A 286,330-nucleotide genomic window follows, 5' to 3' on the forward strand; every position below is an offset into this window, starting at 1 on the left:
TGCCTGAATTGTATGAATTCCCAATTCAGCTCTAACTGCTGCAGCAGATGTTCTTGGATCTACACCCAAAATACATCTCAAATGCTGGGACTGTGTTTGTTCTAAAACTGTGGTTGAGTAAAGACCCCAAATTTCTGCTCCATACAAGAGCATTGTGGTAACCTTAGCCTTATAAAACTTGAGTAATGGAGCTAGGGACCCTGGGTAACTATGGTTCTTTAGTTTGAGCAATAAATTCAAACGGGCTTTTGCTCTAAATGTACTCCGTTGATGGTGGCAGGCCCAAGATCCAGTCTTGGAAAAGGTTACTCCCAAATATACAAAGGTATTAACCTGCTCAATTGGTTCACCATCTAATTGCCACTTATGTCTTATAGGCTGCTCCACCCTGGCTGGTGTCAGGTCTAGATCTTCTTCTCCCCCACTGTCCTTGAGGGCTGGGTCAATAAGTTGACCACCCTGGTCCAATGTTATAGTAGCTGGTTCAGTGTTTGTAAAGGTCTCTTGCTACTCCAGTGTTTGAGAGGCTGGAAGGTACACATCCGGGGCCCTTGAAGGTGTAGGTGAGCCCGGGGGGAATGGTGCTGACTGGCGGTCTTGGGCCTGTTCAAATTGCTGGTTTTCTTGGGCCCGTTTCCTTAGCTGATTGATGTGCCGTCTAAACTGGCGGCCCCCTTCCCCCTCTATAATGTAAGATAATGGTCCTGTTTTATCAATTACCACCCCTTGCACCCAGAAGTCCCCAGAGGCATAGTTCCTGGCCCATACTTGGTCACCAATGTTTAGCTCCCTGACGGGAGTGGGCTGCTCCACCTCAGCAGCCACTCAATCAGGGTGCAGTCTGTCCAATTTTGTAATGAGACGCCAGCCCCAACGCAGTTCAGCGGGGCTCTTGCCAGTGGCTGTTGACGGTGTGGAGTGTTAACTTAGCAAGAATTGAGGCAACCTTTGGTGCCAATCACCGGAAATGATGCGTCTCAAGGCGTCTTTAGTCGTTCTTATCATTCGTTCAGTAAGGCCGTTAGTCACTGGGTGGAAGGGGGCAGACGTGATGTGCCTAATCAAGTTGGCCCTGATGAAAGCCTGGAAATCAGCAGATTTAAATTGTGGGCCATTGTCAGATACAATCACATCTGGCAGACCATGCGTAGCAAAGAGCCCCGTAAGCACCTGCACAGTTTTGGCAGTGGTCATGTTTGTCACTGGAACCACCTCCAACCATTTAGAATAACTGTCCACAACCACTAAAAAGAGCTGACCCTGGAAGGGGCCTGCGTAGTCTATGTGAATTCTTGACCAAGGTGTGTGTGTTGGCTCCCATTTATGAACTGGGGAGCGAGGCTGTTCTGGCCGGGATTTCTGGCACTGGTAGCAGCCTGCTACCTGTTCCTCTATTGCTTTGTCAAGGCCTGGCCACCACAAATAGCTATGTGCCAACGCTTTCATCCTTACAATGCCCGGGTGCCCTTCGTGTAGGGCTTCCAGGACTCTGTTTCTCAATTTGTCTGGAATCACGACCCTGCTACCCCATAACAGACAGCCTTTATGGGAAGACAGTTCGTGCCTCCTAGTAAAATATGCCTGGAACTCATTCCCTGGGCTCTTTTCCTGCCATCCAGAGGCTACCCAAGTTAACACCCTGCATAGGATTTTATCAGCAGCAGAACTGACTGCTATGTCTTTAGCTTGGAGAGGGCCCTCAGGAAGTTCCTGGATGACTAAAATATTACTAGCTGGGGCAGGGTCTGGCTCACTCACTGCTAGGGGCAACCTACTTAGACCATCTGCGTGGCCCATCTCCTTCCCCGGTTTGTACACCAATTTGTATGTATGTGCAGAAAGGAACCTTAAAATCCTGGGAGACAGGATTTGTGGGGTTGCTTTGTCAGTTGTAAATAAGCCTAACAGGGGCTTGTGATCTGTAAAGATGGTGAATTCCCTACCATAGAGGTAATCATGGAACTTTTTTACGCCTGCAACGAGGGCCAATGCCTCCTTATCAATCTGGGCATAGTTCCTTTCAGCTTTTGTGAGCGTCCTGGAGTAGAAAGCAATTGGCTTTTGTTCTCCATTTCCTTCTAAATGACTAAGTACTGCGCCCACACCATAAGGTGAAGCATCACATGCTAAGCAGATTGGTTTTTCCTCAATGAAATGAGTTACAGCTGAATTGCTGGAAAGCAGTTGCTTAAGGCTCTTAAAACTTTTGTCATGTATAATGGACCAAGGGGCTTTTTTGTCCAGTAATCTATGTAATGGCTCTGCAATAGTTGCCTTGTGGGGCAAAAATGAGTGGTAGAAGTTAATTAACCCAAGGAAAGCTTGTAGTTCTGCCTTGTTTTTAGGGGTTGGAGCCATCTTAATGGCTCTTACCTTAGAGTCGGTGGGGTGGATGCCTTGTGCATCCACCCTGAATCCTAAAAACTCTGTGGAAGTCACTCCAATACTGCATTTTTCTTTCTTCAATTTTAAGCCAGCAGTACGGAATCTATTTAGCACAGCCTGCAGCCTGTCAGCTAAAAATGCCTCTGATTCTCCAGCAATTAACACATCATCAAAATACGGACACACTCCAGGAATACCTTTGAGCGTTCTTTCCATTACTTCCTGGAATATTCCAGGAGCTACGGAGATGCCAAATTGTAAGTGGTTCACCCTGAAGTCTCCTTTGTGTGTACGATCGTTTGAATGTCAGCTGTTTTGTGGGCAACTGGGATCTGCTGGTACGCCTGTGCTCAATCTAACTTTGCAAAGATGGCGCCAGAATGTATTGCCGAGAGGACGTGTTTCACTGAGGGGACCGGGTAAGCATGCGGATTTGGCCCGGTTTACTGTGGCCTTATAATCCGCACAAATTTGTTTTGAGAGGGGTAACAATGGGGGTTTCCCAGTCGCCCCCTTCCATGGGTTCTAAGATCCCTTGTTTAACTAATTTTTCTAGTTCGCTCTCAATTTTGTGCTTGAGAGCGAACGGAACCCTCCTGGCCTTGATTCTAATTGGCAGGACTTCTGGTTTTAATTTTAACTTAATGGGGGTCCCCGTGTATTTTCCCAGGTCGCCCTTGAATACGTCTGCAAATTTATTGCAGACGGATTCGAGGTTACCGGGCTGGATGTTATTGACTCTCCCCAGCCAAATGCCTAGGGCCTCAAACCAATCCAGCCCCACTAAATTAGTTCTTTTGCCCTCTGTTACCAGCACATTTAAGCAGCCCTGGAACCCCTTATAACTGACTAAAACTGTGGCCTGTCCCTTCATTTTAATTGGGGCGCATTGGAAATCAGTTAATTTAATTTTGGTTGGTTCCAACAGAATCCGCCGCCTGCTTTGACCACAGATCATTAAATATGTCTCGTAGGAGATTAAAGAGACAGATGAGCCTGAATCAACTTCCATTTGGCAAGGAATTCCTTGCAAACGGACCTCAATTGTGATCTTTGGCTTAAGTAGGCAGTGGATTGAAGACTGGCATGCTACTTCCAAATTTTCAACAACTGTGTGTGCCCAGGTCCCTGGGGGCTCAGTGCCGGGGAAAAATGGGTTATTAGTACCTGCTGGCGACAAGTCAAGTTCATTGAGGTTGTCGCAGTCACGGTTTTGGCAGACGGCTCGAATGTGGCCGGTTTTACCGCAAGAACGGCATTTTGCGCTGCGGAACTGGCAGGATGCCCTTGGGTGGCTGCCGCCACAGCTGGCACAGCTTAGGCTGATGTCTCTGGAACTGTGGCTTGGGTATCTTGGATTTTTGTTGGCCACTGCCGGTTTCTTTTGGTTTGTGGTGTTGTTGCAACGGATTTTGAAATTCTCCAGCCTTTGGAGAAAGGCATCGATCTCTGCCTCATTTGCTGGTTCGTCGTCTCCGCCGTCCGCAACACTCTCCTGGTGAATGGATCCACTTGAGTTGTTGCTGGGTCGGAGTGAGTTCTTGTGGTTGATAGCCTCCTGAGCCATTATTTCATTAATGACTTCAGACAGGCTCAGGGTTGGCTTCGCGACTATCTTCTGTTGGAGATGCTCATCGCTGACCGAAGACGATTCGATCACAAATCCGGTCTTCCAGGTCGGGGAACATGCACATGCGAGCGGCTTGCCGTACCGCAGCTACGAAGTCGGTTGCTGACTCCCGGGGAGCTGGTTCCTCTGGATGAACTGTAGCCGCCAGAAAATTTCTGATTTCTTCGCCATGAAATGCTGGCTCAGTTTGTTGACGAGGTCAGCGTATGGTAATGATGTGACAGGGTCTGGGTTACATAACCTGACAGCCACATCATAAACAGCCAGACCACTGAGGCACAACAAAACCACCACCTTCATCCAATCTTCCGTTATTCGGTTCACTAGGAGGTAGCCTTCAACTTGCCCCAAGTGCGACTCCCAGTGACTAGGGTAGCGGATATCGAGCTCACGGATGTGCCCGATTTGGGTCATGCTGTCCCAGTCCAGGATACTGCTTTAAACGGGAAGGAACTTTCAGGAAGAGTTTTCTCTTTCCCCCTTTCCCGAGGTTTAGCTAGCGCTTCAGCTCGAGTGACTCAGCTAGTGCTTCAGCTCAGTTATAGCAGTATCAATCCCACCTTCGTCGCCACTGTTAGATAGCGTGGGCTGGACTGTGAGGGAACAGATGACAGCCAGAGGTTCAGTAACTCAGCTTTATTGTGGTAGTCACATCGCTCTCCCGCAGCCCCTTTTAACCCTTTAAATACTCTGGCCAGCGAGCTCTTAACCAATCGTTTGCGTTGGAATGTCCCGCCAAAAGCTGGCTGGCCAATCAGAGCGTATGCTGATGCCACCTGCTGTTGCTGGGCACCGAGCTGTCAAATACCAGTAACTATGTACACAACAGGGGCCGTTCCCTCACTGTTTCCAGGATGGCTTTGCGGGCCACATGAAACTACTTTGCGGGCCGGATCCGGTCCCCCGGCCTTGTGTTTGACATGTCTGAGCTAAGGGGTAGGCAACCTTGGCTCTTTTATGACTCGGACTTCAACTCCCAGAATTCCTGAGCCAGCTGTGCTCAGGAATTCTGGGAGTTGAAGTCCACCAGTTATAAAAGAGCCAAGGTTGCCTACCTCTGGACTAGCGAAACACCTGCAACCCCACTCCCTCCGTGCTGAGTGTGTCAATTAAAAATGAGAAAGGAAAATGGCCCCAGCCACGCTCATTCAAAGTTGACACGAATAATCCTTTGCTATTCATCCCGAGAAAGTCCTTTATTTTGCAGTTAAAAAGTTACAGAGATCTGGTTGCTCGGGCAGACTCTCCCTGGGCCACTCTCTGCCCTTCAAGGGTCCGGAGAGCGCCGCGTTCACCGCCTGGCCGGGCTCGGAGCGGGGCCTCCGCCCGGAGCTAAATCTGAAGCGCCTTCTCGGTCGGGGCCTCCCGGGCGCGGAAGTCCAGGGTCCGTTGGCTGCGCCTCCGGCCGGAAGTGCCCGCTGGGCGGCGGCCTCGCCAGAGTCGCTCCTCTCCGAGCTTCGCTGGGAACCGAGGACGCGCCGCCGCCGGGATGAAGCCGAGCCGCGCTGCTGCGCTCGCCGGAGGTCGAGGGGGACCCGGGGGACGCCTGGGCCGCCAACACGCGGGCGGCCCGGGGGCGCCGGGAGGGCTGCTGGGCGGGGGCGCGGCGAGGGCTGTTCGCGGCCCCCCCTTTTGTGTCGCCGCGGCATCACCATTTGGGGGCCGCGCAAGTCACCACATTCCCCGGGGCGGCCGGCGATGCTTCGCGTAGTTTGCTTGAGCAGCCGCCTCGCGCGGACCAGGCAACTGCGGCTGGTTAGTCCGGGCTCCGCGCGCTGCCCGGGCTCCTCTGGGTCCGCTTTGGTTTGGGCTCCCGAACGGGGCTGCTCTCCATTGCCCGGGAAACCCTCCGCGCCCCGGGATGCAGTTGACGATAGCGCGGAGGCCCCCAACCCCCCGCTGGCTGGCAGGGGACCATCCCCTCCCCGCCCTCCGGTCCGCACAGCGGGAGAGGTTGGGCGCCGCGGCCGTAGAGGCCCGGGGCCCAGGACGGGTCTTCCCCTTCCCCAGGACCCATTTGCCCTCTTTTCCCTCTGGTTCTGCAGAAGCCGAGACGCCGGCGCAGAGGCCGAGGGAGGCCAAAGGAGCCCAGGCCCCTGTCCCGGCTCCCCCCGGCTGGGCCAGGCGCCTCCTGGGCTTTGAGTGCGCCGACCTGGCCAGCTGGCCCCGGATGGTCTGCTTGCTCAACAGGCCGGCTGATCCCGCGGCGCTGGGGGTCTTCCGCTTCCTCTTCGGTGAGTTCGGCTCTGTCCAGAACCGGGCCTGGCCTAGAGAATCCAGCGGCAGAAGGGCCGCCCTGGTCAGGCAGCAGCAGGCCTGGGTGGCTGTGGGGCCAGTGGCCTTTGGGAGTGGCTCTGGGCCAGCGGGTTCCAGGGAGGTCAGCCACCCTCGGCTCCTGTCCTGGCACCCCTGACTTCACCTCCAGCTTCAGCCCTAAGCATGAGATGACTTTTAGCTGCTCTTTAATCCCACTCTGGTTACAATGTTTATTTGCAATGCATGCTTACAATACAACAGTTGTTACCTATGATTTATTAAAATGTTAGATAAATTCTCTAGAAGAAGGTTCAAGGAGTTGTTTACCAAGTTTTCACGTGGGATAAACTTGGGAAGTTTAGCCAAGGCTTTGGATCAAGAGTGAGCTTGAATATTGTTTGGACCCTGAGATGTGCACATGCACACAACAGAACTGTGCACTTGAAAGGGAATTATCTAAATGATTTTTGTACAATTCTTTTTCCTTTTAAAAACTTTTTGTTCATTTTAACATCAAATTCCCCCTCAAAAACAAATAATGTTAAATGATTTTAAAATATTGGTTGCATTTTCCAATTATCAGGGGCCACTGAGTTTATATTTCAATTTGTAAGCATGTCTGTGTAGAACCAGTTTGGTGAAGGGGCTGGACTAAAACCTAGGAGACTGTGACTTCTGCTTGCACCTTATGCACAGAGCCAGTCATTCCTCCTGGCCTTAGGAAGAAGAAAACTGTAAAAAGCAGTTGCCAGGAGTAAAAAAATGACTATTACACTTTCTGGTTTTTAAGAAGTACACATTATATGGATTGGCAATTTATTTATTTATTATTTATTAATTCAATTTATATACCACCCTTTTCCCGAAGGACTTAGGTCGGTTTATAGGGCAAAATTAAAACAATACAATATAAAAATTAAAATAAAATTATATCAATAGCCCCAAAATTTAAAATTAGAATTTAAAAACCTTAAAACCCACTCAGTCCAGGCCAGCTAACTCAAAAAGCCAGGTTTTCAGGTCCCGGCGAAACGAATGAAGGTCGGGGGCGATCCGGAGTTCCACCGGCAATTGATTTTATTATTATTTATTATTTATTGTTTGGATTTATATACCGCCCTTCTCCCAAAGGACTCAGGGCGGTGTACAGGGCATTAAAACACCATATACAACATATAATATACAAAAATTAAAATAAATTAAACCAAGTAGCCCTAAACAATAAAACACGTTCTAAAATTTAAAATTTAAAATCTAAAACCCCAGTCCCTCAGTCCAGGCCGGCAAGTTCAAATAACCAAGTCTTCAGGTTGCGGCGAAAAGAGCAAAGGTTGGGAGCCATCCAGAGCTCAACAGGAAGCTGGTTCCAGAGGGCAGGCGCGCCCACAGAGAACGCCCTCCCCTTGAGGATCGCCCGCCGGCATTCCCTGACCGGCAGGACTCTGAGGAGGCCCTCCCTGTGGGAGCACACAGGACAATGGGAAATTGACACTGGCAGCAGGTGCTCCCTCAGATAATCCGGGCCCATTCCATTTAGGGCTTTATAGGTCATCACCAGCACCTTGAATCTCACCCGGAGGGCAACTGGAAGCCAATGCAGCTCGCGGAGGTGTTACACAGGAGTATCGGGAGACTCCCATCACAACTCACGCGGCTGCATTCTGCACCAGCTGAAGCCTCCGAGTGGTCCTCAAGGGCAGCCCCATGTAGAGAGCATTGCAGTAGTCTAGCCGGGAGGTCACGAGCACATGGGTGACTGCGTAGGGCATCTCGGTCCAGATAGGGCCACAACTGGCGCACCAGGTGAACCTGGGCAAAAGCCCCCCTGGCCACGGCTCCTATATGATCTTCCAAACTGAGCCGTGAATCCAGGAGGACACCCAAGTTGCGGGCCCTATCAACGGGGGGTAACACCTCACCCCCCATGGAAAAGGTTGGTTAGTCCGAGATGCCTGTTTCTCCCCATCCAAACCCGGACCGCCTCCAAGCAACGGGACATCACATTGAGGGCATCACTGGGTTGGTTCGGGGTGGAAAGAAAAAGCTGGGTATCATCAGCATACTGATGATACCCCACCCCGAAACCATGAATGAGCTCACCCAGCGGCTTCATATAGATGTTGAACAAGAGGGGAGAGAGGACTGACCCCTGAGGAACTCCACAAACGAGAGGCCTCGGGGCGGACCTCTGCCCTCCCGTCAACACTGACTGCAAGCGGCCCAGGAGGTAGGAGGAGAACCACTGTAAAACAGTGCCACCCACTCCCAACCCCCTGAGACGCCACAGTAGGATACCATGGTCGATGGTATTAAAAGCCGCTGAGAGGTCTAATAGGACTAGGACAGAGGAACAACCCCTGTCCCGAGCCCGCCAGAGATCATTCACCAGCACGACCAATGCTGTCTCCGTGCTGTACCCGGGCCTAAAGCCCGATTGGTACAGGTCAAGATAATCACTTGTACTTGTAGCACTCAAATTTATACTTGATTTGGGGAAAACTGCCCAAAATTTCTTTCCAAAAAAGTCATGTCAGAAATCAGAGGAAACATTGTTTGGATCTAAAAAGTTGAAATCCTTAGTGACAGATGAAAAGTTTTGTGCTATTTTCTATGGAAGGGAAGTTAACATAATATTCACTCAGCCTACCAGGAGTTTGGTTTTGATTTCATAATGTTGTGAGGATCCAGCCATTTTTGGAAAGGGCACCATCCCCATGTGCTAGATCCTTGGAATATCGGATGCAGCTGGATTTGAGAGGTGGTTAATTCCAGTTGGGGGGGGGGGAGAATGTAACCATCTGGCTTGAAGTAGGCAACTGTGCACACCCTGCAGAAGAGGTCCTCTCCATCCAGTTTTACCATGTATGGCTAACTTCCTTACATCCTCCCTTTTTGAAGAAATTTCTGGAGAGATAGCTCTACAGGAAATGGATTTTCTGGATTCTTTCCAATAGATTTCTGTCTGGGCCTGGCATAGAAACAGCATTGGCCATTCTTGGTGGATGACCATTATCAGCACCTAGAGCATATCTTCCACAGTCCTATTATACCCCCTACCAGCATCCATTATCCTCCACCATGCTGTCCTTCTGGCCTGCTTGGGAAGGTTGGAGATGTTCTGCAATGCTTCTGCTCCTTTCTGAACAGGTGGCTTCAGCCAAATTATGCAGTCCTGGCTGTGGTTGCTCCAGTGTGGACTACCCAAAAATTTAAGTCCTGCTTTGGGATGGTTTTGAGTTACACATCTGCGGTCTTACCCTGGTGTTTGGAGGCTGAAACCTGAGACTAAATCTCAGCCTTGCTGCTTGCAAATGATCAATTTAGCTTGATACTGGGCTCTAGATTAGCAATGAGTAGGGTCATGGCTCTCCCTGTTAAAGCAGATCTGTGACATGGGGGGTTCTAGATCATAGCTCCTGCTATGATCATAAAGTGGCCTGGTGATTTTGAATAAGAAAATATGAAAAACCAGATGGGTGGTATTATTTGACTTCTGGGAAGTGAACAAAATGAGAGCTGGGTGGTAAGTAAATTGGTTGCCAGCTGACCTTATGATAGGAAAGATTGATATATATACCATAAGTCCTTCAGCATTGGTGAAAATCACATGGACAGTGTGTGCACTCTCAAGCCTCTGTGCATGGTTACACTGGGCAGGGGTTGGATTAGAGAATTTCTATGGTCATTTCCATTTCTTATATTACATGATTCCAGTTGATTAACAGTGATCATGCACTTAGTAGCTCTTCTCCAGAACTCTTCCAGCCACTCAAGGATTACAGCTTGGGATAGTATCATTCCAGTCCCTGTTTAGTGAATTCCTGGCTCTGTGGAAGATACAGAGAGCCTGGACTGCTACTCTTGCTGACTCCCATTTTTCTGCTCCTGTTTCAGGTCTGCTGATGGCCTTGGACATTCCCCAAGAGCGAGGTTTGAGCTATCTGGATCACAAATACCTGGATGGGCTGCAAGTTTGTCGCTTCCCCCTCTTCAACTTCCTGGAGCCACTTCCCCTGGACTGGATGTACCTTGTCTACACAGTGATGCTGTTGGGTGAGGACCCATAGCCCACTGGGGTTGTGCTAGCTGAGCCCACTTTCTCTGGCTTCCTGACTTGTGTTGTTTTCCCTCCTGGGCCTTGTTGCAATATATGTTGCTGCCCAGGGTCAGAGAGGAATGCTGCAACCCAGCCCTCTCAGCCATCCTGCTGTGTGATCCCCCAGAGCTGGGACTGAAAAGCCAGGCCTGAGAAAATGGCACGCAGTGCAGCAAAGAAGAGATGTTGAACCCCCAGAGTTTCTCACAAGGTGGGGCTGGGGAAGAGGTGAAACAGGCAGATTGCTTGGGATGGAGGGAGCTGGAGTTTTATAAGGGCAGCGGTTCCCAACCTTTTCTATACCCCTCACCCCTAGAACGCTTTTGATATATTCTCACACCCCTTACAAAAGTTTGAAATAATGGCAACAAATTATGCATATACACTATAATTTTGAAAACCCAAGTTTTTGCACCCCCTGGAATATTGTCTCGCACCCACAGTTGGAAACCCCTGTATAAGGGAAAAAGAAGGTAATTAGAGAACCCTAGAAAATTTAGACAGCTCTGGCGGTTGAACATTTGCTGGTTCCATGAGTAGCCCCATAGAAAGACAGCTTGTTTTGGAGTGGCCCCATGGAAGGACAGCCACGGCCAGAAGAGCAGCAGAAATTCCAGCTTGCCAGAGGGAGAAGACAACTGCAGTTAATAAAATCTTATCTGCTGCCAGCCATAAGAGAGTAACAGCCAAGCATAAATAAAATCCTCGATTAACTCAAGGAGTGGTTTGAGCGGAGCGCTTACAGGCTGGATTAGACATTGCCTCTGCTTGCGATGCAAGTGCGGCAGTAAATTAACTTATTGTTCTTTTATTGTATACCAAACTCTTGTACAAAAGCTATAAAGAGGTGGGGAGATGAAGCTTGTTTTTCCTCTATTAGTTGAATGCTGCATAAATAATCTTGCCCTACTGGAAACAAAGCCAAGAGTTTCCAGTTTGTGTTAAAGATAAAGCAGAAAAAAGTATTCACAAGAAAGTGCTGGTACTTGTCTGGTTGATCCTGAGCACCTGAAGGCCTCTCACCTCCCTCGCCTCTTTCCTTAGGTGCTGTGGGCATCATGCTGGGCTGCTTTTACCGACTCAGTTGCCTCCTCTTCCTGCTGCCCTACTGGTATATCTTCTTCCTGGACAAAACCACTTGGAACAACCACTCCTACTTGTACGGCCTCCTGGGGTTCCAGCTGCTGTTCATGAATGCAAATCGCTATTGGTAAGGCTTCATTGCTCTCGGTGGGCTTTGGCAAGGCACATCTTGCCTTTTTCCCCCTTCAGATCAAGGCTTTGATAAGCAAACATGTTTCCTGTCTTTCCAGTTGCATAATTTAAATTTGACATTTGCCCCAGCTTGGAATCAGCCAGACCCCAGTGGGGAGTCACATGCAGCAGAAGACTTGCATTCCAGCCACAGAAGCTGTCACGGTAGTGAAGAAATGACAGCTACAAAACAGCACTTTAGGTGACAGAACAAACCTCAGCCCAGACCATGGAGATGCCATGCTGGACCTCTACTTTATCACTGTCTATTTTAAATACAATGAAGGTTTCTACAAACAAAAAAATGCTTGGGCCATGGGTTCACCTGTGTCCCCCCACTGTGGCCAATCTCTACATGGATGAGGTAGAAGCCAAAGCTCTAAAGTCCTTCACCTTTCACTGGTACAGGTATGTGGACGATACTTGAATCAAGATTAAAACACAGGAAGTGAACAAATTCATTAAATTCACATAGGAAGATGTTAAGGAAAATAGTCTGGCTTTCCTTAACTGTTGCAGTACACATTAAAGAAGAAGCCTTAACAATGAAGTTTACAAAAAACCTCCGTACACAGATCAGTATTTACATTTTGATTCTCACCACCCACTGGAGCACAAAATGTAAATACTGGGCTGAAGGTTTGCCTAGCAGCAAAGAAGGAAAAGAAAAAAACTAAAATACATCAAAGAAGTCTTCAGAACTTAATGGCTATCCCAACTGGGCCTTCATCAAATCCAGGAAAAGACCCAGCAGGAGCTCCTCCATAATAGACAAAGAAGAGAACAACAAATGAAGTGATGTTGTTATTCCATACATTGCAGGAATATCTGAAAAGCTCAGGAGGATTTTCAACCAACTCTACATATATGCATACTTTAACCCCAAGGGTACACTAAGGTGGAAACTTATCCACCTCAAGGATAAAACACTCAGACACAAACTGAGCAATGTAATATATGCAGTACAATGTAGTGAGACATGCAGATCCATACATTGGAGGAACAGAACAACCACTTCACAAATGCATAGCACAACATAGGAAAACAAACCCATCAGGAAAAGATTTAGCAGTCCATCTGCATTTGAAAGACAAAGACCACTATTTTGAAGATAGCAAAGTCCACATTCTGGACAGAGAGGACCACTGGTTTGAAAGAGGGGTCAAAGAGACCATCTGTGTCAAAATTGAACAGCCCTCTCTCAACACAGAGGGAGGGATACACCACCACCAGAGTTCTGAAGGAGCTGGCAGATGTTATCTCAGAAACATTGCACCATATCTTTCGAAAATCCTGGAGCACCAGGGAAGTACCTGAGGATTGGAAAAGGGCTGATGTGGTTCCCATCTTCAAGAAAAGAAAAAGAAAAAAAACCAGACCCAGGAAACTACAGACCAATCAGTGTAACATCAATACCTGGGAAGATCCTGGAAAACAGAATCAAAAAACAGATCTATGAACAACTAGAAGCAAACAAGGTTATAATCAGGAGCCAGCACTGGTTTGTCATGCCAAACCAGTCTTATTTCATTCTTTGATAAAGTGAGTAAATTTGTAGATCAGTGAAACGTTGTGGACATAGTATACTTTCAGTATTCAGTAGTTCAGTAAGGCATTTGACAAAGTAGACCACAACCTGTTGCTTAGTAAGCTAGAAAAAGGTGGGATAGACAACACAACCATCAGATGGATCTGTAGCTGGCTGACAAACCATACTCAGTGAGTAGTCCTCAATGGTACTACATCCACATGGAGAGAAGTAAGCAGTGGGGTACCACAGGGTTCTGTCTTAGGCCCAGTACTCTTCAATATCTTCATCAATGACTTAGATGAGGGAATAGAAGGGGAACTCATCAAATTTGCAGATGACACTAAACTGGCAGGAATAACCAACACCCCAGAAGACAAGCTCAAGATCCAAAAAGATTTTGACAAACTTGAACAATGGGCCCTATCCAACAAAATGAGTTTTAATGTGGAGAATAGCAAAGTTTTACATTTAGGCAGGAAAAATCAAAGTTTTAAGTACAGATGAACTTAACCCTAACCCTAACCCTAACCCTGGCTCAAAAATAGCAACTGTGAGGGGGTGTCATGGTTCCGACTAAAGAGTTCAAAGAACATTCAGGCATTGTTTATTCTAAAAAGTCTATAATAATGAGAACAAAGCATCGCCACTCATAGATGGATGCCAAAATCTGAATTCTCCCCTGAACACGTATCAAACACAATTCCCTCCCTTAATTTGGACGTCATATATGACATTCTCCAAGTAGCTTAAAATGCAAGCTTCACTTCCATTGCATCTCTTATCTTATTTAAATAACCGGTTTAGCATTCTCCTCCCACCAGCTTCATTTTATTCAGAGCAAAACAGTTTAAAGAAAAAGGCTGCCTCTTATATTGTCAGAGCAAAAACATCCAATGTTTGCAGTGTTTTACAGGGACCTTGGAGTCCTAGTGGACGATCACTTGACTATGAGCCAGCAGTGTGCAGCTGCCGCCAAAAAAGCTAATAAAATCCTTGGTTGTATATAATCCTTGGATGCATAGAATTCATCACGTGAAGTATTAATACCTCTTTATAAAACCCTAGAAAGACCACATCTGGAATACTACAACCAATTTTGGTCACCATACTACAAAAAAGATGTTGAGACCTTGGAAAAAGTTCAGAGAAGAGCAACTAAAATGATCAAAGGCCTGGAGACTAAAACATATGAAGAACGGCTGCAGGACTTGGGTTTGGCTTGTCTAAAGAAAAGAAGAAACAGGGCGACATGATAACAGTATTCCAGTATTTGAGAGGCTGCCACAAAGAAGAGGGGGTCAAATTATTCTCCAAAGTACCAGAGGGCAAGACAATGGTTGGAAACTGATCAAAGAGAGAAGCAACCTGGAATTGAGGAGAAACTTCCTAATAGTGAGGATAATTGACCAGTGAAACAACTTGCCTTCAGAAATCATGGGCGCTCCATCACTGGAGGTTTGTAAGAAGAGACTAGTCAGTCACTTGTCTGAAATGGTATAGGTTCTCCTGCTCGAGCAGGGGGCTGGACTAGAAGACCTCCAAGGTCCCTTCTATTCTGTTTACAACACAGTCCTTTCAGCAAGGCATTTTACAAAGTAGACCATAGCCTACTTCTTGGTAAGCTAGAAAAATGTGGGGTAGACAGCATCACCAGCAAATGGATCTGTAGCTGGCTGACAAAACACACTCAACATGCAGTCCTTAATGGAACTACATATACATGGAGGGAAACAAGCTGTGGAATACCACAAGGTTCAGTCTTAGGTCCAGCACTGTTCAATATCTTCATAAACAATTTAAATAGGGAACAGAAGGGGATCTTATCAGATTTGTAAATGACACTAAGCTAGCAGGAATAGCCAACCCCAGAAGATAAATTGGTAATGACCTACAAAGCCCTACATGGCATGGGTCCGGAATACCTTGGGGAGCACCTGCGGCCGGCGTCAACTTCCCTCCGCCCAGTACACTCCCACAGAGAGGGCCTCCTCAGGGTGCCACCGGTCAGAGAATGCCAACTGGTGGCCCCCAGGGGGAGGGCGTTCTCTGGGCACGCCGGATTTATGGAACCATCTTCCGGTTGAGCTCCGGATGGCGCCTGACCTCCGCTCCTTCCGGCGCGATCTAAAAACTTACCTCTTCGAACAAGCTGGCCTGGCCTGATGGGATGGGGTTGGGTTTTATTAATGTGTTTTAACCTACTTTTTTAATGTGTTTTAACTTATTGTAAGAGTTGTGGGCATTTTGTTTAATCTTTTTTAATTTTTGTATTTTGTCTTTTAACATGTACTGCCCTGTTCACCGCCCTGAGTCCTTCGGGAGAAGGGCGGTATACAAATAAAATTAATAAATAATAATAAATAAATAAATGACCTTATGAATGGTCCTGATTCTGTTCTGTACCAGCCTGCTACCGCCCCTGCAGAAAAGGCAGGGACAACCCCTTTTACAAGAAGGCAAGAGGCTGGAATTACGCCTGCCAAATTTATTGCAACAAAAACAAACGGAACAAGACAAACCAAGAAACAGGAGCTTTAAGAAACAGGAACTATCCGAGCGGTTGCCTTCAGCAAACCAGCCCTCCCCACACATTCCCCTTATATAGAGTTCAGGGCGTGGCTTCTCTCTGCCTCCTTCCGAGAAGCCCCATTGCCTTCCTCTGTTTACTCCTAATTGACTGCCTCCTGCGTCGGGCGTCCTTGAACAGGGCCAGCTGTGGGTCATCTTCATCCACGTTGTCAGGCTTACACAGCTGGGTCTCGGTGGTGACCAAGTGGGAGGGGCCTGGCTGAGGGCTATCATCAGCAAGATCTTCAACCCCCTCAGCAAGGTCTTCAACACCCCCCTCCTCCTCCTCTGAGTCGTCCGACCCAACTGCCGAACCCACAGGCTGACCCTGAATCACAACTGTGCCTGACAGTTATTCTGGGCTGTTCAGAATCAGCGTTGTTGAGGCAATGTTCAAGAGTCAAGATGTTCTTGAGGTTTTCCAGGGATCACTGAAGCTTGGGTTGGTTTTCCAGACTGCCTCCAGTCCCTACTCTTGCTAATGAGCTTCCTGTCCTCAGGTCTGTTGATGGTCTCTGGCATCCACGGAAGAGAAATGCTCATGTCCCTTTGTGGAACTATACCATTCTTCGCACACAGGTAATGAATAGCTCCCAGCTAGTGTTGCTTGGTCTGTGTTGCATGCTGGCGCCAGAGTTTCATATGGAAATGGGGAAGCCACCAGCTCTAATGTATTGAGGGTCCCACTAGAGCCAGAGAAAGCTTGGAGGATGGTAAGGAGGCAGGTCTACCTTCCTGCGATTCTGGGTCATTAGGCTTGTGGGAGGCCCCGTCAGAGTTGCCATCCAGTTGTAATATTTAAGATGGCAGAATAGGTAAATTATAACATATTGGGAGCTACTATTTAATTTTAGTTAAGTGTAGATGTGTATAGCATGAAATGAAATTTACCATTTTTCTCATTCTTGCCCCATCTGTGTTCTGGTTCCCCATGCTTTTCAATGTGATATTTCAAACTCCTGTGGTTAGTTTGAATGGTGAAATTGACCATGGAAATTTTGGCAGGAAGTTGTAACTTGGAAGCTTGTTTGGAAATGGCAGCATGTCTGCTGCTTCCTGTGAGACACTTGTTGCTGCTTTGTGCATTTTGCTGACTAGTTTGCCTTGGAGTCTCATGTTGTTGCCTCCTTTGTTTCTGAACAGATCTTCATCGTTTATTTCATTGCGGGCATCAAGAAGCTGGATGCTGACTGGGTGGAGGGCTACTCCATGGGCTCCCTGGGGAGGCACTGGCTCTTCAGCCCGTTCAGGTGAGTGTTGGAAATCAGGCTGCGACAGGCGGGTGGGTGGGTGGGAGATTGAGCTCCCTCCTCTTCCTCCATCCTGGGCATTGCAGCTTTGGATGAAGCCATCTGCCTGGTCCCTCAGGTTGTTGCTTTCAGAGGAACTGACCAGCTTATTGGTGGTGCACGGTGGAGGGCTTGTGTTGGACCTTACTGCTGGCTTTCTGCTGTTCCTAGATGCTACCCGTCCTGCTGCCCTTTTCTTCGTCTCCTACTTCCATTGCATGAACTCCCAACTTTTCAGTATTGGTAAGTTCTGCGGTATCCAGCTGTTCCTTTAAGAAGCCACAGGAGAACTTATAAAAGTAGTATGTTGAGTGATAAGTGTTATGTTAAAAAGGGACTGGACTTTAGTTCCAATCTATTTTTGTGAGAAGTGGTTAATGCCTGTAAAAACTGCTCATCTGAAATGAATAATGGTGCCTTCTACAAGATTAACAAGCTTTTGTTAAAGGTGGATTATCTTATATAGTATCGTTTGTTGGTACAGATTTAGTGTATGTTTGAAGGAAAACCAATACCACTTTTTGTAACGATAATGCTTTAGGTTAAAACTTAGAAGACTCAGGTTCACTTCAGCCTACAATTGTGGGTATCTTTGAGGCAGTCACTCACGGCCCAGCCTGCCTCACAGAGATGGTCTTTTGGGGGTAAAGTGTAGGGAGATGTCCACCAAGATACCTTCAGCTCTTGGAGGAAAGGAGGGCAATGGATTTAACAAAGTTTTAAATAAATCTTAGTCTGCGTTGCCCGCATGACCAGAAACAGTTCCAACAGATTTCAACAAGAATCTCCTGAGCACATCTGAAGAGGCTGGGTGTCCGGCAGATATTCATGTATGCAAAGCAGATGATCTGTCTTGCGAGTGATCAGCCTACATCTGTCCTTCCATCATACTCCCAACTTTTCATCCCAAAGGCATGTTTTCTTACACCATGCTGGCCACCAGCCCACTCTTCTGCTATCCAGACTGGCCACGTCGACTGATTGCCAGGTTCCCTGCCTGCTTCCAAAAGTTTCTGCCACTTACCAAGCCTCCACAGCGGAGTCTGGAGTGTGTTTATCTGGAAATGGAGCAGCAAAGGCCAAGGGGAGCAGCTAGGAAATTGGGGCTGCGACAGAAGCTGGGTGCCATTTTTACTATCCTGTATATCTTGGAGCAGTTCTTCCTACCTTACTCACACTTTATTACCAAGGTAAGAAAGAACCTAAGTATTTTTTAAAATATAATTTTTTTAACTGAAAGGTTTAGACTGGATAGTATTTGACTGATGACATTTTCCATAGTTCAGGTCCTGACAAGGGACAGAAAAGATGGAGCCCCTGAAAGAGTCTCTCTTCTGTTGCCTCCTCATAGCAGCATCCCAGCCACAAAAGAGAAGGGGAGGGTCCTGAGCTTGAACATGGGTGGGAAACCACTAGTTACACTTGAATCAAGGCTGCGTGGATGAGTTCCAGTTCCTATAGTTTTAGTAGCCCAAATAGCCCCAAGGAGTCTGAGAAGAGATAGGGGAACTTGGGGACTGGTCCAAGGGATGAGAAGTGCTTCTTATTCTGGGAATAGTCAACTCTGCCCCTAATAATTCTCCCTGCAGGGCTACAACAACTGGACAAATGGGCTCTACGGCTACTCATGGGACATGATGGTCCATTCACGCTCCCACCAACACGTGAAGATTACTTACCGTGACAGTCACACTGGGGAGATTGGCTATCTGAACCCTGGGGTCAGTCTCTCTTTCCTTTCAATGTGCATTAAAATGATACAACCTGGAGTAACAATGGCTTGTTCAAACAAGGGTGTGAGCATTTCTTCTGTTCTGTACAGCAGTTTACCACACATCAGGTTGCCTGCTGCATGTGTGTTTGTAAAAAAAGCTGTGTGTCACAAGTGAGATGGAGTCTATACAACTTTCTGTGCAGAAGCAATAAATGTGCATGATTGTGTTTGGAGAGACTAGAGGAAAACCTTCCCATTGGTGCCTGCAGAGGTTATGATTTTTTGAATCAATTTTATGTAATCACAAATGTTTTTGAAGAACTACGTTCTTGGATTAAGACATCCCAAGGCTGTCCTTCCAAAACAATGTATATTATGGATCCAAGAAATTGAAAATTTTAACAACTTTGTTAAGATTTTCTTTCCCTTGTTTCCACTCGCACTAATCCTTCTTTGTTCCCTTTGTTTAATGGGCCCCTAACTAGTCTTTTCCAGATTATTTAGCTCCTTCACATAATAATATAATCTAATGGATATTGTTCTCCTAAAGGATTGATTGTAGGAGCAAGCATTGAAGCTCAGTGAAAAACCAACTCCCGCTTCCTCCCTTGTGGCTGTTACCAGAAGGGTTAGGGTTAGGGTTAGGTATTTCCAATTTGCTCTCTGGCCTGCTGGTGCTAGTGGATAAGTCTGAAATAAACCTGTTGCCCAGAATATTTTTCATATGTGAGAAGACCAGCTTTGTTTGAATCTGTGAAACTGGAAAGGTTTTCTCTGCAAGCTTTGTCTCTGGGCTCCTGAACATTTTAGTGGCCATTGTCTATGACAGTGGCCCCCAACCTTTCCGGCTTTGTAGACCGGTGGGGAGAGAGAGCAAATGGTTCCATGTGAGCGGAAGATGTGTGCATGCACACAGCTCCATTTGTGCTCACAGAAATAAAGCTTCACACACATGCGTAAGTGCCGCCGCTCACACAAATGGAGCTACGGGCATGCGCTCGCCTGATGCTTGCACTGCCTGGTTCTGAATGAGCCATTGCTCAGGACCAGAGCTTGGGGAATCCTTGGTCTTTGGGAAGCATCCATCTGAAGTGCTTGTCCTGATTCAGCTCTTCTTGCCCTTGTGACCCATCTTTTTTAGAAAGACTATCCTAATTTTATTCCCATTAAAACAGTCCTGTGAAAAGTGGAGGGACAGTGACACAAATTGTGCAGGCAGATTGGTGACTGTGTCTCTGTGTTTATCAGACTGAAAACTGTATTGGAGACCGACCAACAGTTTCCTGCTTGAATTGCCAGAAAGGGTTCCTGTCCAAGACATCTTGTTAGGGAATATTCAGAATATCTTTTTTTTTCAGACTATGTTAGATTTAATAGATTGGTAATTTTAGCTTCTCTCTGTTACAGTCCGCTCATCTTCAGTGTTTTTTATTCTTTTATCACAATGGATGAGGATATTTTCTGTTCAATCATGTCTGATTCTTGGTGATTCTGTGAACCAATTCTCTGCATTTTTTTATCTTGTACAGCAGACATGTCAAACTCGCGATGTCACGTGACGTTGCACAATGTATCGGAGCCTTTTCACCACTGCTGGCCCTGGGGTGGGTGCAGCTTCCGGATGACACGTCTGGCCCGCGGGCCGGCAGTTTGACACCCCTGTTGTACAGCTTTCAGTCGTTTTACGATCTGGCTGTTGCCGGATCTGATGGTGTGTAGACACCGTGTTTCTTGGCAGCATTGTTTCCCTCTAACCCTTCTGAGAACAACTGTTTTTCCAGTGAGCTTGAACGTATAATGTGGTCAAACCAGAGGTAGCTCTCGACTTATGACCAGTTGCATAACAATCGTTCAAAGTTACATTGGCCTCAGAAATAGTTCTTTGTGGCCTATAAAGCATTTTCAATGATTGCAAAACATGGCACCCCCCCCCTCCACAATCATGGGATCGTATTCTGGGTGCTTGGCCACCTGTTTTCACTTGCCCCTAGTTGCCAAGTTAATATGATTGCCATGTTTCCCCAGAAATTCAATGGGAATGCAGGCTGGAAAAGTTGCAAGCCTACTAAGAGGACTTCCTCTCATTTTTACGGGCTTTCCACCTCAAACATATGGTCCCAAAGTGGTTTCCAAATAGAAACAAAATTAATTGTGCTTTTTTTCTTTAATCAAAGCAGTCAGTTTAGCCATCTCTGCTAACTCTATCAACTTTTGCAGCCATTTGTCCGTTGTGGGAATCAAAGTATCCTTCCATTTTTGTCCATATGCACCCCTCTTTCTATCTTGACCCCATCAGTATCTCTATACAGTATTCTCACAATGGCTTCCTCATTTGTATACAGACTGCACCAAGTTCCCCAGATTTGTTGGCGCCCCCAGATCTTCTGGGGCTCTCCACAGCTTGACACAATCAACACAATTGAAGGCTTTTTTACAGCCAATAAAGCAGATGTTCTTTTGATAATCTTGAGATTTTTCCATGATCCTGCATTGATTGCAATATGGTCACTAGTGTCACAACCCTTTCTGAAGCCAGCTTGAACTTCTGGCAATTTCTTTTTGATGGTCAGTGCCAGATGTTGTATGATCTTAAGAAGAAACTTAGTAGCATGAGGGATGAGGGCAGTTGTGTGTTAATTGGAGCAGTCCTTACAGTTTTCATCCAGTGGAATGGAATGGCAATGAAATGCACACTGATGGTTTCCAATCCTGTGGCCATGTGTTCGTTTCCCAGTTTTTTTGCCCCAAGGGTGTGATGGTTGTGGCTTAGCAATTTTGCAGTGATGATATCAAGACCTGGGGCCTTGTTCTTTGGCAGTTAGCTCATTGCCCACATGTTTCTTCCTAAAGGGTGGCTGGTTCTGGTTCTGCTCTCCTCATCGCCCAACCGCCTCAGGGTGTCTTTGTTGCTGCCATCCAGTTCTCTACATTTCCTCTTCATCTGTTCTTGACATTTTGTTGACCAGACAGTTCTTTTCCTTGCTAGTTTTTGATGATGCTTTTATGAGAAGTTGTTCAAATCCTTTTGTCTTGGGCAAATGCATTCCTGGTGTGGCCTTTCAGGCAGGCCTCTTCTAGATGCTTGCAATGCTGATCTTAGCAAACTGTTGGCAGATTCCTGAAATCTTGTGGAAATGTTTTCTAGTTGTTGCTTCTGATTTTATGGTTTTCCAAAAATAGAGATCATTCAGGCGGCTAACCTGGTTATAACCAAGATTTTTCTCTTTTTGAATATCTCTTTCATTTACCCCCAAGTTAAAAGCAATGAAGTTTGGAAGTTGATGGGCAAAGAAAATCTTTTTGAGAAGCCCATCCAGATTCAAATTCAAGCTCATGTCAGTCGCACTGTGGCTATCACAGCAGCTACTCAGTATCCCCTGAACAGAACTTTCCAAATTATTGGAAGGCCCTTTAATTGTGCCAATTAAATGATTTAGTGATGTCCACAGTAGCTGGGCATGAAGACATTTGCAAGATACTTGGAAGTTAAATTTCTGATATTTCTTGGGACTTGGATCCTTGATGACTATAACAATATCAATGGAGAGATCCAGAACAATATCTCTGCCAGTCAGATGGGATTATTTTAATGTATTGGGGCTGTGGAATGTAGTCTTTGGCAAAGCCTGGACTATCCCTTGTATGCCTAATCTGTATTTGCTCTTCTAGCTCTTTTAACATATTTTGAACCAACAAGAATATATTGCACTTCAGACCTGGAGCCACAAACAAGCTTCAGAGTACCAAAGTGCATCTTTTCCTGGGCCTATGCAATCTCTGTGTAATTGCCCCCCAAAATACATGTTTCTACTGAGGAGGACCTGAAAGCATTTAGCAAGATACAGTATGAGCCCAGGAAAAGACAACTCTTTTAAGGAGGCTCCCCAGTATTGTAGTCTAAGCTCCCTCAAACTCTTTGAAGACCTTTTAAGCTTAGGATCTATTCTAAAGCATAGTGCACAGCTGCTTTAAGTCACATTGGAAAAAAATACACTGGGTTTTTGAGACACTCCATGTTCATATTGAAGGAAGAAGAGGAAGATTTGGATATCCCAGAGAACAGTATCTCTGGTTAATCTGTACGTACTTAATCTAAATATAAACGGAATAAATAGATGTGGTCCTATTACCTCCCCACAATGTTCTACTGTGCAACCCATAATTGAGACTCTTGTTCCCTCTAGCTTTCCTGTGGAACCAAGCTCCATATTCTTAAAAAGGCCATGCCTGTTTAGCAGTCAGGACAAAATATCCAATGAAGTATATTTATTGCCTGTGATAGTGACCTTGGAAGTTACCCATCTGATTTGGACTTAGAAGTCTGATCCCCAGCCTCTGCTGCAATGACCCATCCAATGCTCTGCACCCCCATTTCTTTTTCCTCCTCTGTCTCACCCTTCCTTCTGCCAACTGCGCGCCTGTTTTCCAGCTGAGATCTGTATATATTGGAGCAGGTCTTCACACAGAGCCGGCGCTGGAAGGACCATGCAGACATGCTGAAGCAGTATGCCACTTGCCTCAGTCATTTGTTGCATAATTACAATGTTTCGGAACCGGAGATCTACTTTGATGTTTGGGTTTCCATCAATGATCGTTTCCAGCAAAGGTTAGTGAGACAGCAGACGGCCATACCTATCTGCAAATTGTGCCAATTGTGAAAAATACATGTAATTTAGTTACAGAATCTTCAACAAATGTTGCTTCCAAGCAGAGTGTTCTTTTTTGGAATTTGTCATGCTGAAACATAAAAATTGCAAAATTGGGATTACTGAAAAAGTAGCCCTCATTTGGGGAGGTTATGGGAAGACGTTGGAATTGACTAGCGAAGGGGACGTTGCTTCCAGTGCTAGAAAGGAACAGAGACCAAATCTTGGATAATGTTTAAAACATAAAGTTAGCACCATTGTATATAGTAGCATAATTTGTTTTTTTTATTTATTTAATGTTTTACCTGCCCCTATAGATGTTTTTATAGGGACGCGGTGGCTCAGTGGGTTAGGATGCTGAGCCTGTCGATCAGAAGGTTGGCAGTTTGGCGGGTCGAATCCCAAGTGCCGCGTAACAGAGTGAGCGCCTGTTACTCGTCCCAGCTTCTGCCAACCTAGCAGTTCGAAAGCACCTAAAAATGCAAGTAGAAAAATAGGGACCACTCCGGTGGGAAGGTAACAGCGTTCCGTGCGCCTTTGGCGTCTAGTCATGCTGGCCACATGACCACGGAGACGTCCTCGGACAAGCGCTGGCTCTTCGGCTTTGAAACGGAGATGAGCACCGGCCCCTAGAGTCGGAAACGACTAGCACGCATGTAAAGGAACCTTTACCTTTACCTTATAGATGTTTTTAAATTTTTATATCTGTATATCTATCTTTTAAAAATGAATTTTTGTTTTTTAATTTTGTGTAATTTTTGTTTTAATATTTTTTTGTTTTTTTAACAATTGTCAGCTGTTTGCATCCCATCCTCTTTCTGGTGGCCTATGACCATATTAAAGTTTTGTTTGATATATTGGCATAATCCCTGGCTTCTATTCTATTCAGGAAAATGATGTATAGAAATATGATAACTTCATGGGCTTAGACAGGCAAAGCGGGGAATGGGTTGGCTCTTTCCACTGATCCATTGGTCCCTGAATTTAATATTTTCTCATTCATGTTTTTCCTAGGCTCTTTGATCCAAACACTGATATTGTACAAGCACACTGGTCCCCGTTCCAGAAGACCCCGTGGTTGAAGCCTCTTCTGATTGATTTGTCACCCTGGAGGACCAAACTGATGGAGATTGAAAAGTCGCTGGACAACCAGACCGAGGTTGTCTTCATTGCAGATTTCCCAGGTACCGAGTTGCTCTTATGTTCTCTTAGAGCCAGATTTTTGTTTTAAGCCAAGTCTATATGCTTAAATATGAAAGTCTTTCAGCTGAATCCTTGGGATGGAAGCAGAATTCAGGACCTCAGATGCAGGCTTGTGCTCTGTAGAAACTGTGGCTGCTGCTTAAATGGAGCCTCTTTTTTAACAATTTTATTCTGTTTCAAGAAAAGTTCAAACAGGGAACAAGTTTAGGAAAAGGAAAAAAGGGAAGGAAATAGAAAAAGGTTTTCAGTACAGACATAAATATAACATACAGTTACTATCCCCTTCATGGATTACTGCCTTGTCGTGGCGAAGGGGCTTGCGTAATTCAATGAAGCTATGAGCTATGCCGTGCAGGGCCACCCAAGACGGACAGGTCATAGCAGAGAGTTCTGACAAAACGTGATCCACTGGAGAAGGAAATGGCAACCCACTCCAGTATCTTTGCCATGAAAACCCTATGGACAGTACCAAAAGGCAAAACGATATGACGCTGGAAGATGAGCCCCTCAGGTCGGAAGGCGTCCAATATGCTACTGGGGAAGAGCAGAGGGCTAGTACTAGTAGCGCCAGAAAGAATGAAGCAACTGGGCCAAAGCCGAAAGGACGCTCAGCTGTGGATGTGTCTGGTGGTGAAAGGAAAGTCCAATGCTGTAAAGATTTTTTCTCCATAGGAACCTGGAATGTAAGATCCATGAATCAAGGAAAGCTGGACGTGGTCAAACAAGAGATGACAAGACTGAACATTGACATCTTAGGTATCAGCGAACTAAAATGGACAGGAATGGGTGAATTTAATTCAGATGACCATCAGGTATACTACTGTGGGCAAGAATCCTTCAGAAGAAATGGAGTAGCCTTCATAGTCAATAAAAGAGTAGGAAAAGCAATACTGGGATACAATCCTCAAAATGACAGAATGATCTCAGTTCGAATCCAAGGCAAACCATTCAATATCACAGTAGTCCAAGTCTATGCCCCAACCACCAGTGCTGAAGAGGATGAAATTGACCAGTTCTATGAAGCCCTATAGCACCTTATAGAACTAACACCAAAAAATGATGTTCTTATCATCATGGGGGATTGGAATGCTAAAGTAGGAAGCCAAAAGATAACTGGAATAACAGGCAAGTTTGGCCTTGGAGTGCAAAATGAAGCAGGGCACAGGCTGATAGAATTCTGTCAAGAGAATGCGATGGTCATAGCAAACACTCTTTTCCAACAACCCAAGAGACGGCTCTACACATGGACATCACCAGATGGTCAACACAGAAATCAGATTGACTATATGCTCTGCAGCCAAAGATGGAGAAGCTCTATACAGTCAGTAAAAACAAGACCAGGAGCTGACTGTGTTTCAGACCATGAGCTTCTTGTTGCAAAGTTTAGGCTTAAACTGAAGAAAGTAGGGAAAAGCACTAGGCCACTCAGGTATGAATTAAATCATATCCCTGTTGAATATACAGTAGAGGTGACAAATAGATTTAAGGAATTAGATCTGATAGACAGAGTGCCTGAAGAACTATGGACAGAGGTTCACGACATTGTACAAGAGGTAGCAACCAAAACCGTCCCAAAGAAAAAGAAATGCAAGAAAGCAAAATGGCTGTCTGAGGAAGCTTTGCAAATAGCTGAGGAAAGGAGGGAAGCGAAAGGCAAGGGAGAAAAAGAAAGATACGCCCAATTGAATGCAGAATTCCAGAGAATAGCTAGAAGAGATAAGAATGCCTTCTTAAATGAACAGTGCAAAGAAATAGAAGAAAACAATAGAATAGGGAGGACCAGAGATCTTTTCAAGAAAATTGGAGAAATGAAGGGCACGTTTAATGCAAAAATGGGCATGATAAAGGACCAAAATGGCAGGGACCTAACAGAGGCAGAAGAGATTAAGAAGAGGTGGCAAAATTACACAGAAGAACTATACAAGAATGAGCTTAACGTCCCTGATAATCACAATGAGGTGGTCACTGACCTCGAGCCAGACATCCTAGAATGTGAAGTGAAGTGGGCCTTAGAAAAACTGAGCAACAACAAAGCTAGTGGAAGTGACAGTATTCCAGCTGAGCTATTCAAAATCTTAAAAGACAATGCAGTAAAAGTGCTACACTCAATTTGCCAGCAAATTTGGAAAACTCAACAGTGGCCACAGGATTGGAAAAGATCAGTTTACATTCCAATTCCAAAGAAAGGCAGTGCCAAAGAATGTTCAAACTATCGCACCATTGCACTCATTTCTCATGCTAGTAAAGTCATGCTTAAAATCCTACAAGCTAGACTTCAGCAGTATGTGGATCGAGAACTACCAGAAGTACAGGCAGGATTTCGAAGAGGCAGAGGAACTAGAGATCAAATTGCCAATATACGCTGGATCATGGAGAAAGCTAGGGAGTTCCAGAAAAACATCTACTTCTGCTTCATTGACTATGCTAAAGCCTTTGATTGTGTGGATCACAACAAACTGTGGCAAGTTCTTAAAGAGATGGGAGTACCAGACCATCTTATTTGTCTCTTGAGAAACCTATATGCGGGTCAAGAAGCAACAGTGAGAACTGGACACGGAACCACTGATTGGTTCAAAATTGGGAAAGGAGTCCGGCAAGGCTGTATACTGTCGCCCTGCCTATTTAACTTATATGCAGAGCACATCATGAGAAAGGCAGGGCTAGATGAATCAAAAGTTGGAATTAAGATTGCCGGAAGAAATATCAACAACCTAAGATACGCAGATGATACCACTCTAATGGCAGAAAGTGAAGAAGAACTAAAGAGCCTCTTGTTGCAGGTGAAGAAGGAGAGTGCAAAACTTGGGTTGAAACTTAACATTAAGAAAACCAAGATCATGGCATCTGGCCCTCTCAATTCCTGGCAAATAGATGGGGAAGAAATGGAGGTAGTGACAGATTTTATTTTCCTGGGCTCCAAGATCACTGCAGACGGGGACTGTAGCCAAGAAATTAAAAGACGCTTGCTCCTGGGGAGGAAAGCCATGGCAAATCTAGACAGCACACTAAAAAGCAGAGACATCACCCTGTCAACAAAAGTGCGTATAGTCAAGGCTATGGTCTTCCCAGTTGCAATGTATGGCAGTGAAAGTTGGACCATAAGAAAGGCTGAGCGCCAAAGAATTGAGGCCTTTGAACTGTGGTGCTGGAGAAGACTCCTGCGAGTCCCTTGGACTGCAAGGCGATCAAACCGGTCAGTCCTAGAGGAGATCAATCCTGACTGCTCTTTAGAAGGCCAGATTCTGAAGCTAAAACTCAAGTACTTTGGCCACCTAATGAGAAGGAAGGACTCACTGGAGAAGAGCCTAATGCTGGGAAAGATCGAGGGCAATAGAAGAAGGGGACGACAGAGAATGAGGTGGCTGGATGGAGTCACTGAAGCAGTAGGCGCGAGCTTAAATGGACTCCAGAAGATGGTAGAGGACAGGAAGGCCTGGAGGAATGTTGTCCATAGGGTCGCGATGGGTCGGACACGACTTCGCAGCTAACAACAACAGTTACTCTAAGCACAGAATATTTCTAAAGTTCTAAACAGTTCTAATTGTCAAATGTAAAAATTAAAGTTTCATTTATTTCAGTTTCAAATAAAATATCCCAAAGTGGTTTTCAAGTAGAAATGAAGCTAGAAACTTTTCTTTAATCAAAGCAGTCGATTTCACCATCTTTGCCAACTCCATTAATCATTCTTTCATTGTGGGAATAAGTCATCCCATCTTCGTGCATACAAAAAGTCTTGCTGCTATTATCATATGGTGGTATTTTATTTCAAGCTCTTTATCCTTCAAACCTAAAAGAAAAATCTCTGGTTTTAATTGTATATCTATTCCAAGAATTCTTTGAATTAAGGTACATATCAGATCCCAACATTTCTTAGCTTTTCACCCCAAAGTTGATTAAAAAGTTATATTTGATGCATCTTTACACATCGTTCACAATTTATTAGTGTTAATACCAATGTGTAAGGACTCACTTCAACTAACCACCCAAGAAAGCAGAACTCTTGAAACAGGCAGTGTCTCAAAAGGATACTTTTATTAGGGGTCAGTGACAGCGGGGAAGTCAAGGCGAGATCTGGGGAAAAGCCCGCCGAAAAGGTATAGTTAAGCAAGCAGTATTCCTCCTCCCACTAAATTCATAATGTTCATTTGAATTCCAGCCAATCCACAGGTGGTCTGAAGAGCTGATAACTGGTACAGCTGGCACGTATCTCAAGGTCTTCTCCAGTTTCATTTCTTTGTAATCATCTTCCTGATAAAGAAGACGCATTCCTTTCTCAAAGGGATGGAGGCAGCAGGAGAGAGTAGAAAGTGAAAATTACCCCAAGCTAATGCAAAGCTCCCCCCCCAGCAGAATGGCAGCCCCCCCAAAATAGAATATATATGCAAGGAAAAGAATAAGGGTTTGGGGACCTGACACAATGGCATTAACCATTTCCATGGTTTATTTGCAAATTCAGAGGTTTTTTGCTTCACATAATTTAATTTAATTTAGCATAGATAATTGTTGATATCAATGTTTAATTTGATATAAAATAGCAGAATCTGCAAGGTCCTGCTTCAACTAGTCCTCCCAAGGAAGTAGAACTCTTGAAACAGGCATTTTCTCAAAAGGAACTTTTATTGAGAGATAGTGATAGCAAGGGATCAAAGCAAAATGTAAAGTTTTCCCACACAAAACGTTACATTAAACCATCTCCTTCCCAAACCCCACCTCAATGGGTTTGAGTTCCAGTTTGAGTTCATCCAATCCCCAGGTGCCTGGATTATGAATGCCTTACCTGGGTCTTGCTGTTTCAAGATCGCCTCTGCGATCTTTTCAAATGCTGCTTGGCATTGGGCTGGCTGAGTTTCAGTTTATCGACCCCTTTTGTTTTTAACAAGTTTGTGATAGGCAGAGCGATCTGGGCGAAAGAGGGGATGAACTGTTGGTAGAAGTTTGCAAAACCCAGGAAGCTTTCTACCTGCTTTTTGGTGCAGGGGGCCGCCTACTCTAATACTTTCTCTGGGTCCTTCTCCACCCTGTTGTGCGAAATCCTATAGCCCAGGTAGTCGGTTTTCTCTTTGTGGAATTCACTCTTTGACAACTTTGCCCGGAGTTTATTTAGGACTGCTCTGACCTTGAAAGTACAATCCTACTCGTCCCCCCTCCCAACCTTAAATTCAATCTCTTAAAGCAATACACAAGTTTAACATATGAAATGGCTACTTCTTCATCTCTTGTCAAGCAATAACATTCAATGTTAGCAGCGTTGACATCATATTCTCTAGAGTTTTAATTCTTACCTCTCCAAGTGTCTATTAGTGCCAGATTGTCTATCAAATAAAAAAAATTGGCAACTTTTCTTTAAGTTTTAGTCCTGTAGTGAAGTTCTGTCAAATTGTAACAAACTAGTCCATTCTAATCTCTCAACAGAACCCAGTTCTTACATGAAAACTTTGTCAGTGAGTCAATAAGTTGTTTAAAAAATTCCCTTCATCATTTGGCACATGAAGTCCAACAATTATTTAATCCCTTGGTTTCTAATTCTGCTGTAACATACCTGCCATGCTCATCACAGAGTAAATGTCTCTGTTTCAGTCTTATGAACCAAATATTTACATCATTTTTCCTATATGTGTCTCCCACAAACTAGTCACATCCCAATTCAGTTTTCCCAGATAATGAAAAATCCTTTTTTTAAAGTAGCTGCATTTCTATTCCCATATCTGGAAGAGACTGGCAAACTCTAACTCAGGCGCTCGGCAGCACAGCCAGTTCTTTGAGTCTTGGCTGTCCTCCTCCGTCTCTGTGTCTAGGAAGTCTCTTCTCCGGTTCTGCTCCATATTTTGTAATAAAATTCTTAGCCCTTTAAACAGAGTTTAGTCTAAACCTTTGTTGATGGATTACCTCTTCTAGTTTATTCCAACAAAATGGAATCTTTTTTTTTGTTCTTTTCTCCTTTGCCTTCAAATTTTTATTAGTTTATCAGAATATAAAATACAAAGATGATGAAAATAATGGGAAACTAGGGAAGGAAAATGGATTTCTCCAGGGTGACAGAAGGGGGGAAAAAGACAAAAAAGGCATTGACTTCCCACTCTTTTTAGCACTCTTACTAAGAGATAATAACATTACAGCCTTTTTACTTTCATACAGTAATATATATTAGCCATTTCTATAACAAACCTATTTAATTAGCAAAACCAAAATTAACGTTTCATTTTTTTCCATCACAAACACAAAATCTAGAATTGGATTCCAAATGAAAACAAAAGTAGTTATGTTCTTTTCTCTGACTAAAGTAACCAATTTAACCATCTCATTTTTTTCTTGCTAACCCTAACCTTCTACATCCATTTTAAAACTTTATACTTTTCTTTAAAATATTTCTAAAGTTAATAAATTCTAATTTTTTTAACTTCCTCTTAACATACATACTTTCAAATTCACTTTCAATAATATTTTACAGGCTTCAGGAATTACTCAAACTATATATGAGAAAAAAATTCAAATCTACTTTATACAGACAAAACTGCATTAAAGTACTTTCAATTACATATATCAGACTGGTAAAAATCCATCCTGGTTTCAATTAAGCTTTAGCTTATCCTCAAAGAGTAAAATCTTTTTCTTCACTGGCATGTCTATCAAGAAATAAATTTCTCTTTTTCTCAAGGGATTCTCAAATCTTGTTAGTAGTCTTGTTCTCTTGAGGATTGTAGATTTATTTGGAGCTCTTTCAGTTGTACAGTATTTAAACTGTCCTCATAATAGCAATTGATGTCAGATTTATATTCCAAAATTTCAGTTAAGTCCTTTGTGTTGTCAGATACTTGTGAAATTGCCTCAGTGGTTTGATAATTATATATATTACTGAGTTATTCATATTTCTTCCAGTTACTTGAATAGTTTGTTCCTCTTGCTGTTCATTTGTAACATCTTTAGAACATAATTGATCTATAAAGTGAATGGTTTTATTTAAGTATTTTTCAAACACATCTCTGACAATAGGCTGGAATCCATGTTTCTCCATCTTCATAGCTCCCTCTTGTGGTCAAAGAGTAATTTTTTTATATACCATGTTTCCCGGAAGGTAAAGCCTGCTCCAAAAGCAAGCCCCAGCTGATTTTTTGGGGGTGGGCCTAATATAAGCCCTATCCCAAAAGGAAGCCCTAGTGCGGGGCAGGGCGAGTTGGCCCAGATCTTCCATGCAACAGCAGGAGCGTGCCACCGGCCTGCCAAGTCCCTTCGCCAGCGGCCGCCAGTAGAACTGCCCTCTCTGTCCCACCATCTGCTTGCCTGCAGCCACAATGAACCAAGCCCTAGGTGAGCCCCAGCTTCTGCCCACCCTGCCTGCTGGCCCTGCTGCTGCTGGGACATTTCTCAGCCGCGTTGGGTGCCATGTGGCAGCCAAGTGACTGCCCGTGCTGCTTCTGCCTCATGGGGCTCTTTGCCTTCCTGGCCGCGCTGCTCTGGGCTGCCGTGCTGGGGTGCTCCTGCCTGGCGTGGGGTGAGTTGGCCCAGGTCTGGGGTGCCGCCCTGCCACTCGCCTGCCAGGGCCCTTTTGCCAGCAACTGCCAGTGGAACCACACTGGCCGCGCCTCTGCATTTGGACTCTTTGAGTGCCAGTCTGCACGCTGCTGCTGCACACTGCACAAGTGATCATCCACTAGGACTCCAAGGACCCTCTCACAGTTAATGTTTTTAAGCCAGGTCTCACCCAGTCTGTACTAGTATCTTTGATTTTTCCTGCCTAGATGTAAATCTTTGCTTTTATCCACACTGAAACTCATTTTGTTGGATAGGGCCCATTGTTCAAGTTTGTCAAGATCTTTTTGGATCCTGAGTTTGTCTTCTGGGTTGTGGGCTACTTCTGCCAGTTTGGTGTCATCTGCAAATTTAATGAGTCCCCCTTCAATTCCCTCATCTAAGTCATTAATGAAGATATTGAAGAGTATTGGGCCTAAGATGGAACCTTGTGGTACCCCACTGCTTACCTCTCTCCATGTGGATGTAGTGCCATTGAGGACCACTTGCTCAGTATGGTTTGCTAGCCACCTACAGATCCATCTGATGGTGGTGTTGTCTATCCCACCTTTTTCGAGCTTACCAAGGAGTAAGTTGTGGTCTACTTTATTAAATGCCTTACTGAAATCTAATTAAGATTAAGATACCATCAAGAAACACCAACCCCCCCTTGTATAAGTGCTCATGAAGAACCTTGTTAATCACATGAAAATAGGGGGGCCCCTGTAGCTCGAAGGGTAGCACCCTAAGTTGAAAACAGCCCAGAGGGCAATTGAAAGCAGTCTTCTATTCATCTTTCTTCCTCATTCTTATTCGATAGTAAGCCTGCTGTAAGTCCAACTGAGAGAAAAATTTTCCTTTTGACAGGTGTGCTAGCATGTGACTTTCTGACAAGGTCATAAAATGGGGCAAAACTCACTTTATAATTGTCTCCCTCAGCAACAGAAATGTTGGGCTCAGTTGTATTCATAGTAAGAACATTGAACTACTGAAGAAGCGGCATGACTTCTCTTTCCTGGATGCCTTCAAGCCTTGTTCTCCTTCAGGATGTTTTAGTCTAAGCTGCAGGTTGGCTCCATCTACTCTTTTGTCTCTCTGAATTGATCTTGGGTACTAAGGTGAAGCTGTTTATCTTGAGTCTTGTATTTACCTCATTGCTTCCTGATGTCAGCCAGCCACAATGAAGATGGCTCTCTTGTCAGCTGGGGGAGCTGCTGAGATGTGGGAAGAACTGTGGACCTGGGTGCTTCTGTGGACTTCGCTGTTTACATTTGGTTGTCCATCTCCATGGCAGGGCTGCACCTGGAGAACTTTGTGAGTGAGGACCTTGGTAACACCAGTCTCCATTTGCTGAAAGGGGAAGTAACAGTGGAGATTGTCAGTTTGCAGAAGAATTATACACTGCGAGAGGGAGACAAGATCCAGGTGAGGGCCAGGCTGATGTGCTGATTCTCCCCCCCTCCAAAAGAAGAGGGGAAATAGATAACATCACCTTCCCCGCTCCCACGGAACAGGATCTCATAACACGATGAGAAACTACATCAGGAGAGGGCAGCCATAGGTGGGTGTGACCTTCAGATCTGGCCTCAGGTTTCGGATGGAAGATTGGGATAACCAATCGGAGGTTTCTCTTTGCCTTTTAAAGGAACATCTCAACAGTGCTGTGTTTCACTATTCACAATAATGCAGCGAGATTAAATGGTTTTGCTGGAAGAGAAGGAAGGGGGGAGGGGCTTCCCTGTCCTGTCTGCCAAAGGTTGGAAGAAGCATGGCACCATAAATCCATGTGTGTGTGTGCATGGATTTACACACACACACACACACACACACACACACATAGATACATTTGCACAGCTTGTTATAACCCCTATGCAGTTCACCTGTTGCCAGTCAGTTGCAGTTGGGTTGCCCTGTGCCAGTTCCTCTCACAAGCTGGGCTATCTGGGAAGGCATATTACTCACCAACTTTAGGGCCGGCCTAGATACTGAGGCTCCCTGGCCCTTCGGAAAGGAGCCCTCTGCTTAGGGGCTGTCCCCAGCTGCCTTTGGCTGCCCAGAGCCTTTGCCATTTTCTCTTCTTGGTCACAGCTGCCAGCCGGGGAGTACCACAAAGTCTTCACAGTTTCTCAGGAGCCCTCGTGCTACATGTATCTCTACGTCAACACGACCGAGGTGGCTCTTGAACAGAACTTCACTCGACTTCAGGAGTTGCGGGAGAAAGTTCAGAACGGGACTGGTAAGCCTGCAAACAAGCTGGGTGTCTGGACAGGCCCTCTGCGTATCAACCCTGCACTGTGGCCTTTCTCTCTATACTTGCCTGGTCTTCAGATGTTTCACCTTCTAAAACCTGTTTTTGTCCCTTCCCTCTTCGCAGAAACGGAGCCTCTCCCCCCAGAGTTGCAGCCTGTCTTGGAAGATTCTCTGGAAAATGTGACGCAGGCAGATCCGGTGGTTCAGGCTTTCCTCCACCGCCAGCGGCGCTTGGAGGAGCTGCAAAGGAGACGCAACGCCACCCTGGCCGAGCGGCTGCAGCGTCTCATAAGCAAGAAGTACTTCATTTTCCGCAGGAGGTGAGAGAAAAGCTTGTGTGTGTGTGGGGGGGGGGTTGCTTTCCACATTCTCTCTCTCTTAAATAATTTTATTACAAGTTTTAGTTAAAATAGTAAAAGATAATACAAACTAAAAAAAGAAAAATATAAAACCAGAATAAAGGGTGCAAGAAAACAGAAAATTAAAGAACAATAGAAAGAAAAAATACTAAGAAAGTGACTTCCCACCGTCATCATGATCTCTTCCTTTCCTGTAAATTAACAGATAAAAATCTCCCATAACTCCTAACTATGGGCAAATCCAATAAAGATCATCTCCCCCAGTCTGGGTATCAGCAAAAAAAACCTAAAGCAGACTTTTGTGTGGGATGTGCATTTTACAACTCTTGGGCTCTTCAAAAAAAAGAGCTCAGTTTGGGTTATGTTGCGTGCCTCCTCCTGACAGTTTCTCTGGTTTTGCCCACAGTCTTTTGATGAGCTGCATCTCTTTGCGGAACCTGGTGTGGGGGCGCCCCCCCCTCCCTCAGCTGGCCCAGGAGGTGGCCTATGCCAACATGCAAGAGGCCAGCCAGCAGGAGATGGCACCGCAGGGGCCGGAGCGCTCGGACCTCTGAAAGTCCTCACTACCTCGGCCACCACCAGGAGCAGGAAGGTCTTTCTGTGGGCCAAGGGCCGCGGGATGTAGCCAGGCCTAAGAAGTCACCCTCTGTTGCTTAGCCAGGTGCCCTCTTTCTGAGGCTGGGGGAGTGGGCTCTGATCCTCTCCTGCCCTCGGTAGGGGGTACATCTTACCCTTGCAGGGAGGAAGAGGAAGAGGGAGGGCAGAGTTTGTGGGCTCAGCTGGCCAGCACAATTATAATCCCTCTTTGATGGAAGGAGATCAAAGATCTCACTTTTAAAACAGTTGTCTTTTCTTTGGTGGGTCTCACGATCCCACTGCGCAGCTGCGAGAAAGGATTTGGGCAGAGGGGCTGCTTTTAGGATATTCTGGCAGTTCCTTTATTAGGACTGATTTAATAAGCCAAGGGGGTTTCAGTTCTTTGCTACCATGTGGTCAGTGAAGCAGCTTGTGGGCGGGAGAGAAAGGAATGTGTGAATCCAGCCAGGGACAACAAAAAAGCCAGCCCGGCTGGCCATTTCCTAATAGCTGCCTTGCTCCTCCGTGGATTTTAGAATTTCCTGTCTCGGCTTTCTGGCATTTCTGTTTGCTACGGATGCTGAGCCAAGGATCTCTTCTCCGGTCATGAGACATCTCTCCCTCGCTCTTAGCCCCTATCCCATAATACTCCACACTTGAGATCAGGCCTAGCAACATAAACCCATAGGCATTTCCAGTTTCTTTAGAGTTTTACAAGGAAAAGGGTTGGCTACATTTCGTTGATTAAGACAAAATGAGTCTTTTTTAAAAAATTAAAAATTATATTGTGCAAACGTCTGTGTGTTCTTGATATCTAAACTCTGCAAGTCAACGTTTCTGTCATTAGCTGAGTCTTCAGGCTGTAAGAAATAATAATAATAATAATAAACCTTTATTGTCAAAGTACAACATGTGTACATTGAGATTAGCTGAGCCTCCCCCCCCCCCCCGTGCTCTCTCCCCCCAACAAACAGTGACAACAAACCCTCCATCCCACCACACTATGTGAACCAACTACACCACACACCGGCCTCCCAAGTCAATTCTGCGTAAGATTATGTCCCATTTAAAAGCCTAACAGCCCACGGATAAAAGCTATTTTTCAGTCTGTTGGTACGGCTGGCTATATTCCTATATCTCCTACCGGATGGTAGGAGAGTAAAGAGATACCGTCAAATCATTGGCCACCAGCATCTGATGGCCGCCATCTTTCCTTTGCCTTCTCTTCTTCCTTTCATGTCTCCCGGGAACTTTGATTCTGCTTCATGGACAGAAATGTCTATAGCAGGCCTTTAAGTAAGCTCCTCTTACCATATATATAGTGGATATAAGAAGTCTAGGCAGCCCTGTTAAAATGCCAGTTTTTTAATTGAATTGAATAGCTTATATGTTATATTAAAGGTGGGAAAATCCTGATTTTTTTACATATCAAAAACCTGGCATTTTTATATCCACTGTAGCAAATGGCAACCCTTATCCTATAAAGCTAGAAGGAGACTGTTAAGGAATTTGTTGTGCAGAGGTCTCCTTGTGCTACCAAAGAGTTGCACAGACAAGGAAAGGGTACTGAGAGCAGCAAGAGTCACACAAGAGTACACTGAGTTGTAAAAGCAAAAAGTAGTTTACTTTTGAGGTGGTGTAAAAACAAAAATGCACAGTCAAAAATAAACAGTCCAAGTAGCAATCCAAAATACAAAGTCTTCTTACCGGTCCAGAGGTCAATACACAGTTCAGGTAACAGAGCAAAAACAGTAATAGTAGAGAGCAGTGAATTCAGAGAGAGAAAAAAGCTACGTTCCTAGCTTCCTCTTATGGCCATGAGAACACTTACACACCCATTGGCCAATTAACCTCTTAAAGACATAACATCATGGTTAATATATTTTCAGCGCAACATTGTAGGCTAACACCATATGCCTAACAGAGACAGTGATCAGTTAGGAAATTATTACATTTAGTAAAAGTCTGGCAGGTCTAGTAAAAATCTAATAAAGCCTAGTATACTTACTTTGATTAAAAATTAAAATGAAACAAAAGCATCAAAATACACTCTTTTAAAAATAACATAAAACTGAAAGAGCAGGCGCTTAGAAAAGCCCTGAGCGTTGACTCTACTCCATAGAGCTGAATGAAAATGATTTGATCTTCTGGAGAGAAATTGACAAAAACGTTAGGGAAGTTAAGGTGGCTAAAATATGAGTCACCAATGCGATGCACTTGCCACAAAGGCAAATGTTATCTAGGGATGCTTTAATAGAGGCCTAGTCAGCCCCCCCCCCCTTTGGAGGCCATTGTCTGATTCTGGGCACCCCTGTTTAACAAGGACAGTATGAGGGAATCTTCCCAGAAGCAGAGCCTGGCTTGACCTCCAGGTTGACCTTGGCCTAGGACCCTGAAGATGAAGGGGTGTTTCCTTCTCCCCCAGCACTTGTGTGTTTCACTAGCGTCTAAGGAGGAAACCTGAAATCAGCTGTGACATGTCCTGTGATTTCTTCAGTACTAGCAGAAGAATTAGGAAGAAATTTGGTCCTAAAATAAAAGCATCCAGTTGCCAAGATTTCTCTAGCTGAATGGCCCTTTTCCCTTTCAATAAATCTAGTTAAGATGGTGAGAAACCAGTTGTTTAACTGTAAGCAGCTGCTGAGGGCTTGGTGCTGGGTCTTTTTCCCTGTTTAAACCAACCTTGCAGTAAAGAACTTATTTATTTAGCATATGATGAGACCATGACAGAAGTAAGCACATACACACAATCCACATAATTATATACAAAACTTTTACCTGGGCATGGCAATGGCCTCCTAACTGGGTGTCCGATTCAGCTGTCCAGGCAATGCCTCTGGTGTGGCTTCGTGGAGATCTTCTAAAGAACCGGAAAACACAGGTCGTGGGTAATCTTGCACAATATGTTTAATAGTTTGCGTATCAGCACCACAATCACAATAATCCATCCCCACTGATACAGGGCAGAGGCCCTTCTTCCAGTGTCACACCTAATTCTGTTAAGTTTTGTCTGGGCAGAGCAAGGTAGGTCAAAACCAGGTGGCTTAGTAGCAGGATCATTAATGGTCAGGCCCCAAGAAGGTACCATGGACCATTCCTCTCTGGGATTTCTGTGGGCTAAACTGGGCAGATATTAAGTGAATCAAATAATAAAGGACTACACTTATTTAATAGCTAAACCCATTTGCAAAACCCAGGTTTGGTGGTCTTTCAAAAGAATAGTTTTTCAGAAAGTGCTGGTCTGGCATGATGTGGGTGGTGGAAATCAGTCTCCAGTCTCTTGCAATGCAAGACAAAATGGGGGATGGTGATCAGTGACCAGAAGGGGGGGTGGGATGCGTCCCAGCAGCCTAAAATGACCTGGAGGAGCTAATCGTATCTCGTCAGCTGTCAGTAAGGCAAAGCTCTGCTTTTCTTTCAAAGCAGAGGAGGAGATGGCTGAGAATGAGAGAAAAAGAGCATCATGAGGACATGCCAGGAAAAAATGAGGTTGCCAGAGCCTGTTTACATTTGTTGACAAGCAGTTAAAAGGAGTACCTGAAACCAAAACAAGCATGTCCCAAGTCTTATTCCATAGGGTTTGTTTTAGCAATCTAGCCAGGGTGACTTGGGGAGAGATGCCATCATGTCAACAACCAGTGGCACCTTCATGTTGCAGAGTAACCAATTTGAGTGACTTCTTCCTAGTATACAGGTAAAGATGTTGAGCAGCTGTGCTGTGTGGTATATCTGACAAGCTTAAACTGGTTATAAGTCTTCAAATAAAAAACCAAACCAACTGTCTATCAGAAGATCTTGCCATTAAGCCTGACACATCTGTATTTGATACTAGTAATGTCTTTTCGCACAGAAAGAAGATGGGGAGATGGCATTATAGAATGCTACTATCAAGTGTCAGATTCTTGAGACTATTTAAAAATCATATAGTTGGTCATACATGGGAAAAGTGATTTGCCCAGTATCATCCCTTCAAGCACCTCTTTTAAAAAATGGGCTGCCAGATGTGCTTTATAAGGAAAAATACCAAGGATGCACGATAGCATTGCCAAATAGGGTGCACAATATGCAACATCTTATCATATATAAACCAAATCTAAACTCTGGACTGAATGCATTTTTCTTCCCAGTACATGTGCAATGATTACAAATATATATACTCGTGGTACCACATCTATTTTATGTGTTTTAAATGTAAGTCTGGAAGCACAGTTCTTGCTAATCATCACTCTTCTCTCCAAAGATTGGCATTTCAGCTTTTGTCTTTTTAGCTTCAGTGTTGGGAATTCAAACCTTTAACTCCATTTGAAGCTTGTAATGAACTTATATGAGGAAGGCAAGGATGCTGATGCTGGTTTATATATAATCTAATATTCTGGAACACCTCTCCAGCAAGTCCTTCCATCCCAATAACAAAGAACATTTAGAGGTGAGCAGGACTCTTTAGCTCTCAGGCTATTTTAAATGCTTATTGTATTTATTTACATCCCATCTTTATTTTCAAACAGCTCAAGCTGGCAAACATATCTAATAGACAAGGGGTCCCTAGTTCCTGGGCTACAGCCTGGTACTTGGCCGTGGCCTGTTCAGAACTGGGCTGCGCAAACAGCAGGCGAGCGCTTGCGCACAGCTCCATTTCCCTCCGCCATGGGATTTAGCTGCAGATTCCCCCCATTCTCTTGGTCACTCTTGTGAGCCAACATTCCTTGCATGGTCCCCCAGATTGAGATACGTTTCCAGGTTAACCATTACTGCAGAACTAGCCTAATGTTAGACCTGCCCCAGCTAGGTCCCTAGGAAAGAAAGATCCTCGACTGCACTTGGTTGAAGTGATAGGTTCTTTTACTAAGGATTAGTGGTTGCAGCAAAAGTGAGGCTAGATATGAGTATTCCCACGCAAAAGTTACAGGTTTTTCTGTAACTCTCCCATCTTGACCAGATTTTCAGTGTCCAATAGCATCCCGGTGTCCGAACCCATTCCTATTTCATTTCTATCTGTCCCCTCTGACCCAAAATCAAATCTCACCTTTCCCTGGGTTCTGCCATACTCCCAAGGGGGAGGGGGATGTGCTCATGGGTTTATTGCCTCTGCTTCCTCTATCTGCTACAATGTAACATTTTGCTTTCCTGCTATATCTAGATTTGGATGGGAAAGAACAGGCTTCGACTCAACCCGGCCAAGACTGAGTGGCTCTACATACCGTCATCTCGTTTAGTCCAAGAGGTTCCATCTTTGACTATAGGAGGAGAGATGTTACCTCCCATTGATAGAGCACGCAATCTGGGCATCCTCCTAGATTCACGACTCAGTTTTGAAGATCATATTGGAGTCGTGGCTAAGGGGGCATTTGCCCAGATTCGCCTAATATACCAATTGCGCCCCTTTCTGGACCGAGATGCCCTACGTACAGTCACCCACGCACTCATTACCTCCCGTATAGACTACTGTAATGCTCTCTACATGGGGCTGCCCTTGAAGACCACCCGGAGGCTTCAACTGGTGCAGAGTGCAGCTGCACGGGTAGTGATGGGAGCACTCCGATACTCCCATATTACACCCCTCCTGCGTGAGCTGCATTGGCTACCGGTTGCCCTCCGGGTGAGATTTAAGGTGCTGGTACTTACCTTTAAAGCCCTACATGGCTTAGGCCTGGGATACTTGCAGGACCATCTGCTGCCGGGAACGAATTCCCATCACCCAGTACGCTCACACAGAGAAGGCCTCCTCAGGGTACCGTCAGCTAGGCAATGTCAGCTGGCGACCCCCAGGGGGAGGGCCTTCTCTGTGGGAGCGCCAGTCCTATGGAATCAGCTCCCCCCTGAGCTTCGGATGGCCCAAAATCTCCAGTCCTTTCGCCGCGGCCTCAAAACACTCCTTTTCCACCTGGCTGACCTGGACTGACAGGCATTTTAATTATATTTACAATTTTTAATTTATTTTTAATTTTTAATTTTAATTTATTGCACAGATGATTTTAATTTTATTTTTATCTTAATTTCTGTACTTATTATATGTTTTGTTGTTAGCCACCCTGAGTCCTTCGGGAGATAGGGCGGGATATAAATCCCATTAATAAATAAATAAATAAATATCTCTCTCTGAACTTTCTCTCCCTAATCTGTCAGCTCGAACAAGGGAGGGAACAAGGAATGTAACCTCTGTGCCTGGTTTATTTCTATGCTCTCAGAGGAAGGTGTGAAGAGCCGCCGACCATCGTGGTGTGAACTGGTGACGGGCCACTGTTATCTCCCCTTTCCCCATGATGGACCTAACACCTGGGTATTGGTCGTCCCACACTGGCCAGATGGACTATGGGATGGGGTCTTGCTTGGGGATACCTTAACCTATTGCTCTGCGTGGGAAATCTCAGATCCTGTCTATTATGCCTGCTATCAACTACTCTTAATAAAAGTTCCTGTTGGAAGAAATTGTTTCCAAGAGTTCTGCTTTCTTAAGATGTGGGATTGAAGTGGGTCTTGACACACAGTCTGATGTTTTGGGAACCGCTTTGATGTTAGATGCTTCTTGAAGAGGTTTCACATTTTCCCCCAGGCCAGACATCCTTGGGGAGTCTGGATTAGTCTAGTTTGACACCTCTGATTTCTGTCAGTGCCTTACATCCTTACATCCTTCTTCTTTCCTCCTGTACAACTTCTCCAAACTCTTTTGCTCCCTCCCTCCATTTATGGCAGGATGCCAGCAAGCTTAGTGAAGTGTCATGAAGATGGCAGAGCTGACGAGTTAAAACATATTACATGTGACAATACATATGTCCATTTAAATGAGGTCTGACAAAAGCAGAGGCATTAAATTTAAGATGTTAATGAGGAAAAGAACATAGAACATAGAATAACAGAGTCGGAAGGACTAGTTCCACATTAGAAGCCTCCAGCCCCAGGCCCCAAAATGGCAAGGGAATTCCAAATTCTTAATATTAAGGAACAGAAGAGGAAATTTATTTATTTATTATTTAAACTTACCGAATAGCATGACTGGACAGTTATAATATGACCTTACCCAAATTTTATAGGTAAATGACATTCTTTGTCCTGGCCCTATTTAGAACTTTTTGAAGTACTGGTAGATCAAATGTTGTCCTGGTCCAGGAAAATATGGCACAATTATTCTTCCATGGTGAGGACCCAGATTGTTGGGGGCAATAAGCTGACTTTGTAATAATGCCGCTTGGGGTGTGTGTGAAAGCCCTAATAAGCAGGCATATACATAGAATGAAGGCTACTGCTAAGCTTGTAAGCTGCCCTGAGTCTTCGGAGAAGGGCGGGATATAAATGGAAATAAAATAAATAAATAAATAAAAATAAAATGCTGCTTTGAAGCCTGATGCTTTTCAATCTGTTTGCAGTGAGTTCAAGCTGAAGACATTCAACTTATGGTGATAGTAGAAGCACAGATGAGAGGACGAAAGGATGGGTTAATTGCAATAAAACAGGCTAAAAACAGTTTGTGATGTAGACAGCTGTTGATCTTTGCAATCACATCTCCCTAACAGAGAAGGAACTTAGAAGGTCTGGTCTCTTTGAATTAGTAGGATTTTAGGATTTAAAAAACAATGGCTTAGATTAGTCATAGGGTTAATACACATAGGGTTAGTTTAGTAGGCCTAAAGTGACACTGAGGCCAAGGTGGCAGAACATCAACCAAATGAGGATGAAAAAATAAAAGCTCCCTTGAGGAGAACAGCAGGATTGGTCTGCACACCCCCACACCCACCAAGGTGAGCTTAGAGCAGGAGACAGTTCACCATTTTGTAGGTCAAATGGTTTTGTTTCAGTTTGTGATATAAAGTCTTTCTATGTCATGTAGGATTTGGCTGATATTAAGGCCTGAAAGATCCAGGAAGTGTCTTCTTAATTCTTGAAAACAATAGCAGCATTAGTGGCCAGAGGGGAAAGAGGGCTTCCTTCAAAGTGGGGCCCGCATGGCTGCAGCAGGTGTTTCTAGGCAGCTGCTTAAAGCTGAAAATGGCCCATGTTGCCCGCTCGCTTCCTTCCCACCACAGTGTGGTCAAGTGAATCATCTGTCAGCTGTGAAAGCAGATCTCGGAACAAAACCACTTTTGCAAGGGATTACAAAGACCAGGAAATACAGGTGATTACCAACAGGTGCCTTTGATACCTACATCCGGCTCTCTTTCTGGCCCTTTGAACTTACTTTGATATGCTGTAATTAGGAATTGTTGGCAAGAGGAGGAGCTGGCCCCTGCTGGCCCACTTCCCTCCTGGATCCCTTTGAATGTTTGTTTTGAAGTAGTGATCAAAGGGATTTTCAGAGACTGGGGGGTCCAAAGAGGAAGAAAAAGTGAAGCAGGCCACTATAAATAAGGTGGTGCAATGGCCATAGAGGCAGGTTAACTCCTTCATCTCTTATAAGCAGAGCGTAACTCTGACAGCCATTGAGCAGGTGGCCCAAATGCTCAATAAATGTATCACTGAGTGATGTTTTAGCCCTGGAAACTAAGGTCTACAAGGAGGTCCGGCAACTTCTCCAGGGACCATCAAAGTTCTGCAGGGTAGAAGAAGATGGAGGCTACCTTCCTTTTGGGGCTCACTTGCCTCTGCTCCCCTTTGACTGCTCTGGTTCTTGACTTCAATACCATCAGGGGCTCATCTGAAGTGTCCCCACCCAGGAAGGTGAGAGGCCTTGTGGCAGTTATTTGCAAAGAATGCTTCAGGGGAGGAGGCTGGGCTTAGCAGAAGTCTTATTTAGGCTAGATCCTGGTACCACTGAGTGTCTCACGGATGACCTCTGAGTTTGAAATGCATGTAACACGTTGGATATTGTTGTGAATTTGCACTCGGGACCTGACTTTCGGGCCAGAGCTTTGCTCATATACAGCTTCCTTCATTTCTTTTCCCCCTCTGTCAGTTTGGTGAGGGTCTGCTTAGGGAATTATCCAGCTGTTCTCCCGAAGCTAAAATATGAGTTCCCAGGCAAACATTGTGAATGACGGGTAGTTCAGCCTGGGGACAAACCTGGTTTAGGATGTCTTGCTGAATATGGCAAAAGTCCCTCCCCTCTTACTTAAGGAGTCCTATGGGGGTGCAACCAAAACATAGTGGGGACATATCTGTTTGAGCTAACCTGGACACCATTTAACTGGGGGGGATATAAGAGGCTGCCCCCAGCCCTTCCTGCTCTGGGCCTCTGCAGAGGATTCTTACTTGGATAAAGAGCCCCCCCACTTCCCAGGGCCACCCCAGGCAGAAAGGGTCCGCATTACTTAGGAAGGGATTCCTCTGAGGATCACCCTTCCACTAGCTACCAGCTTGGATCCCCTGGTCTGTACCGCATAGCCCAATTTAGACCATCACACCATCCCCCCTTTCCTGGCAAAGCTCTTGGACTAAGACTTTGTACCTCTGAATCTTGTTTCCTTCTGGTTCTCTTCCCCCCCTTCCCCCCCATCTTCTAACAATTCTCTCTCCCTCCCTCCTTTCTACAGAGCACACAATGCTTGACAGACAAAGATTGTCGGTTGGGGAAATATTGTTACAAGCCCCAAGAGGAACAACTTCCCTTCTGTGCTCCCTGCCAAGGTTTACGAAGAAGATGCCAGGGAAAGGAGATGTGTTGCCCGGGGATGATCTGCATCAACGGTGAGTTTTAGCCACCGCAGCCCCTCCAGGAACCTTCCTCAAGGCTTAGAGGGGGGAGACCGGACTGGGCTAGGAGGTGGGGCAACACCCACTTGCTTTCCTATCTGGGCAAAGTCTGATCTCTCATGCAGGGCCCACCTGTGATCCACATTATGGGTGGAGGGGTTCCTGTGATCCCAACCCACCTGAGGATTGCCAGCCTACAGTCAGACTGAGCCATCTGGAATAAGCTGCAGGCCTTGATCCTGGCCACCTGTTGACCAGCTGGTCTTGGCTGACTGGATGAAAGACTACATTGTGCAAGGGGAAAGGGAACTGGGAGAGGGGATTTTTCTAACCCTTTTTGGAAGACCAAAAGGACTGAGGTTACGCGTATCTATAAGCTCCTATTCTGAATCTCTTCCTATACAGTCTGTGGTGAACGTTGTGGGTGGCAAGTGTGGGCAAAGGAAGCCTCCACCTGTTACCCTCCCTTCTCCCTCCTGTATCCAGTGCCCAATTGATGGAGCAGGTGAGCCAGGTTGCTGGGGACAATTGTAACCTGAGCCTCCTCTGTTTGATGCCAGATGTGTGTGCCCAGGTGGAAAGGATGCCTTTGGCTGAGGAGCAGAGAGACGGGCGACAGGTTGACTTGAGTGCCAAGGAACGACGGGCACGTCCAGCTCAAACTGGGCATGTCCGGAAGGAGGGAGCTCGGCCGAGGCCACGTAGCCCAGGTAAGAGAGGGAGCAGGAGTCTCCCGCAAGCACCCCAGCAAAGAAAGAAGCCATCAGAATAGTGTATTCTTTAAAGATCAATCATTTATGGAGAGAATTTTAGAATTTCTCAACCTAAAACAATTTAGTTACAGTAAGTCCAAATTGGGGGAGGGGTGATGAATAATTTGGCAATGAGGAATATGTGGCCCCATTGCATTAAATTTCAGTGTGACAGGAGCTAATCCCCTTTGCTTGCTGGGGCGCAGGGTGGTCTGCTCTTGTGATGGCAATAGCAGGGCTCAAGTCAGATAACACACCAAGCCATGATTAGTTGAACTAGGACATGCCCACAAAGCTATAAACCACAATGCGGCTTATTGATTAAGATGCAGGATTAGATGGGAAGAGGTTGGTTTCAAGATTTCCTTTAACTGTGGAGGCCACTGGGTGAGCTGAGGGCCAGCCACTTTCACCCCAATCTACCTCATGGAGTTGGGAAGATGAAATTTGAGCTTCCCCACCTATATTTCCCTCTTTGGGGGGGGGGGGGAAATTGTGCAATGCCCTAGATGTAGTCATGGCAGGGTAACTGTCCACTTTGGGGCCCACAGACACAGGGGACCTAGCCAGACCTACATTCCTTAAAAACCTACACTGGATCATGGTCTGTCTCAGGCAGGCGGGGCCCTGAAGCAACTGTAGTTGTTGCTAGGATGCTGGGCAGGGCCAGGTTAGAAGCGGGCAGGGCAGCAGGCAAGCCTCTGGGCAATTTGACCAGGTGATTGCCATGGGGCAGAAAACCATAACTCTTCCCTGCCAGCTGGGAATGTCTGGAGTTTGGCAACCCAGATTGGGTAGACCTGGAACAGGCACAACCTGCTGGCCAGTGGCACCCCAAAGGATCCCCCTAGGTGCCCCCCCTTCCTCCCCTGGAGCAGCTTGTGTGCACCAGCCGTTTGTCCCTCAAACAGCCTCCAGGCTTTCAAGGGATAACTAATATTGGGACGGTGCCCATCTGAGCAGTTTGTCTGCACCTCATAAAGTGGGATGAGAGAGAGAAAACAAGCCAGGTTTCCGTCATGGCTCATGCTAGGGACTGGACTGCCAGCAATCCCAGGGCTGGTATGGGCCACTCTCTGTTGGGCCATTGCCAGACCCACCTTCCGTCAGGTTGTGGAGTAAGCTGTGTGGTTTGAGATGGGAAATAAGCCAAACCTCATCTGAAAGAAGTCTTTCTAGGCCAAGTCTGAATTGGCCCATCTTGCCCTCTTATCCTGGCCAGTCCAAACAAGTAAAGGCTTTTCCTTCCTCCGAATTCCATCTTAAAGAAATGTTTCCTTCCTTGGCTTCTGTTAGAGAGGTTGATTGAAGCTCTCAGCTACTGGGAACTTCATGGATGTGTCCATAAACTCTCTAGGCTGAGATCTGGGGGAATCTTTGCTTTACATTTCCAGGTGGTGCCCCCAAATGGCCTGGGATCATCCAAATATGTTGCTTGCTTCTGGAAATCAGCTAGGACAGAACCATTTTGGTTCCTTAAGATGTTTCTTCAAGACTGGAATGGTGGCATAAGAGCAGAACCCCCCCCCCCCCGAAGATGTTCTCTCTAGACTTGGAACACAGTCTATTCCAACTGTCTGTGTCGCAGGGACTAGCCTTAAACTTCAAAAATAGACAAAAAGTGGGTTTGCCTCATTCTTTCCAGAAACATCTTCACCTTCAGCCCCTGGAGAGGTGGAGAGGCAGAGCTGCAACCTCCACTCCCCCAGATATGGCTGACCCTCTTCTAGGAGAAAAGCAAAGGAGGGTTTGCCGTGGCAGCATCACCAGCCTTTCCTGCAGGGAAAGAAATGATATGCTGCAGGGGGTGGAAATCCCTGGTGGGGGAATGGCCCTTTTTCCCATGTGATGCAGGACTATTCTTTGGCCATGGAAAGCTAGTGGGGAACACTGGCAGGCCCCCAAGGCATATGCCCAAAGGTTGGTTTAGTAGGAGTGACCCTTGCCCAGGCCAGATGGTGGGACAGTGAACGCTACCAGCATGGTGGTGGTCTTCTAGGAGCTGCGATGGGGAAACCCAGCTTTCCCTTCTCAACCGCTGCCCTGCGAAACAGACTAGTCCATGTCACGTGGTAACCACTTGGTCTGAGTTCAGCTCATCACTGCTCTTAAAATAGTGTGGGAGGGGGCACTGTTACCATGCCACCTGCAAGGAGGGACTGGCTGCCTGATAAAGTGGCTGGTCTCTGGACGTCATGCAGCTGTATCTGCCTCTGATGACATTCAACCTCACTGTCACCCAGCAATGCAGCCTCCAGAATCAGGGTTTGCTTCTGGAAGAGCTGATCACTGTTTGCCTCTCACAGCTGGCACGGGAGAGCGCTGCCTCCGCACCTCCGACTGCGCCCAAGGGCACTGCTGTGCCCGCCACTTCTGGGCCAAGATCTGCAAACCTGTTCTCCTCGAAGGGGCCGTGTGTTCCGGGCGAGGGCAGAAGGATGGTGGGGCACCAGGCCCTGAAATCTTCCAGCGTTGCGGTTGTGCACCCGGTCTGGTTTGTCAACGTCCCCCCCAGGGTGTCCCACAGAGAGCTCGCCTGCGTGTCTGCCGCAGCAACTAAGGAGAGTCTGAGCCTGGAAGAGGGCAGAAGCAGAGGGAGCCTGAAGCAAAGCACCCAAGGGCCAGTCCACAAGGAGTGGGCTGGCTGCGCACCCGGCGTTACAGACATTGCGCCCCTTAGGAGCTGGCTCATCACCATGTTACCCATACTTGAGCTGGCAGAAGATTAACTAGCATGAACTTGCCTGCCCCCATTTCTGCTCCTATCTCTGACCTGGCTTATCCCTGGTGTGCGGGGGGGGGGGGGGGAAATGTCCTGATTACTGTAAGTAAAGCCATCAATAGATTCCTCCACTTCCTGCTTTCCCCCCTTTTAAGTAACAGCAGCTGGTGGGAAAAATGCATTAATTTTGGTAGTGTTGCAGTGGGAGGCAAGAAGCCAGTCAACCTTTGGCTTTTGCACCCTGCATGCCAAGAATGGAAAAAAGACACCGGAAGGAGAGCCACAATTCCTTCAGAAATGCTTTTTTTATGCCAGACCTGCTGCTAAAGCTGCCTAGATCTGAGCAAAAGCCTCTCTCCCCGCTTCTCTTTTAGGCCCAAACATAAACAGAAGTCCTTCCCTTTCGGTTCTTATGCAGTGGTCCCCAATGTTCCCGGCTTTGTGGACCAGTGGGTGGGGGGGAAGGAAATGGTTCCATGCGAGTGGTAGGCACTCATGCATGCACAGCTCCATTTGTGCAAGTGGTGGGCATTCGTGCCCATGCGTGAAGCCCCATTTGTGCAAGCGGCAGGTGCACCCCACTCACACAACTGGAGCTTTACATGGCGCGAGTGCTTGCGCTGCCCTGTTCTCAACAGGCCGCGGCCCAGTCCTGGGCTATGGCCTGGGGACTGGGTACCCCTGGCCTAATGCAATGAAAGAAGCTGCTTCCCCACTCAATAACTTGGAGCGCTCCAGGGAAGGCTGGTGTGGAGCTGAGCCAAATAGGTCGGTACTCTCTCTCTGCTGAACCTCTGCTGTCCACTGCACCAGTGGAGGGCCAGCCCTCCCCTCTGCAAAAGTGCTTTTTGGCCTAGGAGAGGGAGCTGCCACCCTCTCTGTCTCCCCCGAGCCCTCCCACCCTCCCTTTTGCCAGCAGCTTTCGGGATCAGTGAAAAATGAAACTGAAGAGGCACAAAACGGGCAAGCAGGGGCAAGACTGTTTTTCAAAAAGAAATAATTCTTCTGAACAAACCCTTTTTCTTAATGTCTAAACTAGCCACAATAAATGTGAGGGTTGGTGAAGGCTGGGATCAGATTTTTTCCTTAAAATACAACTCCCTCAAATGTTAACGAGGAAAGGAAGCGGCCATGGCTTTGATTCTTGGCAATAATGCGCAGAGAATGTTTCTACAAGTAATCCGACTTACATCCAGTCAAAACTACAATGGATCTCTAGTTACCTACAACCTGGCCTCAATGTTACGACTGCTGCCCTCCTCAGTCACGTGACTGCATTTCGGGTGCTTGGCAACTGGCTGTTATGATGGGTTGCCATATCATGACCATGATTTATGACCATTTTGCCAAAAAAGCCATTTGGAAGAATGGATTTGTTTATCAACCATGTGATTCACTTTACGGCCATCACAAAAACAGGCACAAAATTGAGTCTAGTCATGTGATACCTTGACTTCCAACCACAATGACTTCCAACTGAAATTATTCTGGCTCCATTGTGGCCATAAGTCAAGGATTACCTGAACCGCCATTTCACCCACCCTCATTCACTCAAGGAGCAGAAAGTTGTTACCCGATTTACATTTATGCTGACCATGTAACTTCACCTGTAATGGAATGGAGGGTGGATCACCCTTATCAAACATTGGATTCTTCCTCGCCTCTCTGTTCATGAGCTTTCCTCCAGTACTCGAACCCATTGAAGAATAGGATGATACAAATTTGATTATTCCAGTTGCCAAGCCCCAGGCTATTTCAGGGGTGCAGCAGATAAAGGAGAGTGCCTTTGCAGATGTAAATACTATGGAATAAATTAAAGAATGGGTAGAGGCTTTATTTTGTTTCCCATATTATGTCAGTCATCTGATGAGGGGTAGGGGGCAAGTACATGCACCAACCAATCTCTCTAACATGGGAATTGGGGCTGGGAAAGAGTTCTAGGTTTGCACAACTATTCTGTTTTTAGACATGAGGTTAATGTCATTCTGGAATAGCAATAAACCTGTGTTTAGATGTATCCTGAAAAAACAGTCTGGTGAATACGGGGTGTGTGTGAAAGATGCAAGGTGAAGTGGGGAAGCGCTCTCTCATTGCATCAAACAACACTTTCTTGTCAGCTGCTTCAAAAAGAGAAATCATTTGTTTAAAAAAAGGTGGAACGAGGGATAAGAGATGGATTCAGAAAGAGCATGTCTAATGGAATGTGTGGATGACCTTGGCAGAGGAGGGAATGAGATGCTGCCTAAGGAACAATGAGACAAGACAGAGGAGTTCCCAGGGGTCAGAGAAAGAAACTTAAGAAGGGCCTAACCTAATTGATTTGACTGTTAAAAAACTTGATGTTAAAACCAGCAAGTTACCTTCAGACTTGCAAGATTATATCAGCCTCCCAGGTAAACCTAAATCCGAACAGAATTTGATGAGCTAAATCTACTTTATTGTAAGGCTACACTAACAAATCAAAAGCCCTGGATATGAAGACCAGAAAAATAATGTCAATGAATCATGACCTACATTCATACAACAATGTTGACAGACTCTACTTACCAAGGAAAATGGGTGGGCATGGAATGTTTGCAAGTACATCAGACAGTTGAAGAAAGAAAGGACATTGGAAGAATATCTGAAGGACAATGAAGAAGATGCAGGAAGCTTACTGAGTACTGGAGAGACAAAACTGGCCTACAAGAAAAAACAAATGAAGAGAAAAGAGACACAGGAAGACAAAATATTACATGGCCAGTACTTAAATAAATAAATAAAGACAAAGTAGATAATAACCTGGCAATGGCTAAGAGCAGGAAAATTGAAGAAAGACACAGAGGGGCTTATTCTGGCCAAACAAGGCCAAGCCTTAGAACAAATACACACAAAGCCAGAACTAAGAAGACAAATGCTTCCACTGCAAAGAAGCTGAAGAAACAGTAGACTACTAGCTGCTGCAAGAAGATTGCAGACTAAGTACAAAGAATGCATGACAAAGTAGTAATAATGGTGCACTGGAATATCTGCAAGAAATAACATTTGCTTGCAATCAAGAACTGATGGGACCACAAAATAGTCAGAGCAATAGAAAATGAAGAAGCCAGAATGCTTTGGGACTTTAGAATTCAAACAGACAGGTAGCTGCCACATAATAGCCCTGACTTAACAACTGTTGATAAGAAAATCAAAGAAAAGGTCTGGATAATGGATGTAGCAGTGCTTAGGGACAGCAGAATAGAAGAGGAAGAACTGGAGAAGTCAAAATACAAAGACCTGCAAATAGAAATAAAAGCATAGATGGTATCAATAGCAATAGGCATCTGGGACACACTGCTTTAGCAGAAATATGCTTGCCAGCCATTTCCAGGAGAGCTTAACCAATGTCTGCTTTAACTTATTGCTGGACCACTATGACAGCAGCCTTTGTGGGAATCTGCTCTGCTCTGATGACTGAAGATGCTGCAAGCTCACTCTGCTTCTGTGGGCAGGAGAGATCAGAGCTCTCCTTCTGGGACCAAGAGCCATCAGAGGTTGGAGGAATGGCAGGTGTCTGCCTGTGAGCAGCTGCGCTACCTTTTATCCCAGGAAGATGTTTTATGGAAAGGGGGAAAGGCAAAGCCTCTCTAGATTCTACCCCAAACCACCATGCTAGTGCCCAATTTGTAGGATTGTATAAATGTATTTCTGACACATTTCCAGGGTGGTCTGGAAGATTCTTGCATGCACATCCAAACATGTCAGAACATGTACCTGCCCACCACAGACTAGGTGCTGAAATGTCTAGCCCACGGGGGAATAGCTAAAGATACCCTTTTACCCCTTCCTGGGGGAGCAGCAGCAAGAGCCATCCCTCACCCCAATGCACAGGGAAGATGGACCTCTTGGACACCCGCTCTTTGATCCAGCAGAGCCCTTTCCTGGGATCAGAACTGGCAGGTGACCTGTTCCCCATTCCTTAAACCCTCCTCTTACCAAGGAAGGGGATTGTCAGAACCCACTCCAGTCCACATCTTAGGAAAGATGTGTTACATTTGTTACTGGGTTTATGATTTTTATGGTTTATGATTCTTTTAATTGGAAAAGGTCCAATATATTTTGGTCCGAGTTTTTTACAGAGTTGTAGGGATTTTAGGTATTTTGTGGATAAATATACCATCTCTTCCACTCTCTTTTTTCTGGTTGTGCTTTGTATGCTTGTCTAGGTTTGTCTAAAGCTTTCCTAATGATTGGCTGGGTGTTTTGCAATTGTGCCATCCATTCTTTCAGTGATGGGATTACTGGTTCATTTGCGGTTAGTTCTGGCATGGGGTTGAAACTTTGACCGGTAGCTATTTGAAAAGGAGTGTACCCTGTGCTGAAGTGGACTGCATTATTGTATGCCACTTCTGCGAAAGGGAGTAGATTCATCCAATTTGTTTGCTAGAAATTAATAAAGCATCTTAAATATTGCTCAAGTACTGAGTTCAAATGTTCAGCCAATCCATCCATCTGAGGATGGTGACTTGGGTGGTTTCTAAAAGGGATAAAAATAAAAATTCTTCCCAAAATGCCAATGTAAATTGCACCCCCCTATCAGATATGATGCATTGTGGTGCCCCATGAAATCTGTAAATATGCTGCACAAAAAGTTTCACTAAGGCTTTTGCGGTGGGGACCTTTTGGCAAGGGATGAAGTGCACCTGTTTGGAAAACAAGTCCGTGACCGTCAGATTACAGTGTTCCCATTGCTTTCTGGTAATTCCACTATAAAATCCATGGCTATCTCTTCCCATGGGGCTGAGGGGTTTGCCACTTGTTGTAACAGTTGTAACTGATTGTAACAGTCCTGGCGACTTCCCTTGCAGCCTGCAAATTTGGCAGCTGGCCATGTAGCTTTTGGATGGCCACCAAAATTGCCTTTTAGTTAAGTGTAGGGTTTTTACAAACCCAAAATGTCCTACTGATTTTGTATCATGGCACAACTGCATGAAATTGATTCTCTGGGTGGCAGGTATGTATAACTTCTCACCCACAAAGGGTAGTCCATCTTTGATTGTGGACACATGTCTATTTTTCTGGAACCATTCATCAGTTTCCAAAGACTTCCGGAATTCTATCCATTTGGCTATCCACCCGTGGCTTAATTTTAGCTTGGGTCCTGGTGGTTATTGCTGCTGGCAGTTCTTGTTTGGGCATAAGTGGTTTAGAGTCAGTGGCCTGTGTGCTGTTATATTGGGGCATGCAAGATAATGCATCCGCCAAGAAATTCTCTTCCCCCCCCCCCGGTAAGTGTTTGAGAGTGAAATGGAATCGGTGAAAATGTTGGGGCCAGTGGGCTTGCTTAGGAGTGAGTTTCCTGGGTGTTTTTAGTGCTTCCAAATTTTTGTGGTCTGTCCAGACCTGGAAGGGGATTTTATTTCCTTCAAGGAAATGGCACCATGTAAGTAATGACCACCTCACAGTGTACGCCTCCTTTTCCCACACGTCCCGTTGTTCTGTCTCCGTGAGTTTCCTGGATATACATCCAGGAAACCCACGGAGACAGAACAACAGGACGTGTTGGAAAAGGAGGCGTACACTGTGAGGTGCACATGGTTGCAATGCCCCCTCGTTATTTTCCTGTAATAACACAGCTCCCACCATCGCTAGCATCTGCCTGTATTACAAAAGGTTTACCGGGATCTGGGTTTCTCAGTACAGGTTCAGCAGAAAAAAGCCTCACATTTCACATTTCGATAATTTTGCATATAGGTGGGTGGCCCGCAATTTTTTTAGAACTGCTCTGACTAGATTAATATGCTCCTCTTTGGTCTCAGTGAAGATAAGGATGTCATCTAGGTAAACCAGGACCTCTCTTAGCACTTCATTTATTTATTGCATAAAAACTGCAGGGGCCCCTTGCAGTCCAAATGGCAGGACTTTGAACTTGTAGCAACCCATTGGGCAATTGAACGCAGTCTTCCATTTGTCTCCTTCCTTGCTTCTCTCAGGTCTAGTTTGGTAAAAATTCTTCCTTTCGATAGGTGGGATAGCATATCCTTCATTAGGGTTAGGGCAGGGGTCAGCAACCTGAAACAGTGAAAGAGCCACTCGGAACCGGTTCCCTCACAAAAGGAAAAACTGGGAGCCGCAAAAAATGTGTGCACATGCGCGTACATGCGCACATGTGCAGAACAGGATTTGACTGAAGAGTGGAGCCAAGGCGAGATGGAAGGGGCCTGGCTGAGGGCTCTGTGAAGCCACAATATTATTCTCAGCAAGCTCTTCAACACCCCCCTCCTCCTCCTCTGAATCGTCCAACCCAACTGCCGAACCCACAGGCTGACCCTGAATCACAACACTATCCCGCACTGCAGTGCCCTTCCCCCAGGTCTGCCGATCCGGATGCGGTCAGGATGGAAATTGTTCATGAAAAGCGGTCACCAACGCAGGGGCATGAGCGGCAGTCGCGTCTTCCCAGGTGAACTCCTCTGGTCTGTAGCTTTTCCATTCAATCAGGTACTGGAAACAACCTTTCAGCCAACGGGAGTCCCTGATGCTGGCGACCTCGTACTTGGGGGTGCTGTCTCCATCACGAGGTCCTGCTGGGGGAGGTTCCGCTCGGCGGAGTGGACAGGCCGGTTGCTCGTGGACCAACAGAGACCAATGAAAAACTGGGTGCACGCGCAGGGAACGTGGCAGAGTTAAGCGATAGGCAACCAGATTGATGACAGCCTCGACTGGGAACAGTCCTAAATATCGGTGATCTAACTTTCTCACCGGCCTGGTGGACAACCAGACCCGATCTCCCACCGAAAGTGGAGGCGTATCCCGGCTTGACCGGTCCACAAACCTTTTGTAATCGGCCTTGGCCTTCTCTAACTGACGTCGCACCAATCGATGGATCGCCTGTAACTCTGCCATGAAGTCGTTTGCTGCCGGCTCCGGTGAGTCCATGGGAGAAAGGGGGAAAACCGGGGGTGATATCCCACATTGGCCAAGAACGGTGTCATCTGTGTGGAGGTGTGCTGCGAATTGTTAAATGCAAACTCAGCTATGGCCAGATAGTCCACCCAATTGTTTTGCTGCAGATTGACGTAGCAGCGCAGATATTGTTCCAGAATACCTATGACCTTCTCGGTTCCCCCGTCAGTTTAAGGATGATGCGCGGACGAGAGGCAAATCTTGATATCCAACGCATGCATCAACTCCTGCCAGAAGCGGGCTGTAAACTGGGCCCCCCTATCAGAGACGACTCTATCAGGGAGGCTGTGCAGCCGAAACACCTGCTAAATGAACATACGACCAGTGGCGCGGGCTGACGGTAAGCCACGACAGGGGATAAAGTGCGCCATCTTGGTCAGCATGTCCACCACCACATACACTGTCGTAAAACCAGAGGATGGGGGTAAATCCATCAAGAAGTCCATGGACACAGCCCCCCAGGGTCTTTTGGGTGTTGGCAAAGGCTGCAGTAATCCAGGTGGGGCCCCTGTCGCTGACTTGGCCTGCCTGCATGGGATGCAGGAGGTGACATAGGACTGGACATCGTGTCGGACTCGGGGCCACCAGAAGGTACGGGAGACCAGGTTCAGGGTCTTGAACAGGCCAAAATGCCCCGCCGCCAGGTTATTGTGACACTGGCTGAGGATGAGTCCCCTGAGTGGCCCTCCCGGAACGTAGAGCCGGTCACGATAATACAAGAGTCCATCCGTGACCGTCCAAGGAGAATCTGGCCCCACCTCCTCCTTCCGCTGAGCCACCCACACCTCCTGCTGCTGTGCCTCCCGGATCCGAGCCCGTATATCAACCGGCTCCCGCATCGCAGCAAAAGACTCGACGGGGATCACTGTCCTGGGCAGAAGCTTGTCTTCCACTTGGGAATATTCGGGCTTCCTGGACAGAGCATCCGCTCTTTGATTGTGCCCGCTAGGTATGTACCGAACTCGGAAGTCGAACCTCGCAAAGAAAAGAGACCACCGGATCTGGCGTTGGTTCAAATTCCGAGCGGTCTGCAGGCTTTCCAAATTCTTATGGTCCGTCCGGACCGCGATTTGATGCCGCGCTCCCTCTAGATGATGCCTCCAGGCCTCGAACGCCACTTTGATGGCCAGCAGCTCCTTCTCCCAGATTGTATAATTGCGCTCCGACGGGTTCAGTTTTCTTTTCTTTTTTTTATTTTATTGAAAAGTTTTAAAGTACATTTTATCTTTAACAATCCCCCCCTCCCCCACCCCTACCTATCCCTCCCTGCCCCTCCCCCCATTTCCCCCTCCCCCCCAACTTCCCAGAGCTAAGTACAAGGTATAAAAACAAAAAACAATCATAAACATCCATATACTACAAACAATAAATTCTTAAATCTATCACTCTCTAGCTCATATAAAATAACTACAAGCAATATTAATATTACATATAAAAAGAAAGAAAAAAGAAAAAAGAAAGGAAGACTTATTCAAATGCTAAATGAAACTTTTTAGTCCCATATTTGTTCTGGATATAATCAATCCATTTTTTCCACTCCATAATATAACGTTCTTGCGAATGATCTTTCAAATAAGCCGAGATCTTTGCCATTTCCGCCAGGTCAGAAACCTTTAGAGTCCATTCTTCTATAGTCGGCAGTTCCTCCTTCTTCCAATATTGACCTATTAAAAGTCTTGCTGCTGTAATTAAATTCAACATCAACTTAGTGTCCACAACAGTAGCATCTGTAATTATACCCAACAAAAACAATTGCGGACAAAACTTTATCCTTTGCTTGAAGATCTTCTGCATATTCCACCAAATTTTTATCCAAAAAGCCTTAACCTTTTTGCAGGTCCACCATATGTGAAAATACGTTGCATCTTCGCCACCACACCTCCAGCATTTTGGCTGATAGTTCGGATACATACTTGCAAGCTTTTTAGGATCCAAATGCCATCTATAAAACATTTTATAAAAGTTCTCTCTTAGGTTTTGAGCTTGTGTAAATTTTACGTTCCTCACCCAGATCTTTTCCCACGTGTCCATTGTAATAACTTCTTGGATATTCTGGGCCCATTTTATCATACAATCTTTAACAAGTTCTGTTTCTGAGTCAATTTCTATCAATGCAAGATATATCCGTTTGATATGTGCTGGACCCTGATTTCTAATTTGCTTTATCAAATTTTCGTCAGTCATTGCAAAACCAATTTTCTGATCTTCTTTCCACCTGGCCCGTAACTGAGTATATTGAAACCAAGTTTGAACAGTCTTCTCATCTCGCAAGTGGTTGTACGGCTTTAAACACCAGACACTTCTTTCCAAGCTTAAAATCTCCTTATACGTAGTCACATCATGTTTGAAACCAACATTTATGTTTTCTATTGCGTGTTTTGGAATTGCCCACAACGGCATCTTGTAATCTAACTTATGTCTATACTTCTTCCAAACTCTCAACAATGCCTGTCTTAGAATATGCACTTTAAACACATTATCAACCTTCTTATCATACAACAAATATGCATGCCAGCCAAATAACAAGTCATGGCCCTCAAGATTTAATAATCTCTCTTGTGTCAAATTAATCCAATCACTTATTCCTGATAACGCAGCAGCTTCATAATATAATTTAAGATTAGGCATTTTGAGACCACCTCTTTCACGAGTATCCTGCATAATCTTAAGTTTAACTCGTGGCCTTTTCCCTGCCCAAACAAATTTATTGATACCCCGTTGCCATTCTTCCAAATTAGAATCTTTTTTAAGAACCGGTATCATTTGAAATAAAAATAGAAATTTAGGCAGGACATTCATTTTCACTGCTGCAATTCTTCCCAACAAAGACAATTGCAATTTTTCCCAGCTCTCCATTTCTTTTTGAATTTTTCCCCATAATTTTTCATAGTTATTTTTATATAACTTTGTATTAGAGGGTGACAAAAACACCCCCAAATATTTGACCCTTTTAGCAATCTCAAATCCAGTTAATCCTTCTAAAAGGGCCTTTTGCGATACTGTCATATTTTTGGCCAGAATTTTAGTTTTTTGTGCATTAACTTTAAATCCAGAAACCTTCCCATATTGCATTATTATCTCCATCAGGTCCACAACAGAGTTTTCCGGCTGGGTCACCGTAACAACCAGATCATCTGCGAACGCTCTCAGTCTATAATCCTGATCTCTAATTTGTATACCCTTAATTCTTTCTGAATTCCGTATTTTTACCAATAATATCTCCAATGTTAACACAAATAATAAAGGTGATAATGGACACCCTTGCCTTGTGCCCTTCTCAATATTACATGCTTCAGTCAAACTATTGTTAACTATTATTCGGGCAGTTTGTTTTTGATATAATGCCCTAATTGGTTGCAAAAATTTATCCCCAAAATTCATTTTATCTAAAACTTTCATCAAGAATTGCCAATTCAATTGATCAAAAGCTTTTTCAGCATCTAGAAAAATTAGCGCCGCAGGGATCTGGTTGTTCCTTTCCAAAAACTCTATCACATCAACTATATGCCTCACATTATTTTTCATTTGCCTACCACTAATAAACCCAGTTTGATCCCCATGAATCACCTGTTGCAGAACCCTCATCAATCTGTTAGCTAACACCTTAGCAAATATCTTGTAATCTGTATTTAAAAGTGATATCGGTCTATAGTTTTTTACTTGAGTAGCATCTTGATCTTCCTTCAGAATCAAAGAGATAAAAGCAGTTCTCCAAGACGGAGGCACCTTTCCCCCTCTCTGAATTGTCTGGAACAGTTCCTTTAACGGCTTTATCAACTCCAATTGTAAATTTTTGTAGTAAGCCGCAGTCAAACCATCCGTGCCTGGCGCTTTACCCACCTTCAATTCCTTAATTGCTATAAGAATTTCTTCTTCTGTTATCAATTGATTAATCTCCTCCTTTTGTGCTTGCGTAAGAACCGGGATGCTAGCATTCTCCAAATATACATCAATGTCTTTTTCATTAATCTTCTCCTTAGCATATAATTTAGAATAAAAATCCACAAAAGCTTCCTTAATAAGATCCTGTTGAAGCACAACCTTTCCCCTATATTCAATTTTATCTATATTAGAAGCCCTTTGCTTTTTCCTTAGTCTATAAGCTGGCCATCTACCTGGCTTATTAGCATTGCAAAAAGTATTATGCCTAGCAAACCGTAAATTGGTTGCCACTTGATCCGCCATCAACTTATCAAATTGTCCTCTTAATAGATTAATAACCTCCTTAGTCTTCACATCCAATGGATTCTCGATTAGGGCCTTCTCTTTTTCCCTAATTTCATTCTCCAATTCTTTCCTTCTAACTTCCAAAGTACGTCTGCATTTATTATTCATATATATCAACACCCCTCTCATGTAGGCCTTGCTAGCATCCCAAACCATGTCCATAGAGGTATCCTTATTCATATTAATTTCAAAGAAATCCTTCATCTGCTGTTTACATTCTTCCACATTTCTCTGGTTTCTAAACAAATTCTCATTTACGCGCCACGAGCGCCTATCCCTATTGTCCTTATCGATCTCTAACCAAACTGGGCTATGGTCAGAAATAGTTCTTGCACAGATCTTTACCTTCTTAATCCTAGGAAAAAAGTCATTAGTCAACAAAATAAAATCAATCCTGGAAAAAGATTGATGTCTGTCAGAGAAAAAAGTATAATCCTTTTCGTGTAGATGTGTATCGCGCCAAATATCTCGCAGTTCCAAATCGTCCTTCATTTCAAAAAAAGATTTAGGCAATCTAGCATGGCTCGGAACCCGCTTAAAAGAACCAGCCTTATCCATCTGTACGTCTAAAACACCATTCCAGTCCCCCATAAAAATAAACGATTTATAATCCAATTGGGTAACCTTTGTGTGAAGTAAACTAAAAAAATCAGCTTGTTGTTGATTAGGAGCATACAATCCAATTAGAAGCGTTTTTTTACCTTCTAACAGCAAATCTATCATGACATATCTTCCTTGCTTATCTACTTCAATTAGTTCCGCTGTTAGAGTACTTTTAACGTAGACAACCACTCCATTTTTCTTGTTCATCGCAGAGGCAGCAAATTGCGTACCCAACCTTGAGTTCGATAAGTACTTTTGGTCCATAACCCTAATATGCGTTTCTTGCAAACAAATAACATCAGTCTTAAATTGTTTTAAATATTGAAAAACTTTCTTTCTCTTCTGTGGTGAGTTTAATCCATTGACATTCCAGGTTAGAAATTTAGTCGCCATGCTTGGCGTCCCGAAGCTTTTGGAGCACATCTTCAATGGCCCCTGTAGTTTCCTTGGGCCGCGCCCCTCCCACAGCTTCACTGTAAGTACGCTTTGAGAGTTCCATAAATTTCTGCTGGTCTTGCTCTTGTACTTGTCTTGCTCGTCTTAAAGCGGCACGCGTCAACCTCTGCTCTCCAGCAGCAGCCGATGAAGCTGTAATTTGATCCCCTCCAGCACCATTCTCCTCTGTCTGTCCACCTTCAGCCTCTTGAGGTTTTCCCTCTCCAAATCCCTTTGCAGCTTCCAGGAGCGATAAAGGGGTTGCTTTTAAAACATTGCTGTAGAATATCACGTGCCTGAGTCACGGTAACCAGACGATATCTTTTACCTTCATGCATCACCACCATTCCGACTGGAATCTCCCATCTAAACTTAATATCACATTTCTTAAGTTCCTGTGCAAGGAATGCAAAATCTTTCCTTCTCCTTAAAATCTTTGGAGGAATCTCTTTTAGAACCAGGACTTCTTGCTCAGCAACCACAACTTTAGTATCATAAGCAGCTTGAATAACTTCATCTCTAGTAGCTCTCTTTGTAAAATAGACCACCACATCTCTAGGTAGCTTCCTCTGCCTTGCAATCCATGAATTTACACGAAAGATTTTATCCATACTTCCCTCTATTTCAGATGCTGGCTGGCCCAATAGTGCTTCCAAAGCCTCAGAAATCAGCTGCTTTAAGTCTTCTTTAGGATTCTCTTTTAAGCCCCTGATTCTAATAGCATACTGCATCTGATGATACTGGACAAGGCTCAATTCTCCGTCCATTTTGTCCCTTAAATTTTCATTCTCCAGTACCTTTACTTCTAATATAGAGTTCTTTTGACTAAGATCCTCCACTTTTTCATCCAAATGTTGCACACATTCAGCCACGCTTTCAATTGTAGACAAAATGTCTACCCTCATTGCACTAAACTTCTCTTCCATCTGCTCCTCCATTACACTAAACTTCTCTTCCATCCTCTCCTCCAATTTCTCCAGTTTCTCCTCCAGCTTTGCCATCTTATCATCCATCATATCTGACATTACCTGGGATTGCTTTGCAAAGGCATCTTGTAAATCCTTAAGCGTCAATGCCAGAGGAGGTGCAGGAGGAAGCAAAGCTTGCAACGAAGTCTGTTGCACCGAGGAAGTTCCCGCACTCCGAAGAACTTTAGAGGAAGATTTAGCCGCCATCTTCCCCTTTCACTTGTTGCGTACTTTCACTTTAAAGCTGTAAAATCCATTGAGCTAGGGAGTAAAAGTAAAAGTCCACTTCACCTTGGCCTCCTGTACCGCTCTGCCTGCTCCTTATTACTCGAAAGTCTTTCCTTCTGGCAGGGGTGGTTGCTAACGCCTGGCTCTGCTCCAAAAATCGTGGAGCAGAGACGCTGCGCAGCTCAGAGTTAACCCAGGCTTCGGGGGGGCTCAATCCTTCAGCCGCCCAAACTTTCAGCTCAGGCAGCCCCGGAGAGCTCAACCCCTACCTGGGGCCTCACCCCCTCCTCTTCTCCCGAGGAGGGGGCTTCAAATCCACCTAAACAGCTGATCGGCACTGTTTTAGGTGGATAAACACAGCTGCGGAGCGGACAGCCCGGAGACGGCTGTCTTCGGCGCCGTGTCGCCACCGGAAGTCCCGACGGGTTCAGTTTTCGTGAATGGTACGCGCAAGGGAAGAGGGTACCGCTGGGCGTCGTTGCCTGGAGTAACACTGCCCTAATGGAAATGTCGGAGGCGTCCGCCTCCACGACAAGCGGCCGTTGCGGGTCAGGATGCTTCAAGATGGGCTCCTTCATGAAGGCTTCCTTCAAAGTCTGGAAAGCCCGTTGTTCTCGAGCGTTCCACTGGAACCCGAGTCTTCTTCTGCAGGAGCCGGGTGAGGGGGGGCTGTCAAGGCAGCAAACCCAGGGATGAAAGTTCGGTAATAGTTGGCGAACCCAAGAAGTTGCTGAACATCCTTCACGCGACGCGGGGGTTGCCAACTCTGCAAAGACTCAACCTGACTCGGCTCCATGGCGATGCCCTCAGGAGAAATGCGGTGACCCAGGAAATCGATAGTCACCCGGTAGAACTGGCACTTCTCCAACTTGGCAAACAGCCGATGTTCTCGGAGTCGCTGCAGGACCTGATGGAGATGTTGATGGTGCACTTCACGCGATGGGGAGTAGATCAGGATGTCGTCCAAGTAGATCACGACAAACTGATCCAACAAATCCCAGAAAATGTCGTTCATGAAATGCTGAAACACAGCAGGGGCATTGGTCAGGCCAAACGGCATCACCGTGTACTCAAAATGTCCATAACGAGTACCAAATGCCGTCTTCCACTCATCACCTGGCTGAACCTTGACGAGGTTGTAAGCTCCACGCAGGTCCAGTTTCGTGAAGATCTTAGCCTCCCGGAGTTGGTCCAAGAGTTCGGGGATGAGGGGCAGCGGGTAATGATTGCGCACCGTGATGGCATTGAGTTTCCTATAATCGCAGCAAAGCCGCAATTCGCCGGACTTCTTTTTGACGAAGAGCATGGGTGCAGACAATGGCGAGGATGAGGGCCGGATGAAACCGCGAGCCAAATTCTTCTCCAGAAAGTCCCGCAATGCAGCCAACTCAAGGTCCGACATGGAGTACAAACGCCCCATTGGGAGAGGCGCATCAGGGACTAAATCAATGAGGCAGTCATAGGACCTGTGCTGGGGTAATTGATCCGCCTCTGTCTCGCTGAACACATCAGCAAAGTCAGACAGTTCGGGAGGCAAGGAAACCCCTGGCCGGCACAGATATGGCGGGTGTGGTCCACGCACTGCAAGCTTGGGAGGTGACCAAGTTCTGTGACCAATAGATCTGTGGGTCATGCGCCCGGAGCCACGCCAGTCCCAAGACCACGGGGAAATGCAGATCTGAGGTGATATAGAACTGGATGGCCTCCACATGGGAACTGATGGCCATACATAATGCTTGCGTGGCGGCTGTAATTGGCCCAGACAGGAGCACTCGACCATCGATAGTCTCCACTAACATGGGCGGATCCACCGGGCACTGGGGAACAGCCCATTTGTCCATAAAATTTGTGGTGGCCCCAGAGTCAATTAAGGCATGGACTGGAATCCCCTTTGGCTTGCCAGGAAGGATCAGACGTGCCTCCAATATCAGATGCCATGGAGGTCCACAGGCAGCATCGGAAAGACGTCGCTCAGTGTTGTTGTGGGACGCCCGATCTATCACACTGTCTAGATCGGGCTTGGGGCGTTTCCCGACAGAAAAGTAGGGGACTTTCTCAGGGCAGACTCGGTCACTGATGCCCGCTGTCGCTTCTTTGGGCAAAAAGCAGCCAAATGCCCAGGGTCCCCGCAGTAAAAACACAACCCCCCCGATCGTCGTCTGTTCATTTCAGTCACTGATAGACGAGACCTGGTGGCACCCAGCTCCATTGGCTCCTCCCTTTGAACTGGGGTCTCACGCACAACAGGGGCTGCAGGGGTCTGTGGGGTGGCACGGTGACTCCTTCGCTGCTGCAACCGAGCATCGATCCGCAGGCAGAGATGGATCAGCCCATTGAGGTCTGAGGGAATATCCACACGGGCCAGCTCATCCAACATCTCCTCCGACAATCCATCCTGGAAGGCATCCACAAGCGCAGCCTCATTCCAGGCGGAATCCTGGCTAAGCAGCCGAAAATCGCTGATATAGCGCTGTTGACCCTGCCTCAGAGCTTTCAGGTGTTGAGTAGCAGTCTGCGTCTTTATAGGGTCCTCATACATCAGACGCATATGATCACAAAACCCCACAAAGTTGTCCAACAATGGACTAGGTTGAGCCAGCAGAGGCGTGCCCCAACGAGCTGCATCTCCCGAAAGAAGGCTTAACACAAACCCCACCTTATCCCGGTCAGTGGGGAAATCAGCTGCTCTCACGCTGATAATTTTGTCCCAGGAAAGCAGGAAACAGTTCTGGATTGCCAGTAAATTTATCTGGCATCGCAACTTGGCATTTTCTCCTGGGTGGGGGTGATGGTGGGGGTGCAGCATGGACCTGAGCTTGCAATTGAGCCACCTGAGCTGCCAACAAAGTGAGTTGCTGGGCGAGCTGGGCATTCTCAGCACGTAGCTGCTCCATAATAATAGTAAGGGGTGGGAGGCTGAAGGCAAACTGTTCTATACCAGCCTGCTACCGGCCCTGCAGAAAAGGCAGGGACAACCCCTTTTACAAGAAGGCAAGAGGCTGGAACTAAGCCTGCCAAATTTATTAACATAAAAACATAAACAGAGCAAAGAGAGCAAAGAGAGCAAAGACGAACCATGAAATAGGAGCTATTCAAACGGTTGCCTTCAGCAAACCAGCCCTCCCACACATTCCCCTTTTAAACAGATCAGGGCAAGGCTTCTCTCTGCCTCCTTCCGAGGTGCCTCATTGCCTTCCTCTGTTTACTCCTGATTGACTGCCTCCTGCATCGAGCATCCTTGAACAGGGCCAGCTGTGGGTCATCTTCATCCACACTGTCAGGCTCACACAGCTGGGTCTGCGTCGTGACCAGATGGGAGGGGCCTGGCTGAGGGCTCTGTGGAGCCTCAATATTATTCTCAGCAAGCTCTTCAACACCCCCCTCCTCCTCCTCTGAATCGTCCGACCCAACTGCCGAACCCACAGGCTGACCCTGAATCACAACATTAAGGCCTTATAATCCACACACAAATGAAGAGTGTCGTCCTTCTCCCTGAACAGGACCGGGGTGGCCACTTTGGGTTTGGCAGGCTCAATAAATCCCCTTTCTAGGTTTTTTTAAATGAATCTTTATTATTATTATTATTATTATTATTATTTAAATTTATATACTGCCCTATATACTCTCTTCGGCTTCCACTACAGCCGAACCCGGGCAGCCTCCTCCACCCCCAGCAGTGGCATCCGGGGATTCTCTGGTTTCATCAGAACCAAGCAGCAAGTAGAAAAGTTAGCAGTAGCAGCACTACTGGGAGCGGTTTCAATCGGCCCCTTCATTGCCAAGCGTCCCCATGGAAATCAATGGATGCGCCACGGCTGGCCGTTCGAGTCGGTGAGTGAATGAGCAAGAGAAGCATTTTTGAGCAAAGTGTGAGTGAATAGAGGGAGAGGAAAGCTTTTTTGAGCAAAGTGTGAGTGAAAGAGAGCGAGAGAGAAGCTTTTGCAAACAAAACGTGAGTGAATGAGAGCGAGAGAAGCTTTTCCAAGCAAAGGCGAGTGAAAGAGCAGAGGGGGCAGGGTGGGTGCATGTCTCGCCTTAGGCTCCACTGTTCAGTCAACCTTCTGTTCTGCGTGCGCACGCATGGCACACATTTTTTGTGGCTCCCAGTTTTTCCTTTTCTGAGGGAACCAGTTCACTGTTTCAGGTTGGCGACCCCTGCCCTAGCCACCTTACCAGTTCACCTGTCCCTGGGGACCCATGAGGAAGACGTAACGTTTGTAGTGACCCCCCAGGCATGGAGTGCCCATTTTACGACTGGAATGGCTGAAGAAATGGAAACCCTGGGTAAATTGGAGGACAGCAGAATTCAACTTCCCGGAGGGGGAGCATAGGAGCTTAAAACCCCAAAGCAGCCCCCCAACCCAAAGAGAGGAGACAGCATCAGTGGGGGAAGAGAAGGGGTTACCAGAAATACCGGAGAAATACAGAAATCTTGCTGAAGTTTTCAGTGAGGAACAGGCAGATGAGCTTCCCCCTCAACGACACACAGACTGTGCTATAGAATTCAAACCTGGGGCAAAACTCCCGAAGCCCTGGCTGTACTCCATGAGCCCCAAAGAGACGGCGGAGATATCTAAGGGAACACCTGCTGCCGGCATCAACTTCCCATCGTCCAGGGAGGGCCTTCTCAGGGTACTGCCGGTTAAGGAATACCTGCGGGTTATTCCCAGGGGAAGGGCGTTCTCTGTGGGCGCGCCGCCCTATGGAACCAACTTCCCATGGAACTCAGGACTGCCCCCGACCTTCGCTCATTTCGCCGGGACTTGAAAACTTGGCTCTTTGAGCTGTTTGGCCCAGACTGAGGGGTTTTAATTTAATTTAATTTAATTTAATTGGGTTTTAGTTTTAATTTCAGGGACTGGAATTTAATTAATAGTTTTAATTGATTTTAATTTTTGTATGCTGTTTTCTAATTTTCCCTGTAAACCGTCCTGAGTCCTATGGGAACAGAAACAAATTCCTGTGCCAGCCCCCAAGGCAGCAGCGAGCCCCAAGGGTCGGGCAATCGCTTCGGTGGTGGCGGCTGCTTTTGAAGTGGCTTAGTGCGCTCGCTGAGAGACGCTGGAGGTGCTCCAGGCCCGGCATGGGAGCCGCCGCGCTCCCTGTCTTTGGCAGCTGTAGCAGCAGGAGCAGCACCGCTTGCCTGCTGGGCAGAAGCAACAGGAAGGTGGCTACTGTTGTGGCAGTCTAGTGCCCTTGCCGAGAGATGCTGGAGGTGCTCCAGGCACTGCGTCTTTGGTGGCTGTGGTGACAGGAGCAGCACCACCTGCCTGCCGGGCAGAAGCAACAGGAAGGCGGCGGCGGCTGTTAGGGCAGCCTAGTGCCCGGTAGACAGTACTTGGTGAGCAGGCGTGGCAGCTCCCGCCCCTCCAAGCTGCCTAGACACACCGGTGCTCCTGCTGCCACAGCTGCCAAAGATGGGGAGCATAGCAGCTACCACGCCGGGCCTGGAGCACCTCCAGCATCTCTCAGCAAGAGCGCTAGGCTGCCGCAACAGCCGCCACCTTCCTGTTGCTTTCACCTGGCAGGCAGTGGATGCTGCTCCTGCCGCCACAGCTGCCAAAGACGGGGAGTGCGGCAGTTACCACGCCGGGCCTGGAGCACCTCCAGCGTCTCTTGGCAAGGGCCAAGAGGTTGCCACAACAGCAGCCGCCTTCCTGTTGCTTCTGCCCAGCAGGCAGGCAGTGGTGCTCCTGCCGCCAAAGATGGCAAGCCCAGCAGCTACGCCAGGCCTGGAGCACCTCCAGTGTCTCTCAGCAAGCACACACCACTCCAACAGCAGCCGCTGCCGGCGGAGCGATTGCCCGACCCTTGGGGCTCCTTGCTGCCATGGGGGCCGGCACAGGAATTTGTTTCTGCGGGGGAGGCGGAGGCTGACAGAGATGCAGTGGACCTCCAGCATCTCTCTCACTGCCGCCTCCACTGCTACTCTCTTCGGCTTCCACTACAGCCGAACCCGGGCAGCCTCCTCTACCCCGAGCAGTGGCATCTGGGGACTATCCAGTTTCATCGGAACCAAGCAGCAAGTGGAAAAGTTAGCAGTAGCAGCACTACTGGGAGCGGTTTCAATCACCCCCTTCATTGCCAAGCGTCCCCATGGAAGTCAATGGAGGTGCTGTGGCTGGCCTTTTGAGTTGATGAGTGAATGAGAGCAAGAGAAGCATTTTCGAGCAAAGTATGAGTGAATGAGTGTGAGAAAAAGGCTTTTTACAGCAAAATGTGAGAAAATGAGAGCAAGAGAAGCTTTTGTGAGGAATGTGTGAGTGAATGAGAGAGCGAGATAAAAGCTTTCCTTTTATCCCTTTCTTCCAACACCACCTTCCCCCCCCCCCCCCCCGGCTGTTTCTCCCGAGTCACCAACCTTCACAGTTCCCTGCCGCTAGCAAGAACCATCTTTTTGAGTTTTTTTACTCTTCTTTTTCCAGGCTAAGGGAGTGCCAGCCCTAATGATGTAGGAAAAGCAAAGCAGGGGCCCTGCTGGCTCTCCAGAATAGAGGGAGCACTTCCTAATAAATGCGGCTGATCAGTCTTAGTTTCTTCTGCAAGGAATGGTTGGGGGAGGGTTGCGTTTGCTTCACCCTTTCCTCCCCCAAAAGGTTCCCTGCTTGGAAGGAGGAACGTGAAAGGGGTGGCTTTTGGTTTCTTTTCTTCTAAAGGACACAGTGGTGCCCAATGGGTATTAGGGAAGGTACAGATTGGGAAAGGGGATTGCGTCTTTCCTCATCCAGCAAAACTGGTAAGAGAAAGCTTGTGGGCTGACCAACCAAGCTGCTAAATCCCCTCTAACGGAACCTTCTTGCTGGGAAGAAATCTTGGCAATGAACGGACTTGGAGGTACCGCACGTGCGCGTGCACACACACACACACACTCCCCCTCCCCGGCACGCCCCATCTGACCGACCCACTCACCTTTCCAGGAGTCCTCCCGTCTCTTCCTCCGCTGCCGCCACGTGCAGTCCGAGGAAGAAAAGAGGTTTGTGGGCAGTACCACAAACCAAAGAACTTCAACCAATTAATTCAAACTTCATTAAGTTTTTTTTTTCCGTGAGAAGTTTGAATTGATTGGTTGAACTTTTTTAGTCCCACTTCTTTTTTTTGGACTGCACATGGTGGAGGACTGGAAGCCGCAGGAGATGGCTGAAAGAGCTGCATGTGGCTCCAGAGCAGTGGGTTGCCGACCTGTGTGGTCGGTGGTTTCACTGGCTCGCGTGTTTGCTCGGGTGGCGGGTGGGCCCATGGGTTTCCCTGGTGGTGCCTTTTCAGTAGGTCTATCTCCACCTCCTCTGCCAGGACATACCAGTCTTCGAGGTGGTGTGGGTCTCCTCGAGGAAGGCAAGCATCATACAGCTAGTAGTTTAGCCTGTCTTTGAAATGCCTAAGGATGTCTTCCGGCCAGCTCAGCTTATTGGAAATAGCTCGGAATTCTTGGGTATATTCAGCCACTGGCTGTCTGCCCTGCCTCACTGTTTTGATTCTCTCCCGGGCCTTATGATCAGCCAAAGAGCCCTCAAACTGCCTCCTCAAAGATGACATAAGCCGGTTGAAGTCATGCAGGTTCACCACCCAGTCTGCAGCCAGTCCATCCAGGGCGGATTGCATGATGCGGATGCGGGCTTTGTCCCGTCTGTATTATTCCATATAGCTAAGGACTTGGGTTAGGAAAAACCCCAAGTGTGGTGGCTCCCCACTGAATTTCGCTTCCAGTGTCTGTGCCGTGAGCGGTATTGCCCCCCATCCTGATCCCCATCTGTGGTTCGGCGGGGGGTGGGTACTGCTGAGGTGGCAGCTCCTGGTCCAGCGGATGGCCCTGATGTTGCAGGTTCCAGATCCCCCCCCCCACTGTCTCTCCAGTTGCGGCCCCAGGCGCTGCTGTGGCTGCGGTATTCAGGTTTCTCCTCTCTTAGCGAGCTAAGGCTTTTCTTCATCAGGTCAATAGCTTTCTCTAGGATCCATTCTGTCCACTGATGTGCAGGGAGCTCTCCATCTCTTGCCTCCATTTGGGTTGGTGGCCGCACCGCCTCAGGGTCACTTTCCTTGATGCCTTTTCCCACTCGCTTTTTCTTCCAGCGCCCATTGACCACCACGGTTTGCGGTTGTGCATCTCCATCACCTCTTCCATGGAGGAATATGATGCTTCAGCTTCTGATTGTTGGTGGGGTTTCAGTTGGGGGGAAAGTTCCCTTTCCATGGGGCTTTCCTCCTTCCTTGCCTCGTCGTTAGACATTGTATTTTTTGCAAAGTCCCCTGGTAAGATTCTTCCTTCCAGGTTGACTCTTAATGCAGATCCTGTCTAATGTCAGAACCCACTCCAATCCACACCTTAGGAAAGAAAAATTCTTAGTCAAGTTTGTCCAAGCTGGAACTTTTACTAAAACATAGTCTCAGGTGTCAAACCCCTCCTGGGAAAAAAGAGAACCACGAGTACATTTGCAACATTATTATATTCCATCTGGAGATACAAACCAGAATTCCCACCACCACCACCTTTCTTTGTTCTTCATAGTTCAGAGGGAGAGGGTTTCTTCCATCGGTCTTTTGTGATGGCTACCAGGCAGGCTGAATAAACAAACATTACATCTAAGGGATAGAGATGGGACAATTAACATCCCTCCTTGGGAATGGCAGAATCCAGTAAGGGGGGTGGGATTTGGGTTTGCACAGAGAGGGAGTTAGAAATGAAATAAAAATTCTGACATCTACAGCTTCTGTCTCTTGGGGACAGATTCCCGAGTCTCCCTGGCTGCTAAGGCAGAATTGGGAATGAAGGTGAGCTGTGCTCTGCTGCTCACAGACTGGAGAGGAATACTGAACACTGCAGACGATAGATGCTCAAAAAGCAGAACAGTTAATTCTAGAGTACTTGTGAAATAATGTCCAGTTAAAATATTTGCTTTGTCTGTGCCTAAACAAACCTCCAAAATAGCACTGGAGCATTTTTAACCTGTAGGTTTCTAAAAGTATCTGCTTATCATTTCTTTGAACCACCACCTGTTCCCCTTACAACTTGACTTGACTAAGCCCCCCACCTGATTCAGTTCTGTGGCTGCATGCTGTTGCTATGTGTAATATGAAACTTTTCACTTGGGTTCAGACACATCTCAAATGTAACTTCAAAGATGTACCGAGCTCTCCATTCTCGTCACCTCAGAGTGGCATGAAGTACACACACCTGAGGTGAGAATGCTTGGGTCGGAGCGCCTGTGGGTAGGCGGCTTGGTACCTTTCAACTGAAGTGGAAATCTAGAAGATTTTACAGGTTGTTGATGCTTTCTAGGGAAGTCTTCTGCAAAATACTGAAAACACAATTTTCTTGAAACAACAGCTCTTCCGAGAGAAAAATCAAATCCACATTTTTCAATGGTTATTCCTTCGTTAAAACTATTTTTGATCTTCTGCAATTGGAACATAGGAATAAGCACTAGAAATACCTGCTTAAAATAAAATAAAAAGGTTTTGTAATGTCCTCGACATAGTTCCTGCAGTCTCAACTCACTGGCTCTCCTTGGTGAAGGAAAGTTTGAGCATGAATAAAATTCTTGTCCAGGAGGGTTCTTGTGGGCAGAATCACCCCAACTCCCCGATACAAGGACAGCTTTTGAGGAATCAGCCAACTCTCTCAACAGGATTTTACCTCATTTGCTACTAATTATTTCAGGAAATTAGAAACATCATAACTTTAAAGGAAGATAAGAAGGTTGATTTTTTTTAAAATCAAGCCAAAATAATGTTTCATGTTTATTGGTTATGGCGAATGCTTGACTTGCACACTTGAAGCAGGTTTTAAAAACCCCTGTTGCTTCGCCCTCCTCCCCCCACCACAGATTTTCCACAACAGGACCCAGCAGTCAAGTCTAATCCCAGGACAGCTTCCAGCTCTGCTTCGGAAAGCGCCTTCCAGGGCCTGGTGGCTATTCACTCCGCTCTTTCGGCTCCCGGTACTGCCACTGGAGGTAGTCAAAGATGTCCTTCTCGCTGTCCACAGGGAGTGGCTCCCCCGCAACTCCTGCCAATTCAGAGCCAGAGAGTTCCACCTGGTTACCACCCCAGCGAGAGATCTCCAATTCCCCAGCCAGAAGGCCTGATAAGTGAAGAGGAGGCCTCCGATGCACAGGCAGTGTTGCTTTGTGGAAACAATTTCCACTTGGCCAGGTCTGACAGTGCCAGCTTCTGCTTCCTTCTAGAGGAGAGACCCTTCAGACCTTTTACCAACCATTATAGGGAGAAGGACAGAAACCAGCAAAAGAGAAGGACTGGATGGCTATTAAGCAGGGTTAACGAACACCCATCAACCAAAGCATTCCTTCTTGTTGACACAAGAAAGCTTTTTCCTCATCCTAAACTGATGAGGACTAGACAAAACAACATGGCTTTGCTTGTACAAAATTTGGGATTTGTGGCATTACACTCAGGCAAAAAAGCTCTTTGTGAGCCAGCTCTCCGAGAGGACAAGGAAGAATACTTACCAGTGATGCCGAGAGGCCGGATCGTGTACTCATTGAGGGTGAAGCCCATCTCCAAGGCGTGGGCTCGCATGTTCTTATTGAAGAGGTCACTTCCAGTGAAGTACAGGACTCCACAGTAATACTGATCCTTGGGAATCAACCTGTGAGACCATCAAGAGAGGCACTGGCATTGCTGGCCTGGCAGTGCAGGTAGTCCTCAAATTATAACATTGGTAGTTGCAATGCTTACAATGCGAGGATGCAAGGGAAGCCCAGTGAGGCTTGGGGAGTGTGTGGGAGGATGGAGCAGGGAGGGTGTGTAAGGGTGCAAGATGTGTATGTGAAGATACACGGGAGGTGTGGCAAGCTTGGTGAAAATGCATGAGAGTCTGAAGGTGTGAAGGAGGCACCCACAAACCTTGGGAAGTGCATGCTGATGCCCAAGTGGCAGAGGAGGCGAGGCTGGACTTAGGGAGGATGCAAGCGCTGAAGGGCTGGGCGTAGGAGTGTGGCTGGGGGAGACTTGCCCTAGAGACTTGTGACCTTTCCTGCCAATTTCCCCATTGACTTTTTGGGAAGCCAGCAGCAAAAATCTCAAATGGTGATCACATGACCGGGGGGAGAGGCAGAGTTCTGGGGGGGTTACAGTTGTAACCACTACTCATTCAAGCACTGTTGTAATTTCGAATGGTGGCTGAATTAATGTCTTAAGCTGAGGACTTATGGAAGGAAACCTTCTAAGCTCCAAGGAAGATTTCTCCCTACTTTCCATAGAGATCCTGTATCACTGCCTGATAGGTCCCTGTTTGTCAAGGACATTCAGAATCTAAGCCCCACATGGCAGCAGCTGCTGGGAAGCAAACACAGAAAGCCACAAGGTACAGTTGTGGTTGATCCAGGTTGCTTAATTCTTTCAACTACCCTGCTAATCTTGCCTACTAGTTGCACAGTGGTTCAACTTGTTCTATGGGATACATGGAGTTAGACATCTATGACTTTTCCTTTTGTTTTTTCATTGTTCCTAGTAAGTTGGCTAAGCATGGACTCTACAACTTCCCTTTAAATACTGCTGGATTTTTAATCTCATCTTGTTCTGATTTACCTGATATCAATTCTCCTGTATGGATAGACGGTGTCATCATCTCTACTCGGGAGTTGACATACACCCTAGAACCAGAAGAACAAGAAACAATGATTGCAGATCTACTTCTTTCCAATATGGCAACTGATTAATAAGAAATATAGAAATATAGAAAAGCAAAAAACCTGTCAAATTTTATAATTCTTTTAGAGCGTTCTTCTATAAGTCAATCAATTGGATAATGACTTAATTAACCACTCTGTAAGAGAACACCAATCCATTATAGACAAGTTCAAATCATGAGGACCAGATGGATAATGATGATGATAATAATAATAGTCCTTCTCTTCATTAAACTAGACATACCAAATTCCAGCAACTGTTCCTTATATGTTTTGGCCTCCAGTCCCCTGATCATCTTTGTTGCTCTTCTCTGTACTCTTTTCTAGAGTCTCAGCATTTTTTTTACATTGTGGTGACCAAAACTGGATGCAGTATTCCAAGTGTGATCTTACCAAGGCACTGTAAAGTGGTATTAATAATTCACATGATCTTGATTCTATCCCTCTGTTAATGCAGCCTAGCACTGTGTTGGCTTTTTTGGCAGCTGCAGCACACTGCTGGCTCATATTAAGTGATCCCTCTCACAGTTACTGCTGAGCAATGTATCATCTACTATACCTGTGCATTTGGTTTTTCTTGCCTAAATGTGGAAGCTTACTTTTTTCACCATTGAATTTCATTTTGTTAGATAGCACCCAATGTTCAAGTCTGTCCAAATCCTCCTGTATCTTAAGCCTATCTTCTGGAGTGTTGGCTATTCCTGCCAGCTTGGTGTTGTTTGCAAATTTGATGAATTCCCCATGTATCCCCTCATCCAAATCATTGATGAAGATGTTGAAGAGCCCTGGGGCACACACTTTCCTCCACATAGATGCAGTTCCACACACTGAGTACGGCCGGTCAGCCAGCTCCAAATCCATCTGGTGGTGATGCTGTCTAACCCACATTTTTCTACCTTATCAAATAGTAGGTTGTGATCTACTTTATCAAATGCTTTACTGAAGTCCAAGTAAATTATATTCACAGCATTCCTCTGGTCCACTAATTTTGTAACATGGTCAAAGAATGCAGTAAGATTTGTCTGGCACGATCTGTTTTTAACAAACCCATGTTGGCTTTTGGTTATGCTTTTTTTCTAAAAAAAAAGGTGCCGGAACTCTCATCTTGGCGGATGCAGGAGGCAGGGGGGGGGCGCTGCTGTGGTCACAGGTGTAAGGGGTGTTAGGAGGCAGGGGGGGCGCTGCTGTGGTCACAGGTGTAAGGGGTGTTGGTGGCAGGTTGCCCCCCCTGGGGCGGGAGCCAGCGCAGCTGGTGCTGTGGGAGCAGCAGGGCCTGCTCTATATGGTGGTGCTGTGCGGGGCGGGTGGCGGAGGCGGGGCGGGCCAGGCGATACAGGGTGGCCACTTAGGCACACAGGGTGAGGCGACAGTGGCACAGGTCCAGCACCACGTAGGCCACCAGCCTGGCTGACACGGGTGAGCACAAGGAAGGAGTGCACATGGACTCCGTAGAACCCACCTCCTACTCCTTGTCCTCTCTTACTTACCTAGTTGAGATGGTGTAGTTGGGCAGCAGGGAGAAAGTTCCTTCCAACTCACCTTCGCTGCAGACAACTTGCCGGTGCAACGTTTGCCGGCCAGGTCTTTTGGCACGCTCAGCAGCAATTCCTATTGACTTTCGAAAGCCAACAGGCTTTTGAAAGCCAATAGAGGGAGTAGCATAGCTTGTGCAAAAGCTCTTTTTTTTGTACAAAAAAGGGTGCCGGAACGCCATTCTGAGCGTTCTATGAGAAAAAAAGCCCTGCTTTTATGTTTTAATCTTATGATTTTAAAAATATTGTAAGTTGCCCCAAACCTCGCCATGTGGATTACATAAAAATATTATATAATCGGTAAATAAAGGTAGAACATATGTTAAATATACATCAAATGATAATATGCTTCCCTACAAAGTCAGTTCTTGCTCAATGACAGACCAAGGAGTTAACTCGGAAAGGCAAGAGGAAAATCTAGAAGAGGTCTGTGCAACTTGTAGAAGGGAAAGGGAAAGTGCTCTGTCCAAGGGTGCTTGGTAGGCTGTATGTACAGGCCTGGTCTAGAATTTATTTTGGAGCATTCAACTATCTAGAGCAGGCATGTCAAACTCATTTTGTTTGAGACAACTTCTTATAAAAGAATTGCCATTAATTTGTTTTAATAAAATAATTTAAATCAATTTTTCACTTGATTTCAAATTAAATGAATTATATTGGTTGACAATGAGATTTTTTTAGTACATTTGCCATATGCAATAAACTGTTTTTAGGTATATGTGTGCACTAATTATTTCAACACCAATACATTTTAATAACATATTCTATTTGTAAATGAATGCAAATGCAAATTATACAATTTTTTGTGCAAAAATAAAACAAAATAACAGATTTAAGAGCTGTTATCATTAGTTATCCTTAGATAAAAAATAATTCCATCATCCAAAACTTTGTTATACTGTATTTAACAAACAGATGCTTTGGGATTAAAAAAGAAAGACTGACTACGTTTGATTATGTATCACCATGGCATTAAAACAAAATTCGAACAGTGTGTGAAAAATATAGGTTCCCTAAACGTCTGCTGGCTACATCTATACTTTTTCCTTGCTAGCACTCTATTGCCTTCTTTTTAGCCTTGTTCCAAATTCCCAGCTTAAAAAAGGCAAGGCACTGGGAGGTGAAAGTTACAGAGACTGTTTAAGCAGGTTGCTAAGCAACCTGTTCACACTCGGCCCTTCTTACCCTCCCACTTTTAAATTAGCCTGTACGGATCACATTTCCTTCGATTTGAGCCATCTGAAGGCCTGTTGCTGCGATGCATTCTGCTGCTCTGCAACCTGGCTGCCTGAGGAGAATTTGGGTCTCCGTTCTGAGCGTTCTATGGGGAAAAAAGCCATGGATATATCACATATAATTGAAGATTGTAATTAGTTGCGTGTGCATGTTCAGCAAGTGTGATGTATTTGTGCTGGCATTTCTAGGCCTCTTTCCAACCACATCCAGAAAAATTTGTAACAAACATTGGAATTCTTAAGGCCATGTTCCCCAGCAATCTGTTACTGGAAGGAAAAAGCAATCCCTGCTGCGTTACTGATACCAGAGAAGCATTTGCATGTATGCAGGTATCCTTAGGGTGCCATAGTTATGGATGAGAAATATTGGTTGCAAAGTTGGCATTTATGGATGTAATACAGATATTTTGGACTTATTTTTGTTTCTTTGCACATTTGATATTTTTTAAAAGGCGTATGCATAGGCTTATGCACATATGTAACATCTTTTGCTAGGATACATGACCACTGCTTTTCCAGAATGTGAAAAGTGAAAGATTGTGACTAAACAAAATTTTAATGCACAGATAATACCACCAGAAATTATTTTAGCCTTTTTAATAAATGTTATTTATGTTAAGCTCACCATGGAAAACATCATATATTGTTATGTATATACTAGGCTAATTATTTAAAGACTGAAGTGCAACATAACTAGATTCTAAATAATCTATTTTTCAAAACACACAACAGTCCAAACAGTAAAAGTAAAGTCCAAATTAAGAATATTTCATTCTTAAGAATTGTTTAATTTAAAGTGGTTTAGTTGTAATAGATGGTTAGATTCAAAATAGTTTTCAAGAGCATCTACAAAAGATACTACTTTTTTTCTAGCATTAGCTATTAGACATATTACATTGAGAAAAATGTTTCTCATTTCTTTCCTGTTACCTTTATTGATTTCATTGCAGAGATGTTAACATAGGAAATAGATTATTTTGTTATCTAATTTTACCTTCCAAAAGACAGAAGCAGATGAAAAATGTGAGGTTCTTTCCTGTTGGCTTTTTTGAATTAGCTGTTTTAGATTCTAAAAGTTTAGTTCCTAAAGAAGTAACCCTGTAAATAATTTTAATGTCCTCCTCTAGTGCAGGCTCTTTTATGACTCAAGGACTTCAACTCCCAAAATTCCTGAGCCAGCATGGCTCAGCTTGGAAACCTCTCCCTTTCCCCTCAGCATGGCTGACTCAGGATTTTTGGGAGTTGAAGTCCATGAGTCATAAAAAGGGCCAAGATTGCCTAGCCCTGCAATAGGGTTTCAGAGGGAGCTTTTTTTGAAAAAAAAAAGGGTGCCAGAACGCCGTTCTGAGCGTTCTATGAGAAAAAAAGCCCTGTGTATAGGTGTTCGCAGATTCATTGCTTGATTATCTTTTCCAGAATTTTCCTAGGTATTGAGGTCAGGCTGATAAGTCTGTAGTTTCCTGGATCCATTTTTCCCCACTTTTTTGAAGTTGGGAACTACATCAGCTCTGGTACATGCCAGAGTTCTGAAGGAGCTGGCAGATGAGATCTCAGAACCACTGAACCGTATCTTTCAAAGATCCTGGAGCACCAGGGAACTACCAGATGACTCCAAAAAGGCTGATGTAATTCCCATTTTTAAAAAAGGAAAAAATATATCCAGGAAATTACAGACCTATCAGCCTGACATCACTACCTGGAAAAATTCTGGAAAAGATAATCAAGCAACGGATCTGTGAACACTTAGAAGCAAACAAAGTCATAACCAGAAGCCAACATGGATTTGTCAAAAACAGATCATGCCAGACAAATCTTATTTCATTCTTTGACAAAGTGACAAAATTAGTGGACCAGCCAAATGCTGTGGAGATAATTTAATTTAATTTAATTTAATAATTTGATTTCTATACCGCCCTTCTCCCGAAGGACTCAGGGCGGTGAACAGGGCAATACACAATAAAAATCAGATACAAAAATTAAAAAACCATTAAAAACCAATTAAACATCATGCCCATAAAATCAATACATATTAAGTTAAAAACTAATTTTAAAAAACCCAACCCCACCCCGTCAGACCAGGCCAGCTTGTTCGAAAAAGAATGTTTTAAGATCGCGCCGGAAGGAGCGAAGGTCGGGGGCCGTCCGGACCGGTAAGCTGTTCCAAAGGTCTGGCGCGCCCACAGAGAACGCTCTCCCCCTGGGGGTCGCCAATCGGCATTCTTTGATCGGCGGCACCCTGAGGAGGCCCTCTCTGTGGGAGCGCACTGGACGGAGGGACGTTGACGCCGGTCGCAGGTGTTGCCGTAGGTAATCCGGACCCATGCCATGAAGGGCTTTGTACGTCATAACTAACACCTTGAACCTCACCCGGAGAGCAACCGGTAGCCAATGCAGCTCGCGGAGCAGAGGTGTAACATGGGAGTATCGGGAAACTCCCAAGACAACTCGCGCGGCTGCATTCTGCACCAGCTGGAGTCTCCGGGTGGACCTCAAGGGCAGCCCCATGTAGAGAGCATTACAGTAGTCTAGACGAGAGGTCACGAGCGCATGAGTGACTGTGCGCAAGGCATCCCGGTCTAGATAGGGCCGCAACTGGCGCACCAGGCGAACCTGGGCAAAGGCCCCCCTAGTCACAGCTCCAATATGCTCTTCCAAAGAGAGCTGTGAATCTAGAAGGACCCCCAAGTTGCGAGCCCTATCTACGGGGGGGTAATAGCTCACCCCCCATAGCCAATGATGGAATAATCGGAATTTCCCGGGATGCCGGCACGAACAGCCACTCAGTCTTGTCAGGGTTGAGTCGAAGCCTGTTCCTCCCCATCCAGACCCGGACCGCCTCCAGGCAACGGGACATCACGTCGAGGGCATCGCTGGGGTGGTTTGGGGTGGAAATAAAAAGTTGGGTATCATCAGCATATTGGTGATACCCAACTCCAAAACCACGAATGATCTCACCCAGCGGCTTCATATAGATGTTGAACAGGAGAGGCGAGAGAACCGATCCCTGAGGAACTCCACAAATGAGAGGTCTCAGGGTCGATCTCTGCCCCCCTGCCAACACCGACTGCGAACGTCCCAGGAGGTAAGAGGAGAACCACTGGAGAACCGTGCCTCCCACTCCTAACCCCCTGAGACGTCGCAGCAGGATACCATGGTCGATGGTATCAAAAGCCGCTGAGAGGTCTAAAAGGACTAGGACAGAGGAACAACCCCTGTCCCGAGCCTGCCAGAGATCATTCACCAGCGCGACCAATGCCGTCTCCGTGCTGTACCCGGGCCTGAAACCCGATTGGTACGGGTCTAGGTAGTCAGCTTCCTCCAAGAACAAAGGGAGCTGATGCGCCACCACGCTCTCAACAACCTTCGCCAAAAACCGAAGGTTGGAGACCGGACGATAGTTGTTTAAAATTGCTGGGTCCAAGGCCGGCTTCTTGAGGAGGGGTCTCACCACCGCCTCCTTCAAGGCGGCGGGAAAACTACCCTGACTCAAAGAAGCAGTAATCACTGCCTGGAGCCAGCCTCGTGTCCCATCCCGGGCTGCATAAGTCAGCCAGGAGGGGCACGGGTCCAACAAACACGTGGTGGAGCTCAGCTTCCCCATGATCTTGTCCACTTCTTCAGGGGTCACAGGATCGAACTCTTCCCAGATTAAATCGACAAGACCGCCCGTATCCTCTTCGACAGACTCTGCCCAGTCGGCGTCCAAACCGGTCCGGATCCGAGCGATTTTGTCCGACAGAAATCGACTAAACTCCTCGGCTCGACCCTGCAAGGGTTCCTCCCTCACCTCCTGATTAAGGAGAGAGCGAGTCACCCTAAACAGGGCAGCCGGGCGATTCTCTGCGGACGCAATGAGGGTGGCAAAGTGGTTAGACCTAGCCACCCTCAATGCTACGAGATAAGTTCTCGTAAACGACCTTAGTCGTAACCGGTCGGATTCGGATCGGCTGGACCTCCAACAGCTCTCTAGGCCCCGTCTCCGACGCTTCATCTCGCGGAGCTCCATGGAGAACCATGGGGCCCGTTGGGATCTGCGTCGGGTCAAGGGCCGCATGGGTACAACTTGGTCGAGTGCCTCTGTGGCTGCCCTTTCCCAGGCTTCCACCAGGGCATCGACCGAGCTGTGAGCAAAGGAGGCAGGTGGGGGCCCAAGCGCCGTTTGGAACCGCTCAGGGTCCATAAGGCGCCTAGGGCGGAACCATCTTGTTGGCTCAGCAACCCCACGACAGGGAGTGGCAAAACGGAAGACCATCCGCAGGAGATGATGATCGGTCCATGACAGGGGTAAATTAATTGGGGAACCCACCCCAAGATCATCTAACCACCGTCCAGATAGAAAAACCAGATCGAGCGTGTGACCCCCTCCGTGAGTTGGGCCCAGAATAACCTGCTTCAGGTCCATGGCCGTCATGGAAGCCATGAACTCCCGAGCTAACTCAGATGATCCCCCCAGGGATGGTAGGTTGAAGTCACCCAAAACTATAAGTTTGGGGAACTCAACCACCAACCCTGAGAGGATATCGAGAAGCTCAGGCAGGGCTGCTGCCACGTGTCTAGGTGAAATATACACCAACAGCAAGCCCAACTGAGCTCTGGGACCACATCTCAGGAGGAGGGACTCACACCCGGCTATCTGGACTATGGTGGCCTCCCGCGGACATAAGGTCTCCCTCACAACAACTGCCACTCCACCGCCCCTACCTTGAGCCCTAGGCTGGTGCAGCACCCGGAAACCTGATGGGCTAAGATCAACCAGGGGGACCCCGCCCTCTGGGCCCAACCAGGTCTCCGTAATGCAAGCCAGGTCCGCATGCTCCTCCTCAATCAGATCGTGAATGAGAGGTGCTTTATTCATTACAGACCTGGCATTAAAATACACGAGCCTGAGCTCAGGTGGCTGCTCATCCTCGCTCCCGGTACCACGTGCTGAAATCAGAGGGTCGGAGCGCATCACCGCTTGAAGACAGCGGGGACGCACCCCCGGGTATTGATGTGGCCCTCTGTTCCTACACCTGCGGCCATTCCCAACCGCCGTGGGAATAAATAATCCCACACCCTGCTCCGGGGCCCCGTAAACCCCCAGCCCGGCCCCTACCACGGCGCGATCAGTCCCTGACCTGGTCTGAGAAACGGTTGGTGGAACCCCCCTAGTTTCCAACCGAGCCGATGAGCCCACCCCCCTCCCTAACCCCTCAAAACATTTAGCTAAAAAACACACCAGGGGCCTCTTATTAAATTTGGAAGAGAGGCTCCTGTCCCTGCCCAGCCATCTCTCGGGGTCCCAATAATTGGGTCCGTCATCAGTAAGGCATTTGACAAAGTTGACCACAACCTACTACTTGAAAAGCTAGAAAAATACGGTATGGATAGCATCGCCACTGAATGGATTCATAACTTATTTATTTATTTATTTATTTATTGATGGGATTTATATCCCGCCCTATCTCCTGAAGGACTCAGGGCGGCTCACAATAAAACATATAATAAGTGCATAAATCAAGATAAATGAAATTGAGAACATCAGTGCAATAAAAAATTAGAGAATTTAAAAATGAATTAAAAATACTAAATATAAATTAATTAAGATGCCTGTCAGTCTAGGTCAGCTTGGTGGAACAGGTGTGTTTTGAGGCCGCGGCGAAAGGATTGGAGGTTTTGGGCTATCCGAAGCTCAGGGGGGAGCTGATTCCATAGGGTTGGTGCTCCCACAGAGAAGGCCCTCCCCCTGGGGGTCGCCAGCCGACATTGCCTAGCTGACGGTACCCTGAGGAGGCCTTCTCTGTGTGAGCGTACTGGACGATGGGAATTTGTTCCCGGCAGCAGATGGTCCTGCAAGTATCCCGGACCTAAGCCATGTAGGGCTTTAAAGGTAAGTACCAGCACCTTAAATCTCACCCGGAGGGCAACTGGTAGCCAATGCAGCTCCCGCAGGAGGGGTGTAATATGGGAGTATCGGGAAGCTCCCATCACAACCCGCGCAGCTGCATTCTGCACCAGCTGAAGCCTCCGGGTGGTCTTTAAGGGCAGCCCCATGTAGAGAGCATTACAGTAATCAATACGGGAGGTAACGAGTGCGTGGGTGACTGTACGTAGGGCATCTCGGTCCAAAAAGGGGCGTAATTGGTATATAAGACGAATCTGGGCAAATGCCCCCCTAGCCACGGTTCCCATGTGATCTTCAAAACTGAGTCGTGAATCTAGGAGGACGCCCAGATTGCGTGCTTTATCAATGGGAGGTAACATCTCTCCTCCTATAGTCAGAGATGGAACCTCTTGGACTAAACGAGATGACGGTATGTACAGCCACTCAGTCTTGGCCGGGTTGAGTCGAAGCCTGTTTTCTCCCATCCAAATCTGTACCGCTTCCAGACAACGGGACATCGGCACTCAATGTGTAGTCCTCAATGAAACTGCATCTACATGGAAGGAAGGAAGCAGTAGGTATGCCAAGGTTATGTTTTAGGTCCAGTACTCTTCAACATCTTCATCAATGATTTGGAAGAGGGAATAGAAGGGGAACTCATGAAATTTGCAGACAACACCAAGCTGGCAGGAATAGCCAGCACTCCAGAAGATAGGCTTAAGAAGGATCTTGACAGACTTGGGCCCTATGTAACAAAAGGGACCCTATCTAACAAAATGAAATTCAGTGGAGAAAAGTATCATTTTACATTTAGCAAGAAAAAAACAAATGCACAAGTATAGAATAGCTGGTACCTGGCTCAATAGTAGTAACTGTGAGAAGGATCTCGGAGTCCTAATGGACAATCACTTAAATATGAGCCAGCAGAGTGCTGCAGCTGCCAAAAAAGCCAACACAGTTCTAGGCTGCATTAACAGAGGGATAGAATCAAGATCTCATGAAATTTTAATACCACTTTATAATGTCTTGGTAAGACCACAATTGGAATTAATCCAGTTCTGGTCCCCACAATATAAAAATATGTTTAGGCTCTAGAAAGAGTGCAGTGAAGAGCAACAAAGATGAAGGGGGTTGGAGGCTAAAACATATGATGAATTGTTGCAGGAATTGGTTATGTCTAGGCTAATGAAGAAGACTAGGGGATGACATGATAGCAGTCTTCCAAAATTTGAGGGGCTGTCACAGAAGAGGGGGAGGTTACTTATTTTCCAAAGCACTTGAGGGCTTCTGATGAACTGAAGCAATAAGTGCAGGCTTGTTAAAAAGTCATCCAATCTACAACTAAAGAGAAATCTCCTGACAGTAAAAACAATTACCGTATATACTTGAGTATAAGCCGACTCGAGTATAAGCCGAGACTCCTAATTTTACCCCAAAAAACTGGAAAAAGTTATTGACTCGAGTATAAGCCGAGTATAAGTATAAGCTTGGCCCCTTCTTAGCAACATATCTATATTCTGTGCCACGACGAGCCGCTCGTTGACTCTGGCAGCATCCCGGAGCTGGCTCGGCCGCGGTTCGCAGGGTCCGCTCATCAGGCTGCCAGGCTTCCTGGCAGCACATCCCGCAGGGAAGGTCTGCTAGGGAGGCGGCAGTCAAGCGTTGTTTCCCTCCTCGTGCGTGTGTGTGTGTGTGTGTGTGTGTGAGACCTGCGGGAACGGCTGGTAGAGGTGGCGGCAGTCCGGCGTTGTTTCTCCCCCTCGTGCGTGTGTGTGTGTGTGTCAGACCCACGGGAATGGCTGGTAGGGAAGCGGCATTCCGGCATTCCCCCCCCTTCCTGTGTGTCGAGCCCACGGGGCTTGACACACAGAGAAACGCAAATGCCGGACTGCCGCCACCTTTACTAGCCATTCCTGCGGGTCTGACACACACACACACACACACACACACACGCACGAGGGGGAGAAACAACGCTGGACTGCCGCCACCTCTGCCAGCCCTGCAAGCCTCTGCCGCTTTTCCAATGTGGAGATTTCCAGAGGTATTGGACTTCCAAGGAGACGCAGACTGCAGGGCAAGTCGGCCGAGTGCCTTGGCGACATTCCGGCAAGGCAAAAGGCACAAAGGGGGCAGGGGTCCCTCAGGCCGGCTGGGGAGGGGGAAAGCGCGTGCTCTCGGCTGGCTTAACCCAGTTCCATTTTGCAAGGCAAAAAGGAGCCGGGAGAGGGAAGCAGGGAGGAGCTCTCCGCCCACCCTCTCTCCCGCCTTTCATTCCCCGCGTTGAACAGCGCGAGTACACACGCTACGTGACTGGAGACGCATCCCTCCCTCCGGCCAGCTTGTTCTGCTCTCGCTCCGTCCGTACAAAACAACTGTTATCCAGCTTTATTTACTCCTGCCCGAGCCAGCAGGGCTTACGTTCTCCTCTTCTCCCCCTCCCCCTCACTGGAGCGCTGCCTGCTGCCTTTATTCCCCCCCCCGCCCCCTCCGCAGAACAAAGGAATGCGAGGCGCCGAGGCAGCGCCCTCCAGCCAGCCCCTTCCAGCGCGCGCGCTTCTCGCCCAGTCATAACAACCAACGCCTTAAGGACTGCTGCGAGTCCTCCGGCTCCCTTCTCCGGTCGCCGCGGCCGCCGTCGCCCTCCGCCCCGGCAGAGGCTTGCAGGGCTGGCAGAGGTGGCGGCAGTCCAGCGTTGTTTCTCCCCCTCGTGCGTGTGTGCGTGTGTGTGTCAGACCCGCAGGAATGGCTAGTAAAGGTGGCGGCAGTCCGGCATTTGCGTTTCTCTGTGTGTCAAGCCCCGTGGGCTCGACACACAGGAAGGGGGGGAATGCCGGAATGCCGCTTCCCTACCAGCCATTCCCGTGGGTCTGACACACACACGCACGCACGAGGGAGAGAAACGCTGGACTGCCGCCACCTCTACCAGCTCTGCAAGGCTCTGCCGCTCCCTTCTCTCAGCAGCCTAGCCCGAACGAAGGGACAGTTCTTTTTTTTGTTCACTGGAGTATAAGCCGAAGTGGATTTTTCAGCCCAAAAAGTGGGCTGAAAAATTCGGCTTATACTCAAGTATATACGGTAATCAGTGGAACAGCTTGCCTCCCAGAATTGTGGGTGCTCTATCACTGCAGGTCTTCAAGGAAATGTTGGACAGCTATTTGTTTGGGGTGGAACAAGGTCTCCTGCTTTGATGATTAGGGAACTGAAGGCTAAAACATGAAGAATGGTTGTAGGAATTGGGTATGTCTAATTTAAAGAAAAGAAGGACTAGGGGTGACATGATAGCAGTGTTCCAATATGGAACACTGGAAAAAATGAATAGTTCTGGGGTTTTCTGAATCATTTGCCCAGTTCAGTATTCTGCAATCTGACACATTTTACATATGTTGGGTTCACATCTTCCCAAATTCCCAGGCAACATTGCCAACCATGGCAAAGCATCTCAATCAGGTTGGCCACCAGGCCACAGAGGTGAGGAAGTCTGATGGAAGGTGGTCATGAAACCACCTCTGGTCAGAAGAGAATCACAGATCAGCCCTCAAGGAGGCTATAATATTCCCCTGAAAGACAGGACTTTTTAAGACACATAAAATATTTGTTTAGGAAAAAAAGAAGACTCACCATGAATTTGGTTTCTCCCTTTGAGAGTGTGTCTGTAACAAAGCGAATGCTTTCCAGCTGCTCCACAACTTGATGCAAAAGCTTGGGCTTGAAAAGAAACAACCTCGTCACAATCAGGAAGAGAATCAAACTGCTTGAGAATGCTATTCTGGTGCCTCATCTGGACCTCAGAAAAGTTTAGGAATGGTTTCAGTCCCTGCACAGGAAATTTGGAAAGACTGGAATTACTGTCCTTGGGACAATCCAGGGAATAATAACTACAGAGGTTAATATTTGTACACCAGGGCTGAACTATGGGATCCTCAGTGCTCTCTGAGCTTGGTCTTTTTCTTGTAGGCGTTTCATGACCCAACTAAATAACATCATCAATGCCAGGAGGGAATGGGGGTGTTAGTCTCTTTTTATATATTAGTGGCTTGCTGTGTTCTTGGTGCTTTCTTGCTCTCAACTGAAACTATGATTAAGTTTCTCCATACTGTATGTTGTGAAATGAACATGTTTTCGTCACGTCTTCTGACTGCTACTTGGTCTTCATGGATGTGCTCTGCTCTTTTTCTTTTTATTAAAGAGTTTTAGAAAAAATTTTTTACAATACATATCCCCAAAAACCACCTGACCCAAACCACCCCCTTCCCCCCCCCCACTTCCCAGAGCTGAATACAGGGTCATAGATATAATAATCATATTCTAACTAAAATTATCCATTATAAAATTAACCAAATTCATAATGTGCTTTAACTCCCCTTTAACATTGATACATTCAAATTATTAAAAACATAATAATAACTTAAACAAAAATATAATCAATACTAATACTAAAATTAATAACAATCTAAAATCTACTCATAAGCTAAATGGAACTTTTTAGTCCCATATTTATTCTGAATATAATCTATCCATCTCCTCCAAACTGAAATATATCTTTCTTGTGAATGATCCTTCAAATAAGCAGAAATCTTAAGACATTTCTGCAAGATTCGATACCTTAAACACCCATTCTTCTATAGTAGGCAAACTATCCTTCTTCCAATATTGTCCCACCAGTAACCGTGCTGTTCTTATCAAGTTCAACATCAAATTGATTTCTTTAGTATCACAATCTACAACAATGCCCAATAAAAACAATTGTGGAGAAAACTTTATCTTTCTCTTAAAAATCTTTTGAATGTTCCACCAAATTTTAATCCAAAAAGCTTTTATATTTCTACAAGTCCACCACATATGAAAATAAGTAGCATCTAAACTACCACATCTCCAGCATTTAGACTGTAGTTTAGGATACATATTAGACAACTTTTTGGGATCCAAATGCCATATATAAAACATTTTATAAAAATTTCTCTTAAATTTTGAGCCTGAGTAAATTTAACATTTCTGACCCAGATTACCTCCCAAGTATCCAACGGAATTGGTTCCTGTATGTTTTGTGCCCACTTTATCATACAATCTTTAACTAATTCCGTTTCCAAGTCCAATTCAATTAAAACGTTATATATCCTCTTTATATGTGCACGATTTAAATCTCTAATTTGTTTTACTAAGTTTTCATCTGTAATTGAAATGCCAACCTTCTGATCCAACTTCCACCTAGCTTTCAATTGAGTATATTGAAACCAAGAGTAACTTATGTTTTCTTGTTTTAACTCATCTAATGATTTAAGTTGCCAATTATTCCCTTCCAATCTAAGTAATTCCTTATAGGAAAACATATCCAAACTCACTCCCATAGATACACCTTCTATCGCGTGTCCGGGAATTCCCCAAATCGGTATTTTATAATTTAACTTATAATAATACTTTTTCCAGACACGCAGCAAGGCACTTCTAAGAATATGAGATTTAAAAGCCCTATCTACCTTTTTATCATAAAGCAAATATGCATGCCATCCATAAACCAAATCCCAACCCTCAAGGTGAAGTATTCTTTTATTAGTTAAATTAAGCCAATCGCTAACCCATGTCATGACCACCGCATCATAATACAATTTCAAGTTAGGCGCCTTGAGTCCCCCTCTTTCCCTAGCATCTTGCAGAATCTTAAATTTAACTCTTGGTTTCTTCCCCGCCCAGATAAATGTATTAATACCCTTCTGCCATTCATCAAGGCTGGCATCCTTTTTCAATATAGGTATCATTTGAAACAAAAAAAGAAACTTCGGCAGAACATTCATTTTAACAGCTGCGATTCTTCCCAATAGAGATAATTGTAATTTTTTCCAATTACGGTATTTAAATCCTTTTGTATCTTCAACCATAGTGTTTCATAGTTATTCTTATATAATTTTGCATTTGAAGCTGCAATATACACTCCCAAATACTTAACCTTTTTTACTATTTCAAAACCTGTTAGTTTAATTAACATTTCCCTTTCACTCATAGACATATTCTTAGACAATATCTTAGTCTTATTACTATTTACCTTAAACCCTGAAACCTTACCATACTGAGTTATAATTTTCATCAAATGTATAACCGATTGTATCGGTTGAGATAATGTCACAACCAAGTCATCAGCAAAAGCTCTCTGCTCTTTTTCTTATACTGCTTATTGTAGAAGATTCCTGTTTTTTCTTCTGGGACTGCTGGCTCTTTTGGTTTACTTCGGATGCCAAGTGGTTGTAATAATCTGTTGGTGGTTTCTGCAATATTTTTTAAGTGGCAGTGTTATCCTTCTGACAGCCTATGTTGTGCTCTGGTGAGTGGAGTGCTCAGGCACTTTTTGGTGAAGTTGCATGGGTATCCATTTTGTTGGGATATTGTGAGCATCCTGATGTTCAGATTTGCTGTTATAGCCATATTTCAACTGTGAAACTGTGAGCAACCTAGATACAGCCAAGTAAAAAAATGCCAGAGAAGTCCTGGAAGCCCAGCACTCAGACAAATTAGTCATCAGCAGGCATATAGAAATAACACCTACATATTATTGAAAAGAGACACTCAAAAAGACAAAAAGGGAACAAAAAGTCCAAAGCACCTCCTAGCCAGCAGTCAACATTCAAATAAGCAGAGATTAAAACTAAGATTAATTCTAGACCAATAATCAGGCAGTTAATAATACCCCAATCAAGGAACTACCAACTCAGACAAACAATGAAGCAGTAAACAACAGCCAAATCCAGGAACTACCAAGAAGAAAACAATTCCCACCAACACTGACAGGGCAAGTCACTAGTATATCAAATTAGAGCAAACCCTTCTAGCACTGATGATGTTACCTGCTTAGGTAATGAAACATCTGCAAGAAAACAGCCAAGCTCAGAGAGCATCAAGGACCCATAGTGAGCTTATCCCAGAAAGGTCATTATTTTGTTATTAACAGGACACAGCATCTCTGAAGCCCTTATTTGAGGAGCCTTTCTGGAATGACCAGGTGCTCTCATTCACACTCAGGTCTTAGCCGGCTGCCAAAAACTTGCTGGCTATACAAATGGCAGGGAGACACTGAACTGCCTAGAAGAACAGGTCTCAATTTCATACGATTCTTTTTCTCTCACCAATAGTAGATGCAACTATCACATGAATGAAGCTGTTCTGATTGCTGTCAGGATAAGGGACCACATGGGAACCATGCCAGTACCATTTTCAGGTCATGTTCACATGGCGTAATGCAAACAGTTTATGGCTCAGTGTGTCACCCCCCCAAAACACACACACACACACACACACACACACAAAAAAAAAAAACAAAACAAAAACAGGACTGAATGTTTAATTTAACGATGAGTGAGCCTGTATGTAAAGACAGTCTTTACCATGTAAAGGAAATTTTTTATCAAATTCTAGAAACCTGCAGCCACTGAAATGAGTTAGAAGTCCATAACCACATTCACACAACACTCAAAACACAGCTTAGTGTCATCCTTGGTTAAGGCATCCAGCCATCCAAAATGCCTCCAACATCACAGCAGAACCCAGTGGTTCTTTTTCTCTCTTTTTCTTTTTCATTCACATTCCTAAAACAACCAAGAGCTGGTGAGGACCCAAATGGGGTCAAAGCCACTGTAGCTATGAAAGGCAATTTTCCCCTCAGTGTCTTTGTTTTAAAAAAGCACCCCTCCACCCAGGATGAAAATCAAACCTGGAACCACACAAAGTCTGCTGCAAGGGACTCCCCTCTCGGTTACAGACAACCCATTAGTCTACATCAGTGGCTCTCAATCTTTTCTATACCCCGCACCCTAAAATGCTTCTGATATATTCTCACACCCCTTACAAAAGTTCGAAATAACGGCAACGAATTATGCATATACACTATAATTTTGAAAACCCAAGTTTTCGCACCCCCTGGACCAGGGGTTGTGATCACCCCTGGTTGGGAACCCCTGGTCTAGATGCAAACTACACACAAAGCCATGGCAGCCAGATGGCTTGTACAAGTCTAAAACATGCCACCAATTAGGGCTGGATGACAGGTTTCTTATTTCAGGGTCTGATGGCAACAGAGCGTTCTGTGCGCGGCCAGGTCTCACGTATATGGAACCTGTCTCAGCTTTTATCTCCAAACCCTTTATTATCTTGGATCTTTTGCTTTGTTCCCTGGGAGATCAACAGCATTGCTTTTTCATGGCACAAGCACTGCAAAAAGTGTTCACATCTTTCAAGCAGAGCAGCATCCAGCCACAAGGACAATGCAATTTTAACTGTACAACATTAAACAAGAATTTGTAAGCATTGACCACCAGAAGGAAGGCACCCCGTGGCCAGTTTTGTTCTATTTGGGATCCCTCAGATGGGACAGCTGGATGTTCTTCTATAGATTTCAGACCCTGTACCAGGAGTTGAATCCATGGGCCTGTGCACTTAAGATGACTTTATACAGTGCATTAACTCTAGGAGCTATGCGGGCCTGGTGCTCCATGGTTGCAGAAAGCTACTAGATACCGCTGTATAATTAAATATAGTCCACTGACCCATAAGCTCTCAAATGTTACATCATGTCACACCTCTACATGCAGGGTTTTTACAATGGCAGTCAGTCTGAACCCCACAGAAGAATATCAGGCTATCTTAGAGATCCAAAACCAGCACTGCAATGCCTGTCTCCAGATGCTCTTGAAAACACCACACTGTGAATCTCCAAACGGGGTGGGTGGGTGAAGTCATGTAAAGCCCAGCACAGGGGAAGTGAAATAATTTAACCTCTCTCTCTCTCTCTGCTCTGAGATCTAAAGGGAAGGTGGGCCTATGTAGTGTTCTGGAAGCTTCTTTGCAAGCATCAACTACTATTTTTACTGTGATGCAAACAGAATGAAAAATGTTAAAAGTTGTAAGAAAATATGTATTGCTTATTTTGGCAATGAGTATCTTCCTTTTATTCAGACAAATACTACATCCATAACCTTTGGTATAGTCATGAAAAATCTGGCTGAGAATGAAATGGCAATATTTTTAAAGAGATTAATCCCAAAGTAATTTGCCATCTTTCAGGTAGTTTCTTGGATTTCCTGGGAACAGAAAAGAACCTTTGGATTCCAATAACTACTGGTGTCTTGATTACAACAGGATTATCCAAAAAGAAAACCTACCTTTTTGGCAGATTCTGAAGTGAAGTCTGGGTGTGTCAGCAGGATATCCATGTCTCCACTGGATTCTGCACCTTTCAAAGCAAGGCCAGACAGCACAAGTTAGTTCTGCCTTGGAAATGGGTTTACAATTTAAGAGAAATCTATTAAAAATGACAGTAGAAGATCTGTACTTTCAGACTTGCACAATTCTGTTAATGAAGCCTTACATAAAGTAGAATTAGCTCATTCGGTCAGATTTTCTGTTTGGTTTACCTGGGAGGGCCAATATTAATCTTACAACACTAAAAGTACAAATTTCCTGCTGCCTCTGTAACAGTCTACAATATAAAAAAGATGTAGAGACTCAGGAAAGAGTGCAGAAAAGAGCATCAAGAATGATTAGGGGCTGGAGGCTAAAACATAGGAAGAACAGTTGCAGGAATTGGGAAGGTCTAGTCTAATGAAAAGATGCACTAAGGGAGACATAGTAGCATTGTTTCAATATTTGAGGGGCTCCTAAAACGATGAAGAGGGTCAACCTATTTTCCAAAGCACCAAAAGGCAAGAGAAGAAACAATGGATGGAAACTAACCAAGGAGAGAAGCAACCTAGAATTAAGGAGAAATTTCCTAACTATGAGAGCAATCAAAAAAATGGAAGAGATTGCCTTCAGAAGTTGTGGGTCCTCCATCACTGGAGGCTTTCAAAAAGAGACTGGACAAGCATTTGTCTGAAATGGTATAAGGTCTCCTGCTCAAACATGGGGTTGGACCAGAAGATCTCCAAGGTCCCATCCAATTCTATTATTCTATGTTGAGTCTGATCCATGAGGGCAGATCCCTCTTTCTCTGCCCATTAAGCCACTGGGAGATCCTACCTAACTTGTCCTTCAAGGTCATTCCAACAGATAGTTGAGTTCAGTATGGGATGAGAATGTGGATTGCATTAGAGAAGTGTGGTTGTGGTGCCAGGGTGGTTTTTTTTAATTTGCTGTTGTTTTTAATTGTTTTATTGCTTGTAAGTTGCTTAGTTGTTTTAAGATGGGTGGTTACATAATGTAAGAGAAGGAGAGAGAGAGACCATCTGCCAGCAATGGTCTTTTAGATTCTGCATAAGACAAATTTCATGCAAAATAATGTACTGTGGTTCCCCAAAAATAAGACTGGGACTTTTTTATTTTTTGTCTCCAAAAGAGGCACCAGGTCTTATTTTTGGGGTAAGTCTTACCTTACCTCCTGCACTGACAGCCCCACCCAGCCAGTCCACTTCTTCTGGGGCTGAAGTTCTGCAGCTATATTCAGACCTGCATTTTGCAGTCAGGCCTTTCCAGAAGGCCTAAGCAGCCAAGTACCGAGCTATGGATTGAATCTATAGCTTGGTGCTCGGCTGCACAGGCCTTCCGGAAAGCCCTGTGACTCAGGGCTTTTCAACCTTTTCACCCATTGTACCACTTTTAGGATAAGGCAATATCCGAGTACCACCAGTCACCCAGCAAGGTGTCAAAAAAGTGACCAAAAAAAAAAAAAGGAAAAAAATGATAAAGTACAGGTAGTCCTCGAATTACAACAATTCGCTTAGTGACTGTTCAAAGTTACAACGGCACTGAAAAAAGTGACTTATGATCATTTTTCACACTTATGACTGTTGCATCCCCAGGGTCATGTGATTTACATTTGGATGCTTGGCAACTGATTCATACTTATGACGTTCAGTGTCCCAGGGTCATGTGATCACCTTTGGCAACTTTTTAACAAGCGAAGTCAATGGGTGGGGGGGTGTGGCCAGCTCATCACTCAGGTTGCAGGGTGCTGGGGGGGAAAAAAATCTGTGGGTCTCTGGTACAGGGGGATGGGACTGGGGTGGGTGTCTTCCTTCCCTCCCTCTCCCTAATTGTCCCTTCCTTCCTTCCTTCCTTCCTCTCACCTTTCACTTTTTCCTTTCTCTTTCCTCACCTTTCCCTACTCGTTCTTCTTCCTTGCTTTCTCTCACATTTCTCTCTTCCCTTTCCTTTTCTTCCCTTTTTCATCCATTTATTTCTTTTCCTTCCCTTCCCCATCCACGTACCTTCCCTTTCCCTCTCTCCCCGTTTGGTCAGCCGGTAAAATTGTCTGACAGATTCCTACAGTCAAGGGGAGTTAAAAAAAAAAGAAAATAGGAGACAAGGCAGCTTTCTCAACTGGGCACCCTCCAGCAGGTGGGGGGCTTGGTGTCCTCTCTCGCCAAGAAGAATTGTGGGAATTGGGTGACCTGGAGGACCACCTGCTCTTGCTGGAGCTCCTTAATGGGGTTTCTCCAGGGATGTCAGGATGCCATCTTACTACCTGACAGGTAGAAACTCGGGGCTGCTTCTCTTTTTGATCCTGGCTGGGAAAAGGGGCATGTGTGTGTGTGAGAGGAAAAAAGATGGGACTCAGGTGCAGGATGCGTCTCCCCACTCCAGAGAGCCCCACTTTCCCCAGCGTGTTGCTCCTGGCCTTATTCGCAGGAGAGGAAGGCCACCTGCCGCACTGCCTCGGGACCCTACGCAGAAGCCAAGAGGGCCAGGAGCAAAAGTGCGGCTTTGGCCGGGGAGTTCAAGGAAAGGGCGCCTGGGAGCACTCCGGGGGCAAAGAGCCAGAGGGCTCCCCCGAGGGCATCTGGCCTGGCCCTCCTCAGCTTGGCCACGCCACTGCGAGGCCCCGTCAGGGGTGGCGCGCTCTGGCTTCCCAGGCTTGGCTGGCAGAGGGGATCAGTGCCCCTGGGCCACCCGGCGCTCCCACCTGCGCCAACCAGGCGAGCGCACGGAAACAGAGCCGGGCGGCCACCTCCCCCCGCTGGGCTCAGTGCCTCCCCTACCTGGCCATGAGGGAGCAGTGCCTGCCCTGCCCGCCCGCCTTGCTGGGCAGCAGCTGCTCCTTCCCTCCCCGCCCGCCGCTGGGTAGAGAAGTCAGGCCGAGGCCGAGCAAAGGTCGTGGGCACTTCTCTGCAAGGTGCGCTGGCCGTTGGAACTGCACCGCCTGTGCCCCCCCTCCCCTGGCTGCCACTCTGGCTCTGGGGATGCCCGCAGACTTACCTCCTCTGCTTTGCACCCCTTCGGCTGTGTGCCCCGCCGGCCTGGCCATGTCGCTGATGGAGCTCTACAGGGGGTCACAGGTCGGAGCTGCCCAGATCTCCCCGTCTCCTTCACCGGAGCTGCCCGTGATGCCCCCCACGGCTCCCTTTGCAACCAGCTGAGTTTGTTCCTGGACAGCGCAAGTCCTCACCGCCCACGTCTGAGCAGCCTGGCTGGGAAGGCGGCAGGGAATCTCTCTGGCTCCCCTTTGCCCGAGGGTGAAACTGAGGCGGGGGGGGAATCACGTGCAGGCGCCCTGCGGTGGCCCTCCAGAGTTGCTTGGCCGTTGTAATTTTGCCCCATTTTATGAATTTCTCTTGCCATGTTTGTTCAGTGAATCCCTGCAGTTGTTAAGTTAGTCCCAGAGTTGTTTGAATCCGGCTTGACTTTGCTTCTCAGAAGGTCGCAAAAGGGGATCATGTGATCTCCCTTGGGACAATGCAACTTGCAAGCAGCATGTTTTCTGCAAGCAAGTGAGCTGGGGAGGAGCCCAGGATCGGCATGTGCAGCTACAGCTGAGCCGCACTTCTGGGTGGCTCCGCAGAAGCGCGGCTCAGCTGTAGCTGCAGATGCTGATCCTGGACTCCTACCCAGCTCACTCGCTTGCGCTTCTGGAAAATATGCTGCTTGCTAACTGAACTCCAGGATCAGCGCCGGGCTACAGCTGATCCGTGCTTCTAGGTGGCTGTATCAGCTGTAGCCCCCACTAATTAGCTAGGGCTCACGTACCACCAGCCGTGTGTTTGCATACCACTAGTGGTACGCGTACCACCGGTTAAAAAGCCCTGCTGTGACTGAGAAATGCAGGCCTAGCTGCAGAAGAGGCCTCAGAAGAAGTGGGCCGGTGAGGAGAGGCCTGGCTGAGAGGTGAGTGGGTGCGGGGCAGGTGGGGTAGCTCCACACCCCCGCCCTAGCTTGATTTTTAGGTGTGTTCCTTGCCCCAAAACTAGAGCTTATTTTTGGGATCGGGCTTATTTTAGGCCCACCCCCAAAATCAAGCTAGGGTTTATTATTGCTGTAGGCCTTACTTTCGGGGAAACATGGTACATTTGATACCAGAACTAAAAAAAGTACCAGTAATTCGCAGCTTAGAACCTGTTAGAAACCCCCCAGTACCTCTTTCGGGGCCCTGCCATTCTACTGGGGGGGGGGAGGAAGGTTTTCTCTGCTGGGAGGGGAGCTTTTGGGTGTTCCTCCTCTGCTTTGTTCCTTTTGAGCCTTTGATGTATCTCTTTGGGTGTGAAGAGGGGAATGGAATATGCTAGAGGCCATCTGCCTTATCTTCACACCATTGCGAGATCTGGTCAAGAGCCTGGGAACTGTTCCTTATCAGCTCCAGTTCCCATAACAATCTCGTACCTATGGATTGTTTGGATGCAAACTGGACAGTTGGGCTCTGGAGAGGGGTTTTGGGAAACAAAAGTTTTAATGTAGCAATTCATGCAGGAAAATTTTAAACCTTGCTTTGCTCTCTTGCCATCACTGTCTCTCAATAAATATTCCTTTTGAAACAATCCGTGTTTCAAGAGGTCTGCTTTCTTGGGAGTAGTTAAGGCAGGACCTTTGTTTAGCAACCGTTCAAACTTGTGACAGCGTTGAACAAGGGTCCTTGGAGTTCTAAGTGTCACAGTGTCCCGTCGGAATGGGACTATTAGGCACTGACACTCGTCTGCACCCACTTCTCTCCCAGCCCTCGCTGCAGTCGACCCATAGGGGTCTTTCCTCCCCCACTGTCCACGTTGGCGATTCTCCACTGCCAATGCCCCCCCCCGAAGAAAAGAAGGGTGTCTAAGATTCTGCTCTCCAAGACATCTTGAAATAACAGTCAAGGTGTTTCATGATCCTCCCCTCCTCCCCCACACCTCTTTTCCCAGGTGGGAAGATCTTTTTCCTATCCTGCCACAGCGATCGATGTGCCAGAGCCTAAAACCCTGGTCCCTGCATCACAGCCATTTTTCAACTGAGGAAACTGACAATTGGAGCAGGTTAGACGAGGAAACACCATCAAGAGGCGAAAAAAAATTTAAAAGTGCATCCCCCGGCCTTCTCCACAACTTCTGCAATTGTCGCGTCTCCCAGCTGCCCACCGCCCCCCCAGCAGCTCTGCATCACTGCTGATCAACTGGCTGCTCGGAGGTGCAGGCGTACGTCCCGTCCAGCGAATTGCCCGGGTAAAAATGTGCTTCAGGGAATGGGCCACGATGAGGGGCTGGGGGTGGAGGGCCAGGGGGCCATTGGCAGTGGAGAATCACTGGTAGAGGTTCAGTGGAAGAGGAAAGCACGTTGTGGGTGGGCTGCGGTGGAGGGCCGGGAGAGAAATGGACATTGACAAGTGTCGGTGCCTAATAGTCCCCCGTGGCCACAAACTGGGTGCTTGTGCTTACAATGTACTTAGCTTGTGCTTACAATGCTAAAGCTGTTGTCACACAATCATAATTTCTAGTGTTTCTTGTCAGCTTCTCACAAGCAAAGTCAATGGGGAAGCCAGAGGGGCCCAGGACAAGAGACTGCACAGTCCTGAAGTGAATGGGGAGGGAAGAAAACATTCAGGATAGCTGCACCCTAGAATCTCCCAGGGTGTATCTATTAGGTTAGACAGTTATAACTTTAATCTGGCAAGATTCTATTAAGTGTAAGCACATAAAAAACTATACAGGAGTGAATCTCATTGTGTCATCTTTGGGTTTGGGCCTGACAAACGGCAATTCCATCCTAACTGCCATTGTAAACTCAACTTACAATCACAAACGGGACTGGAATTTTGGTCGCTAAGTGTTTTTGTTGTTAAACGAGCCATCATATAACTGTACCCGATTTTACAAGAATTTTTACTGCAGTCATTAAGTAAATTATGCATTTGTTAAATGAATCACGCAGTCATTTAGCAAATCCAGCTTCCCCAATTGACCTTGTCAGAAGCTGGTTGGGAAGGTTGCAAATTGCAATCACATGACCCAAAATACCATAAATGTAAGCTAGTTGCCAAGTACCCAAACTGCCTAACCTTAACCACGGAGGTAACTTTGAGGATAGGTAAGTCACTTTTCTGAGGCTGTTGTAATTTCAAACTGTTGTTAAACAGTCATAAGTCAAGAACTATCTGTATCTGTATCAGAGTATTTCAACCTTCCACAGAGTATTTCAACCTTCCACAGTGTGTTTTGCAAAAAAGGGACTTTAATTCCACCTTTGAACACATATATATCATATTAAGAACCATGGTGGCACAGCGCTTAGAATATGCAGTATTGCAAGTTGCCTCTGCCCACTGCCAGGAGTTCGACCCTGACTTGTTCAAAGTTGACTCAGCCTTCTATCCTTTTGAGGTCAGTAAAATGAGGACCCAGATTGTTGGGGGCCATATGCTGACTTTGTAAACCACTTAGAGAGGGCTGCAAAACACTGTGGAGCAGTATATAAGCCTAAATGCCATCAAATGGTTTCAGGCAATCTCTCAATGTCACAAAAACACATCAGATTTTTATCATATTAGAATTGTTAATTGATAAGGTATTGGCAATTTTTCTCCCCTGTAACCTGCATATGCACAGCTAATCTATCTTCCTCCACCTCATCACAAAAACCCTACATCGTTCCAGCCATTCTATACATCTGATGAAGGGGGCTATGTCAGAGGCAAGGAATCAGAACGACACTGTGACCTGATCAAAGTAGGTTCTTTGTTGTTGCTTGCCTATCTAGAAGAATCTCTCCAGACGAACTGCATTCTCTTAGGAAAAAGCAAATAAAAGGGGTGTGGATCTGGTCTCTCTTGCTTCCTTCCCTGGAGGGAGTCCAAGCTCGGCAGTCTCTTTTCTCCATCCCCTACTCTAGCTGGAGATTCTGCCACATCGGCAAGTCACAAAAGAGTATGCCTTTTAGTTAGTTGGAAAAGGTGTTCCCAGGCTCCTTCAGACTGAGAAAAATATCTTAAATCCTTATTACATTACATAACAACCTTTCCAGATCATCGAAATAAACTTTGGACTTACTGCTGCTTTACCTGATGGGCCAAATTGTTAGCAACTTGCTCACCATGATCCCCAGATCTCTGCTGCAGGCCCATTAATGAAAGGTCTGCTTATGTGGTAAACATGAAACACAGAAGAAAGGGAAACCTGTGTAGCCTTCTAGCCCACATTCTAGCAATAGATTCCAAAAATCATATGGCAGGCAAGGAAAAATATGGAACACCAACCTCGGCGAAAACTGCCACAAACAGTAGCAATGTAGGCAGGGTCTACTTTCGTCACTTCACTCAATACAACGTCCTGTTGTGAAGAAACAGGTCAGGTCATTCGATTTCTCATGAATACACATGCTTTTTTGTCTTCAGAGGAAGGAGTTATAATCGCTTACCTGCATTTCAAGCATCTCCTTCCTAGGAATTCTTTTTTCAAAGTCTTTGAAGTATCTGTGCATGCAACATAAATGAGGATCAGGCATGAATTGTGGCTGTGATCCACAAGATTTATTTTGAAACAAATTCTGTTGAAATGAAATGCTTAGATTGGCATCAAATGCTGCCTGGGACTTAAGCACATCAACATTAAAGAAAATGACCATGCATATTAGACAGAGTTTAGAAATAGCAATAGCACTCAGACTTATATACCGCTTCACAGTGCTTTACAGCCCTCTGTGAGCGGTTTACAGAGTCAGCCTGTTGCCCCCAACAATCCGGGTCCTCATTTTACCAACCTCGGAAGGATGGAAGGCTGAGTCAACCTTGAGCCACTCAGAATCAAACTGCTGGAGTGAGCAGTGAGTTAGCCTGCAGTGCTGCATTCTAACCACTGCGCCACATCAGATCAATTTTATAGCAGTTCATTCTAAATAACAACTGAATGTTGCAACTAAAAATTCCACTGCTACGCCCTGCCACGCCATTTTTGCTATTAGGAACAGAAATAATGAGGACCACTAACAGATTACTCAAGAAAGGTTTTTCACAATTGAGATACAATTGAGATACAATTGAGATACAATTGAGATACAATTTTTAAATAATCCAAGAGCATTTGTCTATTTTCAAGGAGCGTGTAAGTTTCAATGCATCTATTTGTTCCTCTAAAAAAACAAAATGGAAAATAATCTGCTTCGCCAAGTTCAGCTCCTTTCACCCTGGGGTCACCCTGGGCTTACTCTTGTGAATCAAAACAATCACAAAGTAAAAATGAGGCACCTTTCCTAGGCATGAAAACACCCTTCCCTCAGATGAATAAAGTAAGCAGATCTTACTTTAATCCAATGCGTTGATGATGATTCAATTTATGTTCATTTTTCTTTAAGTCTAGAAAAAACAGAGTATGGAATCAGTTAAGTATTTCTTGAAAAGCAAGCTTTCTTGAAAAGCAAAGTCTTTCCTAAAACAGAGCTATCTATTTTCTTGAAAACTTTAAGGTGGAGAGAGAGAGAGAGAGAGAGAGAGAGAGAGAGAGAGAGAGAGAGAGAGAGAGAGAGAGAGAGAGAGAAGAAACGAGACAGAGGAAGGTGTCAAAAATTTAGTTACTGCAGGAACAATTTGATTTCTGTGTTAATTTTAATATTCCATCAACACATAACATATTCTTTTAACAAAACAAAAATACTATAACAAATACTCATATAAATTTTAATACATCAGTTACACTGACATAACATCATCGTGCAGGAGAATCAAGCCTAACTGAGCAACAAGATTCTTTTTAACAGGGGAGTGAAACTCTGTTTGCAGGGTGTCTGCTAATCTGTCTCAGCAGGGTGCTCAACAAATCTCTCAATTTTCAGATGTAAAGGTAGATATGCAAGTAATAACCTTTTAATGGCTCACCTTCCAATGTTGTAATACCTTCATCTACTAGTTTCCTCGCAGCAGCAGGACTGCAAAGAAAAAGGTAACTCATTAATAACTGGACAGAATTTACACTGCAAAATCTCAGTAGAGCTCAAATTAATACATCTGAGTAAGAAAACTGTCAGATTACTTAACCAAAATGGTAGAAATAATTCAGAAAGATAAGATAGTGCCAATTCAAAATCTTTGGGAAGCAAAGAAAACTAAAGCTATTCTGTAAGGACCCGCTTCAAAACCTCATCCCAAGAAAGCAGGAGTCTTGGAACTGTTTCATTCCAAAAGGGACTTTTATTAGGAGAAGCTGACAGCAAGCATGGAAGGCAGGATCTGAGGGTTTCCTGCTCAGATCAATAGGTTAAAAGAGCCCCAAACCCCACCCCAATAGTTCATCCAGTCAGTTCAAATGAGCCAATCCCCAGGCGTTAAGTCCGCTGTGGGAATGGAGCCGATAAAGGAGTCCGTCCCATGCCTGTGAAGACGTTGTTGGGTCTTCACATCTTTCTCTTCCACAGCGAGAGATAAGCCAGATGGCCGGAGGCACATTCCTTTCTCACCCCAGGCTGACATCAAGGGGAAACAGTTCAAAGAGCAAGCAGATAGAAACAGCACAGAGAATACATTGTAGCGAAAGGAAAAGGAAATAGTACATTCCATAGGGCCTCCCCCCTCCCCCTCAGGAGAATGACAGAACCACAGAAACCAGAAAGGGACGAATCAAAACCCCCCAACCAGGAAAATGGGTTCCGACATATTCATAGCTGAGGAAATACCAAACAAGTAAAAATGAGAGAGATTTACAGCATTTATTTTATTTAGTGTATGGCAGGGGTCCCCAACCTGTGGGCCGTGGCTCACTACTGGGTTGTGTCCTATTCGCAACTGGGTCAGATGAGTGGTGGGTCGGTGCTTGCATGCTCGCAGCCCCACTTGCGCATACTACATTCAAGTTGGTCTTCCTTCCCTTACAGTTTTCCAGAATTATCTTGTCAATTAGAAGTTGATCTTTTGTTCCTTTGCTATTTGGGCAGTTTCTCTTCAGCTCAGGTAGAAAGAGCTTGTTTTCAACTAGATGCTGTTGGAATGATTCAACTACCACACCAGTTAATAATTTGAAAGTGGTTGGTGAGCAGATAATTGGCCTGTATTGCCTGGTGCTTCCCCTTTTTCTGGATCTTTCATTATCAGGTAGGTTTTGGCAGCTGTGACCCACTCTTCAATTTCACCTCCTTGCAGTATGTTGGCAACAAGTAGGTGTAGAGTAGTTCCTTGCAATTCATCTTTCATCTGGCATGACCAATTCTTAATCTTCCTTGCCCTTTTCTCCACCATTTCTGCTATTACTGGTTCTTTCATTTCAGTTTCTTTTTTACTCTTTTTAAAAAAAAAATATAAAATTTTATTGAATATACAATTAAAAACAAAAGTGGACATGTTACAGCTTCCCTGGTTTCAACATTGCTATTAGTATCACCTTATATAAAGAAAAAAAAAAACAAAAATAAAAAGAAAGTTACATTGTAGCAAAATGTGCATATAACATCAGTAAGTTTTCTAGTGAACATTCGATTCTACAATGTAATTAAATATCTTTCAATTCTATCAACTAATCAGTCGGTATTCATCCCAGAGTTCCTCAACTCTAGCCATTTGTACATTGTTCCAAATTTCATAATAGTCCGTTTCGGTTTTGCTTTTGATCTCTAATGTTAACCTATCCCATTTCAGCGCAGGATAGGATTTTGCTTATTAATTCTTCTTCAGTAGGGGTTTCTTTCCTTTTCCACTTTTGAGCATAAGCCAATCTTACTGCAGTCAAAATATGCAGTATTACGTATAAAGATCCTTTGTTGAATTTATCGTTAATAATCCCTAGTAGGAAGGTTTCTGAGTTTAGTTCAATTTTTTGTAATGTTATCTCTTCAAGCCAATTTTTTATCAGGTGCCAAAAATTTTGAGCTTTTAGACATTCCCACCACATGTGATAATAGGTCCCGGGTAACTTTCTACATTTCCAGCATGTCAGTGAGTTTTTTTTATCCATTTTTGCTAGCCTTGTGGGGGGAAGGTGCCACCTATAAAACACCTTATATGTTTTCTTTAGAGGTGGTGGCTAGCATTAGCCTCCTGTTCCTGTCCCATACTGATTGCCAATTGTCTAGCTCAATGGTATAGCCAAAATTTTTGCTCCAGATTAGCACTGTATCTTTAACCTGTTCTTCTAACATACCTTGTTCTAATAAATATTGATATATCTTTTTTATAATTTTGTCTTCTGTTCCTAATAGGATTTTATCTAATTCTGTGTGCTCTAATTTTATCCCGGGTTCTTTTTTTATCTTTTCTGTATCGTGTCTGTATTTGCAAGTAGGCCCACCATTCCAGCTCTATACCATCTTCTAATAGTATTTTCCTTGTTTTCAGCTCTCTGTTCTTATCTAGAATATCTTTGTATGTAATCACTCTTCCTAAATTCATGAATTTTGGGTGCATAAATCTCTCCAATGTTGATATCCAGTTGGGAATTTCTATATAGTTGATTTTTTTAATTTTAGTCCGCACCTCTATTAGTGCCCATCTAATGTAGTGTTTCTTAAAGTACTGATGTGCCTTGTGTTTCCTGTCCCACAGTATTGCATGCCACCCTATCTGCATGTCATGGCCTTCTAATGCTAACAATCTTCTGTTCTTTAGATTTATCCACTCCTTTATCCACACAGATGCTGCCGCCTGATAATATTTTTCCCAATTTGGGAGGCCAAGCCCTCCTCTTCCCTTTGCATCTTGTAATAGTTTAAATTTGATTCTTGGTCCAGATAAATTTGGATGTAATTTTATTTAGATTTTCAAAGAAATCTTTGCCTAATTTAATCGGTACCCATTGGATTAAAAATAGTTTAGGGAGTATATTCATCTTGACTGTCGCTATTCTCCCCATGAAGGAGAGCTGCAAGTTTTTCCATCTATCTAGGTCTACTGTGATTTGATCTATTAATTTATCATAATTTTCTCTTTTGAGTGTGATGCATCTTGCCGACAGTTGGATCCCCAGGTATCTTACCCTTTTAGATATTTGAATGTTAATTTTTTACGGTAGCTCAATTTCTTCTAATTTGGACATGTTGGACACTGCTAAGCTTGTAAGCCGCCCTGAGTCTTCGGAGAAGGGCGGGATATAAATGGAATTAAAATAAATAAATAAATAAACATTTTTAATTAGCATTTTGGTTTTTTCTTTGTTGATCTTCAACCCAGCTACATCTTCGTAATTTTCCAGAACCTGTATTAGTCTTGTTCCGGACTCTAGGGAGTCTTCTAAAAGAAAAACTAAATCGTCTGCATAGGCCTGTAGTTTAAATGTCTCTTTCTTAGTTTTTAATCCTTTAATCAGCTTATCTTTTCGAATTATTCTTGTTAATACCTCTAGAGAGAGTACAATTAATAGTGCTGAAAGTGGGCAGCCTTGTCTCGTACCTTTTTGTATTGGAAAGCTTGTTAATTCTCCATTTAGAATTACTTTTGCTTCCTGTTTAGAGTAGATTGCTTTAAACATATTTATGAATCTTTCCCCAAATTCCATATATTTAAGTTGGGTCAACATAAAATTCCATTTGACATTGTCAAATGCTTTCTGAACGTCAACAAAAATCAATGCCATTTGTTTTTCATTGTGTGATTCATAATATTCTAGGGTGTCTAATATAATCCTAACACTGTGTCTTATTTGCCTTTTGGGTAAGAAACCGTTTTGGTCAGTATAGATAAATTCAACCAAGTATCTTTTTAATTTTTCTGCCATTATAGTCATGAAGATCTTGTAATCCGAGTTCAATAAAAAATAGGTCTATAGTTTTTAATGCAGGTCAAATCGGAGTTTTCTTTAGGAATTAGCGAGATGGTTGCTTCTTTCCATGAATTTGGGATTTTTGCTACTTTTAGTACTTCATTAAATGTGCCATTTCTTCCTTTTCTATAATATTCAGTTTATGCTTATTTAAATCTAGTTGTCGTTTTAGGTCCCTACATTGTGGGGTTTTTTTGTAGTTCTGTTTACTGTTTTTTGTGCTCTTCCTCTAAACTTTTTTGATATTGCCTTTTTTTAATTTTCATTGGCCATATATCCAATTGTGGTTCCTCTCATGACTGCCTTGGCCGTATCCCATAGGTTTTGGATGTTAGCCTCCTCTTTCTTATTCGTCTGGAAGAATATCCGCATTTGTTCTTAAATTACACTTAAATTCTTTTTGGTTTAAGATTGCCTTTTTAGGGTCCACCTCCTTGTTGTTGTTTTCTGTCCTTTCCATTTAATTATAATGGGATTGTGGTCTGCCCATGTATTAATATCTATTGCTATGTTGTCTACATCTGAATTTAATTCTTTCATTGTCCAGACCATGTCAATTCTAGACCAGGATTGGTGACGCCCTGAATAATATGTGAATTGCTTTGCATTCAAATTTCTCTCCCTCCAACTATCCTGGATATTAAGTTCCTCCACCATCATTGGGGGCATAAATTCCTACCAGGGCTATTTTATTTTTATTTCTTTTTTTTTATTGAAAAGTTTTAACATACAGTTTATCTTTAACAGTCCCCCCTCCCCCTCCCCTCTCCCTCCCTCCCTACCCCTCCCCCCTCCCCCCCCCCCGACTTCCCAGAGCTAAATACAAGGTATAGAAAAAAAAACCAATCATAAACAACCATATACTAACAACCATAAACTCTAAAGTCCATCACTCTCTAGCTTATACAGGATAATACAAATCTTAATAATATCAAATATATATAGAAAAGAAAAAAGAAAGAAAAAAAAGGAAATAAAGAGAGAAAAAACGAAGGAAGACTTATTCAAATGCTACATGAAACTTCTTAACCCTATATTTGTTCTGAATGTACTCAACCCATTTTCTCCATTCCATAATATAACGTTCTTGCGAGTGATCTTTCAAGTAAGCCGAAATCTTTGCCATCTCTGCCAGGTCGGAAACCTTTAAAGTCCATTCTTCTATAGTCGGCAGTTCCTCTTTCTTCCAATACTGACCTATTAAAAGTCTTGCTGCCGTGATTAAATTCAACATCAACTTAGTGTCCACAACCGTAGCATCTGTAATTATTCCCAGCAAGAAGAGTTGCGGACAAAACTTTATCCTTTGCTTGAAAATCTTCTGCATATTCCACCAAATTTTTATCCAAAAGGCCTTAACCTTTTTACAAGTCCACCATACATGAAAATATGTTGCATCTTCATCACCACACCTCCAACATTTTGGTTGATAATTCGGATACATACTTGCCAGCTTTTTAGGATCTAAATGCCATCTATAAAACATTTTATAAAAGTTCTCTCTTAGATTTTGAGCTTGTGTAAATTTTACATTTCTCACCCAAATCTTTTCCCACATGTCCATTGTAATAACTTCTTGAATATTTTGGGCCCATTTTATCATACAATCCTTAACAAGTTCTGTTTCTGAGTCAATCTCTATCAATGCAAGATATATCCGTTTAATATGTGCTGGACCCTGATTTCTGATTTGCTTTATCAGATTTTCATCAGTCATTGTAAAACCATTTTTCTGATCTTCTTTCCACCTGGCCCGTAGCTGAGTATATTGAAACCAATTCTGAATAATCTTCTCATCTCGCAAGAAACTATATGGTTTCAAACACCAGACATTTCTTTCCAAGTTTAGAATCTCCTTGTACGTTGTCACATCATATTTGAAACCAGCATGTATATTTTCTATTGCGTGTTTTGGAATTGCCCACAATGGTATCTTGCAGTTTAGCTTATGTCTGTACTTCTTCCAAACTCTCAGCAATGCCTGTCTTAAAATATGCACTCTAAACACATTATCTACCTTCTTATCATACAACAAATATGCATGCCAACCAAACAACAAGTCGTGGCCCTCAAGATTTAATAATCTGTCTTGTGTCAAATTAATCCAATCACTTATACCTACTAACGCAGCAGCTTCATAATATAATTTAAGATTAGGCATTTTAAGACCACCTCTTTCACGAGTATCCTGCATAATCTTAAGTTTGACTCGTGGTCTTTTCCCTGCCCAAACAAATTTGTTGATACCTCTCTGCCATTCCTCCAAGTTAGAATCTTTCTTAAGAATCGGTATCATTTGAAATAAAAACAAAAATTTAGGCAGGACATTCATTTTCACTGCTGCAATTCTTCCCAGTAAAGACAATTGCAATTTTTCCCAACTCTCCATTTCTTTTTGAATTTTTCCCCATAATTTTTCATAATTATTTTTATATAATTTTGTATTAGAGGGCGACAAAAGCACCCCCAAATATTTGACCCTTTTGACAATCTCAAATCCAGTTAACCCTTCTAGAAGGGCCTTTTGCGATGCTGTCATGTTTTTGGCCAAGATTTTAGTTTTTTGTACATTAACTTTAAATCCAGAAACCTTCCCATATTGCATTATTATCTCCATCAGGTCCACAACAGAGCTCTCCGGCTGGGTCACTGTAACAACCAGATCATCTGCAAACGCTCTCAATCTATAATCCTGATCTCTAATCCGTATACCCTTAATTCTTTCCGAATTTCGTATTTTTACCAATAATATCTCCAATGTTAACACAAATAATAAAGGCGATAGCGGGCACCCTTGCCTTGTACCCTTCTCAATACTACATACTTCTGACAGACTATTGTTAACTATTATTCGAGCTGTTTGTTTTTGATATAATGCCCTAATTGGTTGCAAAAATTTATCCCCAAAATTCATTTTATCTAAAACTTTCATCAAGAATTGCCAATTCAATTGATCAAAAGCTTTTTCAGCATCTAAGAAAATTAGCGCCGCAGGGATCTGGTTGTTCCTTTCCAAAAATTCCAACACATCAACTATATGCCTCACGTTATTTTTCATTTGCCTACCACTAATAAACCCAGTTTGATCCCCATGAATCACCCGTTGCAGAACCCTCATCAGTCTATTAGCCAGCACCTTAGCAAATATCTTGTAGTCTGTATTTAATAGTGATATCGGTCTATAGTTTTTTACTTGAGTAGCATCTTGGTCTTCCTTCGGGATCAGAGAGATAAAAGCAGTTCTCCAAGATGGAGGCACCTTTCCCCCTCTCTGGATTGTCTGGAACAGTTGCTTTAACGGTTGAACCATCTCTAATTGTAAATTTTTGTAGTAAGCCGCAGTCAAACCATCTGTACCTGGCGCTTCGTCGACCTTCAACTCCTTAATTACTGTAAATATTTCTTCTTCTGTAATCAATTGATTAATCTCCTCTTTTTGTACTTGCGTAAGAACCGGGATGCTAGCATTCTCCAAATACTCATCAATATCTTTTTCATTAATCTTCTCCTTAGCATATAATTTAGAATAAAAATCCACAAAGGCTTCCTTAATAAAATCCTGTTGAAACACTACCTTCCCCTTATGTTCAATTTTGTCTATGTTAGAAGCCCTCTGCTTTTTCCTTAGTCTATAAGCCAGCCATCTACCTGGCTTATTAGCATTGCAAAAAGTATTATGCCTGGCAAACCTCAAGTTAGTTGCCACTTGATCAGCCATTAATTTATCAAATTGTCCTCTTAATAGCTTGATAGCCTCCTTAGTCTTCACATCCAATGGATTCAAAATCAAGGCCTTCTCTTTTTCCTTAATTTCATTCTCCAATTCTTTCCTTCTAGCTTCCAAAGTACGTCTGTGTTTATTATTCATGTATATCAGCACCCCTCTCATATATGCCTTGCTAGCATCCCAAACCATGTCCATAGACGTATCCTTATTCATATTAATTTCAAAAAAATCCTTCATCCGTTGTTTACATTCTTCCACGTTTTTCTGGTTTCTAAACAAGTTCTCATTTACGCGCCACGAGCGCCTATCTCTATTGTCCTTATTGATCTCTAGCCATACTGGACTATGGTCAGAAATAGCTCTTGCACAGATCTTTACCTTCTTAATCCTAGAAAAAAAGTCATTAGTCAGCAAAATGAAGTCAATCCTAGAAAAAGATTGATGTCTATCAGAAAAAAAGTATAATCCTTTTCATGCAGGTGTGTGTCACGCCAAATGTCTCGCAATTCCAAATCGTCCTTCATTTCAAAAAAAGACTTAGGCAATCTGGCATGGCACGGAATACGCTTAAAAAAACCAGCCTTATTCATCTGTACGTCCAAAACGCCATTCCAATCCCCCATAAAAATAAACGATTTGTAATCCAATTGAGTAAGCTTTGTATGAAGTGAGCTAAAAAAGTCAGCCTGTTGTTGTTGTTGATTAGGAGCATACAGTCCAACTAAAAGCGTTTTTTTGCCTTCTAACAACAAATCTATCATTACGTATCTTCCATGCTTATCTGCTTCAATTAAGTCCGCTGTTATAGCACTTTTAACATAAACAACCACTCCATTTTTCTTATTCATTGCAGAGGCAACAAATTGCGTACCCAATCTTGAATTCAGTAAAAACTTTTGGTCCATAGCTCTAATATGCGTTTCTTGCAAACATATGACATCGGTCTTAAATTGTTTTAAATATTGAAAAACTTTCTTCCTCTTCTGAGGCGAATTTAGTCCATTAACATTCCAAGTTAAGAATTTAGTCGCCATTCTTGTCGCCCCGAAGCTTCTGGAGCACCTCTCCAATGGCCCTATCTTCTTTGGGCCGCGCTCCTCCCACTGCCTCGCTGTAAGTACGCTTTGAAAGTTCCATAAACTTCTGCTGGTCTTGTTCTTTTATTTGTTTTGCTCTTTTTAAAGCAGCACGCGTCACCCTTAGCTCTCCAGCATCAGCCAACAAAGTTGTAAATTGATCCCTTCCAGCACCATCCTCCTCTGTCTGGCCATCTTCAGCCTCATGAGGTTTTTCTTCACCAGATCCCTTTGCCGCTTCCAAAAGTGATAGTGGGGTTGCTTTTAAAACATTGTTGTAGAAATCACGCGCCTGTGCCACAGTAACCAGACGGTATCTTTTACCTTCATACATCGCCACCAGCCCAACTGGGATCTCCCATCTGAACCTTATATCACGTTGCTTAAGTTCCTGCACAATAAATGCAAAGTCCTTTCTTCTCCTTAAAATCTTTGGAGGGATTTCCTTTAGGACCAAAACTTCTTGGTCAGCAACCACTACTTTAGTATCGTAGGCAGCTTGAATAACTTCATCTCTGATTTCTCTCTTTGTAAAGTAAACCACCACATCTCTAGGTAACTTCCTCTGTCTGGCAATCCATGAGTTAACACGAAAAACTTTATCCATACATCCCTTTATTTCAAATGCTGGCTGACCCAATACTGCTTCCAGGGCTTCAGAAATCAGCTGCTTTAAATCTTCTTTAATATTTTCTTTTAAGCCTCTGATTCTAACAGCATACTGCATCTGGTGAAACTGAACAAGGCTTAACTCTCTGTCCATTTTGTCTCTTAAGTCTTCATTCTCCAATACCTTTACTTCTAGTACAGCATTTTTTTGAGTCAAATCTTCCACTTTTTCTTCCAGACCTTGCACACATTCAGCCACACTTTCCACTGTAGACAAAATGTCTACCCTCATCGCACTAAATTTTTCTTCCATCCTCTCTTCTATTCTCTCCTCCATTTTTGCCAATTTATCACCCAATGTTACTAAAATTACCTGGGCATGTTTTTCAAGAGCATCTTGTAAATCCTTCGATGTCAATGCAGCAGGAGGAAGCAAGGTTTGCAACGATGTCTGTTGCACCGGAGAAGTTCCAGCACTCCGAAGAGTTTTTGAGGGAGGTTTAGCCGCCATCTTTTACTTTCACTTGTGACGCACTTTCACTTTAAGTTTAAAAAGTCCATTAAGCTCGAGAGTAAAAACAAAGATCCTCTTCACCTTTTCCTCTTGTACCGCTCTGCCTGCTCCTTTTATTCCAGGGTCTTTCCTTTTGGCAGGGGTGGTCGTAAACGCCTGGCTCTGCTCCAAGAAATCCGGAGCAGAGACGCTGACCAGCTGGGAGCAACCCAGGCTACGGGGGAGTTCGATCCTTCAGCCGCCCAAGCTTCAAACTCCTCCTCTTCTCCTGAGGAGGGGGCTTCAAATTCACCCGAACAGCTGATCGGCGCTGTTTCGGGTGAAATCTACACAGCTGAGCCGCGGGCAGCCCGAAAAGGCTGTCTCCGGTGCTCCGCCGCCACCGGAAGTCCCGCTATTTTATTTTTATTCAGGGAGATTTTAATTATCAATATTCTACCTTCCTCATCTTGATAGATTTGTTTTGCTAGGATTCTTTCCTTGACATATATCACAATTCCTCCTTTTTTCTGCTGTGAGAGTGATACAAATTTAATTCCTAACTTAGGGTAGTTTAATAAATCTTGGTGCTGGTTCTTTATATGTGTTTCTTGTAAAATTATTATGTCTTTCTTACTGAGCCTGCTCAAAATTTTATTTTTCTTAGCCAGGGAATTTAAACTGTTTACATTTAATGATAGTGCTGTTAGTTCTTCCACATTACTGTCTATATTTTGATCCTGTCACTCTCGTCGATCTGTCTTCCTTAAATTCTTTGAGTCTGCTTTCATCGTCATTGCCATATTTCATTTTTTCTCGTTTCCTGTTCTTTGCCTTGTGATTCTCGTGTCTTTCTGTTGTATCTCTCTGTGTCCTCTTCTCTTAGTTCTCTTTCTTCTGATTCATCTTCGTTGTCTAGATACTGCTGAAAAAATTCTTCTGCTTTATCTATCATATCCAGCCTATGTCCTTTTTCTTGCCAAATCACCAGGATCGCTTCTGGCATCAGCCACCTAAAATTGATGTTTTGTCTTATTAATTTCGATGTGATGTATTGATAGGGCCTTCTTAAATCTCTTACACTCCTGGGGACTTGTTTGAGAACTGTTAGTTGTTTTCCTCTGTGTTCTATTGGGTCGTCTCTAGTTCTGTGCAAGATCTCGTCCCTGACTGACTTCTTAACAAATCTAATATGTACTTATTTTATTTTATTTTATTAAATTTATATACCGCCCTTTCCCGAAGGACTCAGGGCGGTTTACAGGGTATTTAAAACAACCAGTACAAAAGTTAAAAACAAATTAAAAAAGATTAAATCATCCCTAAAATTAAAAACCATCCCTAAAATTTCCTTAGGTAAGTTGTTTCTTCTCGCATAATTTGTGTGGATTCTATATATTTCATCGATCTCATTTGCCGTTTCCTCTTTCCTGGTCCCTAAGGCCCTCGCCAACAAATCTGTCATCATTTCTCTTCTTTCACGTTTTGAAAGCGTAGTTAATGATCTGCTTTCTCTGTTTCAAGCAAGATAACAGTTTTTTTTCTAATTCTTTGTTTGCTTGTGAGAGTTTTTCATTCATTTCATCTACTCTTCTTTCTTCTTTATTCATTCTGTCTTCCATTTCTAATAATTTCTGTTCATTTTTCAATATTTGTTGTTGGAAACATTCGAATTTTCCATCCATTGCTCCCATCTTCTCTTTAAGTTCTCTAGTATCATTCCTTATTTCACCTATTTCTTTTTTTCAAGTCCTCGTGATTTCTCAGCATAACCTCTTGCAGAGATTGTAGCATTGATTGTAAATCTTTTGAGTGAGCCTGCTCTCTCACGTGGCATCATTTCTTCTATCGATCTTTGCCCTGCTGGGCTTAGTTCCACCGATGTGGCCTGGGTTATCTGCCTTCTTCCAGTCCCAACTCTTGTTAGGTTGGGAATGCTTGTCATCTTTCGAAATGACATCAGTCAGCCCTCCCCCTTGTGTACAATCTTTATCTTTCCCTCTGCCACACCTGAAATATTTATTCTTCTTCTAAAGTTATGGTCACTGATACCTTATATCTTAACAATAATATTTTCTATATCTAACACAATATAAAACCTTTTACACTAACACTTCTAATATACAATAATTAACGGTCTGATATATTGATCAATTTCAAATATTCCTATTCCACTACAATTCTAACCTGGCCCTGGTTGCTCAACCCACAGTCCTGAGTCCTGTAGCCCATTTTTCACCAGATGTCCAGGAACTCCAACATCTAGTGCAGTCCTTGTTAACTTGGGCAAGAACTAAGCTGGTACAAATTTCTGTAATTTACTGTAGTCTCACTATATTTTTTATGAAAGAGATATTCTGTCTGACACCTCTGAGGAGACCTGTCCAGTATGACTGAACCTCTGGCAAAGCTCTCACTTTCGTCAGAGCACATAAGCCCCATAACCATATCAAGGAGTGCCTCACTGGGTAACAACAACAACATGCTTTTGTGGGATGATGAATATGTGTTTATCCCAAGCATGCTACTATTAAGAATAGTAGTAATTACTTTTATTAGTATTATTTTGTTCAGGAAACCTGATTCCTATTTTTTAGATTTCAGTTATTTGCCTTTTCCAAATACCCATTCTGGCAGTTTAAGATTAAATATGCACATAAATTTACCCTATGCCACTAACTCTGGTCAGTAAATTGATAGAAGAGCTTGTGTCATCTTGTCGAATCTAGAGCAAGGAAAATATAATAAAATCACTACTTTTGAGTTTTACACACACACACACACACACACACACACACACACAAAAAGAGTCATAGCATGGCTGGGCTGAAACATTATCGTAAGGATGCATGAGAGCTGTATATTAGCATATGAATTGCAGATAGAATAGAATAGAATAGAATAGAATAGAATAGAATAGAATAGAATAGAATAGAATAGAATAGAATAGAATAGAAGCTGGAAGGAACTTTGGAGGTCTTCTAATCCAGCCCCCTGCTCAAGCAGGAAAACCTATACCATCTCAGACAAGTCTCTTCAGAGATGGAACACCCATGATTTCTGAAGGCAAGCTGTTCCACTGGTTAATTGTCCTCACTGTTAGGAAGTTTTTCCTTAATTCCAGGTTGTTTCTCTCTTTGATCAGTTTCCAACCATTGTTTCTTGTCCTGCCCTCTGGTGCTTTGGAGAATAATCTGACCCCCTTTTTTGTGGCAGCCTCTCCAATACTGGAATACTGCAGTACTGTCACCCATTTTTCTTCTTTTCTTTAGAATAGCCAAACCCAAGTCCTGCAGCCGTTCTTTGTATGTTTTAATCTCCAGGCCTTTGATCATCTTAGTTGCTCTTCTCTGAACTTTTTCCAAGGTCTCAACATCTTTTTTGTAGTATGTTGACCAAAATTGGTCGCAGTATTCCAGGTGTGGTCTCACTAGGGTTTTATAAAGTGGTACTAATAGTTCGCACGATCTTGATTCTATGCCTGTTTATACAACCCAGGATTGTATTAGCTTTTTTGGCTGCTGCTGCACACTGCTGGCTCATAGTTAAGTGATCATCCACCAGGAGCCAAGTCTCACCTAATCTGTAGTTGTACCTTTGATTTTTCCTGCCTAAATGTAAAACTTTGCTTTCCTCCACATTAAAACTTATTTTGTTGGATAGGGCCCATTGTTCCAGTTTGTCAAGATCTTTTTGGATCCTGAGCTTGTCTTCTGGGGTGTTGGCTATTCCTGCCTAAGTCATTGATGAAGATGTTGAAGAGTACTGGACCTAAGATGGAGTGTTGTGGTACCCCACTGCTTACTTTTTAGGGAGACATAATAGTAGTATTCCAGTACTTGAGGGGCTGCCACAAAGAAGAGAGGGTCAATTTATTCTCCAAAGCGCCAGAGGGCAGGACAAGAAATAATGATTGGAAACTGATCAAAGAGAGAAGCAACCTAGAATTAAGGAGAAACTTCTTGACAGTGAGGACAATTAACCAATGGAATAGTCCAGTTTAGCTTTAATGAAAATATATATGAAATCTGTCTGAAATGGTATAGGGTTCCTGCCTAAGCAGGGGGTTGGACTAGAAGACCTCCAAGATCCCTTCCAACATTATTATTATTATAAATAAGACTCTAAGCATTCAAATATTTACCTTTTCTATCTTACGTAATTTTCCAGTAGATAAAAATTCATCGATCTTTTCAGCAATTTTAGTTCCTATGCCATCCTAAAAATATGAAGATGACATTAAAAAAACCCAAATCTTACATTTAGTAACCAGTGACATCAGACAAGCTCTTCGCATACACACATAAATGTTCTCAATTTAGTAATTCCTGCAAAATTTCTCAACTGTCCTTTACAGCAGAATAAGATCTGTTTTCTGTAAAACAGAAGTATGAGATTTCTCATGAACCTGTTTAGTAAACACCTTTTTAAATGGATTTAATTATATTTAGAATATTTAAAATGAAGCAATTTCTCAATGAAATTTGACTGAAATACCAACCGTATCAAGTAAAAACTCCCCCAAAACTTTTGAAAATTCCTTATTCTTATTAGCTCCAGAACTTACCAATTTCTTTGCTTCAGACCCACTTTTTATCTTGCTAGGGTACTTAGATATTACAGATGCTGCTTTCCTGCATGGGACAAGAAAAAAAAGTATCTTCCTATTTGGGCAATGCTGTCAGTCTGGGGGGGGGTGTCCCTAAGCCCGCCCCAGCTGCCTGCACAGAACCATCCCCTCTCCTCCCCCTCCTGCTGGTCCGAAAAGCTGGAAAGGTCTATGGCAAAAGTGTTTTCCAAATTGCATGATAGAATTCCAAGAACAGCCTCTTGCAAAAAAGAAATACAAGGAAAATTTCTACCATATTTTCTAAAACAGGGCTTTTCAACCAGTGGTACGGGTACCACCTGTGGTACACTGGCACCTGGCAGGTGGTACGCGACCATCCTAGAAAAGGGGTAGCGGGGGAGGGGAATGAACTAAACTGGTGGCAGCACTGCACAAGCCTGAGCAAGAGGTGGCTAGAGCTGCAGGGCTGAGTGAAAGTGCTAGGATCAGCGCTTCTTCGGGGCTGTCAGGGTTCAGTGGAAGTGCCAGGATCGGCGCCAGGCTCCAGCTGGAGCTCAGAGCTGATCCCGGTGCTTCTGCTGAGCCCAGAAGAACCACCGATCAGCTGGAATGTTGCAGCATCTCCAGGGTCTTGTGATTTACATTCAGATGCTTGGCAACTGACTCATATTTATGACGATCACAGTGTCCCAGGGTCATGTGAAGTGACCAAAACCTGCTGCAACCACCCAGCAGACCGGGGGAATAAAAACCAAACACCCCCCCACCCCACCCATGCTGCCAATCCGCAACAGAAATGCTCACAACAATGGAAACCTCAGACAGGAGGAAGAGCGCCGCCAGGCGGGCAGGCAGGTGTCTTGCTTGGCTGTGGCTTGGGGGGCACTTTTTTCAGTGCCAATGTAACTTCATACAGTCATTAAGCGAACTGTTGTAAGTTGAGGACTACCTGAACTTCATCACTTTTTTCCTTTTTTTTTTGGTCATCAAGTTTTTGACACTTTGCTAGGCGAATGGTGGTACTCAGATGTTGCCATATCCTAAAAGTGGTACAATGGATGAAAAGGTTGAAAAGCCCTGTTCTAAAACAGTGATAAGAGATTCCATATGAAACAGATTAGATGATTGTTCACAAAGTGTAAATCTTACCTGTAAGCATTGTATTTATGAATAGCTCTATTCACATTCTTTTCATAGTTGGCCAATTCTGAAAACAGTATAAAGAGCATAAATTAAAACCTTTCAATTTAACTATTTATTTTTTTAAAAATATATGGCTGCTCAACTCAACGGCGCTGGGGAGCTTACAAGGATAAAATCCCAATATAAAAACAATACAAAAAGCAATGATCCCACGTCCCCTTGGCGACAAATCTTGTGAGCCACCTGATGGGGTCTCCAGGCCCATTGGCAGAAGCATCTCTTCAGGGCCTTGGGAAAAGTGTCACAGTGGAGGCCATTCTCATTTCCATAGGGACTATTAATTTCTATGATATTAATTTTAATGGTAAAGGAAAGCACACTGTTACTATCTAACTAAAACAGAGGGAGTCCAAAAGCATTTTGGGAAATGGACCTTTACTCCAATCCCCAAACTCCCCAAGAGAATAGAGATGTGCCCCCATAAATTCAAGCTTTGCTCCCCCCCTCTACAGCCAAGTGAAGGGCTTTGCCTTCAGAAGTTGTGGGTGCTCGATCGCTGGAGGTTTTAATTTAATTTAATTTAATTTAATAATTTAATTTGTATACCGCCCTTCTCCCGAAGGACTCAGGGCGGTGAACAGGGCAATACATAATAAAAAACAGGATACAAAAATTAAAAAGTGATTAAACAACTATGCCCGTAGTAATTGATACATATTAAAAATAAAACTAATTATAAAAACCCAACCCAACTAATTATAAAAACCCAACTCAAGAAGAGACTGGACAGTCGCTTGTCTGAAATGACAGATTTTCCTGCAGGGAGTTGGACTAGATCACGGGTCGGCAACCCGCGGCTCCGGAGCCGCATGCGGCTCTTTGAGCCGTCTCCTGCGGCTCCCAGCCGCCTGGTGCGCGCGCACCTCTTCGAACGGGCAGTGGTGCGCGCGCACCTCTCCAAATGGAGAGTGGCACTGCCCGTTTGGAGAGGTGCGCGCGCACCTCTCCGAATGGGCGGAGGTGTGCGCGCACTTCCCCAAACCTTTGGAGAGGTGCGCGCGCACCTCCGCGCGGGCAGCGGCGCCGCTCTTTGAGAAAGCTGCCGCGGCACGTTTGCAGGCTGCCGAAAGCGGCAGCTCTGTAGACGGGCCGCGGCAGCTTTCCCAAGAAGCGGCGCCGCTGCCCATTCTGAGAGGTGCGCACGCACCTCTCCGAACGACCGTAGGTGCGCGTGCACCTTTCCAAACCTTTGGAGAGGTACGCGCGTACCTCCACGTGAACGGGCAGCGGCGCCGCTCTTTGAGAAAGCTGCCGCGGCCCGTCTGCAAAGCTGCCGCTCTAAGCAGACGTCTTCGGCCCGAAACCTGAGGCGCTTTCGAGACCCGCGTTTGCGCATGGCGGACGGAGGTGCCACTACCGGTCGATCTCGAGGTGCCATTTCGTTACAGGTGGCCGAGGGGCTGAGCCTACCCGGTGGGCTTCGCAGCACAGCTCCTCAGCCATCCCGTCCCTGCCGGCATCGTGACCGGCCGACAGAGCAATTCTCGCGATACCCAGAAACACCCAGGCTCGGGAAAAGGACAGACGATCTGACTGCGCCTATGGAAGCGTCATCGGTTCGAGACGAGAGGCGGATCCGCGGTCGGGGCTGCCGGAGCGGTTCAGTCTCCAGGCTCTTGGGCTACGAGGCGGGCTCAGGTTATTTTGAATTTTCTCATCCACGATGTTTGTTTTCAAATATAGGACCAGTGGGTGATCTCTTTTCGGCAGATATTTTTCCCCATTCTCAGCCTCGAATTTTCCTACCTTACACGAAGAATAGCATGGCAGGTAGCATCCTTGTTCAACTTGTGAATTAGCACTCCTCCCCCCCGGTCGTTTTCAATGTTTTTTTTTTAAAGAAAGAGGCGAGGAAGGTAGTTTCGGCTGGAAGGGGGATTAATTGGACACAGCAGTGAACAGATCTGCATTATACTCCTATAATGGTCGTAGGCGCCAAGTTCACCCTTAGTTGTACTCGTAATGTTTTTCCCTCATTTCACTGAGCCACCCTTGGTTCTGCCTTTCCACGAAGGAAACTGTTCTGTGAACCAGAGAGAAACCGTTTCTTTTTTCTTCCAGTGAATCGGGGAAAAGAGGTAGAGGATACAAAGGTTTGGGGAGGTGCGCGCGCACCTCTCGGAATGGGCAGCGGCGCCGCTTCTTGGGAAAGCTGCCGCGGCCCGTCTACAAAGCTGCCGCTTTCGGCAGCCTGCAAACGTGCTGCGGCAGCTTTCTCAAAGAGCGGCGCCGCTGCCCGTTCGTGCGGAGGTACGTGCGCACCTCTCCAAAGGTTTGGGGAGGTCCGCGCGCACCTACGGTCGTTCGGAGAGGTGCGCGCGTACCTCTGCGCAAACGGGCAGCGGCGCCACTCTTTGAGAAAGCTGCCGCGGCACGTTTGCAGGCTGCCGAAAGCGGCAGCTTTGCAGACGGGCCGTCGCCGTTGCGCAACCGGGAACCGGTTCCATCACACATAAAAAAAAATGGCAAGCGTGCGCGTCCGCGCATGCGCAAGAAAAAACCGTTTTGCGCATGTGCAAAACGTTTTTTGCGCATGCATGGACACACACACGCGGCTCCCACTTTTTTTTATGTGTGATGGAACCGGTTCCCAGTGGTTCTTTTCCTTTTTCAGGTTGCCGACCCCTGGACTAGATTGACCTCCAAGGCCCCTTCTAATTCTGTTATTCTATATTCGAAGTTCTAAGATGGAAGCATTTTCTTCAAAACAAAACATCCAAGCTTGGCTGCATTTTTGCAAAAATCTACATCGTCTCACAAAAGCATGTGAGAGAATGTGTTATGGTCTGATGAGACCAAGGTTGAATTTCTGGACATAAATCCAAACGGTATGTTTGGTGCAAAAACCATGCTGTGCATCACCAAAAGTATACCATACACACAATGAAACATAGGGGTGGTATCATTATGCTTTGGAGTGCTTTTCTTCACTGGGGCTTTAGTTAAGTTGGAGAGGATTATGAACAGTTTCAAATATGTCAATTTTGACACAAAACCTCTATGCTGAAGAGGAATTTCACCTTTCATTATAACAACAACCCAAAGCATATCTATAAATTAACAAAAGAAGATCAAAGTTTAGGAATGGCCCAGCCATAGCCTGGACCTGAATGCAACTGGAAATTTGTGGGGTGACCTGAAGAGGCAGCCCCAAAAGACTGAATGTTGTCTACAATCAAAAGGTACTTCAACAAGGACTTCCGGGTGGCAAGGCTCCGTCGATGGCGGCCGTTCTGGCCGTCAGCCCCGTTGTTTTCCGTTGGAGCCGCTAAAACAGCAACGATCAGCTGTTTTGCAGCTCGGAAACCCTCTCCTCGGGAGAAGAGGGGGGGGTGAGCGTTTAGATAGGGGTAGAGCTCCCCTAGACCACCAGAGTTTAAACTCTGGGGGTTGAAGGGTGAGAGCCCCCCCGAAGCCTGAATTAGCTCCGGACTCGAGGACTCCTCTGCTCCAAGGCTCCAAGGACGCTGCAACCATCCCTGCAATCAACAATTAACTCTGGATTACCTGGATGCAGGCAGAGCTGTGCAGGAGAATATTGAAATAGCAAGTATTTGAACTTTAACTCTGTTCATTTTGAAAGAAAGTTGCAAGTGGTGTGGAAAGTGAAAGTGCGCAACAGAAATTAACTGGGTGTTAAATCAACTAAAGTTCCTAGAAGTGCTGGGTGTTAAATCAACTAAAGTTCCTAGAAGTGCTGGTGCCTCACCAGTTCAGCATTCTTCACTACAGGCTTTTATGCCTCCTCCTGTGGCACCCGCACCCGCACCAACAATAAAAGATTTACAAGATGCCTTAAAAATACAATCCCAGCAAATAGCTGAACTTATTGAGGAGAAGAATACTGAAATAAGAGCAGACATTTTAGCTGCATTTCAAGGGCTTGCAGTCTGTATTGAGCGTCTGGATGATCGTATGGAAGAGCTCAATCAAAATAATTTGAGATTAGATGCTAAAATGTTGGAAGCTGAAAACGTGATGGAAAAGATTGATGATGATGTAGTCATGTTAGAGATATGGAGTTTGTTGTGAGGATTAGAGGAATGAAAGAAGACCCTAAGGAAAATCTGAAAGAGTTATTGGCACAAGCTCTCGAACCGGTTTTGGAGTGTCAAGCAGAAGATATTATGGAGGATATAGATAAAATATTTCGTGTTAACTCTTGGATTGCCAGACAAAGAAAACTACCTAGAGATGTGGTGGTTTATTTTACAAAGAGATCAATTAGAAATGTGATTATCCAAGCCTTTTACAACAATAGATTTAAAGTTGCTGAGCAAGAAGTTTTAATTTTGAAAGAGATTCCTCCAAGAATTCTAAGGAGAAGAAAAGAATTTGCTTTTTTGGCAGATGAATTAAAGAAACGGCAACTTCAGTTTAGATGGGAGATTCCAGTAGGCTTGGTGGTGACTTATGCTGGCACGAGATATTGCCTTAATACAATCTTGAAGGCACGAGATTGTTATTCTAACATATTGAAGGCAGGTTCTCCGCGATCTTCAGAATTTAAAGGAAGGAAGGACGAAGGAGAGCGTCAGACTCGAGTGTTGAGTATACAAGGAGCTGAAGGAGTTACTTTGCAGAAGGATGAAGAATCTCAGCAAATTTCAGAAGTGGAGCAGTCCCAGATGCCATCAGAAGAGGTTAGAGAACAAAGAATGACACGGGCTGCAATCAGACGAATGAGACAAGAACAAGAACAACAGAAAGCTACAATCATATCTCAAGAACCTACTTATAGTGAAGCAGTGGGAGGAGCGAAACCGAAGAGGGTGCAGGTGGTTTTGCAAGAGACGCTCCGAAAGCTTCAGGTCGCAAAAGATGGCGAGAAAGTTTCTAACCTGGAATGTTAATGGATTAAATTCCCCGCATAAGAGAAAGTATTTTAGTATTTGAAACAATTTAGAAATGATGTTGTTTACAGGAAACACACATTTGAACAGCTGATCAAAAATATTTGATAAACTCTAGATTGGGTACCCCCTTCATGGATTACTGCCTTGTCGTGGCGAAGGGGCTTGCGTAATTCAATGAAGCTATGAGCTATGCCGTGCAGGGCCACCCAAGACGGACAGGTCATAGATGAGAATTCTGACAAAACGTGATCCACTGGAGAAGGAAATGGCAACCCACTCCAGTATCTTTGCCATGAAAACCCTATGGACAGTACCAAAAGGCAAAACGATATGACGCTGGAAGATGAGCCCCTCAGGTCGGAAGGTGTCCAATATGCTACTGGGGAAGAGCAGAGGGCTAGTACTAGTAGCGCCAGAAAGAATGAAGCGACTGGGCCAAAGCCGAAAGGACGCTCAGCTGTGGATGTGTCTGGTGGTGAAAGGAAAGTCCGATGCTGTAAAGATTTTTTCTCCATAGGAACCTGGAATGTAAGATCCATGAATCAAGGAAAGCTGGACGTGGTCAAACAAGAGATGACAAGACTGAACATCGACATCTTAGGTATCAGTGAACTAAAATGGACAGGAATGGGTGAATTTAATTCAGATGACCATCAGGTATACTACTGCGGGCAGGAATCCCTCAGAAGAAATGGAGTAGCCTTCATAGTCAATAAAAGAGTAGGAAAATCAATACTGGGATACAATCCTCAAAATGACAGAATGATCTCAGTTCGAATCCAAGGCAAACCATTCAATATCACAGTAGTCCAAGTCTATGCCCCAACCACCGGTGCTGAAGAGGATGAAATTGACCGGTTCTATGAAGCCCTACAGCACCTTATAGAAGTAACACCAAAAAATGATGTCCTTATCATCATGGGGGATTGGAATGCTAAAGTAGGAAGCCAAAAGATAACTGGAATAACAGGCAAGTTTGGCCTTGGAGTACAAAATGAAGCAGGGCACAGGCTGATAGAATTTTGTCAAGAGAATACGATGGTCATAGCAAACACTCTTTTCCAACAACCCAAGAGACGGCTGTACACATGGACATCACCAGACGGTCAACACAGAAATCAGATTGACTATATGCTCTGCAGCCAAAGATGGAGAAGCTCTATACAGTCGGTAAAAACAAGACCAGGAGCTGACTGTGGCTCAGACCATGAGCTTCTCCTTGCAAAGTTTAGGCTTAAACTGAAGAAAGTAGGGAAAAGCACTAGGCCACTCAGGTATGAATTAAATCATATCCCTGTTGAATATACAGTAGAGGTGACAAATAGATTTAAGGAATTAGATCTGGTAGACAGAGTGCCTGAAGAACTATGGACAGAGGTTCGCAACATTGTACAACAGGTAGCAACCAAAACCATCCCAAAGAAAAAGAAATGCAAGAAAGCAAAATGGCTGTCTGAGGAAGCTTTGCAAATAGCTGAGGAAAGGAGGAAAGCGAAAGGCAAGGGAGAAAAACATAGATATGCCCAATTGAATGCAGAATTCCAGAGAATAGCTAGAAGAGATAAGAATGCCTTCTTAAATGAACAGCGCAAAGAAATAGAAGAAAACAATAGAATAGGGAGGACCAGAGATCTTTTCAAGAAAATTGGAGAGATGAAGGGAACATTCCATGCAAAAATGGGCATGATAAAGGACCAAAATGGCAGGGACCTAACAGAGGCAGAAGAGATTAAAAAGAGGTGGCAAAATTACACAGAAGAACTATACAAGAATGAGCTTAACGTCCCAGATAATCACAATGAGGTGGTCACTGACCTCGAGCCAGACATCCTAGAATGTGAAGTGAAGTGGGCCTTAGAAAAGTTGAGCAACAACAAAGCTAGTGGAGGTGACAGTATTCCAGCTGAGCTATTCAAAATCTTAAAAGACAGTGCAGTAAAAGTGCTACACTCAATTTGCCAGCAAATTTGGAAAACTCAACAGTGGCCACAGGATTGGAAAAGATCAGTTTACATTCCAATTCCAAAGAAAGGCAGTGCCAAAGAATGTTCAAACTATCGCACCATTGCACTCATTTCTCATGCTAGTAAAGTCATGCTTAAAATTCTACAAGCTAGACTCCAGCAGTATGTGGATCGAGAACTACCAGAAGTACAGGCAGGATTTCGAAGAGGCAGAGGAACTAGAGATCAAATTGCCAACATACGCTGGATCATGGAGAAAGCTAGGGAGTTCCAGAAAAACATCTACTTCTGCTTCATTGACTATGCTAAAGCCTTTGATTGTGTGGATCATAACAAACTGTGGCAAGTTCTTAAAGAGATGGGAGTACCAGACCATCTTATTTGTCTCTTGAGAAACCTATATGCGGGTCAAGAAGCAACAGTGAGAACTGGACACGGAACCACTGATTGGTTCAAAATTGGGAAAGGAGTCCGGCAAGGCTGTATACTGTCGCCCTGCCTATTTAACTTATATGCAGAGCACATCATGAGAAAGGCGGGGCTAGATGAATCAAAAGTTGGAATTAAGATTGCTGGAAGAAATATCAACAACCTAAGATACGCAGATGATACCACTCTAATGGCAGAAAGTGAAGAAGAACTAAAGAGCCTCTTGTTTCGGGTGAAGGAGAGTGCAAAACTTGGGTTGAAACTTAACATTAAGAAAACCAAGATCATGGCATCTGGCCCTCTCAATTCCTGGCAAATGGATGGGGAAGAAATGGAGGTAGTGACAGATTTTGTTTTCCTGGGCTCCAAGATCACTGCAGATGGGGACTGTAGCCAAGAAATTAAAAGACGCTTGCTCCTGGGAAGGAAAGCCATGGCAAATCTAGACAGCACACTAAAAAGCAGAGACATCACCCTGTCAACAAAAGTGCGTATAGTCAAGGCTATGGTCTTCCCAGTTGCAATGTATGGCAGTGAAAGTTGGACCATAAGAAAGGCTGAGCGCCAAAGAATTGAGGCCTTTGAACTATGGTGCTGGAGAAGACTCCTGCGAGTCCCTTGGACTGCAAGGCGATCAAACCGGTCAGTCCTAGAGGAGATCAATCCTGACTGCTCTTTAGAAGGCCAGATCCTGAAGCTGAAACTCAAATACTTTGGCCACCTAATGAGAAGGAAGGACTCACTGGAGAAGAGCCTAATGCTGGGAAAGATCGAGGGCAATAGAAGAAGGGGACGACAGAGAATGAGGTGGCTGGATGGAGTCACTGAAGCAGTAGGCGTGAGCTTAAATGGACTCCAGAAGATGGTAGAAGACAGGAAGGCCTGGAGGAATGTTGTCCATAGGTTCGCGATGAGTCGGACACGACTTTGCAGCTAACAACAACAACAACAAGATTGGGTACACAGTTTAGTGCGTCTGCTCCAGATAAGAAAAATGGAGTAGTTATTTACGTCAAGAAGAATTTAACAGCTAATTTAATTGAAACAGACAAACAAGGAAGATACCGGTATGTTATAATTGAATTGTTAATAGAAGGCAAGAAAATACTTTTAGTTGGATTATATGCTCCTAATCAACAGCAAGGAGAATTTTATAAACTTTTACACAGCAAGATAATTCAATGGGATTATGAATCGTGTATTTTGAAGGGAGACTGGAATGGTGTCCTGGATGCACAAAAGGAAAAAAGGTCTTTTTAGAAGTATACCAAATCATGCTAGATTGCCTAAATCTTTTTTTGAGATGAAAGATGACCTGGAATTGAGAGATGTTTGGAGAGAAAGAAATTTGCAAGAAAAAGATTTTACTTTTTTCTCTGATAGACAACAAACCTTTTCTAGGATTGATTTTGTATTAACTACTGTTTTTTTTCCTAGGATTAAGAAGATTAAGATATGTCCAAGAACTTTATCAGACCATAGTCCAGTATGATTGGAACTGGAAAAAGAGAGTGGAGATAGGCGGTCTTGGAGACTGAACGAAAATTTGTTTAGATATCAAGAAAACGTGGAAGAATGTAAAAAACAGATGAAAGAATTTTTTAATATAAATATGCATAAGGGTACTTCTATTGAAATTGTTTGGGATGCAAGCAAAGCTTATATGAGAGGAGTGTTAATATATTTGGACAACAAACATAGGCGCAAACATAAGCGAAAAGAATTAGAGGAAATTAAGAGGAAAGAGAAGGCTCTAATTTTGAATCCATCTGATAAGAGGATCAAATAAGCAATTACTTTGTTAAGAGGTCAGTTTAATATGTTGATGGCAGATCAAGTGGCAACCAACCTACGGTATGTTAAACATAATACTTTTTGTAATGTTAATAAGCCAGGTCAGGTAATATAGATAGAATAGATTACAAGGGTAAAGAGGTGTTTCAGCAGAATCTTATTAAAAAGGCTTTTGTTGAATTTTATTCTAAGTTATACGTTAGGGATAAGATTCAAGATGTAGATATAGATAGATATTTACAAGAAGTTAATATCCCTGTTCTTACACAAGAGCAAAGGGAAGGGATGAATCAACCGATAAATGATGAAGAAATTATTCTAGCAATTAAACAATTAAAGGTGGGGAAAGCACCAGGAACAGATGGCTTGACTGCCGTTTATTATAAGAGCCTTGGTGGAGCAGTGGGCTAATGCCTCCTTAAGTAACACCAGCTGCCTGCAATTAGTGCAGGTTCGCATCCCACCAGGCTCAAGGTTGACTCAGCCTTCCATCCTTCCGGGGTAGGTAAAATGAGGACCCAGATTGTTGGGGGCAATTAAGCTGACTTTGTAATAATGCCGCTGGGGTGTGTGTGAAAGCCCTAATAAGCAGGCATATACATAGAATGAAGGCTACTGCTAAGCTTGTAAGCCGCCCTGAGTCTTCGGAGAAGGGCGGGATATAAATGGAATTAAAATAAAATAAAAAATATAAAGATTTACAGTTAGAAATGGTGGAACCTTTAAAAGAATTATTTAGAACAATCCAATCTGGAGAAGTGCCTCCATCGTGGAAAACGGCTTTTATATCGCTGATTCCGAAGGAAGATCAAGATCTTACCCAAACCAAAAATTATAGGCCAATATCGCTTTTAAATACTGATTATAAGATATTTGCAAAAATTTTAGCAAATAGATTAATGAAGGTGATGCAGCAAATGATTCATAGTGACCAAACAGGATTTATAAGTGGTAGACAAATGAAGAATAATGTGAGACATATTGTAGATTTATTGGAATTTTTGGAAAGAAATAACCAGGTCTCTGCAGCGCTGATTTTTTTGGATGCTGAAAAAGCTTTTGATCAATTGGACTGGCAATTTTTATTTAAGGTACTGGAGAAAATGGAGTTTGGGGATAATTTTTTACAACCTATTAGGGCAATATATCAGAAGCAAACAGCTCAAATAATAGTCAATGATAGTTTGACAGAAACATGTAACATTGAAAAAGGTACAAGACAGGGATGTCCATTGTCACCTTTGTTGTTTGTTTTAACATTGGAAATATTATTGATTAAGATACGAGACTCAAATAAAATTAAGGGAATTAAAATAAGAGATCAAGATTACAGATTGAGAGCGTTTGCGGATGACTTGGTTATTACATTAAGTCAACCGACTTATTCAGTTGTAGAATTGATGGAGATAATACTGCCATATGGAAAAGTTTCTGGATTTAAGATAAACACGCAAAAGCCTAAAATATTGTCTAAAAATATGACCATAGAACAAAAGGTTGTTTTAGAAGAGCTAACGGGATTTGAAATAGTTACAAAGATTAAATATTTGGGGCTATATCTTTCAGCTTCTAATGTAAAATTATACAAAAATAATTATGAATTGTTATGGTTAAAAATACAAAGAGTTAGATAGTTGGAAAAAACTACAATTATTTATTTTTTATTTATTTTATTACATTTATATACCGCCCATTCCCGAAGGACTCAGGGCGGTTTACAGGGTGATTAAAAAACCAAGATACAAAAGTTAAAAACAAATTTTTAAAAAAATTATATTGGTCCCTGCATAAATAAAACCCCAGTTAAAATAAGATTAATCCTCAGCCTGGGCCAGAGAGCTCGAAGAGCCAGGTCTTCAGGTCCCGGCGGAATGAACGGAGGTCGGGGGCAGTCCTCAGCTCCACTGGCAGCTGGTTCCAAAGGGCAGGCGCCCCCACTGAAAAGGCCCTATCCCTGGGTGTCGTCCACCGGCAATCTCTTACCGGTGACACCCTGAGAAGACCCTCCCTGTGGGAGCGCACTGGACGAAGGGAACTTGATGCCAGCAGCAGGTGTTCCCTCAGATATCCCGGACCCAAGCCATTTAGGGCTTTATAGGTCATCTCACCCGGAGGGCAACCGGAAGCCAATGCAGCTCGCGGAGTAGAGGTGTTACATGGGAGTATCGGGAAACCCTCATCACAACTCGCGCGGCCGCATTCTGCACCAGCTGAAGCCTCCGAGTGGTCCTCAAGGGCAGCCCCATGTAGAGAGCGTTGCAGTAGTCTAAAAGGGAGGTCACGAGCGCATGAGTGACTGTGCGTAGGGCATCTCGGTCCAGATAGGGTTGCAACTGGCGCACCAGGCGAACCTGGGCAAAAGCCCCCCTGGTCACGGCTCCTATATGGTCTTCAAAATTGAGTCGTGAATCCAGGAGGACGCCCAAGTTGCGAGCCCTATCAACGGGGGGTAACACCTCACCCCCCATCGTTAGAGATGGAATAGTCTGGTTGACCCGAGATGCCGATATGCACAGCCACTCAGTCTTGGCGGGATTGAGACAAAGCCTGTTTCTCCCCATCCAGACCTGGACCGCCTCCAGGCACCGGGACATCACGGCGAGGGCATCACTGGGTTGGTTCGGGGTGGAAAGAAAAAGTTGGGTATCATCAGCGTACTGATGATACCCCACCCCGAAACCACGAATGATCTCACCCAGCGGCTTCATATAGATGTTGAACAGGAGGGGCGAGAGAACCGACCCCTGAGGAACTCCACAAATGAGAGGCCTCGGGGCGGATCTCTGCCCTCCCGTCAACACCGACTGCGAACGGCCCAGGAAATAGGAGGAGAACCACCGTAAAACGGTGCCTCCCACTCCCAACCCCCTGAGACGCCGCAGTAGGATACCATGGTCGATGGTATCAAAAGCCGCTGAGAGATCTAATAGGACCAGGACAGAGGAGCAACCCCTGTCCCGAGCCCTCCAGAGATCATTCACCAGCGCGACCAATGCCGTCTCCGTGCTGTATTCGGGCCTGAAACCCGATTGGTACGGGTCCAGATAATCAGTTTCCTCCAGCAACAGAGGAAGCTGATGCGCCACCACACTCTCAACAACCTTCGCCAAAAAGCGAATGTTGGAGCCTGGACGATAGTTATTTAAAACAGCTGGGTCCAGGGCAGGTTTCTTGAGGAGGGGTCTCACCACCGCCTCCTTCAAGGTGGCAGGGAAGACACCCTCCTTCAAAGAAGCAGTTATTACTGCGTGGAACCAGCCAGGAGGGGCAAGGATCCAACAAACAGGTGGTGGTGCTCAGCCTCCCTATGATCCTGTCCACATCATCAGGGGAAACAGGATCGAACTCAGTCCAGATAACATGCTCAAGACCGTCCGATTCCTCCACATCAGACTCTGCCCAGTCAGAGTCCAGACCGGTCCGGATCTGAGCGATTTTGTCCGCCAGATGATGACTAAACTCCTCGGCTCGTCCCCGTAAGGCAGGGGTGTCAAACTCAATTTCATTGAGGGCCACATCAGCATTGCGGTTGCCCTCAGGGGGCCGGGTGGGTATGGCCAGGGTGGGCGTGGCCTACTGGGTGGGCGTGGCTAGAGTGAATATGGTCTACTGGGTGGGCATGGCCAGCCCTACATCGTTCGCATCAAGGGCGCCTATGGGGGCCTGGGCAGGAGTGGGACAGATCTGAGGGTCTCTGGCAAAAGGAGGGTCTCTGGGCCAGGGCCAAGGCAGTGGGGGCTGTTCCCTCACTGTTTCCAGGATGGCTTCGCAGGCCACATGAAACCACTTTGCGGGCCAGATCCGGCCCCCGGGCCTTGTGTTTGACATGTCTGCCATAAGGGATCCTCCCTCACCTCCTGATTAAGGAGGGAGCGAGTTACCCTAAACAGGGCGGCCGGGCGATTATCCCAATAATTATCCTTATTGGGAAGAATCGCAGCAGTAAAAATGAATGTTTTGCCAAAAATTTTATTTTTGTTTCAAATGATACCTATACTTAAAAGACTCAAATTTGGAGGAATGGCATAAAGGTATTAATAAATTTGTTTGGGCAGGGAAAAGACCAAGAGTTAAATTTAAGATAATGCAAGATGTACGTGAAAGAGGTGGTCTTAAAATGCCCAATTTTAAATTATATTATGAGGCTGCTGCTTTATCATCAATTAGTGACTGGTTTAATTTAACACAAGGGAGATTATTGAATATTGAGGGTTATGATTTGTTATTTGGTTGGCATGCATATTTGTTGTATGACAAGAAGGTGGATAATGTTTTTAAGATACATATATTAATTTAATTTAATTAATTAATTTATTAATATTTCTATACCGCCCTTCTCCCGAAGGACTCAGGGCGGTGTACAGGGCAAGAATAAAACACAGAAATTTACAAAAGATAAAAGGTAATTAAATACATGCCCAATTAAAAAATACAGTTAATACATACTAAAAACCCCAATAAAAAATAGTAAAAACCCCACCAATCCCCCCTCAGGCCAGGCCGGCTTGCTCGAACAAGTATGTTTTCAGATCGCGGCGAAAGGAGCGAAGATCGGGCGCCGTCCGGAGCTCAACCGGTAACTGGTTCCATAGCTCCGGGGCGCCCACAGAGAAGGATCTCCCCCTGGGGGCCACCAGTCGACATTCTCTGACCGGTGGCACCCTGAGGAGACCCTCTCTGTGGGAACGCACAGGGCGGAGGGAAGTAGACGCCGGCAGCAGGTGTTCCCTAAGGTACTCCGGACCCCTGCCATGTAGGGCTTTAAACACCATTGCTAGCACCTTGAATCTCATATTAAGGTATGCTCTGTTGCGAGTTTGGAAAAAATATCGACATAAGTTAAATTATAAAATACCAATTTGGGCAATACCTAAACATGCAATAGAAAATATAAATGTGGGATTTAAATATGATGTGATTACATATAAAGAAATTCTTAGGATGGAAAGGAATGTATGGCAATTAAAGCCATATAATATTTTAAAAGAAAGGAAAATAGTACAAACTTGGTTCCAGTATGGGCAGTTATAAGCTAGATGGAAGGAAGATCAGAAAGTTGGTATTTCGATAACTGATGGAAATTTGGTGAAACAAATCAGATATCAAGGTCAAGCACATATAAGAAGGATATATAATGCACTGATAGAAATAGACTCAGAAACGGAACTGGTTAAAGATTGTATGATAAAGTGGGCCCAGAATTTTCAGGAGGTTATTACAATGGATACTTGGGAAAAGATATGGGTCAGAAATGTAAAATTTACTCAGGCTCAAAATTTAAGAGAGAATTTTTATAAAATGTTTTATAGATGGCATTTAGATCCTAAAAAATTAGCAAGTATGTATCCGAACTACCAGCCTAAACGTTGGAGGTGTGGTTGTGAGGATGCAACCTATTATCATATATGGTGGACTTGTAAAAAAGTCAAAGCTTTTTGGATTAAAATTTGGTGGAACACGCAGAAGATATTTAAGAAAAAGATAAGGTTTTCTCCACAGTTGTTTCTGTTGGGTATTATTACAGATTGTACTGTTATAGATACTAAATTGATGTTGAATTTAATTACGGCAGCAAGACTTTTAGTAGCGCAATATTGGAAGAAGGAGGAACTGCCTACTATAGAAGAGTGGACTTTGAAAGTTTCAAACCTGGCGGAAATGGCAAAGATTTCAATATATTTGAAAGAACAATCGCAACAGAGATATATTGTGGAATGGAGAAGATGGATTGAGTATATTCAGAATAAATATGGGACTAAAAAGTTTCATTTAGCATATGAATAAGTATTAGTTTTATATGATGTATTATTAGTTATTCATTATTTGTTAGTAATTTAGTTATGTTTAAGGGGAGTTAAAGTGCGATAGAATTTAATGTGTCTTTTTTGGTTAGTTAGCATATTTTAGCTTAAGTTTGTAAAGTTTATACCCTGTATTCAGCTCTGGGAGGTCGGGGGGGGGTGGGTGGGTAAGGGGGAGGGGAGGGGGGGGGAGGGAGTTTATGTTTTTAAAAATGTATCTTAAAACTTTTCAATTAAAAAAAAGGTACTTCAACAAAGTATTAGTTTAAGTCTGTGTGCTTATGCAACCATGTTATTGTATGGTTTTTGTTTTCCCCATTAAAAGGTTTATTGAAAAATAAATTGAATCACACAGCTTATACATTACATTAAATATGGAAAAAATTCTGAAGTGATTTATGTACGTCTGGTTGTTTTTTTTTACAAAAAATTGGCATTGTAACAGGGGTGGATTTTTTTGTACTCAGTGTAGATTCAACAAAAGCACTGAAATTTGGAATACTGTTTAGCATTAATCTCCAAACAAATACTGTTTCAATAAGAGTATGCAAGGGGGGGATGGAAAGTCTTTGGGATTATGATAGCAATTTTCCCGAAGCTGGGCTAGGAAATACATTCTAATAATCAGAGTCAACAGGAGCTGAAACAAAACCTATCATTTGCTCATTCTTCACTCAGCAGTTTTTCTGTTTGCCTATGCATTTCCTACTCCGCAGGAAATAGGAAGATTCAATATGCTTGTATTCCTCATCTGCAGATGTTTTGTCCTCGTGCTCTAAGAAGTTTCTAAGCTCAAGTAGTATTTGAAATAATAGAAAATACTTATAGCTTCAGTTTTTTATTTTGGCAGCAAGATTCTGAACATTTTGTTACCAGACTAGGCAACATTATCAGCAAGATTTTATATAGCTCCAAACGAACAACCAATCACACAATCAACTAACCACACTGGCACACAAGACATTTATAAGCAAAGAAAATTAGGACAGAAACTGGTAACAAAAAGTTCAGAAACTAAATTGAAACAACCTTGGAGAGCAAAGCACTGCCAAAATCAAATACCATTTTTCTAATAGAATTCTTCATTGGCCAACATGTGATTGGACACATGCACATCTGTCTACGTGTGTGAGCTCTCAGGGTTTCTACAAGCAACAAACCATGTTCATAATAATCCAATCATCATAAATCATAACTCAGTGATAGTCATACGATACTAAATAAAAGCAATCAACATAAATCATAAGACACAAACAAGTAAGTGATAGTCATAAGATGCTAAGGTACTAGGAAAGAGGAGGGGGGTAACAGTAATAAAGGTAAAGGTTCCCCCTTGCATGCATGCTAGTCGTTTCTCACTCTAGGGGCCGGTGCTCATCTCCGTTTCAAAGCCGAAGAGCCAGTGCTTGTCTGAGGACATCTCCGTGGTCATGTGGCCGGCATGACTAGACGCCAAAGGCGCACGGAACGCTGTTACCTTCCCACCGGAGTGTTCCCTATTTTCCTACTTGCATTTTTATGTGCTTTCGAACTGCTAGGTTGGCAGAAGCTGGGATGAGTAACAGGCGCTCACTCTATTACGCGGCACTCGGGATTTGACCCGCCAAACTGCCAACCTTCTGATCGACAAGCTCAGTGTCCTAAAACAAGTCTTGTGGGAATTAGTTATTTAGCAGACGGATGAGGGGGAGGCGCTGTCTTTGCGTCTAGCTCAGGGGTAGGCAACCTCGGCTCTTTTATGACTCATGGACTTCAACTGAGGGAACACCTGCTGCCAGCATCAAGCTCCCTTCGTCCAGTGCGCTCCCACAGGGAGGGTCTTCTCAGGGTGCTGCCGGTAGGTAACACCCAGGGGGAGGGACTTCTCAGTGGGTGCGCCTGCCCTCTGGAACCAGCTGCCCGCGGAGCTGAGGACTGCCCCCGACCTCCGTTCATTCCGCCGGGACCTGAAGACCTGGCTCTTCGAGCTCTCTGGCCCAGGCTGAGAATTTTAATTTTAATTGGGGGCTTTTACTTTTTCAGGGACTGTTGTAATTTTTTTAATCGTTTTTAACTTTTGTATTTCTTGTTTTAATTACCCTGTAAACCGCCCTGAGTCCTTCGGGAAAGGGCGGTATACAAATCTAATTAAATAAGTAAATAAATTAAATAAACTCCCAGAATTCCTCAGTTGAAGTCCATGAGTCATAAAAGAGCCGAGGTTGCCTACCCCCGAGCTAGCTCTCTGAGGAAGGCGTCGTTGCCACGGAGTTTTACGTCCAGGACGCGAGGGGCCTGCAGGTTCTTTCGCGGGCCTCTCTCTGGCTCCTGCACGAACTCTGCTTCCCGGGGAGAGGCCCAAAGGGCCGCAGTTCAAGCGCCGTGCAGGGAGACCCGGGAGGAAACGGGCGCCGCGTCGCCTCCTCAGAACCGAGCAAAGGGGCTTTCAGGGCCTTTCGGCTCCGTCGGCGCGCGGGGAGCCCCGCTTCCGCCTCCTCCCTGCCTGGCAAGAGCCCCGCGGGGCCCGGAAGCCGCCGTGCGGATCCTGAAAGGCCTTATAACCCTTCCGGCCCGCTTGGCTGGCCCTCCGCCCGGAGCGGCGGCACCCACCGCTGAGGAGGTCGGTGATGGCCTGGTTGGGGTTCTCCTGCGGCGCCTTGCGCTTGCTCATCGGGGCGCAGGAGGAGCGGCCGGGCTGCAGGACGCGGAGGGCCCTCTGCGCGCGCCTGCTCGCGGGGGGAAAGGCGGAGCCGGAAGTGACGCGCGCAGCAGCTCCGGAAGTGGGGCCGCCGGCTTCAGAGGCCGAAGATGTGAGCGGGGCTGCGGGGTCCGCGGAGTGGGGGGAAACCTCGCCTCCTCCCGACCGCTAACCGCCGTGTCTTCTTCTTCTCTCCCCGCAGGGCGAAGGTCACCTTCAAGGTCACGCTCACTTCGGACCCGCGTTTGCCTTACAAAGTGTGAGTACACGCCACGCGCCGGCTCGGCTGGTCACGTCGCGCGCGGAGGGCCGCTGCCCTCTGGAGCGGGGAAGGGGGGGCGTGGCCAGGCCGGGGCGAGCGAGCGAGCGAGCGGGCGCGCGCCTGCCTCTCCCCTCCCCCGCCGGGACCCCCGCCCGGAGCAGCGGCTGCTGCCGTGGGGGAGGGGCGGGGAGCCGAAGCGGGCCGGGCCGGGGTGCCAACCGGGAGCTGCTGGGGCGGGAGGAGCCGCCGCCGCCGCCCAGACTTCGCAGACGTGGCAAAGAACTGTTTGCAGGTCCGCGGAGCCGCTGGGAGCCGCGCTTCCCTGGCCCGGAGCTTTTGCTTCGGCAATAACGCATAGGAGGGCCAGGCCCGCCAGACCAGGCGGTTGGGACTGGGTTCTGAAAAAAGGCTTTGGTGTAGAAATACGTAGCCTCACCAACGTTAGAGAACCATCTGTTTTTGTAGGTTAAGTGTACCTGAAAAAACACCTTTCACAGCCGTCTTGAAGTTTGCCGCAGAAGAAGTGAGTGATTTTCAAAATATCCAAATAGATTTTTTAGCAACATGTTTTGTTTAAAATGAATGAATGAATCTTTATTGCCAAAGTACAACTATGTATACATTGAGATTAGCTGAGCCTCCCTTTGCTCCCACAAAGGAGTGTTTCCTTTTTATTTGGCAGTTTTGAAATGGAATAAAAAGAACAAAATATAGTAGTATGATAGTGTCACTTTCTTCTTATAAAGTAGGAGTTGCACAAATAATTTTTTTATGAAGAGAAATGGCAAGGTATAATTCTATTCTTTTAACTTGTTGTATTTCTATTTAATTTAGTTCAAAGTCCCTGCAGCTACAAGTGCCATTATAACAAATGGTGAGTTTATATGACCCATAATTTATTTTTTAAAAATATATTTTATTGGGTTTTTTTAACGTAAACACCTTGATACTTGATAAATAGCATATTGTCTGGGTTTATGTTTACAAAGTAATCACTAACAATCAGTTTCTGTATTCCAAAGTCCACATAATAGCTTTGCTTGATTTTCTCTTCCAATAATATTCTCTGTGCCAACCTTAAATTAATACAATTCTTATTAGTTTGATAGGTAACAATATAAAGATTTTTCTAAAATTTCTACCAATAATAATCACCTCAATATCATACTTCTTTTCTGGTCATCTTGGTTGCCTCATCATGAATCCTGTTTACAATTCTTATTTAAATTTATTTTCCCTACAATGTTCAAAACATTCTTACTAGTTAAAATTTTCTCAGAGTTAATTACCTTAAAGTATTTAAATCTATTTTCATGTCATGACACAAAAGATGAGAGAGGAAAAAAAGAGAAAAAAGAAAATAATATACTACTTAAAATACATATCCCTCTTAAACTAGTATACACTTATTTCCAAATTTTTTCTGTTCTTTTTACCCATAATTAAACCTACGTTTAATCTTTAAATGTTCCATTTAAAAATCCAATCATTAATCTTTTAACTCTATTCAAAACATGTTTTTATTTATCCATTGGAATTTTCTTAAAATCAATTACATTTAAATATCTAAAACATTTCCTTTATATTGATCATCCCAAACATTTTTGTATTTCGCATATCAAAAAATAAAAGAAAAATACTGTCTTTCTATTTCTTCAACCAACACCCATGCTCAGCTATGTTCCACTATTGGTCATGGATCAGTTGACTACAGATCCTAAGATTTCAAAGCCCAGGATCTGATAGTTTCTGTACATGTACATGCAGCATCAGAAACCTGCTGGGTGGAGAAAGCAGTTCAGGATTAGCCAGTTCTTTCTGCTATACTTTTGGAAGGGTGAAAAGGAAGGTAGTGTGCAGGGCCAATCACCACATGCAGATGGAGCAAAGCTGGTCTGGCAGAATGAGGAGGTCCTCAGGGGTCCTCTGAAGGATACGCGGTGGAAGAGGAAACCCTTCCTCAGTTCCTGGCAGCCATTTAATGGGTAGAAAAAACAGTTCAAACTTTTGTGGGTTTGAACTGTTGGTGAAGATTCTTCAACGGAAAGGCCTGTTGCAGTCTTGAGGAAAATATTTGAATTGAGGACTCCAGTTTGAATAGTTTGATTTGGTGATTTGTTTTCCAGGTTTCATATTTTGTCCTATCTTCATGCTTATTCTATGAGGATTGTCCAGGTAGTCCTCGACTCATCACGAGTCTTTTAGTGGCTTTTCAAAGTTACAGTGGCCTCCCCAAAACTACTTCCAACTCTGTTTCAAAGTTCCAACAGCTGTGCCCATTCCCTCCCCATCCCCGTGGTCACATGATCACATTTTGGGCACTTGGCAACCTGTCTGCTTTGTGATTTTTGGTGTGTTTTGCCAGAAACTACAGCTTACTTTCAGTTTCCAGCAAATAAACCCTTTTGCCATGTTCACTTAGCAATCATTGCAAAAAGATTGTGAAAGTGGGTGCCGTCACATGAGCACCATGGCTTATAATTGTAATTTATTTATTTATTTATTTTATTACATTTATATAGTGTGGTGGCGCATCAACTTCCTCTGGTTCTGGATGAAGCGGATTATCTCGACCCGTCCCAATCGGGCTTCAGGCCCGGGTACAGCACGGAGACGGCATTGGTCGCGCTGGTGAATGATCTCTGGAGGGCCCGGGACAGAGGACATTCCTCTGTCCTAGTCCTATTAGACCTCTCGGCGGCTTTCGATACCATCGACCATGGTATCCTGCTGCGGCGTCTCAGGGGATTGGGAGTGGGAGGCACAGTTCTTCAGTGGTTCTCCTCCTATCTCCTGGGACGCTCGCAGTCGGTGTTGGCAGGGGGGCAGAGGTCGACCCCAAGGGCTCTCGCTTGTGGAGTTCCTCAGGGATCGGTCCTCTCGCCCCTCCTGTTTAACATCTACATGAAACCGCTGGGTGAGATCATTCGTGGTTTTGGAGTTGGGTATCATCAGTATGCTGATGATACCCAACTTTTCATTTCTACCGCAAACCACCCCAGTGATGCCCTCGCTGTGATGTCCCGTTGCCTGGAGGCGGTTCAGGTCTGGATGGGGAGGAACAGACTTCAGCTCAATCCCGACAAGACTGAGTGGCTGTGCATTTCGGCATCCTGGGACATTCAAAATGTTTCATCTCTTTCTATGGGGGGTGAGTTCTTACCCCCCGTGGATAGGGCTCGCAACTTGGGAGTCCTCCTAGACTCACGGCTTAACCTAGAAGATCATATAGTAGCCGTGACTAGGGGGGCTTTCGCCCAGGTTCGCCTGGTGCGTCAGTTGCGGCCCTATCTGGACTGGGATGCCCTGTGCACGGTCACTCATGCGCTCATGACCTCTCGTCTGGACTACTGCAATGCTCTCTACATGGGGCTTCCCTTGAAGACCACTCGGAGGCTCCAACTGGTACAGAATGCGGCCGCGAGAGTTGTCTTGGGAGTTTCCCGGTACTCCCATGTTACACCTTTGCTCCGCGAGCTGCATTGGCTACCAGTTGTCTTCCGGGTGAGGTTCAAGGTTCTGGTGATGGTTTTTAAGTCCTTACATGGCATGGGTCCGGAATACCTCGGGGACCACCTGCTGCCGGCGTCGACTCCCCTCCGCCCTGTGCGCTCCCACAGAGAGGGCCTCCTCAGGGTGCCTCCGGTCAGAGAATGCTGGCTGGTGGCCCCCAGGGGGAGGGCCTTCTCTGTGGGCGCCCCGGCTTTATGGAACCAACTGCCGGTGGAGCTCCGGATGGCACCGGATCTCCGCTCCTTCCGGCGCGGGTTAAAGACCCATTTATTCGTACAAGCTGGCCTGGCCTGATGGGGGAATGTCTGGGTTTTTATGGGGTTTTTATATTTGACTGTTTTAATTGGGCAATTTATTTAATCTTTTTTTTAACTTTTGTATCGCTATTTATATGCCCTGTTCACCGCCCTGAGTCCTTCGGGAGAAGGGCGGTATAAAAATCCAATAAATGAAATGAAATGAAATGAAATATACCGCCCTTTCCCGAAGGACTCAGGGCGGTTTACAGGGTGATTAAAAAACCAAAATACAAAAGTTAAAAACAAATTTAAAAAAAATTATATTTGTCCCTGCATAAATAAAACCCCAGTTAAAATAAGATTAATCCTCAGCCTGGGCCAGAGAGCTCGAAGAGCCAGGTCTTCAGGTCCCGGCGGAATGAACGGAGGTCGGGGGCTCAGTTATGGTTGTGAGTCAAAGACTGTCTTTATGCCTGGCCTAGTCCTAAATTAGGCTCACCCACATCAATCAAACCTGACAATGAGCCGCTAGATAAGCAGGAGGGAGCTAACATATTATCCTTTAGAAGAAAATTCCCCTTTAATTACCAAATGGGCATGAGCAGCTTGCCTATGAAAACAGAAAAAGGCCTAAGCTTTGCAGATACTTGGTTTTCTTAAGGGTGAACCAGAATCTTGATGGGCTCTGCATTGTGAAGGGCATCTCAATACTTTGAAACTTGGAAGTGTTTCAACTATGCAAAGGTGCTTTTTCAAAGGGCAACTGGACTGTTCTTTCTTGAGGAAGAAGAAAATGTTTTTTCCTCAAGGAAAAAACAGTCCAGTTGCCTTTTGAAAAAGCACCTTTTAGACCAGGGCTTTTCAACCAGTGGTATGGGTACCACCTGTGGTACATTGGCACCTGGCAGGTGGTACATGACCATCCTAGAAAAGTGGTAGTGGGGGAGGGGAATGAGCTGAACTGGTGGCAGCACCGCACAAGCCTGAGCGAGAGACGGCTGGAGCTGCAGGGCTGTCAGGGCTCAGCGGAAGCGCCAGGATCAGCGCTTCTTCGGGGATGTCAGGGTTCAGCAGAAATGCCAGGATCCAGCTGGAGCTCAGCACTGATCCCGGTGCTTCTGCTGAGCCCAGAAGAAGTGCCAATCAGCTGGAATGTTGCAGCATCTCCAGGGTCTTGTGATTTTATATTCAGATGCTCGGCAACTGATTCATATTTATGACGGTCACAGTGTCCCAGGGTCATGTGAAGTGATCAAAACCTGCTGCAACCACCCAGCACACGGGGAGGGGGGGAATAAAAACCAAGCACCCCACCTCACCCCTGTTGCCAATCCTCAACAGAAATGCTCACAACAATGAAAACCTCGAACAGGAGGAAAAGTGCCGCTGGGCAGGCAGGCAGGTGTCTTGCTTGGCTGTGGCTTGGGGGGACACTTTTTTTAGTGCCGTTGTAACTTCAAACAGTCACTAGGTGAACTGTTGTAAGTCGAGGACTGCCTGTACTTTATCACTTTTTTCCTTTTTTTTTTTTTGGTCATCAAGTTTTTGACACCTTGCTAGGCGACTGGCAGTACTTGGATGTTGCGATATCCTAAAAGTGGTACAATGGGTGAATAGGTTGAAAAGCCCTGCTTTAGACAACCGTGCCCCAGATGACTGAGAATCCAGACATCATTCCACTGTGCAGTGTTTGGAATTTAAGGCAGGAATGCAGCTCCTATCCATAACTGCTTAAAGTCTTTCCTTGAATTTGTCGGGTGCAGCCATCTGGAGCTGCCAAGTGATCCAGGGAATGGTGGGCTGCTTTAAGGAATTGCAGGCTGAGTCCTCATGCTCTGTGGTATCTTTTGGCCTTTGAAATGTTGCACAGTTTTAGTTCTAAAAATAGCACTGGTGACTTGTTAATGCCTATTCTGTTGAAATCCAGTAATAAAGCTTGCCCACTTGTTTCTGATTACATGTAGTAAAATCGTGCTAGCTTTTTCATAGAGGGCACAGGCAATCTGATTTTGTTTCAGCAATGATTCCATTCCTTTTCATGGGATCAAGAGGGGATATCACTAAGTAACCTTTTTACTTTCCCCCCCCGCAGACGGAATAGGAATAAACCCTGATCAGACAGCTGGTAAGTGCCTGTAAAATTCTAAGAGTATTTTGTAATGAATTCTGTACAGATGTACTGCTGTAGATATTAAAGATATGGGATAGCAAGAAATAGATTTTTTCCACCATATAATATCAATAAAGAAACAGCATGAAGCATCATCCTGACAACTTTTTCCAAACATTTCTGAATAAAATTATGTTAAGACATGAATTGGCAGATCCCTGTTCTTGTGGTGAATGAAGACTTCTGCAGTTCAACAGACTCTGGAAACCTAGACTGCTGACTATTGTCTGTGCAAATATGCATCTCTTGAGACATGCATAGCATTTGCAAGTGTGAACAAGCATAAAAGCTTATAAGTATTTTCATGACTATGCTTTTACATTATTGCTGCTCAAAACAGCCTTTTACAATAAGCTCATAAATTAGTTGTGGTTCTACTGCTAGGTCCAGGCAAGCCGTAAACCGTTTGGTTAATGTGTGACTCAGATGTTCTGTGTGATCCCTGTAAGCTTTTTTTTAATCATTTATGGTAAATGGTAAAATGCTTTACCCTGAATATGTCTACATCAGTTAAGAGTGTCACTTTTTAAGAATAGGTTTTGTCTAGAATTTGAAGTCTGAAACAATCCTACCCAACACGAGAATAATTTTTTTACCTAGATCTGCATATTTGTGTAATGATTGTAATTTGTGAAAATATTTCATGAACAAAAGATTGTTAAAAAGGCCTTGTGAGTCCAGATGTCTTGAGAGTGCAGTGTGTTTATAAAGGTCTGACCTGCTGCCATGTTCTCTGCTACTCCCTAGCAGTGGAGGAGTAAAACATGCAGATCTGTTTTTTTAGAATTTCTGTTGTTTCTTTCCTGCTGCACCTTGCAGAATTATGTTTATGTATTTACTAAAACATTTAATTAAAGCACAAGTAAAAAAATCTCGTGTATCCTTTTAGGTAATAACCTTCCTTTCCTTTTTCCAGGGAACGTTTTCCTGAAGCATGGTTCAGAATTAAGACTTATTCCCAGAGATCGTGTGGGAAGATATTGGCACATGCAGGGTCCACTTATTCTTAGATAACAGAAGTAGCAGACAAATACATCAATCGGCCTGATGCCATCCCAAGAATCCTGCATTTCTCTATAAAATCATTGTTACCACAGTGAACTCACGATAAGAATAGTAGTCAGAATGTCATTTTTGAACCATACCTAAAGGAGAATCTCATCACCACTACCAGGCCTGCCTTCTTTTTTGAAGTCTCTCAGCTTGTTTGCTCTTTGAGTTTCCCAGTTCACTTGGAGCTGACATTCCTAACCAAGGGGAGCCGGTAAATGGATGGTGTTTTCTGTTCCTTTGAAATGAATAGAAAGCATTTTCTTGTGTTTACCAGCAATGGGGCAGCTACTTCTATAGCCATAGCAAGGCAGTTTAATACATTGATAAATGATTAATTTGGTTTAGACAATGTAATCATGTATTGAATATTATGAAAAGTATTATGGCACATACATCCAATGCTTGCTAAAAGTTTGTGTAACTATTAGGAATCCTTTATTACATTCCAAGAAAAAAGGCCATTTAAATAGCAAGTAACCACTGGGTGCTTATATGCTTAAATTGTGTCAATGTTGTTTTCTTGAAATCATGAGTTTTGTTATCTCATGTATAGTTTCAGGAGAGATATTTTTATGTGGAAATGCATTTTACCATAGATAATAAATTATATTTCTGAGCCCTACTGGGCAAAAAAACATAAAGCCAGCCCTTTCATGAGAGTTTTCAAAATGCCAGAGAGGCTCTGGTGTGCCAGACTGGTTCCCACTAATCTTCAGGCTTGGGTGGGTTCAGATTTCAACTGTTCCTTTTCTTTATTTTCCCAATTTTTGAGTAAAGTTTGCTATAGAACTGCATTCTAGCTAAGGGGATTTATTATTAATTGAAAGCCATGAGTATGCTTAGAGGTTTAACCTTAACAGAACTTGATAAATGTTTTGTTTGTGGAAGCAAAATAAAGTGTCCATCAGTAATGAAAGCTCTGTCTTATTGGCTTGTGGGTTCTCAAAAAAAGGTATATCAGGAATATTTCTGCTCACCCTTGAAATAGTAAAAGACTAGAATTTTCTGGCAGATTAACACTCGCTGCTATTGAGCAAGATAAAAAATTTTCAGCACCTCTTCAATTCATGAGGTCTTTCCCATTTATGCCATTTCCCCTAGTTTATTTGGGAAGGACCTGATGCATTCATTAACAAGCGTGACCTTGTTAATGAAATTTATTTATTTTTGGGACTTATATGCCGCCCTATCTCCCGAAGGACTCAGGGCGGCTAACAACAATAAAAACAACAATACAAAAGTTAAAAGAAATTAAATAAACAGCCCCAAAATAAATTAACTAAACAATTAAAAATTAAAACATTTTAAAAACCTGTCATCAATCCAGGTCAGCCTGATGAAAAAGGAAAGTTTTGAGGTCGTGGTGAAAGGACGGGAGATCCGGGGCCATCCGGAGCTCAAGGGGGAGTTGGTTCCACAGGGCTGGCGCTCCCACAGAGAAGGCCCTCCCCCTGGGGGTCGCCGGCCGACATTGTCTAGCCGACGGCACCCTGAGGAGGCCCTCTCTGTGTGAGCGCACTGGGCGACGGGAAGTCGTCCCCGGCAGCAGATGGTCCTGCAAATATCCCGGGCCTAAGCCATGTAGGGCTTTAAAGGTAAGTACCAGCACCTTAAATCTCACCCGGAAGACAGCCGGTAACCAATGCAGCTCACGCAGGAGGGGTGTAATATGGGAGTATCGGGATGCTCCCATCACAACCCGCGCGGCCGCATTCTGTACCAGCTGGAGCCTCCGGGTGGTCTTCAAGGGCAGCCCCATGTAGAGAGCATTACAGTAATCTATCCTAGAGGTAACGAGTGCATGAGTGACTGTATGTAGGGCATCTCGGTCCAGATAGGGGCTCAACTGGCGCACCAGGCGAACCTGGGCAAATGCCCCCCTGGCCACGACTCCAATATGATCTTCAAAACTGAGTCGTGAGTCCAGGAGGACACCTAAATTGCGTGCCCTATCAACGGGAGGTAACACCTCTCCTCCCATAACCAAAGATGGAACCTCTTGGACAAGTTGAGATGCCGGTACGTAAAGCCACTCAGTCTTGTCTGGGTTGAGCTGGAGCCTGTTCTTCCCCATCCAAATCCGTACCGCTTCCAGGCAACGGGACATCACATCGAGGGCATCGCTGGGTTGGTTCGGGGTGGAGATAAAAAGCTGGGTATCATCAGCATATTGATGATACCTCACCCGGAAACCACGGATGATCTCACCCAGCGGCTTCATATAGATGTTGAACAGGAGGGGCGAGAGTACCGACCCCTGAGGCACCCCACAACTAAGGGGCCTAGGGGTTGACCTCTGCCCTCCTGCCAACACCGTCTGCGAACGGCCCAAGAGGTAGGAGGAGAACCACCATAAAACCTTGCCTCCCACTCCCAACCCCTCAAGACGTCGCAGCAAGAAATGGTTATGCCACCCTTACACACACTCTGCCTATCCACTCAAGAACTCCAAAAAGAAGCATCTAGACTGTACTTAATATTTGTGAAAAATAGCCCAGCCCTTTACAGAATTAAAAGGTGGTACATACACAAAAAGTTTATTAAAAGGGTCAAAGAAACAAAACAATGCATCCTCTTGTCATGGAATGATAAGCTGGGCCTTTAATTTTACTTCCCATGGTAAAGCCAAAAAGAAGTCAAATGGTGGGATGTCCTGGTTTCTGGCTGAGGGCAGCCCCAGCGGTGGGGATGATGGAGGAGCCAGCTAAGTTGCTGCTTAAAGTAATAAGTGTGGTGCCAGCTGCTGAAGGCAACATACCCTGTGGAAGCAAATGTCTGCTTGTGAGGCTCTCCCGGGTGTGGATGATGGTACTGCTGTCATCCATTACAGATGGTACTCTGCCCAAAGTTTCCATAGTCCCAGGGATCATCTCCCCTCTCTGTCCTAGGCTTCGGTCAGTCTTCAAAGCTGTTAGCGTAGAGGTGAGTATCACTGTCTTGGAAGCTGTCTGCAAAACAGGTCCCACTTTAGAATGCCCCAAACCGCAAGGTGTGCTGGTTGTAGTCGAGGTGGCAAAGGTCACAGCTCCAGGAAGGGAGGAAGAAGTAGTAGAGGAAGCTGCAGCAGTTGTTTGGACAGCTGTGGCTTTCAGAGGAACAGATGCAGCTTCTGCCATGACAGATTTTGTGAGTGCAGACAGTTTCGCATCTGACATCACATAGAGGGTCTTCATAGGGCTCGTGGTAGTTACTAGGTAAGAAGGGACAAGGGAGATGGTTCACATGGTGTTAAATATTCAACTACTATAACTGAACATCACAGGCATGGATTCCTCAGAGAAACCTCCACAAACTGATGAAGTGATTCTCTAATTCTTCCTGTGACCTCTGCTAGCAGCCTTCAAATCAACCAGGCTTCCCAATCAACCCTATAGCAACTGAGTGTCTTTAGTTTCATAATTTCGGTGAACCTGTAAATATGGCAATGATTCAAGGAAAGTCAGGAAACATAACGATAACTTTTCCTAAAAATGCATAAACTTTTCTTAAAAATGCATAAATACACCACAGAATTGCTGATGAAACTGATTTAATGCCAGGCTTCCACTTCCACCCTGGTGATGCTGGCTGTGGTTAACAGAAGTTGTTGGGACATTTACTCACTAGTCCCGACAGATGTAATCTGGGAAGGAGCAGCTGTCAGAAAAGTTGATGTTTGATCCAATGTTTGTAACATAAACCAGAGATTTAAAATCAGAAGAACCTACCCTTTATTCTTGGGTGCTATTTAGAATAAGATACATACAATCACTGATGGCTCTAGCCACATGAAGGGAAAGAAAACCAGGGCTATCACTCTTTCTCACCTACAGACAGTGATACCGCTGAGGATGGCTGAGGATCAGCAGGAAGTCTCTCGGCGCTCTGGGTTTTGCCAAGTTCCAGTTGAGGCAACCGTTTACTGGAAGGAATGGGGCTGGAAGTTGGGCAATTCAGATTCCCAGCTGCATTATCTGCAACCTGTAAAGTGGGACAGGCACCATGAACTGAAATGGAGGCTAATAAAAAGTCTGTTCAAAGAATGCTGCAGTGAGCACAAGGTAAGTCAAAACATCACTTCTCATCACAGCAAGTACAGATTTTCACTGAAATCACCCCACGGCCATCAAGAACCAGGTCTCTAGGTGGATGCCAAAGACCCCTGCCTGATCCTCTCCAAAGGACGTACGAGGCAGATCACGCTGTCACCCACATTACCTGGGGCAGTTGGGGAAGCAGCAGCTGCGTCTGCTCCTCCAATTGGCTCTGGGCAGCCCCCCCCGTGGTCTGGCTGAATGTGGTGGCTCGACTGGCCTGTCCCCGGAGGGTCACTGTGATGGTGGTTGGGGCCTTTAAGCCTGGCAAAGAGGAGGCAAGAGTTACTGGAGGCCCTGAAATGCACATTCCAGGAGAGAGCTTTTTGGACATGAAGAAAATCTGTGTGGAATTTCCCAGGCTGGGCCTCAATTACGAACAGTGTACCAGTACCTTAGTTTGTCTAGATGGCACTCTGTAAGGCATGAGTTTTTTTTAAACCTGCAGGGTGATTCCATATGGAACAATAAAAGGGGGAAGGTTACTGGGCAAACTTTGCTAGAGCTGGTACTGGTTCAACTCCAACACTTTGGCTACTGCCTTACAGAGATTCTTTTCTCAAATTGTGTCACTAAGACATGTAATCAAGTGTCAGCCATCCCAAGAACAACTTTTCTTTGGTTTGCTCATGCAGCTGGAATCTTACCTGTCCCCTGACCAGAGATGTGAGCCAAACCAGGGAGGCTACTTGCAAGTTTTGCCAGCCCCCCATTTGTAAGCAGCTGATGAATAGTGGTGGGCTTCCCACTAGCCGAGGCTCCAAGAGATGATAAAGATGTGGCAACTGGGATCGTTCGAACAATAGTGCTTGCACTGGTGGTGATGGTACTCAGGCTCTGGAGTGGTGCTGAAGTTTTCAAGGTTGAGTTGTTCTGCAAGGTGGAAAGAAGAAAAGGTCACAACAGAACCAAAATCATTTTTCTCTATCCTCTTGGGACACCCAAGAATTTAAACGAAGGAGTGCTTAGTCTGCCACACTCAGGTCTTCAGATCACAATAAGCCATGTACGGGCACCCTGTAAAAAGGAAGAATAAAAGCATTCTCCAGAATGCGAAGAAGCGCTCATTCACCTCCATCCTTTATAAGCAGAGGCTAAATATAACTTTCCTTAATCTCACCTTTTCTTAAGCTTCACACTCAGGTTTCCACTTGGTCAAATCTGCATCGCTGAAATCAGACTTTGCCCATTATTTCATACTTCCATGTTCCATTAAAATGCACATTTTCCACCTACTGAAAGGTGTGCTGGTAAATGTTTAAGACCCAGTTCTCCCGGCTCCATTGCCACTGCCCAACAGCCAGCTGCGTGTGAGATGTTGCAGCTTAGCTCTACTCTCAACTAGCTTACAAAATTCCAGAAAAATTAACAATCGACTGTTGCCCGTTGGCACGAGCCACTGTCCTTGGGCCTGTGCTGCCTCTAGTGCCCACCTGTGCCAAGGCCCCAGCAGCAGCAGCACTGGCTGGGAGAGCAGCGGCCTTCGTGTTGATGTCCTGCAGACTGAAGCTCAGACCTTGGAGAAGGCTGCTGGCTGAAGCTGCCCCTAAAGAGAAAAGGCGACAGAAGCTCCGCATCAGGAAATTCAAGGTGTCCTTTAGATATGGCCAGCCAGAACAGCACGTTGGCCAATTCATTGGGATTATATATCTGAAGCGGGTCCCTCTGGAATGGAACCAGAACTTCTTGGATGGGCCCCTGCATCTGGAAGGTCCACTGCTACCTTTGTTATTGTTTGTTTTAATAGAGGATTTTGTCTCCAAATTTCACTCACTTGGAAGGACTACATAGAGGGTATTGGAGGGGCCGCCTCTTCCCAGTTCCCAGATTTAGCCCAAGAGGCACATTATGGGCCCTGCTAGCCAGAGTGTTTCCCTGGGCAGCGCCTGGGGAAAGCCTTTTCTGCCGTGGCCCCCACCCTATGGAATGTCCTTCTTCTCCGAGGTGGCTCCAACCCCATCGGACTTCCTGAAGGACCTCAAAACGTGGTTTTGTCAACCAGCCTGGGGATTCTATGATAGTGTGTGCTAGATGGTTACATGATGGTTAACTGGAATGCGCTCCCTGAACATTTTCTTCACCATCTTGTTTTTTATCTTTATTTGGATTGTGTGTTTTTTTTAATCTATTTTGATTGTTTTATTGTGTATGCCATCCAGAGTCGTTACATGAGATGGGGAGTTATATACATGATATAGTTAGACAGACGGATTAAACACGCTTAAACACAGACATCTGCTCCATTGTGACTATGCCAGTAATGCCAGTGGCCAAGCAGTATCCAAATTTGGCTAAAGACAAGGACGCTTTCCTATCGCCCTCCTCCGAGGGCTGCCTCTCCCTTACAGAATCACAGCCTGAAGTTACCTGGGAGGGCACCGGCAGACTGGGCCTGCAAGCAAGTGGTGCCGCTGGTCACGAGTCTGTTCTGCAGAGCATGGAAAGCACTAGGCACTGTGTTGCTCGGGATTGTAACTGAGGGTGTGGGACTGATAGAGGAGGGGCCGTCTGTTGCAGGACTTGGCCTAGGAAATGAGAAAAAAAATGCAGTTACCCAAGCTAGAAATCTGGTCGGAGGCAGCTAAGCTGGGTGGATTATACCCGTGGATTTCCTTGCACAAATAAGCTGTTGGTATAGCCAGCTGTGGAACTGCTTGCACACAAAATATTGTTCCCCCCCCGCCCCCAGACGCCGTCACCCATCCTCATCACAAATTCCTGCTGGAGCCCAGGCAGTTGCTCCCTGATAGCCCACCACCAGGGAAGACAGGCTTTTCAATGAATGCTCTTTAGCAGGGCTTTTCAACCTTTCTGCAGCTTGTCAGGGGCGCTCAAAGGCTGCCCAACTTTAAATCTGGAACTTCAGGGTTGAAAAGCAGAAGGGCAACACCGCATCTGCAGGCCTGGCAGCACCTGCTGGAAAACCCCCTGCTTCACTCCCCCGCTGCTATCCCCTTCGGAGCCTTCCTGATCCTGACCGGCCTGCCAGCATGGTCCACCTGCTTCGTCCCACAAAGTGGGGCTCACCCAGCGCTCTTGGCTACTGGCATGGCAGGTCCCTTGGGATCAGGAAGGCTCCAAAGGAGGTAGCTGTGGAAGAGGTGTGTGTGTGGGGGGGAAGCAGGAGGCTTTCCAGCAGGTGCTGTCTCCAGGGTGGTCCCAGGCCAAATGTAAACACCCCACAGGCATGCCTATTTTATATCTATATATTTATTTGAGGGAACACCTGCTGCCGGCATCAAACGCCCTTCGCCCAGTGCGCTCCCACAGGGAGGGTCTGCTCAGGGTTCCGCCGGTGAGAGATTGCCGGCGGGCGACACCCAGGGATAGGGCCTTCTCAGTGGGAGCGCCTGCCCTCTGGAACCAGCTGCCGGTGGAGCTGAGAACTGCCCCCGACCTCCGATCATTCCGCCGGGGCCTGAAGACCTGGCTCTTTGAGCTCTCAGGCCCAGGCTGAGGAGAAATTTTTAATTGGGGTTTTTAAGAGTACAGGGTCAATTTAATATTTTTTAATCTGGTTTTTAACTTTTGTATGTTGGATTTTTTAATTCCCTGTAAACCGCCCTGAGTCCTCAGGGAAAGGGCGGTATATAAATGTAACTAAATAAATAAATAAAATAAATAAATATCCTCTCCTCCTCCTTTTGTCTTCGGTGTAGCTGCAACTGACTCCTTTCCCCAGGCTGCGTGCAGCTCCAGTCGGCTGGAGCCTGGCACAGATCCTGGGCACTCAGCAGAGTCCCAGCAACACTGCGGCTCCAGCTGACTCCCCCACAGGCTTGTGCATATGTTGCTGCTGCTTCAGCTCATCTTCATGCTACTGTCAGAATCCATTTCATTTCTCTTTCTGTGCAAACCCAAATCTCAACCCCCCCTTGGATTCTGCCATTCCCAAGGAAGAAAAGGAATAAACATGGGAGTTTATTGCCCCCATTTCCTCTCCTTAGAGAGGAAATCCTCTCCCCCTGCTCTGAGCAAACACGTGAGCCAGCGAAACCACCGACTATGGCTAAGAAATAACAGGCTGTTTCAAATGCGGGAGGGAGGGCCACCACGCCACAGAATGCCGCTTAAAAGCCCCTCAGCGCAAATCAGACCCATCACTGGCCAGGAGATAAGGGAAGTCCCTAGGCAAACCAAAAGACCCCGCAATGAGGGGGATAGAGGGTGTAGAGTCCCCAACCCCTACCAAGGAAAGGGAGGGAATTCTGGCCTACACTGCAGGGGCGGTGGACACCTCGGAGGACAGCTCGGAGGGCGAAACCCTGGTAAGTGGATCCATTCCACCCATTCTCAAGACAGTTACTATATTAGCTTCCTCCATGCCCAAAGCCGTCAAAGTAAAAGCCATAATAGACCTTTACTTTTGCACCCGCTGCCTCATTAACCCGACGCTGGTGGGGAATTAGGGCATTCCGGTGAGAAGACTAAAGCAACCAATCTCCTTTGGCCAGTTAATGGGTCCATAGCAGGGGGTGGGGGTACCAGCTACCCTAACCACCTTACCAGTTCACCTGTCCCTGGGGACCCATGAGGAAGACATAACGTTTGTAGTGACCCCAGGCATGGAATGCCCAATGATTTTAGGACTGGAATGGCTGAAGAAATGGAACCCCTGGGTAAATTGGAGGACAGCAGAACTCAACTTCCTGGAGGGGGAGCATAGAAGTTTACAACCTCAAAGGGCCCCCCCAACCCGAGGAGAGGAGACAGCATTAGTGGCGGAAGAAAAGAGCTCCCCGCTCACCGGCCCACAGACTGTGCTATAGAATTTAAACCCGGGACAAAACTTCCGAAGTCCAGGATGTACACCATGAGGCAAAAAGAAACGATGGAGATGGAAAGATTCATTAAAAAAACCTAGAAAGGGGAATTATTGAGCCTGCTAAACTCAAAGTGGCCACCCCGGTCCTGTTCAGGGAGAAGAAGGACGGCTCGCTTCTTTTATACGTGGATTATAGGTCTCTTAACACAATTAGTGAATGTAATCTGTATCCCCTACCTACCCCTAATGAAGGATATGCTATCCCACCTATCGAAGGGAAGGATTTTTACCAAACTAGACCTGAGAGAAGCATACTACCGCATTAGGATTAAGGAAGGAGATGAATGGAAGACTGTGTTCAATTATCCAATGGGTTGCTACCAGTTCAAAGTCCTGCCATTGGGACTGCAAGGGCCCCCCACAGTTTTTATGCAATTAATTAATGAAGTGCTAAGAGAGCACCTATATAAGGGGGTCCTGGTTTACCTAGATGACATCCTTATCTTCACTGAGACCAAAGAGGAGCATATTAATCTAGTCAGAGCAGTTCTGAAAAAATTGTGGGCCGCCCACCTATATGCAAAATTATTGAAATGTGAATTCCACCAGGAAAGAATAGACTACGTGGAGTATCGCATATCCCCACAGGGCATCGAAATGGACCCTGAGAAAGTCAGGGCAGTATTAGAATGGGCACAAGGAAGCAATTGGAAGGTTCCCTGAGGTTTGCAAACTTCTACCACCAATTCATCCCTTCATTCGCCCAAATAGCTCTGCCCCTCACAAACTTGTTGAAAACGAAGGGGAGGTCCCCAGTGAAACCCAGCCAGCCCCTGAAGTAGACAATGGAATGTCAAGCGGCATTTGAGAGGTTAAAGAGACTTTTTTCTGCCAAACCTGTCCTGAGACACCCAGATCCCGATAAACCTTTTGTAATACAGGCAGACGCTAGCGATGTGGCGGTGGGAGCTGTATTATTACAGGAAAATGACAAGGGGGCATTGCAACCGTGTGCATATATGTCCAGGAAACTCACAGAGACAGAACAACGTTAGGCCATGTGGGAGAAGGAGGCTTACGCTGTGTTCTGGTCATTTATTTATTTTATTTATTTATTTTATTGGATTTATATACCGCCCTTTCCCAAAGGACTCCTTCAAGTAAATGACTCCTACATGGCGTTATTTACTTGAAGGAAATAAAATCCCCTTCCAGTTCTGGATAGACTACAAAAATTTGAAAGCGCTAAAAACACCCAGGAAATTCACTGCTAAGCAAGCCCGCTGGTCTCAACATTTTAAACGATTCCGCTTCACACTCAAACACTTACCAGGGGAAAAGAATTTCCTAGTGGATGCATTATCTCGCATACCCCAATATAACAGCACACAGGCCACTGACTCTAAACCACTTATGCCCGAACAACAACTGGCAGCACCGGTCACCACCAGGGCCCAAGCTAAAATAAAGCTGCAGGTGGATAGCCAAACTGGAATCAAATTCCGAAAGTCTTTGGAAACTGATGAATGGTTCCAGAAAAATAGACATGTATGCACAATCAAAGACGGACTACCCTGGGTGGGTGAGAAGTTATACATACCAGCCACCCAGAGGATCAATTTCATGCAGTTGTGCCATGATACAAAAGCAGTAGGACATTTTGGGTTTGTAAAAACCTTAAAGGTAAAGGTAAAGGTTCCCCCACACATGCGTGCTAGTCGTTTCCAACTCTAGGGGCCGGTGCTCATCTCCGTTTCAAAGCCGAAGAGCCAGCGCTTGTCCGAGGACGACTCCGTGGTCATGTGGCCGGCATGACTGGATGCTAAAGGCACACGGAACGCTGTTACCTTCCCACCGTGGTGGTCCCTATTTTTCTACTTGCATTTTTACATGCTTTCGAACTGCTAGGTTGGCAGAAGCTGGGATGAGTAACAGGCGCTCACTGTTACGTGGCACTCAGGATTTGACCCGCCAAACTGCCGACCATCTGATCGACAAGCTGAGCGTCCTAACCCACTGAGCCACCGCGTCCCTTAGGTAAAAACCTTACACTTAACTAAAAGGCAATTTTGTTGGCCATCCATGAAAAAGAACATAGAAAGCTATGTGGTCAGCTGTCAAACGTACGTGACGGCTAAGAGGATGCAAGGGCAGTCGCCCGGACTGTTACAACCAGTGGCAAACCCCTCAACCCCCTGGAAAGTTATAGCCATGGATTTTATAGTGTAATTACCAGAAAGCAACGGGAACACTGTCATTTGGGTGGTCACAGATTTGTTTTCCAAACAGGTGCACTTTATCCCGTGCCAAAAGATTCCCGCTCCAAAAACCTTAGCAAAACTATTTGTGCATCACATTTACAGACTGCATGGAGCGCCCCAACGGATCATATCTGATAGGGGAGTGCAATTTACATCGAAGGAATTTTTATCCCTCTTAGGAATTACTCAGGGACTGTCATCTGGTCATCATCCTCAGACAAACAGCCAATGGGAACGCGGGAACTCTGTACTTGAGCCATATTTAAGATGCTTTATTAACTTCCAGCAAACAAATTGGACAGACCTACTCCCTTTCACAGAAGTTACTTACAATAACGCAGTCCACTCCAGCACAGGTTACACTCCTTTTCAAATAGCCACCAGTCAAAGTTTCAACCCCATGCCAGAACTAATCCCAAACGAACCAGAAAACCCATCGCTGAAACAATGAATGGCACAATAGCAAAACACCCAGCCAATCGTTAGGAAAGCTTTAGACGAAGCTAGGCAAGCATACAAAACACAGGCAGACAAAAAGAGAGTTGATCCCACACCATTCAGGGTAGGAGAGATGGTATATTTATCCACAAAATACCTAAAATCCCTACAACCCTGTAAAAAACTCAGACCAAAATATATTGGACCTTTTCCAATTAAAAGAATCATAAACCCAGTAACAGTAGAATTAGAACTACCCAAAGATCTTAGGCAGATACACCAAATTTTTCACTACAGTTTACTAAAAAGGAAACAACAGTCACCCTTATAACCAACCCCCCCACCACCTCCAATCATGGTTGAAGGAGAACAACACTTTGACGTAAAAGAAATCCTAGATTCTAGAAAGCACCACGGAGCAATTCAATACTTAGTAGCTTGGAAACACCTCCCCTCCTCAGAAAATGAGTGGGTGAATAAACGTCACATTAGAGCACCCAAGTTGCTAAAGAGGTTTCATACAGAATATCCCAGCAAACCGGGCTAACATCTATATTTTTGTTTCCTCTACAGGTGGATGTCTCCTATTTTTAAAGGAGGGCAGGATGTCAGAATCCATTTATATTTCATTTCTAACTGTCTCTTCTGTGCAAACCCAAATCTCACCCCCCCCCCCCCCCCGGATTCTGCCATTCCCAAGGAAGAAAGGGAATAAAGATGGGAGTTTATTGCCTCCATTTTCCTCTCTTTAGATGTAACGTTTTGTTTATCTAGCCTGCCTGTTACCCATCACAATAAGATCGATAAGAGGCATTCTCCCTCTCATCTTAAGAGCAACTAAGAAAGGGGGTGGGCGGATTCTGGTTTGTTTCTCCGGATGGAATGTGAAGGGGAGAGAGTGATTGTGCTATGAATGGAGTGATGGTTCTCTTTCCCACGAGGGGCTTGCCACTTGGAACTTGACTGATCCAGAACTGACCAAATGAACTGAGGGGTGGGGTTTGGGGACACTTTAAAAATATCGATCCGTGAGGGGATTCTTCAGATCCTGTCTATTATACTCTCTATCATCCATGTCTTAGTAAAAGTTCCTGCTTGGATAATCTTGTCTCCAAGAGTCTTTCTTTCTTAAGATGTGGATTGGAGTGGGTTCTGACAGCTACACTTTCACACTTTTTACCCATTTCCTTTTTACAGTGCTTTTCAATCCATCGTACGCGTACCACCTAGCAGGTCCAACGTACCACCAGTGGTATGTGTATCCCCTGCTCTCTTGGATCTATTCCTTCTGATCGAAGGTAGCATAAGGAGCCATCCAGAATAGAGGCTTTTCTCCTCAGTCATCTAAACTAGCAACTTGGGCTGTGTCTGCAGATACTCACATCGAAGTGGCAAGCAATCCTGTCACCTCCTTTGTACCGGCCATCATCTGCCCCAAAGTCATGGCAACAGGCTTTCCTGCAGCTACTGTAAAATGAAAATATAGATTAAGAAGAATCAGGTAATCCTAACATACAAAATCAGCCTCATTCTAACATGTACAAAGATTGAGAAAAAAACCCCTACACTCATCTTGCAGTTCGTAAGCTGTCATGACTTTGAAAAAGATGTAAAACACCACAACACCTGGCTGCTTACTTAGCAGGTGCCAAAAAATTTAAACACCATGCTTCAGCTTTTACAATACGCAAGAAAACAAATGAAGCTCCATCCCTGCCTTCATAAATGAGATGCAACAGCTCTACTACTATCTCTTTTTCCAGATTCCTTCTCTGCCCAAACACCTCTTCTCATCAGTCAGTCATTCACAGCAGGACTTATCTTAATCTGTTTTACTTTGCCAGCATTCTCCTAAAATATTTATAAAATACACAGGAACAGAAATGAGTTAAAATTATATATTTATTGCAGTGTTTGGATACAAATCAAAAAATTGTCTTGCTCATTCCTCCTGTCCACGTATGGTAAGAGGGAATTCTTGTTTGGTTCAAGTTTACTTCTGTATTTCATTATTTTCTGTAAAGAGAAATAAAGTTTGGATAATTACATTTTTTTAAAAAAAGAAGCTGAGACTTTCAAAGCTGATCTTCCATGACCAAATACAAATTAGTTAATTTGTACGGTAAAAAATCTACTGTTGAATTAATCAAAGGCAGATTTTCAAAAGTATAATATTGTACAGCTTTGGAAGTCTCCAGGCCCCAATGTGCTGCGGTCGGTTTATTCAGTCCTGCTCCACATGAAGAGCTGTTGTAGAAGGGTGGACATGACTCCAAAGCCTTAACCTCACTCAGAAGGACCCTTCAGTCTGCAATTGCTCCTGCCGTCAACATGGCCGTTTCTGCCAGAGGCTGCATTCATCCACGTCGGTGGCCTCAGATATCAAGTGCTCATCCAGCGAGCTGCAGCTATTCCCAACACTGGGGCCAGCAGAACTTACAAGAGACACATCTAAAAGGAAGTTCTTTCTCAGTGATTTTGGTTATGAAGTCCTGTCAATACTTGTGGGTTCCTTTCAAATGTATTATTAGTACCATTTAAATTAGAAGGGAATTTATCAAAACTACTACTAAGGCAAATAAGCTGGAAAGTCTTTAAACATTTGTCAGTTTGGGGAAGACAACTGAAGTCTGAGAAACGATTTGATAACCCAGGGGTCCCCAGCCTTTCTGGCTTTGTGGACCGGTAGGGGGGAGAGGAAATAGTTCAGTGGCATGCACATTTGTGTCCGCAGCTCCATTTGCACCTGCGAGTGGCAGCCACTCGTGCATGCAAATGGAACTGCGCGTGTGCGCTTGCCTGCCACTTATGTAACCTGGTTCTGAATGGACTATGGGCAGTACCAGGCCATAGCCCAGGGGTTAAAGACCCCTGTGGTAACCACATCCAAAAGCAAGATCTGCAAAAAACACTGACTAAAACAAAGACTTTTTCCAATGGGAAATACTGAGGGAGTCCATGGAAGTGCTTGCCTTTCTAAAGAGAATACAATGCTGGCGTGTTTCCTTTGGGAAGCCATGGACAAGGACACAGTTGAAAGTTAAGAGCTCAACCCTCAGAATTTTTAAAAACCCAGGCAGATTCCATGAAGTTTCATTCTGCTGTCCATCAATCACCTTCACTACATGATGAAATGCAACTCACCAAAAAGAAACATTTCACCATACAAATCATGGAGAGGATAACAGATTCAGCAGTATCTGCCAAAATCAGGCAAGAATCTTTTGTGAGTCATGACCTGCTTCTCATCAATCAAAATTCACAAAAACCTTCAGTTCTGCAACAACTACGCCACGTGTTCGTCTTCGTAATGAGTTGTACAGTTACACTTATGCTTTACAAACACATTCACAAAATCAAAACCGCAGCTAAGAAATATCACAAACTGTAATCCTAAAACATTTTTAGAACAAGCTCACCATTAATGAGGATTTCAGGAGATTCCCATTCCCTCTTCCTTCCAGCCCCCAGATTAAACCTGCTTTGCTCACAGTTGACCAGAACGAAGGAAAACCTGGGATACTCCACTTTATCTTCTGTACTGCCCACCTCCAGATATGTATAAGTGGCTCCTGTTCTCAGGACTCACTTTCTGGTGGTCCATCCAAGGATGTGCCATTTCCGGAGCCAGCAGCTTCTCCATGAGAGACGATGGTCACCTTAATTTTGGCTCGCTTGGAAGATTTGTTGCCATGAGTGGGGCTGGAGGCCTGATGCCTCTTTAGTTGCTTCCGGAGCTCTTCTTTTTCCCCTGCATCTGGGGACAGCTCTGGAGGGAGAATGACACAGGGGAAGAAGTACTGAGCCTGGATCCCCCCACTGGGTGTACCATCGGCCTTCTCTATGCTGCTTGCACAAGGAAGCGCCAGGACTCCGCATCTCTGCCTTCAGAATCTCTGCTGTTTCTACTGCGGAAATCAGTTACATGAACCACAGATGTCTGGCAAGCGCTCTATTCTAATGAAGGGTGGAGACTAAAGGTCCACACACAGAGAGAGGTTTGTAATGAGCATATCAGGTCCCACTACAGACCCCCAGAGCCTTGAGCACTGGACTTCAATAGCACATTCTCAGAGCCCAACCCTGAGCTATTTCAGCACAAGATGTCCAGGATTATTTCTTCTAACCTTCTTCGATGTCTTACCTTCAAAGCACAGCACAAGTGTTTCGTACTATACATAGGGTTAACAATAAAGGGAAGACACATTCCAAACCTCTAATCAAAGCTCTTTCCCAGGTAGATCGAACAAACTGGATGGACACAGGATGACTGGATGCTTCTGGAAATCAATCTAGTCAGAAGCAACATCATTCTGTGCTATTTCAGAGCATCCCACCACTTTCTCAGATGTGAGTTGCACTGAACTCAGTTATTTATTCTTCAGTAAACCTGGTTTGGAGTGTTATTATGGTTCTGCATCTCATACAAACAAAATCTAGAGCAGGGGTATTAAACTGCCGGCCCATGGGCCAGATGCATCACGCACAGGCCACGCCTAACCAAGCTCCCCAAAGGCAAAAAACATCATGATACGTCATGTGACACGGCAAGTTTGACAGCCCTGATTTAGAGGCTTGAACAAGTTTACATGTTGTATTTGTAAATGACTGACATTTAAACAAAACAAACACCATGTAAAACTAAAACAAACAGAGTAGTCATAAAAGCATTCTGACACACCACGGTACTAATGAGAAAAAGAGGCAATGAATTACAGGTAATTCTTGATTTATAACCTTAACTGAGCCTGGAATTATGGCTGTAAGTTGTGGCAGTCATTAAGCAAGTTGTCATGTGACTGCACCCAATTTTACAACCTTTTTGGAAGTGATCGTTAAACAAATATGGTGGTTGTTAAATGAATGCCATGACTGTTAAGCAAACATGGCATAGTTAAACAAACCCATTATAGCCAATGGCAATTTTTGCTGGAAACCAGCAAAATGCCAATTTTTGGCAAAAGAAACCCACCACAAATCCTAGTCATGTGACTGAGAAACTGCAAAAGCCATAAATGCAGGCTGGTTGCCAAGCTCCCAAGATGTGATCACCTGACCATGGGGGGGGGGGGAAAGCGGCTGTCAGAACTTCAAAACTGGGTTGTAAATAGCTCTGAGATGGTCTTCAACTTCAAATAGTCACACTTAGTGACTGGTAGTAACTTAAGGACTACCTGTTTGTAATTCCCCACTCAGGAGGGGTTCCATGTCTTGGGAGAAGTTTCAGCCTCCCTCTCATCCCTTTAATTCTGATTAATCAAAGGTTCCCCCTCTTGTTCAGCATGCCATTTCACTGATTCTGCTTGAAGTCTTGAAGTCTTGATCATTATCATAATCATCATCATGCCTCTCACTAACTTAAAATGCCATGTTCAGAACAAAGCAGAGCAGGACAGGCCCAGCTGTGCCCTGCAACAGGGAAGGAAAGGAATTGGGAGCAGCTGCTCTCTCCAGGCACTTGCTTAGGCCAAGACCCCAAAGGGGCATTTGGCTCTGCCTACCATTCTGTCACTGGGATCCCCCTGGAGAAGGAAGCCCCATCTTGAAGGATGCCTGCAGACCAAAGCAGGAACTTGATGGAAGCCACCTGGAGATGGCGCTTCTGCAGCACCACAACAGGGGCCTGGTCTTACCTTGGGCTTGCTTGGGCATCATGGCTCCTTCCATTCGCTGCACCGACCTTTTCAGCAACTGGCTGGCACCAACCTGGCTGGACTTTTGAAGAGAAGACACCGCCATTTTAGCCTTGGGACTGGAGGCAGGGCTGCTGGAGACACTGGAAAATTCCTAGGAAAAGAGAGCCTCCGGTTTATGAGATTGGCAGCACATGGAAAAGATTAATGCTCACCAACCCACCCCCTCTGTCCGTCTCCTGGCCTTGCTCATCCAATCACATCCCACAGAGGAGCAATACTGAAGTGCGGCAGTGCTCAAAGTGAGCATCTTCCCAAAGGCAGCTTGATGATCTAGCCAGATGATGGACCTACCGGGAAAAGGTCGACATTTGACATGCTATTGTCTTCCATGCATAGAAATTTTGGCTTTCCCAACTACAAGTTTCATTATTGCACGTAGTAAAGCTTGACCAGTTTTTTCATTTTCATGCTACCATGCAACCTGCCATGTACTCAGAATAGGATCCTCTCCAAGTAAAAGCTACAGAAAAACAATCCTGCTAGATCAATTTCCAAATTTACTGAATTCCAGCTGCAGCCAATTGGATGCCTCCGCTTCAGAAACACCTGAATGCTTGGACTTGGAGAACCTTGCAAGATAAAAACTAAGATCACCAGAAAAAGGAATTCCCCATACCATCTATCTTCTATCCAGCATTTGCTCTGTGCCTGGGGTAAGGGACACATAATTTGTTTCCCCTCACTGATTACGGTCTGTTACTTCCCTCATCAATTCCCTCACCTCTGACCCAGATGGTGAAGCCGGAATTTTGGCTGCCGGAGAGGCTGGCCGGCTGTTTCTATCTGGCGGGTCAAAAGACAGATCCCGCCTAGCTGCATCCCGGGCTGTTTTCTTCTTTTTCTCCATGTCTAGGTCCCGAGGATCAGAGCCTGTGTGGCTGTCTGCTCGAGTAAGCACTCCTGTCAGAAAGTCAGCTATTTCGTCCTGCAAAGGGAAGAAGCGGCTTCATCTTTTCACAAATCATAGAGAGGTGATTCTGCAAAGCCAGCCAATCCGTGAGATCACGTTGCTAGTCAAAGGTGTCCCCAAGAGAATAGACAGTCCTGAGTCCCAGAAGAAGGAAAGCCTCATCAACCTGATGGGGGATAAAGTTCAAGCAATGAGTGGCCTCACACTAGCAGAGAAGAGGAAGCTACTCACCTGAATGCACCTGTCCACCATGCTTTGAGTCAAGCCTTCTGATTTCTTTTTGGCTTTGCTTATCCTATTAAAACAACAACAACAACAACAAAAACAGCTTGTCAACATCCAGAGGATATTTCACTTCCTTTTCCTTATCTTCATGTCAGCTCTTCAAGGTAGAGCAAGTCATGAAAAAGACAACACAAGGACGGCTCCACCTTATAACGTCTTGAAAGCCTGACAGAGTTTTTCCCTCCCTCCCTCCTTCCTTCTTATAACAAAGACCTTCAAGGGGTGGGGTAATCTTGACTTTCCTCCTTGTCCCTTCCTCGTTGTTCCTGGCTAAGCTTTGCCACATTTCTTCTTCAAAGCTATCTGCTCTCCATCATCCCTCCTTGCTTCTTGAAACTTTTCACCATCAGAAAGCCAATAGCAAGGGACAACTCAGACAGACAACAGCCATTTCCCTCAACTTGGGCAGGTGATTTTTACCTGGATGTGCACAGATCCATGTGCACCACACAAATAACTAGAAAAGCTATTGATTTTTCAAAGAAATTGCATTGCAGAACCTTATTATTTATAAAATTTATTGGCCGCCCATCTTACCATAGGGTAACTCTGGGTGGCTTATACAGTCACATATACAGTTAAAACCTAAAAGTTAAAATCAGGCATTGTAATCAAGGACATATGGGGGGGGAGAGGTAGGATCTGTTATTACTCAATCAACCACCTCCATATTCTTGTGAGCTCTGTTCCTCCTTATCCCGCAAAATTTATGATGTTCAAGTAAGGCCAGAGACATTAAGCAGACCACGGAGTCTTCTTGAGTAGGGCAATTTCTGTGCCTGTCACTCACTAAGCTACAGGCAGAATCTCTCACAGTATCAGAAAAAAGGATGATGTGATTTGCTCTGGCTCACACACCTGAGGCTATCATCAGCCCCTCCAACCACCACCAGGCTGTTTTCAGCTCGAAGCTTCTCCCGGAAATCTTCCATGGCTTCAGTGTTGCACTGGAGAGCATTCTGACCAATCACAAAGAGAACTGGTGCCTTCATATCCAGAAGAGGGTCATCAACATCCTGCTCCCCAAAACAAAATTTCCAGAAGTTGTTATAGTAGAAAGCATTTCACAGCAAACATGAGATATGCTGCAATTCTCTCAGTGAAGGGGATGGCAGAGGATGAGATCGTTAGGTAGCGCGATTCATGCAGTGGGCATGAGTTTGGCAGGCTCAGGCAGACAGTGGAGAACCAGGGGGCATGGCATGCTGTGGTCCATGGGGTCGCAAAGAGTCAGACAACAACAAATAATTTTCTTAGTATTTGTCTTATAAAAGAAGGAAGACAACCTGCAGAATACTTCAGTACAAAGCTGGAAATGTAAGCACAACAAAACAAAATAGCAAAACAAAGAATGCGTTTAAAAACAGAAATTAAAAATGTTCTTCCCGGCCCCCATTTCATTCTTACCCCTCTGGGTCCGTCTATTGTTAACAGAGGGAATCCAAGACACACAACTGCTGTAACATCTTCCATCACAGAAACCTGGGTGGGGAAACAAAAGGGGCTGCAGATGCAAAAGCTCTGGGCCAGATGAGGCCAGCAAAACCATCTTGGCTCCTGCAACCAAATACATTTGTTTTGCCTCTGGAGGAAAATGGAGAGTGAACTCAAGACTCACCCTGGGAATGCTCATACAGGGCCTTATGATCACTTAGGGGCCGGGGTATGTGTCCTAAGCTCACCTATAGACTACAGACTGGTTTGGTCTGCCAGGTATATACTGTGCCATTGGGGGAAGGGGCAATGGCTGTCAACAGGCAGCTGGTGAGAATCCACTTTTGCAGTTAACATAATGTCTAAATGCTCCCATCCCATTGCCATTTTATACCACAAAAGCTGTAGGGCAACAAGAGGAAAAAGCAGTGACAAGTAGTCCTTGACTCTATCGCCATTTGTTCCACAACCTTTTGAAGTGCTGAAGTCAGTGGGGAAGCTGGCAGGGAAGGCTGCAAGTTGCTGGAGCGAGTTTCCCCCACCCGCAACTCTCCGGCTCCCTGTGCTTGTGCTGCACCAGCCCCTCCTGCATCCCCTGCTCCCTCCCCCACCCAGCAGCAGCCACCTACCTGCCTGTGGACCTGGGATTTACAATTTTCTGCAGCTTCCCCGCTGACTTTGGTTGTGGGAAGCTGGCAGAAGGTTCCCTCACCTAATGACCATGGAATTTAGTTAACCACAGCAATCCTAGCTGCTCTCATAAATTGAGGACTATCTGTATCAGCTACGTTCTTGGTCTGATGTGCTTTAAAATGCATCAGTCAGAATAATCACTTGCATTATTTATTTATTTTTATTTATTTTAATCCCATTTATATCCCGCCCTTCTCCGAAGACTCAGGGCGGCTTACATTTAAAGCACAAATCAATGTACTTAGAAGTCTTTGGAGCAGCATGCAAGGCCATTTTTCCTACGATTAGATAACATTATGGTTAATATTACCGTGCCCCAGGTAATTCAGCAACATTTTCCAGGAGGGCCTCCGTTCCAACTTTTAATATTTAAGTCGGGACAGAGCAACCAGCCTAGGAGTAGAAGGAAAGGTAGTAAAGAGACTTACATGGCAGGCGAGCAGAGCTCCCGTGTTCCATCCAATCAGGACGACTGGCTTATGAGAGAAATGATTGTGGATCTGGTGGGAGGGAGAGAAAAGCCAAGCCGAACCATTGACCATCTTTATAACTAGAACTAGAAGCTCATTTTGAACTAACGAAGAAAGAAGGACCAATGGGGTCAATCTGGTCTCACAGGCCCAAAGACGGGGTGCCCAACTCACCTCCAGCACTTTGCCTCTCAGGGCACCAATCATATGTTCCAGGCACTGCAACACCCCCACTCCGCTCCCGTTGTTCACTAAGTGGGTAGCAACTGGGATCACCTGGTAGCCCAAAAGAAGAAACAACGATCAGACTCAAGCACCAATGTTCCACTGCCACAAGGCCCTAAAGATGTGACTGTGTTATTGTAATCATTCATTCAATTTGTATGCTGCCCATCTCTCTACCAAGAGTCCTTGAGACTTGAGGTCCTGGTTGGAGCAGGTGCAATAGCTGTACTATTGGTTGTCTCTGTTGTTTTTTGAACCTTGCCTGCCAATTGTTTATTTTGTACTTTCTGGTGTTTTCTACTTTTTAAAATTACTGTTAGCCACCCAGTGTCACCCGTCTGCGATGGGTGGACAGATACATTGAATAAAATACTGTAAATATGTATTGCCCAGGTGTTCTTCAAGCGCAGACTCAGGTAAGGTGAACTGCAGTAGTCCAAACGCACGAATGACTGCAATCAGGGCTTTCTGGTTTAGGTATGAGAAAAACTGACACCCAGGGTGAATTTGTGCCAAGGTCATCTTGGCCACAGCTGCCGCCTGCTAGGCCAGCTTCACACTTCTGGGTTTCTGATGCCCTCTGCCTCCTGCAAATGAGATCAGGCTGGAAGGTGGAACGTATCTGAGTGAAGAAGCAGCAGAGCATCCCCAGCAGGATGGAGGAGAAAAGCTGCATGGGCACCCAGCACAAAACAGGCAGGGCTGCGCCGTTCTTTCGCTGCTGGAGGTAAAGGACAGGCTGACTGACTCTTGCTTCACTTGCACCCCTCCGGGTAGCAGATGAATTGGGGAGGCAAGAGGCCCTCGCAGTCTCACCTGCAAACCCAGCAGCTGCTTTCTTTCCCTCCCTCCCTCCCGCCCAACACTTGCCAATGGAGGTCTATGCCTAACCGAAAACTCAGCTTCAGGGTGCCAAAACGATACAAACCTTTCCCAGACACGAGAGTTGTGACTGCCAGAATCGATGCCGCCGAGAAGTGGGGAACATGGAATTGGAAGGTCCAGATGATGCCAGTAGGATAAGGGGAGAACCAGGTAATTTGCTCTGGGGAAAAAAAAACACAGATTCAAAAGGCTCTGTGCCTAATGCATCAGAAATCTGTTCTTTGAGCTGTTCCAGCTCAGACACTGCTCTAGGGGTTAAATTTTTAGGCCTAATTACAGTGGTCTGCTGGAAGAATTTTTTTCCCAAGCATTAAACTGATGCTGTTCTGCAGGGAAGAGGAACTACTGCTGTCTCCTGACTGAGTGGGTGCAGACAACCATCTCTCTAGTGGCTTTCTGCCTCCTTCGATCCCAATTCATGTTAACCTCTACAGAATTTTCTTCCCAGAGCCAGCCTCTCCTGCTCCCGTAGATCCACTCTCTCGTTTGTCCCCTGGAGACCAATTATGCCTTCTAGAACAACAGTGTTCGAGAGTCCTGTGCTTCTGCTGACCACCAGTCTGGCCCAAAGGAAACAGAGCAGACCAAGGGGGTGTAAAGCTGCCAGAGAAGGTTTCAGAATATTTTAACCTGTCTCTGTTTTTAAGAATATCAAGGAACTGATTCTTGTTTGGTTTGTATACTTGACTACATGAGAGCACTACGTGAGGATGGTTCATATTGTCACTAGCTGTTTAATAATGACAATGTAACTTAGAGCCAAGGCCATTACCGGTGCACTTACTGGTTTGTTATGTGAAAGGACGCCAATGGCTGGATCCCAGGGCCTCTTCAGCAGGAGGGACAATGCCTCGGCCCCTGCCGCCCCCGTCTTTGCAGTTGAGGATAACAGCATCCGGTCAATCAGGGAGGGAATCTGAAACCCAGTAACAGGGCAGGCTGTGGAAGCTCAGAACTTCTTCTGAACCAGTTACTTTTTTACTTTGCTGGCACACATTACCCTCTCCTTATTTTTAAACATCATTCTTATGCTCCGCCAAATGAAAAGAAAACCCCACCTCTCTTGGAATGAACAAGATTCCAAACCATTTTTCATCTGCTCTTATGAGGACATCAATTCCTCTTTTGGGGTACTTCATTTACACTTAACACCCTCCCGTTGGTGTCTTCTCCTCATCAATCAATTCCACCTCTATGTTACAATGCAAAAAATGCCCCAGTGTCAGAACTGGCACTTTGGGTTCTACTGTCAAAATGAGAGTATTTCCTTTACAGAGGAAACCCTGAAATAAAAGGCACGGAAAAACCAGCCACTCGCCCACTGCTCAACACTTTGTACCCATCACCTTTCCCTTGAGAGTCTGCAGAGCATCCAGATACGCAGCCAGCATTGGCAAACTGAGCGTTTCTACCAAAGTTGAGTGGAGCCACTGGATCAGCTTGGTCTCCCAACTGATGCTTGCCAAAGCCTGTCGGACCCGCCGAGCACATTTGTCCACCGCTATTCTTCGAAGCACTGGCTCATTGCAAGCCTTGTGAAAAGCAAACAAGAAAAATCCTCAGTAGGTTACGGTATCACAGCCCTTCTTTTCAAGCTTAGTGGTAAACAAAAGCATCCAGATTCAACAGGATAAAATGTAGGAGCAAACAAAATATGGCTACACTTCATATTCTGGCCCCATCTGGCTGAGTTGCTACAAGCACAGAACGTAGGGAAGATAGGTGGAAAATTAGCAAGAGCCAGGAGAGTCTCACCCCTTCATTAGCCAGCCGGGCCAGTCGGTCAGATTGCAAGGCTTTGAAGATCTTATTAAACAGCTTGTTTTGGGCCATTGTCCAGCCAGATCTGTAAAGGAAAGATTCCATTATGAAGTCCGGCTCCTGAACAAATCAGGACTGCATTAGAAGTCTCTAACTCATGCTTATATCAGACTAACAGAAAACCTACTGCCCTTGTTTTTGGAAGCAAAGACAAGGAAACAGCAAGCTTACACCTTCAAATACCCAGTGTTTGCTGTGCATCTAAATGTGGAGAATTATGGTTTATTTAAACCTGGAGTGACTTCTACTGCCTTGAGGCATTGCTGGCACCTTGAGGAAGTGACCGCCATGCTCCCATTGCCCTATCCCAACTAGACGATAGGACTGGGCCTGCCAAGTGGGAGGGCACCTCCAAGTGTCAGTTCCTAAAGCAGGACATCCTTTTCACAGCACGTATGGGTTTGTGCACAGACACACCCACAATGGAGGAAGCCCACAGCCTGGCATGTCGTGGCAATGAAGAATTTTCCATTTAAATATTAGAAGTGCATTTAAAGTATTTTTCTCCAGAGTGGTACATAAAAAGTGGGAGGAAGAGACTAAAATTTTAATCCGGGAGGTAACATTCCTAACAAGCATTTCTGCATTCTGTAGGACAGGGCTTTTCAACCTTTTCACCCATTGTACCACTTTTACGATAAGGCAATATCCGAGCACCACCAGTCACCCAGCAAGGTGTCAAAAACGTGACCCAAAAAAAGGAAAAAAAATGATGAAGTACAGGTAGCCCTTGACTTACAACAATTCGTTTAGTGACTGTTCGAAGTTACAACGGCACTGAAAAAAGTGATTACCATTTTTCACACTTATGACTGTTGCAGCATCCCCAGGGTCATGTGATTTACATTAGGATGCTTGGCAGTTGATTCATACTTATAACATTGTCCCAGGGTCATGTGATCAATGGCCGGGGTGGGCGTGGCCAGCTCATCACTCAGGTTGCAGGGTGCCTGTGGGGGGGCATCCGTGGATCTCTGGTGGAGGGGAGTGGGACTGGGATGGGTGCCTTCCCTCTCTCCCATTGTCCCTTCCTTCCTCTTTCCTTCTCTCCCTCTTTTGCCACTTAGCAAGCAGCCTCTTTTCCGCAAGCGAGCTGGGAAGGAGCCCGGGATCAGCATTTCTGAGCGCAACTTCTGAGTGCGACTCAGCCAATTGTGGGCTCCTACCCGGCTCACTTGCCTGCAGAAAATAGGCTGCTTGCTAAGTGAAGCCCCAGGATCAGCAGGCTACCCGGCGCTGATCCTGGGGCATCACTTAGCAAGCCGTATGTTTTCCGCAAGTGAGCTGGGCAGGAGCCGTTCACTTGCTAGCCCTTTCCCCCCAAACACACCACTTGCTCACTCACCCTTCCTCGCTCGCCGCTCCACTCACTGTTCCTCTGAAAACAGGCCTGACTGCCCGTTTTATCCCTTTTCTTGTCTCCGCCCTCCTCCTTTTCTCTTCCGGGTGCACCGGAAGTTCCAATTAGCATGTCGCCACAGATCCTGGGGATTCTGGCAAGCACAAACGTTGAAAACGAAGGGGGGGGGGTCCCCAGTGAAACCTAGCCAGCCCCTGAAGTGGACAATGGAATGTCAAGCGGAATTTGAGGGGTTAAAGAGACTTTTTTCTGCCGAACCCGTACTGAGACACCTAGAAAGGTTTTATAATACAGGCAGACGTGAGCGATGTGTTGGTGTGAGCTGTATTATTACAGGAAAATGACGAGTGGGCATTGCAACCGTGTGCATATACGTCCAGGGAACTCACTGAGATAGAACAACGTTGGGCTGTGTGGGGAAAGGAGGCGTATGCTGTGAGGTGGTCATTACTTATATGGCATCTTTTCCTTGAAGGAAATAAAATCCCCTTCCAGGTCTGGATAGACCACAAAAATTTGGAAGTGCTAAAAACACCCAGGAAATTCACTGCTAAGCAAGCCCGCTTGTCTCAACATTTTCACTGATTCCGCTTCACACTCAAACACTTACCAGGGGGAAAGAATTTCCTGGCAGATGCATTATCTCGCATGCCCCAATATTTATTTTATTTTTATTTATTTATTTTAATTCCATTTATATCCCGCCCTTCTCCGAAGACTCAGGGCGGCTTACAAGCTTAGCAGTAGCCTTCATTCTATGTATATGCCTGCTTATTAGGGCTTTCATACACCCCCCCCCAAGCGGCATTATTACAAAGTCAGCTTAATTGCCCCCAACAATCTGGGTCCTCATTTTACCTACCTCGGAAGGATGGAAGGCTGAGTCAACCTTGAGCCTGGTGGGATGCGAACCTGCACTAATTGCAGGCAGCTGGTGTTACTTAAGGAGGCATTAGCCCACTGCTCCACCAAGGCTCTTTATAACAGTACACGAGCCACTGACTCTAAACCACTTATGCCCGAACAACAACTGGCAGCACCGGTCACCACCAGGGCCCAAGCTAAAATAAAGCTGCAGGTGGATAGCCAAACTGGAATCAAATTCCAAGTCTTTGGAAACTGATGAATGGTTCCAGAAAAATAGACATGTATGCACAATCAAAGATGGACTACCCTGGGTGGGTGAGAAGTTATACATACCAGCCACCCAGAGGATCAATTTCATGCAGTTGTGCCATGATACAAAATCAGCAGGGCATTTTGGGTTTGTAAAAACCTTACACTTAACTAAAAGGCAATTTTGGTGACCATCCATGAAAAAGGACATAGAAAGCTACGTGGCCAGGTGTCAAACGTGCACGATGGCTAAGAGGCTGCAAGGGAAGTCGCCTGGACTGTTACAACCAGTGGCAAACCCCTCAGCCCCCTGGAAAGAGATAGCTATGGATTTTATAGTGGAATTACCAGAAAGCAATGGGAACACTGTCAACTGGGTGGTCACAGATTTGTTTTCCAAACAGGTGCACTTTATCCCGTGCCAAAAGATTCCCATTGGAAACTATTCGTGCAGCACATTTACAGACTGCATGGTGTACCCCAATGCATCATATCTGACAGGGGAGTACAATTTATGTCAAAGTTTTGGAAGGAATTTTTATCCCTCTTAGGAACTACTCAGGGACTGATGTCTAGTCACCACCCTCAAGGGAACGGTCAATCAGGATGGGGGAACTCTGTACTTGAGCCATATTTAAGATGCTTTATTAATTTCCAGCAAACAAATTGGACAGACCTACTCCCTTTTGCAGAAGTTGCTTACAATAACGCAGTCAACTCCAGCACAGGTTACACTCCTTTTCAAATAGCCACCAGTCAAAGTTTCAACCCCATGCCAGAACTAATCCCAAACGAACTGGAAATCCCATCGCTGAAAGAATGGATGGCACAATAGCAAAACACCCAGCCAATCATTAGGAAAGCTTTAGACGAAGCTAGACAAGCATACAAAACACAGGCAGACAAAAAGAGTGTCGATCCCACACCATTCAGGGTAGGAGAGATGATATATTTATCCACAAAATACCTAAAATTCCTACAGCCGTGGCTTCGGGGTGAAATATCATCAATATGCTGATGATACCCAGCTATTCATCTCCACCCCGAACCGACCCAGTGATGCCCTCGATGTGATGTCCCGTTGCCTGGAAGCGGTACAGATTTGGATGGGAGAAAACAGGCTTCGACTCAACCCGGCCAAGACTGAGTGGCTGTACATACCGTCATCTCGTTTAGTCCAAGAGGTTCCATCTTTGACTATAGGAGGAGAGATGTTACCTCCCATTGATAGAGCACGCAATCTGGGAGTCCTCCTAGATCCACGACTCAGTTTTGAAGATCATATTGGAGTCGTGGCTAGGGGGGCACTTGCACAGATTCGCCTTATATACCAATTGCACCCCTTTTTGGACCGAGATGCCCTACGTACAGTCACCCACGCACTCGTTACCTCCCATATAGATTACTGTAATGCTCTCTACATGGGGCTGCCCTTGAAGACCACCCGGAGGCTTCAGCTGGTGCAGAATGCAGCTGCACGGGTTGTGATGGGAGCACCCCGATACTCCCATATTACACCCCTCCTGCGTGAGCTGCATTGGCTACCAGTTGCCCTCCGGGTGAGATTTAAGGTGCTGGTACTTACCTTTAAAGCCCTACATGGCTTAGGCCCGGGATACTTGCAGGACCATCTGCTGCCGGGAACAAATTCCCATCGTCCAGTACGCTCACACAGAGAGGGCCTCCTCAGGGTACCGTCAGCTAGGCAATGTCGGCTGGCGACCCCCAGGGGGAGGGCCTTCTCTGTGGGAGCACCAGCCCTATGGAATCAGCTCCCCCCTGAGCTTTGGATGGCCCAAAATCTCCAATCCTTTCGCCGCGGCCTCAAAACACTCCTGTTCCACCAGGCTGACCTGGACTGACAGGCATTTTAATTAATTATATTTAGAATTTTTAATTTATTTTTTAATTTTTAATTTTAATTTATTGCACAGATGATTTCAATTTTATTTTTATCTTGATTTCTGTACTTATTATATGTTTTGTTGTTAGCCGCCCTGAGTCCTTCGGGAGATAGGGTGGGATATAAATCCCATCAATCAATCAATCAATCAATCAATCAATAAATAAATAAAAAACTCAGAGCAAAATATATTGGACCTTTTATTTATTTATTTTTTGGGGGGACTTATATGCTGCCCTATCTCCCGAAGGACTCAGGGCGGCTAACAACAATAAAAAACAACAATACAAAAATTAAAAAAGAATTAAATAACTGCCCCAAAATAAATTAACTACACAGTTAAAAATTAAAACATATTTAAAAATCCATCATCAATCCAGGTCAGCCTGATGGAAGAAGAAAGTTTTGAGGTTGCGGCGAAAGGACCGGAGGTCCGGGGCCATCCGAAGCTCAAGGGGGAGTTGGTTCCAAAGGGCTGGTGCTCCCACAGAGAAGGCCCTCCCCCTGGGGGTCGCCAGCCGACATTGTCTGGCCGACGGCACCCTGAAGAGGCCCTCTCTGTGTGAGCGCACTGGGCGATGGGAAGTTGTTCCTAGCAGCAGACGGTCCTGCAAATATCCCGGGCCTAAGCCATGTAGGGCTTTAAAGGTAAGTACCAGCACCTTTTCCAATTAAAAGAATCATAAACCCAGTAACAGTAGAATTAGAACTAGAATTAGAACTACCCTATTAGAACTACACCAAATTTTTCACTGCAGTTTACTAAAAAGCGAATAACAGTCACCCTTACGACCAAAAACCCCACCACCACCACCTCCAATCATGGTTGGAGAACAACACTTTGACGTAAAAGAAATCCTAGATTCTAGAAAGCACCACGGAGCAACTCAATACTTAGTAGCTTGGAAACACCTCCCCTCCTCAGAAAATGAGTGGGTGAATAAACGTCACATTAGAGCACCCAAGTTGCTAAAGAGGTTTCATACAGAATATCCCAGCAAACCGGGCTAACATCTATATTTTTGTTTCCTCTACAGGTGGATGTCTCCTATTTTTAAAGGAGGGCAGGATGTCAGAATCCATTTATATTTCATTTCTAACTGTGCAAAACCCAAATCTCACCCTTCCCTGGATTCTGCCATTCCCAAGGAGAAGAGGGAACAAGCATGTGATTTTATTACTTTCACTTCCTTCCTTAAATGTAGCCTGCCTGCTATCCGTCACAATATAGCCAATTACCAGGCATTCCCCTTTTATCTTGCGGACAAATGGGGTGGTAAGTGAGGAAGGAATGCATCCGGAATCTGGATTGTTTCTCTGGATGAAATGTGAGGGGGTGGGAATGATCCTGTTTGTCCCATGAGCGGCTTGCCACCTGGAGCTTGGCTGATCCGGAACTGACCGAATGAACTGAGGGGTGGAGTTTGCTTGGGGACACTTTAAAAATATCGATCTGTGAGGGGATTTTTCATATCCTGTCTATTATACCCTCTATCATCTATATTTTAGTAAAAGTTCCTGCTTGGATAATCTTGTCTCCAAGAGACTTTCTTAAGAGGTGGATTGAAGTGGGTTCTGACAGGTCCCTAACCTTTTAGGCACCAGGGATCGGTTATGTGGAGAGAGGTATTTCCGTGCGCTGGAGGGTGTGTGGTTTTGTGTGCTGCCTGAATCTTACGGATGGGGCTTTGCTTGTTTTTGCAGACTGATTGCTGGCATGCTGCGGCCCGGTACCGGTCCACGGACTGGGGGTTGGGAACCCTGCTCTAATGAAATTGCCTAGCCATATCATGGTTGTGAGGCTTCTGCTATAACCCCATTCCTGAATATGTGTATTCCCAGTCTGGGGATACACTGTCACGGCTGGTATGAAGTTTCACAAACTCAAATCTGATCCTAAGGCACTGACTGCTTTAAAGGTCAAATTGCTAGAGCAGTGTGACAAACACATCACTGCAAGAGGAAAGGCGCTGGCAGAAGAGGCATGCTGTGGACAAGGAATTCCAGCTGGGAGGGGTTGCAGAAGGGCCTTTTCTGCCATGTTTTTTTGATAGTGTCAGACTCTTCCTACTGCTAAGTTTTTCATTTGCTGCCTAGGATAAAAGTGTTCTGATCAAACCTTCCTTCCTCTTTGGCCTATGCTGAGTGAGTCTCAATCTTCCATCATTTATATATGTTCATTCACATAAATATATGGAACAAAACTACACCTTATCAGTTTAGTATGATTTTATATGATGAGTGGAGTTATACTTATCATACACAGTCATTATAATAAAACACAAATCACCAGCATAGTTCACAGTATAATCTGAGATGACAAGAAGAATCTTTCAAAATTTAAAATAGATTTATGAACTTTAATACTATATATCCCCAAATTACACTCAGGATCAGAAACAAGAGCATCAAGGTAGAGATAACATCAGCAGTTATAATGATTTTCTTCTCTGATTCCTGCCACTCATTTTTATACCTGTTCATATGTTCCTCCCAGTCATCAGGTGGAGGAGGTGTATCAGTATCTGTACGGGCAAAAATCACATGCCGTTCACACTCATTCATCACAGTTCGGGCTTTCTGGTTGTCATAGAGGGGCACGGGTGTTGGTGTCACTGTTTCTATGTCAATAGGAACATCTGCCTCTCTGAAAAGAGATATTGCAGTTTTAAGACAAAGAGCATTTTGTAACCATCTGCTCCTCTTTAAGGGCTTATGAGCTTGAAGGAAATCATCACACAAGCAATACATGCAATACTCAAAATAACATGGGCCCAATAAGTATCAAGTGTTGGTTCCATAAATATTCAAGTCAACATGGAAGGGAGGGAAAGAAAGAAAGAAAGAAAGAAAGAAAGAAAGAAAGAAAGAAAGAAAGAAAGAAAGAAAGAAAGAAAGAAAGAAAGAGAAAGAAAGAAAGAAAGAAAGAAAGAAAGAAAGAAAGAAAGAAAGAAAGAAAGAACTTACGCAGTGCTGTTATCCTGATGCCGTCTGGGAGTGACAAACAGCAGGCGTGTGGGACGAGCATTACTGGCATCAGGGTGGGCACTCCATGGCTTGGCATAGCTGTGGTCCAGGAAGACCAAGTCTAGTTCCCTCTCATGGACTGACAGCTGAAAAAGCAAAGAGGTCCCCATCCTCCGTGCTGAGGTTTGAAAATCACGCTCATTCCCTCGATAAGACATGTTTCACTCTTTGTGTTTAACAATGGCACAACCTGCTCTCGAAGATGCACATCATTCTGTCTGGAAGGGAAGGAGAACGAATGAGCGAGTAGCCTGAAAAAACACAAGCCAGGGCTGTGTTCCCAGAACCCAGATTCATTTATTTATTAATCACTGACCACTATGATTCTGAAGTACTCTATCTAATTTCAAGATAAAATGCAATGAAATACATTGTAAAATATTTTTTAAAAATAGAATACAATTAGTAACAAACTATAATCCAACCAGAGGGAACCACAACCCAAATGGACAGACTTGAACACTGGGCGCTATCTAACAAAAGGAGATTCAATGGTGAAAAAATAAGGTTTTACATTTAGGCAAGAAAAACCAAGTGTATAGGTATAATATAGGGGGTACCTTGCTCAATAGTAGCAACTGTGAGAGTCCTAGTGGACAATCACTTAAATATGAGCCAGCAGTGTGCTGCAACTTCCAAAAAAGCCAGCACAGTGCTAGGCTGCATTAAAAGAGGGATAGAATCAAGATCACATGAAGTATTAATACACTTTACAATGCCTTGGTAAGGCCACACTTGGAATACTGCATCCAGTTTAGGTCACTACGATGTAAAAATGCTGTTGAGACTCTAGAAAGAGTACAGAGAAGAGCAACAAAGATGATTAGGGGACTGGAGGCTAAAACATACAAGGAACGGCTGCTGGAATTGGGTATGTCTAGTATAATGAAGAGAAGGACGAGGGGGGACATGATAGCAGTGTTCCAATATCTCAGGGGCTGCCCCAAAGAGGGAGTCAAGCTATTCTCCAAAGCACCTGAAGGCAGAACAAGAAGCAATGGATGGAAACTAATCAGGGAGAAGCAACCTAGAACTAAGGAGAAACTTCCTGACAGAACAATTTTTTTAAATTCCATTTATATCCTGCCCTTCTCCGAAGACTCAGGGCGGCTTACAAGCTTAGCAGTAGCCTTCATTCTATGTATATGCCTGCTTATTAGGGCTTTCACACACACCCCAAGCGGCATTATTACAAAGTAAAGTCAGCTTAATTGCCCCCAACAATCTGGGTCCTCATTTTACCTACCTCGGAAGGATGGAAGGCTGAGTCAACCTTGAGCCTGGTGGGATGCGAACCTGCACTAATTGCAGGCAGCTGGTTTTACTTAAGGAGGCAGTGGAACAACCTGCCTCTAGAAGTTGTGAATGCTCCAACACTGGAAGTTTTTAAGAAGAGACTGGACAGCCATTTGTCCGAAATGGTAGGGTTTCCTGCCTGAGCAGGGGGTTGGACTAGATGATCTCCAAGGTCCCTTCCAACATCATCATCATCATCATCACTACCACCAGGGCTTTATAGATTAACACCAGCCCTTTAAATTGTACCTAGGAGCAACTAGGCAACCAAGGTAGAGTTTGCAGCACTGGTGTAGAGTTTCTGCTGGCAAATAGCAGTTAGCCCAGGGTCTCTGCACTCGGCAATCAACTGTAGCCTTTGTGTGGTCTTCAAAGGCACGGCTGCAAGTGAAGACAAGGTCCTGCTGCTCCAGCAGCCTCAACCAGCCCACCAGGCAAAGCTGGACAAGGCCTGTTTGGCCACAGCCTCTAGTGCCCGCTATGCTTGCAGGGTCAGTCCAAAAGGACCTCCAAGTCCAACCCTAACCCTAACCCTAACCCTAACTCTGGAGCAGGCACGGCTTCGATGGCCAAACAGTGTCCGGCTTTGCTTAGGGATCTCTCCTCCAGACCCTCGCAGCCTCCAGAGGCCAAAACAGGACCTCAAGGGCCCCAGAGTGGCCTAGAGTAACAATCGAAAACCGGGTCTCGATGGCAGCAACCCCTCCCCCATTATTGGACCCCCTTTCCCATTCAGGCTTCGTGGGGGGGGAAGACCGACCCTTGCAGCGCTCAGCGAAGGACACCTCACGCCGCCCACAGCAGCCGGGGGTGGGGTCCGGCTCTGCGGCTCCAGATCCAGGAGGCAGCCGGTCAAGCAGAGGGCCAGGCCGGGGCCGCGGCGCCTCCAGGGCTGGCAGGACGCTCCCGAGCGAAGGGACGGCGCCCCAACCCCCCGGCCGGTCCGCAAAAAGATCCGGGAGCGCCGTCCTCCGGGCGCCAGGAGGACCGCAAGGCGGCGGGCGCCCAAGTTGGAGCCTGGAAAGCCAGGCCGGGCGCCCGCAGCAGCTCCGCTCCTTCCCCGGCGCGCCTGAGCATGTGCAAACTGCAGGCCCCTCCCGGACTACAGTTCCCGTCAAGTACTACGCCGTCCCCTCCGCAGCGGAAGCGCCTCTCACCTGCTTCCCAGCCGAGCAGGGCTGTGACGCCACCAGGGCGGGACAGGCCCGGCCAGGCCTCGCGCTTTTGCGCACGCGTGAGGCGCCGGCGGCGGCGGCGATGGCGTTCGGGATCGGCGGCAGGTCGGGCGCGCGGGCCGGCAGGCTGGGCCTCCCCTTTCAGGCTGCAGAACCGCTTTTCAGGCCAGAGGAGCAGGCCGACGGCGGATGGGCGCATGCGCGCTACCCCGTCCGGCCTGCAGGCGGCGCTCCGCGCGGCGGGAGCGGCGCAGTCCCTCGGGTGCCACTCCTACGTCCCGGCGGTTGGCAGGGCCGCAGCGGAAGCTCTGGGTCTGCCCAGGGCCGGAAGCCGGAAGCGGCGGAGGCCGACTCTCCCGGCCCAGCGCCCCAGGGCGGCGGCTGGCGCGACGGCGGCTTCGTGCCGGGGGGAGCCATGGGGAAGCGGAGGACCGGCTTGCCGGACAGGTGAGCGGGGTGAGGCCGCTCTGGCCCGGGGGTGTCGGGCGGGAGAAGCGCTTCCCCGGGAATCGGCTCTGCTGCCCGTCCTCCAGCCCTGCTCTCTGCCGCTGAGCGAGGCGGTGCCGTGCAGCGGCGATTTCCCGACCGCGGCCGCTTTATCGGGCAGCGCCGGCGCCTCTCCTCCCTCGGTCTCCGTGATTGGGCAGGCGAGGCGGAGGCTTCGAGTCGGAACGGCCTGGTCCGCGCTTGATCCTGTACTGACCCCTCCAGGGTGGCGTCCAGTTAGCCGTTCAGTGTATTGGCGTCAAAGCTACCCAACTTCAGACACCCTCCTGCTTAATTTCAGGGCCGGGCAAAAAAAATTTGCTGAAGGCATCCAATCCATATTAAACTCTTACGGCGTTTCTGTAAATCCCTTGGATTCATTTATTTTTTATTGCTCCCTTGCAATAGAAAATAAAAATCATTTGGTGTGGGTGCTATTTAACCTCTTCCCATAGTTTTCCCAAGAGGAGATTGCTTGATGTGATTTGATTTTTCAGATATACAGGTGAAACTCGAAAAATTAGAATATCATGCAAAAGTTCATTTATTTCAGATATGCAACTTAAAAGGGGAAACCTAGCTACTGCTGAGCTTGTAAGCCGCCCTGAGTCTCCGGAGAAGGGCGGGATATAAATAGAATTAAAATAAATAAAAAATAAATAGACTCATTACATGCAAAGCAAGATAGTTCAAGCCGTGATTTGTCATAATTGTGATGATTGTGGTGTACAACCCCAAATCCACAATCTCAGAAAATTAGAATATTACATGCAATCAATAAAAGAAGGAGTGTACATAGAACGATATCGGATCTCTGAAAAGTATAAGCATGCATATGTACTCAGTACTTGGTTTGGGCCCCTTTTGCAGCAATTACTGTCTCAGTGTGTTGTGGCATGGAAGCTATCAGCCTGTGGCACTGCTGAGGTGTTATGGAAGACCAGGATGCTTCAATAGCGGCCTTCAGCTCTTCTGCATTGTTCGGTCCCATGTCTCTCATCTTTCTCTTGGCAATACCCCATAGATTCTCTATGGGGTTCAGGTCAGGCGAGTTTTCTGGCCAATCAAGCTCAGTAATCCCACGGTCATTGAACCAGGTTTTGGTGCTTTTGGCAGTGTGGGCAGGTGCCAAGTCCTGCTGGAAAATGAAGTCAGCATCCCCATAAAGCTCGTCTGCAGAAGGAAGCATGAAGTGCTCCAAAATCTCCTGGTAGACGGCTGTGTTGACCCTGGACTTAATGAAGCACAGTGGACCAACACCAGTAGATGACACGGCTCCCCAAATCAACACAGACTGTGGAAACTTCACACTGGACTTCAAGCATCTTGCAGCGTGTGCCTCTCCATTCTTCCTCCAGACTCTGGTTGATTTCCAAATGAGATGCAAAAGTTGCTCTCATCAGAAAAGAGGACTTTGGACCACTGAGCAACAGACCAGGTCTGTTTTTCTTTAGCCCAGGTAAGACACTTCTGACGTTTGTTGTTCAGGAGCAGCTTGACAAGAGGAATACGACATTTGAAGCCCATGTCCAGGATCCGTCTGTGTGTGGTGGCTCTTGATGCACTGACTCCAGCCTCAGTCCACTCCTTGTGAAAGTCCCCAACACTTTTGAATGACCTTTTCCTTAACAATCCTCTCCAGGCTGCGCTCATCCCTGCTGCTTGTGCACCTTTTTCTTCCACTTTTCCCTTCCACATAACTTTCTATTAATGTGCTTTGATACAGCACTTTGGGAACATCCAGCTTCTTTTGCAATTACCTTTTGAGGCTTTCCCTCCTTATGGAGGGTGTCAATGATGGTTTTCTGCACAACTGTCAGGTCAGCAGTCTTCCCCATGATTGTGATTCCTACTGAACCAGACTGAGAGACCATTTAAAGGCTCAGGAACCCTTTGCAGGTGTTATGGCTTAATTAGCTGATTAGAGTGGGACACTTTGAGCCTAGAACAGGGGTGTCAAACTGCCGGCCCGTGGGCCGGAGCGTCACGGAGAAACAGTGCCCATCCCATTTTTGGCAATGGGAAAAAGTTACGATACGTCGCGTGATGTCACGTGACGTCGCGAGTTTGACATGCGTGGCCTACAATATTGCACCTTTTCACAATATTCTAATTTTCTGAGATTGTGGATTTGGGATTTTCATGAGCTGTAAGCCATAATCATCACAATTATGACAAATCACGGCTTGAACTATCTTGCTTTGCATGTAATGAGTCTATCTCATATATTAGTTTCCGCTTTTAAGTTGCATTACTGAAATAAATGAACTTTTGCACGATATTCTAATTTTTCGAGTTTCATCTGTAGTTTTGTTGTAATGCAAGTAAAATGAACGGGAAACTCACACACTGCTGGCCAGAGGAGTGGCCTTCCGGGAGCTGCGGCCCTCCCTCACAGGTGTATCAGGAGTGGAAGTAGCATATTAGGAGGTCCCGGCCCAGATGAACCAGCTCATCTTGAACTAGGAACTGTAGGAAGACCTTGCTTACTGACCGCCATGTACAGCAGCTGTTCAAACTTACTATCCTACTACTACTACTACATTCATTTCAGAAGCTCCTACCAAGGCACTCCCGGTGTCAGAACCCACCCCAATCCACGTCTTAGGAAAGAAGAACTCTTGGAGACAGGATTGTCCAAGCAGGATCTTTTACTAAAACATGATTGTCAGTGGAAAATCTAGACAGGATATGGAAACTGTTGCAGATTGATACTTTTAAAGTGTTCCCGAGTAAAGCCCTCTCCCTTCAGTCCATTTGGTTAGTCCCGGATCAATTAAGGTTCAGGTGTCAAAACCTTCCATGGGAAGAGGGATCTTCCATGCCTTTACGACATTTCCTTCCTCCCCTTCAGATTCCAATTGGAGATACAAACCAGAATCTCTCCCCCCCCCTTTCTTTGTTCTTCTCAGTTCAAAGGTTCTTTCCCTGATCTTTGATGACGGCCTCCAGGCAGGCTGAATAAACAACCTTGCATCTAATGGATAGGGATGGCCAATTAACATCCTCTCTTCTCCTCCTTGGGAATGGCAGAATCCAGTGAGGGGTGTGAGATTCGGGGGTATACAGATAGGGATTTAGGAATGGGATATAAATGGATTCTGACACCCGGTTGAAAGGATTAGCTGATGACATCACCATTGCCCAGGGGATGCCTAAGAGGGCTCATTTTCATGTCCCTGTTATTTTCTCACTGAAGTGGTATATTTACTTGCATTTGCATGCTTTCTAACAGTGAGATGGGCAGGAACTGGGCAGATTGATGGCAGCTCGGTCCATAATGTGGCTTGTGCTCTGCTGAGCCGTCCACTCTCCGTGGTCTTCTGACTCAGCATCCTACCCACATGAACCACTGTAGCCCTTTTACAACAATGCTGAAAAATATGACCGCTGCCTGTATTTACAAACCTTCAGTGTCCTACAGTCATGTGATTGCCATTATAGCCAGTAGTCATTTTCCTGCACATGATCTGTTGCTTCCACCCTCCCTCCCCTTGCAGAGTGGAGAGATTGCAGAGGAAGGGATTAGAAGAGAGTAAGTAGACACCAAGTGGGGAATACAAATTGAAAGCAATGTGCTTGTAAGGACCTGCCTCAGTTAAACCTCCCAAGAAAGCAGAACTCTTGTTTCAACAGGAACTTTTATTGGAAGGTATGACAGCAGGAAAGTAAGGCAGGATCTGAGAATTTCCTGTGTGAAACAGTAGATTAAAAGAACCCAGTCAAACCCCACCCCCTCTGTCCATCTGGCTGTTTCACACAACCAATCCATGGGTGTCAAATTGTGGGAAAGAACCGATTAAGGCGCAGGTCTCAAGGCTGTCAGGTTTCTCCGCGGCCTCTTCCCTCAACCTGGAGATAAGGCAGATGTCCGGAGGCACATTCCATTCTTGCCCCAAGCAAGATGCTTCAAACAAAAAGGAACAAAGCAAAGGAATGCACTGCAGAAAACCCATCAGTTCCCCCCCACACACTAGAATGGCAGAACCCAAAAACAAGGGGAAAGAGAGATAAATAGGGGTTCTGACAGTGCTGGTGCCAGCAGCCCTGAGTGTACTGCCTAAACAGCCCAGTACATTCCCCGTTATGTGCTTCCTTGTTTGTAATCTCTTCCTCTTCAGTGAATGTAAAGACAAACAATTCCTTTCTTGCTAACTATTTCAGTGTATTCCAAAGCGTGGGGCAGTGGAAAAAGGGGAAGGTGATCTAAAATGATTAAGAGACAAATAAAAGCAGGAGGGGTAAAACTGATTAATCTTTTGTCAATTGCAGGCAGGAGCTGCCAACCTGGCTATCCCTGCATTGTCCTGAGTGTTCTAAAAGGTCGGAGAATGGATTTCCCACTTAGCAATAATGCTGCTGGTCCCAATGGTGGTTGCTAAATAAGGACTATTTCTGGTCTCTTGTTTGCTGCCAAGGGTTATTCTGCCGAGTCATCTTTCTGTATGTGAGAATAGAATAGAGTAGAGAAGAGAAAAGAGCAGAACCTCGGAGGTCTTCTAGTCCAGAAGACGTTAGATGGCAGGAGACCCTTCACAGTTCTTTCACTGGCATGGTGTGGATGGTCCACAACAATTCTTTGGCACTGCCAATCCCATTAATGTTCCGCAGGATTAATTAGCTACTTCTTTCCTTCAGGGGAAAGGGCAAGGCTGCAGCTGAAGTGCACTGAAGCGTTCAGTGGTGGGGAGCCCAAAGCCCCCCTGACCTGGATGGGCTGATTTGGCAAGACAGATCCATCAGCTGGAAGTGGTTTTCATGAATCAGGTGCAGCAGAGTATTTCCTTTGGAAATATGTCTACCTGCTCAGAAAAAAAGACAAAAATAGTTTGGGATAATAGAGATAATTTCATCAATAGTTTGATTTCTAGTTTGAAATGAGAGTTTGATAGCTGTTTTCTAAAAGTGCCTACATTTGAAATGTATTCACTGCCTCAAGGGTTCTCAGCTTCTATGTTATCCTTCCTCACTGCAACTCTATCCTAATCACATTGAAGCAAAAGCAATACATTGTGAAGTTTCCTTTCTAGATGGACTGATTATCTGCCTCTTGGAAAAAGAATGCCCGGGACGCGCTTCATTGCCTTTAAAGTTCCTCTTAGGAAGGTAAGTAAGGTGAAGAATGTAGTCACTCAATTGCTTTAATTTCAGTGCCTTTTAAACATAAAATGTCACTTTGGGGCAAGTGATTTGCTGGTACTGTGTCAGCAATTTGTAGATTTCATGTAGCTTTAACAAAGTGTACGTTTTTAAGATTTTTTTCCCAAGGGAAGGAAATATTTTGAAAGCAATTTTAAATTAGTGAATTTGTTAGCTTCAGAGTCAAGTAGAACAAAGTGTCATAAAAGTAGTCTAAATAAATTTATCCAGACATTGATGGATGCTACAGGTATTTTGGATATATATATATATATATATATATATATATATATATATATATATATATATATATATATATATATATATATATATATATATATATATATATATATATATATATATATTCACATTTATATCCTGCCCTTCTCCAGGTATTTTGGATTCCACACACTATCTATCTATCTTTCTATCTATCTATCTATCTATCTATCTATCTATCTATCTATCTATCTATCTCAGGGCGGCTTACAAGCACAAATCAATGTGCTTAGCAATTTGATGGGCGGAATCCACAGGACGGGCATACGAGAGTCAAATAATAAATAGTTGTTTCCAGTGAAGGAACATGGTGGGCCAGAGCTGCCTCTTAAATCAGACTGCAACCAGCTGTCATCAGCCAAGTGGTTGCTTGGTGAGAAGCTTCATAGAACATTTCTGCTTGCTGTTTGTTCTACTTGGGGGGAGGGGGCCTAACTCATCTGATTGCTCTAGGTCAGACATGTCAAACTCGTGATGTCATGTGACATCGTGCAATGTATCGGGATGGTTTTGCCATTGCTGGCAGTGGGGTGGGTGTGGCTTCCGGATAACGCATCTGGCCTGTGGGCCAGCAGTTTGACACCCCTATTCTAGGTAATGCCTGTTTTTGATCATCATCATGTGATTCTTGGCTTGGTGTCTTCTGAATCTGACATTACATAGGTTCAGCTGGAGTAGCTTCCTCAGAATTGGAGGCCTGGGAATAACACTTCTCTGCCATCTTGGCCATCCTGCACTCCAGGGCTACAGGGCAGAGATGGGAGGGAGTCAAAGGCCTTGCTAGGCTGGGCATACCTTGTCAAAGGCAGGAAGAAGATGGCAAGGTCAGCTGGGAGCAGTATTGAGCAGTGATGGGGGGGAAATGGGTGAGGGGAAGTTGAAGTGCATCTTGTGGTTGTAAGTGTGGGCAGGCTGCCAAGTGCCCAAAGTTTGATCACATGATTGCAGGGGCACTGGAATGACTGTAATTACAATTAGCACCATTACTTTGAACATTTGCTGAACATTCATTAAGTGAGGGCTATATGTAGTAGGGCTAAATTACTTGCGAGGGCTACATTAGTTGTATCATATACAAGTATTTCTTCCTTATTGACCACTCATTCAGCGACTGTTCAAAGTTATGATGACACTAAGCAAGGAGAGTTAAGACTGGTCCTTAAAGTTGTGGCCATTGCAACACCCCTGCAATTATGCAATTGTGATTCAGGCAATTGACACACAATTTTAATGGTTGCATCTTCCCACAGTCATGTGATTGCTATTTGTGATCTTCCCTGCCAGCTTCCCACAAAGAAAATCATAAGTTGCAGTTATACGATATTGCACTTAATGATTGTAATTAGCTTCATAACTGCATGATAGGTCAGCGCAGTCACATGATTTTTCACTTTATGAAAATTATCACTTAATGGTGGCGGTCCCTTCCAAATTATAGTTGTTAACTAGTTGAGGACTGTACTCAAGTTACACAAGGTTATGCAAATACAGCTGTGCTTGGCTTCTGATATGTATCAGAGTATCTTGACAGTTTAGCAGCAAGACTGAATAATCTTTTTTCAGAGTTTTGAATGGAGGCTTGCACCAGACAAGCGCTTCTCCCCCTCAGACCTTCTCACTGAAGTGAAAGAGCAAAAAGAGGAACTTGGTTTGATCATCGATTTAACATACACAACACGCTACTATGACCCAATGGTAAGTTTCCTTTAACAGGGATAAATTATATGATCTTACTTGTTAATACAGTCATTGCTTTGGGATTATAGAAGTAACTTTGAGACAAGGGGTTTTCAAGTTGGTTTCCTGAGTATAATACTTATAATCAGAGTCTTCAGCAGTTGTTAGAGCTGGAATATTCCATTGATTTGCATTTCCTCTACATTTCCAGTGCAAATTCTGTTTGGGAATTAAACGTAACACATTTACAGTCATTTTTACCTCTGGTAGTCTTCATTTGTTCAGTGACAGTTAAAAATTGCGCTATTCCTAAACAAAGGGACTTAGGACTGATGTTCAGAGTTATGGCCATTGCAGCACACACACATCATGTGATTGGATCTGGCCTCTTGGCCACATGTTTGCACTTAGGACAGGTTGCCAAGTACTCTGCCGTCATGTGATTGCCATTTGCGATCTTTCTTGGGATCCGAGCTTCCTTTCTCTGGCAGTGTGCCGGTTCCCACTCACACTGGTTCCCTCTCTCATGCGAAGGGGAAGGCTGCAGAGAAATGTTTCCCTGGCCCAGTGCAGGAATTCCTTCTGCTCACAAAGTCCCAAAGGTGCTGTTCAAAAGGCAATTAGACTATTTTGTTTTTTTCCTTGAAAATGTTTCGCTTCTCATCCAAGAAACTTCTTCGGTTCATACTTCTTCTTGGATGAGAAGTGAAACATTTTCAAGGAAAAAACCAAGAAAGTCCAGTTGCCTTTAGAACAGCACCTTTGGGACACCCGTGACCTGGGTGACCGGGAATCTCCATAGACGTTCTGCTCAGAAATAGGGGCTGCCTGTCCTCTTTTGGTAGGCAGCAATTTCCCTCAGTTTATCAAGCCTGCGAGGACAGAGATGGCAGTTGCTGAGCAAGATGATCCCATGGGCATCTCAGGGAGTAACAACTGTAATGGGCAGGCTCCATTACAGGTTGTAGATTGAGACCTACCTGTAATTCAGAATGCAAAGGTCTTACCAGAGAGGGAGCTCTTCACTCCTTATGAAACAGAGAGATCAGAAGGACTGTACCACAGCTTGAGAACCACGCAGAAGCCGCTTGTGTCTGATGGACGAACCTCAGAAAATGATATCTTTTTTAAATAGGTTTTATTAGTTTTTATAGGGATAGGAGTAAGGTGGGGTTGGGATTTGGGTTGGGGTTGGGGTTTTTCTAAATAACATGTCAATATTTAGCAAGCAGCAAAATGTCTGGGTTCATGTGTTTAAACAAACAATAATAGATAATAGATAATTATAATAATAAAACTTTATTGTCACAGTACAACATGTGTACATTGAGATTAGCTATCATAAACAATATGTTAATTGCTTGATAGTCTTTTTGCTAATATATATTCAAAGTTACAAATCACATTCCTTTCTAACTCGTTTTTCTAGCCATTGATAGAAATTATACATGTTCTAAAATACACTTCTTTCTCTTTTATCTTTAAAGTCAATCTATCCATTTCTGCATAGTCTAAAATTTTCTTAATTAGTACTTTTTCAGCTGGTAAATTTTCATTTTTTCAATATTGGGCAAATACAATTCTTGCTGCAGTTAGTACATGTAGCATTAAATATCTGCAATCTTATAATTTGCTATTATTCCTAAGAAAAATAATTTTGGCTTAAGGTCTATTTGTTTTTTAGTCATTTTCTCCAACCATAATTGTATTTTAACCCCCAATCTTTTCGCTTTAGGGCATGTCCACCAGATATGATAATAAGTACCTGGTCTTTGTTTGCATTTCCAACAGTTGTTTGAAGTATTTTTAAACATTTTTGCTAATCTCACTGGTGTTATATGCCATCTGTAAAACATTTTATATAAGATTTCTTTATATGCCACTGCTTTAGTTAATTTAACATTTCTTTCCCATAACTTTTGCCAGTCTTCTAATTCTATACAGTTGCAAGAAAAAGTATGTGAACCCTTTGGGATTACGTGGAGTTTTGCATGAATTGGCCATAAAATGCACTCTAAACGTCATGTAAGTCACAACAATAGAAAAACACAGTCTGCTTAAAATAATACTACACAAACATTAGCTGTTGTCATATTTTAATTGAACATAACATGTAAAATTCACAGTGCAGGGTGGAAAAAATATGTGAACCCCTAGCCTAATGACTTCTCCAAGAGCTAATTGGAGCCAGGAGTGAGCCAACCTTGACTCCAATCAGTGTGATGCTATTGGATGTGTTGCTGACAGCTGTCCTGCCCTTTAAAAACACACACCTGTTTTGGGTTTACTGGTCTCAAGAAGCACTGTCTGATGTGAACCATGCCTCACAGAAAAGAGGTCTCAGAAGACCTACGATCAAGAATTGTTGACTTGCATGAAGCTGGAAAGGGTTACAAAAGTATCTCCAAAAGCCTTGATGTTCATGTGTCCACGGTAAGACAGACTGTCTACAAATGGAGAAAGTTTAGCACTGTTGCTACTCTCCCTAGGCGTGGTCGTCCTGTAGAAATGACTGCAAGAGCACAGCGCATAATGCTTAATGAGGTAAAGAAGAATCCTAGAGTGTCAACTAAAGACCTACAGAAATCTTTGGCACATGCTAACATTTTTGTTGACACATCTACAATAAGGAAAACATTAAACAAGAATGGAGTACATAGGAGGACACCACGGAGGAAGCCATTGCTGTCCAAAAAAATATTGCAGCACATTTGAAGTTTGCAAAAGAGCACCTGGATGTTCCATAGCACTACTGGCAAAATATACTGTGGACAGATGAAACCAAAATTGAGTTGTTTGGGAAAAACACACAACACTTGACTCAGCCTTCCATCCTTCTGAGGTAGGTAAAATGAGGACCCAGATTGTTGGGGGCAATAATCTGACTTTGTAATAATGCCGCTGGGGGGGGGGGCGAAAGCCCTAATAAGCAGGCATATACATAGAATGAAGGCCATTGCTAAGCACATTGATTTGTGCTTAGAGTGTAAGCCACCCTGAGTCTTCGGAGAAGGGCGGGATATAAATGGGATTAAAATAAAATAAAAATAAAAACACTGTGTGGAGAAAAAAAGGCACAGCACACCAACATCAAAACCTCATCCCCACTGTAAAACATGGCGGAGGGAGCATCATGGTTTGGGGCTGCTTTGCTGCCTCAGGGCCTGGACGGATTGTTGTCATTGATGGGAAAATGAATTCCAGAGTTTATCAGGACATTTTGCAGGAAAACATACGACCATCTGTCTGCCAACTGAAGCTCCGCAGAGGATGGGTGATGCAACAGGACAATGACCCAAAGCATACAAGTAATTCAACAAAACAATGGCTTCAACAGAACAGAATACGCCCTCTGGAGTGCCCCAGTCAGAGTCCTGCCCTCAACCCGATTGAAATGCTGTGGCATGACCTTAAGAGAGCGATTCACACCAGACATCCCAAGAATATTGCTACACTGAAAGTTTTGTGAAGAGGAGTGGTCTCTGATCTGCAACTACAGGAAACATTTGGTTGAGGTTATTGCTGCCAAAGGAGGGTCAACCAGTTATTAAGTCCAAAGGTTCACATACTTTTTCCACCCTGCACTGTGAATGTTTCCATCTTATGTTCAATTAAAACATGACAACAGCTAATGTTTGTGTAGTATTATTTTAAGCAGACTGTGCTTTTCTATTGTTGTGACTTACATGACGTTTAGAGCGCATTTTATGGCCAATTCATGCAAAACTCCACGTAATCCCAAAGGGTTCACATACTTTTTCTTGCAACTGTATAATATCCAAAGTTCTTTGCTCATATTATCATTGTTTCTTTTACTTGTTCTTCTTCTTTAAGTTTAACAGAAATTTTTAGAGTTTCTTAATCAACTTTTCATCTGTTTTTAACAGTATCTGATTAATTTCTGTTCTTTATAGAATCCCATTGTTTTAGTATCTTTTTCATATCTCATTTGAATTTGCAGATATGGTCACCATGCTAGATCAATACCTTTTTCTTGTAAATCTTGTCTGTCTTTCAATTTTTCTTCATTGTCCAAAATATCTTTATCGGTCATAACTTTATCGTAGTTAATTAAATTTGGGTAAGCAAAAGCTTCCATTGTTAAAAGCCATCCAGGTATCTTAATATAAATTTTTTTCTTTTATTTTTTCCCATTCTAAAAGAAGTGCATTTCTTATAAAATGGTTTTGAAAGTATCTTATGTATTTTATTCTTCCCATACCATAGAAAGGCATGCCAACCAATTTGTAGGCCATGCCCCTCTAGGTACAATAGTCTTTTGTCTCTAAGCATTATCCATTCTTTAAGCCATGTTAAAATAGTTGCTTGGTAGTATAACCTCCAGTCCGGCAGTCCAAATCCTCCATTTTCTTTCGCTTCGTGTAGCATTTTCAATCTAATTCTATCTCTGTTTCCTTGCCAGATAAATTTCAATATTGTTGTATTCAGTTCGTCAAAAAAGGTTTTTCCCAGCCTTACAGGAATCATTTGAAATAAAAAGAGTATTTTTGCTAAAATACTCATTTTCACTGTTGCTATTCTCCCCAACATTGAAAGTTGGAAGTTATTTTTTTAGCAGTCTTACATAGTTATCTTCTTTTATTGTTACACATCTTGTTGTTAGATCAATTCCCAAATATTTAACTTTTTTAACTATTTGAAGATTTGCTTTTTTTGTTAGTTGCTTTTTTTGTTTTTCTGTTAGGTTCTTTGTTAGCACTTTAGTCTTTTCTCTGTTTATTGTCAACCCTGCCACTTCTCCAAATTTTTCTATTTTCTCCAGAAGTTTAGTGCTTGTTTCGAATGTACCTTCCAATACGCAAACCAAATCATTTGCAAATGCTTGTAGTTTATATTTTTCATCTTTTATCTCCAGTCCTTTAGTTTCTATATCTTGTCTAATATTTCTATTCAATACTTCCAGTGTTAGTATAAATAGGAATAGAGATAGTGGGCATCCCTGTCTTGTGCCTTTTTAAATATTGGAGTTTTCTGTAAGGTCCCCATTTACCATTATTTTGGCTGTTTGTTTACAATAAATTGTTTTAATTACATTTATAATTTTTCCCCCAAAGTGCATTTCTGCAAGTTGCTGGAACATAAATTGCCAGTTTACGTTGTCAAACGCTTTCTGTGCATCAAGGAATATTAAAACCGTCTCTTTCCCTGAATGAATTTCATAGTACTCTAACAGAGGGGTGTCAAACTGCCGGCCCACGGGCTGGACATGTCATGAAGAAACCGCGTCCACCCCATTGCCGCCAATGGTGTCACATGACATCACGTGACGTCGCGAGTTTGACATGTCTGCTCTAACACATCAAGAATCATTCTTAAATTATTTTTATCTTTTAGGTAGAAAACCATTTTGGTCTGAATGTATAAATTAGATCAAAAATTTCTTTAGTCTTTCTGCTATTGAGGTGAAAATTTTATAGTCTACATTTAATAGTGATATTAGTCTATAGTTTTTTTATTTGCATTAAATCGGAGTCTTCTTTCGGTATTTAAGTAATATTGGCTTCAGTCCATGTATTTGGTATTTTAGCCTCCAGAAGTATTTCATTTCACAGTTCTTTCGAGATTGGACTTAATACATCTTATAATGATTTATAAAACTGCAGGTAATCCATCTGGACCAGGAGTCTTATCAATTTTGTTGCCTTTTTATACCATATTTTCTGGTGTATAAGACGACTTTTTAACCTATGAAAATCTTCTCAAAAGTCAGGGGTCGTCTTATACGCCGGGTGCTGAAACTTTAGGGACAGGGCTGGCTGGAAAACCTGGAGTGGATCTCCCATTTGGTCTGCGCAGGGAAAGTGGGACCAATTGGAGAAGAAGCTGCAGTCTGTAATTTTTTACAGGCTGGGGTCTGGGCGTCTTTCCTTCTAAAGTTGAAGAGCAGCTGCAGTCTATCCCAACTTGAAAGGCAGGTGGGAAATGCAGCAGCCAGAGCAGCTGCTTAGCTCTAAGGACACATTTGACTCAGGGACTGGGCGGGCTGGCTGGAAAACCTGGAGCGGATCTCCCATTTGGTCTTAGCAGGGAAAGCTTTAGAGTGAATTAGGAAAAGTTTAATCCACTTGCACTGTTTTATGTTTACATGTTTGATGACAAACAGCCTTATGTTTATAAGTGACAGTTTTCCTACTAAGTACCTGCATGTCATAAGCATTTGAATTAAAATTACCATATTAAAATCAAATCTGATGTTTTTTAATTTTTATTTGGTGTGCATTGGAAGAGGGGTAGTCTTATATGGCGAGTAAAGCCCAAACCCTATAATTTAACAGGAAATGTAGGGGGTTGTCTTATACGCCCAGTCGTCTTATACGCCAGAAAATACGGTAGTCTCTCTAATCTCCATCATTGATATTTTTCCATTTAATATATTTCAAATGCTCTCTGAAATTTTTGGTGAGTCTGCTTTTTTAAAATACTGCTGTATTTTTTCTTTCCTCTGCCTTGTAAAGTATCTCATAATCTAATAATTTTGTTAAGTGTATCATTTTGAAACTGTAATTCAGCTTTTTGGATCTTGTAGCTTGTTTATCAATTTTTTCTTTTTCTTTTTTTCAGCCTGGCTTCTTGGGATTTTCAAAAAAAGTTCTGTTTAGCCCTTTTAATCTGTTGAGCCATTATTTCCATCTTGGCTAGATTTAATTTATGTTTTATTATCTCCATTTATTTCTTAAGTATTTTCTTTTGTGGATCTATTTGTAATTCTGATTCTAACTTTCTGAATTCTTCCTTCAACTTTTTGTTTTTTTTCTCTTTATTCATTTTAGCAATATAAGCTATAGCCAACCCTCTGAAATATGCTTTAGCTGTGTCCCACTCATTTTGAAGTGATGTTTCTTCTTTCTTGTTTATTTTGAAGAAGAAATCCATTTCCTTTGTCACTAGTTGTAGAAATTCTTTTTCTTACAGTATAGATTTATTCAAAGACCATCTTAATTTTTGTCTTAATTCCTCTCCAAGTCATCTTTATTGGGTTATGATCTGCCCAAACATTAGTTTCTATCTCAATTTCTTGTATCATTGTATTAGGTTCCAAAGATGTCCATATCATATCAATTCTAGACGATGGTTTATGTCTGAGTAAAATTTATATTGTAATTTCTTTGGAGTTTTTTCTCTCCATATATCTTGGATACAAAGTTCTTCTGTCATTTTAAAAATGCTTTAGGTAATATATTTCCTCCTTTTCTCCCTTGTTTGGCGCTTTTATAGTCCCAAAGTTTCCCATTATACAAAGATTTTGATAGTTTAAATCTAATATTTTTTAATGTAATTTTTGGTAAAATTGTTCTTGTTTATCATTTGGTGCATATATATATTTTTGATCCATCATTATTTCCACCATTAATATTCTCCCCTCTTCAACCGCATAAATTTGTTTAGGGTTCATCGTTTCTTTAATGTTGAAATGCTAAAGCAAAGTGAAGTTTACCAATTTTCTGTTGTTCTAATAACTTATAATGTTGTGTCTCTTAATGTGTGTTTCTTGAAGACAAATTATATCCATTTTTAATTTTTGTAATTGTGTCAAGATTTTTTTCCTTTTTGAAGGAGAATTTAGTCCATTTATATTCATTGACAAAATCCCACTCTCCTCCATCACTTTCAATTATATCTAGGTCGATCTTATCTGTCTCTGATCTCTTGGTCTTGCTCCTTCATATACATACATATGTATGTATGTATGTATGTATGTATGTATGTATGTATGTCTTTTTAATTTCTTCCTCCTCTCTTGGTTTGACTGCTCCTTCTACTGCCATTTCTTTCTGTTTCTTTGCTTCTCTCTTTATACCGGGTTCAGAGTCACCTCCTTCCAAAAATGCTCTATGGTTGTCGAAGAATTCCGTTGCTTTAAGTGGCATAACCAGTCTATATCTTTTCGTATCCCAGTAGATTAAAATCCCTTCTGGAATCAGCCATCTGAAATTCACTCTTCTCAGAATCTCGACTCTTGTAGATCTTTTGAGAAATCTAACATGTACTTCCCTGGGGACTTTATTTCTTCTAGCATACTTTGAATTGACTCGATAGATCTGGTCTAATTCTCCTTCCATTTGCTGTTTCCCAGTTCCTAATGCATCTGCCAATAATTCCGTTATCAAGTCTAGGCAGGGCTTTTTTTCTCATAGAACGCTCAGAACGGAGTTCTGGCACCTTTTTTGGATGGAACCTTGTAGGATAGGCAAGGCGGATTGTATGAAATGTGTGAGTTCCGGCACCTTTTTCTTTTACAAAAAAAGCACTGAGTCTAGGAGATCCTCTTCCTTATCTTCCATTATATTTTGAAATCTTAAAAAGTATGAGGATCTTTCCATCTCCATCCCAGCTATCGAGTCTTCTAGTTCTTCATTTATTTGGATCAATTTCTGATTTTCATCTTTTAAAACTTCTAGTTTCTGGTCAACCTCAGTTGATTTATCTTCTATTTTTTGGGTTCTTGGTTGATTATCTGTGATCATCTGTTTAAAATTTTCCAATTGAGAGTCCATATTGTTAATTTTTTGATTCATTTTTATCAAAATCACTTTTCAATGAGGATATCTTCAGGACAGCCTCTCCTGCTGACCAAAGCACTTCATTCTGAAATCTAGATTGAGAGAAGAAGCTTGATGCATAAGATATGCAAGCCCAAGTTGTTCAGGGCTTGAAGTATCAAAAGCAACACCTTAATTATGCCTAGAAAACGTGGAAATTTTTTAACAGGCATTATGGACTCCCCTTCTTACACGCTGAGTAGCAAATTGACTGCTGTATTTTCCACTGGTTGAACTTCCAGGTTCATCTCAGTAGTAGCCTTACATACCGTACATTGCAGTAGATCAGTCTGGAGGTAACTTAGTGACTGACACACAGCACTCTCTCAGAGACAGCTGGCTATGTTTAGTGATGGCTACCATTGCTCCCTGAGAATCCAGATATAGTTAGGTCCAAGAAGATCATCCTGATATTGTGTAATCTAAGGTGAGCATTCATGATCATTAGCCTTGTCATTGTTTGCCTGCTCTATTGAGCTGATTTATTTTTTTCTTAAGTGGCTGTTTGGGTATTCATTTCAATTATTTCAAGGGCTTTGCATTTTCTTTTAGGAACTACCAGATACACTACAATATTGTAAAATTTTAACAGTTGGACATCAAGTACCAAATAACGCTATAGTTTCTAAATTCAAAAGCGCTGTAAAAAAATTCCTCAAAGAGAACCAGCATAATGGTGAGTCCCATTGGATGTGCAAACATTTTGATTTAGTAACAGAATTTTTGCATTAAACCCCAAAAATTCCATTCCTAAACCTGTTTGTGGACCATTTCAAGGCAGTCACTGTGGAACAGTTTCCGGAAATAACTTCCCAATTGGTGGTGGTTTGAGGAGGATGAAACGAATCTGTTTTGGGCCTAGTCCAGCTAAGAAAACTTTAAAAAGCTTTCAGTTTGGAGAATTTACTTCCTGAAATAGCTGATTTTAATTATAACCAACACATCAAGATAATACCAAGCCGAAAAGGGTTGGTAAAAACAGAAAGACGTTCTGGAATAATAAAACTAGATACTGAGGATAAATAAGCAAGAGATAGGGATACTTGTATTACTTCAGGAACACATCAGTTAATCCTTGCCTAAAAACTAAGTTGCCACTATTAAATAATTCAATGTATCTCCATTTTCTTAGAGAGTTTCTGCATATTGTACATTGTACTTTTGGGGAAGATCCTGGAAAAATAAACAATGGGTGTGTGAACACCTAGAAGCAAGCTTTATACTGCTTTGGTAATGCCACACTTGTAAAATTGTGTCCAGTTTGGGTCACAACGATACAAGATAACGTTTATTGTCATTTTTTTTACTGTGGGCACAACGGCACACATCAATTTAAGTTGCCCACTCTCAAAGTGAAACACATACATGACACACAACTAACGTGTGTAGACCCACACCCCTACATTACATAACAAATAAACATTAAATACTATCCATCTTGAATATATAACGGAAGGAGGAAGCCTGAGAGTTCACAAGGTTAATGCTGTATGGAATGAAACTATGGCTGAATCTGGATGTTCTGCTTTGGATACCACGAAGCCCCCTCCTCCCAGAAGGGAACAAGGAAAACAGGTCGTGAAGAGGGTGTGTAGTGTCCCAGATAATCTTATGGATTGCTCAAGCAATTCTTCTGTGCTATGTCCTGGATGGAGGGGAGGGAACTGCCATGATCTTTTCGGCCATCCTCACCACTCTGCACCGCCTTCCTGTCTGAAGCAGGGATGCTTGCAACCCAGACTGTGATGTTGTATGACAGGATGCTCTCAGTCGTCTCCCTGTAGAAAGTGGTCAGAACAGGGGAAGGAAGATGAGCTTTTCTCATGTGATGCAGAAAGTGCAGGCGCTGCTGAGCCCGCTTCACCAGTTTCTCACTGTTGAGCGACCAAGCTAGCCTACTCATTAGCTGCACACCCTGGAATTTGATGCTAGTAACCATCACCACAGGTGAATCATTAATGCACTGAGAAGTGTGGCTGTGCCTGCCTTTTCTGAAATCGACAGTGATTGATTTCAGGCTATTTTTCTTACACCAGTTCACCAACCCCTCAAACAGTGCTCAAGAAAATGGTATTAGAGGTATTTGTTCCAACTCGCACATATTGGGGCCTGTTGGTAAGAAAATCAAGAATCCAGTTGCACAAAGGAGTGTTTAAGCTTAAAAGGCCCAGTTTGTCTACTAGATGCTGGGGAATGATTGTGTTAAACACCAAACTGAAGTCAACAAACAACAAACGCACGTATTTCTTTCCTCTTAAGTGCTTCAAGCTCAGATGGAGAACAGAAGAATCGCATCCTCTGTAGAGCGATTTGGTCAGTAGGCAAACTGAAGTGGGTCAAATGCTGGCGGGAGGCTGGACACAATAATGTCCTTTATCAGCTTCTCAAAGCATTTCAAAACAGTGGATGTCAGTGCAACCGGGCGGTAATCATTGAGGCCTGTAATTGTGGACTTTTGGCACTGGCAAGATGATGGCCATCTTAAAGCACGATAGGAACACTGCCTACTGCAATGAGAGATTGAAAATATCTGTGAGAACACAAGCCAGCTCATCTGCGCATTCCCTAAGGACACATCCAGGGATGTTATCTGGGCCTGCTGCTTTCCGAATGTTAACTTTCTGCAGTGTTTTCTGGACAGGTGACATCAAAGCTTAGCACTTGCTCGTCAGGATGGGGCACAGCTTTCCTAGCAGGAGTGCTATTTGATGCCTCAAATCTACCAAAAAATGTATTCAGTTTGTTTAGGAAGTCTGTGTCGTCCTTGCATCTCGATGGAGTCACCTTGTAATCCGTAATGGCCTGGATCTCTTGCCACATTCGCCTGGTGTTTGTTGGGTCCTGAAAAAAGTTCTGAATTTTCTGGCAATGCTTTGCTTTGCTTTGCACCTTTTATGGCACTTTTCAGATTTGCTCTGCCTGTTCTAAGTGCCAGCATGTTACCAGATTTAGAAGCCACATTCCGTGCTTTCAGCATCTTGCAGACCTCATAAGTCAGCCACGGTTTTTCATTCGCCCTCACAACGCTTTTCAGGACACAGACATCTTTTATGCACTTTTGGATATATGCAGACACCATGGTGGCATACTCAGCATTTGTATGTTGGTCATCAGTAGCTGCATCCTTAAACATGCCCCAGTCTGTGTACACAAAGTAGTCTTCTAAACAAAAAGATGTTGAGACTCTAAAGAGTGCAGAGAAGAGCAACAAAGATGATTAGGGAACTGGAGGCTAAAACATGAAAAACGGTTCCAGGAACTGAGTTTGTCTAGTCTAGTGAAAAGAAGGGCTAGGGATGACATGATAGCAGCCTTCCAATATTTGAGGGGCTGTCATAGAGAAGAGGGGGATCAACCTATGCTCCAAAGCATCCAAAGGAAGAAGAAGGATGAAAAGGAGAGAAGCAACCTAGAACTATAGGAGAAATTTCCTGATAGTGAGAACAATCAGCCAGAAGCGGTGGGTGCTCCATCGCTGGGTGTTTTTGAGAAGTGGACAGCCACTTGTCTGGAATGGCATAAGGTCTCCTGCTTGAGCAGGGGAGTGAACTAGAAGATTTCTATGGTCCCTTCCAACTGTTATTCTATCAAGAGTTCTGTATGCCATTTTTAATTTACACTTGACGTTACTATTTTTTGCCTGTAAATACTACTGCCTCTTGCAATACATTAAAAAAAATCAGATATATTTGTTCAAGCAGCTAAAAAGTAAAATCATCTCTGTAGTTGAGCCTTTATAAATACACCATTTGCATTTCCTATCTCTCTAGACAAACTTATTGGAGTCCACTGTACACATGGCTTGAATCGAACAGGTTACCTTATTTGCAGGTAAATTTTTCTTAGAAACAAAGGTGATTTAGCTGGTGTGATTTGAAAATTCACATCTGTTGCAGAAATGTCAATTTATGTTTATCTTCAGTTGATATATTGTTGGATTGGGTTGTACTTGGTTAATTATAATTCCTCTAGAAATTTTTTATTTTCTGTTAGTCTTAATACTATAAAAGAACAATGAAAGGAAGGGAGAAGACAGGGTTTTTTATTTAGAAAAAATCATAATTGCTTTTTAGGCAACCCAGATGTGCCTGTTTGTCAGAGATCCTAATTTCTCAATACAGTTTTGTACTTTAAATCTGAAACTTTGGATTTTTATTTTTGTTAAACATGCTTCCCAGGAGAGCTTATCCATGAATTCCAAGGGAGAGAATTAGTAGGCACATTTTTATAATCTTTAATTTCTTAAAATTGAGAAATATTTTAGAATTAGTTCTTAAGTTGTACACAGCTATTAATTTTTATATTTCCAGAGAACTAGTACAGGTAATCCTTGACTTATGGCCAGTTGCTTCGGGACAATTTGAAGTCACAGTGGACCTCCTTGGGGCCACTTATGAACTAGGTTCAAAATTCCAGTGGTCATTGTCCCTCCACTTCCTCGCTCCCAATTCTTATGGTGACACTTTGGGCTCTTGCTGGCCAGGTTGCATTTACCGCCCGTGGCCCCGTCCAATTGCTCCTGCCCACCCCTGCGTTTCAGTCTTGCTGAAAAGCTGCATTTACTTCTGAGTCTCAGCAAAACTGGCCCATTCTTGCCTACTAGGTTGTAAGCCTCCTGGAGTCTTTTGGCAAAATGAGTGGCATATAAATTTAATAAATAAATAAGTAGTGAAACTTGGGTTCATTTAACAACCATGATAGTCACTTTATTATCATAGTGATTGCTTAATGACCACAACAAAAAAAGGTTGTCAAAACAAATCGATCACATGAATGACCTGATGTACAACCATGATTGTGATAGGCAGACTCCATTACAGTTGTAACTCAAGGACTTCCTGTATCTCAGTCATGTAATTAGTAGACAGACTCTTATTTAGTGATGTGTTCAATTCCTCTGTTTCTGTTCATTTTTAATGCGCAGTAAATATTCAGAGTTGTTGTAGTCCAATAAATGTATTTTTAAAACTGAACCAATTTTTAAAAATGTTATGGGATCTCATTTCCATGGAGTAATGAGGGATGTCGTACAAATGATGCTGTTTGTGTTCATTTATCTCATTTGTGTAATTATATCATTGCACAAATATTAACTGACAAACTGCATAAAGTCTCATTTTATTGGAACTCAGTAAACTGTAAACAGGTTGTTTTTAGCAGACTGGATTTCCCTTTAAATTTACATCATGCAGATAATGTAAATCTGAGAGTGAATTTGATCTGTTTATGGTCTGTTGCACTGAAGTCTAGTAAATGAGCTTCACTGTGTTATGTTAGCTTTCTTCTTTCTTTATTATTGTTGTACTAAGATACCTTATTGACGTTGAAGGAATGGATCCAAACACGACAATAGAATGTAAGTGTTGTGCCCTTAATTGAGAGCACTCTAGTTCAACTCTTTATTGCCTACAGTGTAGCTAATCAATTTAAGTTTGCACAGCCAAAAAAAGAAAAGAAAGACAAAAAGCATTAAACACTAATAAGCACTGTGAATTAACCTAATTTGTAGTGCCCTGCTTTATTGAAATAGTAGGATTATGGGATATGATAACCAAAATAATAGCTATTAACTGCAGGCATATTTTACAAGCTATCATGCAAAAAAGAAACATTTTTCAGTTTTGATTAGATATAATATACAGTGTTGGTGATATAATTCATCAGATTATCTAGAAAAAAAGTCTCTATGACTGCTTCAAGTTAAACTTTTTTAAAATTAAATAACTCCGTAACTTTCCCTTTGCCACTGAAATACTTATAAAATACATAGGGAATTTGAATTGCACTGATAAAGAAAAGGACCCACAATGCTTTCTCTAAAGATTTATTTTTCCTGTTGCACATAGTGCGCATCGCTGTAATCTAATACTGGGTCAACAATAGACTTGCACTTTCCAGTAGGGTTGTGCAAAACTGATTGCCCTAGTAAAAATGAAGCATAGAATGTCCTGCTGTTACTTAGAATGTCCCATTCAGAATGAGATGTTTTGCATAAAACTATTTTCTGACTGACAATAGTGATCTGGTTTCCATAGAAAACTATCTTGGTCTCCATGCTGCAAATTTAGGAGTTTCCCTGAGAAAACTAGTGCTCTGCCTCTGGCCCCATGTCAAGAAATTGCCTGTGGAGATAGAGCAGTTTATTTTATACAGTAGAGACTTTCCAAGATTCTCTAGAATTAAGATATGCTGCTGCTTTGTGCTTTAATGAAAATAGTATGTGTAGAAATAACATCTATATAGTGGGGCACACAGAACATTACAGCTATTTTTTTTCATAGTGTTCAACAGATGCAGGGGACATTCTATAGAGAGGAAGAACTATATTTCTGCTCTTCAGAAAACACCTGGAACAAGGTAATTCTCTCTTCCATTTTGACTTGCTGCAACATTTTTTTGCATTTTGTACTATTGAATTCCTGCCTGTAAAATTGTGTCCCATAGCTGCTAGCTCTTGCATATTATCCTATAAGCAACATACGAACATATCCCTCACAGTTTCAGAATGTTACACAAAGTGCAAAAAACCCCCCCTAGTACTAAGCAAAAGAAGTAGGCACTAGATCATAGGAAATCAATTGAATCTAATTTATACAAATGCAGTAGCAATTATGCCTGTCCATATACTACTATTGAGGCCTGTAATTGTGGACTTTTTTTTAATACTATTCCTCTAAATTATCCTGATTTTCCCCAATCCCATCCTTCGCTTTATTTTGCTTGAACTTCTCATGCTTTCTTTTTTAGAATCTATCAACACCATCCAGCCAGTTTTCTCTACAGATAGTCCTTGGGTTACAACCACTTGTTCAGCATCCTTCAAAAGTATGGTGCTATACAAGGAGGATATAAATCTGGTCCTCAAAGTTGCATCCATCACAGCGTCTGCGTAGTCAGATGATCGCAATCCGGACATTTGGCAACTGGTTCATAATTAAGAAAAGTGAATCAAAATAGCAATTATGTGATCACCATTTGTGACCTTCCCTACCAGTTTCCGTTAAGCAAAGTCAATAGGGAAGCCAGTATGAGATTCACTCCCACAAGGCTGCCTTTTTGCCTGTCCGTCTGTGCTCCATAGCCCTGACTGCAGTGCTCCCCCTCTTGTCTGAATGCTGTAGGATCCACCCATGGCACCTATCAAGCCACACTGTAGTGTTCACCTGCAGCACCACCCAACCATAGTTCTTGCCCACTGGCCTGCTTGCCTGGGATTCCCATGTCACGGTCAATACTTATTGTAAATTATTTGGCCAACATATCATTGTCTATATCATTATTTTTATTTATTTTTTATTTTTATTCCATTTATATCCCGCCCTTCTCTGAAGACTCAGGGCGGCTTACAAACTTAGCAGTAGCCTTCATTCTATGTATATGCCTGCTTGTTAGGGCTTTCACACACACCCCAAGCGACATTATTACAAAGTCAGCTTAATTGCCCCCAACAATCTGGGTCCTCATTTTACCTACCTCGGAAGGATGGAAGGCTGAGTCAACCTTGAGCCTGGGGGGATTAATGTCTCTCATTAATCGGAACCATGACATCGCCAGTTGCCATACTATAATCACATTTCCTACAGATTTATCCATAAGTACATTAAACCATGGGAACATGATTTCCTGCACATTTTCTCCAAATTGATTAGACCACCTTCATTTAGTTCTTTTACATCGTTCCTTTTTTTAGTTTCACAGACACATAACCTGTCTATTTTCTCTCCATTTATTTCTTTCCTTAATTCATGCTCTTTACCACTGTCAGCTATTCCAGGTAAACCAGACAAGAAACAGGATTAGATGAACTAATTCTACCTTATTGTAAGGCTACATTAACAGAGTCTTGCAAATCATGTTCAAACCATCACTTAATCACCTGAACCTAAATTTCTTTCTCCACCATTAAGCCACTTGGGGTTCCTTCCTCTCGTGTGATTGTTCCCTAAGCAGTATATCTTTCCTTCCTCCCCCAAGGTCATCCACAAGTTCCACTACAACCAGTGACAACATTTACTTTCAGAGTCACAGTTTCCCACTTGCCATGGTCATCACCAAACCACTTTACAATGTTAACTTCCACGGTTCATCATGACTTTGCTCATCCAAGGCTTTCACATAATGCTTGTCATAAAAAAAGGGATAGAATAATTACTTGTTAAAAATAAACACATCCCAATGCAGCACTTCCTGCTAGTATGTTGGTCAGCTTGAGCACAATTTGCATAACCAAAACCCAGTTTTACACTGTGTTTTTTTCTATTCTGAGCAAACTAGAACTTTGCTATAGTAGAAACTCCTTGTAAGCCAAAAGACTATGCCTAGCATCTAGAAGTTATTAACAGATACTCTGGACCCCTGAAAGCAATATTTGAAATAACTCTATTTGATTTTCTTATGTTTTTTTCCAAAGGAACCATCATATGGCTTGGATAAAAGGGCATGTTGGTCATATCCCAAATCCTGATTATGAAGTTGCTGACTATGAAGCACAAAACTGGGAACACGCACCAAGGTTTTTCTTCTTCTATTTCCATGGATTCAGTATAATTCAGTGAAAATTTATTTTTATTTTTTATTTTTATTAGATTTGTATACCGCCCTTCTCCCGAAGGACTCAGGGCGGTGGACAGGGCCATAAATACCAAAATACCCAAAATACAGAAATTAAAAACAAATTAAACCCTAGTGCCCAAATGCAGAAAATAAATTACATTAAAACAATAATTAAAACCAAAACCCATCAGACCAGGCCGGCTTGTTCAAACAAATAGGTTTTTAGATCACGTTGGAAGGAGCGAAGGTCGGGAGCCATCCGGAGCTCAACTGGTAAACGGTTCCACAGGTCAGGCGCACCCACAGAGAACGCCCTCCCCCTGGGGGCCACCAGATGGCATTCTCTGACCGGTGGCACCCTGAGGAGGCCCTCTCTGTGGGAGCGCACTGGGCGGACGGAAGTTGACGCCGGCCGCAGGTGTTGCTGTAGGTGCTCCCTTAGGTACTCAGGACCCATGCCATGTAGGGCTTTATAGGTCATTACCAGCACCTTGAATCTCACCCGGAAGGCAACTGGAAGCCAATGCAGTTCACGGAGCAGAGGTGTAACATGGGAGTATCGGGAGACCCCCAACACGACTCACGCGGCTGCATTCTGCACCAGTTGGAGCCTCCGAGTGGTCCTCAAGGGCAGCCCCATGTAGAGAGCGTTGCAGTAGTCTAACCGAGAGGTCACGAGCGCATGAGTGACTGTACGCAAGGCATCCCGGTCTAGATAGGGCTGCAACTGGCGCACCAGGCGAACCTGGGCAAAGGCCCCCCTAGTCACAGTTACTATATGATCTTCTAAAGAAAGCTGTGAAGCTAGGACTCCCAAGTTGCGAGCCCTATCTATGAGGGGTAATAACTCACCCCCCATAGTGAGAGATGGAATGATCTGAGTTTCCTGAGATGCTGGCACGTACAGCCACTCAGTCTTGTCAGGGTTGAGCTGAAGCCTGTTCCTCCCCATCCAGACCCAGACCGCCTCCAGGCAACGGGACATCACGTCGAGGGCATCACTGGGGTGGTTTGGGGTCAAAATGAAAAGCTGGGTATCATCAGCATACTGATGATACCCAACTCCAAAGTCACAAATTGAGCTTTCTGAGGTTCTGGATATAAAAGTAGGAAAGATTAGGGTAAAGTTAGATGTTGACATGTGTTCAAGTAACTTCTAGAAGCGTCTCATTCCCTCCCCAGCCCCCAGGACAGTGTTGAGCCCTTCATGCTATGCCTTCTGTAAGAAACCTTGATTTGTTCTCCAGAGGACTGGGGAGAATTGGTAGTTCCATGGTTCCCTGCCTGTTTTTCCTACCTCTAGAACCTATTTTCCCTGGAAAACATTTGAATAGCAGAGGGGACAATCTGGTCCCATTTAACATCTTCTTCCCACAAGTTCCCTACCCTGATCACTCAGCTGATTTAGGAGGAGGCCCAGTGGCTAAGTATGTTGGTTAAGGAGCCAGGCTGTCGGAGGAACACTGTTTGCACAAAGCAGGCTACTGTTGCTGTGTAGTGGATGGAAGGATTAACCTTCTTCCCTTGGCTTTTTAAAATTGCTACAAAATTGTGCAAAATCTTTAAATTGCCAGCTACTACCTATGCGTCTCCTGGTAGATGGTTTGTTTCTGACATCTTGTGATACAGTATACAGTGGGACAAAAAAGTATTTAGTCAGCCACCAATTGTGCAAGTTCTCCCACTTAAAAAGATGAGAGAGGCCTGTAATTTTCATCATAGGTATACCTCAACTATGAGAGACAAAATGGGGGGAAAGAATCCAGGAAATCACATTGTAGGATTTCTAATGAATTAATTCGTATATTCCTCGGTAAAATAAGTATTTGGTCACCTACAAACAAGCAAGATTTCTGGCTCTCACAGACCTGTAACTACTTCTTTAAGAGGCTCCTCTGTCCTGTATGAATGGCACCTGGTTGAACTTGTTATCAGTATAAAAGACACCAGTCCACAACTTCAAACAGTCACACTCCAAACTCCACTATGGCCAAGACCAAAGAGCTGTCGAAGGACACCAGAAACAAAATTGTAGACCTGCACCATGCTGGGAAGACTGAATTTGCAATAGGCAAGCAGCTTGGTGTGAAGAAATCAACTGTGGGAGCAATTATTAGAAAATGGAAGACATACAAGATAATCTCCCTCGTTCTGGGGCTCCACGCAAGATCTCACCCCATGGGGTCAAAATGATCACAAGAACGGTGAGCAAAAATCCCAGAACCACACGGGGGGACCTAGTGAATGACCTGCAGAGAGCTGGGACCAAAGTAACAAAGGCTACCATCAGTAACACACTACGCCTCCAGGGACTCAAATCCTGCAGTGCCAGGCGTGTCCCCCTGCTTAAGCCAGTACATGTCCGGGCCCGTCTGAAGTTTGCTAGAGAGCATTTGGATGATCCAGAACAGGATTGGGAGAATGTCATATGGTCAGATGAAACCAAAGTAGAACTTTTTGGTAAAAACTCAACTCGTCGTGTTTGGAGGAGAAAGAATGCTGAGTTGCATCCAAAGAACACCATACCTACTGTGAAGCATGGGGGTGGAAACATCATGCTTTGGGGCTGTTTTTCTGCAAAGAGACCAGGACGACTGATCCATGTAAAGGAAAGAATGAATGGGGCCATGTATCGTGAGATTTTGAGTGAAAACCACCTTCCATCAGCAAGAGCATTGAAGATGAAATGTGGCTGGGTCTTTCAGCATGACAATGATCCCAAACACACCACCCGGGCAACGAAGGAGTGGCTTCGTAAGAAGCATTTCAAGGTCCTGGAGTGGCCTAGCCAGTCTCCAGATCTCAACCCAATAGAAAACCTTTGGAGGGAGTTGAAAGTCCGTGTTGCCCAGCGACAGCCCCAAAACATCACTGCTCTAGAGGAGATCTGCATGGAGAAATGGGCCAAAATACCAGCAACAGTGTGTGCAAACCTTGTGAAGACTTACAGAAAACGTTTGACCTCTGTCATTGCCAACAAAGAGTATATAACAGTATTGAGATGAGCTTTTGTTATTGACCAAATATTTATTTTCCACCATAATTTGCAAATAAATTGGCTAGAAATCCTACAATGTGATTTCCTGGATTCTTTCCCCCCATTTTGTCTCTCATAGTTGAGGTATACCTATGATGAAAATTACAGGCCTCTCTCATCTTTTTAAGTGGGAGAACTTGCACAACTGGTGGCTGACTAAATACTCTTTGTCCCACTGTATATCAGTGAATAAATCCTCGTGTTTAGAACAGTAACCCGACTTGAAGTTATTGGGTTGTTGTCACTTTAATGGGGAAGAACCGTCTGCTGCATTCTCTATTGACAAAATCCTGAGCTTGGGGTTCTCAGGTTCTGTATTTGTATCTCACACATATTGGGTTTTTGTGCTTTGAGTCCGTGTTAACTCCTAGCAACTAATCCCTGTGGTTTTCTTGGTATTGGAAATGGCTTGCTATCGCCTTCTTCTTAGGGCAAAGGGAGAGGGGGACTGGCTCCAGGTCACCCAGCAAGCTTTGTGGCTAAGGTGAGACAAGAAAACAGTTTAGTTTGTCATAATATCCTAGACAGGCACAGCTACTGTTTTTCCCCAAGGATGGGCTCCAGCAAGTCTGAAAGTTTGGAAGACTAAACTTCTAGTTCTGGTGACTGACTCACATTGGATCCTGATTACAAACATAATCCATAGTTTACAAACAGCTGGGTCACTAAACCAAAGGGGCCACATCATGGCTTAATGCATCTAAACCCATTGGTTAAGCTCTTAAATTCTATGGTTTATAGCTCTTTTTTGTTTTTGCTGAAATGTTGCAAGATTTCATTTGAGAACAGCATGAGGGGATTATTTTGGGAAATGGCATAAGATCAGTGTTTTTCAACCTGTGGATTTCAACTCAGGAATTCTGGGTATTGAAGTCCACAGATCTTAAAGTTGCCAAGACAGAAACATTGGCATAGATCACCAATAAAGAGATGCTATCTTCCCTGTGTTTCCATGGACGCTCTTGTTATATAAAAGTTTATTTAATTATGAAAATTTTATGCTGCCCATGTCCCCTGAGGTGACTCTGGGCAGCTTAGTTTAGCAAACTTTTCTTAAATTCCATCTTAACACTTAGTCTTTATGCTATAATATACAACTGTAACCTGTATGCCTCTGTGTTTATCTAATTCATAAACACTGTGGGAACAATTCTGTTCTCCTTCTTGCCTGACCTTATAGTAAGGTCTTTCGATTTTATTTAGTCAATTTTAAATCAGTTGGCTTCTTTTGCTGTGGCTTTGCCATTTCCCAGCCTGTGCTGGGGAAAGGAGGTTGCCAGGCCCTCTGCTGGGCTTTGCTTCAGCTTTTAGCATGTCTGCAGTTAGTTTGCTGAAATCCAAGCCAGCATTGTCTGCCAAGCTGATGGTTACCCCACTACTCTTCCATGAGACACAGATCATCTTCTGTCAACACCCACATTCTGGTGATATCAGTGTTTCTCTTTTATCAATGTAAACCAGGTGTGGCCCAATGCTCTTCAGATTGCCCTAAGTTTTCAGGGGAGAAAACGAAAGGATGAGCTCATATTGCCCACTGCAAGCCCTTCCTTCCACAAATACTCCTGTTATTTATGCATCAGCAGCTTTTGCCTTCTTTCTGTTTCAGGCATTTTCCATTTAGGAGAGGTGGACGAAACCCAAAAAGGTAAATTGCAGAGGACTCATGGAAACATCTGCAGATAAAGCACGTATCTCTGGTTGGTCTTAGATGAAGAGGACACCTGTTCCAGGGATGTTCATGTTATACCGCAATAGGCAGTCATAAATTGTCCTGATTTGTGTAATTTAAAACTGCATTGTTATCTTGATTTGGCATAATTATTTCTAGAATAAGGGTTTCTAGTATCCTTTTTCGACAGTGCTCAGGTGTGAGAGAAAGTATGATTCCTGGAATAAATGCTTTCATGGACATATTTTAAAATAAATACTGGCTTTTATACGTATCCATGAGCCATGGTGGTGCAGCGGTCACATGCAGTATTCCAGGCTGACTGCCCACTGCCAGGAGTTCAATCCTGACCAGCTCAAGGTTGACTTATTTATTTATTTATTCGGTTTATATACCGCCCTATTCCCAAAGGACTCAGGGGGGTTTACAAGGCAAAATTTAAAAACAATCCAATATAAAATTAAAATAAATTAAAATAAATTAAATTAAGTCTAGCCACAAAAATTAAATCACAATTTAAAAACATTAAACCCCTCAGTCCAGACCAGATAGCTCAAAGAGCCAGGTTTTTAGGTCCCGGCGAAATGAACGAAGGTCGGGGGCAGTCCAGAGTTCCGTTGGCAGTTGATTCCATAGGGCAGGCGCACCCACAGAGAACGCCCTCCCCCTGTGGATCGCCCCGTCGGCAATCCTTGACTGGCGGTACCCTGAGGAAGACTTGGCCTTCCATCCTTCTGAGATCAGTAATATGAGGACTCAGAACAAAGGCATTTGATAAAGTAGACCACAACCTATCTTATCGATAGAAAAATGTGGGTTAGACAGCATCACCACCAGATGGATCCGTAGCTGGCTGACCAGCCGTACTCAGCATGTGGTCCTCAATGGAACTGCATCTACATGGAAGGAAGTGTGTAGTGGGGTGCCCCAGGGCTCTGTTCTGGGCCCAGTGCTCTTCAACATCTTCATCAATGATTTGGATGAGAGGACAGATGGGGAACTAATCAAATTTGCAGATGACACCAAGCTGGCAGGAATAGCCAATACTCCAGAAGATAGGCCTAGGATACAGAAGGATGTTGACAGACTTGAACATTGGATGCTATCTAACAAAATAAAATTAAATGGTGAAAAAAGTAAGGTTCTACATTTAGGCAAGAAATCCAAATGCACAGGGATAGTATAAGTGGTACCTTGCTCAATAGTAGCAACTGTGAGAGGGATCTCGGAGTCCTAGTGGACAATCACTTAAATATGAGCCAGCAGTGTGCTGCAGCTGCCAAAAAAGCCAACACAGTGCTAGGGTGCATTAATAGAGGGACAGAATCAAGATCATGTGAAGTGTTAATACTACTTTACAATGCCTTGGTAAGGCCACACTTGGAATTCTGCATCCAGTTTTGGTCATGATATAAAAAAGCTGTTGAGACTCTAGAAAGAGTGCAGAGAAGAGCAACAAAGTTGATCATGGCTAAAACACAAAAACCGGTTGCTGCAATAGGATCTGTCTAGTTTAATGAAGAGAAGGACTAGCGGTGACATGATAGTGTTCCAATATCTAAGGGGTTGTCACAAAGAAGAGGGGGTCAAGCTGTTGTCCAAAGGCAGGACAAGAAGCAAAGGATGGAAACTAATCAAGGAGAGAAGCAACCTAGAACTAAGGAGAAAATTCTTGACAGAACAGTTAACCAGTGGAACAACTTGCCTCCAGAAGTGGTGAATGGTCCAACACTGGAAGTCTTTTAAGATGAGATTGGAAAACTATTTGTCTGAAATGGTATAGGATTTCCTGCCCGAGCAGGGAGTTGGACTAGATCAGGGCTTTTGAACCTTTTCAGAAATTGACCCACTTTTAGGACATGACAATATTCGAGTACCACCAGTGCTTAACAAGGTGTCAAAAACTTGATGAATTAAAAAAGGGGGGGTATTTTGGGTTTTATTGGTTAGATTCATTTGTTGTTATAGAAATGGCTAGTTTATAATATGAAAAAGTAAATGCTTCCCCCCAAAACACGCCACTTGCTCACTCAACCTCCCTTGCTCGCTGTTCCTCTGAAAACAGGCCGGTCTGCCCCTTTTATCCCTTTTCTTCTCTCCGCCCTCCTCCTTTTCTCTTCCGGGTGCGCCGGAAGTTCCAATTAGCATGTCGCCACAGATCCTGGGGATTCTGGCAAGCTCTGCAGCTCCAGCTGATCTCCAGGTCTGTGTGGCTCCGTTTTGACCCGTTCCCTCCCCCACTGTAATTAGCTAGGCTGGGCTTCCGTACCACTAGCCAGCGGCTCCTGTACCACTGGTGGTATGCGTACCACAGGTTGAAAAGCCCTGGACTAGATTGGGGCTTTTCAACCAGTGGGACGTGTACCACCAGTGGGACGCGAGCCCTAGCTAATTGGAGTGGACAAAGAGGGAAAGAAAGAAAGGAAAGAAAGGACAATGGGAAAGTGGGAAGGCACCCATCGCAGTCCCACTCCCCTCCACCAGAGATGGATTCCCCCCCTCACAGGCACCCTGCAACCTGAGTGATGACCTGGCCATTGATGACCTGGCCATTGATCACATGACCCTGGGACACTAAATGTTATAAGTATGAATCAGTTGCCAAGCATCTGAATGTAAATCACATGACCCTGGGGATGCTGTAACAGTCATGTGAAAAATGGTCATAATTCACATTTTCAGTGCCATTGTAACTTCAGTCACTAAGCGAATTGTTGTAAGTCGAGGACTACTAGTACTTTATCATTTGTTTTCCTTTTTTTTTGGTCAGGTTTTTGACACATTGTTGGGCGACTGGTGGTACTCGGATATTGCCTTATCTTAAAAGTGGTACAATGGGTGAAAAGGTTGAAAAGCCCTGGACTAGATGACCTCCAAGGTCCCTTCCTACTACTACTACTACTACTATTAGATTGTTGGGAGCAATGACTCTGTAAACCGCTTAGAGCTGTAAAGCAGTCTTAAGTGCTATTATCTAGCAGGCTGTCAAAATGCCCTACCACAAACTTCCTAATTTGTGTGGTTAACCAAGTTCCAGGAAGTGATAAAGTACAACTGTAAGGACCCACCCCAATCCACATCTTAGGAAGAGAAAAACTCTTGGAGTCAGTTCTAGTCCAAAAGGAATCTTTACTAGGACATGCTTGGTTGTGGGAATACAAGACAGGACTTAGTATTGTTTTCCAAATTGAAATTTTATAAAGGGTACCGGGTTCAACCCCCTTCCCTCAACCCCATTTGGTCAGCCCCCATTCTTCTAACTTCGAGTCTTTATGGTTATTGCCTTCTTCCTCTCCAGAATTAAAAGGAAGACACAAGCCAGATGCCTTCTTCTCTAACCCTCCCTTTTGTTCCTCCCAGTTCAAAAGATTCCCTTGGCCTTTGAAATAACCTAAGGCAGGCTGAATCCACATGTGCTCCTCCTTCCTCAGGAGATGGCAGAATCCATGGGGGTGATAATGTTTTAAACATACATTTATGAATGTGATATAAATGGATTCTGACATCAACAAAACAACTGTACACTTTGATATATGAGGACCCAGATTGTTGGGGGCAATTAAGCAGACTTTGTAATAATGCCGCTTGGGGTGTGTGTGAAAGCCCTAATAAGCAGGCATATACATAGAATGAAGGCTACTGCTAAGCTTGTAAGCCGCCCTGAGTCTTTGGAGAAGGGCGGGATATAAATGGAATTAAAATAAATAAATAAAAAATATATATGCTGTTATTGTCCACTAAGAATTGCTGGCTCCTGGTGACTTGTTAGGACTTCTTCGTAGGGTGGACAGTAGTTGCTCAGTCATCAGCCAGCCCCCATGCTTAAGGCAGGACTAGAACCCCTGGTCTCCTGGCTTCTAATCTAGCAGCTTAACCACTGGACCAAACTGGCACTGTTATATTAATATGCAAATTGCAGCAAGAGTTGCTGTGCTTTTAATTGTTGCTGCTTCCCTGAATAAAAGCATAGTAGGAAAAGAACTGCCTTTGAGATTAATCTGCAATGATTTGTGGCTGGAGTGGAAATTACCCTGTAATTAAAACTATCATGCCTTAATAGAGCCTTGGCATTTACTAATAATTATCAGCAACATTATTTTTTGCTTTAAAGCCTAAACAGCAGGAGGTTCATCCACTGCAATTTGAACCATTAAGTTCAAAAGCTTAAGTTGCCGGCCAAGTTAGCAGCAGTAACTTGTGGTCTGGAAAAAGCAGTACCTGAAATATAGATAATACCATTAAAAGAGAATTTGCAGCTCTTAATTGCAATAGAATACACTGTAATAGACAAACTTTTATTTTGGTAATTAACCAGTAAAAGTATGTTTAATAAAATGAACACAAAACTATCTCTTAGCAAATAATTGTGAGCAAAGCTTACATATAATGTAGCAAGATTTTGCTAGTTTTAGAGATAAATTGTCCTGAATTATGGACATACTTTTATATTAGGTGTTGCAGCATCAAAGCATGGTCTAATGTTGAACATCCTGTTCTAAACCCAGCCTAGTCATCCCATTGAATGTTTTCAGTTTCAGACAGTGCAAATAAAAGCTATCAGAGTGCTCCAGAAATTTAAATAAAAGAGGTGAATGTGAATGTCCCTGTAGAACTGGCAATACAGAAAAATGTGCTATGGATTTTTGTGATAGTACTGGGTTTCAAATGGGCTTTCAATACAATCAGTTGCTGCTGCAGATGTTTCATACACATTTTCCTGATCTGACTAAGCAAGTTTAAAATAATTGAAACAGTATAAACTAGGTAAAGAGGGAACTCTGGGCAGCAATTTGCATTCTCTTTTATAGGTAACACATCAAAGGATAGTACAACGAATAGTTAATTGGATAGGACAAGGCCCATGGTGCCCCTTTACATGGAAAGTAAATTATATGATGTTAAACATGCTACATATTAACTATAATAAGCATGATCATTTAAATAAGCTTCTAGAAACTTGTAGATGGAGAACTTAGAATGTTACTGAGGAAAATGTTGTAAGATTAGAGTCCATGAAGAGACAAATAAGATTTTATTTAACGCTGGAAAAGTTTCAGGAGATAAGCTACAGGCATCCTGTTACCCAATTACACTTCTGCCCAATCCTCACCTGGAGAGCAAAAGTAGTTTAACTTGCAGTTAGAAAATGTTAAATGTAATAATCAATTAGCAGTAAAAGGGTCCAACTATTGAGGGGGGGAAGTTCTATATTCCAACTGCAAGATTCTGATAAACTATTTAACAGTTTATCAGTTAATAGTTTAAAAGAGAAAAATAAAATTGAAAAAACCATTAGTTAGCAAGTACAATATTATAAAGTCCGTATTGTTGGTAATACAAAGTCCATGTTTGGTGGCCCTCACTAGGATGAGTAAAAATATCACCTAATAGCTGAATTAGCAGATATTTTAAAAATTATGTTATCTAAAATGAAATTTAAAAATTAACACATTTTTGAGACTAGAAAATGTGAAAAATACAAATGGTGTGGCTGTGTAAATGTCTACAGAAGATTCTGAAGATTTTTACGTATTTTTACATATTCTGCATATTTTTACAGCTTGGAATCCTGTATTGTTCAGGCCTAAGAATAAATGAAACTCCCTTATCCCTCCAACAATATTATGTCAGCTACTATATAAGCATACAAATGTGGTAACTCAAAAACAACAAATGTTTTGAAATCAGTAATTTAAGAGATGAGTAATTTAGATCAATTTTCTGATTTCTATTTCATACTGTAATACTCATTGGTGGCTGAAAAATGTGACGAGCTAGCCTTCCTTAACTAATGCTCTGTTTAGCAAACCAAAGTTACAATGGTGCTGAAAAAGTAACTTCAAGACTAATCATTGCATTTACAACTGCTGCAACATCCCTGCAATTAAGTGATCAGGATTCCGGCTACTCGATGGGTATTTACAATTATCACCTTGTCACGTTATCACCATTTGCCGGCTTCACAGCAATGGAGAAGCTAACAGTAAAATTGCAAAACACAGATGGTGTCTTGCTTAATGATTACATCCCCTAAGTTCCCAGTCCCAAAAGTGGCTGTAGCAAAATGTGTTTACATTTTGGGAACCGGGTGCTGAAATTAACTATTTGGCAGAGAAATGATTTTCAAACTTGGCATGCCGATTGGAGAATTCTAGGAGCTGAAGTCCTCACGTTTTTCAGACGGCCAAAATACTGTGCTACAGCAGGGGTCCCCCCCCCCGCTTGCTCGATTAATCATTGGCTGTAATTCCACCCTCCAAGAAGGATCCTGGAGTGACGTAAAGGGCTCAGGCCATTCTTAGAGCTCCTGCAGAAGCTGGTATATACCCATCCAAAATGGCGACATGCCTCCTGCAAAACGAGACGCATTTTGTTTCCAGGTTATTTTACAAATTAGAACCGACGGGGGCTTTCGGCCTTTGCCTTTTGGTTCAATTTCTAGCCCTCCCGTAGCACAGAAAGCCCAAACGTAAACGCTTTGCTGCATCCTAGTTCTTAACAATCCCTTTCGGGGCTCTGGGAACTCCATCCTCGCGGGATGCCATCTCTAAGCAAGGCGCCACCTGAGCCTGCTTTGCGATTTCACCCTCCGCTTCTCCATCGCCGAGAAGGCGGCGAGTGGTCACCGCGGGGTAGCTGTGAATGCTCACCGAGAGCGAAGCCGCCGAGATCCCGATCGCCTCACCGGGCAGGTCTCGAGGAAGTCGCGGGGGGCCTCCGCTCTTCGCCAGCCGCAGGCCTCGCCCGGCCGTTTCCTTTCCCACGGAAGAAAAAAAGTCCCCCCGGCCCAGTTGCGGCCTTTCGGGAAGCCCCGCGAGACAACCCGCCCCCTCCCCAGCGAGGGGCCCGGGCGCCGCGAAAGCCGCCTCCGAAGGCCGAAGCCTCAGCCAGGGAGCGAGACCGGGCATCCGGCACTCGCAGGGAGAGCTTCCGGGTTGGCCTTCGTAACCGAAGGAAGCGGAAGTCCCTCGGCTCAACTTCCGGCCCCACTTCAGTGTCCGAGAGCTGGCCTAGAGAAGCCGGAAGCGACTCTTGCGAAGTTCTGTGGCGGCCCGTTGCCGGCCGGGAACTCCTGTGCAGGTCAGTCGGCGGGAGCGGCTGGCCTTTCGCCTTTCCTCCTGCCACCCCAGGACAGCAGGCAGGACGGGCCCAAGTGGCTTCCAGGGCGGTGGGCGAAGGGCTTCTCGGGTTGGAAGAGAACAGAATAACAAAGGGACTTTGGAGGTCTTCTAGTCCAGCCCCTCTGCCCAGGGCAGGAGAGGCTAGACCAGGGTTAGGGAACCTTGGCTCTTTAATGACTTGTGGACTGTTGAAGTCCACAAGTCATAAAAGAGCCAAGTTTGCCTAGACCATCTCAGACAAGTGACTGTCCAGTCTCTTCTTAAAACCCTCCAGGACAGTGAAGGCCAGCTGTTTCACTGGTTAATTGTCCTCACTGTCAGGAAGTTTCTCCTTAATTCCAGGTTGCTTCTTTCTTCGATCAGTTTCCATCCACTGTCTCTTGCCCTCCCCTCTGGTACTTTGGAGAATAACATGACCCCCTCTTCTTGGTGGCAGCCCCTCAAATACTGGAATACTGCTATCGTGCCACTCCCAGTCCTTCTGCAATCATTCTTGATATGTTTTAGAGGGGATTTCCTTTACGGAGATGCCGAGTGGGATGCAGCTTCTTCCTGCCAGAGTTCTTATTGACCAGAAAACGCTCAGCCCGCAATGTAAAGCATGGTTTGCTCAATTTGTAGTTTGTCGATCAAATTTATATAGTGATCAGCTCACTAATCTGAGCTGTGCTTTGCATCCATGTGCTGGAACAGAGCATGTTTCAATTAAAGTTTTCCTACTGAAATTGCATTAATAGGACTATGTAGGGAAAATATTCTTTAATGTCATGTATTGAAACAAAACTGTAAAGCTAGAACTTCAAGCTTCTTTGGATTCAAATATAAGTTTTTCTCATTCATTTGCTGGAATTGGGTATGTCTAGTTTAATGAAGAGAAGGACTAGGGGTGACATGATAGCAGTCTTCCAGTATCTCAGTGTCACAAAGAAGAGGGACTCAAGCTATTCTCCAAAGCAGCTGAGGGCAGGACAAGGAGCAATGGGTAGAAACTAATCAAGGAGAGAAGCAACCTGGAATTAAGGAGAAAATTCCCAACAGTGAGGACAATTAACCGTATGTCTCTGGAGGCTGTGAATGCTCCAACACTGGAAGTTTTTAAGAAGAGATTGGACAGCCCTTTGTCTGAAATGGTATAGGTTCTCCTGCTTGAGCAGGGGATTGAACTACAGGGAGTGCAGAATTATTAGGCAAGTTGTATTTGTGAGGATTAATTTTATTATTGAACAACAACCATGTTCTCAATGAACCCAAAAAACTCATTAATATCAAAGCTGAATATTTTTGGAAGTAGTTTTTAGTTTGTTTTTAGTTATAGCTATTTTAGGGGGATATCTGTGTGTGCAGGTGACTATTACTGTGCATAATTATTAGGTAACTTAACAAAAAACAAATATATACCCATTTCAATTATTTATTTTTACCAGTGAAACCAATATAACATCTCAACATTCACAAATATACATTTCTGACATTCAAAAACATAACAAAAACAAATCAGTGACCAATATAGCCACCTTTCTTTGCAAGGACACTCAAAAGCCTGCCATCCATGGATTCTGTCAGTGTTTTGATCTGTTCACCATCAACATTGCGTGCAGCAGCAACCACAGCCTCCCAGACACTGTTCAGAGAGGTGTACTGTTTTCCCTCCTTGTAAATCTCACATTTGATGATGGACCACAGGTTCTCAATGGGGTTCAGATCAGGTGAACAAGGAGGCCATGTCATTAGATTTCCTGCTTTTATACCCTTTCTTGCCAGCCACGCTGTGGAGTACTTGGACGCGTGTGATGGAGCATTGTCCTGCATGAAAATCATGTTTTTCTTGAAGGATGCAGACTTCTTCCTGTACCACTGCTTGAAGAAGGTGTCTTCCAGAAACTGGCAGTAGGACTGGGAGTTGAGCTTGACTCCATCCTCAACCCGAAAAGGCCCCACAAGCTCATCTTTGATGATACCAGCCCAAACCAGTACTCCACCTCCACCTTGCTGGCGTCTGAGTCGGACTGGAGCTCTCTGCCCTTTACCAATCCAGCCACGGGCCCATCCATCTGGCCCATCAAGACTCACTCTCATTTCATCAGTCCATAAAACCTTAGAAAAATCAGTCTTGAGATATTTCTTGGCCCAGTCTTGACGTTTCAGCTTGTGTGTCTTGTTCAGTGGTGGTCGTCTTTCAGCCTTTCTTACCTTGGCCATGTCTCTGAGTATTGCACACCTTGTGCTTTTGGGCACTCCAGTGATGTTGCAGCTCTGAAATATGGCCAAACTGGTGGCAAGTGGCATCTTGGCAGCTGCACGCTTGACTTTTCTCAGTTCATGGGCAGTTATTTTGCGCCTTGGTTTCTCCACACGCTTCTTGCGACCCTGTTGACTATTTTGAATGAAACGCTTGATTGTTCGATGATCACGCTTCAGAAGCTTTGCAATTTTAAGAGTGCTGCATCCCTCTGCAAGATATCTCACTATTTTTGACTTTTCTGAGCCTGTCAAGTCCTTCTTTTGACCCATTTTGCCAAAGGAAAGGAAGTTGCCTAATAATTATGCACACCTGATACAGGGTGTTGATGTCATTAGACCACACCCCTTCTCATTACAGAGATGCACATCACCTAATATGCTTAATTGGTAGTAGGCTTTCGAGCCTATACAGCTTGGAGTAAGACAACATGCATAAAGAGGATGATGTGGTCAAAATACTCATTTGCCTAATAATTCTGCACTCCCTGTAGAAGACCTCCAGTCCCTTCCAACTTTATTGTTGTTATCTCAAGGTTATATATCTTAAGAAATTTGGAATATATGAAATAAATAACTAACTTAGATACAAATATTCAGATCAGTTCTTCTTTCAGAGTAAACCTATATGCCTGACTACGCAGATATCAGCCTCCCCCCAGAAGACCGGGTCAGAGGTCTTATTCATATGGGGAGTACAGTGGAGGTGAATGAAGATGTTCCACCACGACGATACTACCGTTCAGGTGTTGAAATCATCCGAATGGCAACTATTTATTCTGAAGAGGGCAACATTGAACGTGCCTTTATATTGTACAACAAATACATTACGTAAGAAATAAGCTTTGCTCAATTATAAGCCTTTATACTGATAAATCAATAGAATATCTTTGTGTTACAAACTAGTTAGCCATCCTGGAATTTGTAAACTTTTTATTTATCTATAGCCCAAATGAGTTCATCTGTTTTTGCCTCTAAGTAAAACAAAATTACAATTTCTCCAAAGAGTTTGTTCTGTCAGAATGGTGTATGTGTAGGAGCAAAGTAGGTTATAGATATTATAATACAATTTCCTGAAAAGGAAAAATGTGTTTTGCTGATTATCATGCAATAGTTCTGGCCTGAAAACTATTTGATTTGGGGGGAATTACATAAAAGTAAATTTGTCTTGGGCTGCAGGACTGGATCTTCAGAATCCTATTAGAGATGTAATTTCTCAGGGAGAAGTTATGATTCTGTGACAGATACAACTGATCACCTTTAAAGAAAACTACACTGTGTTACTGCAGTGTAGAAGAGGTTTCCTGGAACTTCATCTGGAAAGAGAATTTGTGTGGTTATATGGATAGTAATCTTGTCTCTAAAAATATACTTTTAAGAGTCTAACCCTGGAATGTATAGCTTTTGGCTCTGCGGACTTGACCATGTTTCCCCGTAAATGACCCGGTCTTATTTTATTTTATTATTTTATTTTACTAATGTTATGTCATGTTATGTTATGTTATATTTATTATTTTATTTTATTTTATTATTTTTTATTTTATTATTTTTTATTTTATTTTTTTATTTTATTTTATTATTTTATTTTATTTTATTTTATTTATTTTATTTTATTTGCCTCCAAAAGAGGCACCAGGTCTTATTTTCCACTTACCTTACAGCAGCGGCACCGACAGACCCCCCCCCCCTTCGGCCAAAGGATCGGCTTCATTCTGCATCTGAGAATGGAGCTCTGGCCTACATTTCACAGTCAGAGGCCTTTCCGGAAGGCCTCTGCAGCCAAGAACTGAGCTATGGATTCAATCCACAGCTCGATTCTCTGCTGCAAAGGCCTTCTGGAAAGGCCTCTGACTATGAAATGCAGGCTGAGCTCAATTCTCAGCTGCAGAATGAAGCTGCTTCTTCCAGCGAGGCAAATATCAATCCATGGGAGGCCTGGGTGCAATGGTAAGCTCCACCCCCTCTCCCCGCCCTAGCTTGATTTTTTGGTGCCTCACCCCAAAACTAGGGCTCATTTTGGGGGTAGGGCTTATATTAGGCCCACTCCCCAAAGTTAAGTTAGGGCTTATTTTGGGGGTAGGTCTTACTTTCGTGGAAACTACCATTCGCCTTGTCAGCTTGCCAGGGATAAGGTATAAAGGGTGGAATAGTGAGTAGTAGAATTATTTAAGAGGATAGTATAATCCACATGGAGCTCCATTTCCATCTGTCCTGTTTGCCATCGTTCGCTCCATAGAAACTAAAGTGGATGTTCTGAAACTTGAGCGGGGCACGAACAAGGAGTGTATATCGGAGGTGGGGACCCTTTGAGAGCTGTATGCAATGAAATTTCATTTTGATGTATGCCGATTGGTGTACATTCAAAGTGACAAAGTTGTTATTAGTATTTAATATTTGAATAAAAATACGCTATAATAAGTAAGTAAATAGATCAAAACATCTGGAAAGTCACACCTTATTTTTGGCATAAGTATTCTGATTAAAATGTTTAGACATATTCTTAGCTATCTTAATGTCCCTTTGTGCTCTGTTCTTCCAGGCTTTTCTTAGAGAAACTCCCCAAGCATCGTGAATATAAAACTGCAATCATTCCAGAGAAGAGAGAGACAGTGAAAGTAAGTGATAAAAATACTTTTCTTGTAAGAGTTTCCCCTAAAAATTATCTACATTGGCAATGGGAAAAGGTAAGTTGGCTGCCCAGTTAGCATGTTCAGAAGTCCTCTTTTGAGAAAGTCCTGCATGAGAGTTTTACAAGTTTGATGTACAAACATGATGCTCCTCCTGTGAAACTGAATATCTCTGTTCAATCTCGCATTTACTTTTTCAACTTTGCCAGTGGAAGGTGGGAAGTGCTGTTTGTTTCATTCTGGATGTGATGCCTCTGTTCTTCTAACCAAGCCAAGGCAGTCCATGGCTCACTGTTGTTCATGCCTTTAATTCTGAATTAGTATTTACTTGCAGAAGAGCCTAGGATTTACTAGCTTCTCTGTTCTCCTCTGACATGGCTATAAAGAAAGAATAAGCATCTACTTTTAGTCTGTAACTCACTTTCCGTTGCATCTGAACTGGGATTGTCCTAATGAGCTTGAGCAAGCTGGGATCATAATTGCATGACATCACAGATCAAACTAGGTGTAAGGCCTCATTTCAAAACCTCATTCCAAGAAAGCAGGACTGCAGGACTCTTGGAACACTTTTATTCCAAAATGAACTTTTATTAGGAGAAGCTGACAGCAGGCATGGAAGGTAGGATCTGAGGGTTTCCCGCTCAGGTCTCAATAGGTTAAGGAGCCTCAAGCAAACCCCACCCCAATAGTTCATCCGGTCAGTTCAAACGAGCCAATCCCCAGGTGTTAAATCCGTTGTGGGAACGGGGCTGATAACGGAGTCCGTCCTATGCCTGTGAAGATGTTTTTGGGTCTCCGCACCTTTCTCTTCTGCAGCAAGAGATATGCCAGATGGCCTGAGGCACATTCCTTTCTCACCCCAGGTTGACATCAAGGTTCAAAAAGCAAGCAGATAGAAAGGACAGAGAGGATACATTGCAGCTAAGTAAAGGAGAAATAATACATTCCATAGGGCCTCCCCCTTAGGAGAATTACAGAACCCACAGAAGAAACTGGAAAAGGACAGAACCAATCCCTCCTCAACAAGGAAATGGGTTCTGACAGTTGGTTTGAAAATAATAATAATACTGCTTTAATTACTTTAAACCAGTATATAAACAGGCCAGGAATGTATTAACAAGAGAAATCAGGGTAGCAAAGAGAAGCTACTGTCAGGACCCACCCCAATCCATATGGGCCAACGTTGTTCTGTTTCCGTGAGTTTTCTGGATGTATATGCACATGGTTGTAACACCCCCTCATCATTTTCCTGTAATAATACTGCTCCCACCGCTACATCTCTAGCATCTGCCTATATTACAAAAGGTTTATCGGGATCTGGATGTCTCAGGACAGGTTCAGCAGAAAAAAGTCTCTTTAGCCTTTCAAATGCTGCTTGACATTCCTGGTCCACTTCAGAGGCTGGCTGGGTTTCACGGGGGACCCCCCCTTCGTTTTCAACAAGTTTGTGAGGGGCATGGCTATTTGGCCAAATGAAGGGATGAATTGGCGGTAGAAATTTGCAAATCCCAGGAAGCTTTGCAATTGCTTCTGTGTGCGGGGGAGGGTGCCCATTCTAATACTGCCCTGACTTTCTCAGGGTCCATTTCCATGCCCTCTGGGGATATGCAATATCCCAGATAGTCTATTCTTTCCTGGTGGAACTCACACTTAGATAATTTAGCATATAGGTAGGCAGCCCGCAACTTTTTCAGGACTGCTCTGACTAGGTTGATATGTTCCTCTTTGGTCTCAGTGAATATCAGGATGTCATCTAGGTAAACCAGGACCCCCTTATATAGGTGCTCTCTTAGCACGTCATTATTTGTATAAAGACTGCAGGGGCCCCTTGCAGTCCAAATGGCGTTGGAGTCATGTAGGTTCACCACCCAGTCTGCAGCCGGTCCATCCAGGGCGGATTGCACAATACGGATGTGGGCTTTGTCACTGGGGATGTCCCGTCCGTACTCTTCCATATAGCTGAGGACTTGGGTTAGGAAAAACCCCAAGCGTGGTGGCTCCCCCTTGAATTTTGTTTCCAGAGGTGGAAGTCTTTGCCTGGACTGTTGTCTGAATCGCAGGCGGTATTGCCCCTCATCCTGGACCCCGTCTGTGGTTCTGGGGGGGGGGTACTACTGAGGCAGCAAACCTTGTTTCAGCGGACGGCCCTGGTGTTGCAGGTACAGGATCCCCTCCGTTGTCTCTCCAGTTGCGGCCCCAGGCGCTGCTGCGGCTGCGATGCTCAGCTTTCTATTAGTGAGCTAAGGGTTGTCTTCATCAGGTCAATAGCTTTTTCTAGCACCCGCTCTTCTTCACTGGCATGCAGGGAGCTCTCCATCTCTTGCTTCCATCCTGGTTGGTGGCCGCCCTGCCTCAGGGTCACTTTCCTCGATGCCTTTTCCCACTCACTTTTCCTTCCAGCGCCCATCGACCACCGTGGTTTGCGGTCGTGCGTCTCCGCCGCCTCTTCCCCGGAGGAATCTGATGCTTCGGCTTCCCCCCATTGGTGGGGTTTCGGTTGAGGGGAAAACTCCCTTTCCATGGGGCTTTCCTCCTGCCTTGCTTCGTTGTTAGACATTGTATTTTTTGCAAAGTCCCCCGGTAGGGGTTTTCCTTCCCGGTTGACTCTTACTGCAGATCCTGTCTAATGTCAGGACCCACCCCAATCCACATCCCAGGAAAGAACGAACTCTTGAAACAGGAATTGTCCAAAAGGAGCTTTTACTGAAACATGATTGGTAATGGGAATACTAGACAGGATCTGAACTGTGTTACAGCTTGGTGCTTTTTTAAAGAGTCCCCGGGTTGAACCTCCTCCCTCCAAGCCTTCTGGTTTGTCCTGGATCAATTAAAATTCAGGTGTCAAATCCTTCCATGGGAAAGATGGAACTCTCATGTCTTCACGACAATTGCTCCCTTCCTTTAGAGATTCCAATCGGAGATACAAACCAGATCTCTTCCCCCCCTTCCTTTGTTGTTCTCAGTTCAAAGGTTCTTCCCCTGGTCTTTGAAGACAGCCTCCCGGCAGGCTGAATACACATCCTCTCTTCTCCTCCTTGGAAAAATGGCAGAATCCAGGGGGAGGTATAAGATTTTAGAAACATACAGATAGAGTTTTATGAATGGGATATAAATGGATTCTGACAGCTACTCTGAAAAGCTTAGAATCTGCTCTCAGCAAATGAACCAGCAAATGTGTGGAGAAGCCTGAAGAACATCAATGTCTACAGCAAACCAGCGTCCCATGCTGAAGAGAATTGGCAACTGGCAGATGACCTGAGTGTTCCTACATTCAGAGGTTTGAGAACACTGCCAAATATTGCTACCCTCCCCACCTCAAATACACCAACAATAGCCAAATCTCCTATACCTAACTTCCTCCCTGTGGCCCCCCACCTCTGGTGATCCTAGAAAAAGACGTGTGAGGTCTATTTCATAGGTAAAAGATTGGAAAAGCGCCAGACCCATATGAAATGACTCCTCCTTGTTTGAAAACCTGTGCTGAACAACTGGTCCCATCTTCACCTGCATCTTTATTAAATCATTGGAGATGTGTTATGTCCCTTCCTGCTTCAAGTGCTGTACTATCATCCCAGCTCCCAAGAAACCCTCTATCAAGGAGTTGAAAGACTAACAGACTGATTGCTCTGACATCTGTAGTAATCTTTGAAAGGCTAGTGTTGACCCACCTGAAAATCATCTTGGATATTTATTTATTTATTTTATTTTGCTGTTAGACCCCTTGCATTTTGCCTAGTGGGCACATAGATCAACAGATGATGCTGTTAATATGGTGCCACACTACATCTTGCAGCGTATTGAATCTCCAAGGAACTATGTAGGGGTCTATTTTGTAGACTTCAGTTTGGCATTCAATGCCATCATTCCAGAAATTCTTCACTTTAAGCTGATTCAGGTAGCTATGCCTGACCACATTTGTAAGTGGATCATAAACTTTCTAAAAGATAGGAAGCAGCAGGTGAAGCTAGGGAAAAATCACATAGAATACCTGTACAATTAGAACAGGTGGCCCCCCCCAGACTATGTACTCTCTCCATTACTCTCCATTACTCTCTCTCCATTACTCTCTAGATCAGGGCTTTTCAACCTTTTCACCCATTGTACCACTTTTAGGATATGACAACATCTGAGTACCACCAATCACCTAGCAAGGTATCAAAAACTTGACCAAAAGAAAAAAAGAAAAAAGTGATGAAGTACAGGTAGTCCTCGACTTACAACAGTTGGCTTAGTGACTGCTCAAAGTTTCAATGGCACTGAGAAAAGTTCCCCCCAAGCCACAGCCGAGCAAGACACCTGCCTGCCTGCCAGGCGGTGCTCTTCCTCCTGTCCGAGGTTTTCATTGTTGTGAGCATTTCTGTTGAGGATTGGCAGCGGGGGTGGGGTGGGGTTGTGTTTGGTTTTTATTTCCCCCGTCTGCTGGGTGGTTGCAGCAGGTTTTGGTCACTTCACATGACCCTGGGACACTGTGACCATCGTAAATATGAATCAGTTGCCAAGCATCTGAATGTAAATCACAAGGCCCTGGAGATGCTGCAACGTTCCAGCTGACTGGCTCTTCTTCTGGGCTCAGCAGAAGCGCCAGGATCAGCGTCGAGCTCCAGCTGGAGCCTGGTGCTGATCCTGGCGCTTCCGCTGAGCCGCGACAGCCACGAAGAAGCGCTGATCCTGGCGCTTTCGCTGAGCCCTGCAGCTCCAGCCATCTCTCGCTCAGGCTTGTGCGGTGCTACCACCGGTTCAGCTCATTCCCCTCCCCCACTACCACTTTTCTAGGATGGTCGCATACCACCTGCCAGGTGCCGATGTACCACAGGGGGTACCTGTACCACTGGTTGAAAAGCCCTGCTCTAGATACCGATGAATGCATCTCTAAGGGTCCCTCTGTTAAAGTACTGAAGTTTTCAGATAATACAACAGTCATTGGTTTGGCTTGGAATATAGATGGAAGGTTGAACAACTGGCCCTATGGTGAAGCCAGAACAATGTGGAGCTGAACACACTTAAAACTGTACAGATGAAATCGGATTTTAGGAGGAGCCCTCTTATTCTACCACCTCTTACTGCATTAGATAACACGGTATCAACAGTAGAAATCTTCAAGTTTCTAGATTCTATGATCTCTCAGGATTTAAAATGGACACCTAATATTAGAACCATCATTTAAAAGGCACAACAAAGAATGTTCTTTCTACGTCAACTCAGAAAGTTCAGACTGCCCAAGGATCTGCTGATACAGTTCCACAGAGGAAATATCACGTCTGTCATTTACACTTCTATAACTGTCTGGTTTGGCACAGCAACCAAACAGGGCAGGTACAGACTTCAACGGATAGTTAGAACTGCAGAATAAATAACTGCAACCAGCCTGCCTTCCATTGTGGACCTGTATACTGCAACAGCCAGAAAGAAGGCTGAAAAAATATCTACAGACCTCTCACATCCTGGACATAAATTGTTTCGGCTCCTGCGGGCATTGCATACAAAACATGTAGACACAGGAACAGTTTTTTCCCCTCGTGCAATAACTCTGCTGAACACCTAAGTCTCACTGTACTGTCTTATGTCTAAATATATTTACCCATGTTGCATGTGTGTAGTAGTATTACCGTAGTTTCCGGCGTATAAGACTACTTTTTAACCCATGAAAATCTTCTCAAAAGTCAGGGGTCGTCTTAAACGCCGGGTGCTGAAAATTTAGGGACAGGGCTGGCTGGAAAACCTGGAGCGGATCTCCCATTTAGTCTGCGCAGGGAAAGCGGGACCAATTGGAGAAGAAGCTGCAGTCTGATTTTTTACAGGCTGGGGTCTGGGCGTCTTTCCTTCTAAAGTTGAAGAGCAGCTGTAGTATATCCCAACTTGAAAGGCAGGTGGGGAAGGCAGCAGCCAGAGCAGCTGCTTAGCTCTAAGGACACATTTGACTCAGGAACTGGGCGGGCTGGCTGGAAAACCTGGAGCGGATCTCCCATTTGGTCTTTTTTTTTAAAATCCCATTTATATCCTGCCCTTCTCTGAAGACTCAGGGTGGCTTACAATTTAAAGCACAAATCAATGTGCTTAGCAATAGCCTTCATTCTGTGTATATGCCTGTTTATTAGGGCTTTCACCCCCCCCCCCCCAGCAGCATTATTACAAAGTCAGCTTATTGCCCCCAACAATCTGGGTCCTCATTTTACCTACCTTGGAAGGATGGAAAGCTGAGTCAACCTTGAGCCTGGTGGGATGCGAACCTGCACTAATTGCAGGCAGCTGGTGTTATTTAAGGCTCTGCGCAGGGAAAGCTTTAGAGTGAATTAGGAAAAGTGAAAAAGTGAATTAGGAAAATAGGGAACGGTTGCTGGAATTGGGTATGTGTAGCTTAACGAAGAGAAGGGTGAGGGGTGACATGATAGCAGTGATCCAATATCTCAGGGGCTGCCACAAAGCAGAGGGAGCCAAGCTATTCTCCAAAGCACCTGAAAGCAGGACAAGAAGCAATGGATGGAAACTAGTCAAGGAGAGAAGCAACCTAGAATTAAGGAGAAACTTTCTGACAGTTAGAACAATTAACCAGTGGAACAACCTGCCTCCAGAAGTGGTGAATGCTCCAACACTGGAAGTTTTTAAGAAGAGACTGGACAGCCATTTGTCTGAAATGGTATAGGGTTTCCTGCCTTAGCAGGGAGTTCGACTAGATGACCTCCAAGGTCCCCTCCAACTACTACTACTACTACTACTACTACTACTACTACTACTACTACTACTACTTATTATTATTATTATTATTATTATTATTATTATTATTATTATTATTATTATTATTATAGTTTAATCCACTTGCACTGTTTTATGTTTACATGTTTGATGACAAACAGCCTTATGTTTATAAGTGACAGTTTTCCTACTAAGCACCTGCATGTCATAAGCATTTGAATTAAAATTACCATATTAAAATCAAATCTGATGTTTTTTAATTTTTATTTGGTGTGCGTTGGAAGAGGGGTAGTCTTATACGGCGAGTATAGCCCAAACCCTATAATTTAACAGGAAATGTAGGGGGTCGTCTTATACGCCCAGTCGTCTTATACGCCGGAAAATACGGTATCCTTATCTTCTTTACTACTCTCTCTTACTGGTATTATAATTATTACTACTATGTTGCTTTGCATGTACACTGAGAGCTTAGGCACCAGAGACAAATTCCTTGTATGTTTAATCACATTTGGCCAAATGAAGTATTCTAATTAAACCCTAAACTCCCCAGAAGCCTCAAATATGGATGAATCTGGTTAATTTAAAAATGGAGGTAAATATATCTTATATCTGTGGTAGGGGAAGAAAGGGGAGCATGAAAATGGAGGCTGGTTTGGTTTTGGCTTTGAATCATTTGTGACTCTTCAAAATTGTCTGTGTCCTGTCTTTGGGTTATGAGTGTTGCTAGCAGACTATTGGCCTGTCGATAGTCCTAGTCCTCCCTGAGACTTTCCCAACTGTGCATTAGTACAGGAGGCTCCTCAGAGAGGTGGAACGGAAAGTCATCTTTGTTTCTGACTTAGAACGAGGATCTTCTAGGCCCTGGATGGAGGCACCCTGTGGTAAGAAGACTGGCTTCTCTTTCTCCATGTTTCAGTACCAGATTTGTGGATCCAGTGTGGAAATTGCTTAGAAACCTCTCCAGGGGATTGTTTGTCCTAGCCTTCTAAGGATACTTTTTACTGATAAGCTGCACTGTTCAGTTTTAGTTCTAGTTCCAAATGTCTAATTTTGTGCTGTTTTTTTCCTTAACTCAGAAACTAAAAGAGGTTGCATTCCCCAAAGCAGAGGAGTTGAAAAAAGAGCTTTTAGCAAAATACAACAAAGAATATGCAGAGTACAATATACAGAAGGTGAGTAACAGAATGTTCTGGAGCTTTCTGTTGCCTTGGCTATTGGAATGCTTGGCCCCTAATCTGGCTGTGCCAGAAGCAAACAAGTTGGCTGTCATGCTAGCAATGTAGCTCTGCTGGCCTGGATTGATTCTCCTTAATTTCTGGGAATTATGTCTGTTAAAGCGCTGCAGAAGCCCAGTCGGTATCTTTGGAGATACTTTGGAGAATGCACGGTCAAGGGACAAAATAAGCTGCATCAAGATAAAAAGTGGGTAGGGCCTTAACAAAAACTAAAAAAATTTAATTTAGATCTAATATGAGTATTGTTGGGTATAAATGACGGCAGCAGGTTGATGTCTAGGTTCTGAATCTAAGCAGAGTTGGGCCCTCATTTGTACTTGAATAAGAAACAGAGAAATGTTCTCAAAGAAGTTGCCAAGAAAACTACATGGACCATCGGATCCAACCCTCTGTCTGTTTTAGGAATCCACTATTGTGACATCCTCCACTGGCAGTCCTTCCTTCAGTCTCTGTTTAATTACTTCCAGCAGAGGAGGCTCCATCAGCTCGTAAGACAGGCTGTTCCACTGGTGAACAACTCTTAATATTAGGAAATTCTTGCAGCCTCACCGAAATATAAACATGTTTATATACTGCTCAAAAAAATAAAGGGAACACAAGATAAGACATCCTACTATTAAATACAGTACATTGTGTTGTTTAAGTGTTCCCTTTATTTTTTTGAGCAGTATATTAACATAAAAATACTTTTGCCCCAACTTTCATCACAGCCTTTTAGAAGGCGTTATCATGTACAGCTGCAAATTTATTTTCTGGTTAAACATACCTCCCCTCCTTCCTTGTAAGGTTTCCCTCCAAGTGTCTCTTTATGATGGCACACTTCAGTTTGTCACCGGCATTCCTAAATTGCAGCATTCAGTTGGTGTGTGCATACGTGTGTGTGTGTGCGTGCGTGCTGTGTTCGAGGTTTGAAATGACCAGTGCAGAAAAGAGAAAACAGTATCTTCCTTGATCTTGGCAGCATGTTTCTGTTGCTGCAACTAGAATTCTGTTTGCTTTCTTTTTGCAGCTGCATCACACTCGGCTTAGTGATTAGTTAGTGATTCTTTTCACATGCATAGTTGCCCTGTGGATTTTCTCTTGTCCTTTAATTGCCTTCAATTTTTCCTGTTCAAAATGTAGAACTTCTCACCTGTCCCTGCTGGAATTAATTTTGATGGGTTAGGAATATTGTTCCAGCTTGCCAATTTTTCCCAAAGTATGATACTGTCCTTTAAAGGTGCTTGAAGTTCCCCACTCTTTGTGATTTTAGCATATTTGATCATCTTATTCTCTAATCCCTCCCCCAAGTCACTTAGGGTTGAACAACACAAAGCTTACAAGAGAGTCCCCCCAGATGCCACCCAGTGTCCCCTCCAGCTGATTGACAAGCCACTGACATACATTCATCTGGTGTGCTTGTTCAAGCAGCATTGTAGCCATCAGATAGTGACATACTATAGTCCACCCCATGTTTTGTCATCTTTTCTACTAGGATTTCATACATTGCTGAAGTCATGACAAACAATGTCCACTGCATTTCCATGATCACTTAAACCAGTCACTTTATCAGAAAAAGGAGATGAATGAATGATAACTTTATTGTCACATTAAATGTACACCAATCGGCATACCTCAAAATAAAATTTCGTTGCATACAGCTCTCAAAGGGTCACCACCTCCGATATATACTCCTTGTTCGTGGCCCGCTCAAATTTCACATTGTCCATTTTAGTCTCTAGGGAGTGAACGATGGCAAACAGGACAGATGGAAATGGGGCTCCATGTGGATTAGCCCTCAAATTCGCTTGTATTCTGACAACCTCGCCTTCTTTCCTTTTTCTGATCCTGACTCTTCCACCCTTTCCTTAAAGAGGCCTTGCTTCTTTTCGCCCCTGGAGCACGCTGCCGCCGCCACCAACTCCTCCAAAAGCCCCTCTCTCTTCCTCTGGGCCTGCCGACAGCCTCATCCAGTTCCTTCGCTCCATAAGCTCCAGGTCCTCTCCTCCTCTGGAAACAGCCCTTAGTTCCACCATGTTGCTCAAACACATTAAAATCTTCCTGATCATGTGGCTTATAGCCCTTACTATCCCTCCCAAAACTATTCGCCTTCAAGAGCCAATGCAGCCGCAGCCATTCCAGGCGCCGCCATCTTAGAAGGTTAGATCAGGTTAGCTTAGCATAATTGTTTCTTGATAAACCCATATTACTTTCCATTTAGTCCCAGCACCAGTTTTATTTCTCCTCCCCCCCCCCACCCTTACTTTTAAATTACTTTTAGCTTCTTCCAGCCCAGGTTCCTTTTTTACATTAGCATTTGTAACAATTTTCCTTCAAACATAATGGAAAGGCAGAGTTTAAAAAATGAAAACAATATACAGGAAACTGCTTTATGAGCCAGTCACCTAATGAGTTAAGAGAAGAGCAACAAAGATGATCAAGGGACTGGAGGCTAAAACATATAAAGAACAGTTGCTGGAATTGGGTATGTCTAGTTTAAGGGGAAAAAGGACATGATAGCTGGCATATACATAGAATGAAGGCTATTGCTAAGCACATTTGATTTGTGCTTAGATTGTAAGTCGCCCTGAGTCTTCGGAGAAGGGCGGGATATAAATGGGATTAAAAAAAAGATTCCTAATAAAAAGGAGTGGGCAAATGTCCATAACAAAGATATTGATTTATGTTCTATATCTACAGCAACACTTACGATCATATGGAAAAACCTTTTGATTCAGCAAAGTACATTGATTAAGAAAGATACTGGGCAAAGAAAAAAGATTAAGATGGAAACTAAGAAAATAGATGATGGGACCTATCAGAGAGAATACTTAAAAAAGAAGCATTTGTTTGAATATGGTTAAAGAAATAGAAAAACTTTGGAATATACCGTACTACTCTTAAGAGGGATGAATTCTCCAAATAATAATGCTTCTTTCTTTTCTGTAAAAAAAAAGAGCTGAAACGACTTAAATAAAGGAAATGTTTTAGATACTTAAATGTGATTGAATTTAAGAAAAGTATTAAAAATGTTTTGAATCAGAGTTAAGGGATTAGATGACTAGACCTATTGAATGTTTAAAGATTAAAGATTAAATATATTCTTAACTATGGTTAAAAGAATAAGAAATTGAGGAAATAAATATATATTAACCTAGGAGGGATATATATTTTAAGTAGTATGTTATTTCTTATGTTCCTTTGCTCTTGCTTTCTTTTCTTCTTCTTTTTTTCATTTTTCTTTTTCTTCTCTCTTTTCCTTGTTTTATCTATTTCTTAAGAAATGTAAAAGTGTGAGATGGCTTATATGGGAAAAATAGAAATTTGTCAATGTAAATGTAATTAATCGTTGAGAAAATTTTCACGAAAGAATATCTAGAATTTGATGGGAGAAATAAACTAAAATAAGGATTGTAACAGTATTTATGATAAAGCAATCAAAATGACTGAAAAGAAATATACTAATATGATTATTATTTTTAGGAATATTGGAAAAATTATATACTCAATTGTTATTTATCAAAATAATTGTATTAACTCAATGTTTGCAAAAAGGGATATTTTGGGGAAAGAGGAAATCAACTAAAATTAATATATGGAATATAGATTATAGAAATTAATTGTTAAGGTTTGTTTTACAAATGCAACCCAGACAACACACTGTTCCCCAGTTATTGAGTGATTTATGTCTTGTTAAAAATCAATAAAATATATTACAAAAAAAGAAGAAGCAACAGATGGAAACTAACCAAGGAGAGAAGCAACCTAGAACTAAGGAGAAATTTCATGACAGTTAGAACAGTTAACCAGTGGAACAACCTGCCTCCAGAAGTTGTTAATATTCCAACACTGGAAGTTTTTAAGAAGAGACTGGACAGCCATTTGTCTGAATTGGGATAGAGTTTCCTGCTCGTGCAGGGGTTTGGACTAGTCACTAGAAGATCTCCAAGGTCCCTTCCAGCTCTGTTATTCTATTCTGTTCTGTTCGCCTGTTCTAACTATTGGATCAAATTCGCCCAAAGATAATTTCTGCTCCTCAAATCTTGCTCAGTTCTTAACCCAGATTTTGCTGCTAGGGAAAGAGATGCCCAAAGAGTGTTGCTCCTGCTGTCATTTCTCATATGATCTGGTGACTCTTCTCTTACCATTCCAGAAGAAGCAAGAGGAGGAATTTGCCCACAGCTTGGCCCTACAGCAACAGCTGGAGGAGGAGAGGCAGAGAGTAGCTCGCATGAAGCAACAGCAGGCCGAACAGGAGCAGTTCCAAGCCTTTGAAGAAATGATCAGGCGCCAGGAGCTTGAGAAAGAGCGCCTGAGGGTGGTGCAGCAATTTGGGACAGCAACTCCTGGCCTCTTGGAGGGTCCCTTAATACCTGGTGTGCTCAAGCTACCCACTGACCCCCAAACTCTTATGTCTGCTGGTCAACCTTTGAGCCCCGCTGGAGGAAGTGGACTACCAAAGCCGCCCATAGTGGACAGGTCTCTAAAACCTGGCACTTTGGGGAACTCAGAAAACAGTATGTTTTGGAATGAATTTGGTACACTTTCTAGGGAATGCAGTGATAGTCTTGTCAGAATTGGCTCCCAAGGCTCAAAATAATCCCCTGTCCCTGCACAATCCAATCCCTTTGTTACAGATGAGGGAATGCTTAAGATGACAACGTTTGATCTATTTAACATTCTAATTCTAATCAACTGGAAGGTTCTTAGCAGAATATCTGGATTGCTTGGCATTTCTTTTGCCTTCTGAAATCTGTTGTTTTCCAAAACTTAAATCCTCCCAAAGTCAAATCTGCTTGAAAAATTCTTCTACGTGCTTCTCTTTGCCTCCCATGACAGTCTCCAACCAGCCTTATAGCTAGCTAGCATTGTGCCGCTATCCCAGAGTTGATTCTTGCTGTCTGCCTTCTAAGCAAGGTGGCCTAGAAACAACCACTGGGGTCAGAGGGGACCTCTTTGATTCTCCAAATGAAGGCCCATCCTGTTTCCCACCATGCTTCATCTTCTGAGAAATCAAGTTGGGTAAGAGTTGTGCCATTTGGCCTTGGAGAGAGTTTTTCCTCAAAGCTTGGCAAGGTGACGGTCTTCAGCTGTTAACTGGAAAACCCTGACCTCTAACTAAATAGAGGGTCTTGGCATTAATGGTCCTTGCCCGCGTTCGTGCCACCAAAAGGTTTTCAGATTTCCCCCTAAAAGTTTCTAGGTTGTAGATGGTGCTGCTGCAGTGATCTGTTTTTGTAACAGATTAGCAATATTTACTTTTATTGAAAGTTTTTTTAAAAAACACAAAAGCTGGAATAGCACAAAACCACTTTGGAAAAAGATTTCCAGCGCAGCAATAGGTTAGCTGATTATTCTCACCACTTTTGGCAGGAGTTTGCTCTGGTTAAAATAATGCTTGGCCCTCTGAAAGGATAAATTTCAAGTCCACATTTTTCTTGCCCCTGTTTTACAAATATCAAGTGAGACTGCTAGACTATGCTTTGTGGGCTGTAGGCAGAGCTTGTGATGAATAAAACTCTCTACCTAGCAAATTAGCAAGTTGGTGAAATGGCTACATTGGAATTCAGCTTGTTACACCCTGTGACTTAGCTCTTTCCTTACAGATGCAGTTATAGATGGTCTTCGCCACATCGTTGTGCCCAGGGAGCTCTGTCATAAATTTCTGCAGTTGGCAGATGCAAATACAGCCAGAGGTGTGGAGACATGTGGGATCCTTTGTGGGAAACTGGTAAGATGATGGCATAAATCCTCAAGGCTGTGTGACGTCTCCTGAAATGGTAACTTGATCATTTGGATATACCCTAAATAGTGATACAGGTCTCACCATTCATCTTTGAAGGAAGTATGCAAGTATATGAGACAGAAGCAGGCCCAAGTAGTCGGAAGAACTGTAAGATCTTGTTACTTTAGAAACTCTTGCCTTTCATAATAGATTTTTGTAATTTAAGCATGACTCACGATCTCATGTTGTTATGGCAGAAGTTCCTAACTGAGTGAATTGTAAATGGTAACTATAAACTCAGGGAAAGCAGATGTCCAGTTCTGGTCACCAAGATACAAAAAAAAGAGGCTGAGACGAGGTTTTTAAGAAGAGCCATTTGTCCAGAATGGTGCAGGGTCTCCTAATTGAGGAGGGGATTAGACCTCCAAAGTCCCCTCAACCCTGTTACTCTATCTTCCATGTTTTCTTTGTGCCTGAGATAAGGACAACAACATATTTTTTCACAGACATAAAAGCAATAGAAATTAGATAGAAATTGGGCTTCTTTTAAACATTTTTTTCTTTTTTGTGTGAGTGCTACAAGATGAAATCCAATATTTCAGTGTTTCGCAACCTCAGCATGTTTTAAGATGGGTGGACTTCAACTCCCAGAATTCCCCAATGAGCCCCACTAACAACATATATGCTATAATGTAAACAGCATTATGCAAAGTGCAGAAAAAGAGTAAGAAGCAATAGGAAAATAAATTAAAGAAGATGGGAAGAATTTACACCAGCACAACTCACTGCTGTCTATTTCTTTCTTTTTTTATTGAAAAGTTTTACAGTACATTTTATCTTTAACAATCCCCCCTCCCTCGACCCACCCCTACCTAACCCTCCCTATCCCTCCCCCCATTCCCCCCTCCCCCCCCGACTTCCCAGAGCTAAGTACAAGGTATAAAAACAAAGAACAATCATAAACATCCATATGCTAACAACAATAAACTATTAATTCTATCACACTCTAGCTCATGAAATGACTACAAGCAATACTAATATTACATATAAAAAGGAAAAAGAAAAGAAAACTTATTCAAATGTTAAATGAAACTTTTTAGTCCCATATTTGTTCTGGATATAATCAATCCACTTTTTCCACTCCATAAAATAACGTTGATTAATCTCTTCCTTTTGTTCTTGTGTGAGAACCGGGATGCTAGCATTCTTCAAATATACATCAATATCTGTTTCATTAATCTTCTCCTTAACATATAATTTGGAATAAAAATCCACAAAGGCTTCCTTGATAAGATCCTGTTGAAACACAACCTTTCCTTTGTATTCAATTTTATCTATATTAGAAGCCCTTTGTTTTTTCCTTAACCTGTAGGCTAACCACCTACCTGGTTTATTGGCATTGCAAAAAGTATTATGCCTAGCAAACCGTAGGTTAGTTGCCACCTGATCAGCCATCAACTTATCAAATTGTCCTCTTAGCAGGTTAATGACCTCCTTAATCTTCACATCCGATGGATTCAAAATTAGGGCCTTTTCTTTTTCCCTAATTTCATTCTCCAGTTCTTTCCTTCTAACTTCCAAATTACGTCTGTATTTATTATTCATATATATTAACACCCCTCTCATATAGGCTTTGCTAGCATCCCAAACCATGTCCATAGAGGTATCCTTGTTCATATTAATTTCAAAAAAATCCTTCATCTGCTTTTTACATTCTTCCACATTTCTCTGATTTCTAAACAAATTCTCATTTATGCACCAGGAGCGCCTATCTCTATTGTCCTTGTTGATCTCTAACCAGACTGGACTATGGTCAGATATAGTTCTTGCACAAATCTTTATCTTCTTAGTCCTAGAAAAAAAATCATTAGTCAGTAATATAAAATCAATCCTAGAAAAAGATTGATGTCTATCAGAAAAAAAAGTATAATCCTTTTCATGTAAGTGTGTATCTCGCCAAATGTCTCGCAATTCCAGATCATCCCTCATTTCAAAAAAAGATTTAGGCAATCTAGCATGACTCGGGGTACGCTTAAAGAAACCAGATTTATCCAGCTGTACATCCAGGACACCATTCCAATCTCCCATAAAAATAAAAGATTTATAATCCAACTGGGTAATCTTTGTATGTAGTAAACTAAAAAAGTCAGTCTGTTGTTGATTAGGAGCATACAGTCCAGCTAAAAGCATTTTTTTGCCTTCTAACAGCAAATCTATCATAACATATCTTCTTTGTTTATCTACTTCAATTAGTTCCGCTGTCAGAGTACTCTTGACATAGATAACCACTCCATTTTTCTTATTAATTGCAGAAGCAATAAATTGCGTGCCCAGCCTTGAGTTCAACAAATACTTTTGGTCCATAACCCTAATATGCGTTTCTTGCAAACAGATAACATCAGTCTTAAATTGTTTTAAATATTGAAAAACTTTCTTTCTTTTCTGTGGTGAATTTAATCCATTAACATTCCAGGTTAGGAACTTAGTCGCCATTCTTGGCATCCCGAAGCTTCTGGAGCACGTCTGCCAGGACCCCTTTAACTTCCTTAGGCCGTGCCCCTCCCACAGCTTCACTGTAAGTACGCTTTGGAGGTTCCATAACTTTCTGCTGATCTTGTTCTTGCTCTTGTCTCACTCGTCTTGAAGCGGCACGCGTCATCCTCTGCTCTCCAGCAACTGCCGATGAAACTGTAATTTGATCCCCTCCAGCACCGTTCTCCTCTGTCTGTATTCCATCAGCATCTTGAGGCTTTCCCTCGCCATATCCCTTTACAGCTTCCAGAAGTGATAGAGGGGTTGCTTTTAAAACTTTGCTGTAAAAATCACGTGCCTGAGTCAGTGTAACCAGACGGTGTCTTTTACCTTCGTGCATCACCACCTGATTGGCCCAGTACCACTGGGATCTCCCATCTAAACTTGATGTCACATTTCTTAAGTTCCTGTGCTAGGAAGGCAAAATCTTTCCTTCTCCTTAAAATCTTTGGAGGAATCTCTTTTAAAACCGGAACTTCTTGCTCAGCAACCACAAACTTAGTGTCATAAGCAACTTGAATAACTTCATCCCTAATTGCTCTCTTTGTAAAGTAAACCACCACATCTCTAGGTAACTTCCTCTGCCTTGCAATCCATGAGTTCACACGAAAGATTTTATCTATACTTCCCTCAATTTCAGCTGCTGATTGGCCCAGTACCACTTCCAAAGCCTCGGAGATCAGCTGCTTTAAATCTTCTTTAGGATTCTCTTTCAAGCCCCTGATTCTGATAGCAAACTCCATCTGATGGTACTGGACCAGACTCAAGTCTCCATCCATTTTATCCCTTATATTTTCATTCTCTAATACTTTTACTTCTAATATAGAGTTCTTTTGACTAAGATCCTCCACTTTTTCATCCAAACTTTGCACACATACAGCCACACTTTCAATTGTAGACAAGATGTCTGCCCTCATTGCCCTAAACTTCTCTTCCAATTTCTCTTCCATTTTCTCCTCCAGTTTCTCCTCCAGCTTTTCCATCATATCTGACATTAATTGTGTTTGCTTTTCAAAGGCATCCTGTAAATCCTTAAGAGTCAGTGCCGGAGCAGGCGCGGGAGGGAGCAAAGCTTGCAACGAAGTCTGTTGCACCGGGGAAGCCCCCGCACTCCGAAGAACTTTAGAGGCTTTCGTCGCTAACTTTCTGTGTTTGCAAAACGTTGCTTCCATTGCATCCCGATACTAATTCACCTGCTGACTTTTGTACTTGAGACGTCTCGTCTCTTACTCTTGCGGCTCTCATCCTCTGCAGCCAAGGTGTTCTTGACTCTCCGCTTCCTCTTAACAGAGTCACTCTTGGCTGCTGCTTACGTTTGTTTTGGGATTTGGTCCTCGACCATTTTCTTTATGTGACTCAAACCAACATGCTTCTTCTATACTGGTTTCAAAATCTTCACCCATTGGTGTCTCTTTTTGTTTGACCTCACAACTAAATACATGTAGTCTCGACTTGCAACTACAGTTGAGCCCGTTATTTCTGTTGCTAAGTGAGCAATTTGTTAAATGAATTTTGCCCTATTTTGTGATTTGGCTTCCCTATTGATTTTGCTTGTCAGAAAACTGCAAAAGGGGATCACGTGCCCCCCCCGGGACGCTGCAACCGCCATAAATGTGAATCAGTTGCCAAGCATCTGAATTTTGATCAGGTGACCAGGGGGATGCTGCAATAGTCATAAGTGTAAAAAATGGTGATAACTAAACTTTTTTCAGCGCTGTTGTAACTTTGAATGGTCACTAAATGAACTGTTGTAAGTCAAGGACTACCTGTACCACTTTCTCACTGCATTCAACGTTTATGTTTCTCCTGACATGAGAATTCTCCCTTCCAGGTAGCTCAAGTGAAGAGAGGCATGCTCTTGTGCCCAGGCTTCTTTTGACAAGCTTCTTCATTATGGACCACATACCACCTGTTTCTTGTGCACTACTTTCTTAAAAAGCTCTCCATCCTTTACCCCGCATTTAATAAATTCACAAATTCTTCCAATTGCACTATTTTTGTTATTTATGTATAATTTGCAGTTCACTCTGTTTCCCATTAAGTACAACTGCCTTTGTCTTTAGTAAATCAATTTTCAGATTCATTTGCCATATTGCATATAGCTTTCAAGATACGGTTATACCATTCTTCCCAAAACTCATCCTTTCATTATCACCCTCCACATGCAGCTATCACCAACATATGAATTTGTATTTCAATATATATCCACAGATGACCCCAGTTCCTTCATTCTGACATTTTAATCCTTTCATTCACAATTAAATCTCTCCTGTTTGTATTCCTCAATTCCATTCCACAAGGTATGACTACCTTCTGTCAATCTATTACATTCTTCCCTTTCGCTTAGTTTCATAAGTACACAACTTATCTAGTTTTTAAATTTCATAATTTCATACATTATTTACATGTCTTAATTTATATAAATTAGTGCCTTTTATTAAATATTCTTAAATTATTAAATATTGTTATATTTCAAGTTTCAGTCTTATCGCAATCATGGTTTGTCAGTTTGTCAGTTCAAGGTTTTCACACAACACTTTTAGCAGATTGACCCAGCCATCTGCAGGAGGGAGATTGGTCAAATCTGGAAGTTTTGCCTGGCTTGCAAGTTCCTGTATCACATAGGGGTAGTGGGGAAAAGAATGTAATTCAGCAATTAAAGCCTTATTTTACAGGCAGGCAATCCAGGAAGGGCTTCTCAAAAGCTGCTGCCACTAGGTACAGGTAAAGCTAAAGGGCGAGGTGAGTCCAAGGGAAGAGATGGTGTCCTTGCTCCTAAGGCTACAGCCAAATTGTGCATCTGAATTCCTGTGGAAAAACTTTAAAACCAAGCTACTTAGACTAGAGGTCCCCAGTCCCTGGGCCATGGCCCAGTAGTGAACTGTAGCCTGTTCGAAATCAGGCCACACAAGCAGTAGCTTCATTTGCACTGGTGACAGACACGTACGGGCGTGAAGATCCATTCACGTGAGCAGGGGGCCTCCTGTACCTCTCCCCCTCCCTTGCTGGTCCGCATAGCTGGAAAGGTTGGGGACCACTGTTTTAGAGGATGCCATATTCCCATGCCTGCCTACCAACCATTTACCTGAAAAAGCTATTTTTTCCTGACATTTGGCCTTCTTTCTCTCCCCCATCAGATGAGGAATGAATTCACAATAACCCACGTCATTGTTCCCAAGCAGCATGGAGGTCCTGACTATTGCAACACTGAGAGTGAGGAGGAGCTCTTCTTAATCCAGGATCAGAACAGCCTGATCACCTTGGGATGGATCCACGTAAGCCTCCTTTGCCCAGGCCCTCCCAGGATCCAAAACCTGCCCAGGGGCGGGTCTCCTGTAGCCGTTCTCTCCCCGAGAGAGAGAATGGCTGCAGGGCAGAGGAAGACTCGGGGGTGGGGGTGGGGGGCTGCAGAGCCTCTCCCTGGACAGTCCCTCTGGGCTTCTCTCCCAGAAGCTGTTCTTCAGAGGAGGGCCCCCAAGTGGATTGCCTCTGGGTCTTCCAGTAGATGCACTTTCCATGCCCTTAGCGGGGGAGGGGAGGGACCTCCTGGGAATCTTGCCTCTTCTGCCCACTGAGTAGTCCACTTATGGGAATTTAGATAACAGTTTACAAAACTGTTCATATTTCCTTGTTCATATTTTTAGAAGTTCATATTTTCCACATTTTGGATTTTTTTCTCATTATATGCACAAGGTATCTGTAAATAAGAATGTGCAAGTGTCTCAAAATTGTTCACAAAAACTATATTTTTGAGAATAAAATCCGGCAATATATTAAGGAACACTGCTTAAAAATCTCCAGAAAATACAGAAGAAAATTTCTGTTTGGCCTTTTAAAAAACAGGATGGAAAAATAATAAGCAGAGTGAAACTGAAACATACCCCAAATCCCCCGATTCTTCTTTCATGTTAACATTTACCCCCTTTTTTTTCTCCTTCAGACTCATCCTACTCAGACGGCTTTCCTTTCCAGTGTGGATTTGCACACCCATTGCTCCTATCAGATGATGTTGCCAGAGTCTATTGCTATTGTTTGTTCACCGAAGTATCAAGAGTAAGTTATTGGACTGCGTCTATCCCAATCTGGTTGTGAGATTGAGTAAGATCACAGGGCTGCATTTGGGACTACAAAAACCCTTCACGTCCTGGACAGAAATCCCTCCCCTCGATACATGCAGCGCTCTTGGGCACTGCATGCCAAAACAGCTGGGCGTGGGGACAGCTTTTTCCCTCGGGCCGTCAGTCTGCTGAACACCTAATTCTTACAGTGCTGTCTAATATCTGTGTGTATTTACCCATATGATACGTAGTATTATCACTTACTATCTTCTTTACTCCCCCTTTCTTATTGGGATGATTAATGATGATGATTCTGTTGCTTTGCATATATACTGAGAGCTACTGCACCAAAAAAAAATTCCTTGTGTGAATGAGCAATAAAGCTGTTCTGTTCTATTCTTATTCTTATTCTAATTCTTATTCTTCCCATTCCCATTCCTATTCCTTGTGAGCTGTCCAACAAGTGAATCCAAAAAAAGTACTCTCCAAGACTTTACAAGACCATAAAAGATAAGTTTTATTGAATACACATATCGAAACTGAAGAAACAAAACCAGCTCTGGTTTTCCTGCACGAAATTTTACTTAGTGTCAGGACCCAACCCAATCCGCATCCCAGGAAAGAATGAACTCTTGAAACAGGAATTGTCCAAAAGGAGCTTTTACTGAAACATGATTGGTAATGGGAATACTAGACAGGTGCTTTTTTTAAAGAGTCCCCGGGTCGAACCCCCTCCCTCCAAGCCATCTGGTTTGTCCTGGATCAATTAAAATTCAGGTGTCAAATCCTTCCATGGGAAAGATGGAACTCTCATGTCTTCACGACAATTGCTCCCTTCCTTTAGAGATTCCAATCGGAGATACAAACCAGACCTCTTCCCCCTCCCCTTCCTTTGTTGTTCTCAGTTCAAAGGTTCTTCCCCTGGTCTTTGAAGACAGCCTCCCGGCAGGCTGAATACACATCCTCTCTTCTCCTCCTTGGAAAAATGGCAGAATCCAGGGGGAGGTATAAGATTTTAGAAACATACAGATAGAGTTTTATGAATGGGATATAAATGGATTTTGACAATCTGCTCCCCTTAGAAAAAAGATAGGTCCATCTGTAGAGGAAATAAAATATAAATGTTAGCTCGGTTTGTTCGGATATTCTGTATGAAACCTCTTAAGCAACTTTGGTGCTTTAATGTGGTGCTTATTGACCCACTCATTTTCTGAACAGGGGAGGTGTTTCCAAGCCATTCCAAGCCACTTGCTCCATGGTGTTTCCTGGAATCTAGGATTTCCTTCCCCTCAAAATGTTGTTCTCCTTCCACCATGATGGGAGGTGGTGGTGGTGGGGTTTTTGTTCGCAGGGGTGACTGTTGTTCTCTCTTTAGTAGACTGCAGTGAAAAATTGGGTGTATTTGTGTAAGATTTTCGGTAGTCCTAATATAACTGTTACTGGGTTTATGATTCTTTTAATTGGAAAAGGACCAATATATTTTGGTACAGGGTTGTAGTGATTTAAGGAATCTTGTGGATAAATATACCATCTCTCCCACCCTGTATGGTATGGGATCTACTCTTTTTTTTGTCAGCCTGTGTCTTGTATGCTTGTCTAGCTTCATCTAAAGCTTTCCTAACGATTGGCCAGATGTTTTGCAATTGAGCAATCCACTCTTTCAGTTCAGGAACTACCTGTTTGGTTGGGGTTACTTCTGGCATCGGGTTGAAACTTTGACCGGTAGCTACTTGAAAAGGAGTGTAACCTGTGCTGGAGTGGATTTCATTATTATATGCCACTTCTGCGAAAGGCAGTAGGTCCGTCCAGTTTGTTTGCTGGAAATTAATAAAGCATCTTAAATATTGCTGCAGCACTGAGTTAGCCTTTTCACATTGACAGTTCGATTGAGAGTGATGACTAGATGTCAGTCCTTGGGTGGTTCCTAAAAGGGATAAAAATTCTTTCCAAAATGCCGACGTGAATTGCACTCCTCTGTCAGATATGATGCGTTGTGGTGCCCTGTGCAATCTGTAAATATGCTGTACGAAAAGTTTTGCTAACGCTTTTGCGGTCAGGATCTTTTGGCAAGGTATGAAATGCACTTGCTTAGAGAACAGATCTGTGACAGTCCAGACTACTGTGTTCCCGTTACTTTCTGGTAATTCCACTATAAAATCCATGGCTATTTCTTTCCATGGGGCTGAGGGGTTCGCCACCGGTTGTAACAGTCCTGGCGATTTCCCTTGCAGCCTCTTGCCCATCGCACAAATTTGACAGCTGCCCACATAGCTTTCTATGTCCTTTTAGTTAAGTGTAAGGTTTTTACAAACCCAAAATGCCCTGCTGATTTTGTATCATGGCACAGTTGCATGAAATTGATCCTTTGGTTGGCAGGTATGTATAACTTCTCACCCACCCAGGGTAGTCCATCTTTAATTGTGCACACATGTCTATTTTTCTGGAACCATTCATCACTTTCCAAAGATTTCTGGAATTCTATTCCAGTTTGGCTATCCACCTTCGGCTTCATTTTTATTTGAGCCCTGGTGGTGACTGGTGCTGCCAGTTGTTGTTCAGGCACAAGTGGTTTAGAGTCAGTGGTCTGTGTGCTGTTACATTGGGGCATGCGAGATAATGCATCTGCCAGGAAATTCTCTTCCCCCCCCTGGTAAGTGTTTGAGAGTGAAATTGAATTGGTGAAAATGTTGGGACCAGCGGGCTTGTTTAGGAGTGAGTTTCCTGGGTGTTTTTAATGCTTCCAAGTTTTTGTGGTCTGTCCAGACCTGGAAGGGGATTTTATTTCCTTCTAGGAACTGGCGTCATGTAATTAATGCCCATCTTATAGAATAAGCCTCCTTTTCCCATATGGGCCAACGTTCTGTTTCCATGAGTTTTCTGGATGTATATTTATTTATTTAATTTAATTTGTATACCGCCCTTTTCCCGAAGGACTCAGGGCGGTGAACAGGGCGATAAATACCAAAATACCAAATACAAAAATTAAAAACAGATTAAACCATAGTGCCCAAATACAATAAATAAATTACTAAAAACAATAATTAAAACCCAAACCCATCAGACCAGGCTTGTTCGAACATGGTTGCAACGCCTCCTCATCATTTATTATCTGGACCCGTACCAATCGGGTTTCAGGCCCGGGCACAGCACGGAGACGGCATTGGTCGCTCTGGTGAATGATCTCTGGAGGGCTCGGGACAGGGGTTGTTCCTCTGTCCTAGTCCTATTAGACCTCTCAGCGGCTTTTGATACCATCGACCATGGTATCTTGCTGCGGCGTCTCAGGGGATTGGGAGTGGGAGGCACGGTCCTTCAGTGGTTCAGAGGTCCGCCCCGAGGCCTCTCGTTTGTGGAGTTCCTCAAGGGTCGGTCCTCTCTCCCCTCTTGTTCAACATCTATATGAAGCCGCTGGGTGAGCTCATTCGTGGTTTCGTGGTGGGGTATCATCAGTATGCTGATGATACCCAGCTTTTCATTTTGACCCCAAACCACCCCAGTGATGCCCTCGACATGATGTCCCGTTGCCTGGAAGCGGTCCGGGTCTGGATGGGGAGGAACAGGCTTTGGCTCAACCCTGACAAGACTGAGTGGCTGTGCGTGCCAGCATCTCGGGAAACTCAGATCATTCCATCTCTTATTATGGGGGGTGAGTTATTACCCCCCGTAGACAGGGCTCGCAACTTGGGAGTCCTCCTAGATTCACAGCTTTCTTTAGAAGATCATATAGTAACTGTGACTAGGGGGGCCTTCGCCCAGGTTCGCCTGGTGCGCCAGTTGCAGCCCTATCTAGACCGGGATGCCTTGCGTACAGTCACTCATGCGCTTGTGACCTCTCGGTTAGACTACTGCAACGCTCTCTACATGGGGCTGCCCTTGAGGACCACTCGGAGGCTCCAACTGGTGCAGAATGCAGCCGCGTGAGTCGTGTTGGGGGTCTCCCGATACTCCCATGTTACACCTCTGCTCCGTGAACTGCATTGGCTTCCAGTTGCCTTCCGGGTGAGATTCAAGGTGCTGGTAATGACCTATAAAGCCCTACATGGCATGGGTCCTGAGTACCTAAGGGAGCACCTACAGCAACACCTGCGGCCGGCGTCAACTTCCGTCCGCCCAGTGCGCTCCCACAGAGAGGGCCTCCTCAGGGTGCCACCGGTCAGAGAATGCCATCTGGTGGCCCCCAGGGGGAGGGCGTTCTCTGTGGGTGCGCCTGACCTGTGGAACCGTTTACCAGTTGAGCTCCGGATGGCTCCCGACCTTCGCTCCTTCCAACGTGATCTAAAAACCTATTTGTTTGAACAAGCCGGCCTGGTCTGATGGGTTTGGGGTTTTAATTATTGTTTTTAAGTAATTTATTTATTGTATTTGGGCACTATGGTTTAATCTGTTTTTAATTTTTCTATTTTGTATTTTTGGTATTTATTGCCCTGTTCACCGCCCTGAGTCCTTCGGGAGAAGGGCGGTATACAAATTAAATATTTTTATTATTATTATTATTATTATTATTATTATTATTATTATTATTATTATTATTATTATTATTATTATTATTATTATTATTTTCCTGTAATAATACGGCTCCCACTGCTACATTGCTAGCATCTGCCTATATTACAAAAGGTTTATTGGGATCTGGATGTCTCAGGACAGGTTCAGCAGAAAAAAGTCTCTTTAGCCTTTCAAATGCTGCTTGACATTCCATGGTCCACTTCAGAGGCTGGCTGGGTTTCACGGGGGACCCCCCCTTCGTTTTCAACAAGTTTGTGAGGGGCATGGCTATTTGTCCAAATGAAGGGATGAATTGGCGGTAGAAATGTGCAAATCCCAGGAAGCTGTGTGCGGGGGAGGGTGCCCATTCTAATACTGCCCTGACTTTCTCAGGGTCCATTTCGATGCCCTCTGGGGATATGCAATATCCCAGATAGTCTATTCTTTCCTGGTGGAACTCACACTTAGATAATTTAGCATATAGGTAGGCAGCCCGCAACTTTTTCAGGACTGCTCTGACTAGGTTGATATGTTCCTCTTTGGTCTCAGTGAATATCAGGATGTCATCTAGGTAAACCAGGACCCCCTTATATAGGTGCTCTCTTAGCACGTCATTATTTGCATAAAGACTGCAGGGGCCCCTTGCAGTCCAAATGGCAGTACTTTGAACTGGTAGCAACCCAATGGGCAGTTGAATGCAGTCTTCCATTCATCTCCTTCCTTAATCCTAATGCGGTAATATGCTTCCCTCAGGTCTAGTTTAGTGAAAATCCTTCCTTTCGATAGGTGGGATAGCATATCCTTCATTAGGGGTAGTGGGTACAGATTACATTCACTAATTGTGTTCAGATTTCTGTAATTTATACAACAGTGGAAAGAACCGTCCTTCTTCTCCCTGAGCAGGACCAGGGCGGCCATTTTGGGTTTGGCAGGCTCAATAAATCCTCTTTCTAAGTTTTTCTTTATGAATCTTTCCATCTCTGCCATTTCCTTTGGGCTCATGGCATACATCCTGGGCTTTGGGAGCTTTGCCCCAGGTTTGAATTCTATGGTGCAGTCTGTGGGGCGGTGGGGAGGAAGCTCATCTGCCCGTTCCTCACTGAAAACCTCAGCAAGGTCCCTGTATTCCTCCGGTATCTCTGGTAACCCCTTCTCTTCCCCCACCGATGCTGACTCCTCTGTTGGGGTTGAGGGAGTGCTTTTGGGTTTTAAATTCCTAAGTTCCCCCTCTGGGAAGTTGAGTTCTGCTGTCCTCCAATTTATCCCGGGGTTTCATTTCTTCAGCTGTTCCAGTCCTAAAACCATTGGGCATTCCATGCCTGGGGCCACTACGAACGTTATGTCTTCCTCATGAGACCCCAGGGATAGGTGAATTGGTAAAGTGGCTAGGGTAGCTGGTCCCCCCATGCTATTGACCCATCTAATTGGCTAAAGGAGATTGGTTGTTTTAGTCTCCTCACTGGGATGCTGAGTCTCCCCACCACCGTTGAGCTGATAAGGCAGCGGGTGCAACCAGAGTCTATTAGGGCTTTTATTTTGACGGCTTCAGGCATAGAGGAAGCTAATATAGTCACTGTATTAAGGATGGGTGGGACGGATCCACTTACCAAAGGCTCTCCCTCTGAGCTGTCTTCCGAGGTATCCACTGCCCCTGCGGTGTAGGCCGGAATCCAATCCCCATTCTTGGCAGGGATTGTGGACTCTACAGCCTCTGTCCCCTTCATGGAAGATTCTTTTGGGTTGCCTTGGGGCTTCCCTAGTTTCTTGGGAGGTGATGCCTCTGATTTACGCTGGGGGATTTTTGAGTGGCATTCTGCGGCGCGGTGACCCTCTCTCCCGCATTTGAAACAGCCTGTTGATATTTTAGCTGTGGACGGTGGGTTTTCCCTCTCACGTGTTTGTTCGTTTGGCGGCCGGCCCCATGGTTTCCCCCGACGGTGCCTCTTCAGTAGGTCTATTTCCACTTCCTCTGCCAGGACATACCAGTCGTCGAGATGGTGTGGGTCTCTTCAAGGCAGGCAAGCATCATACAGGTCGTAGTTTAGTCTTTGAAATGGCTAAGGAGGATATCTTCTGGCCAGTTCAGCTTGCTGGCAATGGCTCGGAATTCTTGGGCATATTCAGCCACCGCCCGTCTGCCCTGCCTCACCGTTTTGATTCTCTCCCGGGCCTTATGATCAGCCAAAGGATCCTCGAACCGCCGCCTCAAGGATGACATGAATCGGTTGAAATCGTTGAGTTCTGGGGCGTTGGAGTCATGTAGGTTCACCACCCAGTCTGCAGCCGGTCCGTCCAGGGCGGATTGCACAATACGGATGTGGGCTTTGTCACTGGGGATGTCCCGTCCGTACTCTTCCATATAGCTGAGGACTTGGGTTAGGAAAAACCCCAAGCGTGGTGGCTCCCCCTTGAATTTTGTTTCCAGAGGTGGAGGTCTTTGCCTGGACTGTTGTCTGCATCGCAGGCGGTATTGCCCCTCATCCTGGACCCCGTCTGTGGTTCTGGGGGGGGTACTACTGAGGCAGCAAACCTTGTTTCAGCAGACGGCCCTGGTGTTGCAGGTACAGGATCCCCTCCGTTGTCTCTCCAGTTGCGGCCCCAGGCGCTGCTGCGGCTGCGATGCTCAGCTTTCTCCTCTTAGTGAGCTAAGGGTTGTCTTCATCAGGTCAATAGGTTTTTCTAGCACCCGCTCTTCTTCACTGGCATGCAGGGAGCTCTCCATCTCTTGCTTCCATCCCGGTTGGTGGCCGCCCCGCCTCAGGGTCACTTTCCTTGATGCCTTTTCCCACTCACTTTTCCTTCCAGCGCCCATCGACCACCGTGGTTTGCGGTCGTGCGTCTCTGCCGCCTCTTCCCCGGAGGAATCTGATGCTTCGGCTTCCCCCCGTTGGTGGGGTTTCGGTTGAGGGGAAAACTCCCTTTCCATGGGGCTTTCCTCCTGCCTTGCTTCGTTGTTAGACATTGTATTTTTTGCAAAGTCCCCCGGTAGGGGTTTTCCTTCCCGGTTGACTCTTACTGCAGATCCTGTCTAATGTCAGGACCCACCCCAATCCACCTCCCAGGAAAGAACGAACTCTTGAAACAGGAATTGTCCAAAAGGAGCTTTTACTGAAACATGATTGGTAATGGGAATACTAGACAGGATCTGAACTGTGTTACAGCTTGGTGCTTTTTTAAAGAGTCCCCGGGTCGAACCTCCTCCCTCCAAGCCTTCTGGTTTGTCCTGGATCAATTAAAATTCAGGTGTCAAATCCTTCCATGGGAAAGATGGAACTCTCATGTCTTCACGACAATTGCTCCCTTCCTTTAGAGATTCCAATCGGAGATACAAACCAGATCTCTTCCCCCCCCCCACTTCCTTTGTTGTTCTCAGTTCAAAGGTTCTTCCCCTGGTCTTTGAAGACAGCCTCCCGGCAGGCTGAATACACATCCTCTCTTCTCCTCCTTGGAAAAATGGCAGAATCCAGGGGGAGGTATAAGATTTTAGAAACATACAGATAGAGTTTTATGAATGGGATATAAATGGATTCTGACACCTAATTAGCAATAGTTTCCTTTAACTCCCACCCACTAGGTGTTCATGTTGCCCAATCATATCTGTTTGGTTTGTTATGAGAACAATCCATTTCTCCATCAGATGCCTGTGTTAGTGACCTTGGCTCTTGTGGTCTGTGGACGGCTTGTTGGAATCCCGTTTCCTCCCTATGCTTTCCACCCCTCGCCCTTCTTTCTATGGCAAGTTGACTAGCCATAGAAATTAGCAGGCATTTTAGCGATTCAACCTTGATGTCCCTATCCCTATCCTTCTATTCTATTCTATTCTATTCTATTCTATTCTATTCTATTCTATTCTATTCTATTCTATTCTATTCTATTCTATTCTATTCATATTGCTTTAAGGGACAAGTACCACATTTCAGATGCACTCTATGCCTCCCTGAATTACTAATGAAATTGGGGAAGATTGTGATTCAGAGACACCTCAGCTGAATTTAAGCAGCTCAATGAGGCTAGTTTGTTCAAATCCTGTGGAAATTCTAGTTCTGTTCCAGTCTACCTGTTGGGGGAAACTTAGCCAAGGTTGGGAGCACAGAAGGGCAAAATTATAAAGAATGGTCCATATTGTAGATAAGCAGGGTTCTGGTTTTGTAGGTAGGAAGGAATTGTTCAGTTTTTGGACAAGTTTCTTCAAGGTACACTCTCCGTCTGTTCTTTGAACTTAATACTGTTCTTGGCTCTGAGGCCATTTACAGCATTTGGAGCCAGCTGATTTTGTCCACAATTACTGTCTAGGACTGGATTCTTTAAACTGACAGACCATGGGATGGAGGAGATCTCTTCCTGCAGACAAAAAGGATTCCATCCCCACTGCAAAGATCCTCCTCTCTTTATTGTAAGTACCCAAGAGCTGCTTCCCAGGCCTCCCTCTGAAAGTCCAGGGAAGGCCTTTCCCCAGGCCTTGGCCTGGAACGCGGGGCGAGTCTTGCCTCCAGGGTTGCCCTTCTTCTTCTGGCGTTTGGGTGGGGAGGTTTTTTCCTTCATTGTATGATTTGATCCCTTCAGTGTTGCATTGGAGTTGGACAACCTGATGCATTTCAAAATAAATAAAGCAGTGGGATTTCAATGGTGAAACACTCTCTGCCTCTTCAGGTCAGGAAACAACTTTTCTCCATCTCTTCCCACCTCCCCTCTAAATTTTCTACCTCCAAAGCTTCTTAAAAGTGTGTCAAAATGCCATAGATTTGACTCCAAATCAAAGTGCTATTAGGAAGTGTTTTTTTTTCTTGGCAATAAAAACCACCCCTGATATATCATAGAATAAACGTCTCAGATTGTTTAATCTGGAGCTAAACTGGGTCAAATGGAAATAAATTCCAGTCACTTCTCTGAAACGCCTCTGAATTTCAACAGCTGATCTACCACCAGGCATCCCCTTGATTTTGAAATTTGTTTTGTTTCATGTTTGGTTTTGTGTCTGCTCTTTTAAGGAGTAAAATCTCTGAGTAAGTTGCATGTGCCTGAACTTTGCAGCCAGTGAGGAAGGTGAACAGTTTCCCATCCTGTAAAATGTTTAGCCAATTCTAAATTCTAGAATCCACAATTCCTTTTGCGCCACAATTTATTTATTTGTTATGTCAAATTATGCGGCCGCTCATCTCATCTTCATGACTTTGAGCAGCTTACAATTAAAAAAACCATAAAAGAACTAAAAGCAATATAAAAACCATGCAACACAATCAGCAACTCAGATATAACAAATCACCACCAACAATCAATATAACCATTGTACAGGCTTTACCAGTCATCCAGATCCCCAAGCCCAGTGGCAGAACTGTGTCCTTCAGGCATTACACAAACCCAGTAGGGTGGAGGCCAACCTGATCTCTCAGTGCACCTAGACACCAAGGCTCTCTTCCTGGGCTGGCCAGATACCATCCCCTCACAGGCCCTTGTGCCAGATCTAATGGATGGGAGACATAATCAGGGAAAGATGGTCCTCCCCCAAGCCACAAAGGGCTTTGCAGGTCATCACAGCACTTTAAATTGAAACTGGAATAATAGTGGCAGCCAATTCAACTCATGAAGTAGAGGTATAATGCATGCTGATCGAGAAGTGGTCATTACTGCCCTGTGCCCCTGCATTCTGCATCAGCCCTGGCTTCCAGATGCTCTACAAGAGTTTCTCTGAACAGAGCCTCCCAGTCTAGGAAAAGGTGTAGCTGGCACATAACACAAAGTTATACAAAAGTCCTGTTGGCCACAGCTGCCACTTCCTCAGACAAAAGCCAGGGGTCCAGAAGTATTTGGGGCAGCACTTCTCCATCCAGAACAAGAGATGGAAAGTCCCTGGAAGCAGGGACCCCAAAAACCAAAGACCTCAGTCATTCTAGGGCTGAGCTGAAGCCTGTTGTTCCCCATCCAAGCCTCCAAACACCAAAACGGGACCTCCATGGCATCACTTGGAGGTTCTACAATGGAAATATAGAGCTGGGCATCGTCTGTGTACCTCATCTGGTGCTGTTGGGTGACCTTACCCAGAGGCTTTATATAGATGTTAAATAAGAGTAGAGGGAGTACAGAAACCCACAAAACCGGGGCTTGAGGGCAAGGCCTCTTCCCCATACTGACTGGAACTGCTTGCAGAGGAGAGAAGAGAACCAGCACAACACAATGCTCCTCACTTCCAGCCTCTGGAGCCAATCAGAAAGATGCCATGGTTGATGGCATCAACAGCTGCCAAGAGGTTAAGAACCCCATTCCGTTCCCGCCAGAAGAACACGACCTCTGCTTTTCTTATCCCCTGGCCTGAATATAGATCTGCTTCTTCCAGGATTCTCTGGAGCTGCTCTACAACCATCTTCTCAGCAACTTTCCCTAGAAAGGAAATGTTGAAAATTGGACAAAAAAGTGTCCAGAAAGTTGGGTCTAAGGCGGCTTCTAGGGGGAAGGGGAACCGCCACCTGCTTAGGAAAAGGCAGGACAGCCCTGTCTCCAAGGAAGGAGCCATGGGTTCCAGGTAAGGACCTGGCCCTTCAGTCTCCATGTTGTTCCAGACTCTCATGGATTTCTTTTTTCTCTTTCAGACTTGCAACCATGTGACCATCATGGAACAAGAAGTGGCAGTGCTGGACCTTCGATAAGGCTGCCTTTATATCTCTTATCAGCCATTCTTGAACTTCTTTATGGTTGCTTCTCTCACTTTCTATGCAGTGATACCCAGAATCTTACCTGTAACAGCAAAGGAATTTTGTCTTCTCTTTGATCTCATGCAAATAATAATTTGGGCATCGCTGAGAATCAGTAAAGCAAAATTATAAACTAAAATTAACCCTAACCTTGATACAGCTAATCTTGGCTGCTGACAAAGGTTTTTCAACAAACCAGGCTCCAGAACACACCCAAAGGCATAAACAAACAGGAACAATTCTTGGAAGTGTTTGGCTTGACTCGGAGAATATCCGTCCTTCTGTCTATTAAGATCTTTCTCAATTCTTGCATGTTCTTGGAAAACATTGCTCCCATCAGTGATTTGGAATTCTCACGCTCGACTGTGCTGTGCCAAAATTAGTGAGCAGTAATAAAGCATTTTTTGTGTCGGACAGAAGGAAGCACCCACAAAGAAAATCAGGCTAGCGTCTATTAGGTCTTGGATTCCTCTTCCTTAGATCAGGGGTCCCCAACCTTTCCGATTTTGCGGACCAGAGGTGAGGGGGAGGAGAGGAAATGGTTCTGTGCGAGTAGCAGATGCACACACTTGTGCATGCAGCTCCATTTGCATGAATGGTGGGCACTCTTGCGCATGTGTGAAGCTCCATTTGTGTGAGCGCAAATGGAGCTGTGTGTGCTCACTTGCCACAGCCTGGAGGTTAGGGACCCCTGCCCTAGATAATGGCACCTTGTTCCAAGGGAATAATTCATAGGTTTAAGAAGAGAGAATCAAAGGAGTTTCTTGAAATAACTAGCTAGGTTTTGTTTTTTTACCGATTCTCTCTTTTTAGGATTCTGGATTTTATAAAAACATCAATCTAAGCTTAATCTTTCTACAGCTATGCTCTAAACCCTGTGAAGGACTAAACTATCCCATGTAGTCCATGTGCAGAAGAACAGCCTAGTGGAAGATGCAAAACCTGCATTCAAGCCCAATAAATTCCTCTCGTGCTGCTGCTGTGATCCTCTCCTATCCCAAAGTGAAAAAAGTGCCCAAAATATGCACGTGACCTCCATAATTGTGTCTTAATAGCAGCTGATGCGAAATGAGACCCTTTGTAATTCTAATTTCTGATTTTCTCCAGTGACTTCATTCATTTGTAATTAGTTATATTTCTGTGGAGAGAGACATGAAAATGCCTATCATTTCTGCACAAATTCATTTACCCTTGGTAGTGTGTTTCTGCTACCTGTTTTGAGTTGTGAGGAGGACTGGCTGAAGAACTTCTAGATGTGTCACTTCTTACTGAGAATAGGCTATTTTTGCTCCTTGAAAATAGGGCACCAGGCTTCTTTGCTGCATGTCCTTCCCCAGACCACAGCAAGTTTCACTCCAGGCGGTGCCTGGGTTCTGAAGTCTGGACTGTGGGTGTGGAACTGGATGTATGAAGAACAAAAAAGGTGGCTGTCAGAGCTGATTTAGGAGGGATTATTTCACTGAATTGTGTGGCCTTTGATCTGTCCTCTGGGAAAGCCAAAAGCTTCCAAAGTTGTCTTGGGATCTGGCAGGTGAAGGCCAGCAGACATCAGTAGTTCAGATTTCTCAGAAGACAGCTGTCAATTGCTACTGATCTTACTCTGCAATATGCAACTGCAGAAGAGTGCTAGAAAATAGAGTCTTACCTGTTCTCTCCAAGGGATACTTGGCAGACCCTTCGCTATGTGGTTTGCAGTGAGTATCTGAACATGCTCTGGAAATCTTGCATCATACTAATCAATGATTAATAATTAGGCAAAATAGGATTTTTCAAATCAATCAATAAAAAATGTGAAGGTTAAATCGGGTCCCCAACTCCTGGGCCATGGCCCAGTAGTGGACTGTGGCCAGTTTGGAACTGGGCTGTGCAAGTGACAGGCCAGCAAACAGGCGCAGCCCCATGTGCCCGAGTGGCAGGTACTCGTGTATGTTCGAGTGCCTGCTGCTCGCACACATGGAGCTGTGTGTACAAGTGTGCGCCCCTGCCACTCACATGGAGCCATTTTCTCTTCCCCCCCCCCAAAAAAAGGTTTGGGACTACTGAGTTAAATGGCAAAAAACCTTAGCTGGTGGCCTCAGGCCATGATAGTCAATTGGATAGTGCCAATTCCCAAGCATGGGTGGCCAGCTGCTGCTGCCCAGCCAAGGACAGCTTTGCCCCCGACACGCAAGGCAGCATCCCTGGCCTGAGAGTTGGTTCCCTCCCCCCAGACCTGTTCTATGTTCAGGGCTGCATTCCATTGCAATGGCCAAAGCATATGAACCCAAGGCAGGAGCCGGACTGGATGCCCAGGTCAGTGCTGCCTTATTCACAAATTGGGGCTGTTTGAACAAAGGCTCTGAATCTGGAAGGGGAAGGGGTCCTCTGGGTGAGCTCAAAAGGCCTTCCTGGCGTAAGCAGAAACAGCTAAAGCTCTGAAGCTGCCACTTGGTGAGCAAGACTGTTGCAGAGGATATTCAGCATGCCTTGAGGGTCATCCATTAAATTTATTACCGCAGATCACTCATTGGGAGCTGTGGTGTGCAGGCCTTCAGCAAAATGCCCCCCTCTTCACTGCTCCTCTTTCAACAGGGCACCAATGGAGCAGGACATTTGGTGGTGAGGTGGGTTGTGCGGTTCTTCAACTGCACTGATAGCTGGGAACAAGTCTCTCTTTCCTTGTTCTTCCAGCCACCTCTGACTCTTGTGAGCCCAACACAGGTGTGCAGGTAGGAGACCCACAGACAGGAGCATCCTCTTCCACCTTTCTGGGTGAACCTGGGAAAGGCTGGAACTGGGGGCATCCCTTCCAGCAACAATGTTGGATGCAGCAACTTTTGTCTCAGGAGAAGTGCCCATTTGCAGTATGAAGAGCATTGTACAACAGGCCAGTTGTGGCTTGATGGACTTTTGCAATTACGGTATTTTGCAGATTTGCTTCTGTTGACAAATTTCTGGTACAGTTGTTTACAGGGGTAAGAGTTGGTGTTGGTGTCCTGGACAGAACTTTGCTGTTGACCAAGGGGTCTGTCCAGCCCAGGTTTTTACTTGCTTGAGCAGGAAGCCAGGACTACCTCTCCTGGTAGTTTTCTTGGGATATCTGGAACGGTTAGGCCTGTTGCTTCTAAATAGATTCCAATTTCTGATATGTGTGTGCTTTTTGTTAGAAGCCGTGTTCCTCCCCCCTCGGAAGCAGAAGGCTCACCAGCAGCTTTAGGGCTGCCTGCCTTTGTAGCGGAGCTTTAAGAGGACTCTCCTACCTGCCACTGCTGCTTTTAAGATTTCCCCAGATTTTTAATGGAAAGCAGGACCCCCCCCCCTGGGGATTTATTTCCCTACTCCCACTGCCCCCTCCCTTCTTAGACTCATTCCATCTGCCTCCGTCCTCTTATACGGAAACTTTCTCTCTCCATTCCTGGGTACAGGTCATCGGGTGTCAATGGTGCCGCCTTCCTGATGGGTGCATCTGAAGATGGCCGTGGTTCCCACCGCCCTCTTCCCCAGTTCCTGGCTGGAGCATGTTGAGCTTTCATATTTTGCCCGGAATTTTGTGTAGACTAAATGAACATGTTGGCTGACAGGATGGGGGACAAAGCGCAGCATTTGCAAAGGGAAGTGAAACTGGATTTTAACGAAATTGCCTATTTTTAAGGTGCCACATTTTTTTTCCCTGCAAGTCTGTCTTTTGAGGTTGAAGTCGGGGATCTGGAGGTGAATTTTGCTGTCTGTCAAATATAATGCCAAATTTCTGTCCTTGAGTTTGGAGGCAGACGGGAAGCTCTGGGAAAGAGCTGCTCCTGATCCTGCAAGTGTCCTACTGGCAGGCTCTGTGTCTGGCTAGCCTCCCTTTCCTTGCACCCAGCCAACCCCGAGGAGACTCTGCTGGGCTCCGAGGCACATTCATTTCCCTTAAAAAGGCAACGGGGAGTTTCTCAGCATCTGGTCGGATCTTTTAAGGCATCTGCTCTTCCTTCTCGTGTTGCAGATTTTTTTCATCACAGCTGGCAGGAAATGGGTTGTGCCATCCGAAGGAGCCTCCCAAGGACTCTTGGAGGGCCAGCCGGCCCTGCAGACAGAGAGGAGGCTGAGGATGCCTGGCCCACGATTAAAGGGAAGGGTGGGGTGGGGTGGGGTGGGGGTCAGGGGCCCGAAATGGATGTGTAAATGCAGGGCTGAGAACTGGATTTGCACCAGGAAGGGGAGGAGGCATTTCAACGTCTGGGAGAGGAAGATTTCATGCTTACTTTGCCTGCTAATATTCAGAGTGAGTTGAAAGTTAAGCAGAAGCTTTTAAAAGCTTCCTAGCAGTGGACCAAGGAGCAGAGGGCCCAGAGCAGAGAGAAGCGGCCCACGTCTGCAGCAGGGAGTGGTCCTCTGCTGAAGAGCATCGAGGGTGAACTGACGCCGCTGGCGCATCAGCTGCCAAGGCAGGCAGGACTGGAATGGCGATGTGCCATTTGCTATCCACCCCCCCCCCCCCCCGTTCTTTATGGAGAAAGGAGGATGCCCATGTCAGGCATAAACCTGTCCCAGGCCTTCTTCCTCTGTTTATTGTATTTCCCATCGGTCCTTGAACGTCAGCTTATGCTGTCCCAGAAAATGCTCTTTTCCCTAATAGTCTGGCGGCTTTAAAGGTGGCCCCTGGTTGGGGTTCAGTCTCTTGTTGGGGTAAATCCTTCCAGACTGATCTGTGCCATCTTCTCCCTTGTTCTGTGAGGAGTGGTCAGCTGACGGCCAGTTCCCCCACCATTCAATTGCAGTTCGGCGTCTTGGGCTCCTCAGAGTTTTGATGCTTTCAAGGTAGAAACCTCCTTCTCAGAAACAGGGAAGGCTTTCACGAGATACAGTTATTTTCCAGGTTAAGATCCTTCAGATAGCATTTTTATAGTCAGTCGGAACAAGGTTTTCATTCAACATGTAACAAAAATATAAATGACTTGAAAATATCAATGTCGATAGCCAATATCCTTCCATTATGCTGAATTACATATAAAATATGGTGTTAAAACAGCCTTAAGAGAAAATATAAACCAACTGAAAAGAAATGTATTTTAAATCAAATCAATTTACACCCAATCTTTAAAATTCATCCTTTGGCGTCAAGCTGAAATGGTACCTTATGAAAGCCTGTGGGGTGATCAGTTCCTAGCAGAGACAGGAGATGGATGGCCTCATATCCACACCGTATCCATCCCAGGCTGTCTCGGGTACATCCTGAAAAAAGCTCTGTCAAGAAATGAAGGCCGTGTATATTCCAAGCTGGGTACTCCAGAGAGCCTGTCCACTAGACTAGACTGCCCTTCCTCTGGTGGGAGTCCTCTTGAGGCTGGGCTTCTGGCCCCTTTAGAGCTTTCTGAACTGAGTGGATCAAGGTGACCTCTTTCTTGCCATTGTTGCAGTCCTTAAAGTGCTTTTCCACACTAAAGTTTCAGGCTCACGGTGGATCTGGTCAAATTCCTTTCTCCAACTGGGGTTCCATCTTGACATACAGATGTCGGCTTGATGGTGTGCGTAGGCTTCTCTGCCACATTAATGTGTTTCTCTCAGATCCTGGAGTGAGGAGCAAAGCATGACAGAAATAGCAATATTTTGTCTGCAGCTGGGCAACAAGGCCTGGCTTCATACAGTTTAAGGCAGGAAAGTTGCAAAGTAGGAATTGGTGGATTCTGTATTTTCTTTTCCCCTCCGGTCATTCTTTAGAACAGGGGTCTTCAAACTTGGCCCTTTTATGACTTGTGGACTTTAAATTCGCAGAATTCCTCAACCAGCCATGCTGGCTGAGGAATTCTGGGAGTTGAAGTCCACAAGTCATTAAAAGGCCAAGTTTGAAGACCCCTGCTTTATAATGTGTGATGGGGCAGGGTTGGAGTTCTGCCACTGTTGTCTATCAGACTGATTTACCTGACCCACAAAGACTAACGTCACCAGCTGATCAGCCCATCCCAATTTAAACCCTATAGCAGTCTGGCCACTATAGGCAAAAGCGTATGCCTTTAAATAAAATTGATGAGCTGGAAAAAATGCTACCTCCATTTTAGAGGTGGAGTTGTTGGTGTTTTTTGGTCACCATAAACCAGTATTTCTCAGTTTTAGCAACTTGAAAAAAGGGACGCGGTGGCTCAGTGGGTTAGGACGCTGAGCTTGTCGATCAGAAGGTCGGCAGTTTGGCGGATCAAATCCTGAGTGCCGCGTAGCAGAGTGAGCGCCTGTTACTTGTCCCAGCTTCTGCCAACCTAGCAGTTCAAAAGCACGTAAAAATGCAAGTAGAAAAATAGGGACCACTACGGTGGGAAGGTAACAGCGTTCCGTGCGCCTTTGGCGTCTAGTCATGCCGGCCACATGACCACGGAGACGTCCTCAGACAAGCGCTGGCTCTTCGGCTTTGAAACGGAGATGAGCACCGGCCCCTAGAGTCGGAAATGACTAGCACGCATGTGCGGGGGAACCTTTACCTTTACCTTTAGCAACTTGAAGTTGTATGGACTTCAATTCCCAGAATTCCCCAGCCAGTGCATGCTGGCTGGAGAATTCTGGGAGTTGAAGTCCACATATCTTAAAGTAGTGAAGGTTGAGAAACACAGCCATAGATCAACACATCTCTCTTCCTACTGTGTCTGTGATACTCCGCAGAGTAATTCTCTTGTCTGTTTTGCTGTTCAGCTCCTACATGCAACTGCACAGGGTGGTCATTCAGAGTTCTGGAGTGGAATAAAGTATATCAGAAAGCCAGTGGGCAGCTCCATTCTTCTTTGTCTCTTAGATCCTGAATGGGGTTTAATCCAATTACAGGCCCAGGAAAGAAGCATACACTGAGATTAAATCTGTTGGTAAAATAAAAACTAAAATCATGAAAAAGCTTGTGTTGTGTGGGGCAGCAGTCTTCCAGAAAGAGCCTGAATGAACCTCCAAATGCCCCCAGATTTGCATCCGCTGGCTATAGGGAAGAGCACATTTGCACAACTATCACCTATACACCCTGTAAGTTTTCTGGTTACGAACTCCAGATTTCTGTGGTGGATTCTTCTACTGGCAAATACTAAGGATTTGAAGTCAAAAGACTTGAGAAGTTCCAGTTGTAAAATAAAGTGAACAGTGAGTATGGACCTCTCTTTCCCCCAAGATTAGTGGACAGAAAGACAGGTAGGCATGAAGAAACTTATTTTTTTAATCACATTTGTAGATCACCCACTCTGAATGACTGCGAGTGGCAAAAAAATTGAACTAAATTCACACAGCAGCCTGTAACTAGTCTTTTGGTTGCCCAAACCACAAACCTTTTTAGCATCATCTCCCCAGTCTTTCCTGCTTCCATCTGAGTCCCTAAGGACACACTTGCACAATCATTTCACTAAAAATAGGTGGTGTGTGAATGGGGACCCATATAGTGTGACAAAAAGAGTGGGTCTGCCCCATCCTTGCTTTGCAGACACTCAGGTGAGTTTGTGCATATGATCTCATCAAGGCAGTATGCAGATATTCGGCTTTAGCTGTCAACTTTGGTGCCTTCTCTACTGGTCTTATGTGGGCACTTTTGGACAAGCATTGAAGGCCATTTGGGTTGCTCTGCTGGGACCTGTCCTGGAAGCAAAGGGGCCTTGGATCTCCCTCCCCCCCATCTTCCCAAGCCTCTAGCCTGTTGGTGCATCTTTCTCTGCAAATTATGGCTGTGTTCAGAAGCAGCCCCTAGTCTTGGGGGAAAAAGAGACCGTTCTATGTTCAGTTTAGTTGGTGCCCAGCACAGTTATTCTTTAAAAGCCACACTTGTAGCGTGGAGAACCTGCAGGGCAGGATAGAGAGGTAGGTACTGCAGCCCACAGGTTGAATCAGTCCTCAGCTGGACCATCCCCAGTGCTCGCTCCCCTTTCTGCTTCAACTTCCCTTTGAAAGTAAAAGAGGTGAAACACTGGTAAAGGCCATTCGACTGGGTCCATCATCCTGTCCCCCCCCCATCAAGAAAAGAAGGTTAGGGTGCCAGGGAAGTGTCATTGGATCTGCCTCCTTTGTTCTCCATTGGAGGCAGATCGGATGTTCTTCCAACCAGAAGTGCTGCCGGAGCCTTTTGTGAGCCACGGCCTTTTCCCATGTCCTCCTGCCCAGAGGCTGAGCTCCCCTTTCTTGGGCTCTACCCAGTGGTGGGATTCAAATATGTGAACAATATTTGTGTGGATGCCGCTTCTGGAAGTCCATTCTGGACCTGCACAACAAAAAATTAGCTACCGGTTCTGCTGAAGTGGTGCGAACTGGCTGAATACCACCACTGACTCTACCCCTCAACTTTCTGGATTTCATTCGGAGATCAAGGCCCAAACAATTTGGCATTCAAATTCCATGCCTGCTTGGAATTTGGGGTTTGAGGCAAGTTTCTTTTACCAGTTTGCATTCTGCACCTGGCTGTCCAAGGCTGACTATGGGAAGCTAGTTAAGGTCAAGGCTATGGAGTCCTTGGATGGGAGACAACCAAGGAATCCCAGGGTGTAGCCTAGGCTGAAAAGTTGGAAGAAAGCATGAGCAAAGGGCACCACAACAAACTGTGTTTCAAACAAGGACACCAGCTGCAAAGAAAAATATTTTTTAAAAAATTTAAATTATTTTTCAGAGACCATCTGAAAAATTGTTGTTGTTAGTTGCGAAGTCGTGTCCGACCCATCGCAACCCTATGGACAACATTCCTCCAGGCCTTCCTGTCCTCTACCATCTTCTGGAGTCCATTTAAGCTCACGCCTACTGCTTCAGTGACTCCATCCAGCCACCTCATTCTCTGTCGTCCCCTTCTTTTCTTGCCCTCAATCTTTCCCAGCATTAGGCTATTCTCCAGTGAATCCTTCCTTCTCATTAGGTGGCCAAAGTATTTGAGTTTCAGGTTCAGGATCTGGCCTTCTAGAGAGCAGTCAGGGTTGATCTCCTCTAGGACTGACCGGTTTGATCGCCTTGCAGTCCAAGGGACTCGCAGGAGTCTTCTCCAGAACCATAGTTCAAAGGCCTCAATTCTTTGGCGCTCAGCCTTTCGTATGGTCCAGCTTTCACTGCCATACATTGCAACTGGGAAGACCATAGCCTTGACTATACGCACTTTTGTTGACAGGGTGATGTCTCTGCTTTTTAGTGTGCTGTCTAGATTTGCCATGGCTTTCCTCCCAAGGAGCAAGCGTCTTTTAATTTCTTGGCTACAGTCCCCATCTGCAGTGATCTTGGAGCCCAGGAAAATAAAATATGTCACTACCTCCATTTCTTCTCCATCTATTTGCCAGGAATTGAGAGGGCCAGATGCCATGATCTTGGTTTTCTTAATGTTTAGTTTCAACCCAAGTTTTGCACTCTCCTTCTTCACTCACAACAAGAGGCTCTTTAGTTCCTCTTCACTTTCTGCCATTAGAGTGGTATCATCTGCATATCTTAGGTTGTTGATGTTTCTTCTGGCAATCTTAATTCCAACTTTTGATTCATCTAGCCCTGCCTTTCTCATGATGTGCTCTGCATATAAGTTAAATAGGCAAGGTGACAGTATACAGCCTTGCCGGACTCCTTTCCCAATTTTGAACCAATCAGTGGTTCCGTGTCCAGTTCTCACTGTTGCTTCTTGGCCCGCATATAGGTTTCTCAAGAGACAAATAAGATGGTCTGGTACACCCATCTCTTTAAGGACTTGCCACAGTTTGTTATGATCCACACAATCAAAGGCTTTAGCATAGTCAATGAAGCAGAAGTAGATGTTTTCTGGAACTCTCTAGCTTTCTCCATGATCCAGAGTATGTTAGCAATTTGATCTCTAGTTCCTCTGCCTCTTCGAAATCCTGCCTGTACTTCTGGTAGTTCTCGATCCACATACTGCTGGAGTCTAGCTTGTAGGATTTTAAGCATAACTTTACTAGCGTGAGAAATGAGTGCAATGGTGCGATAGTTTGAACATTCTTTGGCACTGCCTTTCTTTGGAATTGGAATGTAAACTGATCTTTTCCAATCCTGTGGCCACTGTTGAGTTTTCCAAATTTGCTGGCAAATTGAGTGTAGCACTTTTACTGCATCGTCTTTTAAGATTTTGAATACCGTATTTTCCGGCGTATAAGATGACCCGGCGTATAAGACGCCCCCCTACTTTTAAGAGGTTTTTCAAGGTTTTTTGTCTTATACGCTGGGAAATACTTACATGCCCTGCCCTCCCTGTCTGTCGCAGAGGAAGCGAAGGCCCGACTGGCCCCGCCGGCCCTCCCGCTGCTCCCGCGCTTCTGCCGGCCCCCGAGGCGCAGTGTTTCCCAGGTGGCAGGCAGCGCCGGAGGGCAGCCGCCACCCCGCCATGGCTGGCGCCCCTCCTGCTTCCCCCCCCAGGCCTTGAACTTCTCCCATTCGGCACAGGGCGGGGCAGCTCCGCCCGCAGCCTCTTTTTCATGTGCCGCTTCCCTCTCACCGTTGGCCGAGGCGCGCTCGGCCCGGGCTCCCGGTCCCTCTTCCCGGCCGGCTTCCCGCCCTGCCCCTCATGGAGCTGGACTGGGCGTGCAGCCTCTCGGTGTGGCTGCTTTTCCTGGGCAGCCTGGCGGTGCGGCTCCTGCGCTCGGACCTGTTGCTGAGCCGGCGGCTGCTGCTGCGCGTGGGGCTGCTGGCCATCCTGCAGGCGCTAGGCCGTCCTGCCGCTGCCCCTCAGCGCCGCGCTCACGGCGGCTGCCTGCTGGCTCGTCTCGGCCAGCACCGCCCGGCGGAAGCACAGCGTCAGACGGGAGCAGGACTTCCCTGCCGGCTCCCGTCCGATGCTCTTCCCTCTTGAGGCAGCTGCTGCCTCAAGAGGGAAGAGCGTCGGACGGGAGCCGGCTCTTCCCTCTTGAGGCAGCATCCCCGAGGACTCCTTAGGAGCCGGGGAGCGATGCTGCCTCAAGAGGGAGGAGCGTCGGGCGGGAGCCGGCAGGGCAGTCCTGCACACGCGTGCACTCCCCAGCTGCTAAGCCGCCAGACGCCACCCACTGATTTTCCAACGTATAAGACGACTGGGCGTATAAGACGACCCCCCAACTTTTGAGGTGATTTTCATGGGTTAAAAAGTCGTCTTATACGCCAGAAAATACGGTAGCTCAGCTGGAATACTGTCACCTCCACTAGCTTTGTTGTTGCTCAGCTTTTCTAAGGCCCACTTCAGTTCACATTCTAGGATGTCTGGCTCGAGGTCAGTGACCACCTCATTGTGATTATCAGGGACGTTAAGCTCATTCTTGTATAGTTCTTCTGTGTAATTTTGCCACCTCTTCTTAATCTCTTCTGCCTCTGTTAGGTCCCTGCCATTTTGGTCCTTTATCATGCCCATTTTTGCATGAAACGTTCCTTTCATCTCTCCAATTTTCTTGAAAAGTTCTCTGGTCCTCCCTATTCTATTGTTTTCTTCTATTTCTTTGCATTGTTCATTTAAGAAGGCATTCTTATCTCTTCTAGCTATTCCCTGGAATTCTGCATTTAATTGGGCATATATTTCTTTTTCTCCCTTGCCTTTCGCTTCCCTCCTTTCCTCAGCTATTTGCAAAGCTTCCTCAGACAGCCATTTTGCTTTCTTGCATTTCTTTTTCTTTGGGATGGTTTTGGTTGCTACCTGTTGTACAATGTTGCGAACCTCTGTCCATAGTTCTTCAGGCACTCTGTCTATCAGATCTAATTCCTTAAATCTATTTGTCACCTCTACTGTATATTGAACAGGGATATGATTTAATTCATACCTGAGTGGCCTAGCGCTTTTCCCTACTTTCTTTAATTTAAGCCTAAACTTTGCAACAAGAAGCTCATGGTCTGAGCCACAGTCAGCTCCTGGTCTTGTTTTTACTGACTGTATAGAGCTTCTCCATCTTTGGCTGCAGAGCATATAGTCAATCTGATTTCTGTGTTGACCGTCTGGTGATGTCCATGTGTAAAGCCGTCTCTTGGGTTGTTGGAAAAGAGTGTTTGCTATGACCATCGTATTCTCTATCAGCCTGTGCCCTGCTTCATTTTGTACTCCAAGGCCAAACTTGCCTGTTATTCCGCTTATCTTTTGGCTTCCTACTTTAGCATTCCAATCCCCCATGATGATAAGGACATCATTTTTTGGTGTTAGTTCTATAAGGTGCTGTAGGGCTTCATAGAACCGGTCAATTTCATCCTCTTCAGCACCGGTGGTTGGGGCATAGACTTGGACTACTGTGATATTGAATGGTTTGCCTTGGATTCGAACTGAGATCATTCTGTCATTTTGAGGATTGTATCCCAGTATTGCTTTTCCTACTCTTTTATTGACTATGAAGGCTACTCCATTTCTTCTGAGGGATTCTTGCCCGCAGTAGTATACCTGATGGTCATCTGAATTAAATTCACCCATTCCTGTCCATTTTAGTTCGCTGATTCCTAAGATGTCGATGTTTAGTCTTGTCATCTCTTGTTTGACCATGTCCAGCTTTCCTTGATTCATGGATCTTACATTCCAGGTTCCTATGGAGAAAAAATCTTTACAGCATCGGACTTTCCTTTCACCACCAGACACATCCACATCTGAGCGTCCTTTCGGCTTTGGCCCAGTCGCTTCATTCTTTCTGGCGCTACAAGTACTAGCCCTCTGCTCTTCCCCAGTAGCATATTGGACGAGGGGCTCATCTTCCAGCGTCATATCGTATTGCCTTTTGGTACTGTCCATAGGGTTTTCATGACAAAGATACTGGAGTGGTTTGCCATTTCCTTCTCCAGTGGATCACGTTTTGTCAGAACTCTCTGCTATGACCTTTCCGTCTTGGGTGGCCCTGCACGGCATAGCTCATAGCTTCATTGAATTACGCAAGCCCCTTCGCCACGACAAGGCAGTAATCCATGAAGGGGATCTGAAAAATAGACACATACTAAGAACAATGTTTAAGCGGCCAAGAGAAATTTTGCCCAAGAGAGCTTTGTAGGCTCCAGCAGATGACCTGGGTGGAGCTGGATTCAAGAGGCCTCTTTAGATTCTGCAAAATAGATGTTTTCTGAGAACAGCCATAATATACCCCAAACTGTCATTGTGCCCAGATTAGTTGCCATTTTGTTAGCTTAAGCCTACCACAAATCATGGTAGATGTGTGTTTATTGCAGATCAGGTGCTGGTTCTGTCAGCTACAAACTTAGCAAAACAAAGTAAAAGACTTGCAAAAATGAAGCAGACTTCTCAGTGGCAGGAAAGGCACAGATCTGACCTCCAGGTCCCAATCCACCCTCAGCCTTCCCAAATTGATTAGACTCTGGGGTGCACCTTCTTGCTTTCATGCTCATCCCATGGTTCTCCACAAGTGAAAGGACATCCTTGCAATCTTCCCAGCAGCAGGGAGATTCTTTGTCTTGAAGGATTTGCCTTCAAGAGCCTTGCTTTTCTGGGAAGCTTTCTCACCTCATTGCTTGGTGCTGCAACTCCCTTCCTTCCTTCCTTCCTTCCTTCCTTCCTTCCTTCCTTCCTTCCTTCCTTCCTTCCTTCCTTCCTCCCTCCCTCCCTCCCTCCCTCCCTCCCTTCTTCCCTCCGTCCCTCCCTTCCTCCTTCTCCAACTGTGGCTTATAAGGACTTGACCCTCATTTGTTTATTGAAAGTGTAGCAAAGAAGGAGCGAATTCACAACTGAGGCGTTGCTTTCCAACTTTTTTTACCGCACACATTTTTCTTACAATTCACTGGGCTCTGTTCTACCATCAGCCAAGGTCAATATACTGAAATAAAGCACCTTATATGGCTAACATGCTACTCATTGGCCTTTTTAGGGTCTTGATTGGGGGAAGATCCGCCTCTGGGGTTTTATAATCTCACTGGTATTTATACAGAAGGCATCCCCAGAGCAAAGTCCCTGAGGAAAGGAATTTTCTTCTGCACTCGGTGAGTAAGGTGGAAAGGTTCTGCTCAGGGAGAAGACTGGGAAGGATCGGATAGATCCCTGGAAGGGCTGCCTCTGAAAATTGTGGCTGCTGCTTTTGAAAGTAGAAGTGGTAGTTGGATCCCATCTGGATTGAGAAACAGCAGTCAGGTCTCTGGTGTTTTAGGTCCTCTCAGAGTCCCAGGGAATCTTTGCATAGCCCTCAAAACTCTTGAGTTACTGACAAAAAGATTGTGTTTAATCTTTTGGCAGGTCTCAGTTGCAGGAGGGGTGAAACACCCTCAGCAGCTTCTGTCGTGGCTTCCAGAATGAGGGAAGGGAGGACCTAAATTGGAGGATCAGGAAAAGCTGGATCTGGCAGTTTGGAAACAAACGTTGGGGAAAATTGTGTAGCATTTGGATTGCTATTTCTGAATGTTGCATATGATTCAAGACAGGCAGATCACATGTTATTCCATTCCTACTATTTTTATTCTGTTACTTTAATACATTTGTATTTTTTTAAAAAAATTCCACTGAAATAAGTATCAGTTCCTAGAATCTGACCGTTTGTTCTTTTTTAATGTTACAAAAGTGGGATGTTGTGCCTGGATTTGAAATATAGGGAGAGGCTTTTTTCTAAAAAGGCAGAACTAGAAAAGATTATTTTCATTTTTGGGGAAAGTCTTGGTGTACCTCATGTTTCTCTTTACTCTCACCCATGCTGGAGCTCTCCTCCATAACCGCTTTGTGATTCATGTGCTGAGCTGTTGGGTTGGATGGAAAGTTCAGAGGTTGTGGCCATCTACTGACAAGGGACTCTAGCAAATCACCAGGTCTCACATTGCCATGCTTCTTGTGCTAAAAAAGATGGATTGTTTAAATTCATCATAATACCGCATCGTCTGGGGGAGGAAATTAGACATGAAATCCCCCAAACCGGGGATCCCCAACCCACGGGCCACAGCCTGAGATTGGGCCGTGGCCTATTTGGAACAGGACCATGCAAGTGGCAGGTGAGCACATGCATGCAGCTATATTTGCATGAGCGGCAGCACTCATGCGCACGTGCAAAGCCTGCCACTCACACAGAACCATTTCCTCTCCCCCCACACACCGGTCTGCAAAGCCAGAAAGGTTGGGGACCACTAAACCATCATGGATGTTTCTGCTCCTTCCAGGTTTTCATTCAAATACTTTAAGAATTTTACTTTTAGAGAAGCAAATGTTGAGGTTGGGAACATCATCTTTCCTTCCTCTTTCTGTAGCTGCTTAGCTTTAAGAGCTGTGTGGTCTGGGAGACCTTACCTAAACATGCATTAAGTCCTGAAGTGAGGAGAGAAACACAGCCTGGACTGGGATAGAGCAAAGACTGGAGTCTTTTGGTCTGCAAAAGTGCTGAGCCTGTTTGCCTCTGTTGCCTCTTTGGATATTAGAATGACTTATGGTATCCTTAAAAGCTAAAGATATAAAGCTGAAAGAAAATTTAATTCAAATGCAGCAGTTATTTTTAGCTAGTTGGCAATTGGGGAAAAAAGTTGATGGTACAAAATATTAGTTTAATATTACCCAATGATCTTTAGAGGTGAATATGAAGTTGCCCTTTGGTCATTAAACTGCACTGGGTCACACAGGACATGTGGAAACTCTAGTGTGGGCTGGGAATTGCTGGTCAAGAATTCCCTGAATGTGAAGGGATGGAACAGAGCATCATCCATTTATTTGGGCTAGACCCAGGTGGAAAGGGCTGTATTTGATTCCAGCAAAGATGCTCACTCTTCTGAGTGTAGAGAGTCATTATGGATTGTACCAATAGCTATTGTACATTCGTAGCCCTGGTCTACATGCTGGCATGGCATGGCATGGCACAGCATAGAACAGAACAGACTAGAATAAGAATAAAGTAGAGTAGAATAGAGTAGAGTAGAATAAGAATGGAATGGAATGGAATGGAATGGAATGGAATGGAATGGAATAGAATAGAATAGAATAGAATAGAATAGAATAGAATAGAATAGAATAGAATAGAATAGAATAGAATAGAATAGAATAGAATAGAATAGAATTCTTAATTGGCCAAGTGTGACTGGACACCCAAGGAATTTGTGTCCAGTATATAAGCTCTCAGTATACATACCAACAACAAAGTGATAAATTACAAGATACCAATAGGAGTAGGTAATAAGAAAGGTGAGAAAGAGAACAGCCACACTACATGGATAAATATACTTAGGTAGAAGACAGTGTTGTGGGAATTACGTGTTTAGCAGAATAATGGCACTGGGGGGGAAAACTGTATGTCTAGTTGTTTTGGCATGCGATGCCCTATTGTGGCATCCTGAGGGAAGGAGTTGAAATAGTTTATGTCCAGGATGTGAGGGGGTCTATAAATATTTTCTCAGTTTCTGGTTCATGCAGCATGCAGGTCCTCGATGGAAGGCAGGGTGGTACCAATTGTTTTTTCTGCAGTCCTATCTGTTGAAGTGTCTATCTGCCCCATTTGGTTGCTGTGCCAAACCAGACAGTTATAGAAATACAAATGACAGACTCAGTAATTCCTCTGTAGAACTATATGAGCAACTCCTTGATATAATAAGCAGATTTATTTATTTTTGATTTATTTGATGCCCCCCACCTTTTGTACAAGAGCTCAATGGCAGCCTAGTGCCTTCTCATCAGATTTTTTTCAACAAAACCCTATGAGGTGCTGTAGGTTGGCTATGCCATTTCAAAGAGCCATCTAGTGGTAGCAAAGACTTCTTGTTTTCTGTTTTATCCTACTGAAGTTTCTTTGGGACTTTTCCATGCAGTGAAATGCTCTTCTTGTATCAGAGGCATTTTGTCTCAGTTGGGCAAGGAACAGCAGCTGGAGGGCACAGCACAGGCAAAATCCCCATTAGCAATCCTGAGTTCATTTGCTACAAAATTCTCTTGTCCCCATCCATTGCTAATACTTCTCCCTCGAGATACAGCTTCCTTGGGTGCACCTGTAAGGATAAGCTGCAGCTACTATCAATCAAGGCTTCTGGTTTGCCTCTCGAAAAGCTGAAATCCAGTGAGGGGGAGCTGCTAAGATGTCAGCATGATGGGTTTTATAGGCGCCAGTAAGTGCAGCACACATATATCTTTTGGGCCTTTCGGGCCTAAATAAAATTGATTGATTGTTGGACATATAGTATGGTTTCCTTCCAGTTAGCCTGTCAAGCAAGGTTCTGCTTAAAGAATCCAAGAAATTGCATTTTGTGATGTAGCAACAAAACTTCTGCAAGAGTTCCTGATCTGCTCCCGCTGGCATTTTTTGGAAGCCCATGCAGAGAGACATCTCTGTGGCTCAATGCCTTCAGAAACAGTTTCCCCAGATGTGCTTTCTTCCCCTTCTGACTTGGACCTGGGGCTTGCTGTGCTACCTGCCATAAGTCCTGCTGCCGCTGCTTGCCTACCCAGCCCGGTTCTTCCAAGCAAAGAACCATCAGCTTCCCAGCACAGCCAAACTATTCTGTCCTTCCAGGTCCCCTGTGAGGTCCCCTGCACCACTTTTTATCAGAGCCATGTGTGAAGAGGAGACAACGGCCTTGGTTTGTGATAATGGCTCTGGGCTGTGCAAGGCTGGCTTTGCTGGGGATGATGCTCCTCGCGCAGTCTTCCCCTCCATTGTGGGCCGCCCACGTCATCAGGTTGGTATCTCAAGCTCTTTTTTGGGGGGTGGGGAGTGATTATGTACTCAGAAGGGGTGCAAAAGCCTGCTAAGGGATCCAGAGCATCAAGATGGTCAGTTCCTCTCCTGCTGAAAACAACCACAGGATCTGGGTACGATATCAAAGGTATTCAGAGAAAAGAGGAGATGAAATGCTACTAATTAAAATCTGAAAGGAAAATGCTTCATGTAAGAACAATCAAGAAAATGTACATTAAATGCTAATAATGCAAAGGTCACACATCTCCTGCATTTGGATTTATGAAACTAGCAATCACCCTCAAAATACAACAAGTCAAATGTCTGAAGAAGATTCAGTCTGAGTTGTTTCAACTGCAGACCTTTTAGCATTTTCTATAGGAATGAGATCAGCTCCCTAGAAATGGACAGTTTGTTTGGCTCCAGCCTCATCCGGGATGTAAGTCTGATCCTGGAAAAAAGCAGACAGACAGACAAGTCTTTCTGAATGGATTACAAAATCTCCATTACAAAAGACTTCAGGCTTCTGCTTGAAGCTGTTTTTCCTATTTCTGCCTTTAAAAACATGTTTCTCCCCTTCTCCCTTAGGGGAAATATAATATTCTGCCTCTTTTAATATTCTCCAAAATATTTCATTCTCTAGGAGGGGAGGGGGCTTTTCATACCAGCTCAGCTATGACAACACTCCAATTCTTGTTTGTTAAAGTTTGTGAAAAGGTCGAGCTGCCCTATGAATGTTGGATAGCACTTGGCCCCTCTTCTAGGCCAAGGAGTCGAGTCTGCCCTGGCTGGAGAAAATTAAACGTTTTTCAACACTTGTAGTAGGTTCTGCCTCCTTTGCCTGCTTGCCCTTACCCCCTGCCCGGCCTTTGCTTTCTAGGGCGTGATGGTGGGGATGGGCCAGAAAGACAGCTACGTGGGGGACGAGGCCCAAAGCAAGAGAGGAATCCTGACTCTGAAGTACCCCATTGAACATGGCATCATCACCAACTGGGACGACATGGAGAAGGTGGGCTTTTACTCAAAGGATGTATCTGACCTTCAGGTCTTTAAGCAAAATTTCTGACTGGAAGCAGCTGGAGAGAATTCAGGCACACTTTCTTATGCCTTGATTGATTTGTCTGTTGGAATTTAATCAGCTAGTTCAAACCACAACCTGCCAGTTTCCAAGTAAATAAAATCGGAATTGGAGACAGATGTGCATTTAATTGAATTACCCCAGAAAAAAAGCTTCTGGGATGTATGTTAAAGTATGAATCTTTTATATTTGATACACAAAGGGAAACAATACCTTATAAAATGTCATCACTACCAATTCCCACTTAAACCTTTTAAGGCTCTTTTTTTTTCCTGTTTGCTCTTCAGGCCGGTCGGGCAGCCCCAGCCCACCTGATCTGACCACGTGGCGAGCTGGTTGGGTGGTCCCGATCCCAGGGCTGCTGGGAAGGGGAAACCCCCCCACCCCCACGGGCTGCTTCCCCCCCCCATGCGGAGGATGCTCTGTGCTGACTGCAGCAAAGCAACCACCCCAGCGCCCGAGCCCCCCTACTCCTCTGCATGCAAATCGGCTGCCGGGATGCTTGGTTAAATGTCCTACACAGCCAGTTGTCCCTCTGTGAATCATCAGGGAGGAAGGAGCAGGGAAGGAGCACCCGTGGAGGGCCAGCTGAATATGAATAGCCATGGGGAGCCAGCTGCAGTGGGGGTCCCAGTGCTAGGGTAGCTGCGTTTGATCGTTCTAAACCCCCTCCTGCTGCAAATGAAGCTCAACAACACTGTCCTTTTGTCTAGATCTGGCACCACTCCTTCTACAATGAATTGCGAGTGGCCCCGGAAGAACACCCCACGTTGCTCACAGAGGCACCCCTGAACCCCAAGGCAAATCGAGAGAAGATGACCCAGGTAAATCCTCCATCCCAAGGCCGCTGTGGGAAAGGGCAGATATGTGGGATGGAGCTACTTCGCCTGCATCCTCATGACGGCAAGCAGGCAGAAATCCTGGTTCTGCTGCAAGCTAGTGTCATGGGCAGAACTTGAGATGTTGGTCAACGTGATCTGTGCAAAGAAGGATTTGGGAGGCCCAGAAAGCAGGCAGTTCAGAAGCTTCCTAGGCAAAACCAGAAGTGGAGATCTCCCCTTGGACAGATCCTCTTCATTTTCAAGAGAGTCTTACAGAGGATTGGATCCCCTGTTTTTAGAGTTATAGAGGGTGCCCCTTGGATTTTGCACAACAGCTCCCAAGAATTATTGAGAAAAACCCCTTTCTTGGTGGTTGGTTTCTCCAGTCTTGGTCCTGTTCCTGATTTTTGTTTTTCCTCCTCCAGATCATGTTTGAGACCTTTAATGTCCCGGCCATGTACGTTGCCATCCAGGCAGTGTTGTCTCTTTATGCATCTGGCCGAACCACTGGTGAGTACTTCAGTCCTCTGTGTGATTTTGTAACATACATATATACATACATAGTGTCATGGTTCCAACAGATGAAACTCTTCAAAGCACTTCAAGGCATTGTTTTCCTTAAAGAATCTTTATTCGAGTAGCATAACATCGGCACGAACATAAGTGAAGGCAAAATTTGAATTCCCCTCCCCTGAACACATAGTATCTAGCACAAATCCCTCCTCTAATTAACAGTCATAAATCACATTCTCCAATTAATTTGAAATGCAGTCTTTCCCTCCAGTTCTCCAACCCGCCAATTCTTATCATCTCTTATTTCAAAAAACCTTGACTCTCATATTACTGCAATATTGTTATGTCTAACTAACTCCCATACACATTCCTCCTCCTCCCCCCAGCATCAACTAATTCTAACTCTAAGAGTAAAACATAAGAAGGAAAATGGCTGCATCTCCATATGTTGTCAAAGCAAGAACATCCGATGTTAGCAGCATTGACACATAGCATTTAATTCATCACATTTCTACACCACCCATCTCATCTGAAAGACTCTACAACTACAACTACAGCAAATCCAGAAACAAGTCCAACAGCGCTGCTGAAAGGGAAATAAAGCTGTTTAAAGCAGCTGCATTTCTTCCTGGGGCTGCAAGAACCTGGCAAAGGAGGCATTTGCTTTAAAGGCTTGCTTAGAAGTGCTCCATGGACATCTTCTACCAGCTGCTTCCCCTTACCAATCTGCTCCACCTGTCCCTGCTGGTACCTGGAACATGATAAATGCAACTTTTAGCCAGGCTGGTTTAATCTCTTGACTGGATTCTTTAGGTGAAGCCATAGCCAATTGGCCTTATGCAAGTTTATAAGCTTGTGCTGGAGATCAATACTTATAATGGGCAAAGTCTCAATGGCCTCTAAGGGCAGGTCTCCAGCTACCTTGGACCCCTATGAATGCTCCAAGGGACTTCAGGCTAGGGAAGGGAGGCTGTGACGGTAGCCTTAAGCCACACACAAATGGGCATCTCTCTTGAGGTTTTACACACCCTGCTTTTGCTAGTAGGTGGGAGGAAAAAAAACATTTTCCCCTTTTTTTTTAATTTCAAGGTATCGTCCTGGACTCTGGTGATGGTGTCACTCACAATGTGCCCATTTATGAAGGTTATGCCCTGCCTCATGCAATTATGCGCCTGGATCTGGCTGGCCGGGATCTTACGGACTACCTCATGAAAATCCTTACAGAGAGAGGCTACTCTTTTGTCACCACTGGTAAGGTGGGATTGAGACTACTTAGGCTCTGCAGTGATGTGGAGGGGAGACTGTATTAGCATTTCTTTCTCTGCCGAGGAAGAAAACGGCTCTTCTTTCAGGGAACAAAGTCCTTCATGCCCATGTACAAAGCCAGGCTGGAGTGAGCATGGTCTGGATGACATGGCAATTTAATGGATGCATAGCTGCCCTGAAGAGTGTCCTAAAAGCAGACACAGCCCTCAGAATGATCTTAAGAGGCTGGGAAAATGGGTTGAAAGCAAAGTTTATCCAAGAACAAGTTAAGGTTTTGCACTCAGGGCACAGAATGCAATGTAAGGTGGAGGATACTTTGCCTGGTAATGGCATCTATTGGACAGTTCTTGGAATAATTGATGGCAAGCTGAATCTGAACCATAAGTATGAAGGGACTGTGACGGTAGCAAATGTAACTTTAGGCTGCACCAACGGAAATATAATTTCTAAACCCTGGGAAGTAATCATTCCACTCTGTTTTATTAACTAGAAACTAAGTCTGATAAAGGTAGATTGAAGGAGCTGCATATGCTTAGTCTTGAGAAAGGAGAAGTCTGGAGGGAGAAATGCGTGATGGCCCCCTGAAGGATGTCACGTAGAAGAAGCTCAGAACTTATGCTCTCTTTTTACAGAAAGCCGGACACCACAGAAGGGTTTTAATTTTCCAGAAGATAGATTCTGATTTCTAAAAAGTCAAGCAGTTTGATCCAGAGAGGTGATGTTCTCCCCTTCACTGGAAGTTTACAGGTGGAAGCAGCAGAGCTTTAATTTTAATTCCTGCTTGGAGGCTTAGTTTGTGATGTGACTGGTGATTTTATGACATGTCATCTCCGTGTAGATGAGCCCATTTTATAGGTCTACATCATGACTTCCATGCAAGGAACTTTATGGCTACAGTGAGGATCAGCGAGTGCAGGTTCCCTCCCACAAAGCTACACTTCCCAGGAAATCATTGGGAAAAACCCTGCTTTCACCTAAGAGAAAAAATATTTATTTTATTAAATTAATTTGCTGCTCTTCTAGTTGTCACAAGACTTTGGGCAACTTACAAAGTTTGTTTGTTTATATTTCATCTTTGTTAACCACCCATCTCTCTCAGAGCTGGTAAATAAGGACACAGATATGCTACCATTATATTTTTTTGTCAGTCACCAAGATCTGGTTTTACTTTGTCACCCAAACTTCAAACAGCTTGGAGTTTGATTGACACAATAGGCCTCAAAGCTTGACCAAAGAGTTGAATGTGCTTGTTTCAGTCTGCTGTACCTGATGCTTGACAGACCAAATCAGCAGCTTACCTCCTGCTGAAAGTCAAGCACTCAGCATCTAGGTCCCCACCTTCATTCAGCCCAAAGAACATAGAAAATAGAACACCAGAGTTAGAAGGGACCTTGGAGATCTTCTAGTCCAGGGCTTTTCAACCTTTGACCCATTGTGCTACTTTTAGGATATGGCAACATCCGAGTACCACCAGTCGCCTAGCAAGGTGTCAAAAACTTGATGACCAAAAAAAAAGGAAAAAAGTGATGAAGTACAGGTAGTCCTCGATTTACAACTGTTTGCTTAGTGACTGTTTGAAGTTACAATGGCACTGAAAAAAGTTCCCCCCAAGCCACAGCCGAGCAAGACACCTGCCTGCTTGCCCGGTGGCGCTCTTCCTCCTGTCCGAGGTTTTCATTGTTGTGAGCATTTCTGTTGAGGATTGGCAGCGGGGGTGAGGTGGGGTGCTTGGTTTTTATTCCCCCTGTCTGCTGGGTGGTTGCAGCAGGTTTTGGTCACTTCACATGACCCTGGGACACTGTTACCGTCATAAATATGGATCAGTTGCCAAGCATCTGAATGTAAATCACAAGACCCTGGAGATGCTGCAACATTCCAGCTGATCGGCGCTTCTTCTGGGCTCAGAAGCGCTAGGATCAGCACTGAGTTCCAGCTGGAGCCTGGTGCTGATCCTGGCGCTTCCACTGAGCCCTGACAGCCCTGCAGCTCCAGAGGTGCTCAGGCTTATGCGGTTCAGCTCATTCTCCTCCCCCACTACCACTTTTCTAGGATGGTCGTGTACCACCTGCCAGGTGCCAATGTACCACAGGTGGTACCCGTACCACTGGATGAAAAGCCCTGTTCTAGTCCAACTCCCTGCTCAAGCAGGAAAGCTTATACCATTTCAGACAAATGGCTGTCCAGTCTGTTCTTAAAAGCCTCCAATGATGGAGTACCCATGACTTCTGAATGCAAGCTGTTCCACTGGTTGATTTTTCTCAATGTCAGGAAATCTCTCCTTATTCTAGGTTGCTTCTCTCCTTGATTAGTTTCCATCCATTGCTTCTTGTCCTGCCTTCTGATGCTTTGAAAAATAAGTTGACCCCCTCTATTTTGTGGCAGCCCCTCAAATATTGGAACACTGCTATCATGTCACCTGTGTCCTTCTTTTCGCTAGACTAAACATACACAGTTCCTGCAACAGTTCTTCATATGTTCTTTGTTGTTCTTCTCTGCACTCTTTCTAGCATCTCAACATCTTTTTTATATTGTGATGACCAAAACTGGATACAATATTCCAAGTGTGGACTTACTAACACTTCATGTGAACTTGATTCTAGCCCTCTGTTAATGCAGCGTAGTATTGCATTGGCTTTTAAATATATATATATATATATATATATATATATATATATATATATATATATTATTGATTTTTTACAATAACAATCTTTGTTACTTGGTAAACAACGTGTTGTCTGGTTTCATATATTTAACAATCATTAATAGTTAATTTCTATGATTTCATAATCAACATCCTAACTAGAAATACCTTTCCTTGATCCTCTCTTCTTCCAATAATATTCTCCTTTTACCAACATTAAGCAATTATAGTTCTTAGTATTTTCAATAACTATAAAGTTGAATATAAAGATTTTTCTAATATTTATACAAATAATGGTAACATCAATAGGTAGCATCTTTTCAAATCAGCTTGCTTTACAATTTGCCAAAAATCATCATGTAAATTGCTGTAGATCCTGTTTTCAGAATTCTTGTTTAAGCTTAATTTTCCCTCACTAGTCAAAACATTTCTTGTCAATTAATATTTTTTCAAAATTGATTATATTTAAATATCCAAAACATTTCATACATTTAAATCATTCCAGTATTTTACGTTTCCCATATCATAAAAAATACTATGCTATTTATGAATCACATCTCTCTTACTATGAAACCCATTCATGTCCATAATTTAACTATTCTTTCAACCATATTCAAACAAGTGTTTAGTCATGTAGTACTCCGTCTGTTAGATCACATCATCTCTCTTGAGTCTGGCTCTCGCCGCCTTCTTTGGCCAGGCAGCTTTCTGGGTCAGTGTGTTCAGCTTGCCAGGGGATTCTTCCTGTATTTTTATAAGTGTTGTTAAAAATGGGAAAGACAAATTGAGTAAGGTGCTTTTGAGGGGGAATTTCACCCTTTATATTCGTTTAGAAGCCTCCACTTTCCTTCTCCTTCAATTTCTCTTTTCATCTTTTGTCTCCCAAGCTCTAGTGGTTCTGCTGACATCTCTAGTCCATTTAATCAAATCTTCTTTCTTATCCTCAGTTTTGTTTTGAAGTCCTGAAAAATAAAATATCTTTTCTATTTCCAATATTATGGTAAAATCTTGTAGATTTTTCTTTGTCTGGGTTAAACTGTGATTTTCTTCGTTTGTAGACTCCATCTTTGGGTCATTGCATTGGCTCTTTTTATGGCTGCAGCACAGTGCTGGCTTACATTTAAGTGATTGTCCACTAGGACTCCAAGATCCCTCTCAAAGTTACTGCTAGTGAGCCATGTTTCATCTAATCTTTACCTGTACATTTGGTGTTTCTTGCCTAAATGTAAAACTGTATTTTTCTCACCATTGAATTCCATTTTGTTAGATAGGGCCCACTGTTCATGTCTATCATGATTCATCTGGTTAAACTTCTGGGGAGTTGGCTATGCCTGCCAGCTTGGTGTCATCTGCAGATCTGAAAAGTTCCCCTTCTATTCCCTCATTTAAATTGTTTATGGAGATATTGAAGAGTCCTGGGCCTAAAACAGAACCTTGTGGTACCTCACTGCTTACTTCTCTTCATGTAGATGTAGTTCCATTAAGGATTACTTGTTGAGTGCAGTTTGTCAGCGAGTTACAAATCCATCTGGTGGTGATGCTGTCTATCCCGCATTTTGCTGGTCCACTGATTTTGTCATTTTATCAATTTGTTTGGCATGATTAATTTTTGACAAACCCATGCTGGCTTCTGGTTATAATTTTGCTTGCTTCTAGGTGTTGCTTGATTATCTTTTCCAGTATCTTCCCGGGTATTGATGTTAGGCTGATTGGTCTGTAGTTTCCTGCATCTGTTTTTTTTTTTTTTTGAAAATGGGAGCCATATCAGCTCTTTTCCAGTCCTCTGGTAGTTCCACGGTGCTCCAGGATCTTTGCAAGATACGGTACACTGTTTCCATAATCATTTCTGCCAGCTTCTTCAAAACCCTGGGATGTTCAGGACCTGGTGATTTGAACTTGTCTAGAGAGAACAAGTGTTGTCTTATCATTTTGTTGCTGATTTTAATTTGTATTCCTAGTCTGTCTTTTGTTCTGTTTTGTTTCCATTAGGTTGGGCTAGTTTTTCTTTTTGTGTGAAGACAGATGCAAAGAAAGAATTACGCAGCTCTGGTTTTTCCATGCTGCCCATTACTTCCTTGCCATCTTCTCCCATCAGTGGACCAATTGTTTCCTTGACTTTTTTTGTTTTTTATATGTTGAAAGAAACTTTAAAATTATTTTTGACATTATATTTTGACTTAGTTCATTCTGAGCCTTTGCTTTCCTGACTTCATATTTGCAGGTTCGGGTTATATATTGGTATAATATAAAATCTTTCCATTTTTTATATCTATCTTTTTTGTCTTTCACTTTATCAGAGAGAGATCTTTGTGCAACCATACTGGTTTCTTCTTGGATTTCTGGTTTTTCTCTTTCAGTGGTATTGTGCTGGACTGAGCTTTAATAATCATATTTTTAGTGTTTCCTGAGCTTCTTAGTTGTTTTCCTCTGTAAGATTTTCATCTATGGAATCCTTCGGAAGCTCTAAGTTTGTTGAAATCAGCTCTTTTAATCTAAGATCCTAGTTTGATAATGTTCTATTGCTTGTGTTTGCATTGAATTGAATTTCAATATGACACGGTCACACTCCCCCGAAGTTCCTGCAACTTCAACCCCCTCTAATTTCTTCTCTCTTAGTAAGAATAAGGTCCATTATAGCCTCTAGTTCCCTCCTCTACCTTTTGGATGACTAGGTTGTCAACTAAGTTTGTTAGGAATCTGTTCAATTTCTCACTTGGTGCAGAGTTTGTCTCTTTACTACTGTGGTGTGTTTGTTAATGGGCAAAAGGTTCATCTATTTCTTCTGCTTGGTTGGGTGGCCTGTAGTATCCACCTATGGCAATGTCATTCTTTTTTCCCTTTTATGTTGACCTGTATGCATTCTAGAGGACTTTCATCCTTCGTTGTGTGCATGTCTGTAGAGAGGAAGTGATCTCTACGTATAATACAGCTCCACCTTCTCTTTTGTTTGGTCAGTTTCTTTTGAATAGTTTGTATCCTTGTATCCTTCCATCAGTGAATTCCAGTTGTCAGTTTCATCCCACCAAGTTTCAGTGACGGCAACTAAAACTTGGTGTACTGCCCAAGTTTACTAGTACTTCAAGTTCATCCTGTTTGTTCCCTAAACTGAGTGTTAGTGTATAGGCATCTCGCTCCTTTGTGGCTAACCCTGGGTATGCTTCCTACATCTCCTACTTTGCATCTGAGTTTTGCTTCCTTCCTTTCACTCCCTATCTCCTTGTTTGTCTGGTTGTCTTGGGGTTTATGCTTGGTATTAAATCCTAAAGATCCTAAAGATTGGTCACCCTCCCCCCTCAGTTTAGTTTAAAGCCCGTCAGATAAGCTGAGCCAGTTGTTTTCCAAGTACATTCTTCCCAATTCTTGTGAGGTGCAGCCCATCCCTTGCCAGAAGCCCTTCGTGTAGGTAATGCAGACCCTGGTCTAGGAGTGCGAAGTTCTCTCGGCAGCACCAGCCTTTGAGCCAGTGGAACTTCCAGACCGGCTCATTGGCTGGCGTCAGACATCCAATAAGCTGTAGCCTTATTCTAGAATGATGGCCCTTGCAGTCACAGGGATTGGATGTCATAGCCCTTAAGAATAAAAGCACTAGACAGATGACTGATGTCACAGCTATGAGATGCAGCTGGATGTTTTGCTGCTGAATGTGTGATCAAACAGCAACTTTTACAGTACTCTACTGCCCTTAAAATGATAACTAAAATTAGACTATATTGGAACTCTAGTATAGCCTGGCCCAGTTATGGTCATATTAATGATGTAACTCTAAAGATTGTCACAATTCTATCTGCATTTAGTCAATTAGTCAATTACTATATTGATTTTTTTTAGATTTCTATCCCTCCTTTTTCTTCAGGATCCAAGAGGTTTGCATGGAAACTTGCTTTTATTTTATCCCCCAACAACAGTCCTGTGCAGAGGATGGGAATAAGAGAGAACAACTGACCAGTGCTGAGAAAAGGCTTGAAAGTGGGTGCAGGACATGGAACAATCCACTGCATGTTTTAGGTTTTATATATCAGGCCTGTGGTTAAAACAAGCTAGTTCAGGACTGTGTGGCTTCTAACAGACCACGGATTAGTGCGGGACATATCTGCAACTTGGCCCTGGGCTCAGAGGAGCCTATTTCAGTTTGTACGTGCCTTACACCTGCATGTTCAGTGCCCTGCTGGGGGCTGCTGCAGGTGCAACCGGCCTGTGTCTTCCACAGCTGAAAGAGAAATTGTGCGGGACATCAAGGAGAAGTTGTGCTATGTCGCCCTGGATTTTGAGAATGAGATGGCAATGGCAGCTTCCTCATCATCCCTGGAGAAAAGTTATGAACTGCCTGATGGACAAGTCATCACCATTGGCAACGAGCGGTTCCGTTGCCCTGAAACCCTCTTCCAGCCCTCATTCATTGGTGAGTCTCTACTGTGGAGGAGGGTCAGCTGGGGGCATCTTAGCATCATTGACAAAGTGCCTCTTTCTGGATAAAGGAAGGATAGGAGCTGTGATGGCACAGTGGTCAGAGTGCAGCATTGCAGGCTACTTCTGCTGATTGCCAGCTGCCAGCAGTTCGGCATTTCGTTTCTCACTGGCTCAAGGTTGACTCAGCCTTCCATCCTTCCGAGGTCGGTAAAATGAGGACCTGGATTGTTGGGGGCAACAGGCTGACTCTTATATGCCGCTTGGAGAGGACTGTAAAGCACTGTGAAGCGGTATATAAGTCTAGGTGTTATTGCTATTGCTAAAGAATGAACGGAAGGAAATAAACTCCTTTGCAGTTAAACTGTAGGAAACACTAAAGTCACATTTTCAGTGAAGCTAGCCATTATATGCCAGTTAGCAATGACAAATCCTAAAGGCTTTTGTTTTTCTGTTGTACATGATGGTCAGACAAGCCAACATGGCACCCACAATGGTGCAATCAAAACCCAGCCTCTTTTTATATGTGTTGCATATGCCCTTGGCCATTACTACCCGAACACTAGTGCTGGAAACGAGAGGGGCACAGATCTTTTCCAAAGATATTCTGCAGAAAGAAATTGTGCCCAGTAGTAGTATTTGGGGTAGTGACAGTGATAAACCAAGGTGAACGGTTGATGCAAAAATCCTCCTTGAAGCTAGAGAGGGAATTCTAGATCAATTCTGAAACCTGACTGGAATTGGGATGGTGCCCCTGTGATCTTGTACTTTCTCCACAGGCATGGAATCAGCTGGTATTCATGAGACGACATACAATTCTATCATGAAATGTGACATTGACATCCGCAAGGACCTCTATGCCAACAACGTTCTTTCAGGAGGCACCACCATGTATCCTGGCATTGCAGACAGAATGCAGAAGGAAATAACTGCCTTGGCTCCCAGCACAATGAAGATAAAGGCAAGCTACTCTGGGGTGTACTTTGGGGTTCAGCCCAGGGTCCCCAACCCCTAGGTTGTGGCCTGGTGCTGGGCTGTGACCTGTCCTGAACCGGGCCGCGGAAGCAGCAGGCATGCACAGACAGCTCCATTTGTGCAAGCGACATTCCTGTGAAGCTCCATTTGTACAAGCGGCAGGTGCGCCCACCACTCGCATAAATGGAGTTTCATTTAAGACAGCTGTAAGACAGCTGTTCTCATGGATCTGGGTTTCTCTACCACCAAAATGTGAGATCTGTAATCCACTTGCTTGCTCCTAACCCTTTTGAAAATCTTTCCACAGATCATTGCTCCTCCTGAGCGCAAATATTCTGTTTGGATTGGAGGTTCCATTCTGGCCTCTCTCTCCACCTTCCAGCAGATGTGGATAAGCAAACCAGAATATGACGAAGCCGGCCCTTCCATTGTGCACCGGAAGTGCTTCTAAAGAACAAAACCAGATTATTCTCAGATCAGAAGACTCCTTTCTCCTTTCTTTGCATTGAGTTCTGAACCTTGCAAGGAGCATTAAACACTGTTTTTCAAGCCTTCTCTCTGTCCTTGTTATTTTAGCTGCTTTCAATAAATATCTTAGTGCTTTATCATATACAGGCAGTCCTCAACGTACGACCACAATGAAGCCCAAAATTTCTCTTGTTAAGTGAGACATTTGTTAAGTGAATTTTGCCCCAATTTATGACCTTTCTTACCACAGTTGTTAAGTGAAACATACAGTTGTTCAATTAGTTACACAGTTATTAAGCAAATTTGGTTTGCCCGTTGACTTTCCTTGTCAGAAGGTTGCAAAAGGTGATCATGTGACCCTGGGACACTGTGACCGTCATAAATATGAGTCAGCCATGATTTTGTGATAAAAGATTTATACCAACTCTTAGACAAAGCTATTTATTTCACTTTGAAAAGATTTCCAGCTTTCAGGAAAAAAAATATGTATGATTTCTCAATAGAAGCAGGTACATAAATACAACCCAGTGTAAAAGTTTCTGTTCAGCAACCTCATACTGTATAAGAACAGACAGATGGGAGCCACAAGTTATATCTATCATTAAGGTTTCATTTGTACTTTTTGACATTATGTATACTGATAGCTGATAAATAAATTGGTATTGTAGTAACTTATTAAATATATAATCCTATAATCTTTAACATGATGATTATCAATGATGCACTGGAAGAATGAGGAATAAAAATTGACAATGTTTAGGAAAATGATCTGTTGGAAATTTACATTGAATTATAATGTAATTATAAAAAATTGATCGTGAATTTGTATCAAATAATGTACTGTTTGTATTGAACACCTGAGAAATTGGGAAAAGTATATAAAATGTTTCAAATGTCTATTGGAAATGTCATTGTAAAGAAGGCGTTTCCATCGTCTATGGCTATCGTCACAAGGCAAAGAAATGCAGGGGCCAAATTTACGTTTCAGTCCAGAAGATTCTTAAAATACATATACAAAAGAAACCAATTTTTTTTGTTTCAGTTCTGTAAGGTAAGGAATTGGACAAGAAAATGGAGCATTTTTAATTAAAATTTTTATTAAAATTATTTTTTATTAATTTTTTATTATTTTTTTATTAAAAATGCTGATTGCAGTGAGAATTTGATGCATTCAAAAATAGAAAAAGGCATCAAATCCACCAATGGAAGGAAGGATGGGAAAAACCTTGGCCTTCAGTGCCCCCACGTTCAAGGAAGCGATTGGGCTGAAGATGTCGTTCCAGCCTCTGCTCCTGCCCTGTGGAGCAAGGACAGAAATGCGGAGGGATTTCTACCTTTCTAGGTAAATGGAGTCCTTGATTTAAAAACATTTTCCTGCCAATTGTTGGAAATTACAGCAGCACTAAGGAAAGTGATTTATGGCCAGTCCCCACGCTTCCAACCATCACGACATTCCCACCGTCCCCCTATCGACATCTGGACATTGGGCAGCCAGCAGATATTTCAGTGCTTGCCAGTCTCGGGGTCACGTGATCTTGGTTCATGACTTTCAGTGCTGCCTTCCCATAAACTACAGTAAGTTGGGTTCACTTAACAACCTCGTGATTTAGTTCACAACTGAAACGATTTGTTTAACAACTATGGCACAAAAGGTGAAAAGAACTGGCTCTAATTCACTGAACAACTTCCTTCTGTTGCAAAGGAAAGGCTGGCACCTTCCGTGGCCGTAAGTCAAGGACCACCTGCATCCCTGAGGTTCTAGAGTTGGATCTGCGGCAGCAGTGCAGTCGATGCAATGAGCTGGGCATGTCTGACGTTGGCTGCCTATTCCGCAGGAATTAAAGGAATGCTGCCGCCTTCGAGGTGGGGAAGTCGGCCCCATTCACTGGGCGGCTGCATCTGGGTAGTTTTCTTGAGAGCAAGATGGGTTGGCTGCTGCCGCCTTCTCAACCTAACCCTGACATTTCCTGGTGGTCTCCCAACCCACCTTAAATTCAAGCCTGCTTAAGCTTTTCCATATCAGCCCACTGCTGTATCATCCAGCTAGTCCTCAATATATGACTGGAATTGGGGCCAGAATTTCCATTGCTAAGCTAGGTGGTCGTTAAGTGAGTTGGGCTCAATTTTACAATGTTTTGGGTGCAGTTATTAAGCAAACCACTGCGGTTTTTATGTGAATCGTGCAGTCGTTAAGCAACTGTAGTTTCTCCCATTAAATGACTTGTCATAAAGCCATGCCGACTGCCATGCACCCAAATCTTGATCATGTGACCCTGGGGATGCGGCTGCAGTCATAAGTGCAAGGACCCATCATAAATCCTTTTTTTTTAATTGAAAAGTTTTAGAATGCATTTTAAAAACATGAACTCCCTCCCTCCCCCTCCCCCCACTTACCCTCCCTCGCCCTCCCCCCCCCGACCTCCCAGAGCTGAATACAGGGTATTAAATTTTACAAACTTAAGCTAAAATATGCTAACTAACTAAAAAAAACACATTAAATTCTATCACACTTTAACTCCCCTTAAACATAACTAAATTACTAACTAATAATGAATACCTAATAATACATCATATAAAACTAATACTTATTCATATGCTAAATGAAACTTTTTAGTCCCATATTTATTCTGAATATACTTGATCCATCTTCTCCATTCCACAATATATCTCTGTTGCGATTGTTCTTTCAAATATATTGAAATCTTTGCCATTTCCGCCAGGTTTGAAACTTTCAAAGTCCACTCTTCTATAGTAGGCAGTTCCTCCTTCTTCCAATATTGTGCTACTAAAAGTCTTGCTGCCGTAATTAAATTCAACATCAATTTAGTATCTATAACAGTACAATCTGTAATAATACCCAACAGAAACAACTGTGGAGAAAACCTTATCTTTTTCTTAAATATCTTCTGCATGTTCCACCAAATTTTAATCCAAAAAGCTTTGACTTTTTTACAAGTCCACCATATATGATAATACGTTGCATCATCACAACCACACCTCCAACATTTAGGCTGACAGTTCGGATACATACTTGCTAATTTTTTAGGATCTAAATGCCATCTATAAAACATTTTATAAAAATTCTCTCTTAAATTTTGAGCCTGTGTAAATTTTACATTTCTAACCCATATCTTTCCCCACGTATCCATTGTTATGACCTCCTGAAAATTCTGGGCCCACTTTACCATACAATCTTTAATGTTCTGTTTCTGAGTCTATTTCTATCAATGCATTATATATCCTTCTTATATGTTCTTGACCTTGAACTCTAATTTGTTTTACCAAATTTTCATCAGTTATCGAAATACCAACTTTCTGATCTTCCTTCCATCTAGCTTGTAACTGCCCATACTGGAATCAAGTTTGTACTATTTTCCCTTCTTTTAAAATATTATATGGCTTCAATTGCCATAGATTCCTTTCCATCCTAAGAATTTCTTTATATGTAGTCACATCATGTTTAAATCCCACATTTATATTTTCTATTGCATATTTAGGTATTGCCCAAATTGGTATTTTATAATGTAACTTATATCGATATTTTTTCCAAACTCGCAACAGAGCATACCTTAATATATGTGTCTTAAAAACATTATCCACCTTCTTGTTATACAATAAATATGCATGCCAACCAGATAACAAATCACAACCAATAATCTCAATAATCTCCCTTGTGTTAAATTAAACCAGTCACTAATTGATGATGAAGCAGCAGCCTCATAATATAATTTAAAATTGGGCATTTTAAGACCACTTCTTTCACGTACATCTTGCATTATCTTAAATTTTACTCTTGGTCTTTTCCCTGCCCAAACAAATTTATTAATACCTTTCTGCCATTCCTCCAAGTTTGAATCCTTTTTAAGTATAGGTATCATTTGAAACAAAAATAAAAACTTTGGCAAAACATTCATTTTCACTGCTGTAATTCTTCCCAATAAAGATAATTGTAATTTTTTCCAACTATCTAACTCTTTTTGTATTTTTAACCACAACAATTCATAATTATTTTTATATAATTTCACATTTGAAGCTGAAAGATATACCCCCAAATATTTAGTCTTTTTAACTATTTCAAATCCAGTTAGTTCTTCTAAAACAACCTTTTGTTCTGTAGTCATATTTTTAGACAATATTTTAGTTTTTGTGTATTTATCTTAAATCCAGAAACTTTTCCATACAACAATATTATCTCCATCAAATCTACAACTGAGTAAGTCAGTTGACTTAATGTAATAACCAAGTCATCCGCAAATGCTCTCAATCTATAATCTTGACCTCTTATTTTAATTCCCTTAATTTTATTTGAGTCTCTTATATATTTCCAATGTTAAAACAAACAACAAAGGTGACAACAGACACCCCTGTCTTGTCCCCTTTTCAATGTTACATGCTTCTGTCAAAGTACCATTAATTATTATTTGAGCTGTTTGCTTCTGATATATTGCTTCTGATATATTGCAAAATGTTATCCCCAAACTCCATCTTCTCCAGTACCTTAAATAAAAATTGCCAGTCCAATTGATCAAAAGCTTTTTCAGCATCCAAAAAAATCAGTGCTGCAGAGACCTGGTTATTTCTTTCCAAAAATTCCAATAAATCTACAATATGTCTCACATTATTTTTCATTTGTCTATCACTTATAAATCCTGTTTGGTCACTATGAATCAATTGCTGCATTACCTTCATTAATCTATTTGCGAAAAGTTTTGCAAATATCTTGTAATCAATATTTAAGAGTGATATTGGCCTATAATTTTTGGTTTGGGTAAGATCTTGATCTTCCTTCGGAATCAGCGATATAAAAGCTGTTTTCCACGATGGAGGCACTTCTCCTCTGGATTGGATTGTTCTAAATAATTCTTTTAAAGGTTCCACCATTTCTAACTGTAAATCTTTATAATAAACGGCAGTCAAGCCATCTGTTCCTGGTGCTTTCCCCACCTTTAATTGTTTAATTGCTAAAATAATTTCTTCAGCATTTATCAGTTGATTCATCCCTTCCCTTTGCTCTTGTGTAAGAACAGGGATATTCACTTCTTGTAAATATCTATCTATATCTATACCTTGAATCTTATCCCTAACATATAACTTAGAATAGAATTCAACAAAAGCCTTTTTAGTAAGATTTTGCTGAAACACCTCTTTTCTCTTATATACTATTCTATTTATGTTACGTGACCTTTGTTTCTTCCTTAACAAATAAGCTAACCACCTACCCGGCTTATTAGCATTACAAAAAGTATTATGTTTAACATACCGTAGGTTGGTTGCCACTTGATCTGCCATCAACATGTTAAACTGACCTCTTAACAAAGTAATTGCTTCTTTGATCCTCTTATCAGATGGATTCAAAATTAGAGCCTTCTCTTTCCTCTTAATTTCCTCCTCTGACTCTTTTCGCTTATATTCCAATTTACGCCTATATTTATTATTCAAATATATTAACACTCCTCTCATATAAGCTTTACTTGCATCCCAAACAATTTCAATAGAAGTACCCTTATACATATTTGTATTAAAAAATTCTTTCATCTGTTTTTTACATTCATCCACATTTTCTTGATATCTAAACAGATTTTCATTCTATCTCCAAGACCTCCTCTCTCCACTCTCTTTTTCCAATTTCAACCATACTGGACTATGATCTGATAAAGTTCTTGGACATATCTTAATCTTCTTGATCCTAGAAAAAAATCATTAGTAGTTAATACAAAGTCAATCCTGGAAAAGGATTGATGTCTATCAGAAAAAAAGGTAAAATCTTTTTCTTCCAAATTTCTTTCTCTCCAAACATCTCTCAATTCCAAGTCATCTTTCATCTCAAAAAAAAAAAAAAAATTAGGCAATCTAGCATGATTTGATATGCTTTTGAAAAGACCTTTTTTGTCTTTCTGTGTGTCCAGGACTCCATTCCAATCTCCCATCAAAATACACGATTTATAATCCCATTGAATTATCTTACTATGTAAAAGTTTATAAAATTCTCCTTGCTGTTGATTAGGAGCATATAATCCAACCAAAAGTATTTTCTTGCCTTCTATTAAAAGTTCAATTATAATATATCTTCCTTGTTAATCTGTTTCAATTAAATTTGCTGTTAAATTCTTCTTCACGTAAATGACTACTCCATTTTTCTTATCTGGAGCAGACGCACTAAACTGTATACCCAATCTAGAGTTTATCAGATATTTTTGATCAACTGCACGAATATGCATTTCTTGTAAACAAATAACATCATTTTTAAATTGTTTCAAATACTGAAAAACTTTATTTCTCTTGTGCGGGGAATTTAATCCATTAACATTCCAGGTTAGAAACTTTGTCGCCATCTTTTGCGACCTGAAGCTTTCGGAGTGCCTCTTGCAGAACCACCTGGACCTGCCTCTTCGGTTTCGCTCCTCCCACAGCTTCACTATAAGTAAATTCTTGAGATATGATTGCAGCTGTCTGTTGTTCTTGTTCTTGTCTCATTCGTCGAATTGCAGCCCTTGTCATTCTTTGTTCTTTAACCTTTTCTGTCGACGTCTGGGGCTGCTCAACTTCTACAATTAGCTGAGATTCTTTAACCATCTGCAAAGTAACTCCTTCATCTCCTTGTTTACTCTCCACTTGAGTCTGATGCTCTCCTTCTTCCTTCCTTCCTTTGAATTCTGGAGATGGCGGAGGACCTGCCTTCAATATGTTAGAATAAAGATCTCGTGCCTTCAAAACTGTATTAAGACGATATCTCGTGCCAGCATAATTCACCACCAAGCCTACTGGTATCTCCCATCTAAACTGAAGCTGCCGTTTCTTTAATTCATCTGCCAAAAAAGCAAATTCTTTTCTTTTCCTTAAAATTCTTGGAGGAATCTCTTTCAAAAGTAAAACTTCTTGCTCAGCAACTTTAAATCTATTATTATAAAAGGCTTGGATTTTTTTTAAAATTTTAATTCCATTTATATCCCGCCCTTCTCCGAAGACTCAGGGTGGCTTACAAGCTTAGCAGTAGCCTTCATTCTATGTATATGCCTGCTTATTAGGGCTTTCACACACACCCCAAGCTGCATTATTACAAAGTCAGCTTAATTGCCCCCAACAATCTGGGTCCTCATTTTACCTACCTCGGAAGGATGGAAGGCTGAGTCAACCTTGAGCCTGGTGGGATGCGAACCTGCACTAATTGCAGGCAGCTGGTGTTACTTAAGGAGTAACACTGCTAATCACATTTCTGATTGATCTCTTTGTAAAATAGACCACCATATCTCTAGATAATTTTCTTTGTCTGGCAATCCAAGAATTAACACGAAATATTTTGTCTATATCCCCCATAATATCTTCTGCTTGACGCTCCAAGATCGGTTCGAGGGCTTGTGCCAATAACTCTTTCAAATTTTCCTTTGGGTCCTCTTTCAATCCTCTAATCCTCAAAGCAAATTCCATATCTCTATATTGTATCATAACTACATCATCATCAATCTTTTCCATCTTATTTTTAGCTTCCAACATTTTAGCATCCAATCTCAAATTATTTTGATTCAGCTCTTCCACACAATCATCCAGGCGCTCAATACAGACTGCAAGCCCCTGAAATGCAGCCAAAACGTCTGCTCTTATTTCAGTATTCTTCTCCTCAATAAGTTCAGCTATTTGCTGGGATTGTATTTTTAAAGCATCTTGTAAATCTTTTAATGTTAATGCGGGTGCGGGTGCCACAGGAGGGGGCATCAAAGCCTGTAATGAAGAATGCTGAACTGGTGAAGCACCAGCACTTCTAGGAACAGAAGCTTTGGTTGATTTAGAAGCCATCTTAACACCCAGTTAATTTCCGTTGCGCACTTTCACTTTCCACACCACTTGCAACTTTTTCTTTCAAAGTAAACCAAAGTTAAAGTTCAAATACTTGCTGTTTCAATATTCTCCTGCACAGCTCTGCCTGCATCCAAGTAATCCAAAGTTAATTGTTGATTGCAGAGATGGTTGCAGCGTCCTGCTCCACTCCAAAGCCTTGGAGCCGAGGAGTCCCCGAGTCCGGAGCAAATTCAGGCTTCGGGGGGGCTCTCACCCTTCAACCCCCAGAATTTAAACTCTGGGGGTCTAGGGGAGCTCTACCCCTACCTGAACACTCACCCTCCCCTCTTCTCCCGAGGAAAGGGTTTCCGAGCCACAAAACAGCTGATCGTTGCTGTTTTAGCGGTTCCATGGAAAGCAATCGGGCTGACGACTGAAACAGCCGCCATCGACAGAGCTTTGCCACCCGGAAGTCATAAATCCCTTTTTTCGTGGCTTGGTTGCTTGGAACTGTGGCTAAGAGAATGGTCATAAGTCGAGGACTACCTGTGGGATACTTGGTTAGGGACTGTACACAATTCGATCCATGTGTTTCTTTGAACACTTTCTTCACAATGTCTTTTTTGTATGAATGATATCGATTCCTTATGCCTATTTCCCTTTCTGCTCCTGTTCCTTTGGGCACAGACAGGAAAACCTGCATTCTCTGATTCTCTAAGATTAGATTACAGATATGAGGGACGTTTTAATTTGGACTTCATCCCAAACAAGGGGCAAAATCTTTTGCTTCCCAAGCTATATCCAGACAACTGAGGGTTTAATTTAATAAATGTGCCTAAAATCCATTCACTTGTTGTTTTTTTGTTGTTATTTTCATCTTTGTCCCTGGCTGCATATGCTCGTCTGTGGAGTTACTCCAAGACATAGCTTTGACTTGAAACCAAGCCCATTAATATGAACGATGAACTCCCTTTCACCCAGCAAGTGTCCAGCTCCAGACAGGTGTCAAAATGGAAAAAGAGGAACATATTCATGTTTGCCCTGGCTCCAGGAAGCCAGAAAACCACTTGTTTTCTGGATATGATAGTTGTCTTCAGAGTCAGTCCATAACATAACTTTGACTTGTGATATTGGATGCTGAACTGTTTGTTAGTCTGCAAGTCTCCCACTCCAGACCGGAGTCCTGTTGGAAAATGAGTTGTTGTGTACTGGGTTCTTGTCTTGAAGGAAGAGACGAGGTGAGTGAGTTCAGGCAGGAACATGCTTTTATTGAGAACAGGAACTGAAATGAGAAAACAGGGCTGTGATGCAGCTGCTTATACACTGGCCTCTAGGTGGCAGCCAATAGGTTTAAAGCAACCTATTGCCACCCTAGAGGCAGCGAATGGCCGCTCCAGAGATGGGTAGTCTGAGGAGCTGGGAGCCGTTAGCCAGCTTCTAGCTTAAGCAACCTTCCAGCATTCAAACCCAGGTGGTACACTCAGTAAAACAAGGCCCAATACATTACACTCCTCCCCCCTAGAATGTGCACACATTATAATAACAAAGTAGAAAAATAAAATACAGCAAATTACAGAGTTTGCAATAGTACAAAATAGCAGTAAGCATATGTACAGTAGTGTTCAAGTGTATTTGCTAATACAGAGACTTTCCTGAGCAGGCAGCAATTACAGTAATCACACAACATTACTAGTACAATTATTTAAGAACAAAATCCTGTAAATAAGCTGGAGGCTTACGAACCCTTGCAGATTACCTGGGGGTCCCAGGCAACTCCTGGTCTACCAGCTTGCCCTCCGGGCTGGGTAGACCAGGACTCTTGAGTCCATGAGAGGCTGACTCGAGTCCCTCTGGCTGGCCATTCCAGGTTGGCCCAAGCCAAAATCCATTGTTGGAGCAGAGTTAGCACAGCGGCTGTATTGGTCGGGTTGACTTTCCCTGTCAGGGGACCCATGTTGCACTCCTGGGCTTT

At 44.2% G+C, this 286,330-nt stretch overlaps 8 protein-coding genes and 2 long non-coding RNA genes across 18 annotated transcripts; 6 read left to right on the plus strand and 4 right to left on the minus strand.

Moving 5' to 3' along the window:
• Nucleotides 1–5,281: 5,281 nt before the first annotated feature.
• Nucleotides 5,282–35,334, plus strand: GGCX (gamma-glutamyl carboxylase). 3 transcript variants are annotated; one of them, XM_081333707.1, is made up of 15 exons: nt 5,282–5,538; nt 6,061–6,249; nt 10,166–10,324; nt 11,412–11,577; nt 16,221–16,299; nt 16,864–16,970; nt 17,089–17,252; nt 17,922–18,199; nt 18,599–18,730; nt 23,178–23,329; nt 24,384–24,553; nt 33,373–33,503; nt 34,167–34,314; nt 34,453–34,648; nt 35,094–35,334. In XM_081333707.1, the coding sequence occupies exons 1-15, from the start codon at nt 5,505–5,507 to the stop codon at nt 35,239–35,241; spliced, it is 2,253 nt and encodes a 750-aa protein (XP_081189833.1). In that variant the 5' UTR covers nt 5,282–5,504; the 3' UTR covers nt 35,242–35,334. The 3 variants fall into 3 exon arrangements, with proteins under 3 accessions (XP_081189833.1, XP_081189832.1, XP_081189834.1); XM_081333706.1 differs by having other exon boundaries at nt 5,425–6,249; XM_081333708.1 differs by lacking the exons at nt 5,282–5,538; nt 6,061–6,249 and adding an exon at nt 11,712–11,823.
• Nucleotides 28,662–33,364, minus strand: LOC308671490. The gene is made up of 3 exons (XR_014027212.1): nt 33,229–33,364; nt 29,350–29,472; nt 28,662–28,840 (listed from the first exon to the last, which is right to left on the minus strand). It is a non-coding gene; the product is annotated as an uncharacterized lncRNA (long non-coding RNA).
• A 658-nt stretch (nt 35,335–35,992) lies between the features above and the next one.
• LOC308671491 lies at nt 35,993–46,841 on the minus strand. The gene is made up of 3 exons (XR_014027213.1): nt 46,792–46,841; nt 38,042–38,123; nt 35,993–36,123 (listed from the first exon to the last, which is right to left on the minus strand). It is a non-coding gene; the product is annotated as an uncharacterized lncRNA (long non-coding RNA).
• DKK4 (dickkopf WNT signaling pathway inhibitor 4) lies at nt 38,629–49,992 on the plus strand. Of its 2 annotated transcripts, XM_081333711.1 has the most exons (5): nt 38,629–39,689; nt 43,086–43,370; nt 44,725–44,878; nt 45,445–45,594; nt 47,943–49,992. In XM_081333711.1, exons 2-5 carry the CDS (start codon nt 43,251–43,253, stop codon nt 48,194–48,196), a joined length of 678 nt encoding a protein of 225 aa, XP_081189837.1. In that variant the 5' UTR covers nt 38,629–39,689; nt 43,086–43,250; the 3' UTR covers nt 48,197–49,992. The 2 variants fall into 2 exon arrangements, with proteins under 2 accessions (XP_081189837.1, XP_081189838.1); XM_081333712.1 differs by lacking the exons at nt 38,629–39,689; nt 43,086–43,370 and adding an exon at nt 43,449–43,912.
• Nucleotides 49,993–70,092: 20,100 nt separating this feature from the next.
• On the minus strand, nt 70,093–133,237 carry POLB (DNA polymerase beta). Of its 3 annotated transcripts, XM_081334067.1 has the most exons (15): nt 133,023–133,193; nt 115,536–115,593; nt 115,336–115,426; nt 114,384–114,450; nt 113,961–114,035; nt 112,483–112,541; nt 100,047–100,096; nt 99,476–99,527; nt 98,594–98,648; nt 98,433–98,505; nt 91,165–91,235; nt 85,640–85,726; nt 73,291–73,355; nt 72,210–72,349; nt 70,093–71,749 (listed from the first exon to the last, which is right to left on the minus strand). In XM_081334067.1, exons 3-15 carry the CDS (start codon nt 115,371–115,373, stop codon nt 71,655–71,657), a joined length of 927 nt encoding a protein of 308 aa, XP_081190193.1. In that variant the 5' UTR covers nt 115,374–115,426; nt 115,536–115,593; nt 133,023–133,193; the 3' UTR covers nt 70,093–71,654. The 3 variants fall into 3 exon arrangements, with proteins under 3 accessions (XP_081190193.1, XP_081190192.1, XP_081190194.1); XM_081334066.1 differs by lacking the exon at nt 115,336–115,426 and having other exon boundaries at nt 133,023–133,237; XM_081334068.1 differs by lacking the exons at nt 85,640–85,726; nt 115,336–115,426 and having other exon boundaries at nt 133,023–133,237.
• On the plus strand, nt 133,162–141,263 carry UFM1 (ubiquitin fold modifier 1). The gene is made up of 6 exons (XM_081334071.1): nt 133,162–133,222; nt 133,313–133,369; nt 133,838–133,895; nt 134,207–134,246; nt 139,217–139,249; nt 140,211–141,263. Coding segments are annotated over exons 1-6 (288 nt in total). The 5' UTR covers nt 133,162–133,220; the 3' UTR covers nt 140,309–141,263.
• A 1,594-nt stretch (nt 141,264–142,857) lies between these two features.
• KANSL3 (KAT8 regulatory NSL complex subunit 3) lies at nt 142,858–174,286 on the minus strand. Of its 3 annotated transcripts, XM_081334056.1 has the most exons (23): nt 173,766–174,098; nt 172,429–172,498; nt 171,650–171,927; nt 171,159–171,329; nt 164,238–164,328; nt 163,829–164,014; nt 163,267–163,398; nt 162,526–162,642; nt 161,547–161,648; nt 161,331–161,402; nt 160,183–160,257; nt 159,634–159,791; nt 158,722–158,785; nt 158,302–158,505; nt 157,518–157,671; nt 155,474–155,653; nt 153,267–153,351; nt 146,788–146,945; nt 145,854–145,966; nt 145,068–145,293; nt 144,545–144,684; nt 144,154–144,307; nt 142,858–143,537 (listed from the first exon to the last, which is right to left on the minus strand). In XM_081334056.1, exons 3-23 carry the CDS (start codon nt 171,865–171,867, stop codon nt 142,984–142,986), a joined length of 3,354 nt encoding a protein of 1,117 aa, XP_081190182.1. In that variant the 5' UTR covers nt 171,868–171,927; nt 172,429–172,498; nt 173,766–174,098; the 3' UTR covers nt 142,858–142,983. The 3 variants fall into 3 exon arrangements, with proteins under 3 accessions (XP_081190182.1, XP_081190183.1, XP_081190184.1); XM_081334057.1 differs by lacking the exons at nt 172,429–172,498; nt 173,766–174,098 and adding an exon at nt 174,163–174,286; XM_081334058.1 differs by lacking the exon at nt 172,429–172,498.
• On the plus strand, nt 174,169–203,720 carry LOC308671673 (RNA/RNP complex-1-interacting phosphatase-like). Its single transcript, XM_081334065.1, has 9 exons — nt 174,169–174,627; nt 179,697–179,772; nt 181,648–181,779; nt 190,875–190,998; nt 194,093–194,153; nt 195,632–195,678; nt 196,604–196,679; nt 198,733–198,834; nt 203,519–203,720. Exons 1-9 carry the CDS (start codon nt 174,263–174,265, stop codon nt 203,559–203,561), a joined length of 1,026 nt encoding a protein of 341 aa, XP_081190191.1. The 5' UTR covers nt 174,169–174,262; the 3' UTR covers nt 203,562–203,720.
• A 6,846-nt stretch (nt 203,721–210,566) lies between these two features.
• On the plus strand, nt 210,567–250,271 carry STAMBP (STAM binding protein). The gene is made up of 10 exons (XM_081334064.1): nt 210,567–210,661; nt 213,558–213,771; nt 215,480–215,555; nt 223,334–223,429; nt 227,625–227,988; nt 229,078–229,202; nt 234,866–235,003; nt 235,669–235,781; nt 244,565–244,664; nt 246,856–250,271. The coding sequence occupies exons 2-10, from the start codon at nt 213,569–213,571 to the stop codon at nt 246,910–246,912; spliced, it is 1,272 nt and encodes a 423-aa protein (XP_081190190.1). The 5' UTR covers nt 210,567–210,661; nt 213,558–213,568; the 3' UTR covers nt 246,913–250,271.
• Nucleotides 250,272–260,710: 10,439 nt separating this feature from the next.
• ACTG2 (actin gamma 2, smooth muscle) lies at nt 260,711–276,671 on the plus strand. 2 transcript variants are annotated; one of them, XM_081333919.1, is made up of 10 exons: nt 260,853–262,666; nt 262,777–263,847; nt 264,252–264,417; nt 265,297–265,425; nt 266,208–266,318; nt 266,741–266,825; nt 267,918–268,079; nt 274,946–275,137; nt 275,922–276,103; nt 276,425–276,671. In XM_081333919.1, the coding sequence occupies exons 2-10, from the start codon at nt 263,558–263,560 to the stop codon at nt 276,566–276,568; spliced, it is 1,461 nt and encodes a 486-aa protein (XP_081190045.1). In that variant the 5' UTR covers nt 260,853–262,666; nt 262,777–263,557; the 3' UTR covers nt 276,569–276,671. The 2 variants fall into 2 exon arrangements, with proteins under 2 accessions (XP_081190046.1, XP_081190045.1); XM_081333920.1 differs by lacking the exons at nt 260,853–262,666; nt 262,777–263,847 and adding an exon at nt 260,711–260,766.
• Nucleotides 276,672–286,330: the final 9,659 nt, after the last annotated feature.

The sequence above is a fragment of the Vipera berus genome (assembly GCF_964194415.1).
Source record: "Vipera berus genome assembly, chromosome: 8".
Classification (NCBI taxonomy): domain Eukaryota; kingdom Metazoa; phylum Chordata; class Lepidosauria; order Squamata; family Viperidae; genus Vipera; species Vipera berus.

Coding starts and splice junctions, on each gene's coding strand:
- UFM1 (XM_081334071.1), top strand. Junction 133,370..133,837: donor CCGCGTTTGCCTTACAAAGT/GTGAGTACACGC, acceptor CTGTTTTTGTAG/GTTAAGTGTACCTGAAAAAA. Junction 133,896..134,206: donor TGAAGTTTGCCGCAGAAGAA/GTGAGTGATTTT, acceptor TATTTAATTTAG/TTCAAAGTCCCTGCAGCTAC.
- ACTG2 (XM_081333919.1), top strand. CDS start 263,558: ATGCTCTTCTTGTATCAGAGGCATTTTGTCTCAGTTGGGCAAGGAACA. Junction 266,319..266,740: donor ATCGAGAGAAGATGACCCAG/GTAAATCCTCCA, acceptor TTCCTCCTCCAG/ATCATGTTTGAGACCTTTAA. Junction 275,138..275,921: donor CTTCCAGCCCTCATTCATTG/GTGAGTCTCTAC, acceptor CTTTCTCCACAG/GCATGGAATCAGCTGGTATT.
- LOC308671673 (XM_081334065.1), top strand. CDS start 174,263: ATGGCGTTCGGGATCGGCGGCAGGTCGGGCGCGCGGGCCGGCAGGCTG. Junction 190,999..194,092: donor CAAAGAGAACCAGCATAATG/GTGAGTCCCATT, acceptor CTATCTCTCTAG/ACAAACTTATTGGAGTCCAC. Junction 196,680..198,732: donor CAGAAAACACCTGGAACAAG/GTAATTCTCTCT, acceptor TTTTTTCCAAAG/GAACCATCATATGGCTTGGA.
- POLB (XM_081334066.1), bottom strand. CDS start 133,083: ATGAGCAAGCGCAAGGCGCCGCAGGAGAACCCCAACCAGGCCATCACC. Junction 100,097..112,482: donor ACCAGAGTTAGTGGCATAGG/GTAAATTTATGT, acceptor TTTTCTTTGCAG/TCCTGCTGCTGCGAGGAAAC. Junction 85,727..91,164: donor CTTCAGAATCTGCCAAAAAG/GTAGGTTTTCTT, acceptor TTTCTTTTCAAG/CCCAAGCTTTTGCATCAAGT.
- KANSL3 (XM_081334057.1), bottom strand. CDS start 171,867: ATGTCTTATCGAGGGAATGAGCGTGATTTTCAAACCTCAGCACGGAGG. Junction 161,403..161,546: donor TGAGAGGCAAAGTGCTGGAG/GTGAGTTGGGCA, acceptor CCCTCCCACCAG/ATCCACAATCATTTCTCTCA. Junction 155,654..157,517: donor GATGCCCAAGCAAGCCCAAG/GTAAGACCAGGC, acceptor TTCTCCCTCCAG/AGCTGTCCCCAGATGCAGGG.
- STAMBP (XM_081334064.1), top strand. CDS start 213,569: ATGCCTGACTACGCAGATATCAGCCTCCCCCCAGAAGACCGGGTCAGA. Junction 235,782..244,564: donor TGTTCACCGAAGTATCAAGA/GTAAGTTATTGG, acceptor ATTACTGTCTAG/GACTGGATTCTTTAAACTGA. Junction 244,665..246,855: donor AAGATCCTCCTCTCTTTATT/GTAAGTACCCAA, acceptor TTTCTCTTTCAG/ACTTGCAACCATGTGACCAT.
- GGCX (XM_081333706.1), top strand. CDS start 5,877: ATGCAGTTGACGATAGCGCGGAGGCCCCCAACCCCCCGCTGGCTGGCA. Junction 11,578..16,220: donor ATGAATGCAAATCGCTATTG/GTAAGGCTTCAT, acceptor TCCTGTCCTCAG/GTCTGTTGATGGTCTCTGGC. Junction 23,330..24,383: donor AATGATCGTTTCCAGCAAAG/GTTAGTGAGACA, acceptor TGTTTTTCCTAG/GCTCTTTGATCCAAACACTG.
- DKK4 (XM_081333711.1), top strand. CDS start 43,251: ATGTTGCCCGCTCGCTTCCTTCCCACCACAGTGTGGTCAAGTGAATCA. Junction 44,879..45,444: donor GGGGATGATCTGCATCAACG/GTGAGTTTTAGC, acceptor GTTTGATGCCAG/ATGTGTGTGCCCAGGTGGAA. Junction 45,595..47,942: donor GCCGAGGCCACGTAGCCCAG/GTAAGAGAGGGA, acceptor TGCCTCTCACAG/CTGGCACGGGAGAGCGCTGC.